The sequence below is a fragment of the Phyllostomus discolor genome, chromosome 4, assembly GCF_004126475.2.
Source record: "Phyllostomus discolor isolate MPI-MPIP mPhyDis1 chromosome 4, mPhyDis1.pri.v3, whole genome shotgun sequence".
Taxonomy (NCBI): Eukaryota; Metazoa; Chordata; class Mammalia; order Chiroptera; family Phyllostomidae; genus Phyllostomus; species Phyllostomus discolor.
This window is the reverse complement of record NC_040906.2, coordinates 29,616,917-29,905,274: the sequence shown is the minus strand read 5'-3', so window position 1 is coordinate 29,905,274 and position 288,358 is coordinate 29,616,917. Positions and strand designations below refer to the sequence as shown.

The following is a 288,358-nucleotide window of genomic DNA, read 5'->3' as shown; positions in this document are numbered from 1 at the left end:
AATGAATGGGCAATTACCAAACTCTTCTGGAACTCCTGTCTTCTCAAAGCCCTAATGGAGCATTTGATTCCGAGTATTGGGAACATAAATAGCAGTGAGGGCGCCCACATATTTCAAAGGCTGTAGAAATTATATTGCACAACTTAAACCACCAGAAGTTAAATGGCTTTCTGAAAGGATACTGCTGGGATATTTTTCATCACTTTTACAAAATTTTTTTCCTCGCTGTCATTTAAAATAGATCCTTGGAAACTTGAAACTTAAATCTGTTTCCTTACCAAAAGTTTTCCTTTCAGCATACACACACACACACACACACACACACATAACTGCTTTGTTATTTTAGGATCACTCATGGGCTGGTGGCACTGATTTTTTTTTAATCGAAAAAACACATAAAAGCTTTCTCTCCACATATTTTCCCCCACACACGCTGTGTCTCACAATGGTAAATTAAAGCCACGTAGACAAAAAAAAAGGGAGAGAGAGTGAATGAGAGAGAGATCCTCACTTACTATGAGAAGTAAGGGTGAAAAGCACCGGCTTCTTTTCAGATAAGTATCCCCTTTATCATTATTTTTGGTATTTCTTTAAAGATTTAATTTTGTAAACCAAACACATCAAAAGATAATTGTATTAGGTGCAAGGTTTATGCAATGTTTACAGCTGGAGCTCACAGCAAAAACAACCTCACAGGCTGTGTAAGAAAGCCAGCGAGTAATCTGATTTCCATCATAACGTAGATTCACACATATTGTGGGTGAACGTCTATGAAAATATGCTTCGTATTAGCCCTGCTAACTTTATATTCCGTTTTTCCCTTAAAAATTTAATTGCATTTCCCATTGTTTCTATTGCATTCTTATAACACAATTTGTGTTCCCTTTGGTAGCTAAAATTACACCTGTAACTGTCCAAAACTATTAGTAAAGTCAGCTTAGCCTGTGGGATAAAGTATCTGTCTTGTATTTCAGACAGATTGTGTTCCAACACCATTGTGGTCAGGTTTTTATTAAAAATTCTTCATATTTCTTTTCTCTCGGTGCCAAACAGATCGCTACATTTTCAACACTTAATCATCTTCATCATCTAAAAATATTTCCACATTAAATGAAAACATTTAAACCTCTTTTTGAAGCAGCAAAACTTAGAACACTGTACGAAGTCTGGTTTTTATAAAGTTTTGCAAAAGAGTAGTGCCCGAATGGAGCGACTCTATCCTATTGTAAATAACTGTGCAGGCCAACTCCTGGGGAAACGGCAATGGCTCGCAGTGGAAGGAGATCTCAGATGGGGCCACTTCAGCAGGGAAGCATGTTCCCTTTTTCTGAGAAATATCTTTGGAAGTTAGCACTGCCGACATAAAACTGGCTTCCCTCAGTGGAGGTACCTCCCTTCCTCTGTGTCAAGGAACCTTTCAAGCTTGTTCATGGGATGGGGGAAGTGCACTAAAATTTGACCTCCTTCCCAAAAGGTGCTAGGCTAAATCTGTGATTACTTGCTGCTGTAACAATTAGGATTCGATCAGTAAACCTGAAACCTGTCTGAGCATTTAAAGCAGGGAATTTCATACAGGGCAGTGGTTACACTGGTGATACAAGAGGGCATTAAGCCATCGAGGGGTGGGTAGGAAACCCAGAGATTAACAACAGCAGGAAGCTATGGCCTCTCTGAGGTTGAAGGGACAGAGGAAGAGGCGAAGCGAGAGCCAGCCAGGCAGCAGACAGTCACTGGCTAACGTATCACCTGAGGCAGAAAGGGAGCAGACAGCATGGCCCCAGACCGGAGCTAGAAGGGCCCTCACCTGGGTCTGCACTTGGGCACATTACAGCCCCCTGTGGCCCCTTCCAGTTGTGAGCACCCTCCCCTTGCCATGGAGTGAGGAATATCTGGGGTTACAGGGAGGCACCTATGGCCTCAAGGTCTGTGTGCCTGTTCCCCAAGGCCAAAGCCCACTCCTAGGGACTGTGCAGGCCTCAGGCCCCCATCCACAGTGACCATGTCTCCAGTGTGCATTCTAGGAGGCCAAGGGCCCAGGGGTGGCCAAGGGCAACTATTGAGGATAATGAGATGGAGCTTGAATGCATGGATGGGGATGTCTACATGCATGCATGAAAGGTCACCAGAGGCCAGGCAAAGCCAGGGCAAAAGCTGGGGTAGGGACGAAGGCCAGCCCTTCCTGTGCCATCGTGCCCAGGCATGGAACACCTGGAGTCCAAGAACTCTAACTCCACCTAGCCTTCAAAGTCAATGTGCAGGTATAGTTGATGGATAGGAGGAGAGAATGTGTTTTGTTTAACAATTTGTTGACTTGCTTTATAACTCTTTATATTAAGACATATGGACAGATGGCATAGGGGCCTCCAGTTGGCCTTTCACCTTGGACTCTATAAATGTTAGGGGTAGACCTAGAGAGAGAAGCAATACGTTCAGCTTTTCCTTTTCTCTTGCCTTGCAGTCTCCCTCCCGTGTCTTTCACTGCCGACCCTGGTGACACACGCTCCCTCCAACAAGGGCAGAGGGTGAGAAAAGGAACTGGCAGCAAGCAGGCTCTGGGCTGGGACACCCTCCCAGTGTGAGCTGAAAGAATCTGAGCCTCCCAGGCCAAAACTGCATGTCCCTTATATGCTAAGTTATAAATCTACTATTTGAAGCAAGATTTACATTTATGTCTCATTCAGTGGTTCCTTTTCTCAGCTTTTTCTCTCCCTTCCTTCTTCTCAGTCTCTTTTAAAGTGCAAAAACTCCTGTCAGGGGTGGCAAATGAAACCCCAGCACTTTAATGTGAATGAACTATTAAATATTTGTCTAGGTCTGGAAAGCTGGAGGGAGTGGGCTGTCTAGGAAGGCAGAGAAGGGTGACTTTCTGCTCAAGTCATTGTGCAAAAACATGCAAATTATCAAGTACCAATAATCAATGATGATATGGGAAAATGTTGGGAGCAAATGGGACATTAGTAATGACTAAAACCAAGCTGGACATTAGTCTGGGCTCTGACGTACTTACGTGACTAAGCAAATGTGTTGAACATCTCTGTACTTCAGCGTCCTCCTCTCTAAGACAGGGATGACCGTAAAACCACCTTTCAGGCTTGGAGGGAAGTTAAGTGAAGTGAGCATGTAACATGCTTAGCACAGTGCCTGACCGACACACAGCAGTCACTCAATTAGTACCAGCTATTAAGATTATGTTGTAAGTTGAACAATGGCCCCCGAACATGTGCCTGGCCTAATCTCCAGAATTTGTGAATAGGTTGCCTTACAAGGTATTTTGCAGTTGCAATTAGGTTAAGGTTCTTGAGATGGGGAGGTTATCCTGCATTATCCATATAGTCCCAATGTAAGCACAAGGGTCCTTATAAGAGGGAGACAGAAGGATCGGAGGTAGTAGCAGCAGATGTGACGATGGAAGTGAGGGGATGGAGTGATGCAAAGAAGGGGCCACAGGCCAAGGAACGTAGGCAGTTTCCAGAAGCTGCAAAGTCCAGAAAACTAATTCTGCCCCAAAGTCTCCAGAAGGAGCAGAGCCCTGCTGACACATTGATTTTAGACTCATCTCCAGGCTACAGGAGACTATATTTGTGTCGTTTTAAGCCACCAAGTATGTGGTAGTTTGTTATAGCAGCGACAGGATACTAATACAGATGATTATCCAAGACGGTCTAGGAATAGATGCATAAAGGACTTAGAAATGTGCCTGGAAAGAGGGAAAATTCAGTTGATTTTATTTTAAACCTCTAAATCTGAGAATTATTTAAGGAAGGCAAATAAAAAGGACCTTCAGTTAAGAGAAGGAAGAGTGACTTAACCACCAGGCCCTGACCTGAAGACCCTCCTGGGGGAGACTCCTAGGACACGATGGGTGATTGGCAGGGTGAGGAGCAGTCAGGGGTGTCTTCTGGTTCTGTGGCTTGAAAGAATGGTAGATAACGTCACTCTTACAGGAAGAGGAGGAAGGAGGAAGAAATGCAGAAGTGGGACATCTGAAGGAGCAGGTAAGGGCCGACTTTCTTTCTCTCAGCTGCTATTACTTTGTGAGAAAAGGAAAACGGGGGTGGGGGCATGTGAGATGAAAACAAATGGACAACAGCAAAGTCAAAGAACTGCAGTGAGGGAGTGCAGGGAGAAGGCCGAGGGGCGTGCCCTGCTGGCGTCGCATGCAAATGTCTCCTCCTATTTCTGTGTGCTAAAGGTGATTGATTACCCTACACAGCCACCCAGCCTTCTCTCCTGAGAATCAGCTACATACTAAACACTTCCTCTAGAAGTCTCAGAGGAAACTCAAACTCCAAATGTTCCACCCTGAGCTCATCACATGCCCCCAAACCCAGTCTACCTCCGTGTTGCTTGGTCGATGGCACCCAAATCCATCCAGTTAGTTGTCCAGGCCAGAAACAGAAGAGGTCTTGTTGACACTCCACCCACCTTGTCCCACCTAGTTAATTACAAAGGCCACTTGGTTCTGTCTTCTAAGTGTCTTTTAAAGCTCTCATTTCTCTCCACCCCTCCTTGCACCTCCTTGTTTGGCCTTTAGAATCTCTCTGTCAGATCATTGCAAGAGCCTGTAACCATTTTCTTTACTTTGTTCCTTTGGAGTCCATTCTTCACAGTGCTGGCAGAACAATCCATATAAATGGGAAACGGCAGTATTCATTTCCTAATCAAATGCTTTGATGGCTTCCCTTTGTCCTAGCCGAAAGCCCAAACTTCTTCCTTAGTGCCAACAATGGTCCTTCTCTAGCCTCATAAAGCAATTAATTAAGAGTGAAGGCTCTACTGCCAGACTACTGGGTTCAGATCCTGACTCTGTACTTCCTACCTGTGTGATCTTTGACCTTGACTCCTCATCTCTAAAATGGGGACAATCAGAGTAGGGACCTCTCAGGGCTGTTGTGAAATGCTTGGGCCAAATCATACTCAGTCACTGTTAGTTGTTACCCTGGCTTAATTTCTCCCTATCTTTCTTTCTTCTGTATGTCACACTAAACTCTGTTTTCTCAATTGGCCCCTCAAAAATACCTACACACCCACTGCTTTCTTGACTCTTCATTAAGAGCTCGTGTGGCTTTCCTTTCCCCTCCAAGGCCAAAAGCTCTGCTATAAGGTCCCCTTTACCCCCCTAGCAAATACTAGGCCCTTATTAAATAACTAATGGTAGAATGAATGAATAGCATTTATCACACTTTATGGAAATTGCTTTTTTCACACATTCCCCTACTGTAGGACACAATGTATATGAAAGTTACCTTGTTCACTGAAGAATCCTTGTATTTAGTAGAGAAAATGGCAACAGCAGTGGTTGAGTCAATATGTATTAAAGGAATGAATACATTTGCCATCCTAGATGAGTACAGACTTTCAAAATCTACTTATATTCAAATGGATCTATCATGAATCATAAAATTCCGCAAATCATGCCAACTTACATTAGAGTTATCTCTTTTTTTTTTAATTTTATATTTTCTCCAAGTTACTTACTCTTCCAATTCTCATCCTTTAATTATCATATGTGTTGGGTAATTTTGAACTCTAGGAATTTATTTACTTTACATCATGCGGCAAAATGGTTTTTGGCGAACTTTAAACTGTCTCTTTAATCCTGCCAATTGAGGAGACTACAACAGGTTTTTGTAGGTACAGCAGTTCTCCCGTATCCAAGGTTTTGCTTTCTGTGGTTTTAGCTACCTGCGGTCCACTGTGGTCTGGAAATGTTAAATGGAAAATTCCAGGAATAATCAATTTGTCGGTTTTAAATTGCTCACCATTGTGAGCAGCATGATGAAACGTGGTGCTGTTCCATTCCATCCTGCCCAGAAAGTGGATCATCCTTTTGTCCAGCATCTCCACCCTTGATATGCTACCTGCCTGCCAGTCATTTGGGAGCTGCCTCCATTATCAGAGAGAGGGGGTGGGGGAGAGAGCACATTTATGTAACTTTTATTACTGTATATTATTATAACTGTTCTATTCTATTTAGTGTGCTTGTTAACCTCTTCCTGTGCCTAATTTGTAAATTAAGCTTTACTCTAGGTACATATGAATGAGAAAGAGACAGAATATTCATAGGGTTTGGTACTATCCGTGGCTTCAGGCATCCATTGAAGGTCTTAGGACATATTCCCCTTGGATAGGGAGGGATTGCAGTAGGCAGAAAATTCGAAAAGCAAGCCACCAGTGTAGTAACCTCTTTAAAATATAATTTTAAGTAAGCAAAAATATCTCAGTTATTTCTTTGTCCTTCACTTTCTTTCATTAATATTATTGAATCTGCTTTTTAAGTAAAGGCCATCCTCACTATTACAGACAGCATATCTTTTGTTAAATTAATGGTGTATTAAAACCCTGATTAACTATAATCCAGTCTCCATTATCTAGTGTCTAATTTTTGTTGTATATTTGATGAAAAGAGTCAAAAGACAAAGAAACAGGTCTGTTTTAGCTAAAACAACAACAAAGCATTTGCAACAAAATGAACACTAGTTTTTTTTTTAGAATGATGATTTAGCCGTATGCCAAGTCACCAAATATTTGATTCTTTTTTCCATTCCATCTCAAAGGGAGAAGAATGGAATCATATACTTAGATTTTGCAAAAAGAACTGAACAAAAAAGAGTTACTGGCTTGATCTTTAGTTAAACAGAAAACTTGCTTTTACTTTGACTTCATGTATCGTGGAGAATTGAAGTCTTATTATATTTTTCCTTACTTTGAGTGACATTTTAATAAATAAAGGCTTTGATTTATTCTAAGATACCTCTAACTTAAGAGTCACTCATTGCACACTGAATAAATAGGTGGATGAACAAATAATATATATTGTTGGATCTGGCCTTTTCAGTGAGGCATGTGTTTGACTCAACCCAATTCTGTGAATGTCGTAAATGATCGCAAAAGAGGTGGCCCTAAATCGAGATGTTTGGAAGACCAATAGAAAGGGAAATGACTCAAAACCCTGAAAATAAAGCTGTTAAATATTACAAGCATAGCCATGCCTTGCTCAACTCCATGTCAGGACAGAAAAGCAGATTGTGGAATTATTCACGCCACAGTAATCCTTACTTAATTTCACCGTCGAACTAGGTTTCCTAATATGGATATTTTCTCAGACTTCAATTTGTTACATAGCTAACTTATTTTCTAAGACATTGTGTTGGTAATAAGAAAATGAAATACGTGCTCTTGGCAGGGAGATGACAAGTTAGATCTGAACTTATCCCACAGAAATGTGGTACCGCCTTTTAAATTCGATAAGCTTGAGACACCTCTGTAATTTATCAGATCCAGGGCCCAGCCGTGAACTGCTGGGCCAGTGAGCCTCCGTGCCTCTGCGCTGCCTCACGCCCAGGCCGCACTGTACTTTCGTGGGAACTGTCCCTGGGCGGCCTCAGGAAGAACACAGAGTCCCCTGAATTTGGAACAAAGACCAATCAGCTTCCTATTTTGGGACCTTCTAAATGCATCAATCCCGTTGGCTTAGCACAACCGGGACCTAACACCCCACTAAATTTAACACTCGGAGAGGGTGGCAACGCGCACGGCAAGCGAACAGCCACCCCACGGCTCCACGGGATGGATCAGGAAAACAATGACATAAGGTGTCCGGTACTGAAAGGACCTTTGGTTCTTCATTATCCACCGTCTCCAACATGCAACATGCACCAGGAGAAACTTCAAGCTAAAAAAAAAAGCCACAGCTGCTATTTGCACAACTGTCCCTTCAACGCAGGACTTATTCAAAAATAACAACGCCTTCCTACGAGAGGAAACCCGATTATTAAGAGCATTAAACAGTGAGAGATTGTCACCCTTCACACTGACTGCAGATCGTTTGTCTCACTTGTCAAACATAAGTTCATTTTGGACACTGATTTCTTAAATTTCCGCTGACTTGGCAATCCGCAGCCACTTCTCACAAGCTCTGTAATATCTTAAAGACTTCACAGCTAAGCAGTTAGAAAGGATTTGGGGTTTAATTCAGCGCACTGACCTGTTTAAGAGAATAACGGAAATAAAACAATTTTCAGCTAAAGGCCCGAGCAGGCCTCTCTCTTTCTGAAAGACCCTTTGTATCGGTGCCATGAATCAAACGGTTTGTCTAAGTGGTTACTCTGTACCACCAGTGGAGGCCCGGCAGTGTGGCAGTGAATCACATTTAATAACTTGTGGTTAGCTGTCATGAACACTTAATTTGATGTTGAACACAAACCCTGCAGGGGCAGAGGGGGCTGGGGAGGGGAGAGGTGGGCTAGGATGGGGGGCAGAGAAAGTTAAGATCCACTTGAGGTGCCGCGGCTCCTTTCTGCCCTTGAATCGGTGGAGGCGGAGGCGGGTCCCGCCTGCTGGTATTTCTGCTGCTGCTTTGCAGCGAGGCAGGAGAGAGGTATTGGCTTTCCTGGCGGTCACAGTCCCCTTCAAGCCTTCCTGGGGTCCCATGCACTTCCCCCACCACCGCCACAAAGGCTCACCCAGGGCTGCAAGAACGTTGCAGTCTTTTCCAGAGTGCGATCGGAGGGCTGTCAGGCTGGCTGGGAGAATTCAAAGCGTTCAGGGAACCCACAAAAGATTTCTCGCAGTTTTTTAGCTGTCTGGCAGGCAGTAGAAACCCGCCTTGTGTCAACTGCTAAACACTGCTGTCCCTGTGTCCTAGAAGGAATGCGTCAAGACTCGGGAATACCACAGCTTCACATGTTGGCCATGTGTGCTGGCGGCAGCGGCTCCAGTCGCTGCAGACGTTTTAATTTGTCACTCGGGAAAGCAGATGTGTCAGGGAGTTGGAGGACTTGAGAGGTGACCACAGCCAGCTCCCCACGGGGCTCACCCCACCAGGACCTCGCGTGAGCCTCTCTCATTTGGCCCAGAGAGCGGGGAAGGCAGAGGGCAGGGACAGCGATGCGGTCGCTTGCTGGGACTGGGAAGGAGGCCCTCCCCAGGTACCTCGCAGGGGTCCGCCTGGGAGCAGCGGCCTAGCCTCTCGTACTCACGTCGTGGACATCACCCTGCTGCGGCTCCCTGCCCGTCAGATCCGCACCTCAGCGGCACTTCACAGGCGTGACCTAACCCATCCTCGGTCTGCACACAACAGTTCTTGGAGCTGCACAACTGTTTCTCCCAGCTGTCCCTAAACTGGTGTGAGGACCATTCAAGTGCGCTTCACATTCTGCTTTGCAGAACCTGCTTTGCAGGTACATTATCTGGGAATAAATCCTGATAATTCCAAACTAGTCTAAGCGCAGCAGGGTCTGCTTCTGAGGGAACTGGCAGAATTTGACTTTTTTTTTTTAAAGTCAGTTTTCCCAGTGTAAAGGAGCACTAAGTCTGTTTTCAGGTAGTGTGGACTGATTTTAAAGCAAAGCAACCCAATACATTTAAATAAACACTAATTAAGTTGTAACACCTCGGTGAGCACCCTTGAGGTGCCAAGAACTTCGCATAATTAGAGAACCCATGCCCGCAGCACCTCACCTCCCTGCCCCCACCCGCACCCACCGCCACACCACGCACACTGCCCCTCAGCGCGACTGCTGAACACATGTATGGGACCCAAGTCCTACGGACGCAGCCAACAAGGTGAAGGTGAAAGACATAAATTTCTATCTTACATGTTTTATTTTGTATTTCTTTGTAGCAATAACACATGTGTTTACCTTACAAAAATTCAAATCCATGGAATAAAAGTACCAAGACTATAGCTACCCCATAGAAGACACCTACAAAAGGAGACATTACCCATGAAGTAAACACATTCGTGCACACAGACGTGCACACACACACACACACCAAACTTCTGTATTCTAAACATGCAGTAGGTCCATTCAAGTCAGAATTATGGCACCAAGTTCCTGGGAACAAACTAGCCCCCACAGTAAAATTAGAAAAACAATCTTGAACAAATTAGAAAATTAACAGTAAAAGGTGTAATTTGAACGGGTTTACCTTAGAAAAGACATTGACGTAATAATAAAGTTAAAAGATTTTAAAACTTGTCCATAATGTGGCCTTCATTGAAAATGGTAACTGTTTTATTTACACAAAAATGAATTTCATTTAATTTAAAATATCTAACAATTATAAGGTTATGAGTAAACCGAGGCACAAAAACATTTGCAACTTGTATGCAGCCCTCTAGCTGGCTAGCTGGTGACAGGCTGGAGATTAGGATTTAACGGTACAGCTGCACCTTCTGCCCTTGCTGCCTCTCTCCAGCAACATCGATGAGAGTGGTAATCGTTTATGACAATTTTACAGGGCAAAAATTGAGGCAAACACAGGTAAAAATCACTGAGCAAATTGATAACAGAAAGAGTCACAGGAGTCTAAATAGCTCACTGTTCCACAAAAAACAATATTTCTTATTTTAAGAAGTGATTTCCTTAAACCATTGAAATTCTCAGAACATTATGGGTAGACCGAAAATATGCAGATAAACACATTAAAATATTTTAAAACTATTTCCTTACTTACTTTTCAAGACCTGAAGTTGGATTTATGCTTCTCTTGAAAGAAGTCCTGAGTTTTCTTTTCCGAGCTGTAGGACTGGGCCTCCTTAGGGCCCGGCGGCTGCAAACTGAAGGCGGCAGAGGGGACAGGAACCCAGGGTCTGAAAAGACTCAGAAGGTCTTGACGCTGGGCTCCGAGTCTTCAGGATTTGGCCCCAGCAAGAATGGAATGAGTCCTGATTCCTTCAGGACCATAATTTCTCCACGAACACACCAAGTTTATTAGTTTCGGGGCTGTTAATTTGACACTGGCCTTCTTAGAGTTCACCTAAAAATAGAGCGTGGGGGAGGGGCACGAACACAAAACCAAAAAACTAAAATGTAAAGGATTCTGACTAGGATGTCAAAAATCATGTCATTTATAACATTTCAGTCAACAGGCTTACTGCATGCCACATCTTCATAGAAATCCTATTATCAAAGCCACCAGACACTATATTTGTTTCCTAATTATAGACCCCAAGCTAACAGTTACTTTTTCTTCCCTATAATAACAACAACACTTTGTATTTATCTAGCGCCTTTCTTCCAACAAGCTCAAAATGCTTTGCAGACATTAACTCCTGAACCCCGGGCCTCCGGCAAGCAGTGTCTCTTAGTTTCTGCAATTTGTTGTCGCAGAAAACAAGGCACAGAGCAGCCAAGGACTTCGAGAGGAACCTCGCCAGGAGTGGAACTCTTGGGCTTCACAGCTAACAACAGAAATGCTTCCTCCGTCCTTTGCCTCTATGTGGTCAAGTCCTACTCTGCCCTTGCAACGCACCAGGAGAATCCCTGGGTCTGATGAAGCTTCCCTTTTGGACACTTTTCTTTCTGCCTTTGCTGCCTCGTCATGCTGCAAACGCCCTCAGCACAGCTGTTTACTAATACCAATCCCGAGCCCAGCCATGGGGATCTTAATCACATCTATGACCCTCTCCTACCACAAGCAACCCCTGGGGTGCCCAGGCCCCCAAACCAAGAAACAAAACACAGACCTTCACCAAGGAGGTTAGGGGTTGCCTTTTAGACACATTTAGTTGGAGGCCTGGGATTTTTACCTTACACTGTTACTGAAAGTTTCCAAATGGATTTCCTCAGTGGGCTCCTTTAAAACTTAACTAAAAATAAAATATAGGATTGTAGACCCTTGGAGTTAGAAAAAACTAGAGGCCTTCTAGAATTCCCTCTCCAATATTGCTGACATATCATCATTCAACTGTTGCCTGAACATTTCCAGTTTTCAAGAAACTCAGACAACAGCCCATTTATTCTTGTAATAACTCTCATTGATAGAAATGTCTTCATTACACAGGGCTGAAGTCATCTGCCCTACAACCTCATCTCATTCCAGCTAGGTTTGCCCTCAAAAGAACCTTGCTTGTGTCCATCACTCTTGCACATAACAGCTCTCCAAAAATTTAAGGAAACAATAATGTTCCCTTTCAGTTTCCTCTTTGCTGGCTTAACCACTCCAGGTTTTAAATAAGCCGTCACAGGACATGTTTTCCAGGTCCTTCACCCTCACAGGTGCCGTCCTCTCACTGAGTTCTACCTGTCAGTGGTGTCCCCGAAACCTGCTTGTGTACTGACCAGCACAGGTCACTGTGGAACCATAATCCCTGTTCTGTGGCCCTCTGCGCTTCTAGAGCTGAGACACGGGTTTTTCTCAAGTCTCACTAGCCGTACCACTCGCCTGGAGTCCGACTGAAGTCCTGGGTCTCTCCCATCTTGACTAAGAGCTAAAGCAAGTCTCCTTCACTCTGTTCTTGAATGAAGGTCTCCATCAAAACTGACTTGGTTAGTGTCAGGTCTAACATATCGAAATCGTTCTGGTTTTTGTCTTGTGATGTTGGAGCTGCTCTCTTCATATTTGAATCCTGACCAACTTGAAAAATCTTTTTAAAAAATATTCTGTTGTTCACTAATCCACAAAGGTCTGCTATGTAGTTGGTATTATCCTAGTTAAGAGAAGTACAAAAATAAATAAGGTCCTTGTCCTCCAAGCGTTCACTACCTAGAGAGGCACAGAGATGAGGAATGGGAGACATGAAGCTGGAGAGGTGGGCAGGCTGGAGACCGATTACAATGGTCATCACTTACCCCGTTAAGGACATTGAACTTGGCCCTTAGGGGATTTTCAAGCAAAGGGCATAGCCTGATCAGATGTCTGTGTTAGGGGAACATCGCTGGCAGCAACTGGGAGCATGAAACAACAGCTGGGAGCAGCTGGGAGGATGCAACAACACTGGAGCCAGAGAGGCCAGGTAGAGGCTGTTGCGAGATTTCAGGTGACAGTTCATAAGGACTGAAGTACAGTAGGGGCAATAGGAGAGAAGGGAGGGGACAGAACTGAGGATTTTTAGGAGGTGGAATCAGCACGGTTATGTGGCTGATTAAACACAAAGAGTAAGGAAGAGAAAGAGGTCAAGAATACCATGAGGATCTCCGTTTCGGTAAACAGTGTTATTCACAGAGGTTCGAAAGCATAAGAGAAGCAGCAGCGACTCTAAAGGGAGACAAGACAGCTGGGATTAGAAGCTGTAGGTCTGCAATGTTCCTCGACATTTCTCAGTAGCCTGGGATCATAATGAAAGAAAAGGGAAGGCTAGATTATTCCAACGGTGGGATATCGGTAGCTTGGAAAAACAAAGGACTGTGCTATCACCTGGCCACCAAATCTAGTGGAGGAGGAAGCTGATGTGTTGTAGGAACCGGGAAGGACTGGGGCGCTGGCAACAGGACAGTAGGTTTGGCGGAAACTCAGGAATGGGAACGGCCAAAGCTTAGGACATTGTGCTAGCCACCTAGGTCAACGAAGGAAATGAACTTCCCAGTGGTACTTTCCCCAAAAGCTTTCTTCGGGCTGACCTCAGCCCATTAATGACAGGACCATCAAGGTGACATTACCTCAACTTCTCCACAGGCAATCATGTGTGGCTTTCTTAGGCACCTTCCTGATAACACTCATTATGTTGAGAATATGTCATTTGGTAACCTAATAAAAAACATGAAAAATTCTTTGCCGTGAAGATTCTTAGTGATCCTATTTTAGCACCTAGTAATCACCCCATTCTTTCCTAAATTTTTGTCTCTTTGATGATCCTTTCTTGAAGCTTGGATGCCATTAACCATCAAATTTACCATTCCACATTTTTCCCATTTCTGAAAATCAAGAAACACATTTTTTATAGCTCCATAGTTCAAGCAATTTTACCCTTTCTTCATGACATCTCAAACATCCATAGGTGTTTATGAGATCACACCATGAACTATTGCTGGACACTCTGGGCTGTGGCTTGCCTGGGCCCTGAGAGGTGAGAGCGTCGAAACTGGCAGGAGCTGCTCCAGGACACAGAGCCTGCTCCATTTTCTTAGCCAAGCTTGCTCTGCTCTTTTCAGTTTGAGGAAATTTTTTTCTTCATAGACCAGATGGTGTCGACACAGGAGGTGAGGAGTTCTGCTTCTTACATGTCACTTTTTACATTATAAAATTTCCTAGCTTTTCCTTGTTTCTTTTCCTTTTGCAAACATAGCTTGAATAGTTTTTTTGCAAGTCTCAGTTCCTTAAGGATTTCTGCTTCCCTGAATCTATTATTCTAATTCCTGCTGAGAGAGAGAGAGAGAGAGAGAGAGAGAGAGAGACTGAAAGTGTCTTAGGATAGGTTTTCTCTGAATCAGACAGCCCCTGAGACAAAGATGCGTATATTAGGGATTTATGAATGAAGTAAACTCAGGAAAATCCAGAGGAGGGGTAGAGGATGTAAGACAGCTAAGGGGAAGAAGTCGAGCAAGCATACAATTAGGGCAGAGGCCCAGCCTCAGCCTCACTCTGCAGAGCTTACCCCCAGCTGGAGCACCAGTTACTGTAGGCAGGAGTCTCCACTTAGGATTCACAAGGCGAGGTGTCAGCTTTCACTCCCAAGAGTGAAATCAACAGGGGAGATGTCCACAAAACTGGCCCCAGAGATTTTCCAGATCTGGGATCCCCTGAGACCCCATCCAATTCAAAGTCTGACTCAACTTGTCTTCTCCTTCACAGCGTTACCCTAAAAATGCATTGTTTTGAGCTAACACATTTTCTGTTTTTTAAATGCTAAAACTTGTGGAAAGGGTGTGTCTGTGTGTGTGTGTGTTCACCTGTATTTGGTCAAATTATTGTGCTATTTAATTTGTCATTTTAAGATAAAGATTCTCTTCTAATCTTTTCAACATACTTATGTGATTTAGTGAGCTTAATATTTCATACATTTTGAGTCCAGTTCAAGGAAACCTTTGTTAGTATTTCCTTAGCTCAGACTTTGGGCTTCAGTCCAGCTTTTTCTAATCATTCACTAAAATGGTAGCAAAGTTTTATGGAGAAGCCAATTGGGCATAAAAAGGAAAAGTGGAATGAAATTGAGCAAAGGAAAATACAGAACATATATCAGGTGAAAGTCTACCAACAAGAAAAAGCCGGATCACAGTGAACCCTGAGCGAGGTGGGGTATTAGAGAGCCCCTCTCGATTCCAGCAAGTTAAGGAGTAAAATGAGCTGTGTACATTTTCTGCATGTTTTAGAAAACAACTATATTCTTTTTTTAAAGATTTCATTTATTTATTTTTAGAGAGGGAAGGGAGGGAGAAAGAGAAAGAGAGAAACAATGTGAGGTTGCTGGGGGTCATGGCCTGCAACCCAGGCATATACCCTGGCTGGGAATCGAACCTGGGACACTTTCGTTTGCAGCCCGCAATCAATCCACTGAGCTACGCCAGCCTGGGCTTAGAAAACAACTATATTCTTAAAGGCTTAGAGAATTTGGGACAACAGTAGCAATATTTTCATATTTATTTCCAATTTTTTAAAATTAGGTTCCTGCAATAAACATATTTGCTCTTATTAAAAACGGGTCTCTGTGCACACACAGCAGCCGGTGGTGAGAGACCCCGCCATCCAGCGGCATCCGCCGGAGGAAGGGAGACTCCTCTTTGGGGTGCATCCAAACGTTCCAGGCCTGCCTGATTTTTTTGCACATCGATTTTCCTCAGCATGTGTGAAAACCAAAAAGGCTACCGCTAGGGATGCCTCTCCTATTAAAAGGGTGATACTTTGGGGGGAAATGACACACAAATTTTCTTACTATTATTAACGCTGTAGTGTTAAGTAGATCTCTCGGAAATCTTGATCCATACCCGTGAGATGACGCGCACCGTGGTTGAGAGGTGCGCAGAGAGCTGTGCCTGCACTGAGGCTGAGGACAGCGGGCAAGGGAGCAAGCCGCGGGCCTCGTTCTGCGTGAGAGCCACAAGGGGTGGGGTGGTGCTCAGTTCACCGCTGCGTGTTCAGCCTCAAGTCAGCACCGCCGCCACTGGGCCTGGTGTGCATCGGGCAGACGTGGACTAGCAGAGGGGGAAGCGGGAACTGGAAGGGAAAACGCAGCCGGAGGCTAACAGAGGCACTGGATTCAGAGTCAACAGCAACGCAGTCTTGTCTCTGCCCCTTTCTAGCTCTGCGACCAGGGGCAATTCTGGGTCCTTTCTAGGCTGTGTTTTTCTACATCTCCAAAACGGAGAAAATAATAGTAACTTCCACCCTAGGTTAGGTTCCCAAGGAGACAGACTCTGACATTTGTGTGTTCGGTGGGATGGCTCTTACAAACGCAGAGCACGAGGGAGGCAGGATTGGGCAGTGGGAGAACTGAAACTGTGATGGAGGTTCAACAGCAATCTCACCTGAGTCAACATGGAGGTCTTGACCAGGGGAGCTCTTCAGAACTGCCCTGTATTGAGATAAAGGGGCAGATGTCTGTACCTCTACACCAACCAGCCTCTGGAGTCACATGGCTTCCCTCCCACAGAAGGGACACAGCCCTTGAAAAGGCGGGCCCCTTCACCTGAGAGCAATCCTGGGGGGAGGCTCAGGGGAAGAAGCCATCAGCCAGCACCAATACTGACAGCTGGGAGAATAGAGGCTGGGGTGGGGGGCAGAGGCCAGCACACAACACCCACTGCAGCACCCCTGTGCCACTGGGGTGCAGTTACTTTGTAGTATAGGAAGGATTCTGGGTTCTCTCTCTTCCTGGAAAAACTGACCAGAGGGCTAGTGAGTGAACTCCCATCCCTACCACTGCATCTGGTCCTGAGGCTGCGATTGGTATTCATCTCCTACTCCACTGCATATTCTATTCTTTTCACCCTTAGTATCTCTGCTGGTCTAGGTGACTCCCTCAGTGGGTCTGAGCCCCTTGTCCCTATGCCCTTCTCTGAATATGGCTGTTACACTAGACCATTTGCAGTCAAAATCGGGCAACTGAATACCAGTAGTTGACCCAGTGGATCACCTGCGTATCACATGAATTCATCCCCATCGTGTAACAGTATCCCTACTTCTTCTGATGATTTAATTATACCTGCCACATAGTGACTCCCTTCTTTGCCTTTGGCATATGTTCCTAAAGTGACCAGGTAGCAGCTATAGCTTAGAGCTGAAAGGAATTCTTGCTGAAAGCTCTAGTGGAGGCATTTTCCCTCTGGGAACCAGGGCTTCCAGACCCCCAGAGCCTAGGACTGCAAAGATAAGAACTACAAATGCTGGTACGTGTTACCTGGGTCCTATAGCTCCTTCAGTGTGTAGTCTCTTTCCACTCTTTGCAGACCCAACATATCCTTGGGCAGGTTGTGTTATAGCATGTCCCTAATGACTGGTCAGCAGCCAAGAGTGGCGGGTATTTCCTTACAAGGCAGAGAACTCTGCATCATCTTCAAATAAGGTAGAAGATCAGCCTTCAGTAGGAAAGAGGGAGCTCCATTTGCAAGTGCAAAGGGTCCAGATTCCAGAGGCATCTGGGGACTCAAGGTTCTTTAGTGCACCCACCCAGATGTCCCCATCCCAGCTCATAGGGTCTCACGTCTTCCCAACCAGGGCTCTGCGGTTGGGCATAGCTGACTTGCTGAGGTGTTGACCATTCAAATTTCTCTGATGCTCAGCTACCATTGTAATTAAGTCCTGGGACTGATTCTCAGCATGCTGTAGGAGATAGTTGTCCTTTCATATGCTTCTGAGAAGGTCCTCTGAATCCACACTTTGCTTTGCACTGGTGATTAACCACCCTGGCTCTTTCATTGTCTTTCTCCAACACATTGATCACACTCAGCAAGAGCAACCTCATTCTATTGTCTTTATAATTATTTCTTTTCTTGAATCTCTCAAGCATCTGTGATGTTGTACCTATCAGTGATTTCCTATCCTTGTGTACCTCACTCCAGTTGGCTGTCAGTGAAAGTTTTAACAATTGCACTGGTACGACAGGCTAGGGACTGTCCACATTCCATCTATTACCAGGGATGGGGACCTCATTGCCAGCCAGCTGGCAGATAACCTACTTCCTAAACTCCATTTTGGAGATTACTTTCTGGGTCTATTCCTGGCACTGAGGTCTGAAGTTGGGCTCCCAGGAAGCAGAACAGACCTGAGATGGGGATTTGCATACAGGGCTTCCGTTGGATGTATTCTTGGAAACAGCATGCATGGCTAGAGGAGAGACAGTAGGATTGAGCAAAGGGAAAAATTAAACTGCAATGAAGTTGCAACAGAGGCCACAGCTAATTCTCTCAGGGGTTGTTGGGGGGTAATCTCTGGATCAGAGATGGCCTTTCAGAGAAGTTTGAGAGTGTGGCCCAGGAGACTTTTGTTGTTCCCTTATTGACCAAGATATCCTTGGGCATGGGCTGCCCTTGGGGCAGGGACTTGCATGGGGCAGCTGCTCTCAGCTAAAGGCGATTCCTGAGAAATGTCTCACTCTGAGCCATCGGCAGGCAATAATTCTGGCAGCTGGGGGAATAAGAACCTCAGTTCTAAAGGCAGGGATGGGGGGACAAATCTGGGGTGTATCTTGCCACTATATTTACCATTGCTGTTCTGAAAACTGAATGAGATCATAAATATAGAAGGGACTCAAATCTGTCCAGCACTTCATAAATCCAAGCTGTTTTTGTTATTTCACAATTTTGACTTCAGTTGTCCCAAGCAAATAATTAACCGCCACAGTCAGTAAGAAAAGGTCTCTTTAAGAAGACTGTCCCATGTTTTAGGTAAGCTATTGGCCTCCTAACAATCCATTATCTCCAAATTCTTGGTGAATTTTAGGGAAATCTCTAACTGAGCATCATGTGAAAAGGTAAGGCTCACATTTGACTTCATTTTTCCATCCAAGATGTTTCTTTTGCTGAGAAGTTTAGGATATCTGAAGGGTTAAACGCTAGTATCATTGGAAAGTTGAAACAGAACCATAAGTTTACTATTATTTTAAAGTTAAGATGATTTAACATAACACAAAGCTTGAGTTAACATTCTACATGGTTGTGGAGATATTAGGGTTTAAACAGATGTCAGCATTTTTTTTTTTTACAAAACGGAAATTGAGTTCTACAGATGGTAAAGACTGAGGAGTTCAAAGTGTTGTATAAAAAAATGTACACTCGAGTAAAAAGTTATCATCTTTCTATTTCAAGTTCGAAGACATCCTTTTGGTGATGAGGATCATTTTCAAGCTGATCAGACAGAAATCTATTTACCTTTCCCTTCCATGTTGTACTTCTTTCCTCTGCTACACTTGTTAATTATAGAAGGTATTTGTGCAGTAATGTGGGACTTCTCTCTTTCCCAGCCCCCACCTTTATTCTACCTATTTTTCTGTTAACATAATACCGTTCAACCTGCCTCATCAAATTTTCCATAGCAATGGGCCATAGTGTCATAAAAATCATCTCTGTCTAGATTTTTATTATTTTCTATATATATAGTTGGACTTCTTTAGAAAACTGTCATTTTCATGCATTTATTTAATGAAGATCTTGCCATTTAAGGACAAGTTTTAAGGCTGTAAGAAAATCTTCAGGTATGTGAGTCTCACCCATTATCATCAGTTCTTTTAGCTATACCATTGTCCTCAAAGTGCAAGATTTCCCATAAGCAATGAAATAAAACCCATATTTTTAAATGTAGGAATGCAAAAATATATTATCTACCAAAATTATCAATTCCTGTTTTCACCCAAACAGCCAGATTTTTTTTCAAGTGTACAATCAATCTTGTGAGCTCGAAACACTGATTGCTAAAGTTTGAGAAAACACAACTCAAAATGTCATTCAAACGAGGAGAATTGTGAGGATGGAAAGAGGATGAGGTATTTCCGAAATACGTTGTTGGCTCCACATGGGCTAGAGGATCCCTCTGTTCAGATGCACGTTGGTTTCTAGAGTTGGTGCCTAAGACCTCAGGGAAATGGGTGTTGTAGTGGCAAAGCACTGACCTGTGGGATATCTGCTCTGTTTCCACCAACAGGAATTTGGGGTTGAAAGATCCATGCATAGGAACTGTCACTGACTCCCCAACCATCTTACCCTCATCTGCTACTATTCTCATTTACAATTGCCCACTACTATACCCGGCATCTCTTTCCAGTAGATTCAGGAAGGATTTTCAGAGTCATGAAAGAACCGAGGTTATCTTCGGTGAATGCCTCTTTCAACAACTCCCAGTGGGACCCCATCTCACTCTACCAGTGTCTATCTAGAGAGTTGTAGCAGCTTGAATTCTTTCTCTCAAGCTTGGTGCTACCTCATTGCCTTTAGAGAATATTATTAGCTGCTTACTTCTGGGTATATCTCCCTCAACCATGGAAAGCAAGTGGCCTTCTTTCCCCCCTCCTGTCTTCTTTTGAAAATCACCAGGAGTGAATCCCATTCTTGAAGAAATGGGGGCTCTACTCTGTGTCACTAACTGTTCTCCTTTACCATCATCATCCCAACAATGACATTATCCACCTTTTATTTACCTCACTCTAATGTCACTCTTCCTTATGATGACCCTATAAGTTGAGTTTTAATTCAACTTTATGATGAGAAAACTTGAGACCCAGAAAGATTAACTCATTCAAAAGGTTCTTAAGCTTGTCACGAAGCCATTAAAAGACAGTTCTTTGGCTAGACTAAATTTTATATATCTTCTACCACCATCCCTGTCCCCACTATAGCTTTTTGCCTTCTGACATGAAAAGGGGGTTCTTATCCATTAAAGTGTTAGCTGCCAGGAAAGGCTGTGACAAAGGTAGCAGCCATGCATTCCAACCAGTTCTTGTATAACCCTAATGTGGCAACGTCAGGCCAGGTAGAAGAGAGGACAGAGTGACTGTAGACCAAAGAAATCAGATATTCCTGAGTAGTTGTGAGAAGACCAGAATTTCCCAAATAATATTACGGCTGCCAGCACCTCCCAAATGTAAGACTGTGACTGACCAGACCAAGAAGTGGGTTTACTAAGGGGTGTTTAAGATGTGTCCCTGGATGGCTCTCAGTCACTTTGGTCTGAAGGATGAAATGAGAGTCCAGAACCTCTCAATGTTCCAGCACTGTCAATCCCAACAACAACGGGACTAAGAAAGATAATAGATCCTAATGCCTCAGCATTACAGTCTCCAGACTTCCCACACAGGCACCACTAGGTCAGGATTAGCCATTGGGATCCACTGTTTTTTTCAGTCCTGTTGTTGCTAAGATCAGTCATGCCTGAACATTGAGAGGTTCTGGAACCTCATCCTTCTCAGCTCACTAAGTGACGAATATCTTTTATATCTGAATATCTCACTGCTGTTCTAGCCTTTATATTAAACCTCGTTTGAAAGCATAGCCCACAGCCACGCCTGCCACTGGCTTCTTCTTTGCTCTTTCTGTGCGCTCTGAACTGAGCACATCAAGAGCTGCTCTGAAAGCTTTGATGCTCCTTGGCAATGATTTCCATCCTGCTGCACTTACCGCAGAACTGCAGCGACTGTCTTGTGTGGAGAAGCATACTTGCGGTTGATCCAATACTAGTTCAATCAGGAGGAAAAGTGAACTGATTGTATTGAGCATTTATGTAGCTGTCACTTTTCTAAAAGACAAAAGAGAATAATTTTGGTTTCTTCATCTATTCCACATATAAGCTGATTTTTAATTATAATCAAACATTATTAAAGGAAATCCAAGTGAAACCAGGGGGAAAATTATAACTATGGTTTAGTACATAGGATTCCATTTGGCCTGGGCTGGGGGGAGGCTGGCAGGCAATTTCAAGCTTTTCGACTTGTGCTATATTTGATTATGTATACAATTATTCTACAGGTATTCTACTCAGTATAATTACATGGAGAATAATAAATGGTATACAGGGTACTGCAACCCTTCCCTGCCGTCTGAATTCTCAGAAATGAGAATGCCACTGCCCTCCACCTAAAAGCATGGTCTGATTCCATCATAGCCCACTTTCTTATCCCAAAGATTTTTTTTTTTAGCCACATAAGTTTGCCTTTGCAACTCACCATCCTTCTTCCAAGAGAGGCCATGTGATCACGGTTATGTGCAGGGACGCAGAGACAAACAAAACTTGTTTCAAATCAAGGCTTATTGCTTAGGTGCCTTAACAGACTGTGTGGCTAGTTATTTAATCCACCTCAGTTTCCTTGCCTATAAAATGGGCATAAGACAATGTCTGCCTCATAAGATTATTGGGAGGCTCAAATGCAATGCGGAGTCCCAAGCTATTGGCACACAGTAAGTAACCAAAGTTGGTTGTCATTATTGGCAGAGTCATAAAAGTTCTTAATGGAACTACAGGGATAGGCCATATGTGTTATAGGAGGCTCATTTGCCACATGGAACGCAGTTTGATGGGTGTTAGAAAAATCCCTAAGGATGTGGGTTCTGGAAACGGCTTCTGCTTCTTCTGAATGACCAAGATGGTTCTAGAGCCTCCAGGTCCTCACAAGACAAATTGAGGCCATGTTCCTTTGATGGACTATTACAAATGAATCAAAAACTACATGAAGCTTTGGGTTTTACATTATTATTCTTTCTTTTCAGATGATTTATCCTTCTAGGGATTCCTAGACTATGTTAATAATAATGGCTACTTTCAAGAAATGCTTTTAAAGCACGATAATCTTGTGGGCTCAGGGGTGGTTGGCAAAGGGGAAGCTTGCTTGAGAATAGGATTTGCAGCTGCTTCAGAGCTCTGCTGTCATTCTTTATTAACACTCGTGATTTGATTATTTCATCCACACCAGTGTTTCTCTGTGGGTGGTCCTCTGAATCACCTGGGGGAGAGTGTTTCTTTGAAATGCTGATGCCTAGGCCCCACCCCAGATTTTTCAGGATCACAATCTCTGGGCACATCTGTATCCTAACCGGATCTCTAAGTGATCCTCATGCACCCTCAAATGTGAGAACCTCCAATACAGAATACGAATGAACATTTCATCACTACCAGTGTTATCTCAACTTCGAGTACATCACATTTTGTTTTGAGAAGAAAAAAGAGATAATTAATACTTAGAGTTATGTATTTATTCACGGGCTACAGGCCTTCTAGTTTCACTTTTCTGTGAAATGGGAATTAGGAGTTTTACTGAACTCCTTTTAATGTAAGAATGAATAAATGTTTAGTAAGAGTTTGGGGATCTCTGCAGAGAGGCAGTACAAATGTGCCAAGCATAATTACAGGAGAAGTATGTAGGTGGGGTGGCTGTATAAATGCCCCAAATCCCCATTTGCCATAATTTAAGAAAATAGATACCAAAGTGGCACTAGTGACTCTAAGCTAAGCTAGCGTTTCGGCTTTGTAAAGGGAGGACATGCTTACCCCAAGGGAGCTATAAAACCTCAGCTGAGCATTGATGGAGTTTGGAGTCAAATAGAAACCTGTTCTCCTACGAAAACATGCACATGTGTGGAATTGCATCACTATAATCAGGACACAACCTACTTCACAGATGTGCCCAATTTTCTGTTTCCTCTATATTTTACCAGTTTCACGGCACAGTGACAAATGAGGAAAGTACTAAACTGATTTTGTGAAGCAACTCCTGGAAGCCGCTCCCAGATCTCACTGGTGGGAATGAACCTCACAAATGTTAATAGTTAAGTGCTACATCTGTCTAATCCATCTCCGGGATACACTAAGCTCTCTGTTATTTTGCATATAGCAAATTGAAGAAATCCTATTATTCTAAGTCAAATTTAAAAAACAAAACAAAACACCTCCTCTCCCCAATGATTTTCCTCCTTCTATTTTCACATTTCCAAGTGCATATGATTGATAATTATAGAATGGAATCAGAAAAGAATATGTGGCTGAGGAAATCTGAAATGGAGAAAGATAAACCCCTAAGTCTTATCTCTCCCACTATATGTGTTTCTCACATTTTTAGCTCCTAAAATACCAGCAGGCTCTTGAAACCTTAAAACTTCCCTACCAACATCCCATATAAAGAAAGACAGGATTTTCATAATTTGGAAAAGATATTGTAGTGGGCAACTGTTTTTTTCTAACTGTCAGCAACCCCCTCCCTCCCACACGCATTTTTTGGTGACAGGACTCCAGTTTTTTTTTTAAAGCAATCACCTGACTCCATAAAGTACAGTCTTCAAGTTCTGTCAGTTAAGACTCGTCCTCTGTCCCAGCCAATGAGTAAGTGCCTGACCCAAGCTGGGCCAATCAGCCATGCTCTTTGAGCTTGGAGCCTTCAGCACAGCCCAGGTAAGCATCTTTCCAATCCTGTGCTTTGTTTCCTGCCTCCCAGAACCCCAGAGCTTCCCTAAAATCCTGAACTTTTCCCAATATGAACCTTCAATCTTAACTCTTGCTCCTATAGCTCCTCTGTATCTTTCCTATAAATTCCTCCTTTTCTTAACTCAGCAGAAGTTTTTACTGCTGTTGCTTACGGAGGTATCAATTAAAATCTTTACCAACCAGCTTACCTGAGGGAGAATTAGGTGATCAGTTGGCACATGCCCCTCGCCCAACAGAATAGGTGTTGTCAGGGTGCCCACCGTCAGCTACTGGCAGAGAGCTCCCATTGAAGATATTGGGGCTCACTGCTCTGCTCGGTTTAGGGATAGTGGTAATTTCACCTCAGCTAGGCCATATGCTAGAAATAAAAGGTGATGATGTCAATGAGAAAGGGGAAAAGAGTTCTTAACTGAGCAAACACAGGCAGAGGGACTGGTAATGGAGACTGACTAACAAAGATGTCAAACTCATTTTCACCAGGGGCCACATCAGTCTTGTGGTCGCTTTCAAAGGGCCTAATGTGATTTTAGGACTGTAGAAATGTAACTACTTCTTAACTAGAGGCAAGGAGCTCGGTGCTGCCACCAGGTAGAAACAAGGTGCCAGGTCAGATAAAATGAGGTGGAGGGCAGGATTCAGCCCGTGGGCCTTGTGTTTGCCACCTGTGGATTAGCACGAATTAAAAAGCCGCACAGTGAGGAGGTGTGCATGAAGGGTAGCTCTCAGATCTGCAGATCCTAGAGATCCTGTTGTGATCTCCTCAAGACACAGGATCCATGGCGTAAGAAAGGTTGTCCTCCCATGGAAAAAGGCACTAAAACTATGTGATTTCCTTCACTGAGATAAATGATATTCAATCCCTCACTGACTTCTCCACATACCACAGGGAATTAGAATAAGTCATAACCTCCCCACTTAGAATAACAGGTAAGTTAAACTGAAGGACCAGCATGTGGTTTACTGCGAGAGAAGGCAAAGCTCTATTATATTAAGGGGCAATGCTGAAAGTTAACAGTGGGTCTAGGCAGAAGGGCAGGTATAGATAATGGGAAGCAGCCTGTGCCCTATTCTTCAGCCTCCTTCCAACTACATCATCTCAGCTAGCACCCTCTGACCCAATCACACAGAACTAGCTACAGTTCCTCCAGTGCACCATGCACTTCTGTGTCTTGCACAATTACTTCCTCTACCCAGAAGGCCCCTCATCTCCATGTCTACGTGGGACCGCCTCCTCCTGTGCAGCCCCTAGTTCACCCGGCATCTCTGTGCACACAGGCAGGGCACCCTGTGCTCAAGACACTTCATGTCCCTCTGTCGGAAAATTGTTGCACTATATTGATTTTGTTAAAACATTTCATCGATAGTTTTGGGAAAATTCTTCTTTAAAATATACTACCCTACAATGTCTAGGGGCAACAACGCCCCACTGCAGAACAGTGCACCCTGTGCCTCATCCTCAGTGATCTGAATGACAACACACCCAGACACGCTGACAGAGAAAATGCTGAAAGCTTACAAATCTCCTCTGAAAAGCTTTCCCTGTGGCTATTCCCACTCTGTCTTGGATGCAGGCTCCGTCAGGGCACCTGTTGTATGGTTTTGTATGTGTTTGATCATATGCCTATCACCCTACAAGGAAGGGGAAACACTTGCAGAGAAGACACTGTTTCTTTTCACCTCTGCAACTTCAATGGGCAGTATTGGTAAATGGTAGATGCTCAGTACATTTTTGTTGAAGAAATGAATGAAAAAATTCATACATGATACCCAGTACATGGATTTGCACATAAATAAAATTTATTAATTCAATTAACAATCAGAGGTAGTGGCACTTTTATACCACCCAGTTTGGATAGTGTGTGTGCGTGTGTGTGCACACTTGTGTGTGCGTTTCAAGATATTAATGACAAAATACCAAATTCTAAGTGAGGACATTCTTATCTTTTACTAATGTGCCTTGATAGTTCTTAACACATTGTAGATGCTCAGTAAACATTTGCTAAATGAGTAAATGTGTGAATTGGAACAAAGAAAGCATCACTATCGCTTTTCTTTATAGGCCAGAAACACTGAGACTTGTTTTCTTAATGGAGCTTAGAGTAGTTGACAAGTCTGCCTGCGTTGTGATAAATGTTTGAGAAAATGTGCTCCCTGTTACAAAAGAAAAATATCTGTCCTATTAAGACCCTATGAGTAAGACACAGAGAAGGGTAAAAGCCCGTAATATTTGGTGCAGAATAAAATGTTGTCCTCAAAGTTAAAGGATTCCCCCTTCCTCTTTTTTCACTAAGATAATGTTTCAGAAAAGACCACTTGTAAACTATTACATTGATTAAATGTTTCATTTGGCCTTTGCATTGTGCTATCAGCAGAAACACTGATTAGCGGAGGTAACTCAGAACTTTGGCTGTACTCCACCTTCACCAAGAAATAGTCGAGGCTATAAAAATACTTGAATGCAGGGTTTCTGTTCTTAAATAAGAAAACCAATGTCCAGGAATGGTTGCTAGGTCACCCCAAATTTATACACCTTGGGAGCCCATCAGTTATAGCTGGCGGGAGCCATGAGTAGTCAGTCCTCATCGTGAAGACCTCATTTTGTTCCTTACGTGCAATTCCTTAGGACAGGAAAGTAAGCTGACAAGTGGGGCCCACAGGAATGTTTTCCCGTTATCCCTGGGGCCCCTCAGAGTTCTTCAGTCGGAAGATTCAAACACTGCAGTCATTCCGGGTTTCCCTGCTTTGAACTGGTCTGAAATCAGCAGACTCTACCACTGGGTTTTTGTTAGTGGGGTCGGGGAACCTTTTTAGTGACAAGAACTTTCAAAACATTGGTGTTAGGTTTGATGGGGAAGATTGTGTCTTCCTCCAGTTACAGTGCATATGAAATGGCAATGATTGAATATTTGTGTTCATTGGGGCCAGAGGACACTGCCGGGCTATTTTATACCTAAAGTACCATAAAGGCTTAATACCTGAGGCCTATGGGATTTCTGAGGACCTAAACAACAGTCTAAGAGTTGAAATTAAAATAAAAACAACAAAGCTATTCATTCAGAAATGCAAAAAGGGCAAACTGAAATTAATAAATGCTTAATTAAACATTTCCAAAATGTAATAATATGTGGAATTTATCTAGTGTTTAATTCAGAATTCATGAAATTGTCATATCTGAAAACAATTTGTAGGCTCAATTTTTAACAATTTGAAGACATTAAGAAATCATAGTCAATCCTAATTTGTATTATTCATAGCCAAATAATTTTAAACACAAGATTATAAACATCAATTTTATAAAATGTCCAAAAACTATAATATGGGATGTGGTGTACTTCATTATATTTGATATCATATGCACTGGAAGAGAGACTGGGGCCAATGGAGGTGACGCAAACCCACAATGATCCTGTCACTGGTGTTGGGAAAGGGCCCAGGACCTGGACACATCTCCTACCTTCTCCCACTTCTCTTCCCGAGGTAGCCCATGAGGCAGGAAGCAGCAGTGCAGGTGAGAGAGCCCTGGACTTGGAGTCAAACACCCAGGTTGCAGTTTTGGGGAGCTCTCGCCTTTGTTACAGGGTCTCAGGGGTTGAGGCTCATCAAGACCCATGGGCTCCATCTGCAAAAAGGGGAACTGAGGTGATAAAATGAGATAATCCATCAGGCTGTACTAGCTGAAACACCCATTTGTAGGGCAAAGCAGGTTATCATCAGGGTCAGCCTACTATATGAGAGCATTTTGCAAAGTGTAGGAGATTTCAGGTGTCAACATAAGAAACAAACTTCAGAGAATTTTCATGAGTTTATTTGAACCAAACTGACAATAGCCTGGAAACAAAATCTCAATGAATTCAGAAAATACTCTGTAGAATGGCAGTTTTGCAGTTTATTTTATACATTAGAATCAAAGGAGGAGACGTAAGGAGAGTTACATGAAATCCATTGGTGGTAGATTAAGAGGGCAAGCTGTTTTCTGGGATTGGACAAAAAGGCAAAATAGGGAAACACACCATTCTTTTGCCTCGGTGGGTACGCCCAGCTAACAATGAACATTACAGCACAGAGATGTGGTATGCAGGCAACGAGATAACAACGGAGGGTTCTGTGGTCTTCCCGGCCTTCCTCTACTGCTGGAGGTTGTGCCTTCAGGGGTCTGCAAAAGATTCCTCTGACATTTCAAAGGTATGTTATCTTAGATGCAAAGGACACCCAACAGGCTCACTTAAGGTAAAAATTGACCTTTTTCAAGGAAGCTGCAGGCCTCATTCGTGACTTCATGTCATATCTTGCTTTTAGTTAGGAATTTGTACGTTCAGATCATCGTATGGGGGTTACTTTTGGTCTCTGAGTTTGTAAGGCCCACCATGCAGACCTCTCCTGGGCTTGTCCCCTTTTCTGTCCACACAGGGATTAAGATTCAGAGAGAAACAGAAAACAAGGAAAAGGGAGGGAAAAATAAGACCCTGGCGAATGCTTAAATTTACTCAGGACAGCAGAGTGACTTCTAAGTTTCTTACAGCCCCAGGCAGCTCTCTGACCCCCAGTCTGGCATGTCTGTGTCCACAGTTGTGCCCCCTCCCAACATTCCCCAAGCTGTTGTCAGACAGGGGTTTGGATAGGACCTTACGTACCCCCAAAGCCAAAAGAGTTATTACTTTGACACCTTGTTTACCCCACCCCTCTCCTTCAAAGCAAATGGAGAGAGTGGTGGGGCCTGAAATAATCCTCTCCCAGGGAAGTCCGGCCCTGTAGGCTTGCATTTACGCTGTGAGGTCAACAGATTCAGAATTTCCAATAGCCTGTAAAACTGTTCTCACATCTACCTCTGTTTAAAGCTCCACAGTTAGTCAGGTAATGACTATATAAATGTTGTATTTATTTTGCCGCGGACAGACTTTCTTCTTTTTTAAGTTTGCAGCTGATAGAAGCACAGTCTTCCCAACTTGATATTTTCTTCTATTTTCAGATGACAAGGTATTGTATCTAGAAAACCATAGGGAATCCACAAAACCACTATTAGAACTAATGAACAGGTTCACACAGTTGTAGAATACAAGATCAGTATACAAATATCAATTGTATTTCTCTATATTAACAATGAACATCCAAAAATAACATTAAGGAAACAATTCTATTTCCAGAATAAAATATTTAGCAATGAACTTAAGAAAAGACTTCATGCACTGCAAACTGTAAAACAGTGTTGAAAGAAAGCTAAAATAAATGAAGGCATCCATGTTTATGGATTGGAAGCCAGCTTGATTTTAAGACACAGACCTGGGGGAACCCTCAATAGGGAGGAGTCACCTCCACCTACAGTGAGGAAGGTTAGTCCCTTATCTTATGAGAATGATTACAGGTAAAGGATTAGCAATATTCAGATAAAAGGTCCAGAGGTTATCACAGGCAGCTTTTCAATTGGCTGTTTAGCCAGAAGAGGAACCTGGAGAGTAAGGCCCCTCCCTGCCACATTTTCTTTCTTCACTCTAGAAGCCTCCTTCCACTTTCAGCTTTGGGTGAGGGGATGGTGGCAGGAGCATCAAAGAACTTTCCAGAAGGTTCTAGATTTCCTTAGAATCCTCTGGCTTCATGCTTTCCAGGTTATGGAAAAGTAAAATGAAAACAAAAAGAGAGGAAAAAAGGGGGAAGGATAAAGGAAAATCAGCTCTGCAGTCTCCTAACACCCACTTGCTTGTGGCTCCTGGCTGTTGAGGGTCGCCTGCCAGTGTTTCCCGAGAGGCATGGACTGTGACCACCCTGATGTGGATTAATTCTTTCCTCTTATAAAGTTGAACTATAGTATACTTAATGAGGGAGAAATAGGATGTGATTTTTTCCCTTCAGAATCACTCCAGTATGATCTGCAGAATGATTAGCGTGGCTCAGCCTCAGTTGGGATATTATGGCTTAAATTATTCCTATTAGTTTCCAGCTGACCTTGGAACACAAACATTACATCTGATTTCAATGAAACTTTAGACTTTGTTGTTCTCAGTCAACTAATGAAACAGTTGAACCTTCCCATGACTTGCGGTAATTATAATAAAGGGTAAGTATTATCACGAATAATGCAAACCGATTTACAAGATGGCAAAGTGATGTACTGGAAGTTGTGCACAAAGACACTGAAGATGTGAACAGAGAAAAAATGCAGGGCCATTCCAAAGGCTGATGCGTTGCTGCTGAAATACAACCTCACCCGGCAGCATTACTTTGTACAGTGAGTTTTGGCACAACTGACTGGGTACAAGAAACATTATGTTAACAGGAAAAGCCACTTTAAAAGTCTGTTTGATGCTTAAAGCTCTCAAGTACACTCTAAACGTTTAAACCAATACTCCAAACTGATTAAAGCATTTATGGAAAATAAAAGTGTTTTGCTAGAGGGGGAAAGATGAGGGGTCTTGGTTGTTGTTGCTTGTTTGTTTGGTTTCACTGAGGTGTAGAACAGAAACCCCAAATTTGACAGATTTCCCAGTTCTAATTTAGTTTTAAAAGTTTGAGTGGATGCCACCCCAAACAATTTACCCCAACTCAATGGGTTTTCAAATCAAATATAATCTGGGTCCTTCTGCCCTAGGAGAGGAATGGGGTCCTCCTCTCCATGGTTATGTTCTCAGTGGGGAAGACAGTGCCTGGCACACAGAAGATGATGAATGAAAGACTAAGGAAACTTGGGTGCCCGAGAAGTAGGAACTCCTGTCATAACTCACTTCGGAGCCCTCTAGCATCACCTCATATTTAAGTGGACATTTACAGATGTCTTATACATGCTGTTTTTTGGACTAGGGCCACACCCGAGCTTCCTGTCCCCTGCCTCCCGTGTGCCCGAAGAACTCTTCATTCTTCAAATCGCGTTCTCTGAAGACTCCCAGACCTGTGATTCCCACGGCTCTGAAGCCGTACAATCTGGGTTTGATTTCTGGCTCTGCCACTTACAAGTGACTTTGATGAATGACTATTTTGTGCCTCCATTTTTCCATATACCAGGTGGGTTTTTGTGAGGATTAAGTGGGTTCATGTATATCATATGATGATCACTCAGCAAACACCAGCTCTTAATGCCCAGAGTTACTTGTCCAACTGTACTACAATTACTTGTTCACTCACACTCCTTTCCCTCAACTCACCCAGTGTAGGATGTCCATCTTCTTACCTCTCTATGCACCAGGTTTACAAAACACAGGCCCTAGACGCAGTAAGTAAGCAATCAGTGTTTGCTGATTCGAATACAATAAACCCAATCCATTTCCTGGGGAGGCCCCATTCCCTTGGCCAACAGGAAGCCAATTTCTCTCTTATTCTTTAGGAAAGTCCTTCTAGATGGAGATCATCTGGGTTGGAAACCTGTAAATACCACTTTCTATGATTCACCTTGCTGGGAATGAATCAGAGGCCTTCAGCCTCCTCCAGGAATTTTGAACTTGCTAGTGTTTCACTTTAGCCAAGTTTTCTTTGAAGGACATACAGATGGACTTGCAGTATCATTTTGCTGTTAAGAAAAGTTTTCCCTTCTTTGTCATTATTTTGAGCAAGTTCACGTCATTCTTATTGTCTTTCCTTTTCTGAATGAACATTACCTATTCCTAATTTGCACAGCCAGGGTTGGGGAAGAGGAGAGGTTTGGGATACACCGCTTTCTTCCAAAACTATCATTGATTGGAAGAATCTGGGTTTTTTCCCCCAACTTTTAACCACATTTTAAAGACTTGTACAAAGTGTTTCCTAGTTTCTGTTCTGAGTGATATCATTCCCCAAGAACCTAAGTATTCAAAGAAAAATCATAATAAAAAAATGCACTTTTAGGCCACAAAAAAACACAGCATAAAACTAAAACTATTTTGTTGTTTCTAGAAAAAAATTGCTTATGTACTGAATACTTGGTGTGAAGCTTTAGCATTAGGTTAAAAAATGTGGATGTACTTATAGAAAAATAACAAAGAAACACAAATACAGCTGCTACTTTCATAAAACAAAAATTCTGACAGTGGTAAATAACTAACATTTGAGAAACCCTGGGTCAGAGAATGTTCCTGAGGTTACTCAACTATTACATGAGTAACAGAAGAGTCTCCTTCCCCGGAGCTAGGATTTCCCCACCAGCCTCTTTTCTCTGTGTTTCTCCCAGTCTCTGCCCAGGGAAACAGAGCGGTTACGCCACCGCCAATCTGTAGTCACCACCATGGAGTTTAGCTTTTCTTCCATAAAATAAGTTACATTTTTTATTTTCACCAATAGCTTTATTGACTTGGATATTTTTAATATGTCAGCTAGCTCCCATGTGGTATAATATTAACTGTTCTCCAAGTCTCGATTTGATTGCTATCAACTTCAACTGGTCTACCTGACTGTGGGGCATTGCCCCGTGAGAAATCTCCAGCACGAGATTTTGCAAACCACTTTTGACATTTTCAGTCACAGCACCTTCTCCAAACACTGCACAAACCTTGTTTTGTGTTTCAGTTGTGTTTTTACCTTTCTTGAAATAATAAAGCATAATATGCTGAAAGTGTTGCTTATTTTGTTCCACCTTCAACGTTGAAATGGCTACACAAAAATTCACCAATTTTGGTGTGCTTTTTTTTTAAGTACACTGATATGACAGCTGTCAGAATACAATCTAATAAAATTGTTTTGAATAAAGTTAAGGAAACTAAGCTCTACTCGAGTGCTCTTATGTGGAAAACCAAACGAACTTATTGGCCAGCCTGTACAAGAAACCAACAGGTGGGTTCCCAGCCCAGCCTTTCCTTTCTCTCTGTCTTTGCTCTAGCCGAGGAAGGGTTGGATTTCTTACAACTCTTATGCAATAGTCTCTCCTCTCAGCTGTGGGAATTCCAGGTCCTAGTTGACTATCTCCTGGTCGATTATTTTTATTTTTTCTGTTTTGGAAATAAACCACTGAGTTGCCCTCACTATGCCAGTTTGTCATTTAACCATGGGAGTTACAGACAAAAGAGTCCTCTAAGGTTGTTGGATCCACTGCCTGTCGTCATGGGACCCTCCGCTTCCTACAGCGGTTATTTCCAGTTCCTTGTGCCTTCCAGTTTTCTGTGTCCAAGTACTTCCTTCTAACCACTGCTATTGCAGTTGACAGTGTCACTTGCGGAAGTTATTCTTGACCATCCAGATAGTTTTTCTTGTAGGCAGTTATCAATCTCCATCCCCAAGGCGAGGTATGCCTTTTGTATTTCCCCCACTTGACACAATTCCTCAGTGCCTACCGGCCACCAGCCCCTGAGGCCAGGCTCAGGGATATGAAGTTGAAGAAGATCCAGTTCCAGAGTGGCTAGGCCTCCACACAGTGACTTATTTTTACTTCTTCTTCCTTTGCCGACCTCCTGCTGTTCTTAAACTATTCTCAGAACCAGCCAATAGAACCAACTGTGTACAGGGATTCTGCTTCCTTGGCCAGCTCCTCCCTGGCCTCCAGGCCTCCTCACAGGCTCCCCCGCAGACCACCACACAAGCTCAGCCCCAAACTCCCCCCATCCCCTCCGTGAACAACTGACAACAATTATTTCCAGGTGATAATACATGTGATCTGCGTTTTGAGCCTTCCCTCTGCTTGTGAATAGAAAGACTTTGTGTTCTGTTAGGGAAAGGGGGCTTTTCCAAGGGTCCAAAATCACATTCCACATTTTCCTCACACAGAAGGCTCACTCGAGGGGGCAGAATGTAAAAAATATTTGACTACAGTCAGGAAACCTTGTCTTAAGGCCCAACTCTGTTAACTCCTTGGATGATCCTGGGGAAGTCACTTAATTTTCTTTACCTGGCCCATCTCATAACGTGAGGCCGCTATTTTTTGGCTACCCTACTTGAAGAAATGATGTTTAAGCTCCGTTGAGGAGATCCAATGAGTCAATGTTGGTTAAAGTGCTCCATGACTGCCAAGTGCTCTGCAAATGTCAGAAATTCAGTTGCATAGTGACATCTGGATCAGAGAACACTTTATTCTGTATAGAACCTCACTCTGCTGTGTATCTACCAGGTGGTCTTTTGTCTTTTGCATACCCTCACTCATCTGGCGAGGCCATAGGAAGTCCCTGTAACTTCAGCGGCAAAAACAGAGTTTACTCCCCTCCCTCAGGTCAGAAGCTGGGGCTGTCTTGCCCCATCCACATGCCCACCCTGGCATTAGGCTGCAGGTTTCAGTGTCATAAGGTCCTGAAATGCAGGAGGGAAGACCGCTCTCTACGGCAGGGCTTCTGAACTTGCGTCTGCGGTTCCAGAGTTCCATGGACAAGTTTTAGGGACTTGATTAACCTCTCAAAGAGCTTGGCAAAATTGTGTGCACATGAGGGTTGCTTATTTTTTTTCAGAACATATCCATAACTTTCATCAGATTTTCAAAAGTGCCCTTAACCCAAATGGTTTCAAAACTCACTTGCCCCAGGATAGCGTTTAAGAATTATTGCAATCACATGGATCAGGTTGATTCATAGCAAGGTAGGGGAAGCATAGATAGAACTAATGTCTTATTATATATTATTTTTAGTTGCTAAGCTAACACTCTATAAACAAGATTCTCAGAGCCTCCCTTTGGGGGAACACCATTGCGGGGTTCCAGTGAGATGTTAACAGAAGTGCTCTGCGAATTGCCAAGTGCTCTTCAGATGGGTTCTAATTACACGCTTCCTGCCTTTGACTTTTTCACCCTCATCTCTACATCCTCATTTTCCCACTTTTATATTCTTTTTTATAATTTTTTAAAAGATTTTATTTATTTATTTATTTTAGAGAGGGAAGGGAGGGAGAGAGAGAGAGAGAGAAACATCAATGTGCAGTTGCTGGGGGTTATGGCCCACAACCCAGGAATGTACCCTGGCTGGGAATCGAACCTGCGACACTTTGGTTCCCAGCCCGTGCTCAATCCACTGAGCTATGCCAGCCAGGGCCTCCCACTGATAAATGACAAAATATTTTATGCTTTTAGATAGAGTGATTGGGAAAATTAGAAATGAATATATGACATATATGCTGGCTATGTATATAATTAGAAAATATATACATAAGCACACATATAGTGTGTACTTTTATCATTTTTATAGCATTTTTCCTCTGTTTCTTACTTTCCATTTACTTCTATTGTTTTTATCAATATTTTTAATTACTAGTATGTATTCTTTAGCATTACATAATGTTGAATAAAGCAAGGCTTTTGTTTGCTTTGCTTTTGTCCAAAACAATCCCTCAGGAAAGAGGGAGTTAACAAATATTTAAGCCCTTACAAATTCTTTCATATCACAGTTGCTTAAATATTTTGCCTAATAACACTATGGTTTAAGCTTCAGGCCTACTTATGTAAACAGTTCATGTAGCTTGGAGGTCTCCTTTTATCTGAGCATATAAAAAAGTTTCCCAGAAAGAGTTAGTGGGTAATACATACATTTTCTGAATTTCTGCATGTCCTCACATTTCATCAATAGTTTAGCTATGGGAATAGAATACTAGCCAATTATTTAGGGTTTTTCTAAAAATAATTTTGAAGGTATTGCTTCATTGTTATCTAGCACACAGTGTTGATGATGGAAATTCTGTTGTGCATCTGATTTTCATTCCTTTGTCAGTAACAAAGCAGTCATGAGTTTACTAAATATTTAAGGTGCTTTTCCCTCTCCAGCATGTGATAAAGTTGTGCTTCTTGGCCTCCTTGAGCTTGAATGGGTTCATGTGACTAATTCCGGCCAATGACTTTTGAGCAGAGGGATATACATCATTCCCAGGCCGGAGTATTTATTCTGAGAACTTCCAGAATCTTCTTTTCCCTCTGCCATGGCAAATGACAATGTTCCACATGGTGGAACCATCAGCCTAGGTCCCAGAGTGAAGATGGTCATGACCCAGGAGCACAGCCTCTCCATATCTGGTATATATTCTGGGCATACTCAACCTCTCTTATGATCCTTTCTCAACTCCCCAAAACCCTCACTACAAAGCTTTGGATGCAAATCACATACTTCCTTTGTAATATTTTGGCTTTAGCCTAAGAGCAAAAGTTCCTACTGCCCGCCACTAATGGTGGTTGGGAGTTAAGGGATTTACCTGGTAACTGGCCCACTCTACCCTTTGCATTTGGTGACATTGAACTTGGAGCTTTTCTGGGGCTCCTAGGGTGTCCCTTGCTTACTTCTGGTATCTGAAGCTATGGTTTCCTCTGCTTTTACTCTGTCTATTCTGATCACATACGTTTTCTGTATTCTAGGAATTCTTCAATATTTTTGACTGACAGATGGTTTCCAGCATTGTTCTGCTTTTATTAAAAACAAAACAAAACAAAACAAAACTGTGCTGTCATTTCAAAAGGATCTTTGGAGAGAAGGAAAAATAGATGCCTGTGCTTAGTCTGCCATTTTTAACTGGAAGTTAAATGTCAATTTTAAGCAAGAGTTGTTTTTTTTCCAATGGGAAAAAAATTATATTGATTCTAAGTTGTCTAAGTAAAAGGGCAATATATGAGAGCCTTAAAAACATAAACTATCTCCTTCTCCTGAAGCCCTTAATAAACAATTATATGAACCCTTGATAAACAATTGGAAGTACAACTTAGAGGGAGTGTTCAAGAGGCCTAAAAAGATATAATAAAGAGGGTTTGAGGCTTGAGTAATAGGGTATTTGAGGAGAAGTAAACAGAATTAGGACTATTTGTTTCAGCCAAATAAAATTTCAGATTGTCCTAACATAGAAAGGCATAAAAAGCTAATGTGCAGATCAAATTTTCAAATTTTCTGTCTCTCTGCTAAGGCCAAAATAACTAGAAACTAGGAACTGCCTTTAGTAACACAGAAAGAGCTTTAGGTGAAAACCACAAAAACAATTTTCTGAAGGCTAAGGTTTTTAACACCGGCAGAATACCTGAGGAAGGCATAGAAACCAGTTCTCCAATTCTCAGGAGAAAATGAAGGGGGTGGTTGGTCTGCAGGTCTGCCTGAAGGCAGGAGCCTGCATCAGACGCTGTGCCTAAGGCACTGTGGCTCTCTGTGAGAGGAGGCTGTGGCAAGGCTTGGGCACAATGGAGAGAGATCCTCTAGCTGTTACCGCTGTGAGCAAGCATGGCTTTCATCATCCCTGAAACGTGACATAATTCATGGGAAACCTGGAACAGGAATGTCTTCTGTTAGAGTATTTTTGCTAACTATTAAAAAGCTCATATTTAACTTTTCCATTATGAACTTGAGCCTTCTTGGAAGCTTTCTTCTTCCCATAAGATTTCTCCAGACCATGGTTTCTCAGCAATATTTGACCAGGCAGCCTGACTAGTTAGTTCATTAGTTAGTTAGTTAGTTTTAAACCCTAAATTGCTCATTACTCTTTTTCAATGATCTGTAGTAGTAGAGTTTTTTCCTCCTTATTTATTGTTTTCCTAAAAGTGCCAACAAAGAGAAGCTAACTAACTAGTTTATTAGTTATAAACTCTAAGCTGTTATTTTTCTCTATTCAATTATCTCTAGCACACGGTTCTTTCCCCCTTGTTCATTGTTTTACTAGAATTGCCAACATGGTAAGGCAGAAGAAGAGAAAAATAGTTGTTAGTAATTTTTATGTGTTTTGGCCAGACAAAATTTCAGATTGTCCTCATACAGTGAATTTTCCAATGCATCAAGTGCTAATGTACAGATCAGATTCTCTTTGCATTAAAAAAAATATTCAGGTGAAAAAAATTTTAAAAAGACTTTCTGAATGTTAGTTTTTAACTTTGTCAATAAGATGCCCCCAAAAGGAGTAGAAACTAGTTCTCTAATTCCTTTTGAAAGAATTAGGATGGGATGGATGGTTTATGCACAAAATCTCTCATTATTACAATGATAGAGATCTTTCAGATTTCTGTGAGGCGAGGAGTCTTTGTGCCCCTGGAAATGTCATGAGGATCTCGCAGGGCTAGCTCACTGGTTAGAGGTCCCAAAGGCTTTTTGTTTGTTTTTGGTTGCAAATCTGCCTTCTTTGGCTGAGTATGAGCAGTGGAGGTGGGTTAAGTGGAATAACACTTTGGTGTTATCCAGGCACCTCGGTAAGAAAATCCATGAATTGGGCTTATCTGCAGGCACAGAAACCAAAGGGTTACTGAAGATTTATTCCTTCACTCATTCATATTTCTTGGCCTATTTAATTAAGCATTAATCAAATGTCTCTCACGGGGTTGGAATTGAGAAAGAACAGAGAAATGCAGGATAGAGATCTTGACTATTATCATAAGGGCACAGGGGTTGACGTAAAGATACCAGGAAACAACAAAGTTCCCTTAATGTCAGTAAAAAAACCACAAGGACTTAACTACTTTAAGTAGTTAAAGTAGTCCACTCACTGCCAATGAAATTAGCTGAAAAAGGTACAGATCCTTCTGGGTCCTTTAAGAAGTCCCCTTTGCCATTTTCAGGAGGTCTAACCTCTAGCTCCATTCTACCATTCGGGAGTCTCTGGCTCTAGGACAGGGTGCGAGTACCAGGTAAGCAGCTCAGCACCCACTACCCAAGGTCTGGTGTGAGGATCAGCAGCGTAGCCTGGCCTAGCAACTCACTAGAGAAGCAGAATTTCTGGCCTTATACCAGACCTACTGAATTAGGCCCTGCTTTTCAGCAAGATCCCCAGGAGATTTATTTGCACATGACAGTTTAAATAGCATTGCCTTAATACATTTCTAAATGCTTACAGGGAAACTGAGTGAATTTAAATTACGTTCTGTGTAATCAGTTCTCCATGTGACCTCCACCCAACCCTACCACCCCAAGCAGGACTAGGCTGTCCAATCTTCTGGACATTCATTTGGTCAGTCCTTGTTCTTGAAGAGATACTACCTTGTATGGAAGTAAAACTTGCCAAACATGACCCAGGGATGAGGTTACTGATTAAGCAACAAACACATGACTGTGTTCACACGACAAACACAGAAGATAGTATCCTGGAAGTCTGAAGCAAAGGTACAAGCCCACACAGTGAGAGTTCTTTCTGAGAACTGGGAAGCAATGCAGGCTCTAAGGCAGTGGTTTTAACTCCAGCTTGGGTCACTGAAGGGCTGGTTAAAGTGGAGTGTGAGATCCCAACCCAAGAGGTTTTTTTTTTATTCAGCAAATCTAGGGTGGATGCTGGGAATGTGCATTTATCACATGTTCTTCCACCCACCTCCACCTGTGATGCTGAAGCATTAGGTCCCAGAACCACATGAAGTACCTCTGCTCTAACTCAGTGCTTTCCAAATGAAGGTGGGGAAGTCATGCTGTCCCCCGCCCCCAACCAGGGTCACACCTGGCAACGTCTGCAGACATTTTTGGTTGTTGTAACTGGGTGTTGCAACTGGTGTCTAGTGAGTGGAGGCTGGGGGTGCCAGTGAGCATCCCACAATGCACAGGACAGTCCCCACAAAAAGAATGCTCTGATCCCAAGTGTCAATAGCACTCCTGTTGAAAGTTTCACTCTAAATCTCGACTCTTGCTGCCCACTAGAAATACCCGGAAAGACTTGAAATACCCTGAGGCCCAGACTGTACCCCAGATCAATTCGCTCAGAATCTATAGGATTGGGACCTAGGTGACAGTATTTTTTATAGCCCTCCAGGAGATTTCAACGTATAGCAAAGGTTGATGAGAGCTCTTCTAAAGGATAGAAAATATGTAAACAGTTGACAATTGTGCTGTTAACATGTTAGCTCCCAGATTCATTCTCCACTTTCCTTTATCTTATTCAGCTCTCTGGGAGGCTGTCCCAGACCATATTATCCAGATCCACTTGCCCTCTGGCTCCTGGGTGGATTCAGCTGATGAGTCTACCACCTGAACAATGGAGGCAGGAAGAGACAGTGGGTATCTTACTTATTTTTACTACCTGCTCATGTGTTACCACAATCCTGAAAGTAGTTCTCCTCGTCTCTGGCTACAGCTGTTCTGGGGTGGTCACTCCATATCTTCCCTTGTCCCTTTAGGCCTGCAGTGCCAAAAACCTGCTGGTGTTGCTGGTTCATTCCTAGGTGCTTCAATATCTATTATTGGTTCCCTCAACCCTGCATACATTGCTGTCAATGATCCCTTAACCTGAAAAGTCACTTCAGAACTCCAGATGAATGTGCTGGCTCCTGCTGGGCAGGGCGGGCCTCACGGGCATGTGACCCGTGCAGTCATGTGGGCCCCACACTCAGAAAGGTCTCACATTTGGCTTAATGCTATGCTCCCTTCTGTGTGGAAATTCTTAGCATGTCTGCATGCACAAGAGGCCCTGTATTTTCTCTTTCCGTGGGGCCCCACAAGTTACACACCGACCCTGCGGTATATCTCCCCATGGCACGCCTCACTTTTTAGGGGTATCTTTTTTTTAATTGTTGTTCAAGTACAGTTTTCTGTCTTTTACTCCCATCTCAGCACCCCCCAGCCCTTCCCACCTTCCTCCCATTTCCACCCCCCCCTCCCTAGTTTTTGCCCACGTGTCCTTCATACTTGTTCCTGTAAACTTTTCCCCTTTTCCCCTGAAATTCCCTCCCCTCTCCCTTCTGGTCACTGTCAGCCTGTGCTCTATTTCAGTGTCTTTAGTTATATTTTGCTTATTTGTTTGTTTTGTTGTTTAGGTTCCTGTTAAAGGTGAGATCATATGGTAAGAAATTCTTCATTTTAATGTAGTTCAATTTAGTTTTTTTCCCCTGTATGATTAGTACTTTTTTGTGTCCTATTTCAGAGACCTACATCCCAAATCCACAAAGACATCCTCTGTTCTTCCTACATTGCCTTCTACAAGATTTATCGTTTTACTTTTCACATTTACATGAAAATCAAACATTTAATTTTGTGATCAGTGAGAGGTAGATAGCAAAGTTTATTTCTTTCCACATGAATAAAACAATAATCTACATTCATTTATTAAAAAGACAACCTTTTTCCTCTTGTTTTCTAGGGCCACTTTTGTTATAGATTGTATCCAAATATGACTGGTTTTAGCATGATGGTAATTCTGGTCTCATAAATGATTTATTTAGAATCAGTAATTAGTTATTGCTTAAATGTTTGGTACGATTCACCAGCAAAACCATCTGGACTTGCCACTGTTTTTCCCTCCTCAAGAAGCTTTTAAACCACACATTTGATTTTCACACTAGACATAGGACAGTTCACGTGATCTCTTCCTTTCTGACTGAGCTCTGGTAGTTTGTGTTGTTTAAGGAATCCGTCCCTTTCGCATAACAAGTTCCTTGGCCACTTTTCATTTTGTTCATCTTTTCTCTCGTTTTCTTCTTGTTTATTTTACCTACTTGTGTTCTAATCTCTATTATTTTCTCATGTTATCTTTGAGCATAGTTGGTTCTTCTCTATCTAGTTCCTGGGAGGGTAAAGTTAGGTTATTTATTTGAGATCTTTCTTTTTTTATTTTTTTATGTATGTACTTATCATTGTAAACCTCCCTCTTAGAACTACTTTTCCTACATCCTGTAAGTTTTAGAATGCTGTGCTTCCATTTTCATTTGTCTCAATAAATTTTTTATTTCTCTTTTGATCTATTGGTTTTTAAGAACATCATTGCTTAATTTCCATGTTTTTGTGTATTTTCCAGCTTTCCTCTTGTTATTGTTTCTGGTTTCATCCATTGTGGTTGGAAAAGATACTTGATCTAATTTCTATCTTCTCGGATTTGTTAGGGCTTGTTTGTGGCCTGACATATGATCTATTCTAGAAAGTATTCCCTGTGTGCTGGAGAGAAACAGTCTATCAGCTGCTATTGGATGGAATGTTCTGTGGGTATCAGTTGGATTCACATGGTCTCCACTATTGTTCAAATCCACTGTTTCCTTATTTATTCTCTGTCCTGATGATCTACCCATTGCTGAGAGTGGGGTATTAAAATTCTCAACAACTATTACATTATTGTTTATTTGTCCTTTTAGTTCTATTAGTGCTTATATATTTAGGTGTTGCAATATTGAATGCATAAATATTTACAACTGTTATATCTTCTGGGAAAATTGACCTCTTTATTATTATATAATAACTTTGTTTCTTTGATCATTTAAAGCTTAAAATCTATTTTGTTTGATATAAGTATACTTACCCTGCTTTCTTCCTTTGGCTTCCACTTGCTTAAAATATTTTATTTTTCATCCCTTCACTCTAAGTCTATGTGTGTCCTTAAAACTCAAGTGACTGTACCAACAAACGAACAAACAAACAAAAACCTCAAGTGAGTCTTTTGTAGGCAGCACATTGTTGGGACTTGTCTTTTAATACACTCAGCCATTCTATGTCTTTTGATTAGAGAATTTAATCCATATATATTTAAAGTAATTATTGATGGGCAAGGACTTACTGTTGCTACTTTGTCATTGTTTTCTGACTGTGCAGAGCTCCGTTGTTCCTTGCTTCCTCTTTGCTGTCCTCCTTTACAATCGGATGACTTTCTGTGGTGGCATGCTTTGAGCCCTTTATCATAATCTTTCATGTATTTACTGTAGCTATTTCTTCTGTGGTTACTATGAGGTTTACATAAACCCTCTTATATTTATAACATCCTATTTAAGCTGATAGCACCAGCCTCTGATAACCACTGCTCTGCTTTCTGCCTCTGTGAACTTGACTACTTTAGATCCCTCTTACAGGTGGAATCATGCAGTACTTGTCCTTTGTGCCTTGTTTCTTTCCCCAGCACAATGTCTTCCAGGTTCAATCATGGTGCTGTTCGTATGACTGCTTCCTTTCAAAAGTTGAATGATATTCCATTGTATGTACACATTATATTTTGTTTCTTCCATTTATCTGTCTGTGGACATTTGGGTTGTTTTTATCTTTTGGTGATTATGAGTAATGCTATTATACTCATTGGTATTAAAATAACTAAGAACTTAATTTTAATTCTCTTGTGCATATACCTGGAAACAGGGTTGGCTGGATAATATGGTAGTCCATATGATAATCATATGGCAAATCTTTACTGTTTTGGAGGAATCAATGTGTTGGTTTCCACAGAAGATGCACCATTTTACATTCTCGCAAGCAGTGCACAGTTTCTCCATATCCAAGCTAACACTTGTTGGGTTTGGGTTTGTTTATTATAATAGTTATCATACCATGTGTGAAGGGGTTTTGATGAGCATTTCTCTAATGATTAGGGTTGTTGAGCATCTTTTCAACAGTTAATTGGCCATTTCTATTTCTACTTTGGAGAAATGTCTATTCAAGTCCTTTGCCTATTTTAAATTGAATGGTTTTGTTGTTGTTGTTGAGGGAAACATTTAAATAGGATAAACCAGTACAATATTGCCAGGACATAATATTTTCTGGTAAAATATTGTGAGAAAACATTTTTAAATAATTACCAGTACATAGGCCTCACAAAGCATTTTTGTCCAGAATACATAAAGAGCTCCTACAACTCAAAAAGGAGACAAAAGTCACAATTGAAAAGGATAACAGATTTAACAGGCACTTCACAAAAGGATGTGTACAAATGGCCAACAAGCATGTGAGAAGATATTCAATATCACTAGTTATGAGGGAAGCACACATTTAAATCACAAGGAGATACAATCATATGCCCATTAGATTGGCCAGTATTAAAAAGAATAATAATACATTTATCTTAGGGACGATGTGGAACAACTAGAACTTCAGTGGGAACATGAAACAGTGCAACCAGCTGGAAAAACATTTTGGCAATTTCTTTAAAAGTAGGACATAATGTGTACCATGCAGCCCATTCATCTCACACCTAGGTGGTTGCTCATAAATGTTTATAGCAGCTTTATTTACAATAGCCAAAAAGTAGAAACAATCTAGGTGTGTATGGACAAACAAGTTTTGATACAGTAATGAAATGGAACACTACTCAGCAGTAAAAAGAAACAAACCTCCGATACATGCAACATGGATGATTCTCAAAAGGATGCTATAGGAAAGAAGTCAGACACCACGGAGTACAAACTGTATCATTGAATTTATAGCCAGTCCTCGCACATGCACAAGCAACACTGTGCTGTAAAGTAAGCCAGGGGTTGCCCAGGGCCTTTCAGGTAGGGAATCAACTCAGAGAGAAACAAAGGGACTTCAGGGTGAGGGGGGTGTGATATGGATACTCTGTGTCTTGATTGTGGTGATGATGGTGCCACAGTTGCGTATATCTGTGAAAGCTCATCTAACTGCATGTTAGATGAATGTATTTTGTTAGAATGTATTTTGTTGTATGAAGTGGCACCTTGATACAAAAGCTGATTTTTTTAACAAATATGTTCTCCTAGTATCTAACAAACTGTGGCAATAATCTAAGTCTCCAAAAAATCATGATATACTTATGTCTGACCTAAGCATAACAAATTAATACCTTACGCTGAGAAAGGAAATTAAGTGTGAAGCCTCCTTTATTCAGAAACTAAAATAATTTCCCAGAATACCATTAGTAAAATAATTATATGTACTCCTTTTCTTTCAGACTTTCTGAATATGACACTACATTTCAAACAAACTAAAGAATAGAATAATGTATGTTTAAAATGTTTGGATTATCAGAGAACAAAGCTAATCTTATAAAATCACTTATATTATTCTCTAAGTAAATGGAATAAAGCATTTCAACATTCCTTTATGTCTTAAATGTGCTCCATTATGTTGAATGGCCCTTTAGGCAGAAAATCAAACACATGGGATGTTCCAGGGACATCAGCTAGGCCTTCATTTCTCTGTCTGCTACTGAGTTGTTATACAAAATTGCCTACAACATTTTTCATTTCAGAGCTCATGAAATTGTACAAATTCTCTTCACAATTTTGTGTGGGCAAACATACGCTCCCAATGAGGAAGACTTCTATTTAAATCATAAACAATTTACTGAAAAATAATTATTCAAAATAACATTTCCATACTGGAGGAGGAAAAGAATAAGTGAACAATGAAAACAGACTCTTGTGTTCTACAGCTTAGACTCGAAGAATAAGGCACTGCTACCATCGTGTGAAAACAGATCTTATCGTTCTCTGGGACTTATCACCAGTAGGAGAATGTTGGGTCTGATGGTATCATCCCTTGGGGATTGAGATTTTAACATCAAGACAATGTCTTTGTTTCCTGGTATTTTCATGACAAAATAGTGTTCTTGCTAAATGGTTCAGATTACTAAAAGCCGGGAGAGGGGAGAAAAATCTCATGCAGAATTCCAGGTTTCAGGACTCTGTCCTCGTGGCCCGAGTCGTCCCCCCACCCCCACCCCGGTGTCCGCAGAGACGTGGCTCCCCCGGTCTGCGCTGCAGGCAGCTGCCCTCACAGGAGCTGCGCCGGGCCCTTTCACTCAGATCGACTCCACCTCTAGAACCAGAAACTGTGGCCCTTTTGCTCAGAAATGTGCGATTTTTAACGACTTTTAAGAAAATAATTTTTCTCTTCTTCAAGTTGTACAATGGGATCCATTGAGAAACCAAATTCTTTGATTCACCCAGAAGAATGTTATCTCTAAGTCTTTGATTATCTGGTTTTGAATTATATATAATCATGAAACTCGGGGCTTGTCTTCTCTCAAAGCTCTTCCATCGCAACAGCATGATTTACTGGAAAGTTACTTACCATACCCCACAGCTTCAAAGGCCAGATCCTCTTTGTGTCTCTACCACAAAGTCCTTAGAATTTTTATTACAGCAATATGAATTAATGCCAGTTGTTACTCTAGGAGAGATCAAACCGAAACCTCCACAGAAGTCCACGTAACAGGAATCTCACAGGGAGCGATAGGAAGATACTGTGATGTGCTCGCGGTGACGGATGGGCCATTCCGCCTGCTGAAAAAAAAATGGTAGCAAAATTGAACAAGCTCCCAGGGCATAGAACAAGCTGCAAAAATAAATGCAAGGAGAATAACTAACATTTTAAAATACATAATCAATAAGGATGGGTGACTATGGCAGCATTCTGAGATAAAACTGCATTTTCAACTATTTTAAAAATGTTTCCCATTTGGCAGGACCCCAAATGGGCTTTGCCAAGCACTTTTTCTTCTTAATTTTTAAGTACATGTGTATTTCAAGGAAAATTTAATCCATATGTTCCTCTCTCATTTACACAATTTATCAAAATGTTGCTTTGAATGAGCCATTTAATGTCTAAGAAAACTGAAGAGCACTTCTTTTTTCCCCCTAATACAAGTTTTTGGGGTTTTTTTTCCTTCCTAAATTAAATGTATGTTTACACTACATAAAAAGCTAATTGAAAAATATTCAATTCTGTTTTAATATTCAGAATCAAACAAAGTCTGATAAAATGTAAAATAGCAGAAGAACATACATTCCCCTCTCGTACTGTACTTTTTAGTTTCTACAGCCTTCTTTCATTCACATGGTTCTTATAAATCAAAGAATGTTCAACTTAAAAGACACCTTAGAAATTACAAGTTTTTCCCCCCTTACATAAAAAACCAAGAAACTGAGTCTCAGTGAAGTTGAAGAATCTGCCAAAATTATGCAATTAATTAGCGGCAGAGCTAAGGCATGTGTCTTTCCATTAGAGTGACTTCTTTGGTTTTTTTTTTCTGATTTTAATTGGGATTTTGTCAATAACATATAAAAGTGCTGACCTAATACAAGATCATAAGAAATAACAGTGGAGTTCATCTCTGCATGAAATCTGCCAGCCTGTAACCAGCAGACCAGCACCTGGACAACTGATTGGCAGAGAATCAGGAGTTCAACATCTGGAGTTGCCCCTGAAGATTTCAATGGCCAATTCACCATGTGATCCTAATTGTATCTTTCCTTTTCTATCCCCACAAGGATAAGCAATAGACCTGTTTAAAAGAAAAATTAAGTCCAGATACTCTCTACTCTTACTAGTAAGTTGCTTCAGCAAAACAAGTTGATTAGGCTTTAACTGATAAGGATATTTCTTCTCTTCTTCTCCTCCTCTTTCTTATTCTTCCTCCAGAAGAGACCATTCTTAGCTACACAGAAGCCTGGTGCTGGGCACTCCCTGAAGTCGGGAAAATCTCAGTGAAGTCATCAGCTCACAGGATGAGATCACGGTACATCTTTGGTCCAACCTCCATCACCAGTGTCTTCAGGCAAGAAAAAAAAGCAAAAATGAGTGAACTATTGCTATCCCAGGTAAATTTTAAAAGAGAGAGAGAGAACAGAGACCAGTGGGGCTTCCATGTGTCATGTCAGAAGGCAGTTATGACCTACAGACCACAAATCACATCAAACAAACTTCCGTAACCTTGTAACTTACCAGTGTTTATGTCACTTGCTGTTTGTTTTGTAGCAGTAATCCCCAGCAAAACCCTATTTTTTAAAATGTGATGGGAGGTGTATGTAAAATGAATGTGTCTTTTGGGAGTAATGAAGAAGGAGGGAACTGGGAGACCTGTTTTGGAGGGAGAAACCAAAACCATCTAATGCAGAACAGCTCAACCACTCACTAGTCCTTTAACTGTGGAAATGTTCCTTAGCCTCTGTCCAGTTTCCTTGTCTATAAAATGGAAACAATAACTTTGACCTACTTCATAAGGATTAGTGAAATAATACATGTGTAGCACTTAGGACGGTATTTGTATATTTGCATATAATAAGACCTCGATAAAAATAAATTGTGATTGTACTATCATTTTTTTACACCAAAATAGGGGAACAGGTTGAATTCCAGTCTCTTGGGAAACAGACAAAGAAAATACAAAAGGATCGTTAAAGACTAATAAGGGGCTCTGTCTGAGTCTAAGCAATTGACCGAACTGTGATTGCAAATGCAACTATATACTCAAAATGTAAAACAGGGACTCAGTGGATGCTACTGTAACAACTGGTGAGTTGCTATATATTGATTGCAACCCTACTTTCTTGTACCTTGATCTCCAGCTGTCAAAAACAACAGTGTTTGAAGACTGGACAGTCATTGGAACCCAATGCAAAACACTCACAAGTATCCTCAGAACTTGTGGTTTGAGAACAGGTTACTTCAGCAATGACCTTAAACATGGCAGCTGCAGGGCTCAAGTGAGGTGGATTTTCTGAGCTGCTTCTTTTTGGTGAAGTTTTTTTTTCTTTTGGTTGTAATTTGACTGGTTATACCAGAGGGTAAATAAATGGATTGGAAAACTCACTGTCTTAAGAAGTAAGAGGATTGGGGTTGCCGTCAGTTTTGCCTGAAGCATCATTCTGAAGGCGTTCTCTTTCCAGGGGGCTCCTGTCTAGGCCAAAACAGGTTGGATTTGGTGATCATAAACGTCCCTGCCACTCTGACATTTCATGGATCCATAATGGTGAAATTATGAGACCATGAGGCTGGTTAATCTGGCCACATTACTCTAGCGTCTGGACTGACAAACACAGCACCTGCCTTCAGAAGTTCCAGGTATTGCACACAGAACAACTGAGGAAAGAAGAGGAAGGTGGTGGCTACAATATGCTTTAAAGTTGGATCTGGATTCAGATTTGGACTCTTCCACTTTATCAATAGCTCCATGTTGAGAAAATTATTTAATGTCTCTCAGTCTAAATTTTCCCAGCTGTGAAGTGTGGTTCACTTTCCCTGTTCTCTAGCATTGGTAAAAGATTAGATAAGAACGCATAAATCACACACCTGCCCCACAAAGGGTGCTCGGTAGGAGGGAGCTATTATAATAGTGGCAGGAGAGGAAATCATGGATTCAAGCATCTGAAAGAAGGTCTTGCATCTAAGGGAATGTCAGATTATATTCTGCATGTAAGTAATGCCCCCCAACCCCAGAAGATTGTTCTCATTTTTTTTTGCCATGTGGTAAAATTTTATCAGTAGAGATCCCAGAAGAAGCGATGCAACAGTGTTCATTAAATGAGTTATTGAAGTTGCTCCCTTGTGCTCTGCTGAATACTTTCACAATTTGTTAGAGTAAAATTATACCAGACACTTGACCGTTGTGCCCCCAGTGGGGCCTAGGGGACATCAGCATATGTCATATTCAGGAGTAAGGGAAGTGTTTCATATTTAAATGATCAAATATTATTTTTTTAAGTTTGCTCCTGACTGATGGTTCTGAAATGACTGAAAAAATAATTCTTTTATACATGGGAGAGTGCCGATGAGAATATTCCCAGAGAGGTTATTCTAGCCTGTGCATAGCAGGAGTGAAGACATGTCCTCTACACAGAAGAGCTTCAGCGATGGAAACTCTCTTCTTGATACAAAGAAGATATTAATGATGTGACCTGGGTGGTATCTTCAGGCTTGGGCAAAGGCCATCTTGGAAAAAGGATGTGCTTGACCTTCGGAAGACGGCGTCCAGTTGCTGAGATCTACATGCAGAGGTAAGAGGCAAGGCAGGACCACGGCACACGAGCTTTCCCGTGCTGGAGGGACTCAGGGAACAGAGATCGCTATCAACTCTGAGACCGACACCCAGGGTTGTTCATTGTGTCGCCCCTGTACGTTTCTTGTGATGATTACCAATGCCACCACTAAAATAATCTTTTAAAATAATGTGTATTTTCTGGAGTAGTGGAAAGAGACTGCTTCACACTCTACAGCCAGAGGTGAATGTGGGGAGAAAAATCACGAAGGATGGAGGGATGAAGAGAGGAAGCAGGCTGAGCCCCGAAGCCTCTGAGGGAGAAAGGAGGAGGTCTGGGCCAGAGGAGGAATTCCTGGAATTCCAGATGCAGTGTGGCATCCGCAAGGAGACTGATGTCTCTCAGTTTCTAAGAATGCAAGGGTTTTTTTTTTTTTTCTCTCTCCAGGTTTACAATCTACTTAAAACTCTGGACTCTAGTATGTAATAATTCTTTCTTACAACTTTTTCACAGTGCTTTCGGAAAGAATTTATTTTCTGGGTTTAGGGAATGCTAGGAAGTCCAGCTCACTAGGAAATATAGTCAACCTGATTACTTAATCAAACTTCTGACTGGCCCACATATGAATGTATCTCGAATTCAAGAATGAACAGAGCATTGTCTTACCAAATCTCATCATTTCTTGCCTTTGAGAAGGGACTGAGAAGACTTATGCTAAACCAATTCAGAGAACTTGAGATAAGCTGCAACATGGAAATCAAAGCAAAGGAGAAAAAAATAAATAAAAACAAAATTTGTGATCTTTGGGAAACAAGTGGTTTGGGGGAAAAGCTAATTTCAAAGGTCTCCATCTGCCCCATGGCCACCACCTCCCTTCTCGGGGACCTTTCCGCCTTCCTTCATGTCAGTTTTGAGTTAGGAATACTGGAACTGATCACTTTTCAGCCTCAATAAGTCCTTGCTAATTATTTTAACATTTCAGGTTCAGGAAACCCAAACCCAGTGTTTGTTAAGTGCTCTTGGCCTTGATTTGTATGCCCTCTTATATTTCAAGGGAAGTTGGGTCCATGTGTTTCTGATTCGTTTTTACTTAACTCATCAAGACATTGTTTCTGAAGGCCATTTGATGTCCAAAGATTCTGCTGAACCTTTTGTTCGTTAAACCATAATGCCAGGGAAGTAACACGCAGTTTATAACAAAAGAACAGAATTAGGAGACCCAGGAACTAACTATCCTACCTCCGTCTTTGACATGCTTTCATATAATGTTGGGTCAGTCTTCTAGATATCTGTATTATCTGGGCAGAGAGAAGAATGTTTTACATAAGGCTTAGAGAATTTTATAATAAAATATTATTTTAGAGAGTCTTTGTTAATAGGCATATTAGAAACCAATATCTAAATAGTTCTTGGGTTGAAACAATGAGTCTTTGCCTAGTTTTAAGGTTGTTACAGTTTTCCTGACAAAGACTACAGCTCAAAATTAAAATCTCAAGTGGTGATTAGACAAAATATAATGTTTCCACCTGAAAAGCATAATCTTTACATGGATTTATACACTGGGAAAGAGCTATATTTTCTACTGGTTTCCTATTTGGGCTAACAATCAGATCACCAATCTGTTTAACAATTTTCAGAAAGATAAATTGCAGATATTTGCCATAGACAAAACTTTCTCTTTCTGATTCAAGGGCCGAGATCTCCTAACGTTTTATTTTCGAGCATATACCAAAGTCAAAGTTCCTCTGAATGGAGTAGCGACAAATTTAGCTGCTATCAGCAGTTAAGTGTATTTTTAATTCATTCATTTCACCTTTACACTAGGTTCATTATCCCGCTGTCACTGGTTGGTCTCTGGGCTCTCGGGTACTGACCCTGATCATTTGTCAAGTCTGCAAAAGCATAATAGGACTCAAGAACCAGTTTGACCAAGGCCAACAGCAGAAATCAAGGGGGCTCTCAATCAGAAGGACCAGGAAGTTGCAGAAAACAGGTTCAGGTAAACTGACAGGATCTGCCTCTGGCTTCTTGTATCGGCAGGGCACCCGAAAGAGAAAAGCGTGGTCATGGGCTGATGGAGACCTTTGAAACTTAGCTTTCTGTCCACATTACTTGTTTCCAAAAGCTCACAAATTTTGTATTTATTTATTTTCTCTTGATCATTTTATTTCCAAGCAGTGGCCTAGAATCAGGCACAGGGTTCAGTCAAACATGACATAAACACCACCCAGAACAGACTGAGATGCACAGGCAGAAGGTCAGTAGACATGTAGCCCCCTTCTCTCAGCATCTCAGGAAGAGGAATGTGGGGCTGGGCACAGCCAGATGCACCATAGATGTACGGCAGGGGAGGGGCCCAGCCCTTCTTTTCTTCTTATAGGGTTCCCAGGAAAGCAGGCTTGTAATATGGGGATGGGGGGAAAAACAATGTAAATTTTGTTACTACGCACTCAGGGGCAGTACATACCAATACTGGGTATACCAGCTGTCCAGCACCAATATCCCTTGGAGACTTTGTAATAAGTTGAGACTGGCCACTAACTCTCCTGCTAAGGAGTGAGATAGTAACTGATCCTAGCTGGCTCCTGCCAGGCAATTTACAGCAATTCATGGAACAGCCTCTTTGTCTTTCCACAACTGGCAAGCTATTTAGGCCCATTAGGAGTGTACTTACTACTTGTCTAGGGAGTGGGACAAGAAAACTGGGAAAGATCTAATATCTGTATTTGATCCATGGAAATGAAGAAAAAAAACCCCAAAAACCTAGGGGCCAGCCTTCTAAAAGTTCACAGTCTACTGAATGAGGCCAGAAAGCAATAGTGACCACACAGCTTGGAAAATAATGTTATAGAGGCTTGAGAATCATCAGTGCTATCACAAATGAGGTGGTGGTCAGCCCTGGTGGGAGGAGGGAGGGCTCTCGAAAACCTTGCCTCCTTCATGAAGCATACTTCATCGGGATGTATATGCTTCCATCAAGGATGTGCTCATGATGAGAAGGCAGTGCATGAGTGCAAGGTGAGGGAAGGGCACCCTAGGCAGAGGGAACCCCAGGGAGGCAGGAATCCTGGTTACAATCAAGCTGAAGAGAGTTTAAAAGAAATAGCCTCCCCTACCCCATCAATTTGCATGTTCTAGAAGAGTCAAATCATGAGAAAAGAACCAAAACTTCGACAACGTGTAACAGTTTTCCAAAACTCCACAAACAATTAAGCAATGCCAGGTCCATTTAAAAAGTAATGATCCTTTTAGAACACTCTGGAGTCATGAACTACTCTCAGATGCCTGCTGTCCCCTTTCAGCTGAGCAGCCTGATCAGTGTCCTCTACCAATCGGTTCCTGAGCTGGGGCAATCTCAGCTAAACTGCCCTCACTAGCTGGCTCTCCTGTCTTTTGACCAGGGGTTGTTTCTGTCCATTTAGGTACCCAAAGATCCAAGCACCTTCTACATCTTAAAAAAATGCAGAATTTCATGCTGGTCATGACAAAGAACACAGCTTCTGTAACAAGACTCAAAACTCTGCAAATAAGGGATTTCTTCTTTTCAAGGTTTATTGCATATGTTTATAATTGTTCCTGCTTCAGTATCTTAACACTGGTGGGGTTGGGGTCACAGCATCATCCCTAGTAACTGGTTTCTGATTTTTTGTTACATGATTTTATTTTTTCTTAATGACATCATTTCTCTTTTAAATTTCATCGATCAAATTTTGTTTTGCATCTTCTTTTCTTACAGGTTACAATCAGAAGGCAACATTTTTGTCTCCCATTTTCTCTCACATCTTTGGAGTGATTAAATTAATTAATTTTGGTTGTTTTGAGGGATAACATTGCTAATTTAGTTACTATAGTGCTTGGAACAAGATGTATAAATTTTTCTTTAGATAATATTTCCTTTATCTCAATTCCATAGTTAGCTTCAAATACTAGATATCCTTTTGACCTAACTCTCCACTTTTTCTTATTCCTGCTAAATTCTACAAATTTAGTGAGAGCCTTACTTTCAGCTTGCTGCTTAGAAGGACTCAGAATCAAGGAACTTTTGGAGATTTTTTGTTTGTTTGTTTCATAGAATTTTTTAGGTATAATGTATATACACTAATATTTAGACTACAGTTCTCAGTTGAGATTTAGAATGCATTAATCTTCTTTTCCTACAGGTTTACCTTTTCCACAATGTCACATAAATCCAAGACAGTATATAACCTTTTAGATAAATTTTAATTATTAAACTTATTAGGGTGATGTTGGTTAACACAATTACTTAAGTTTCAAGTGTACAACACTGTAATAGATCATCTGTATATTGCACTGTGTACTCATCACCCCAAGTTTAGTCCCCTTCTGCCACCATGTATTTGACCCCCTTTACCCTCTTTAACATTCCCTGAGTGCCTTCCCCTCTGGTAACCACCACACTGTTGTCTCGGTCAATGAGTTTTGTCTGTTTGTTTCATTCATCCATTTGTTCCTTTCTGTTTTGTATTCCATGTATGAGTAAAATAACACAATTCCTGTCTTTTTCCATCTCACTTAAATCACTCAGTATGATTCTCAAGATCCATCCATGTTGTTGCAAATGGCCATATTTCTTCTTTTCTGATGACTGAGTACTTAGTATTCCATTGTATTTATGTACCACAACTTCTTTAGCCAATCATCCATTGAAGGACACTTGGGTCATTACCATGTCTCTGTTTTGCACCTTCTGTATGCTAGGCATGTGCTAAACAACTAGCATACAGAGGCAAATTTATATAACCCATGCTTTCAGGAGTTCACAGTCAAAATTGCAGTTCCTTACAACAATTGTGATGTTAGAAGCATAAACAGGGAATAGAGATGGAAGAGATATGGGAAAGAAAAGTAACATGATAAAATCATACCATATATTTTCATTCTACTTCATATCTTTAAGTGAGACTTTTAACTGTATCTGTTTCAAATGTGCCATAAACCATATTGTTAATATTACTTTGGAAAGTATTCCCTCAGGTAGTTCTTTAGTGCTAAGGCAACAAAGATTACCTGAGGTTCAAACATAAAGACCTAAGCACAGGATCCTTGTCTAGGAATAAATTACTGAGATGTCATTTGGTCCACCTTGATGTATCTAACACATCTCATCCCAGCCCAAATCTATCCTACTGTTTTCAAGACAGGGCTAATAGGAAAACTCTAACATTTCACATGGTGAAAGATATTTGCTATGCTGCAAGAAGTTCTAATGGGCCATCAGGTCCCTAAGAGGAAGCACGTGCAGAAGGAGAAGGACACAGGACAGCACTTTGAGAACAAGGAAGAAAGTCTCAGAGGAGACAAGAGCTTGAGAGTTAGGAATGTAGAGAGAAAAAGAAGAATCAAGACAGTACTATATCATGTTGGCCAAAAAGGGAGAGTTTCCACAAAGAGAGGGGAGAAAATCCTGCAAATAGACTATGCAGGTCAAGGAGAATGCAGGCTGGGATGGGTGCTGCACAAACAGCAAGGCCATACAAGGAGGTCATTGGTGAACTTCACGTCACAGCTAATCAAGTGGTAGAGAAGCAGCTCAGGTTGTCCCGAATGACCCAGCATTCTACCAGACAGGCAGCTCTACAGTGCTACCCAATGACATCCGATGGCTCAGTGCAATTCAGCAGCTGTGCATTTGAGCACCTACTGCATTTCTGACCTTGGTGATTCCACACTCCCCACCCAAGATATGAAATTCATTAGCCCAGTGTTAATTACTTTCCAATATGAGTTAGAGTGGTTTACCAGCTACTGTGCCCTCATATGCACACTTCTCTGGCTGGTGTAGCACACTTCATTTTGTTCAAATATAATTATGCTAAAAATTTCATGCTTAAGTTTTTATTAATCTTTTGCTGCCAGGGAAGAAGTCCTAAGAGGTTAATTCAAAAATTCACTATTGATGTGGATGTATCATAGGAAGAAAGAATATTTAGATAAAAATTTTATGCAGAATTCAGGAAAAAAAAAATGGTCTGGTTACAGAACATTAGCCGAGGGGGTAAGTAGCTGCTTTCTCAGAAAAGCTGTTGATTGCATTGAAGTTTATAAGAAAACTTATTTCTATCTTATTTCTAACTTATTTCTTAAATGCTTATTTCTATCTAGAAGAAAGTTGGTTGTGAACTGTTTCACACACAAAAAATTTTATTCCAGACCAAGTTTGAGACAATTTTCTCTTCCATTTATTTACCCTTCTACACAAACACTTCCTGCTTTCTCAACATCAGAACATGTTTTCTGCCCGCATGACTACCACCACCCCCTAGTCCCTACCACTCTTGTTGCTTCAGGCCAAGATCAAATGTTCTTTCCTTCTAATAATGTTTTTCCTAGAGCTCTTCTATGGCACCCCTCTTACTTTGGTTATATTCATATCTCCTATTTTGACTATAAGAAATTGAATCTTTTCATTTGTATATATTCATTAATATTCGACAAAGGTGGAATAATAAATATATATAACTAAATCCATGGTACAAAAGATGTTTTGTCATGCAATTTTCAATGTATTGTACTTCAAGGAAGTATTTCAAAATCTAAGATAATTATTGCACTCATCAGATTAGATTCAGTGGTGAACTATTGAACACCAACTGTGCTTTAAACAAGAGAAAAGTTAATTTCTCTCTACATAGGCGATCTGGAGGTCAGCGGTCCAGAGCCGGAATAGTGACTCCATGGTCCTTCTATCTTATTGCTCCATCATCCTCAGTGCATGGCTTCTTCCTTGTGGGTCAAGGTGGATGCTTGGTCTTTGGTCACCACATCCTTCTTCTTTAAGGAGGAGGGGAGAATGGCATGCCTCTTCTTTGTAAGGACACACTGCAGAAGTTGCACACAAAATCATCCTATTTGCTAGTGTGCTGATAAGCCAAAGCACATGTGATTACACCCCATTAGCTATATAACTCAGGTCCACACAGCATCAGTAGTAAGGGACACTAAGGAATGTGCACCATTTTAAAGTCATAGGTTCCATTATCAAAGAGGACTAGATCATATATTGAGGGAGAACTAGAAGTTTCCCTTTCTATAGCCTATTTTAATGTTTACCAAACCCCAATGGTCAGGAAATTTCTATTTTATTTTTACTTGCTTTTCCACACTTCAGCATAATTACATGTATTCCTCTTTGGTTCTCAGTAAATACTAAGAGATTCCATTTTTCTAATGTAGCCAAATGTCAGTTCCAAACTCTAGGAGAATATATATGTTTCAATTTTATTTATATATACACATGTGTGTATGTGTAAAACAAAAATTTGGGAGACCACTTTTATATAAGATATCATGGTTCCCCACTTTTTGTGATCATGCAGCACAATAAAAAAATGTTAACCTCTAGCCCTGGCTGGTGTAGCTCAGTGGATTGAGTGTGGGCTGCGAACCAAAGGGTCAAAGGTTCTATTCCCTGTCAGGACACATGCCTGGGTTGCAGGGACAGGTCCCCAGTGGGGGGCACATGAGAGGCAACTGCACAATGATATTTGTCTCCCTCTCTTTCTCCCTTCATTCCCCTCTCTATAAAAATAAAGAAATCTAAAAAGCAAACAAAAAAATTTTAACCTCTACAATATATTTACACTTATTTAGTAATATATTTTTAAGCAAATATCAACCAAACAGACATTAAATATCTTGACTTATGCTCTTCAGCTGTCACACACATCGTCATCTCAATTAAGGATCAACCAAAACCTAACAGAGAGGGCTAGGACAGAACACTAACAATATGAATTGTTATATTGTTATGTTCCACATGGAAAAGAAATAACAATTATTGAAACTCCGCATTTTGGGTCTGACAAACAAATTAAGCGTCTCGACAAAATGTCTGTGTTGAAAAACCTATTTGGGCTTTTTCACAACATAGCTGAATTTGTTAAAGAGTTGAATGTCTTCTTGTTTATGAAGTTTTAATTTTACTACTATTGGGTTACTTAGATGGGATAAACAAAGAACACCGCTGTTCTGCTCATTGTGGTCACGAATTTCAGGGCCCTGGAGAAGCATGTTGAGGCATTTTGGAGTCTTGATTTCAGTGTGCTGCGTGTGTACCGTGCAAGCTTCTATACCATGTGTACGTAGACTTAAAAGCCTTTCAAATGAAGCCATAGCTGAAGTTGCCCAACCAGTCATGTTGCATTTCCCTAAGGGCAACTCCCACATTGACAGCTCTCACTTCGTGTCACGGAACAACACTGAGCAATCAGGACCAAGCAGACCCCTGCCCCTGCCACATAGCTGCTCGCTGATATCAATTATTTTCCCTAATTATCTTGACAAAGTGTACTATTCGCTTAAATATTTCATTTGGGGAGAGACATAAAAGCAATAGGGACAGCAGGGAAAGGCGGTTGTGCCATCTCAGAGCTGCTGGTATCTAAGATGTAGACTTTTGATCAGAGAGTTAGGCACGTACCCAACGTTTTAAGAATTATGAAATTTGAAAAGCCACTTAGAAAGAGTTCAAATGTGGCTATAGGAACAGACTCAGAAAGAGAACATGGCGTCGAAGAGATGGGGGCTCTGAGAAGGAGATTCTGACCACATTACGATGAATGAGTGCAGAGATAAAGCCATCAGTAAGACTGCCCAGAAACTCTCTGATGGGTTTAGATTTCGAAAGGATGCCTATGTAAAGGCAAGAAAGGTCATATAACCAAGGACACAAATTGTGAAATGTATAAGAAAATTGTCAGAATCGTTAATGTACTGATAAGCCAAAGCTTACAAAAATGACAGAGGCAATAAAGCCTATCATTTCAGCTCTGTTTAGATCACAGATGTGAACAAGGAAGTAAAATGTACAATACTAGAGATGACGGTATAATGCTAGCAGATGAGAGAAGCATTTCAATCAGGGAAAATTATCTTCAAAACTTAAAAAATCCAACATGGGTTAAAAGGGTACATAAATTTCCAGAAAGAATGAGCAGCTTAAATGAATCCTACGCTCCATCTCCAGAGGACTTGCACCTCAGGGAAGCACGTGGGCATGATTGTGAGGTGACTGGGGGTAATCACTGAATCACGGCAACCCTGAGGTACGTCAGGAGGCTGCAACCAAACAGACTCACCTTGGGTTTTCAGAAGGTGGATGATATGGAGTTTGGGAGCCGATTCTACAAACAGTAAATAAATAGATGTGATGTTGATACGTTGCAAAATTCCAGAAAGGGACTATTAAACAGGTGGTCTGTTGACATTACAGAACAAAATGCCGAGCAGTACGATCTGGAGTGCACTCATCATGAATTCCACTACAAATGAGCTTTGCTCCCCTTTTTGTAAAGTGAATAGGTGGGCAGATAATGGACACAGGACCAGAGACACGGACAGAGGAACCCCTGTAATACAACCTTTTTACATACCAACGGGAGATGCAACCTTCAAAGGTGGACCACAAGTGATGTTTTCCTTTTAAAAATAATTTCTTTTCTAATTATGTAAGTAGTGTTTTTCAAAGCATGTGGACACACAGTATTTGCTTGTCTCCATAGTGTAATTCATTGTGTGATAATGCATCAATTTAAAAACATCTTTTCTTGGGTGAGGAAAATTATATTAAATGTATAATTTATCCTAATTTAAGAAGCACTAACATATGAAAACTTACCTTAGAATTGATGAAATATACCCACATATATTCACAGAAATCTAACCATACACTTTATTCACTTAGCATTTGATTATAATCTTTGACTCCATGTCATTAAAAGTGCTACAACCATAATTTCTAATGAATCAGCAACACTTTTTAATTTATTTATTACTCTATTGTTCTGAAATTTTTAATTTTTGTAATAAATAATTTTATAATGTATTGTTCAGAAGTACTTATTTGCATTTTTGATTATTTCCTTAGGGTGCATTTCCAAAAGTGGAATTATTGAGTACAAAAATGTTTTAAAGTTTCTTGCTGCATAGTACCAAATGGGGTTACATCAATTTACATTATCATCAGCAGTAGTTTGAGAAAGAACCCACATTAACCACCATTCAAAATGGTCTTTCCTTTTCAAATTTTTCTGCATTCAGTAGGCAAACAAACAAACAAACTAATCTCAAATTTTCTTTTAATTTGGTTTGAATTTCATTAACTGCAGTGACATTGAATATTTTTCCATGTAAATAATACTGTTTGTGTTTCTTCTGTGAATTGTCTGTTTTGTCTTTTATTTATTTATCTAATGGAAATGTATTATTTTTCTTGTCAACTATTGGGTGGTTTTTTATTATCAAAGATATTAACCATTTTTCTACTTGATAATTACAATGTTTTATATTAAACATTTGTGTCATTTTATTTTAAATTTGTCTATTCTTAAGTTCATCCTAAAGAATGTACGCTTTTTCATTGGAAAGTTTACAAAATTTACTTCAATTGTTATAGTTGATATTTGACCTTACCTCTGGTATTCTGTTTATTCCTTTTGTTTTGGGTAATGTCTTGGGTAATGTTTATTTTGTGTGTGGCTGTGTTTTGCTCTATGATTGGTGTTTTGATTCCTTTCATCTTCCACAGTGATTTGGAACACAGATATCCTATTTTTTAAACTTTACTTGTGATTGCTAAGTTTTTCAAATCATATGTGAACTTATATTTCAAAAAATATCAAATTTGTGAATGAAACAAAAACCTTTGATTCTCATTATGGGCTATTAAGAATTTGGTGTGTTTATGTTCTTCTCGTCTCTTCCCCCATTTACTTTCTGGCCTTTATTGACCTGGGGCTTAGATATAGATTGTTTCTACTAAATAATTACTTTTCCATTTTATAACTTTTTAAATATTTTTATATTTCCTTTCAAAGAAATTATTTTATTTTTGCATTCAGTTTCATAAGAATGTAACACCATTTTGATCTAAATGGATGTGGATCTGGTTTCTTTGCTCACACACACCAGCAGCCCTTTTATGTTAGAACTTCAATGTTTCTGGGTCCTTGATATTTTATGTGCACCTTGGACAGCTAGATTGTCAAAGGCCAGATCAATAGATTGACCAGATGAAACTTAACAATGAAGATGAAAAAGAATAGAAGGCTCCTTGTTTGGCAATAATTGTAATGAAAAAGGCCAAGAAATTAGAGTTGGTATAATCTCAATATGAGTAAAACATGTAATATGATGGAATTGAAAAAGCTAAATGAAAATACAATTGTCGTGCTGATAAGCCGAAGTCATAGGATGAATGGTAGTAATTCTACTTTACTAGGTACGAGCCAGACAGCCTGTGGCTAGAGTACTCAGGTCGGTTCTGAGCTGCCTTAACATTTAAAATCCAGCAAGCATCCAGATGGGCAACTAAGAAAGAGAAGAGTCCAAAAGTTATGTCATATGAAGATTGATGGAGGGAACTGGGTGTTTAAACCAGAAAAACGAGATTCCAGAGCTATGTGGTATTCATGTATCTGAAAGACCATGATAGATAACAAAGACTCATTGCTCCTGGAAATGAATGTAGGGGAGTAAGTAAGTTTCAGAGGATAAAGAAGATTTTAACGCAATAAGAGGAAATTTCTCAAAGTGAGAGTTGCCCCAAATTGGCATGTGCCGTCTCACATACTGCAACACTTTCCATTCCCTTGGCGTGGACGGCGTCTGCTGAAGGCGGGACCTGGCCTGTATCACACTGGCAAAGAAGTGGTTAATCAGAAATGTACTTGGACAAATATATCACTGTGTGTAACTTCCAGCTTTCTCCTCTTTGCTACACAACATCCTCTTCCCTCCCCCACCTGCAAAACTTTTGTAAAAGAGAACTTTGCTTTCACCTGCTCATTCTCTCTCCTTTTTCATTTTTCTAGAGAGCTCTACTTTTGCAGGGCAAGTTGCTGGTGTTGTATAGAGACAGGGGTCTGGAGAAGGGAAGGAAAATGGGAAGCACTCTTACTTGCTGGCTCAGTTTCTAGAATCACTTGGTAATTGAGTATATAGGAAAAGTGTGAAGAATTATTTTTAAAGCATTGCTTGATCCTTTTAAAAAATTAATGGGATGGAATGCAGTGGGAAGGGAGAGATAGAAAAGCAAGCTTTCTCTCTGAATGTTTGCAGGGTTTGGAATGGGAGGAGCTCTGAATATCTACAAGATGTGGGAGAGATGGAGAAAAGGGAAAATGAACAAGTTCAGAAGCAGACACAGACTACTGTCCTGAAATAAAGAAGTGTGCTCCCTAGCACGGGACAAGAGTCTTGTGAAACAAACAGAAATAAGGAGAACCTAGAAGAATTTCTGGATCCTATTTACATGAATAAAAGTTGCCAGACTCTTTATGAGAAACCAGAATTTTAAATCAAATCCCTTCTCCCACTTTAAATATTATGCAAATGTTTACATACACTGGTGCTAGTGTTATTCATGTGGTAAGATGTGTGGGGTTGTCATTCCACAGTGCAGATTCACTCATTCTCCGTGAACCATTCCCTGCTTTCATGAAGTCCCACTGAGCTGCTTGCACGTGTGTGTTTGTGTGTGTGTGTTACTTCCCTAGTACAAGCAAAATGTCATTGCCCTAAGAGGATAAAGCAGGGAAAGTAACACCCCTTCCAAAAGCTGTTGCTGGGTATCATGATGGTTAATTTTATGTGTTGACTTAGCTGGGATATAGTGCCAAGATATGTGGTCAAACATTATTCTAGATGTTCTGTGAGGGTGTTCTTGGATGACATTAACATTTAAATCAGTTGAAGGCCTGAATGGAACAATAAACTAACCTCCCCTGAGCAGGAGGGAGTTCTGCCAGCAGACAGCTTCAGACTTGAACTGCAGCATCAGCTCTTCCTTGGGCTCCAGCCTGCTGGCTCACCCTGCCAATTTGGGACTTGCAGCCTTCATAATCATGGGAGCCAATTCTTGAAAATAAATCTCTCTCAGTATCCATACACATCCTATGGGCTCTATTACTCTGGAGAACCTCTACCAACATAGGTGAGCTATGCATTGTGGGTATAATGAGGCACTGTGCGTCTGAAAGGAGATCAGATGGCACGGACCGCACACTCTGGTCCCACTCTGTGACTTCACTTGCTTCTACCAGGCTCTACACTCCATATGGAATTACACTGTATGGTTTAACATACTGCATTTGTGTCGGCAGAGCTGTAACTCACCGAGACTTTCAAAATATTTCAATTGATTTACAAAGTTTGCAACTAGGCAAAAATACACAGGAAGGTGTTTTTTTTAATTGAGTGATAATAATCGCAATATATGTAATATGTGTATTAGCAAAAAATGTGAATAAATCCTTCAGAAAAATAAAACTGCCAGATAGCATATATAATAGATGTCTCATAGTCCTGTGCAAACTTATCACTAAGAGAGCACCCAACTAAAATGAATTACTGATCATCAAATGTTACAGTAAGAATTCTGTAAGAAGCATTTTTTGCATTGTTTTCAGAACCCAGGGAAGATAATCTGTCCTCCAGGAACTCATATTCAACATACATTATTTAATGAATGGCATCATTGGGGTGCCCCATTATGAAACTGTAAGGAGGGGACGCATTTCTTTTAAAGGCAGAAGGGCCTTCATCGCTCCTCCCACTGCACAGCCTCACGCACGTCTGAAGGTTTGCATATAAAACTATATGGGCTTTCCAGGCTTAGACTGATCCATCACAGCTGTTTCCCAGAAGAATGATCCTCCAGTTTCTTCCAGGTTAGAACAGCAATAGAGTGCCATTCCGCGGAAAGCACGATGACATTATATAAATTAGAAATAATACTTTAAAGTAGAGTTTACATTTGAATGAGGCCACCAAAATAAAGAGCAGAGAAGCACAAACAACTATAATCAGCCATAACACATACGGAAGGACTTTGGATGACTGCTTACACACACTAGAAAGTCGATACATGTCAGAGCACTTTCTTGCTACTCCAGTATTCCCATGTCCTAGTAAAGCCAGTTTCAAACCCAGTGTGTCACTAGAGATATATTAAAATGTAGGTTCTTGACAGCTTTAATTAGGCTCGTTTTCAGTATTGCCGGGGATCATCTCAGTTGACTGAGGCTTCCATGTAAGCGAGAACTCGGCTAACTGGCCTGAAAGACCCTCGCCAAATCAACGTGCTTGAGCTCTCTGCTAGGAGTCTGGAATCGGCTGGTGGAAGGCTAGAGCAGCCTATTCACATTCTTTGAAGTATTTCCTTTTGATTCTAAATGTATTTTTGTAACCACAAACCCACAGGGCAATACCTGGCTGAGGCAGTAAGACCTTTAGTTCACTATGGAAATCATAATCCTTCGTCTTTTAAAAAATGTATTTTTTCTTCATATCGTCTTCTTTCTTTTTTAAAATAAAAAAATTATTTTCTTCTCATCTCTTTTCTCCTTTAACAATCATCAGCTTATTTTCTGTATCTATGGGTCTGTTTCTGTTTTGTTCTGTTTATTCATTTGTTTTGTTTTATTTAGATTCCACATAAGTGAGATCATATGGTATTTGATTTTCTCTGACTTATTTCACTTAGCATAATACCCTCTAGGTCTATCAGTGTTGGTGCAAATGGCAGGGTATCATTTTTTATTGCTGAATAATATTTCATTGTATTCATGTACCACAGTTTCTTTATTCATTCATCTATTAATATATACATACCACATCTTTAGTCATTCATCTATTTATCTAGTTGCATCTATATTTTGGCTATTAGTAGTAATGCTGTAATGAACATAGGGGTACATATATCTTTCCAAATTAGTGTTTTGTTTTCTTTGGATAAATATCCCAAAGTTTAATTGTTGAATTGTAAGGCAGCTTTATTTATAATTTTTTTAGGAATCTCCATATAGTTTTTCACTGTGGCTGCACTAACTTATAATCCCACCAACAGTGCATGAGAGTTTCCTTTTTTCTACATCCTCACTAGCACTGTTATTTATTGATTTGACAATGCTAGCCATTCAGAAGAGTATGAGGTGATATCTCATTGTGGTTTCAATTTGCATTTCCCTGATGATTAGTGATATTTAGCATCTTTTCATGTCTGTTGACTGTCTTTATGTCCTCTTTGAAGAAATGTATGTTCAGGTCCTCTGTCCATTTTTAATTAGATTTTGGGGGACATTAAGTTGTATAAATTCCTTATATATTTTGGATATTTGCTCCTTATCAGATGTATCATTTGTAAATATCTCCCCCCAAGCAGTAGATTGTCTTGTTTTGTTGGTTTCCTTCACTGGGCAAAACCTTTTTAGTTTGATAACTAAAAGGTTCCATTTGTTTATTTTTTCTTTTGTTTTCCTTGCCTGAGGAGATATATCTAAGAAGATATTGCATTCCAGAGAGTTTACTGCCTATGTTCTCTTCTAGGAGTTTTATGGTTTGAAGTCTTACATTGAGGTCTTTAATCCATTTGAGTTTATTGTTGTGCAAGAAAGTGGTCCGATTTCATTTTTTCCATGTGTCTGTCTTATTCTGTCCCTGGGTTCACATTGTCTACAGCAGTTTGACCAGGAATATGTGGCAGCAAGCAAAGTCATGACATTTGAAAACCAGGAGGATTGAAAAATGTTCAGTGTGTGCATCTGATAATCTGCTATCTGCTCTGTGATAGGTGTCTAAAAGACAAGGTCTAAGGCCATGGTAATTGTCAGTACAACCCATACTACAGAGCCAGTGGTCTATGTGTGCTTAATAAACACTATCAGACAATTAGAGTGATGATTGGTAACTGTCTCCAACGTTGCTATCACTTGCCAAAGAATTAAACTACATTTATACTTTTAGTAATTATCTCCCATGCCAAATTGTTCCCATATGGACCCAAACATTGCTATTTTAGGCTGGATTCACATGGTAGCAGTGATTACTTACTTATCCTACTGTGAGCAGAGCCCAGTTTTCAAAAGTAACGACTTTCACAACTCATTAGGCCGTCTCTGGTCTGCTGCAGGCACGGTCAACCAGCGTGCTGAGGATGGAGGTGGGAGCGGGATGCAGACATCTTTCCTGAAGACAGAGGCACGGTGGCTGTCTTACTTGTCAGAACTGTGGCACTTAACGTTCCACGTCTTCTAATAAAGTAATAATATTTTAAACTCACCTCAAGTGTGTAACCTTAAATAAGGCATACACACACAAGTATGGCATCAACAGCATTTTTGAATGTTCTGTACTTTAAAGAAAGAATCTGAAGGTTTTGCTTGGGGCACAGCTTTTACAGGACTGCCACAGACTCAGGCATGCTCAGCTGATCACAGCATTACGACCCTCTCCTTAGTTAATAATGGCAATTTCTAAATCCTCTGGATCGATACCCACAATGTTGAATAAGAACATTATTACAGAATCTCGGGTTGGGTATCCGTTTGGTTGGTGGGGGAGGAGGAGTTGGGGAGAGGATAGTTTTTATAGAATGTCAAAGTCACTTATAATCTTTAAGCCACATTTACTTTTATGCCTAAGGATACTTACAATTTCTTTCTAAACATTATTAATTCAGCAAGGAGCAATTTCTGAAAAAATGTAGACCCTTAAAAGTGCGGCAAGAAGACCGGTGGCATACCTAGGGATAGATTTAACTGTAGACAATGACAGCACTGAAGCTTCTTCACAAACAGGCACGGCTGTCTGTGGTTTTCTTCTTTCCGTCCAGTCTATAATCTTTTCTGATGATCATTTCATTAACACTTACCACATGCTGACTTGTACTTCCTCCGAGGAGCGGGTGCTTCGTCCGCGTTGATGTTTCCTTCCTTTCCTCTAGACTGGTCTTGATTTGATTGAAATAATGTGGAGTCTAAATGGTAGCCTGAAAATGTAAAACCTTTTATTCTAAAATATGATATAATCAGCTGCAGTAATCTACCGTGGAAACACTAGTGCAAGGAGAAAAACGCACCCGGGGGCCTGTAAGCAGAGGAAGTGCTCAGCCAACATTGATCGCCACTTTTGTGCCTTTGGCAAGAATATATGTAACTCAGGTGGCAGGGTGTTATTTTTTTTCCCAAAGACAGACATTGCAGACTTTTATTTCAAGAAGTTTGCCTCACAAATGGCAGAGAGGCAGACTGTTCTGGAGAATGCAGAGGTGTGACTCTTTGGTCATCAATGCTGTGACATGGGGCTCATGAAACATTTATTAATCTCTCTGAGCCTCTGGCTTTTCATTTCTTTCTTTTTTAATTTTTTATTTTTATTCTATTACAGGTGTCCCAATTTTTCCCCCTTTGCCTTCCTCTACCCAGCCCATCCCCCCTGCCCCCACATCAATCCTCACACCGTTGTCCATGTCCATGGGACATTCATACACGTTCTTTGACTGACCCCTTCTCCTTCTTTCCACCATTATCCCTCTCCCTCTTCCCTCTGGCCTCTGTAAAGAAAGGGAACTGACCATATGGGAGAACATATTTGCCAATGATACATTGGACAAGGGTTTAATCTCCAAAATATACAAAGAACTCACATGATTCAACACCAGCAAGACAAACAATCCAATTAAAAATGGGCAAAGGACCTGAATAGATACTTCTCCAAGGAAGATATACAGAGGGCCCATAGACATATGAAAAAAATGCTCAACATCACTAGCCATCAGAGAGATGTAAATTAAAACTACAATGAGGTATCACCTCACACCAGTCAGAATGGCCATCATTAAAAAATCAACAAACAACAGGTGCTGGCAAGGGTGTGGAGAAAGGGGACCCTAGTGCACTGTTGGTGGGAATTCAGATTGGTGCAGCTACTGTGGAAAACAGTATGAAACTTCCTCAAAAAATTAAAAATGGATCTGTCATTTGACCCAGTGATTCCACTGCTGGGAATATAGCCTAAGAATCCCAAAACACCAATTCAAAAGAACCTACACACCCTTATGTTCATAGCAGCGCTATGTACAATAGCTAAGTGCTAGGAACAACCTAAGTGCCCATCAGTAGATGAGTGGATCAAACAACTATGGTACATTTACACAATGGAATACTACACAGCAGAAAGAAAGAAGGAATGCTTACCTTTTGCAACAGCATGGATGGAACTGGAGAGCATTATGCTAAGTGAAATAAGCCAGTTGGTGAAAGACAAATACCATATGACCTCACTTAAACAGGAATCTAATGAACAAAATAAACTAATGAGAAACAGGGCACAGGGTTTTGGAAATAGAGCCTTAGGTGAGATAAAACAGCTTTTATCCAAATACTGTACTACCCCAAGAGCCACCTAAGACCCTCCCCCTGCACACACATACACACATCATCTTTCTTTCTTTACTTCAGGCCACCTATCTGCTCTATTCTGTGTTCATTTAACTGCATGGCTTTTTGTGAGCCAAGAGTCTCCTAGATTTCACAGGTAGCTCCATTCTTACTCAGTGGCTGGTCAGGATTAGCATCTTAATATAACTGCAGTGTGCTCATATGTGTGTATGTGTGTGTGTGTGTGTGTGTGTATTTTATATATACATATATGGGGAAATTAACACAAATCTTTAAGTAATCCAGACAAAATCCAAGGTTGCAGGAATACAGAATCTAATTTCTGTACCCAAGAGCATTTAACAAACCAGATGCAGACTACCACCTCACAAACGCAAAAGTGACGACAATGCAACTGATATGAAAACACAGTTCTGTGGAAGTATAGAGAGAGGAGAGCTAGCACGTGACAGATCAAACCAAATGGAGCAATCACAGCTCTCTTTGATCCGGCATGGCCATGGGAAGCTCTAGGCTTCTATTCACTTTTTGTGTGAGAAAGAGCTGACCGAAGTCTTAGTTTGAAGCATGAATAGTTATAAAACAGAAATTCTACATTTTGCTTAGTAGATCATTGGGAATATTTTAGTTAATAACTGAAAATGAATGTGGGGTGTGCCAGAATCGTTAATCAACAAAACAAACAAACAAGCAAAATATAACCAGAGACACTGAAATAAAGAACAAACTGACAGTAACCAGAGGTGGGGGGAAAGGGGCATAATGGGGGAGAGAAGGGGAAGGGGTGTCAAGGAACGGGCATAAAGGACACATGGGCAAAGCCAAAGGGGATAGGATTGAGGGAGGGAGGAGGGACTAGGTGGGACAGAGGAAAGTGGTGGCAGGAAAATGGAGACAACTGCACCTGAGCAACAATAAAAAGTAAAAAAAAAAAAAAAAAAAAAAAAAAAAAAGAATAGCTAGAGAAGTCCGCCAAACTGACTGCAACCCCAGAAGGAAGCCATCTCCACATTCACCACGAGCGTGACCTAAGGTAGGATCGCCGGTGGTAAAACCAATTGGTTTTCTGAAAGGAAACCTTTGGTCATCAAATTTATTTATTTATTTTTGTCATGTGCTATGAATAAAATGATACTCATACCACTGCATAGTTTAAATGATTTCCTGGAGTGCAGTCAGGCTTCGGAACTCAGCGGTCCCAATTTTCAACGAACTCTGGGGGAGGCCAAAGGAGCTGGCGCTGCACAGGGAGGCGTTTCATCACCTAAGCTCCCTCACCCCCCGAAAAAGCCCTCTTTATATTTTAGGTACGAAATTCCATTACTTTAGCCTGAGATCGAGTTTCATCATTCCACAGGTTCAGTTAACGCACTCCAAATGAAAGAATCCAAACAGACATTTGATAAGCTATCTACCATGTATCAAGTTTATGCCAGTTGATTAGAAGACTGTATTCTGGAATGATTGACAGTTCTTTGACAATACCAATTTATTACCTGTCAAGCTGCAAGGTATGCTTTTGATATACAGAAGTGAAATAATATTGAAATAAAATGACCTCTAAGTTAAAACAGGAGTTATACTATTCCAAATAGATCCCAGATGACTATGAAAAACATATTTGTCTGAGCAATAACAATTAGATAAGTGATACGTGGTTACTATATAGAGAACAAACTTCAACGCAGTATAGTACGGAAGTTCTCCTACCCTATTAAAATAAAAACAGCATGGAACTCAGTAACTTGAATGGAACAGAAATTTGAAATTACAGATTTAGAGAGTAATATATGGCAAAAGTTTGGTAATTAGTATTAAGGATATGACTTATTTCCTGTAAGTCACGGGTTTACCTGAATTTCAGACCCATACATTAGAGGAAATGTGTTATAATTGGTTCACTTGGGTTAAATGATTGATATTTTTAACATATGAAACCTGTTATTTTGTAGCTGAGGTTTACCCTGCTTTCCTATAGCTTCACAAACTTTCCATTTTAAATTACAGAACTTCGATGCTAATTATATAAACTTTTATCTTTAAAAGTGGTGCTGCCTTTTAATCATTTGCTGTAGTTGGTTTTTCCCCCTAAAACTTTATAGAAGATGGCACTGTTCTTAATTTTGACCAAGGAAGATTTTACTCATCTAGCAGAAGCTCAAAGCTTTCCTTATTAATACTCTAGGAATTCCTGATTAAAGGCAGAATTTAATGCAAAGCAAAATGTTTTAAAAACAAGAATTTATACTTAACAATGTGCAAATGTTCATCTAATGTTAGCCAAGGAAATAAAAGTTCTTATTTTTTCCTTACCTGTGAAATATATGGAGTGTCATTTCTCTCTTTATCAAAATTGCGCACAGCCTGGCTGGCCCAGGCAATGAATAAGGCTGTGGTTGGCTCAGGGGCGAGCCAGTTCGCATTATTTTCTTCTCTGTGGTCATTGGCTGTGCTCTAAACTTGAACATCTGTGCCCCTGGAGGTTCAGGGTAGAGTGGTAAGTGCAAATCATCTTTAGAGAGAGGCCCAAACTGCTAAATATATGGTACAGAGATGGTTGTACAGTAGTCTTAACCTTGAGTGAGAAGGAAACACGAGAAACGGACAGGCTGTGGGAGACTACATTAACTCGGATCGTTAAAGTGCCAGTAGGTGTAAATAATAGTGTGTAATATAACTAGGATTCACTTAGTGCTCCTTAGGGCTGGGCATTCATTGTACTATGCACTTCCACCCATTCATTGTATCAGCACTTCCGCATGATATGTTTTTGTCTCCTTCTTAGAGAGGATCAAAGAGTTTATGAAAAATGCGCAGTAAGTAGTGATGGATCCGTGATCCGGAGCAGGCCTGCCTCATCCTGAAGCCCGCGCTTACAATGCGGAGGCTTTTGAACCTTGATAGGAAGACCAGAAACATCAGGGTCACCCGAGGGGCTTCCTATGAGTATATTTCCTGGACCCAGGAGCCAAAGAATTTGATTCTGTGAAACTGGGGGCCGCCTAGGAATCTGATGCCTTTTTTTTTTAACAGTTCTCCAAGTGATTCTGACCTGATTCAGACTTAGAAACCACTGCTCTCACCATTGCTTCCCAATCTCATTCACCTGAGTCACACCAATATCATACTATCTGTGTGGTGTGCACAGCTGCTTCTGAGAGGAGGTGATGGCCTGAAGCCTCCAGCCACCCCTGATCCTCTCAAGGCCTGAGGGGTCAATGCTCCCGCACACTGGTAAGTCAGCCCCAGAACATCAGTGGGGCTGGTATATTGCCTCAGCATACCAGTTAGGGCTCCCCAATCTAAAATGCTAAGCCAGACTGTGAGAGCCCTAAATTGCTCAAGGGTTTAATACCGTCACATAAAGGAGCACTTGTGTGAGAAACTGAAGGGTCCAAACTTCTGAAATGGCTTCACACACTTGCTGAACCTCCAACCTACCCCACAAAAAAGGCCCTTACACTGAGAGGAATTTTATTTATTGGTCCCAATCTTGGCCAAGAAGCAAATTACCTTTTGGGCAGAACATAAGTCATTCAGGCTTAGAAGTGGGAGGTTGGAGAGAGAAAGGAGAGAATTTTTCATCATTTGGTCCAAAAAGGTCATTTTTCTAATCTTGATAATAGAAAGAATTAACCCATAAGCTAGCAAATACTCACCAGATGGGTTTCTTTGAACTGCTCTGCAAACTGTGAGCAGGACGGCATGTGGCTACCTAAGGCTCCCTCATGCAACTTTGCCTGCAAATTTTAAATCTCGGTTTGCATTTGGATTCTGTTGCTCACCAGTTTTATGACAAAAGATTTAACCTAAGACTCTTCATACCTCCTGTGAGGCTAAATGAAATAGTATGTGGCACAGCAAACCTCCTTTAAATATTAGCTGTATTATCCCATCCACATTTATGGGAAATGCAAAATTCAATACTATCCTATGCAATAAAACAAACAGGGGTTTGGTGCCCTCTTAGAGCTTCCATAGCACCTGTATTTCCAATACCATAGCTCCCATTGCCCTGCATTGTAATGGGTTATTTCCTTGTCTAGAGGACCCTTCTGGTGCTACAGGTTCTGTCAAAGCAGGGATCTTGTGTCTGTATAACCCCATACAGAGCACAGTGCCTTGTGTGTGGCAGTGATGGGAAATTAATTGTGGAGTAAGAGATTAAACTTCAGTACATTTCCCTTTTCAAAACAACAGAAAAGTCACAATTAGAACTCTTCTTGCAAAATAAGACCTGTGGTGCTCTAAAGTCATCACTCTGTGTGAACCTCAGAGAAAGAGGCTCTGCCTTGAAATCCTTGGCTCCGGGCTCAGGGCTGCATCAGGAGGGGAGAGAGAACAGAAGGGTGCAAGGTAGAATCACAAGACCCGAGTTCTGCTTGCCTGTAGCACTGTGGAAACACCATTTCCTGCATCCGAGACTCAATGTTTGATTTATAGGACCAGGATTTAACAAGACCTTCCCTAGCGCTAAAATTCTGCAGAATATCAGGAAAGCACCCATCAGACTTGGAAGCAACATCCACGTAATTCTGCCTTGGGAGGAGTTCATAACCTAAATTTCTTCATTGAGCCTCACAATAATAAAATGTTTTTCAATTGCAAATTTCTATGGGAAATCATTAAAAATCACTTTGTAGAAGAAAATTGATGGGCAAAAATGTCCAAATTACTCACTGTTAAGTGAAAAAGCAGGCTATTAAACAGCAAGTATATTATAAAGCCATTTAAATATATATGTACATACATATAGATAGATGGATACATACATTATATATGTGTGTAAAAGTGATCATAAGAATCTATATAGAGAACAGTATATGTTCTATATATAAAAGTGATCAGAAAAATCTACACCAAAATGTAAAAACAGTTATCTGAGTTGTTGGAATATAAGTATATATGCATTCAATAGTGTCTTGTTACATAATAGAAAATATATTATGAAAGTGCAAGCACACAAATATGATTATGTCAGTTCCTCAAGGGATCCCCAATGACCTCAAAGTCCAAAGCTCTAACATGGCACCTGAGAGCCTTCCCCAGCCATCCTGCCGAACAACTGCATCCTCAGGGCCTCGTGTTCCTTGCATTCCCTTCACTCCCTAGCTTCCTTTCACCCACTGTGCCTTTGCACATGCTGGGCCTCTCCCTGGGTTCCCTCTGCCTTTCTGTGACTGGCAGACTCCAACTGACTCTTCAGAGACCACCTCAGAGAGGCTCTCCTCAGAGAAGCTCTCCGGCCTCCTCTCCCAGTCCTCTGAGGTGCTCACTCTCCAGCGGGCTACCTTAGATACCTTCGTGTTTGCACGCACCGCTCCCACTACAGTCACACGCTCACTTTTCTGTCCTCCCTCCAACACTGTGAGCTCTGTGACCAGGTCTTCGTCTTCCCTGAATCAAGCACTGAAGCAGAAGCATTAAAGAGATTAAAAAAATATGTGTTAAATTGAAACAAGTGACACAAATTGAAAGGAGGAATTTCTGCTTCCTACACATTTTTGTTACTTACACTTTAAGTTCACAGCCCACTCTGTCTAATTTGCTCCAAGTTCTGAACTTTTGGACCCAGTGCAATTTGCACGCCCAAAATGTGCAAGCAGAGGCACCTTTCAAAATAGCTACTTTCCCTGAGATAAGTTTGTTAAAATAGGAGAATGATGCATAAATACCACTCTAAAATAAAAAAAATACAGAACAGTTTCATTGCTAAGAGTAAAATGGTTTGGGGTCCAAATAAAACAAAAAAAAGTATGGTATTTTGGTGTATTGGTTTTGGTACAATGCTTCAGTAAGAAATAAATATGGCTGATTTTATCAACACTAAATAATTACAGTTGACATAATAGCCACACTTTTGAAGTTTACGTTTTTTTATGTAAATACTTTTCTCCTAACTAAAAACTACTTTGGTCTTGCCAATTTTACAAACAGTAAAGTAAGACTAAGAATATCATAAAACTGAGAATAAAAATTGATTTTAGTTTTGTCCTTTTACCAGAATTTCTCAAATTTGGAGTTGAAGAGTCATTGTCACTCACAAAACTGTTTATACTCTTTCTTCATCACATCATGATGATATGAATGACTCTTCCTTGAATGCAAATCACACTTGGGGTGACTCATTATCATTTTAGCAAATGTTATAGCTCTGTATATTCTCAAATCTCTTTTTCTGTAAATAACACATGTCCATAAATTCATGAGATTGGTACTTAATAGACAATTGCTTTCTAATTTTAAAAGAGCAAACTAGTGAGGGAAGAATAAAATGCGTGAGACCAAGAATGACCAAAGATGACATTATCCAGATTTTTTTTAATGTAACATAAATCAGTCTAGCTTCATTCTTCTAAGGCCTCAGTGATACTCCACCAGGCATTAATTTTAAAGCCTCAAGCCACCTTGACTCACTCAGTAGAAACAAAAATCTAAGCAGGGGGCAGAGAAGACTAGCAATTTTTTAAAAAAAGAAATGCAACTGGAGAAAATAAGATGTGTTTTGTTCCACTAGAAATATGACTCTTCACTTTCCCAGCCTAACCAGGGCTTGTTCTTGTAATATGAACAATATAGCTGTAACTCATCAGAATTGTCTACATTTTAATTTGAAAAATACTTCCTATGTTAATCTTTAATAGCCTGTCTTCTGGACCAACAGAAAGAGTCACAAAAGAAGTCATTTACAGTGCCGTAATTAAGGCCTATGAGCAGCGTGTTTAGTAATGTGGTGCTGCTCTCCTTTTCATCCAATGGCCTTGCTGGTATATAGATCCACCATTTGATCAGTGCATCTGGCCCCAGGGGCTTCATGGTCTGCAAGCCACAACCTACTAATAAGCACCCTCCAGCTTGTTTGTTAAACAGATCAGCCCTGGCAGGCACCCAAAACTCCAGTCCTTGAAACTTGGAGCTCTTTAACTTGCACGGCCTATTGTGTGGCAAGCAAGAGAATAAACTATGTGCCTCATAAATGCAGAGCAATTATGGATCAGTTAGTAATACAGCTGTGGCTCAAAAGATTGCTTACCTAAACCAAATCGTAGCCTAATTTATTTTTGTATTGTCTTTGTTAAAAACCAAACAAACAGCTCCATGGTGCTTGTGTACACAGTAAAGAAAATGGCTTCATTTTCTTTGTAAACAAGATGGCAACTGTTGGCGAAAGACATCGTCCTCAGTAGCTGAGGGTTTTTGTTCACAACCAAGTCATTGCTTGTTGTAGATTCGTGAGGTTGTTTAAGGAAACACAGGAGAATGCTTTAACAGAAATTCAATGTGTTGGGGTTGGGGGGCTGCTCGGTGTTGTTTTTATTGTACACACCAGCTAAGATACCATCAACTTCAAACATACACATATAGAAATAAGTAGTCTTCATTTACAAAGCAATGGTAAAGTAGCTTGAGTTTGTGTGCGTTAATCTGCCAATGATTATTATGTATACAGGTAGACCTTTTTGGGAAACCACTGTGATAATCAAATTAATACATGCCAATTGATGAATTGATAGAATTCAATAGCAAAGCCAAACAAGAAAAGAAAAGGCATTAGTTTGTAAAGCTATTAGCATTAACTTGCCTGGGAATGGCTCAGTGTACCAATAGCATACACTTTTTATTCTCCATAGCAAATGTTTGCCCTACTATTTCAGCATCTATGCTGTGACAAGTGCATTAAGTGACAAAGCTTAAACCCTCTGGAAAGTGTTGTGAGAAGACTTGGCCATCTTCATTTCAGAAACTCTGTAATTTTGAAAATGTCCACCTGTATAATAATAGGGAATAAAAACAGTGAGACTGGTTCGAAGGAGATAGTGTCCAGCCCTGGTTTCATTATTTATTAACCAAGTGACTTTAAGCAAGTAACACACTTTCCTGAACCTCAGCCTATTCATCTGTAAAATGGGGTCACCTAGTCTGCCTACTCTGAAGGCCTGTTGAGCAGACGTTAATAAAGTGTAAGTACTTACTCTGTAGACACCTAAAAATGTAAATTTTTCTTTTTGTTGCTAAATAGTAATAAACTTCAAGAACTAGCAAGCTGGCCTCCTGTGCTTGCTGTCTCCAGTCTCCAGGGAGAAGGGCAGCCCAGGGGAGACTGCAGGGAACAGAGAGGAGGGCAATGCTCACAGACTGATCTAAAATCACAGAAAGAGAAAGCCTACCCTGCATGCAAAAATGCTGAAAAGGAGTCCTGGTGGATCAGAGCAGAATCAGGGAAGAGATTTACAGGTGCGTGCAGAACTTGAGGCAGCATCTTGGAAAGGCAACTTTTTCTAGAAAAGGGGTGTGTGGTGGGGGAGGGGCGGGTAAGTGGGAAGGGAGGAGTGCCTGTAGAAAACTGCCGAGTGAAAGCAGGGGAAGCAGGAGTGAGAAACTTAGGATCTTTAAAGACAAAAGAATATTAAAAACATTAAAGCATGCACAACCCCTCCTCCCATGAATGCCTTCAACACACACAGATACACTCACACACGCAAACACACACCCAGCCACCCAGTTAAAAAACAAACCCATACTATGCTACACTGACAGCAGAGGGAGCTCTTGAACCAGGAATCTTGCAAACCCCAAATCACCATCCTTAGCCACAGACATGCAGATATGCAAGCAATTTTTATTTAAGCAAAAAATACCATAAAATGAAGATGAAAACAATTCTGCTGATGAAAATTACTACCTCCACCAGCCCTGCTACCTCCCACCATCCTTGGCAACAAAGAGAACTCAGGTTCTATAGAGGGTTTCAATCAGGAGTCTGCTAGGACCCTGCTCAGATAAATGTTTGCCTGTCTCTATTGCTCATTGGGAACTCCAACACAATGTTCAATTGGAGTGGACTGTGAGTGCCCTTATTTGCCTTGTTTCCTACATTGAAGGGGAGGCATTCAGTGTGGTGCAGATCCTGTGCCGATGCCCTTTATTAGGTTGATCAGCTTCCCTCCTGGGTCCCTTTGGCTTCTTGAGGAAGCAGATGCCAAGAGGGCATTAATTGTGCAAGAGGCTCACTGGGGGAAATTCCAGTGTAGGATAAAGGGGGAGGAAGTGAAGTATTCAGATGACTTCATATCTACTGCAGGTCTGGTACCTCCTTCTTCACTTGTCTGTGTGGGACACCTCTGGGGAGCTACAGCTAAAAGCTGAGGAAGGGGAGCTCTGTGCCAGCTGACATGGGGTCTGGGCTACCTGCTCATAAAAATATTTATGTGCTTTGGTAATAGTTGGGCTTTATCTCAGAAGTAACATTTCCACCTTATTCCAGACCATTGTTGGGCAGGTCAGACTTTATCACTTTGTGGGTTTGGTATCACCCAGAAAATAATGGACACATGGTTATCTGACATCACGGTCATCAGATCAGACCCTTGTTGAGATGAAATGCCTGATCACAGAGCAAGTTGAAATGTCCTGCCTCTTCTCACTTTTCTGAAAGACTTTTTGAATAAAATTCACCAGTGAAGCCAATGGGGTATGGCAATTTCATTGTTGCAAAGCTTTAAATTATGAATTCAATTTCTTTCATAGATATAAAACTGTTCATATTTTCTATTATGAACAGTTCTATAAAAATTATTAGATTTTTATACTTTGTGTTTTTCAAGAAACTTCTCCATTTCATTTAAGTCCTTGGACTTATTGGCACAAAGTTGAGTATAATATTTTCTTGTCATCTTTCTAATGTCTGTCAGGTCTGTATATATGCTTTTTTTTTATTTCTGACATCAACGATTTGAGTTTTTTCTTTTTTATTCATATATTTTTTCTCATTTTGTAAAGTTTTTTTTTCCAATTTAACACATCTTGTGGAAAAGGTCTACAGTCAAAAACCAGTTCAACTTCTATTTGACTAAAATTATTTATTTCTCCTTCACTAAAATATATTTCCAGCCCCGGCCAGGTAGCTCAGTTGGTTAGAGTGTCACCCCAATACACCAAAGTTGTGGGTTCAATTCCTGGTCAGGGCACATATAAGAATCAACCAATGAATGCATAAATAAGTGGAATAATAAATAAATTTTCTCTCTCCTCTTTCTCCGTCCTCTCCCTCTCCAAAATCGATATTTTTAAAACTTTAAATAATATATCCAAAGTACAGAATTTTAGGTTGACAATTTCAGCACTTTATAAATACCTTCTTCCCATTGTCTTCTGACTTACATAGCTTGTGAAAATAAGTCTGTAGTAATTTTATCTTTGTTCTATATATTATACATCTCTTTTTCCTCAATGCTTTAAATTTTCTACTTTTTGTTGCTTTTTAGAAGTTTGACCACCATGTGCCTTGATGTGTTTTTTTTCTGTTTGTCTTGCTTCAGGTTTGTTGAGTATCTTAGATCAGTGAATTTACAGTTTTTATTAAATGTTGACAATTTTGGTTACTATTTCTTCAAATATTTCTTCTGTTCTCTCTCTCCTTTTCTGGGACTCTAGTTGCATGTATATTAGATTGTTTAATATTATCCACAAGTCATAGATATTCTGGGGTTGTTGGCTTTTGTTTTCAGTTCTTTTTCTGTCTGTGTTTTGTTTTGATAGGTCCATTTGCAATATCTTCATGTTCACTACTCTTTTCTTCTCCAATGTCTAATTTGTATTAACTCCATCTAGAGATTTTTTTTCATTTTGAATATTATGATTTTTAATTGTAGAAGTTCTACAGATTCTTATTTTATGTAATTTCTTTCCTCACTATGGGCATTTTTAAATTTGCCATTTAATGTGCATGTCTGTCAATAATATCACTGCTACCATTTCTTTGTTCTAGACATATTTAGCTCCACTGTGAAGGCATAACCTTTCTGATGTCAATTACTGAATTCCTAATGTATTTAAGAGTTCTGGGTTCTTTATTTTATCTGGTGAAAACTCAAACAATTCTCAGAAAACCTCTGTGAGCTTGTGTCCACTTTGCTCAGTCTAATGACATTTACTGTTTTGCATGCATGCCTCAGTATTTAGTAAAAACTCAATGGGACCCCTACGTATATTTCTGGAGTTCTTGTTTTTCTGTGTAGCTCGTTCCTCTCTGAAACTCTGCTTTGCAACTTCTAGGTGCCTCCAATACCCTCAGCAGCAATCTCTTTCCAAGACTGAAGGAAACCAAAGCTGCCATACTCCACTTGGTATCTCCTCCCTTTTCCTCCCACTGAAAAACTGGGGTAATTGCAGGTCTGGCTGAAAGTGTTCTCCTTCTCTTGAGGATCACAGAACTGTGCACCTCATGGTCCAAAATCTGAAAATATCTGCTTCATATCTTGTGTCCAGTTTTCTAGTTTAAAGTAGAAGGAAAATTCATGTTACTTCATCATTACTGGGTACAGAATTTGTTAACTAGGCAGTTGAATATTTGAGTCTGACTCTGGAACTTATAGGAGAAGTTAAGCATGAAGCTATAAATGTGGGATGAGTGTTTCTCCACAACTGATTAAGCTATATAACAATAGTGCTCCTTTCAGTCCCTAAGTTATCTGGGTCAGAATTGCAGGCTCAACCCAGCCAATAGCAGCCTACTTCAATCACCCCAGTATGAAAAAATGTTTTAAGTGTATACTATTTCTACCTGTGCCAGTAGAGAGTGACATGGAGAACAGGGCAAAGGGTTAAGCTTTGAGCATCCTAATATTTAGAAACTGAGGCGGGGAGAGAAAAGTCTACCCAGGAGACTGAGAAAAAGTGCTCATGCAGTAGGAGAAAATCAGGAGAGCATGACATATTAAAAGTGGAGTGAAGAAGAGGTTTCAAGTGATCAGATGGTGTCAGAGGTTAAGATGAAGAATGAGAATTGGATTAGGCCAAATGGAGAAAGTTGGTAATCCATCAAGGGCATTTCAGTGAAATGGAGAGGAAAGTAAGAAGGGAAGCAGACTGGTTGTCATGAACAAAAGCAGAGAAGATGCCTAAAAAAGAATAAACAATGTAGCACAAAAAATTTAAATAGAGATGTTCTTTACAGAGAACTCCTATTTACTTCTATAATAAAAGGGTTTAATGCTGTAACAATACCCCTTTTGTACTCCTAATTTGTGCCATTCAGATTCATTAGTTGCCTTTTCCATATACGGTTCATCTTCATTATTTGTGGATTTCATATTTTCAAGTTCGCCCACTTACTAAAATCCACTTGAAACCCTGAAATCAGTACTCACAGTACTCACATGAGCATTCCCAGAGCAGTGCAAAGGGGTGAAAACTGTAAACTATACCATGCACGCATTCCCAGCTACGGTGGCCAACGCAACACTCTGCCTCTGTTTCAGTCTAGATACTGTGTAAACAAGTATCCTTTTCAGTCTGTTCAGTGCCACATTTTTCATATGTTTGTGCTTCTTGACGGTGATATCCCTTTGAACGTGTCCCTCAAGTGTAGTGTTGTAGTGCTATCTAGTGTTCCTAAGAGAAAGAAGGCTGTGGTGTGCCTTCTGGAGAAAGTATGTGTAGATAAGCTTCATGCAGGTGTGACTTGGGGTTTGGTGGGCCATGCGTTCAATGTTAACAAACCAACAACATGTATCAGACAAAATATCTATAAACAGGAACACACATAAAACAAGGTCATGTTTTGACTGGTTGACAAAAATGTCACGACCCTAACCCTGAGTCCTCCCTAGGAGTAGTGTTTTAGTTGTTGTTCATAGTGACTTTATAGAATGGACCTCTTGCCAATTGACTGTATAAGGTTTTTCTTTAAAAGAAAGTATAGTGTGGTACAAAAAGTCCTACACTAAGCCTGGCTGGTGTGGCTCAATTGGTTTGGCATTGTCTCACCATGTGAAAGGTCTCCAGTTCAATTCCCAGTCAGGGCACATGCTGAGGTTGTGGGTTCAGTGCCTGGTCAGGCACTGAGCAGCAACTGAGCAATGTTTCCCTGTCGCTCACACTGATGTTTCTTTCCCTCTCTTTCTCCATTCCTTCCCCTCTCTCCATAAAAAAATCTAGACTAAAAATTTTGAGACCTTTATTCTAGTTCTAATTCATCTAATAATTAATTGCACATCCTTTAGTGAGTATGCTTGTCTCCCTTGGTTTCTTCTGCTATGAATACAGCTTTTTAATTTAGATGACTGCTTAGGTCCCTGAAGCTCTAGTACCATTTGACCTTTAATCATCAGTAAGAGGAATTCCCAACAATAGTCTCTTTCCATGGAAATCTTCTTTGCTTTACATTAAACCACCTCATGCCATAAACAGGGTAATGGAGGGAATAATGACCTTACCATATGGCAAATACCAGGTTCTAGATAGTGCCACAGAGTTGAAATTTAAATACATTAATCGTTAAATTCTGTGATGTTTTCCCAGGAAGAGTTGCTTATGACTTTGGAAGTCATACCAAAATAACCCCCCACATGTTAACAGTACATGTCACATTAAGAAATAGATATTAATGAGGGATTTTAAAAGAAAACAGCCACAGTAGGCTAAAATAGGGTACAGCCTTCTGATGACAGCTTTGAGTACAGAGTGCCAAGATGCAGCCAGACTGAGTGAGGCATGGACATATTACTAAAAATACAAGGAATACAGAGAGTACGGTCAGGTGGCAACCTGAATTCACACTCAGGGTTTTTAATATCAGAAGCAAGAAAGTCATTTGCAGCTCCTTGCTCAAGGGGCTCTGCTAAGTGTTAAGAATACAAACCCATATGTGTAATGACAGAAGGTGAATATTATATTGGGGGTAGGCTTGAGGGGGCAGAGAAGAGTTGAAAAATGAAATGATTTCTCTGTATAACTTGCCTTTTTTTACTTTATTAGAAAAGCATTTATTAATAGTAACTTGAACATCAGGAGTAGAATTTTTTTAAATAGTGTTTCCCCTGAAGCATCTTCGTAGCTACACATGGACTTTGATATTGGGTTTTGGGGGCTCTACATTGCAACATGGGTCTTGGTTGTACAGGAACATGCTGGCTTGCAATGCTGGAAGTGGGCTTTACCAACTGGTCTGCGTCCATCAGAATCCTAGCAGGAAATCGATAGTAAAAAAAGCGTGGGAAACCACAGTGCAGTCCCCTAGGACTGGTGCCAGTGGCGATGTCCCCGCCGCTGCCTAGAGGGGACCAGAGAAGGAGTGGGTTCCAGATCCTGGATTTCCAGACCTCGAAGTTAGAGAGTCACAATGAGAAGGTCACCTGGAGAGGAGCGATGACAAGTGGTCAATCATGAGGCTTGTGTTCCCATTGCACAATCAGAAACCAGAGAGTGAGGGGCCCTGATGATAGAGCCCAGATGGGAGGACCCAGAAAGATTCCAGGTGTCCCAGTTGGTGGGGCTCCATTGGTGGGGGGGGCATTGTCTCACAAACTGAAGGGTCACCAGTTCAATTCTGGTCAGGGCACATGCCTGGGCTGCGGGCCAGGTCCCAGTTGGGGGCATGTGAGAGGCAACCGTACAATGTTTCTCTCACACATCAATGTTTCTCTCCCTCTTTCTCCCCCCCTTCCCCTCTCTCTAAAAATACATAAATAAAACCGTTTTAGAAGAAAAAATGATTCCAGGCAGAATTAGCTGATTACCTTCAAGGTAGACATACTCTGAATACACATTTTGGTTGAAAAAAATGACCAAGAATGAAAATCAATATCAAGACAAAGTTAAAACCCATCATCATTGTATGAACATGAGGGACACAAGAATAAATCTGAAATTTTATTAATTTTCAAAATGTTTATTAGTCAAGATTTAATAAGGCAAATAAACTGCTTTTTAAAGCTGCCAGCTATTAACTCACTCCTGCTGTCACCACACCACTTGGGATGTTAAATAGACACATCAATTGGCACCTTTAATAATGTCACTAGTCTTTTGTATGCAAAAATATGTATATAGTTAAGAAGACTTTTTGAGTATGATGTTTCCTAGAATAAAATTTATATCTAGAATTGTTATTTTTCATCTTCAAATACTTTAAAATGGCTAGCAAACTCTAACAATCATTTCAATAACTTTAAGAAAATCTATAATCTCTTTGTTAGGGCTGCCATAAAAAAGTACCATAGACTAGTGGATTAAACCACACATATCGATTGTGTCACAGTTCTGGGGAAGTCTAAAATCAGGGTGTTGGCAGGTCGTGCTTCTCGGTGTGTGGGTAGGTTCCTTCCTTGCCTCTTCCGAGCCTCTGGTGGTGGCTGTCATTATTGTCACGCCTTGGTTTGCAGATGTCACTCCATTCTCTGCCTGTTGTCACATGGCATTCTCCCCTCATGTGTCTGTATTTTCACATCATCTTCTCATAAGGACACCAGTCATATGAAACAAAAGGCCCACCCTAGTGCAGTATGACATCATCTTAACCGATTACACTTGCAACATGCAATTTCAAAATAAGGTTACATTCTGAGGAACTAGGGGGTTAGGATTTCAAAATATCTTTTTGGGAGACACAATTGAAGTCATAACCCTGCCCACAGACTCAAGGAATCAGGAATTGCTTCTTGAAGCATTCTTTAATGTAGCATTGAAGTATAGTGAGAATGTGTTTAATGTTTCTCATTTTTCTCTACATTTTTCCTCTTCACCATACACCTTTTATTTCATTATTATGTCTGGATCTTGAAGTTAAATTATCATGGGCACTATTGTACTCACTTTAGAGATTTTCCTTCCTGTAAGAATTTAAATTTATATACTTTTACCTCTGGTCAAGATGGAATACCAGGGACCATATTTTGCCTTCTCCTTGTAACACCTAAAACAGCAGACAAAACACAGGAAACCTTTTCAGGACACTGAAGTCACAAAGAACAATGATCCTTGGAAACCAATGAGGTGAGACTTGCCACTAATCCAGCTGAGAGCCTCAGAGGCTCCACAACAGGGCACAGGGACAGAGAGGCCACAGCCCCTCCTGACGGTCATGTCAACTCTCAATCTATTTTCCTTTTCATTTAAATGACTCAAAGTCTTCAATAATTGTTTTAACCCATACAATTCATATTCTTACCATCATTGTTAATCATAAGTGTGCCATTTTAGTGTTATAATAATAATTGCACATTTATGCTTCAATTTGAGACAATTTCAAAATGTAAGTACTTCTTTTCTTACTAAAAGTTTTGCCTAACAGGCTTACCTATATTTGAAAGTAAGGGCCTAGATGTCAGCATGCCTTGCTGGCTGCATCATTATTGGGCTGATGAAAGGAACCTACTCAAGAGCGTGCGTGAGTTCAGGGATGCCAGCGATGGCACTGAAGTCTCACCTATTTGGACTTGCAGTTGCTGAAACTGAAAGGTAATGGCAGAATTGGGCCAAATACCCAGACTAAACCACAGTGTGGTTTATCCTAACAAGGGAATGCTGATCACATTGGTTTTAGATATCAGAATTGTGGATTCTAGAAGTCAATGAAGCCACGCTTTCAAAAGACAGAAAGAAGACTGTTTTGAACTTAGAATTCTACAAAATCCAGTCTGGTAACTGGGACAAAAATAAAGATATGTTCATGTAGGCAGTGGATTCAGATGGTTCACCTCTCCTGCCCACTTTTTGAAAATACATACTCAAATAATGCAAAGAAGGAATCCAAAATAGGTAAAGCCATCGAAAGCCGAGAGTGGAACAGTGGGAAGGTTCAGTGGAAAAATAATCCCTAGATTTTTGCTGTGTATCTGACCCCCAAAAACAGTATGTCCAAAATTAACCATCAGTAATATCTGTCTTTTTTTTTTTACCACCAGACATAAACAAATATTAAAGACAATTAGACTAATAAAATAAAATTTAAATGTTAAAAATTATGGCAGGAAACACAATGGAGTGACAGAGAAGCTGGGGAAGAACTTGGAGGGGCAGAGGGGTGAAGACGGGCATAGGAGGGCAGTTTCTTCAGGAAGTTTTAACCAATTCAAATGCGATAGATCACGAAAGGGGCTTAAACGTTTCATTTAAAATGGTAAGGTCAATAATAGAAGAACCCCAAAATGAAACTAACAGTCACCAAAAGGCAGGGAGAGGGCCTAAGAAAGACAAAGTTGTCATATCTCAGAACTGCAAAACAATAGATGCGGCTAATGTCAATAAAGAAAGAAATAATATTAAGTAGCATGATTCCTCCAACTTTGTTCTTCTTTCTCAGGATTCCTGTTGCTATGCAGTGCCTTTTGTGGTTCCATAGAAATTTTTGAAATGTTCTTGAAATTGTTGAAATTGTTTGAAATTTTTGAAATTGTCCTGCTTCTGTAAAATATGTCATTGGAGTCTTGATAGGAATTTCATTGAGTAAGTCCATAGAGTCAAAACAGCATGGTACTGATATAAAAACAGACACATAGATCAATGGGACAGAACAGAGAGCCCAGACATAAATCCACGCCTTCATAATCAATTAACGTTCGACAGAGGAAGCAAACACATTAAATGGGCTAAAGATAGTTTATTCAATAAATGATGTTGGCAAACTTGGACAGATATGAGTAAAAAATGAAATTAGACCACCTTCTTACACCACACATAAGAATAAATTCAAAATGGATCAAAGACTTAAATATTCAACGTGAAACCATAACAATCCTAGAAGAAAACATAGGCCACAAAATCTTGGACATTGCTCACAGCAATTTTTAAAAAAGATTTTATTAATTTATTTTTAGACAGAGGGGAAGAGAGGGAGAGAAACAACAATGTGTGAGAGACATTGATCAGTTGCCTCTCACACGCCCCCAGCTGGGGACCTGGCCCACAACACAGGCATGTGCCCAGACTGGGAACCAAACTAGTGACCTTTCCTTTTAGAAGCTAGCATTCAATCCACTGAGCCACACCAGCCAGGGTGCTCATAGCAATTTTTTATCAGATAAATCCCCCTAGGTAAGAACAACAAAAGAAAAAATAAACAAATGGGACTACATCAAACTAAAAAGTTTTGTACAGCAAAGAAAATCATCAACAAAATAAGAAGACAACCCACAGAATGGGAGAACATATTCACCAATACATCTGATAAGGGATTAATATCCAAAATTTATTAAGAACTTACAAAACTCAACACAAAAAGCCAAACAACTCAATTCAAAAATGGGCAAAGGACCTGAATAGATACTTCTCTAAGGAGGACACACAGATGGTCAACAGACATATGAAAAGATGCTCACTATCACTAATCACCTTAGAAATGCACATTAAAATCACAATGAGATACCATCTCATACCTGTCAGAATGGCCATCATCAATAAATCAACAAACAAGAGCTGGAGAGGATGCGTAGAAAGGGGAACCCTTTTACACTGCTGGTGGGAATGCAGATTGGTGCAGCCATTGTGGAAAGCAGTATGGAGATACCTCAAAAAATTAAAAATGGATCTTCCTTTTGACCCAGCAATTCCACTTCTGGAAATATATCCAAAGGAACCCAAAACACTAATTTGAAAGAACATAAGCACCCCTATGTTCATTGCAGCATTATTTATAATCACCAAGATAGGGGAGCAGCCCGAGTGTCCATCAGTAGATGAGTGGATAAAACAACTATGGGACATTTACACAATGGAATACTATTTGGCCATGAAAACGAAGAAAATTTTCCCCTTCATGATAGTATGGGTGGACCTGGAGAATGTTATGCTAAGTGAAATAAGCCAGTCAGAGAAAGACAAATACCATATGATTCCACTCATATGTGAAGTCTAGTGAACAAACCAAGATAATAAAAAAAATGGGGACAGACTCATAGATGGAGAGCAGGATGACAGCCAGTGGGCAGGGGAGCGGTGTGGAGGTTAGGGGGGTGGAGAGACTGAGCAGAAAGGAAAAAGGACTCATGGACATGGACAACAGTGTGGTGATTGCTGGGGGAAGGGGGTAGAAGGGGGCTAAATGGTAATGGAAATAAAATACAATAAAGATTAAGTCAAAAAAGAAAGAAATAATAATATACACACCTCTTTTCACATTATGGAGGTAACAACTAAAAAGTTGAGAAAAGAAAAAAATTAAAGTTACTCTTCTAAAGGTTGAACTGGGGGTTGGGGATACAAAGGTATGCATTTGCTTTTTCCTTTACATACTTCAATCCCATCTGAATTTTCACAGTCATGTGTATGTTTTACTTTTATTATAGTTTTCAAAGGAGGAATTTCTTAAACGTCTTCATAAGAAAATATGCTGTGTAACATATAAGACAGTGTGTGCTACCAAGTTTATTAACACAAATTATAAATATTTATTTTTTGTGCTTTTGCATTATCCAAGAATATTACATTTATAGTCAGAAGGAAAAAAACTATTTTCTCTGATTGCAGCATGAAATTTATAGCACCTGGTGCCCACACCGTGGAGAACTCTTCACATCCCTCTCCTTCCTCTGAGCGCCCAGGAGCTGGAGGTGCGCCAGATTTGGACAACAGAGCAGGCTTTTGACATCTAAGCTCATCTTCAGTGACAGGAAAGCCCTCCCAGTCCTGAATGGCTCCTGGTACCAAGTCATGTGCAGACTCAGTAACTTCATCAGCAAATGTGAATATATGCATTTGGTTCAAATACTTTCGGGCCCAAGCTCCCCTCAAAATTCCTGTGTTGTGTCAACCTAAAATTTTTCTAATGTAGTATTTTTTCAAATGCTAAATAATCTCAACTAGGCATGTAATTATCACAAATAAATCTGTTTCTTTCCCAGACCTCACGAATCCTGGATAGAAATGAAAACGACACCCATTAAACATGTACATGTTACTACCTAGATTGTGGAAGATTTTAAAAGTCACCTGCCTAACATTTTCGGTGCCCTTTACTCTAACCTAAACTTTTCAAACACTTGATGCCAAATCTGTAAAACAGAGATCATGTGTAAAAATGCCCAAGTAAATATTACTGAGCAGTTCACTGTCACTGTGGCAGCCTCTATGTTGTGGCACTGACAGGGACACGAAAGATGCCCTTTCCCCAAAACATGCTCGTTATTGATCCCCAGTCTCACTGTTGGAGCAGCATTCTTGTGAGCTGAGCAATAAAAAGACGAGTCGAAGTGGCTTGTCAACTACCCACATCTGAATTCTCCTTTCAAATGGACAATTCAAAGTTGACCATGGGAAGAAGCTCCCCAGGGAAAGATAATTTGGCTGGGTTGCTGGGCACCCCAGTGGCACAGGAATGCCAGAGGACAGGAAGGGCCACAGATACAGTGATGGGCAGGCTCTGCTTGTACAGGCGCCGCAGTGCAGAAACACAGGTGCCGGGGTCCCATCGAAGCTGTCGCACGGCCCTGGATGCCTGCCTGCAACCTTTTGGAACCTAAGGGAGAAATACATTTCTACCCACTCCCCTACAATACACAAGAAATTACCTCACTGAATCATCCCCGCAACTCTACAAGGTTTATACATATAGGATCATTACCTTTATTTGACAAATGAGGAAATTGAGGCACAGAGAGGTTCAGTTATTTGTCTAAGGTAACATAGCTGGTAAGAGGGATGGCCAACATGTGAGGATAATGGAAGAGCGGAAAAGGCTCGCAGAGTAAGGATGCTGGAACAGGTCCCCAAAGCAGCAGTTTAATTCTTGCCCCAAACATGTCAGCTCTACTGCACATTTCATCCATGGGCATATTAGTCCTGAATTATCTGAAGTCTTTAGAAACCTCTACCACACACGTGACATGGGACCCTGGACCGTGCAACCTTTACTAAAACACACGCACGTGCACACACACCAGGTTTTCAGAGCAGAGCAGCAGCAGACTTCTGGATGCTCTGGAATTGACAGTTACCTCTTAATTCAAAACCGAACAGAAAACACTCTGCTTTCACGCTCCTTTCAAACACTCATCACTTAGTGTTCTTGCTTTACTAAGTACAATGAAGATAGTGAAACTTTTATTTGACAAGTGATGATATAGAAATTGCTCCGTGCCATTATCCCATATTAACATAGTTTGGTGATTCAAAGGCCTGCGTTCTAGATCCATCTCAGCCACTGACTGGGTCACGATTTTACACATTGTGACTGACGCCTAGCTCCCTTTGCCCCAATTATTAAAGAGAAGAGCCATGCACGTGTCTGCCCACTGTGCTGTATACCCGAAACTAATAGAATATTGACTGTCGAGTGTAACTGAAAATTTTTTAAAAGAAAGATAGTTAAACTAGATCATTTTTTTCAAGCTAACAAAATGTTTTAATTGAGGTGTAACATACAGAAAAATACAAAAATCAGAAAGGCACAAGCCAAGGCCTTCTCACAAGGTGAATCCACTCCCTTGGACCAGCACCCCCAGGCCCAGGAACAGACCAGAAGCCCCCTTGGGCCCAGTCAGTAGGTCATGTTTTCTAAGGATTCTTCATGTTCTAACTCTCCACAATTCTGAATTCAACTATATCATGCATAAATGAAGAAAATGTACAAGGCATGTTCTGGCAGGTGTTTTTTTTTTTCCTTTCAATCTCTCTGATGAAACTGCTCAGCTGACTCCATTACTCTGTCCCCTGCCTCCCGAAACAGCCAAGTACAGTAACAACGCCTTGGACTGATGGAGGCTCCGGATCGTGAGGAACTGCTCACATAGGACCTGACCGTACTACTATTATCATGAGGCCCGAGAAAATTGGCGGGATTAGAGTTACAGCCCTAATAATTTGCCTTTCCTGATTTAACCTGAAATAACAGTCTGAAAGGACAAATAAAATGATCAGTTTCCTGGATAACTCTTGGATAAATGTAAGCAAGGAACCCTGTTGGAAAAAGAAACAACATCACAAGCTGGTAGCTATGGTTCAAAGAGGCCGAAAAGGGAAGTGGCTAGGGTTGCTCCGTCCCTAATTAAGGGGCTGGCGCGGTCCTGACTCCCGTGGTCTGCTGCCTCTGAGCCTCTCTGCTCCTGCTCCTGCAGTGTCAGGTGTCACAGTGACAAATGTCTTTCTTCATGGGCAATCTCCCTCATGTGGAACTTTGCCAGGAATCCAGAATAAGCAAAGAGAAAAGGAAAATTAAAAAACCTCATGAAGCCCAAAGTGTGACAGAGAACATGAACTTAGCTGTTTCCTTAATATATTCTCATTCATTCATTCATCCACTCATTCAAGTGCCTCCTTTTTGGCAGCATTTGTCTTGGGGCAGGGGAACACAAAATAATTGGACGTTAGAGAAGACAAGACTATTCCAGGCATCAAAAAAACAACAGCCTGTATCACTGGTGTTTCAGTGAATATATAGAGAAGATAACTTAAATGGTCCTCTCAGAGGACACGGGTCTGGTACATGAATATATATTTCTAGGAGTAAGCCTGTATCCAAAGCCCATCCATGACTCCGGTTATGATCCACTAATGCTGATGAAATTGTAGCCTAAATGAAGATGAAAAAGTTAAATGGCAGACTTCGATGACCAACCTACCTGAAAGGATTTATTTCCAGAGAAGGATAGTTAAGAGGTGAAGAAAAAGAAGTAAAGCAGAATGCAATTAAACAGATGACTGGCACCTCACATCTCACCCATTCATTAACTTAAACATAGTGCCCCCCCGGGGATTTTGAGTTTGCTGAACCAATTACAACAGCATAGGCTAAGGGCTTAATGATCATTATAAGCTAATATGTTCTTCATCAGAAAAAAATCCCTGAATAGCTCATCTATTCCAGCTCCTTGCTGTCAGATAAGAACACTCTTATCCTTCCAGGAGAGGAGAAACAAATTTGCTCTTAAACGTCTTTAGGAGGGGGAATCCATGATTACCCTGGGCCTAACCACACTCCAGCTAAATCAGCTTAACCTGCTCACAGTCCTCTGCTTCTACGTCTATCTCTATAGAGAGGGAACGCTGATCTCCACAGAGGAAGAATATTATCAAATTTACTTTTAGCTTCATCTTAGCCTTTCATCCCAGCCCTTATTTTCTACTTCTCTAACCTTCATTAACCTCCTTGAAACCCTGCTTTCTGCTGCCCACACTCCTCCCTCACTGTGAAGTCCAAATGTGAGTTGTTCAGGCAACTCCAGGGAATTTCTTCAGGCTGCCTCATGCACCCATCACTTCTAACCTCTTAAACAAAATGTTAAAGAGTCAAAGTTATTTGGTCACTTCCACAAAAATTTAGGAAGTACCCATGTGTGTGCAAGACACAGTGCTAGATTCTAGGAAAGAGAAACAGGGACCTGTAGTGACTAAAGCAGAAATAGCCCTGATGTACCATGACAGCTATGTGACCTCTGCTGCAGCTATTCCCGGAATGCTAGGAGGCAGTTACAGAGTGAGGTAAGTCTGTGGGGACCGACAAGATCGTAGCTCCAGGGCAGATGACTGAATGAAAAGGACAAATTGCAGAATGAAAGAAATAATAGCTAACAGGTATATAGGCCTTGACATGTGCATGCAAAATAAAGCAATTCAACAGTCATTTATGTAAATACATTTTTAAAAAGATCTCAAAAATGTACCCCACACAACCAAACACATGATGATGGTTCTCTGAGATACAGAGATTAGGAGAGGCCATCAAGGGAAAATGAACTTTCTCCATGTTGCTTGATCTTTTTTTATAGCAAAGGAAATTTATATTACTCAGTAATTAATAACTTTTTATGTAAAGGGATTAGTAAGGCATGGCCCTTCACTTCAAATTGTCCCAAACTGAGCTGAGGCGGGGACAGGGAGGAGCAGAGAGAGGTGGTGCCATGTAATCCCAAAGCTGGGCTGGGGGGAACAGTCTCTGTCGGAAGGAGGCTGGGGACAAGAGAGCACATCCCCCAGCAACGGCTTCTGGGGAGATGATGTGAACTGGAAAGATGGGGAGGGTGCAAATGTCAGCGTACTGGAGCTGGGGGCCACCTTAAGCAAAGAGGATAGCATGAGAAGAGGCTAGAAGGCAGGGGGGAAGAAGACAGGCAGTGTTTCATTTGACAGACAATAGGGAACCTTGAAAGGTTTGTGAGTAAGAAATTGTTCTATTTAGGGATGCAGCTGAGGGATGTTAATTTGGCCACAGTGTGAAGGGCACTTTAGACTGGACATGGGCTGGTAACAGTTTGAGCAAGAAGACCCGTGCAGAAGGGTAGAGACAGGAAGAGAGAAAAGTGAGGTGTCTGGGCAGTAAGTTATGGATGTAGGTAAGGGAAATGGCAGAATCAAAGATGATGCCAAGGCATGAAGCCCAAAGGAGCATCACCGAAAACTTTAATGTGAAATGCTCAGAAATATGTCTCATAACTAGAACTACTATATCTAGGAAAGGAGAGAGAGAGACAGAGAGACAGAAAGAGACAAAGAGAGATGGAGTTCCAAACCACAGCAGGACATGGAGTTAGGAAGCATCCTTGCCGGGTGCTGAAAGATCATCCTTAGGACAGTAACAGTGGGTCACTGTTCCTCCTGCTCTGCCTGCCACTGCACAGTGATTCAGAGTGTGGCCCACGGACCAGCCTGGGGCCCTGAGCTGTTTGTTACCCCCTACGAATGAGATAGAAAGTGAAATTCCGAGGACACATTTAGAATCCTTTATACCAATATAATTAACAATAATTTTATGTTTATTGGGTCTAATAATTCTTAAAATTGCAGTTATGTTTTTGCATGTCTTTTTATTGCATTTTCCTAGCAATTCATTTTTATTGTATTTTATAAAAGTTGTTTTTCAGTCTGTAATGGATTGAAGAGAAGAAAAAAACTGTCTTTCACCAAAAATTGTTTGAGAAGTACCATTGTAGGAATGCTTCACATTTAAAGATTTTAAAGGACTATTTTATTTATTATTTTATTTTATCCTGAAAAATATCTTCAAATAAGCTGTACAAGGCTGGTTTCTCCAATTTTACACAAGGGGAGACCAAAAACTAGAGGGGTTTTATAAATTATTCCAAAATCACACAGAAATGCAGGGGGGATGGGAGGTGAGAATCAGATCTGGAAAGCTGGGTTGTTACTCTGAGCCAAAGAATTTCCAGCAGCTCATAGTGCTGTGTGCTGAAACTGCTCTTTAGGAGGCAGATTAGCCACTTTGCTTTACAACACAGGCCACGTGCACTGCAGACCTGCCAGGGCCATCAGAGTTAAAGTGCCATTGGAAAGGGGCAGAGGCGTCTGGCTTTTTCCTTTCTTTAACTCTAGGATTTCTAATGCACCTCCCATGATGCCAGCCAGGCTGGCATCGACTGATCTCATTAATCAATGACTAACGATTAGATAGTGGACAGAATACTTGGAAATTATCACACTTCCTAAAATATCCCACTTTCAGAACATCTTCTTTGAGAGCTGATACTTGTCTTAAAACTTATGTTATCTTTAAATCAAATGGCTTTACTTATTTTTACTCTGGGCCCAAGGAATTTGGATGACATGCTATAATCAAAAGCTGTGAACGCGTCAGTATTTCAAGTAGCACCAGAATAGAGAATTATAAAGTTTAATTTTGTTTATTCCCAGAAGCAACGACAGAAGAATAGAGTTCACTGGAGTACCCACCACGCTCCTAGGCAGTGAAGGGACTCCAGCAAAGTAACATTCTGATGAACTAAGTGTTCATGAATAGAGGCGTGTAGATTAGATTTCTCTTGAAACACACATAGTTCTTAAAAATTATGGGGACAGGGCTTGGCAAAATGTGCTTAAAGTGTTTGCCAAACCCCAAATGTCTGACAGACAGTTGGAGAAATGAGGCCAATCTTTAAAAAAAGAAAAAAAAGAAAAAAGAATCTGCTTCATCATTCATTCCCTGCAGGTACTAACCACAGAGGTGTCTGTAAATTCCATCAAGGCTACAGGGAATTAGAATGTTCTTCTGCTCCTTTAACACTCAAACAAACAAAACCATTAACTTCTAAAAAACTGGTTATTTCCAGGGAAATCAGTCCTAAATCTGAGATGTACTCCAGTGATCAGCAACACGGAACTTCTAAGAAAGGCTCAACTTTTAAAGCACTACAAAACATCATCCTAACTTGGACTATTCCGTTGATCACATGGTGGCCGCATTACGGAGGAAAACTTGCCGAGCCAAAGTGTCCACGCTGTGCGTTGGGGCCGCTGTGCCAGCACTAGGTGAAAGAGACTCAACATTCAGCTTCATGGGATCCATTGTCCGTAAAAGTACTTCACAGATGAAACGGTTTGTTTGATTTATCCCACAGGGAATGTTACTTTGCCTTTTGTACGTGTGTACAACAAATTAAAGTTTACAGCTTATATTAGTAAAAGGGTCCGATTCCACGCTTCCTCGGTTTTTCCTTAGACATGTCGCTAGTGACGGCAGGAAGCATTTGCATCTGCCCGTCAGGTAAAAGCTTCTTTTATAGAAATGGGCAAGGAAAACAGCTCACCTACGAGCGGATCAGCTCTTATTTATCTTTTCACGTTCGGTAGTGAACGTGTATGTACCCTGATGCTATATTTATGTGTTCTTCTCTCGCCAGTTGTAGCTTTTTGAAGGCCACATCTTTGTCCGCCACATTCATGGTTCTATTATAGTTCCTAGCATAGCTCCAGGCAGAAAGAAGGCACTCAGTAAATGTACCTGTTCAGTATTTATGAATGAATAAAGCAGACCCAGAATACCTACCTGGGCATCTCGTTTTCTCTCACAGACAGACTCACCTAGAACAGTGGGCAAATTTATCATTTGATTATGTACGGCACCTTCAAATAGCCTTTCGTTTCACAACTCTGAATGCACTGAGAATAGTCCAAGATTTCCTGCCCTGCAAAGTCATTTGCTTTGGGAAATGGGTGGGACGGCGGGGGGAGGGGGGGCGCATTTTCATCCTCCCTCCAGCTCCGGTGTTAATTGCCTTTTAAAAACTGCTTTCTGATCAATAAAGCTCCTCAAGCCCCCAGGCACTTACTTAAACATTGGTCCGTAAATATTTGACAGTGATAGAGAGATAGAGAGATACACACAGGTAAGTGGAATCATCCTGCAGATCTTTACAGAGCAAAGAGACTGTCCACCTGACTCTTCAAAACATTCCTCAGGTTTTCAGTCTTCTGCTTTTCAACTCTTCCATCAGCCTCCTTGGATCACTGACTCGCCTTAGTCAGCCTTAAACAAATACCAGTTTGCCCTCTGGCCTCCGCCTTGTTCTTGCAGAGGTGTGGGGAGTCCCCGACTAGCTCACCAGCTTTACAACTGACAAAGGTGGACACTAACCTTGACTTTCTGGAAGGAAGAAAAACCTTCCCAAGCATTATCAGCAGCATCCTCCTTTACAGTGGTAAAGAACAGTGGGCCTTTTGTCCCTTATTTCGTCTTTGCCTCTGCATTGTGGATTCACTCCATTATTTAATCCCTTTAGCTGCCTTTACAGAGGAATACCCACATTTCAACCTGCTTAGATTCCATTAGAGGAGACGAAAACATCCTCCTCACAGAGTCGAGCCTGGTGACATTATTTTTACAGGAAGAACTTGACTAGGGTCCCTCAGCAACACAAGGATGGTGCCGCTTCAGGGCACGTCTGTGTCCGCAACAGCCCCAAAGGCTCCAAGGCCCCTTTGCTCAGTTCAGACAACCAATCAACAGAGTTAAATAAACAATCAGCAAAACTGGTTATTTGACTGAGTTGAATGGCTGTTTGATGGAAGGATGAATTCAGCTCAAAGCAGTCTTCTTCCTGGGGGCCCCACGCTGCTCAAAATGCCCGGTGACGGAATGCTGACCACAACGGACCCACAGAAATACAGGACCGTCTGGCGAATAGGTAACGCCCGGCTGCTGAACCTGAATAGTCCTGGGATAAACTTCCAAAACAGCACTTCACTCTCTGAGTTCCTCCCCCCAGCCCAGCTCCAAGGGCTGTGATGTAATGGTGAAGGGTATGAACTCTGGAAGAAGACTCCCTGGGATGACATCACAGCTCTGTCCCTTCCCATCTTTGTGACCTGGGGAGTTTCTAACTGCTCTCTGCCTCCAGTCTACAATTATGGACAGAAGGCTGCCTCCCTTAAAGGGTTAGTGGATGAGTGGGTTAATACACATAAAGCACTTAGTAAACACTCAATAAATGCTTGCTATTGTTATTGTTGTTATGTCACAGAAAGAAATTTCAGAGAGGAGCCTCATAATATGACTAGAAATGCAAAGTGCCTCTTCTGCTTTTAAATTTGAAATACCATATCTCCCAGCAAAGACATTCTCATTTGTCAATACACATTTTATTTTCTCAGAGTTCTCCAAATACTCAGAGCTCATACTAGATATAATATCAACAAAGACGTTATATGGAATTATCCCTATTGAAAACCTTCACATTGGCACCAGAATAACCAGAGCTCTTCTTGTGTTGGCTACAAAGCATCATCTTCTAGGGAGGTAAAATATGTAGAAAAAAAAAATTTTGGGAGGAGTGCCTGGGGCCACCGTGTCTCCTAGGCACAGAGGTGGCTTCCTGAAAGTGCAACCTGTACCTCTTCAGGAGCCCCATACCTAGAAGTTCTCACACTTGGTTTAATGCTCTGCCGTCATCATCTCGAAATTCTTAATAACATATGAACAGAGGGCCCTGCATTTTCAGTTCACAGTGGGCCCTGAACATCATTCAGCTGGTCCAGCCTGGGTGTGATTTATTGCTGGTAGCCAGGATCCTGGAATAATGCACATGCCACAGATCAGAGACTTTCTGTTAAAAGATTTGAATAAAGTATTGATTAGCTCAGCTGTTATACTACTTGTGGCTGAAGCATAAGCTTTCCTGTGCTTATTGTCCATGAAGGAGCTGCCTCAGGAAACCGCCACTCACGATGCAGACTTGACAAGTGGAACCAGAGCTTCTGCACGAGCCCTTCACTGGGCTCCCACGGTGAGGACGAGGCATTCACGTCCTCTCCCTCATCTGTGATCCCACTGATGGCCGTTCCTTATTCAAAACTGTATTTTGAATAATCTTAGGAGCCTAAAAGTATCTTGATGCCAAACACTAAAGGAAAGATTTGGAACCTTATGCCCTCCATCCCAGCCTTCTTTAGTTAGCATTGTGTTCTTAAGCTCTTGACATGATCTCTGTATTGTTTTTCTGCTGCAGTGAGATAAAAACCACCGTTTTCGTTGTTTGATTTTTACTGTGTGATTAGTCTAGGCATGGTAGAGAGAAAAGCATGCAAGGCATTATTTTACTTGAAAGCCAGAAGCACGTAATGTTTATTAATAAAGAGCCTGGTTTACATAGATTTTATTATTATTGAGCATAAAATGGTTTATATTACAAGCAAGGGTGAAATTACTAACTAATTAGCCTGTGAAGATCATGTTTAATGGAATATATAAATCTGGGGTGTTGCTTTTTTTGCAAACCTTAAGGGTCTTATTCATTAAACATGTACATATGCAGTCTTTATGCTGAAACAGGGGATTGCAATACACAATTCAAGGTCAAATGATTTAATTTGTGTTTCTCAAAGTCCAAAGACCAGGGCTTTAAATTTCTTAACTCTTATGGAAGTCTGTTTCAATATACTGTTACTTTAATGTGAACACTAAATTCAACGATAGATGATGATAACTGAGAAAAGCAAAAGTGAAGAATATAAGGACTACATTCTCTCTTTCTTTCTCTCTCTCTCTCTCTCTCTCTGGGTGCAACAGCTTAAGATCCACTTCACTCTCCCAAAGGAACTCTGTTTCTATTAACTTAGAGGATTGCACAATCTTTGCAAACACACCATTCTCATATATTTCTGTTAAATTTTGTAATAGCACCATAAAATGTGTCAGGCATTGCAATAAACTATCAGTCACAGGAAGCACAAATTGTATGAGAAAGTTACTAGAAACCCTGTCTTAGAAGGAAGAAAAAAGCAAAATTCTTCAAGAACCTGGAGAAAAATCCTAAATGTTTTTTTAATGTGTGTTCTTCATTTTAATAAAAATAAAGACCTTGTGTTTTAAGTTAGATCTCAGTGTCGGAAGCAGTGTGGCTACTTTAATCCTCTGGCTTTACCCAGGGTCTTGACTGCTGGTTCCTCAAGGTCACTGGAGAGCAGATAACCCTCCCTCCTGCCGGGACACCCCCCCCCCCCCCCCCCCCGCACCCCCACCCACCCCGCCACTCTGGGGCGGTGGTGTCATCCACAGGAGGCTAAGCCTGTGGAGATGCGTGCTTGATAGTTTTTACTTTCAGAAGACTTTTCATGGGTAAAACTTAAGATAATATTGGGTTTATTGTATGTTATATAGTTGGTTAAGTTGATTTGCAACATATCCTGATTCCCGTCCTTTCGTTCAAAATCCAAGTCTCCACAGGGGAGCAACTCTCTTCCCTTACGGGAAGCTAGAACGTGCTCCTTTGAAAGGGTCAAGGGGCCTCAGCTGAGGGGCCGGACTGACTGAATGGTAGCAAGCTGTTCCATCTCTCTTGCTTGTTTGCTGCCGCAGGACGACTGCAACAAGCAAAATCAAACCAAGACAAAACCCCCCTTTAACTGCTATGAGAACATTTGAGTGATTTTCAGTGACTAGCACCATCCCAACCACGCCAAAGGATTAAAACACGGTTCACAATGACGGTATCTCTGCATGTTGCCTTAAAGTCTCTGGCGTTCTGCTTTGTGGAGGGCTTTTGTTTTAATGTCGGAACTCAGAGCAAATCTAGTCTTACAAAACCATAGGATTTTTGTTCAGGAAATTTGTGTTTAGGAAGAAACTCCAATGTTTGCTCTGGAGGGCCTGGGATTCTTGGACTCTGGGTGATTTCGGGTTCTTTGAGCACCGCCGGCCAGGCTCACGTCATTTAAAGATGAACACTGCCCCCTACTGGGAAGAGGTCACATTACCTCCCGAAGAACTACGTTTGAAGGTGAAAAACCATCACTAAATAACCAGGAAATTTATTTGGATTCTTTTTATCTTTTTTTCAGTTCTTAGCCTCACAGCTAAGTTCAGAAGAATTATAAATTTAAAAGATCATTATTGCATTTCAATACACTTGGTTTATTTTATTATTGACAGGATCGACCTAAATGAAAAGATAAAAGAAACAAAGGCAGCCAGTGTGACAACTGGGAGTTTTGAGATGGAACAGGGCATGGAAAACAGAAAACTCTGCAAAAGGTTTTGATCGAGTCTATAATTTGACTGTAGCCAGTCACAACACCAAAAGCTAGAGAGGGAATTCAAGTTGAATGACAACGCTCGGAGAGCTCACAATAGCATCTGACGCCGCATTTTCTGCCCTACAGTTTCTAAACTGAGCACCACGACAGAACTGCTGGGAAGAGAGAGCGGAGCCAGGGCCTGGGACCCAGCCCTAAGGAGTTGTTAGCAACTGCAGGGACACTCCGCAGCGCGCCCTCACCCCAACTCCCTTCCCACTTCCCGGGGCGAACCAAGAGCAGCGCTGCAGGGGAGAAAGTCTGGGAAACGAAGAGCGGCCTGCTCCCCACGCCACATGCAAGGTGGTGCGTTTCCTGCAACTCCTGGAAGCTCTGTCAGGAGAGGAAAATTCGTGGGCAGGTTGCTGAGGGGCCCCAGGAGCGCACAGCTCAGATTCATCCGACGGAGCTGATGGTCTGATTGTAGAAGGCCAGGGGCGCGCACTGAGCCGCAGCCCTGCTTCACGCGGCCAGGGCCCCACGCCAAGCCCCTCTTTCAGTGAGTGCGCCAGCAAACCTCGCTGAGCGCCCACGGCGCGCCGGCTCCCTGCAGTGTTCAACAACTACTCGCTCAGGCAATCCTTTCTAGTTCACAAAGTACGTTCCCACCACCCAGTCAACACAACAACTCCCGGAGGCAGGATTCTCCCGTCTGTGAGGCAGGAAAGTTGATGTTAAAAAGATTTAACAACTTACTCGTGGTCACGCAGTTGGCAGGTGGAACAGACCCTGTGCTCATCCGACCTAATAGATCTGCAAAGGCGATGCCACACAGCTCTGCCTCCCCAAGTTGTCACCCTGACAGTGTCGCCCTGTCAGCCTGTGCGAGTGACATAGCAATGTGCTACACCGGATACTCAAAGAATTCTGTGAGTATTCACCCGATTCACCGATGAATTCCCTGTAGAAGGATCACGGGCCTTCAAAGCACCACCAAGCTTGATAAATAGGAACTAATTCAGTATTTTACTTTTTAACGAGCAATCTGGATTAGGTGATATATTTTTATTGTCCAATTTCAGAATAATTATTATACTTACAAAACAAATATATTTTTCAAAAATGCTTTCCCTCAGAGACACTAACCCTAAATTACATATGATTATATGTTACTCCCCTCCTCAAAATTCCTCATTGTTCTCTGGAGCTGGATGTTAATATAGGTACTCAGTATAAAAATTATTCAAAAATCAAATTAGCTTATAGGAAGCTCCATTTTATATCCCTCTCTTGGTAGCTCTGAAAAGTCCTACGTGAAGAAAAGTTGTACCAAACATTTCTGACATTTATTGAGCGACAATGTTATTAATGGGAGGCCTATTAACATAGCAAGGAATCTGGGGACACAGTGTAGGTAATATTGGCTTTTGTGATACAATCTAAACTCTAATGTGGTACCAAAGCCACCTATAAGCCGGCACTTGCCCACCACCTCCGGCCCCACCCTGTACCATCGCTCTCAAGCTGTCCTGCAGCGGACCCCACTGCCTGCTGTTCTGCGACACTGTCCTCTTCTCGAAGGCTGCCTGTCTTCAGTACGCCTGTCCATCTGCCTGAAGGACCCTGGGACCTCCTCATCCACCAGGCCGCCTCCTCGCCATTCTTTCAAGCCTCAAATCAGTTCTTCCTCCTTGTGAAGATCCCTCCTTCCCTAATTTCCCCTAAGAAAATCGAGGCATTGCTCTCTCTATATCGGGACCTTTATGGGAACTTTGCCCCATTTCCCGTATCATTATGGGGTTCCCCCCCTCTGTTTTCTCATTAGCTCTGCCAGGAACCCACAGTACCCTCATTCCCCAAGACATGTCAGAATATCTGGAGCGTGCGTGGGTCAATGGCAGGGTAACTTGTACAGTGATTTCCTGCTTTATTTAACTTCCTCCTTTATTCAAAGTAGTCCCACACAGACTAATTTTATTTTCTCTTAATAGTCTTGATGATATTAATAGCTAATATTTATGAGGTCCTTACTATGTGCCAGTCTCCACACTAATTATTTTTCATGTACTTAGCTTGTTCAAGTATCACCACCATGTGATATGAATTTATGATTGTCTCCATCTTACAGATAAGGAGATCAAAGCACGTGGGGTTAAGGAACTTGCTCCAGCTCACACAACAGGTGGACGCAGAGGAACAACACCCAAAGGTTCTCTCAGCTCCTATATTATAATATGCATATATGTCCCTTCAAACATGGAAAAAGTTCATTACAATAGAAGTAGAGGAACAAGGTTTGAGTCTTCCTCCAATTCGCCAAGGAGAGGGAAGAAGTAGACATTTATGGCGCAACATAGGAGGATTGCAGAGGAACTACAAACAGGTCTTGCAAAAACCCAGAAGGCTGGAAATGATAATTACTCCACAACAATGAAGCAACAGATGGAGCCGAATCTCTGAGCTGTGCGGTCACCGGGGGCAGTGGGTGCACTGGTGACAGCAGGGTTGATAGTAGTGGGGACTACAGTCATGGGGCGACGATAACCGCAATGGCCACCCCAAAGCTCAAAAGTCTCTGGCCCTAGGCCACGCTCCCTTCTTTACAGATGGGGAAACTGAGGCTCAGTAAGCCCAGTGACTGCTCACCCAGTTAGCAACAAAATTGAGCTCAAGTCCAGATCTGACCCCACAGCCCCTCCAACAACTCCAAGAAAACCAACCAACTTTTAAAAGACCACTAGGATTTTAGCTGCTTTGGTAAACTTGTATCTGTTCTTACATTTTTTTACTTAAATTTTAGCCTCATCATCCAAAATCAGACTGGATATCTTGAGACAAAATGTTATGCTTTTGTCCATTGTTGTCAAGCATAAAGTATACATTCATGAACACTTGTTCATTAACTGATGAAATGAGGCCCAAGAGCAAATGTGCAGGTCAAGTGCACGGAAGCCTTCCGTGCCTTTCAGGCAGCTGGCAGAGTCAGCCCGAGAAGAGGCTGCAAGCATTTTCACAGACTGTATGCGGAACCCAAGCGCTCCCCCGCCTCTGCCTCTGCCTCTGCCTCTGCCTCGCTGCAGGACATTCACGGAGTCTCCTGACTTCTCTGGGTCTGCAATGCCTCGTTAATAACATGAGAACACAGATTTCTCGGAGGGTCCTTCTAGCTCAGCATGGAAAGGAACAGAAATTCCCACAAGAATGCTGACCTTATGGGTAAATAATTTGCATTTTCAGTGGTTTGCATATGAATTTGAAAGCCTAAGTACTATGTTTTCAGTATACAACTTGCCTTTAAAAATAAATGAATAAAGAAATGGATGAGCTGTCCTCCTAATTAACATGCCTTTTGCCTTGGCTTTCCAACCATAAAGCAGGCTTTAGCCTTTATATATATCTTGTGGCACGACCAACGCCACAATTCAATAGTAATTACAGCACTTTAAATAGGAGCCAGAGATCACAGAACACGCCTCACGCTGCCACCACCGTGGCACATGAGAAAAGCCTTAATTTTTAATGACCATGACTGCCTTAGTGAAACTCCTCTTGGAAGGGCCTCAGAGATGCCCCCGAAGGCTGGTATCTCCACTTTGACCTGAGAATGGGCTGTTTAACCTCCTGTTCTGTACTGAATTATGCCCCGCCCCAAATTCATGCATCAAAACTCTAACTTCTAATGTGACTATTTGACACAGGGCCTTGATGGAGGCAATCAAGGTTAAATGAGGTCATAAGAATGGGGCCCTCATCCCATAAAACTGCTGTCCCTCTAAGAAGAGGAAGACACACTACTAGATCTCTCTCACTCTCCTCAGGACACACAGATGAAAAGGTCATGTGAGGACACAATGAGAAGCTGACCATCTGCAAACCAGGAAGAGAGGCCACAGGAGAGGCCAGGCCTGTTAACACCTTGATCTCAGACTTCCAGCCTCCAGAACTGGAAGAAAATACATTTCTGTTGTTTAAGCCACGAGTCTCTGGTGCTTTGCTATGGCACCCCCAGCAAAATGGTACACCCCATAAAAATACCATGATGTCCCCTAAAACAGCGTTCATTTTTCTTCAGTGACTAAATCAGGGCAACTTGTTTTTATTATTCTGGAGTTTAAAAATTGAAGCAGAATTACCTTACTTCTTTCCTCTGTCAACACAGCTCTTTTTAGGGAGAAAATGGTTGATTTTTCCCGGAGCTGCCCCTGGTATCACAGCCTTGGAGACTTGGCCACAGGTCAGAGGTCAAGAGACAGGAAAATGCCCCGTTCACACAAGGGACTCTTGTCCTTTTGTCCTTGGGAAACTGGTGACTTCACACTCATCTCTCAGGTGCAGCATTCCCAAACACACCACGGAAGCACGGCCCGGCCCCAGGCCCAGGGTCTGCACCGCTGTGCGGCAGCCTCCCGTCCGCACCTCCCCGCATGCCAGTCTGCTGCTTTGTCCGAGGAGGCAAAACGGAAGCAGGCTATCACTCCATGGCTGGGCCTATGGAGTTTTACCAATAGTCATCCATCCACTCTGCCATTCAACAGATATTTATTGAACGCCTACTACGTGCCAGGAACTGTTTCAGGGACTTGGGCTATTGTAGTGAATAAAATAAGCAGAATATTTTCATAATGCTTACATTCTAATGTAAGTCCTTCTGCTGAAACAATTTCATATGGAGCATGAGGGTTTTTTTTATTTTATCTTATTTTAACACTGCTGTTATATTTTTCACACCATGCCTTTTCTCACCGTGTAGCAGGTTTCTGATTTTAACCATTGTTTATCTGCTTTCTCATTTCTTCATGAAAGTAACACCACCTTCACTCCATTTTACCACCAAGAATGTTGAAAAACAAAAGGTAATTGAATCTGCTTTTACCCAAAGCACTCACACACCTCACATCGGTGGAAACGAGGGTTTCTGAAGTCTGGAGCACAGATTAACCATCAGAAAGCAGAGCACAAGTGCTTCGTATTCTTAGTTTCCACTTAAGCCCTGTCCTGGCAGTAAAAAGACAAACAAAATTCCCCATAACTTCTCCATGGGGACCCTTCTTGGTTGGTTTCTTGTAACTGCATTGCTCTGGTTCAGACAGAACCATCCGAGGTCAGGAGAGTGAAATGCATATTGCACGCTCATCGGAGAACTTGGGTAGGAGCTACAAGCATGAACTCAAAGCCAGAACACTGAATTTACCCTGTAATTATTTTATTTTTGACTACAGTAAGTCTCAATCAAATTTCTATCCTGGGTTCAAAGCACTGTTTTCAGAAAACATCCAAAAGCCAACTTATACTTACGTGTAAAATGTACACATGAAATAGAAATGATTCGGCAACATGGATGAGATTTTACACGCTGTAAAAATCCTGTCTGTACAGTCAGCCAACTCAGAAATCACCATTATCATATTTATAAGTGTTTGAAGATAAGGTTTTTTTCCCTTTACATAAACAATAGACAGTTATCCGTGTCCCAAGGTTTTATGTGAAGGAGAATTTCTCTGGGCCCTGGTCCACCACACTTTGTATCTCATCTTTTTTTCTTAATTCCTATGACAGTTTGTCACACTGGAAGCTCACCCCTCCAAAACCAGGACAGTGACAGCAATGTTAGTGGGGTGGGGGTGGGGCCAGGGTGTATGTGTTTGGATCAAAACAGAGTGGGGTTTACTTCCAAGAAACTTATGTTAGAGAGGTTGCCTGGACTTGGCCTTCTGCCAGGGGAAGGGGACGGGCGGGGTGGGGGGGGGGGGGTGAGTTAGAATCAGCTTGTGGAATGGTGGTAGAGAGGCAAGCCAAGCTGACCATGAAGGCAAAGCTCAATATCCATGCCAAAGACGCCAGATCGCCAGTCCTTGGCCCTGGACAGCTATGAGGAGGCCCGCATCTAATGTATTGATGGAGCCCAGCCTGAGGCATTACAAAGAATAAGTTCTGTTAAAAATTGCTGGTTTGGCCACCATACGGCAAGCTGGTTTTGAAAGCCAGTTATAATCTTTCTACTCAGGGCTCAGATCCTCCTGGAAATCAGCAGAAGCCCCAGACCCTCACGACCGAGACCGTGGAAAACCACCCTCACAGAGAACCATGGCCGACAGCTGAGGCCTCCCATGGACAAGGTGCTGGTTCCATTTATTTTTACTTCGAGAAATTAAAAGACCCCATCCCCTGCCTCCCAATTAAAGCTAGGAGAATTTTCCTCGTCCGAGCAAATTCCGAGTCCTCCGCAACTCCTCTGCCCTCCCTCACCTCCCACTACCTTAGACCCCTCAGGTTTCAAGGTCAGGTTCGTACTGACACTCTTCTGCACTGTGTTCAGGGTCAGTGTTGGCATGAGCAACGTGTTTCAAATAAGAAGGTTTATGAAGAAGGTTTAAAAAAAAAAAAACCCAAACCCTTATAAAGCTCTTTGGACATCAAATGACTCTTACAAAACAACAATTTGATGAATTAAGTGTAAATGAATCAGAAACATGTGGATTAAATTTCCTTCAGAATATGCGTGGGTTTAAATATTCAAAGGGAAAGTGCTTGGGAAAATGTACTCTGAATTTTCCTGAATGCAAAATGTTTGAAAAATAAATTTAAACGTCCTTGACAGCTTCCCCACCCCAGGTCAAGCCGAGTGACAAACATCCGTATCTAGGTGTACGGCAGGGTCCCAGCGGCCGGCCCCACTCCGACGCTGACGCCGGGGCAATGACTATGGTATATGGAGTGTGCCGTGAAGAGAGGCTGCGAGGCCGCGGGCTTGTCTGTGCTCCCACTCACACGAGGTTTGTTTTTGTTTGGTTTTTCATCCGAGAGAAGAACGTCATAACGATTTCCACTACCACTCACTCGCCCCCTCCCAGTCATTTTATTCCCATCGCCGAAACCCTCGGGGAGAGTCTACTGTGTGTGACAAAGAAATATGTCTTTTCTCTGTGTTACAGACCTTGGATCGCATCCAGGGCCCCCCTTTTCCCCGGAGGCCAGCTCTCATGTTTATGATTTGCATTTCATTGCCATACACTGAACCCAGCGAGAAGTTGTCTGAACCAGCAGAATGGTGAGAGCTAAAAGTAGCAAGCAAGAAGTCTCCATTTTCCAGCTCATTCTGCACTGAGCCTGCACTGCCAGAAATCGAAAGCCAAATTTGATTTAAAATTTATACAAGCAAAGAACATCAACACGAGTACACTCAGCCTCTCTTCTCTTCCCCTTTCCCAAGACCCTTCCTGGCCTGGGAAACCCTATTTAATGTTTAATTTAATTTTGGACGGCTAGTGATTATCTTTAACTCTTCTCCCCCAGCCTTGCTTAATCTTGTCATTTACTTTCAATAATGTCCTTATTTTCTTTAACTGTCTTTACCCATAAACCTTCAACTTGCAAAACTGAACAAAGCCAACTTCTGGAATGTGAACTGGAGAGGAGGCAGTAGGCTCAAGAAGAGCAGTCTCGTATTCAGAGGGAAAATTCAACTTAGAAGGTATTAAAATACATAGGATATACTCTTTATAGGGAAAGAAAATCCATTCATCTTGTCCTGTAAATCATTCTTATAAATGCTAATGAAAAGTTATCGGAAAGATTTTTTTTTTTAAAAAAAGGAAGTTATCTCTGATATTCAGATAGATTAGCTGGGACTGCAAAGCAAGACTGTTAATTTGAAGGCAGAATGCTCTCCAAAACTACACATATGTTTTTGTGAACTGCTATCGAAATGTCTCCGTGGGGAAGTCTTACCAGAGCCTCAAAATGAAAAGTAAACTGCTTCCTCTCTTGGTGTCCTACCTCCGGTAAGGATGATGGAGGGAGCCGCCTCTTCCCCACCCCGGTGTCCAAGAAGCCACAAAGAGCGATCATTCTCTAAATACCTCTTATGTGGCCCACACCTGAGCCCCTCTGCCTGATTTGTACTGTCACATGCTCACGTGTCTTCAATCTGTGTGTCAGCCCAGCACTCACATGCAACACTAGTGACAGGTCTAAAGGACATCCTGAGTGTGTGTCTGCCCCTAGGGTCCCTGCCACTGCGGGGGAGGGTGATTCTCAAGGGGCAAAGCATCGAAGGAAGAGAATTTACTCAACTGTCCCCAGGAAATGTTTACATTTTTCAATAACTGTCCTTCCTCCCTCTTGAATGGGACACAGTGTGAGAGTTTGAAGGGGACTTGGAAAGGTCTCTGGTTCAATCTGAGGTAGTCTCTCTTCTTCTTCCTGCTCACCTCCCCTTTGCCCCTGACCCCACCGCACCCTCGAGCCAGAGGATGAAGTCCAAACTCCCCAGGGCACAGGAGGCCTTGCAGGAGAGGGGGCCTGGCAGCCTTTCCCTGCCTTCTGTCCTGGGCACACCCCACTGCAGTCACCCCACACTCCCCGCCCCATCCAGACTCTCTCTCCCTTTCCACACTGGGAGTTCCTGCTTTTCCCTCCGCCTGAACTTCTCTTTCTTTCCCCATTGTCTCCCTCTTTGCTATCATGCTTCGACTCAAACATTTCCTCCCACTGGAAGGGGCTTCTTCATCACCTGGGGCCCAGCGGGCCCTTCACAGAGACCTGACATGTGTTAGCTGTCTGGTCTTTTCTGGGACCTGGACCTCCTGAGCGGTGAGACCAGATCTCGGGAATACCTCGTGGTTTCTGAATGACTAAATGCACTCATATGTGAGTAAATAATGGATGAAGGAAATCATGGTAGCCAGGTCTATACAAGCTGACTCATATGTTTTGCAGTTTGTACCAATATCTTATTATTGTGCATACTAATATCTTATTATTGTACAATCAATCCAATTTGGCCGCTAAGCTGCCAACGACAAAGAGACTATGGTACTACTGAACAAGCTATTTTGGTTGTTTAACATACAAATGAGATAGGCATTTGTTGATCAAATCACATATGACATAAACCCTAAAAAGAGTATATACCAAGTATTATTAATTTTAAAATGCTAACATTTTCCCCCCTTGGACATTCCATATATACAAAAACATCTCTAGTCTCTCTATTTTTAAATAAATATTTATTTTTTTTATTATAGTTTACTCTTGGTAAAGTACATGATTGTCTAACCACTATGCTGTACACCTGAAACTAATACAAATTAATACTGAAGGTAAACATTTATTTGTTGAATGCTTAATTATGCATCGGGAAGTGTCTTAAGTGTTTTGTGTGCACCAGTTCATTCTGTCTCACAGACGCTCGGAAAGTAAGTGTTCTTATGGTGCCCACTTTACAGGCAGAAAAGCCCCCCATGGGCACCTGGCCCGCTCCGGCAGAACGTTCTCGTGCAATCGGATACACGGTCTCTCAGGACACAAGCAAGCCTTGTGGGATTTCTACTAGAAACAGCAGAACGGTATTTCCCGAAGCAGAACTGGCATTAACCTATCTCCAGCTTCCATCTCACGCTCAGATCAAAGGACCCCACAAACCCCAGTGGCTCTGTAGCTAGACCCTGTCACTCCATCCACCGATTTATCCATGATAAATAACACACCAAAATCCTGGGAGAAGAGTTGTTTTCGGCTTGACAGAACTGATTTTTGTCCCCTTCCCCCATAAAACTGGTTCTGAGATGACCCTGATTTAGTCATTACCTAGACAGCAAAAACTGTGGGTGCTCTACAGCTTCAAGGACACTGGACCGCAGAAATGGCCGTAGAAATGTGAGTCGGGCGAGGGGACACAGAATGAATAGGAGAGGCAGAGAGGGGCCCCAGGGACTCTGAAGTGGATAGTGCTTCACAGGCTGATTGTCCACCCATCCTGCTCTCCCCTTAAAATCCTGAACTTTTGAATAAAAGCAACTACTTTACTTGCCTGTTGATATTCTGTTTATCCAACACAGGAAATCAGGCTTGAAGGAGGTAAAAATCAAAAACCAAAAAACCATACTTGCATCCATGCCCCCCTTTGCTAAGTCCTTTTGTAATCTTGTGTTGTTTTAATTTCTATAAAATCGCAATGAAAGTTGCATCAATAATAGCTCCTCTTTTATAAAAGGAAGGAAGGAGACTTTGACTTCCATTCTCACCTCCACAGTCTCTACCCACTTCCCAGAGACCCCTGGGAGAGTCTTCTGGTCTACCAGGGGACCCTCTACCCTTGTGAACCTGAAACTGAACTTAATACCCAGTGAAAGGTGAAACATTTAACCTCTCGGTACCATTCTCTCTCAATCCACTAAAATCCAAAATAATATGGGCCACCTGCTTCCCTCATAGGAGAGGGGTAAGAATGAACAGTATTTGGTTAATGCTGTTAGCTTTCCAAGGCGCTTGGGAAATTTGGAACAAGGGACCCTGCATGGATATCAAAGGACTTTGGGGCTGTTCATTTATCTCTAGAACCAGGGACACTGGAACACCAGCTTTTCTATTTGATACTTGAACTGGTGCCCAGAAGAGAAGAGGGCAAGACATGACTGAAGGATATAACCGAGGCAACCCTTCTGCTGACTGTCCATTCAACATCTGCCCGAGCGGAGGTGATTGCCGGGCCTCAGATTGTCGAGTCCATTATCATTAGTGCATTATTTGGTACCGAGTGCTTTGAAAGCACAGGTCAAGACACAAATGCCTTTGTTAACTGTGGAGAACTGCCCAGCGCCCCCATTCCAGGCCATTGTGAAGTGAGTTGCGGGCACCTTGCTCTCTTCCCTACCCTGCCCCTAACACCGCACCCCTGATTCCCCCCATCCCTCACTGAGGAATTCACAAACTGTTCCTGCTAGTTTAAGCAAATAACGTTCCAGGAGGTACCAGGGCCATGGTCATTAATTTTGCTCCTTGACTAGAAGGTGAAAAGCTTTTTATTATGTAAATTATAAATGTCCTGAAGGGAAACTTTATCTCCCTCTCACCAATGAGCCCATCAGGCTGCCTGAATCAGGATTTTTTTTATGTTTATTAGTCTAGGGGGGCCAGTTAGGATGTTTCATAGCTTCTAAGTGCTGACATTTATCTATTGCTTCCAAATAAGCCTAGTGGCAGGGAGCCACCAGCGGGTCACTAAATAGGGGGAGGGGCACCGCGTCCACAGACAGGCAGAGAGCAAAGGGAGAAAGACCTCAGGCAGAAGGCAGTGTGGGCCGCTGCCCTCCCCCGTGGTGCTCAACCCACACTGAGGGCTTTGTCTCTTTCTCCCAGGAGTTCCTGCATCTTCCTCCAGGGTAATTCCTTCTCTTCTGCCTCCTGGCTCTCTTGAGTAATGACACCCTGGGCCTTCGGGCACAGGGGACCCTCCCTGGGGCTGAGGACACCCAGCCCCCCCCCCCCACACACACCCACCAGTATTCGCAGCCACAGTACTTTGGTTCTTTGTTTGGGGGCCATTTAGGCTGTCATAAGAATCCTGCAACTTTTTATTCGCCAGAAGAACAAGTTTATGCACCTTAATGGTACATTTTTATGTCACCTTGGTTGGACCACGAAGCTCAGATATGTGGTCAAACATTATTCTGGATGTTTCTGTGAGGGTGCTTTCGGATGAGATTAACATTTAAATTGGTGGGCTTTGAGTAAAGCACACGGCCCTCCTGAGTGTGGGTGGGCCTCACCCGGTCAGTCACCGGCCTGAAGACAATGAAAGACTGCCCTCCCCTGAGTGGGAACCCCGCAGCAGCCGGCCTTCTGGCTTGACCCGACCACCACGCTGGCTCTGTTCTGGGTTCCCGGCCTGTGGGTCCAGTCTGCAGATTCAGGACTTGCAGCCTTCATAGTCACATGAGCCAATATAGATGTAGATATGGGGGGTAGAGACACAGATGCAGACACAGACATAGATACACACAGAGATACAGTAGATACAGATGCAGACATATAGATGTAGACACGGATAGAGGTGCACACAGAGATACAGTAGATAGAGATGCATGCATATGGATGCAGACACAGACATAGGTGCACACAGAGATACAGTAGACAGAGATGCATACATATGGATGCAGACACAGACATAGGTGCACACAGAGATACAGTACATAGAGATGGAGACACAGACATAGATGGACACACCCTATGGGTTCTGTTTTCTCTGTAAAACCCCAATGCACATGCCAATGATAGTGCCGACGATGAAAACCACTCGACTCCAAAAGATTAGGATGAAATGGTGATTGGGGCCTAAAAAACCTTGAGAAAGGGTAAACTTTGGTTTTCTTTTTTTTTTTTAATATTTTATTTATTTATTTTTAGAGAGGGAAGGTAGGGAGATAGAGAGAGAGAGAGAGAAACATCAATGTGCGGTTGCTGGGGGTTATGGCCTGCAACCCAGGAATGTACCCTGGCTGGGAATCGAACCTGGGACACTTTGGTTCCCAGCCCGCACTCAATCCACTGAGCTATGCCAGCCAGGGCGGCTTTCTTTCTTAACACAGCAACATCTCTTGGTGTCCTGGGCTGCAGAGTAAAGCAGAAAGCAGATGGAAAGGAAGCAAGGACAGGGGAGACAGGCATTTCCTAAGTGCTTGAGATCCGAGGGCAGGCTCTGCATCCTCCAATGGCACAGAGGCCTGGCGCTGGGCACGGGTGCAGCTGCCTGCTTTCCTGGGGCTCGCAGTCCAGTGAAGGCTTCAGCCGCAACAAATAAAGTCACCTACAAGTGTATGCTACAATGTCTGCTGAATCCATTACAGGAAACAAACCTGTTTTGTTTTCAAATGAAAGGTCAGTAAAGGCATCTCTGAAAAGACAGGATTTTAGAGAAACTGAAAAACCAGTGACAGTTGCCAGAGTTGGGGGACAGCATTTGAGGTCAGGGGGCAGCTGAGGTGGGTCCGTTGGCAGGAAGGACCTGGAGCAGGAGCGGAGGGGAGAGGGCTGGAGGGCCGGGGTGCAGAGGGAGGTGGCTGGTCACGCAGGCCTGGAAGAGGCACTAGTGTGTTCCCCTAGTCCAGTGAGAAGCCAGTGAAGCACTTTAAGCAGAGAAGTGACACTACACTAAATGATGTGTGTAAAAGTTATTTTGGCTGCCTCTGTGTGGAGAATGGACCGGGGAATGCAGCTGGCAAGACCACACGATGGGCATTCTCTTTCTCCTCTCCTCTCTACCTGGACACCAGAAAACCCGCACCCACCTTCTCCCCGTTGGGGTGTTGCCTTTAGAGCTGGGAGATTCTTGCTTACAGGGAGATTTACATGAAATACATAATTTAAAATGGAGAGATGGGAGGGAGAGAAAAGCTATTTGGCACTGAATATCCATAGGATTTTTGGGGGGGGAGTTATTGCTAATAAGTAAGAAGCTTACTTGGGGCTGCTTTTTTTGTGTGTGTGTGGGAAGAGCTTTTGAGGATAAGAGAGCCAGAGAGATAGGAAAGGAGAATTTAACACTATTTCTGTGGATTATGACAGAATCTTGCCATATGCATCAAGAAAAGAAAGTTAAGGATGAACCGTTCCTTTACTACTGCTGGTTGCAGGACCATGCTTCCTTAGGCTGGCCGCTCCATTCATGTCGGCCTCTGATGTCGGCCTTTCGAGAACTGCTGTCACTTTACAAAGGGGAAGCGCCAGCAACACTGGCCTGGACTTGGTTGTAGAAAAGCAGGGCCTTGGGACCTTCTCGTGGTGGTGGAGACAGAAAGCAGGGGAGGCGGCAGAGCTGATATGGTCCCTAACTATCTGCTCCCCCTTCTTCCATAGTAGTAACGTTTTTATCTCTGCATGTGGACACCCAGAACACAGACTCTCATTCTCAGGCTGTTCTGGAGTTGACAGTGACCATGTGACCACATCATGGCTAATGGGATGAGCGGAGGGAATAAAGGTAATTTCCAGAACATGCTCCAAAAGGAAATGGTGTGCTGGCCCCCATTCCCCATCCCCAAGGGCTGAACCCTGGGGACGGCAGTAAGGGGCCCAGGCGATCAGAGGAAGGCAGCACAGCGGGGTGTGAGCTGGAGGTGGAAGGCGCCGGGGGTCTTAAGACGCTGTGGGCCCCCACACAGCTCCAGGCCGCCGTAGTTCACGCCTGACTCATACGTAAGAAAGGAAGAACTTCCATCTTATTTAAGCCATTATTTAAAACTATACTCTAAATCATACAGGTTGTTTCCTACACAGCCTCCAGCACCTTAAAATTCTCCCGTCCCCGCCCTCCAGAGCTGCAGGGATAACAGAACAAAGGAAGCAGCTTCCAGCAGCCCTGTTCGCAGCTGGGGGGGCGGGGTCCAGGGTGTGGGGGTGTGGGGGTTGGGGGGGCAGGGGCGGGGGCTCCGACTCAGGCTGTGTCCTGAAGTCCCGGGGAGCAGTGATTCTCAGAGCGAGCCCCTGTCCTGTAACCGCTCGGCTGCCGTTCATTAAAAATTAAAACACACACATGCAACTTTTAAATATTTCCCCCCACTATTTGTTGTCAGAAAACGGTTTCAGCACTTTTTAGCGGTAGAAAGTTCCACTTAGCTCTGGAAACCTCTGCAAAAGACATTCCCGCACAGTCCGCACTGTGAAATCCATCACACAGAACATGATACCTGAGGAAAAGGACCCCGGTTTTACTGCCAGCCCCACAAGTGACAGCACCGTCGGGCTGCCAAGCACTTTAATGCTCTGTACTTCTATTCTACATTTGGAAACGAGCAACTCTCCTAAAGAAATATTGTGAGGATTACAGCATCACGGAGACTGAGGGTGAAAAAAGACAGTCAGGGCACCTGGCCCAAACTCCCGTCTCCCCTGTCTCCCCTTCTCCACTCCCTGGATAAGACGGTTGCTGTCTATTCTGCTCAGAGGCTACATTTCCAGGTGGAAAAGTCCTATTATTCAACTTAGTCTATCTGATACATAAAGCGGTAAACGTGCTAAAAACAGCATCTTCATTCTGTCCCACTGCTTTTATGTGGAGAGGACATGAAAAGAAAATGCATCATGGCCAAGTGAAGGGAGGACAGACTTAGAAGTCAGACAGATCTGGCTTTGAACTTCAGGTTCACCATTTATGTGACTTAGGGCAAGTCACTTAATGTCTTTAAGCCTCTGCTTCCTAAATTACTGTAATGCCTATTTTAGGGATCACGAATCAACATGAAGATACATAGTACTTGCACTTATCAATTAGTTCATAACTACATGGTTGTTGTTGCTGCCCTGGTCCTGTTACCTTAACATTGTCAGTGTTACAGTCATCCTAGGAATGGTATAGCTAGACTGCCTATCAGGGGTGTCAAACTCATTTTCACCAGGGGCCACATCAGCCTGGCGGTTGTCCTAAAAGGGTTGATGTAGTTTTAGGACTATATAAATGTAACTACTCCTTAACAGTTAAGCGTGAGCTCAGCACTGCCACTGAGTAGAAACAAGGTGCCAGGCTGGATAAAACAAGGTGGAGGGCCGGATTCGGCCGTGGGCCTTGTGTTTGCCACCTGTGGCCTAGGTGCAAATCCCAGCTTTGCCACTCACTGTGTGACCTTGGATAAGTTACTTAACTTTTCTGTGCCTCCATTTTCTCCTCTGTAAATGAGGAATAATAATAATACATCATGCATTTGCTGTGAGGACTAAGTATATAAAAAAATATAAACTGCTTTGAACAGCGTGTTAGTAATAGTAAGCGTCATGTAAATATCAACTCTGCTAGTATTGGGGAGTAACTACTTACAAAGTAGGAAGACCTGTTATCCAGGAAGGGAGTAGAACCCTTCACATGTTCTAAAATAAAATTAGACATGACTGATTTAGAAAAACAGTTGCACAGTCAATTCTTAGCTGCATGGTAAAGTGAAGAGAATCGTGACTGTGGATATTTGGGAACAGTCCCTAAAGGAAAAGTCTCTTATACTTGTCCCATGTAGTGAATTTGCTTCTCTAAACACGCATTTCATTTCCATAACATGAACTGTCCTCAGCATGAGGCAGTAGCATAGGGAATGGGAGATGGTCTGGGGTGTAAAGTGGGTACCTGGAAGTTTAATGGGCTTAAGACTTTCAGAAATATTATTTTAAAGATTTAATTTATTTATTTATAGAGAAAGGAGAAGGGAGAGAGAGAGGGAACGAAGCATCAATGTGACAGTGAAATATCAATTGCTTACCTCATGTTCGCGCTCTGGCCAGGGACTAAACCTGCATCACCTGACCGGGAATCGAACTGGTGACCTTTTGCCTTGAGGGATGATGCCCAGCCAACTGAGCCACATTCATCAGGGAAAGATTTTCAGAAATATCTTAAATAAAAATGGTAGCAAATATTTACATAAGGATCTGTCTGCTCCCCAGTGCCAAGCAAGCTGAAACCCTCGGGAGAAGGCACGGTTGATGGAGCACGGGAGTGGGAGCCTGGCTTCCTCCAGTCCAGGCCACATTCTCCCACCACCCGGCTGGCTAACTTCAGGTGTGTCCCTGAGCATCTCTGAGCCCCAGTCTCCTTAGGTGCAGCCAACAAGGCTTAGTTAGAAGAACTCTAAGATCCCTGCAGTTTCACACATCCCAAGATCCCATGTTAACCTGGCCAGACACACGACAGCAGGCAAGCAACACTGCCTGGTCCTAGGGATAACTTTCTAGACTTCCATGTTCTACTGAGTAATCTCAACATGTTATTTTATGTAGAGATCTGTAAATGAAAGGATATGGTATCAGTCACGATAGGTCTGGTTATGCTGCAGTAACAAGTAATCCCAAATATCTGTGGCTCTTAAGGACTCAGTTTTGTTTTCATCTGCATGGCATGTCCATCTGGGGTCAGCTCCTGTACTGTTCCATGTCTTCACTCCAGGACCCAGGCTGATGGAGCAGTTTCTATCTGAGCATTGCTATTCCTCCAGCAGAGGGAAGAGAAACATCTCAAACAACAGGCTGGCTCTTAGAACTACTGGAAGAAGTTACACACATCAATTCTGTCCACATTTTATTGGCCAAAGATCACATGGTTTCTCCTGACTTCAATAAAGACAGGATGAATTATCAATCCACCCCACAGGGAAAAACAGGATGGGGAAAGAAAATGGAATATATGGCAAACAGTGGTACCATCTATTGCAATTGTCAGAACAGGAAAACAATTTGCTCCTAAAAGGAAGAAGAAACCCCTCTTGTTGAGAGGAAATAGCCTTCCAAGAGTGCTTGCAACCCAAGTGCACAAATATAAGAATACTTCTATGAAAACACTAGTTAAGGAAGCAGTTTCTCCTTGTTACTTTGTGAGAAAACAAATGCCAAACAAATAAGGAAAAAAAAAAAAACAAGGAGAGGGGTGCCATTAGGGATGGGGAGAAGGATAAGGAGTTGGGGAAACCCAGTCTTGGAGAGATGGCACCCTTTTCTGCAGCTCCAGGCGGTTCCAGCTAATGACTGCGTGCAAGCAGAATGTAAGTGCAAAGGATGCCAGCAAGTACATAAAAGGCAGAGAGGAAGAAGGATCAACATGTTTTGCTGCCATTTCCAGGAAAGGGATGGTGTCCCCAGCCGCCTCCCACAGTAGATGACCAGAAAAAAAGCAAACACAAATAACACTCATTGAAAAGCCGAGTCGTGACTACTGTGTTTCACAGCACATCCCCCCTCAAATCCTGGCTGCAAACCAGCCCAGCCACTTGGAGCAGCGCTGGCAGCTTGCTCTCTCTTGGCACGAGGTATGCGTGGCAGCTGGATGGCTTGTAGTCAGTGCAGTTTTGCAGCTGGTGGTAGTAGCAATTGGCAAAAACTGACTGTCCAGATGGGCATTAAATTTTCTTTAATGTTTATAATATGTCAAAAGAGAATAATTCTGTGTCAAAGTGGCTTAGAAGAACTTTTACTCGGGAGCTTACAGAAATTTCTTTTTGACAAGATGGAGGTTGCTTTACTTCAGTCAGGTCTGTGGGCCTCTGTGGGCCTAATTCCCTTACGTTAGGTCGGGAGATTCCTCCACAGTGGGAGCTCCTTTAGCCAAAAGGGGTTGGGGAGGCTCCAACCTATTCCCTTTCTCAGGTTCTGTACAATTTGTTGATCATTAGCCGACATTTAGCAGTATGATCACAGGATTTGAACTGAGGGTCTAAAATGAAGATAATGTTTTATTCTGGGATTTTTATGATCCTCAAAGGGAACAATGCTGTTCAGGTATCATTAAAATTAGGAGTAAAGTCATATAAGAGTGAGCACCAAGCAAGACATTTTCATACATACAAAACAGGGAAGGGATTAACATCCTAAATATACAACTAGCTATAAATCCATGAGAAAAGCAAACCAACAACCTATTTTAAAAATGTGCTGAGGGTATAATATACACTTCATAGAAGAGAAGGCTCAGATGGCCTGTACATTATGAAAGATCAACCTCATTAATGATTAAGGTAGAACAAGGCACATTTCTCACCAAACATACTGGGGACAAACTAAACACTGTCAGCATCAAAGGTGGTGAGCACGTGTAGAAACAAGTGCCCTCATACTTGATATACTATTGGGGGAAGTAGCTAAATACACAAAGTAGTATGGCTGCCTTGGAGGATCATTTCTCAGTATCTTCAAATTAAAACACAAGCCCTATGACCCAGCAAATCCTCTTCATATCTACCGCCTCCTCCTGCCTCCATGCAAGAACACTCACAGACACACACCAGAAGTCCGTGCACTGACACCCATTACAGCAGAATGGCCCCAGGTATGCTCCTTGGACCACCAGCATTAACATTCCTGAGAGCTGGTTAGATATGTTAGAAATGGGGTGGTTATCCCCTCCCAGCACTACTGGGTCAGAGTGTGTAGGGTTGTGGCCCAGGACTCTATTTTAACAAGCCCCTCTGGTGATTCTGATGCTCACTAAACCTTGAGAAGTACTGCGTCTAACATTGTTTGTAGTGGAGGAAAAATACAAACAATCTAAATGCCCATCATATGTCGTGACTTATTTATATTTTAGAACATTAGCCAACAGTTTGAAAGAATGGGACAGATATGTGCTGATCCAAAAATATATCCAAGATAAACATTACAGAACCAAGTGTATAGTATAATTGTATTTGTTTTTAAAAAAACTACAGAACAATGTCATATATTCCATAGACACATATTTCTACATATATGCATGTGTATATGCATATGTGGAAACATTAAACAAAATGTGTGCTCAAACCAACTGAGCTAGAGCTTCATCCTGATATGCCAAGGTTGTGGGTTCTATCCTTGGTCAGGGCACATATAAGAAACAACCAATGAATGCATGAATAAGTGGAACAATAAGTTGATCTTTCTCTCAAGTCAATCGATAAATTTAAAAAAAAATTGTGTGAAGGATACATATCAGTTGATAATAGTGGTTATGCTGAGAAGGATATCAAGATTGGGATAGCAGTCAAGGAAAACTTAGGTCTCTGTCTATCATTTGAATTTTATAGGAAGAGCTTACACATGTACTGTGTGTGAAACTATACTTTTGGCTGCAGACCTGGGTTCCAGATACTGCTTGGTCACCATCTACCTGTGTGAGGCACTGCCAGCCTTGTGGATTTCCATTTCCTCACATGGCAAAGGAGGAATAAAGCCTGTTACTCCCAGTGTCCTTTTACGCAGGTTTATCATGTGAAGTCTTGCCAGAGTCATCTGAGTGCAAAAATCAGGCCTCTTAATAAATCAGACCACAGAAATAAAAAGCACCCACATCTCTGTCTCTTGAGGAACTAGTTAATAATTACTTCCATATGTTATCTTAGGACAAATAACTTGCACAGGATTTCCTGTGTTTAAATATCATTGTGAGAGAGTTCATCCAACATGGTGAAGGAGTAAGTGGAAGCTACACTAACCTTCCAGTACCAATCTGGAATTACAACTAAATTGTAGAGAAATCATCCAGAATAACCAACTGAACACTAGCTGGAGAGAAGCCTTATAACCATGGACAGACAGAAGAAACCACTTCACCATAACAGGACTGGTAGAGAGTGCAGAGGAGACACGAGAGGCAGGCTGGGCTCCTAAGGTATCAGCTGAAGTACTGGAGGGAAATTTCAGTGGCCAGGGAGTTCCCCCTGAGAAGTATTAAGTGTAAACCCCAAGTTGAGCTCCTCAACCTACAGCACCAGAGTCAGAAAGGAACCCAGATAACATCCAGATGTGAAAAGCAGGGATCCTATGGACCTGGGAGAGACTGCTAGAGATGCAGAAAGCCTCTTAAAAGGCCAAAGCACAAGATTTTGATTGCAGCCACTTACCCCAGGTGCTGGCAAAAGGAGTGAAGAGTGGACTAGAAACACCTGAGGAGAGTCTGGGGTTGGTGGCTTTGGAGAAAGAACTGAGGGAACAGCTGCCAGGATCCCTGTGCTGAGGCATCCCACATACTACAGGAGCCATTAGTCTTAGGCAGAGTGCTCCTTTATGAATGGTATCAGGTTGATGAGAAGCAATACCCCACCCACAGGAATTACTCTGACCCACCTGGTGGTGCTTAAGCCAGGCTGCTAATTACAGCTTGATTAGATCAGTAAGATCCATTGAAGGCTGATATAGTTTAACAATTAAGGTGGAAAGTACAAAGCAGCCAAAATGAGAAGACAAAAAGAAAAAGAGTCAAATGAAAGAACAAATGCATTTTCCAGAAGAATTAGATGAAATAGAGGCAAGCAATTTATCAGCTAGGAAGTTTACAGTAATGAATATAAGGATATTCAACAGCATGAAAAAGACATAGAAACCATAAAAAAACAGTCAGAAATAAAGAGTGCAATATCTTAAATAAATAATAAACTAGAAGGAATAAACAGTAGGTTTGACAAAGCAGAGGACAGAATCAGTGTTTTAGAAGACAAAGTAGAAGAAAACACCCAGGCAAAGCAGCAAAAGAAAAAAAGAATTTTAAAAGATGAGGAGAGCTTAAGAGACATTTTGGACAACATGAAGCATAATAATATCTGTATCATGGGAATATGAGGAGAGGAAAGTGAGCAAGGTATTGAGAACCTACTTGAAGAAATAAAGACTGAAAACTCCCCTAATCTGCTGAAGGAGAAAGACACACAAGTCCAGGAAGCTCAGAGAGTCCCAAAAAAGTTGGATTCAAAGAGAACTATACCAAGACATATCATAATTAAAATGACAATGCATAAAGATAAGGAGAGGATCCTAAAAGCCATAACAGAAAAGCAGAAAGTTACCTACAAGGCAGTGCCAATTAGACTGGCAGCTGATTACTCAACAGAAACATTTCAGGCCAGAAGGGAGGGGCGTGAAATATTCAAGGTGATGAAAAGCAAGGAACTACAACCAAGGCTACCTTACCCAGCAAGGCTATCATTTAAAACTGAAGGAGAAATAGAGAGCTTCCCACAGAAGAAAAAGCTAAAAGAGTTTGTTAATACCAAACCAGTACTGTCATAGTTGGGGATTTGGACACGCCATTGACTTCAGTGGATATATCTTGCAGGCAGAAAATCAACAAGGAGACAGCAGCCATAAAGGACACACTAGATCAAATGAATTTAACTGATATCTTCAGAATATTTCACCCCAAAGCAGCAGAATATACATACTTTTCAAGTGCACATGGAATGTTTTCTAGGATAGACCACATATTAGGACATAAAACTAGTCTTAATAAATTTAAGAAGACTGAAATCATATCAGGCATCTTCTCTGACAACAATACTATGAAACTAAAAATCAATCACAAGAAGAACACTGAAAAACACACAAAGACATGGAAGCTAAACAACATGTTATTAAACAATGAATAGGTTAACAATGAGATCAAGGAAGAAGTCAAAAGATACCATGAAACAAATGAAAATGAGGACCTAATTCAAAATCTGTAGGACACTGGGAAAACAATCCTAAAAGAGAAATTCATAGCATTACAGGCCTATCTCAAAAAAAAAAAAACAAAAAAAAAAATAAGAAAAAGCTCAAATAAATTATCTAACTTCATTCTTAAAGGAACTCGAAAAAGAACAACAAGCAAAACCCAAAATGAGTAGAAGGAACTAATAAAGATTAGAACAGAAATAAAAGAAATAGAGTATAAAAAAAGATAGAAAAGATCAATGAATACAAGAGCACTTCTTTGAAAAGATAAGCAAAATTGACAAATCTTTAAACACACTCAAGAAAAAAAGAGATCTTTTTAATGTATTGCTGGGTGCAGTTTGCCAATATTTTGTTGAGGATTTTAGCATCTACGTTTATCAGTGACATTGTTTCTTTCTTTGTTGTGTCTTTATCTGGTTTTGGAATTAGTATGATGCTGGCTTCATAAAAAGAGTTTGGGAGTCTTCCCTCTCTTTGGATTTTTTTGGAATAGTCTGAGAAGGATAGGGGTTAGCTCTTCCTTAAAAGGTTTCTAAAATTCTCCCGTGTAACCATCTGGTCCAAAGCTTTTGTGTGTCGGGAGTTTTTTGATTACTGCTTTGATTTCATCAGCTGTTACTGGTCCATTCAGGTTTTCTGCTTCTTCTTCATTCAGTTTTGGGAGATCATATTTTTCTAGAAATTTGTCCATTTCATCTGGGTTTTTAAATCTCTTGGCAGATAGTTTTTGTAGTAATTGGAAGACACAAATAAGTGGAAGCACGTATAGAGTTCATGGATTGGGAGAATTAACATCATCAAAATGTCCATATATCTGAAGTAATTTATAGATTTAACACAATCTCTATTAAAATACCAATGACATATTTCACAGATAGAGAACCAACATTTCAAAAATTTATATGGAACCATAAACCACCCCGAATAGCTGCTGCAATTTTGAGAAAGAAGAACAAAGTAGGAGGGATCTCTCTACCTGATATAAAACTATATTACAAGGCCACTGTAATCACAACAGTCTGGTACTGGTATAAGAACAGACACATAGATCAATGGAACAGAACAGAGAGCCCAGAAATAAACCCAAGTCTCTGTGGTCAATTAATATTTGACAAAGGGTGCAGAAGCATAAAATAAAGTAAAAATAGCCTCTTCAACAAATGGTGTTCAGAGGGTTGGACAGCTACATGCAAAAAATGAAACTCTATCACCAACTTACACCATACACAAAAATAAATTCAATGTGGATAAAAGACTTAAATGTAAGTTGTGACACCATTAAAGTCCTAGAGGAGAACATAAGCAGGAAAATCTCAGAGACTCCACGCAGCAATATTTTTACCGGTATGTCCCCTAGAACAAGGGACATAAAGGAAAGAATAAGCAAATGGGCTCTCATAAAAAAATAAAAAACTTCTGAATGGCTAAAGAAAACCACATTAAAATGAAAAATGAAAAGAGAACCAACCATATGGGAAAACATATTTGCCAATGATACCTTGGGCAAGGGTTTACCTCCAAAATATATAAAGGACCCAACACAACTCCGCTCCAGGAAGACAAACAACCCAATTAAAAAATGGGCAAAGTACTTGAATAGACACTTCTCCAAGGACATACAAAGGGCCCAGAGACATATGAAAAGATGCTCAGCATAACTAGCCATCAGAGAGATGCAAATTAAAATCACAATGAGATAACTTCTCACACCTGTCAAATGGCAATCATCAATAAATTAACAAGTGTTGGTAAAGATGTGGAGAAAGGGAAAAAGTTTTGCGCTGTTGGTGAGAATGCAGACTGGTACAACCACTCTGGAAAGCAGTATGGAAATATTTCAAAAAAATGAAAAATGAATCTGTGTTTTGACCCAGTGGTCCCATTTCTGAGAATATATCCAAAGGAACCCAAACACTAATTTGAAAGAACACAAGTACCCCTGTGTTCATTGAGACAATGTTTACAATCACCAAGATATGGAAGCAGCCCAAGTGTTTATCAATAGATGAGTAGATAAAACAACAATGGGGCATTTACACAATGGAATTCTACTTGGCCATAAAAAAGAAGAAAATTTTAGCCTTTTCAACAGTATGGATGAACCTGGATTACATTATGCTAAGTGAGATAAGCCAGTCAGAGAAAGACAAATACCATATGATTTCACTCATTACATGGAATCTAATGAATAAATTGAACTAACAAGCAAGACAGAGACAGACTCATAGATGGAGAGCAGATGACAGATAGTAGAGGAGGGGAGGCTAGGGTGTGGAGGGACTGGGCAAAAATGGAAAAGGACTCATGGACCTGGATAACAGTATGGTGATTGCTGTGGGGAGGGGAGTATAAGGGAACTAATTGGTAATGGAAAAAATACAGTAGGGTGTCCAAACTTTTGGCATCTCTGCATCACAATGGGAGAAGAGTTACCTTGGGCCATACATTAAATACACTGTGACATGTAATCATAAAAAAAAATCTCATAATGTTTTAAGTAAATATACGATTTGTGTTGGTCTGCATTCACAGCCATCCTGGACTGCATGCAGCCCATGGACCACAGTTTGGATACCCCTGGATTAAATTTTTAAAAATTTAACAAACAAACAAATAAATATTGTGGCTATAAGAACTCTTTATTTTAAAAGATTTTATTTATTTTTGAGAGAGGGGAAAGGAAGAAGAAAGAGAGGGAGAGAAACATTGATGTGAGAAACATCAATTGACTGCTCTCATAGATTCCTCAACCAGGTAATGAACCCACAACCCAGGCACATACCTTGACAGGGAATCAGACCTGCAATCCTCCCCATCAGTTTTTTGGGATGATGCCCAACCAACTAAGCCACATCAGTCAGGGCGAGCAGCTATTTTTTTTTAAATAAAAGTTTAGAGACTTGTTAAAACAAATTGTTCCTCAAAATGTTCCATGAGCTTGGATCTAATTGAATCTTCAGGACCCTGGTTCCAGGATCATCAGTGTGTGAATGTAAATCCTATGACTGCCCCATCAAGTCAGAATGTGTTGCTTCAGACGATAATCACGAATGTGGGGAGTGTGTAATTGCATTGAGCACACAGATGGCGTCAGACTGAAGAACTACAGTGATAGTATCATGGTTTGAAGCCAACAGAGAAACTACATATTTATGTCAATCACTCTGTGTTTCTTCAGTTTTACATATCATCTTAAAAAAAATTAAGGAATAAACAAATGACTTCTGGTCAAGACAGTGGCATAGGCAGACATGGCTTGTCTCCTCACAGAAACACATCAAACTACAACTAAAATAGAGAACAATCATCACTTAGCATCAGCAGAAAATCAAGTTGAATGGAAGTCTGACAACTACAGAATTAAAGAAACCACATCCATCCAGACTGGTCGGTGGGGTGCAGATGGAGAACAGCCTTGTCTCACATCCACGTTGGTGAATAAAAATTTGGGAGGGATATCTCATTAGCAAGGAGTCCCAGCCCCCTACCAGGTCCCCCAACCCAGGGTTCCACTGCCAGGAAGCTAAGTCCCCACAACTTCTGGCTGCAAAAACTAGCAGGGATCAGGTTGGTGGAAGAAATTTCTGGAGCCCCAAGAAGTTCCTCTTAAAGAACCCACACATGGACTCACCTACTCAGACTCACTCCCTCTGAGCTCCAGCACTGGGGTAGAAGCTTGAAAGGCTAGAAGTGGCATGAAGGGAGAAACTGAAGAGTCTGACATCGAGGAGAGCAGAGGCCATTGTCCCTTTTCTAAACCCTGCAAAGAGTTGGCAAGCTACCGCTATGTCTAAGACTCCATCAGCCTGGCTAACACTGTTTGCCCTGCCTTGGAGATCCCCAAAGACTCTGTCCCACCCAACTTATGAGCCCACCCAAACTGCTTTTCCATATGAATGGCTGGTCTTGGCTCATGCTTCACAACTTCCTAAATCTTCTCAAACAGGCAACATTTGGCCTCACTGAGCTTCAGGGCTGGCACTAGTAGCAGCCAGCCTAGATTCACAGCTTGGCTTCACCTTGGAATCTCCAAGTCCAGCACAAGTAACAGCCATCGCAGATTACTTTATAGCTCAGGCAGAGTGGCCCCAGGCATAACACAGGTGGGGGCTGATCTTAGCCTGCACCACCTGGGAAATCCAGGGCCTGAGTACCCAGTGAATAGTTACAGACCATGTCAGAGCACCGGACCACCCTGCCCCTGCACAGCTGATTCTCCACAGAGGGCAGAGGTTGGTGGTAAGTGGCCACAGCCAGCCCATGCAACTGACTGGCCTGGGTAAATCCTTCCCATTGATCTGCCAACAGCAACCAAGGCTCAACTACAAGAGGAGGGCGTTTTGAGCCCACATGAAGGGTGCAGCTTGGGTGATAGGGGCGGCTGTGCCACTGGACCCTATAGGACACTTAGTACATTAGGCCACACTACCAAGACACAGAGTCAAGGCAGCTCTACCTAATACATAGAAACAAACACAGGGAGGCTGCCAAAACAAGGAGACAAAAACAAACAAACACAAAAAAACATGGCCCAAATGAAAGAACAAATGAAAACTCCAGAAAAGAGCTAAATGAAATGGAGATAAGCAATCTATCAAATTCAGAGTTCAAAACACTGGTTACAAGGATGCTCAAGGAACTTAGTGAGGACCTCAACAGCTTAAAAAAGATCCATTCAGAAATGAAGGATACACTAATTGAAAGAAAGAACAATTTACATGGAAATAGCAATACAGTGGATGAAGCTGAGAATCAAATCACTGATTTGGAACATAAGGAAGCAAAAAAAACAAAAACAAAACCCAACCAATCAGAACAAGAAGAATAAAAAAGCATCCAAAAATATGAAGACAGTATAAGCAGACTCTGGGACAACTTCAACAGATCCAACCTTCATATCATAGGAGTGCCAGAAGGAGAAGACAAAGAGCAAGAAATTGGAAATCTATTTAAAAAATAATGAAAGAGAATGTCCCAAATTTGGTAAAGGAAATAGACATGCCAGTCCAGGAAGCAGGCAGTCCCAAACAAGATGGATGCAAAAAGGCCCACTCCATGACACATCATAATTAAAGTGCCAATGCTTAAAGATAAAGAGAGAATCTTAAAAGCAGCAAGAGAAAAGCAGAGAGTTACCTACAAAGGAGTTCCCATAAGACTGTCAGCTGATTTCTCAAAAGAAACTTTGTAGGCTAGAAGGGATTGGCAAGAAATATTCAAAGTCATGAAATGCAGGGACCTATAGCCAAGATGGCTCTACTCAGCAAAGCTATCGTTTGGGATCAAAGGGCAGATAAAGAGCTTCTCAGACAAGAAAAAAACTAAAGGAGTTCATCATCATCACATCATTATTATATGAAATGTTAAAGGGACTTATTTAAGAAAAAGAAGATCAAAACTATGAACAATAAAATGACAATAAATACATATCTATCGGCAATTGAATCTCAAAAACAGACTAAGTAAACAAGAAGAACAGAGACAGAATCATGGATACAGAGAGAATTTTGATGGTTGCCAGATAAGAGGGGGTGTGGGGAATGGATGAAGAAGTGAGGAAATCAGGAAGTTCAAATAGGTAGTTACAGAATAGTCATGGGGATGTAAAATACACTGTAGGAAATGGAGTAGCCAAAGAACTTATACACAGGACCCATGGACATGAACAATGGTGTGAGGATTATCTGCAGGAGTAGAAAGTGCTGGGTGGAGGCGGGCAACGGGAGAAAAATCAGGAAACTATAATAGCATAATCAATAAAATATAATTTAAAAAATTAAGAAAGAGTAGTTTGTACCATGTATGAATCTGGATTGGTTTTGACCCAGATATAAAGAAATCTGAATAAACCAGAATTCATATGGGAATAGATATAAAAACTTTGATTAAATTAAGAATTAAAAAGAAAACAAAATTTATACTGTAAAGCAAAGAATATGGCAAAGCTAATTACAAAGTTCAAACAGCTCTGCCCCATAAGAGAAAGTCTGCTTTCTTGATCAAATGCAGTATTCAAACATAGCAGTGAACCAGAAAGTGCTTTCAAGACCATTAACAGCCCTGTCATTTTATAACCAGTTAATGATAAATATGGGACTAGAATCCAGTTTTCCTGTCTCAGGGCTCCTTCCTGGACATAAACAGAACAAGCACAGATTCCTTTAGCACCTTTTATACAGTAGATGAGTCAGCCCTATTTTATACAGAAATGATTTTAGAAAAACAGAGTTAAATGCTTTTCATTATATACCTTTAAAATAAATTTTAAAAGGATTCATAAGGAAAACATCCTTTTATAAACATATATACAGTATACCTTTTATTATAATTTAGTAATTTTTGATATGGAATGATTTTCTAATAATCTTTTTTAAAAAATGATGATACAGTATGCTGATTATTCTCCACACGCCATCCGGATCCATTCTGCACATTGTCCTGCCCTGCTCTGGCCCGGGAAGCTGACCTCCACAGTGGGCCCCCCTGCCTGCAGGCTTCCGTTGAGTTTGTCCAGTGGGAATAAAGCAGGAGAGATGAGTATTTGGAGAAGGAGAGGCTAGGAGAGTGCTACCCATCCCTACCCCAGCTCCTATTCCCACTCTGCCTCCTCACTGTCTTGCTGGCAGTAGTTACCTGGCTGTCTCCTTTTCCAAGGCTCCAAGCTCTCTCTGGGCTTAGGTAACAGTGATCCCCGACTCCCTTAACACCCCTCCATAATTAGTCATGTCATGAAACCCTTTTCAGTCGATGCCATAAATGTATCATCAGTATCCTGCCAGAACCCTGACAGCTTGTTGCACAGAGTAACAAGAAATCTGCAGGTTTCTGTGAATACTGGTATAAAGCCACCAACTGGCAAACCGAGTCCCGTGCCATCCTGGAACAGATCCTAGCCAGGGCCAGGTCAGGTCTTGCACTATTCGAGTCTGCCTCTGTGTATGATCTGCCCGCCTTGTTGGGAGGGGTAACCTGCCATGGACCTGGGCATCCTGTGAGTTCCTGCTGGGTGTGCACAGAATGCAAGGCCCTGGCCACTCTTGAACCTGGCGAGTTGGATGAGATAATATCGGACAAGGAGCAGCTTTGCTAACCACTGGCTACAAATACAGCAGCAGGTTCCCGAGCTCAGTGTTCCTCACCTGCACACAAGCCCACGGGTCCGGGGATCCAAGGGGAACTGACACACACACACCTGTCCTGCTGCTTGCAGGGCTGAGTCTGACCCAGGAGTCCCGCATCTTCTTCGGAATCCATGAAACAGGAACAGGCTCATGTATGAATTTGGAAGTAGGGTAAAAATCTCAAACCCTGACATCCTCAGCCACAACACTGCAGCCACACCAGCTTCTTCCTTTCCATTCCTCAGGTGCCCAGCCAAGCCCTGTCTCCAGGACTTTGTCCTCGCTGCTCCCTTCACATGGCAGGCTCAGGCCCAAGGTCTTCACGGGGTGCGCTCCCACTTTCTCAAGCCTCAGATGTCTGTTAGCTCCTCAGAGGGGCTTCCCACACACCCACCCAAACTCGCTCTTTCCCGTCACCCATTTTATTTTCTTCTTCTATTTTTATTTTATTTTATTTTATTTTATTGTTCAAGTGCACTTTTCTGCCCTTTCCCCCCATCCCATTCTTCGCATTTCTTACTATCTCACATTGTCTCTCAGTTGCCTTTGATGACTACCCTTCCTCCACTAAAATGAAAGCTCCAGGAAAAACGGGGCCTTTTTGGTCTGTTCTCTCTCTTCCCAGAACTTAGTACAGTTCCTGGTTCAGAGAAGAAGTGGATATTTGATGAATAAGTAAATAACCAAATGAACAGGTGAGTTTTTACAATGCTACCCTTTCTTGTGGGATATCGCACACTCTTTAATTTTCAAGTGCCCCATCTGTACAATGGGGGTAAGAAAAAATATGCTTGTGTCAGATTTATATATCGTATCATATAATTGTGCATTTGTATATAACACGTTTCATCTTATGATGTTATATATAACTAAATGAAAGAACATAAAACTATGAAAACTATAAAGTATAATGTCATTCTTATCAAATGCAAGGTTTCATTGTAACATAAATTAACATATGTGGGGTCCACTTTAATATTTCCTGCTCTGTAATATCATTTTGAGAGATCATACAGCAGTCACTAGGTGCAAGCTAAACTCAAAAGGGGGGCGCTGGGAAAGTGAAGACATGAGAGAGGCATTTCTCAGCACATCCAGTCTTAAGTCGTAACACATCAGTGTCTTCTAACCAAGAAGCACCGCTAAGGGCCCATCCAGTTCTGAGCCACCACAATTAGGGAGACATCCTGCAGAGGTGACAACACTCCTGTGGTTTCCAGGGCTTCACCCTCACTACCGAGGTCGACTCCACCGACCCTGCAGGAAAACCAGGCTCACTGCTGGGTGCTCCATCAGGGTTTGGAGGGTTTGCACTCTCCCCTCCCCCAGGCGTGACTTGCAGTTTGTACTGAGTTTGCAGAGCCTCCTGCAAGGTGGGTGATCTACATCCTTAAAGCTACAAAAGAAATCTAATGCGATCTTATAAGGTGGGTGGCAGCCTCCTTCCGGCTCCCCCCTCCCCTCTCCCCAACCCTCCACTACCCACTTCTGTTCCCCGTGTGCATCTGCCTGGACTCTCACATGGTTTTGGTGAACCTATCCAGGGATGCGGTGACCTAAAGGTTTGAACAGATAGACCATTCCTTAGGAGCCTCATGCAATGCTGAGAGTAATCTCAAAATTTCCAGCACCAGTGACTTCATGAATACAAGGTTTCATGGTCAGACTGGAGAAATTCCTGTGAAAATCTAAAGTAAATTCTGTCTAAAAAAATCTTTCCTCATTCACTAAATGTCCAGGTTGGAGTATTTATTGAATAAACACTGCCAGGGCACACACTCTGTGCCAAGCCATGTCCAAATGGATAGACACTACTAAAACATCATTAAATTATGAATCATACTTTGTTTTATCCTCCCCAAAAACCCTCTGACACAAGCACTATTGCTTCCCCATTCGACAAATGAAAAAAACTGACGCACGACAAAGTTACGTAACCTGCCTCAGTTGCAGAGATGACAAAGCAGCAGACCTGGGTTCTGGCCCCAGGCACCCTGGCTTCGGGGACTCTCAGCCATCGTGCCACACGATGTAAGCCACTGGTGTAAGCCACTGAGCTTACACCTGAAGTCTCTCACTACGTTGACACTCGTGATTCAGCTCCACCAGGGCCTTCGTTTCCCTTAGACACGTTCTGACGTGTCTAATATTCATAACACAGATGCATTGTTTGGCCAGATTCTCTCCACTCTCTATCTCATAAGCTGACTTACTAAGTAAGTGTGGGATGTAGGAGAGGGATTTTATTGCCACTTGATGCTCAGAGGTATTAAAAGCTATCCCTTTCCAGGGCCCAGAGGAGGCTGCCTGCCATTTATTTTTACTGGAAGAAAACTTACTGCGGATGCCTTAAAAAGTCCCTAGTGGGTCCAGGCACGTGAAACCTGGAATCCAGTGCACCTTCTGTTATGACAGCTGTGTCACCGTGGGACCTTCAACGACCATGCCACGTCTGTCAGCTCTTCCTTGTCGCTCACCTTCCCCATTCCCACTCGCCAGCACTCAGACCTGCTCAGGCCCAGCCGAGGCCTCCCTGACCTGGACACGCAGTCCCAGTGATGCTGTCTCCTAAGCACAGCTTTGCGTGTGGTCTGAGGCCCCACCATGTGCCTCAGTGTCACTCCTGGTGAAGCAGCCCACATCCAGAACCTGAATACAGTCAGGACTTCCTTCTCTCCTGCCAGTCAGTTTAGCTTCTCTCCCTGTGCAGCTCCCCTCACGCCTTGATTCCCATCGCTCCATGACGCAGACACAACCTGGGCAGGCCCTACACGAAACCCTCCTTAAAATGTCGAGTAGCTGGGAATGCTGTTGATGCGATGCTAGCATTGTAAGGGCAAATTTGAATTTAAAATTTCATGCAGCAAAAAAAAAGTGTGATTCTTGAAACAGCACAATTTTAACAATATTAAGAGCTTCTCTTTGTACAAGAATTTTGAAAGAACATACACCCTGCCCCCCACCAAATAAACTTTTTGTGAAGATTACCTAACAAAGTTGACAGGCTGAATAAATTGTAAACAGAACTGCCATGGCCTTACCACGTTGGCTTAGGGACAGAAACCTCCAGCATCCTTTAGCATGAGCTGTGGCCTTGAACTAGGGCAGATCAAAATTCCATAAGGGGATTGGGATGTATCTTTCAATTAAATGAGCAGGATTATTGTTATACTTTAATAGTTTTGTTCCTGCTAACCAATTTAGGTATCATAGCTATATAGGTAATCACAACATACTAAATTGTAGCTTTAATATGAAATTCAGTATTTCATTCTCTACTTCAAGTTTAAGTATTTTCCAGAGAAAGAAAATGTGTCCATGTACAAAACGGTGCTTTTGCAGCCTCTGTGGCCCTGCACTTAAGTGTTGACTTGATGGTTAATGACACGTCTGCTAAGTGTGCCGATTGTAAAGAAAGTACTTTCTATTATTCAATAATACGTCCTGTTTAATTGCTCTATTATTGAATAAAAATCCCTAAAGAATTTTCACTTCCAGCAATGGTTTCTGACTTTCTTTTGGTGTCTAGACAATAATGATTGACTGAAATGTATGGGGACCAACATAAGACAAGACCTTTAAAATATTTAATATTTGTAGTTATTGGAGTAGGGGGAGGGAAGAGGAAACAAACCAATATTGCAGGTTGGTACTAATTTTCCAGATCAATACAATTTTGATGTATATAGGATTTAGTTATCACAAGACCCAATGTATAATAGTTGTATTTGATTGAGATGACAATGCTAGAGTCAGAGGTGAGAAGTGTGTAAAGTCCAAATGATTTGCTACAATTAAAATGTAAAATTTTTAATCTTTATGAAACAACAAGTTCTAGAAAATTAGATTTTCCCCACACTGGGTCCCAGACAGCAGCCCTGGAAACTCAGGGTTCAGAAGCCCTTGGAGCCCGGCCCCTCATTCAGCACCTCTGCTCTCAGATCCTAAATACTAAGAGGGGGGTCAGCCTGTGTTTGAATTCCCATGAGACAGCCCTACTGCCTCTGAGAGAGCTGGGTCAGAACTGTCACCCATTGGTATTCATTCAACCCAACCCGCAGGACAATGAAAGGACTGTATTCATTAACATTTGCATCATCTAACTTTTAAAACCTCCAGGTAAGTACTGCCCAAATTTTATTTTGATGAATTGAAGGGATATTTCCAAAACTAAGGAATCTCTCAATGAATTGACAATATTAAAGTTTCTGTTTAACCTGAAACGTGTGTGTGTGTGTGTAATATTTGGCCCATTATCCGGCTTGGTAAGCAGATGGTTTGGGGTGCATGCAGTGGACAGCCTTGTGTTTCATGCGGTGTATTTGCAACGGAGCTCGACCTCTGAAGGGATGGAAAGAAGTTGTAAAACATCCGGATGAATTATGTGGATTCCAGGATATATTCTGAAAGTTGTGGATTCTTAAAAACCAACATAAGTCCTATATAAACATTGCATTGTTATTTGGTTCATATATTTGCATGCAATTCTTAATACCAAGATCTTATGCTGCCATAAGAATACCATATACTCCCCTCCCCCACAAATGATCAGAGTTAAATGGGCAGCAGGCTGAAGGGTTCTTCTACATCCTCAGCATCGCCAATTCAGCTGAAAATGCACTTTGCGTATATCCTGCGTTGGCTGAGTACTGAGCACCCAGTGACTTCTTCCTTGGACTGCGGACATCATTCCTTCTCTCGATAGGAAGTATGAGTGTGTATTCACCTGAAATCTTAAGAGCATGTCACAGGATCGCAGATAGAGTGGGAAGGAATTTAGAAGATAATCTGGCGCAATCTCCCTACTGCAGTGATGCAAACACTGCGGCTTAGAGGAAACGTAACAGCCCAATATCCCACAGTGAGTAGACGGCAAAGCTGAGGCCCAAAGCTAGAAATGGTTTCAGAACATTCTGTGCTGCTACTGACACTACTTTTTAGTGCCTTTGTGTCTGAGTAGCCAAATGTACCTGGATCCTCAGTATATTTCTTCCCTTTTAAAAACAGCACATATTCATTCCTCCTAGTGAAATAAAATTCTCCTGAGCCCCAACACAGCTGTGACCTCTTTGTGCAGTATCCCTGCATCTACCACTTTAAAAACTCACCACCCACACACAGACAGAGTTCATTCTTCTCTGCATATCTGTGAAGGGGAGGACACAGCCCTGTGTGTCTTTACCTCAATATTCTCAGATAAATTCAGGTTACCACAAAGGTATTCTGGCCACTGTCTGCAACTTCACTCACAGCTATAGGCTGAATAGAAAAGGGATCAACTACCCACATTTGAAATATTCATAATTATACACTGTGTCCTACAAGGAGCACCTGGCTGGCCCCAGATGCACACACAGGGAAAACCCAGAGGGCTGTGGGCTCCTCCTTGGCCGTGAACCCACCCCCTTAGTGGTGGAACACTGGGGTTCTGAATAGCCAAACCCAATGCAAGCTCGCCACGAGTGTGCAGAGAGAAAGAGCTGACATCCTCTCAACTCTCAGACTGCCATGTGCCGGAGATCCTGGACAAGCCTGGACTGTGAGTTTATTTCCTGCTCTGATGTCTGATGGGGAATGAGAGGTGTGTGCACCAGTGACCTGGAGTTTAACTGGACACAAATGTCAAGATGAGCACTTGAAGATACTATTGAGTCATACAAGTCAACTTCAAGACACCAGAAAATCTGAGGACAGTGGAGGCCACGGCTTGGGACCTGACCCGGACCTCTGCAGTGTGCATTTCAGACGCGCGCCCCACCTCTTCCTACATTAGACACTAGACACGCTGCTGAGTGCAGCGCTGGTTATGACATTATAGGAGGCTCCACACAAAGATGTCAGCAGCACCCAGTTCGCTCATGGAACTGCGAACTGTGCATTAGCTGCCGATTTAAATTAATTTTGCTTCTTGAACCATGAAAAATAGTTCTTTGAACAAGAATTCATGATAAATACACATATGTAAAAGGACTTTAATCATAATTATTTAAAATACATAAAACATGGGTTAAGACTCTCAGCCTCATTAATTTCTTATGGTAGCAAAGAACACAAACAAATGCTAAATGAGAAAAGTGTAAGTCATAATTTAAATGTATTATGCATGGCCATTTAGCTCACTAAATGACAAGATTCTCTGTGAATTCCAGGCTACAGAACATTTCTGCACTTCCCAGTGATGGAGCAATGGTCACGATATTCTTGTTGGGAAGAAATGTTTTATATCAATTAGATCTTAAAAGAATACCACCTATAATTAAAACAGCAGAATTAGAATAATGAAATCATCTTGTAACACTTGGGCTTCCTCTTTTAGAGTACTTAGCTCCTGTTTTTCCTGCAGAGTTTCAAAGAGCAGGGGCCACTTTGTCAAGCCATGGCAGCACATGGTAAGGATTTAGTAAATATCAGTGAGTAAATGGCTATCGGTCCCTTTGGGAAAAATACAGATGAGCCATTGCCATAAACCCTTGCCATGGCGTTGTGGGACCCTTTTCCTAGAGACCAAGTCTCTTTCTCCAGGTCTGGAAGTATAACACAGGGAAGGAAAAAAGATTCAATCGTAATAGCAAGAAGAAAACAGAATTAAAAAAAAAAAACAAGAATAGGGTAAGCAGCCTCTGGGACAACTTCAAATATACCAACATTTGACTCAAGGGATATCAGAAGGAGAAGAGAAAGACTGAGAAATTGGAAATCTATTTGAAAAATAATGAAAGAAAACTTCCCTAATTCGTTGAAGGAAATAGACATGCGAGTCCAGGGAGCACAGAGAGTCCCAAACAAGCCAGACCCAAAGAAGCCAACACCAACACACATCATAATTAAAATGCCAGAGGTTAAAGATAAATAGAGAATCTTAGTAGCAGCAAGAGAAAAGCAGATAGTTACCTACAAAGGAGTTCCCATAAGACTGTCAGCGATTTCTCAAAAGACACTTTGCAGGCTAGACAGGACTGGCAGGAAGTATTCAAAGTGATGAAAAGTAAAGACCTACAACCTAGATTACTCTATCCAGCAAAGCTTTCATTTAGAATCGAAGGACAAATAAAGTGCTTCCCAGACAAGGTAAAGCTAAAGGAGTTCATCATCACCAAGCCCTTATTATATGAAATGTTACAGGGACTTACTTAAGAAAAAGAAGAAGATCAAAACTATGAATATTAAAATGACAATAAATTCATAACTATCAACAATTGAATCTAAAAAACAAACTAAGCAAACAAGCAAGACAGAAACAGCATCATAGATAATGGAGATCACTTGGAGGGTTGTGAGTTGGGAGGAGGAAAGGGGAGAATGGGGGGAAAGGTGCAGGGATTAAGAAGTGCAAATAGGTAGTTACAGAATAGATGTGGAATGTAAAGAAGAATATAGGAAATGGAGAAGCCAAAGATCTTATACACATGAACCATGGACATAACCTAAAGGGGGGGTTCCTGGAGGGAAAGTGGGGCACTGGTTGGAAGGGGACAAAGGGGGAAAATTGGGACAACTGCAATAGCAAAATCAATAAAATATTTTTAAAGAGAGCTGCCTTGCTGAGATTAGCCTGCTGTGTTCCAGTAAGCATCTCCCTGGCTCCACGTGGGTGACATTCCACTGACTATGACTACAGCCTTCAACCTGCCAGGTGGGCTGCAACGCCGGAGACCTGGGGAAAAGTCGATGGTACAGTACACATCTGAAGGTGCTCTTCCGGCAGAATTCCTTCTTCAAGGGAGATCAGGCTTTTTCTGCTAAAGCTTTCCTTTGATTGGGCAGAGCCCACCCACATTATGCAAGGGAATCTTATTTACTCAAAGCTTACTGATAATTAATTAAAAATACTTCATAAAACAAAACACTTAGAATAATGTTTGACAAAATATCTTGATATGGTGGCCTAGTCAAATTGACACCAAAAATTAACTGTCACGCTCACATTATAAAGTTTTCTGGGAGAGTATGGCAATTCCAAAACAGATGCAAAAATAGCTTAAGAGAGTTTGCAAAAGTGCCTGGCTTGGGTGTTTACAGTGGCGAGAGGCTGGGGCCAGGGCAAGATTCCCACACACAGGCCACAGTTTGTGTAGTTTGCACCTGCCTCAAGCACCAAAGGAGGCAGCATCGGACTTTCTTCTCACGAGTTCTAGATGTGGGGTGGGAGGGGAAAGGTGGATGGAGCTTGAAAGATGTCAGCAATTTCACATTTTAAAAAAAAAACAGACTCTGTTATGAAGGAAGTGCAAATTTTACTCACTGAATAGGCAAGGAAAGGTAATAGTAGAGGTAGTGAACCATGGGTAAGAAATAGTAACCACAGTCGGTTTAAGTCCTAATGGGCTAAAACTGCAGACACCTGCCTCTTGAACAGGAAGTCCGTCTGGAGCCACAGTACCAGGCGCACTGGGGAGGAACCCGAGACGTCACAGCAGCTGGCATGTGGCCGGCAGCACATCTCTAGGTCTAGAGAGGAGCTCGGCCTTATTTCCCTAACAACATATCAGGGGTTCTCACTCTCTCCACACTGGGAGCAAATTCAAAGGAGCAACCCCCTCAAAGGCAGTATATTTATTTCTAGGTGAGGAAGAATAAGAAATAAAAACAGAAGAAACAGGAAAATAATTTCCACCCAGTGGGATTACCCAGAAAGGTCCAAACTAGTCTGTAACTTTGCAGAGAACCGTTTTTGCACTAGATGTTACTTAAGGTGAGATATCGGTGTTAAATTTCGGTGTCCTCCCTTCCTGGTGTCTAGGGCACCTGAGACCACTCCAGGCTCCTTTAAATCGTCACAAGACACTAATTCCGCCTTCGAGGGAGCCAGCAGGGTGGTGAACTCAAACAAGCCTCTAAATTAAGCCATGAGTCTTATTTTCCCAGCAAAGCAAGTTCAGAATGTACCATATAATTCTCCAGGCCTGACATACATCCATTAAAGGGGATGCCCACTGAGTGTGGGATTACAAAAAGAAATTACAGATTTTCTAATAAATGCTTCAAACTGCCAAGGAAATCTGGTTCTCAGGATATTTTTTTTCCTTTGTGGCTGAAAATAAACATGTTCATTGCTTTATAGTTTCCTGGAATGATGACATTCTCATGTAATTGCAAATTCTTGTGACAGGCCAATGACTTCTATTGACAGCGCTTTCTAGATCTAGTGATCTAGAAAGTGCATTTGTATAATGGCCCGGGGTGGCCCCTGGCAGTGGACACAAGCAATCATCACAAGGTCTTTTCTGCTAAGAGGGAGCCCTTGGTCACGTACTTTTCTATCAGATTACAATTGAAACCTTTGCTCAGTCTTAAAAGGTACCTCTCTGAGTTCCCAAGAACAGACATTGACAGTAAAACAAAGACTAACACAGCACTGCCTTCCTTCTTACTTAAGAGAAGGCCAACTGAAATACGCACTGCTGTATTGAAGTCATAGTTACACGGGGAATAAATTTTCATAAGAATTTAGCTAAATTCTCTGAGCAAAAGACTTTGTTGATGTTCACTCAAGTAAAATTTCAAGACTAGAACTATGAAGTTGAAGTGAAACATTCTGGAAGGCATATCAGTATGCCAAGGAATCTAAACTTCCCAAATGTACTGGACAATTCTATAAGGGTTCCTGCCAATTAGCTAGGCTTGAAGTAATAATCTCACACAGAAGATGCTTCCATCACCCACATCCACACATGTAATTCCAGCCCATGTTTCTCTCTTGGACCTAACTGATGCTAGAGCCTGGGGCTTTGTTACACATCAGCAGAACAACTGTTTGAGAGCAGGTTAGCTGGTCCTGCAGCACCTTTGGGATGCAATTCCTTGCCTCTTGTAGCAGGCACAGCACTTCACTAGCCAGGTTGTGCTGTAAATCACTGAGTTATTGGTCCGGTGCCTGTGGGCGAGCAGGGTATATGCTCAGTGAGGTGCACATTGTGCTGCGAAAGACTGCACCACATTCAGCCAGGAGGCCATGCCCTTGGCAGGGAGGAGTGGGACACTTCTGCAGGCCCCTAGAGCTCAGATGAATCTGGGGACTCAAGATCATTGAGTGCATCTTCTCACATGGCACCATTCCAAGTCTCAGGGTCCCGCTCTTTCCCAGTTGGTGCCCTAACTTCGGCGTAGCCAACCTCCCAAGGTTGAGAACTGAATCTGTGTTGATGCTCCACTGCTTTTACAATTAAGTTCAGGACCTGATCCTTAGCCTCTTCTGCTCTTAATTACAGGATATGAGAGTGTCATTGTATGCTACCCTGTAGGCCTTTGGGGGGCATAATTGCCCTCAAACTTGTCTTGCTCCAATGTATCAATGGCTCCCAGCAAACAGCTACTGAATCCCAAATCCTTATAGTTAGTCCTCTCACAGGCCTGAGACATTCCTCCACCAGTGCATTCTGGTCTACACACACTCATCCCCTGCTCACCACCAGGTAAAGTTTATGAACTGCACCAAAACTGTATGTCAGGGACTGTCACTATTCCATCTACTGCCAGTGACAGAAGTCCTCACTGCCAACCAGCAACATGTGATTCAACCCCAAAATCCCTGTTGTGGATTGTGTCCTTGGGAAACCAACTCTGAGACTCTGGGATTGCACGTGGAGATCTTTGGAGGAGCACTCTCAGAAACAATACATAAAGGAAGCAGGATTAGGCAGAGGGACTTTAAATGCAATGGAGTTGCAATAGGGGCCTCCGCTGGTCCACTGGTGAATGGCGGAGCTGTGACGCTCCCTCAGAGTTGCCCTGACAGACACAAGGAGGCCAGGGCTTTTTACCACACAACAACCAGTCCTTGTGCAGGCTCTCTCCCTTTGTCTGGAGGCAAGTCCCGGGACGAAACTCACCTGTGAGCTGTCAGCAACCCATTGTCCAAGCAGCTGGGAAACGAGGGCTTCTGGAAAGAGGGATGTGAGTGGTTCGCCACAGTGTCCACTATGACATCAGGGAGGAAGTCGTAGCCAGAGCATAGTTAGGACACACAGAACTCACATGCCCAGTTGACTAGAATTGCTGGAGAAGTTTGATATTCATTTGAACAAAAATAAGAAAAATTAATACTTAATGCTATTCATTTTAGAGTTTTCCAACTACATAAAGAAGTGTCAAAGTTCACTGCTCAGCACTAATTCTTGCATGTTCCCTAACTTGAGTTCTGCATGCTGCTTCATTCACCACTTGGTTAGAGCATGCTCTGGGGTGTTTTCACAGATCTCAAATGAGAATGATTTGCATTATATATCACCAGAGACTTTCCTTTCTGTAAGGGCCTCTGAAATCTTACAGACAAGTTGTAGTACTTTTACTCATAATCTGTAGATATTATTTCAAATTACATTTTTATGAAGTTTTAGCTATTAACAGCAGCAATCCACGTGACTGGAGTTAGTGCTGCTCAGGCACCAACAGTGCAATGACGACATCCTGAACAGTGTGCTGTGTGACACCCAACTTCGGGTTGTGTCATGGCTGTGGGTTTGAACACTGTCTCAGTTCTCATCTGGGACGACAGTCCACCTCCCGCCATGTTTGAAGTCCTCAATGGCGAGTCCAGAACATTGGAAGAGGGTGTCACTTACACCAGCTTCCAGTTGCCGCATCATTTTGGCTTTTAAGTTATTTACATATATTCCCACCAGCCCTAAGGACCATTTCCTTTTATATTTTTCTGATTTGGCAGTGACACAGTTTCTCCAGATATTAAAATGTCTAACCAGATTCTGAGGATCACAAAACCATCTGAGCCTACGGTGACAAACCCTAAAATGACCCTCCCCACGACATCTATTTAATATACATTTACCATATTTTATCAATTTAAAGGTACATTTCCAGTGTCTTTGAAATCAGGGTATATCTTCCAGTTGGAGTCAGTCAGATGTCAGTCTGAAAACAGTCTTGCTGCTGGAACACTGTACTAGTTTTCTATTGCTGCTGAACAAATTGTAACTAACTTACTGCCTTAACACAATACAGATTACCATCTTAGAATCCTGGGGTTCCAAGTCTGAAGTGGATCCCACTGGGCTAACATCAAGGTGTCACTATGTTCCTTTATGGAGGGCCCAGTGAGGAACGCGGCCTCGCCTTTTCCGGTTTCCAAAGGCTGCCCTCTTTCCTTGGCTCATGGAAAAGTCACCAGGGCAATATGGCCTTAGGCACTCTTTAAACCATTACATTTGCAAATGTATTTAAATGATTCTAGACTACACAGCACCCTGCACCTTCAGAGCCAGCAACAACAGGTCACGTTCTTCTCACACTGCATCACTCTGACCTCCTATTCTGCATTTAAGACCCTTGTGATTAGGCTGTGGCCACACAAATAATCAAAGATAATCTCTACAGTCTTAAGGTTGGCTGATTGGTGACCTTAATTCCACCTGCAACCATAATTCCCTTTGCATGTAACCTGTGCACAGGTTCCAGGGATTAGGGTGTGGATATCTGGGGGGAGGGGCATTATTCTGCCTACCACACACATGTTTATCAAACCTTGCAGAACTGGTGGCAAAAGTTTGGGAGGAAATCTCAGAGACAATAGTAAAACATACTTTTAATATATTCTGTCACAGAGGATAGTAATTGACTTAAAAAAGACATTTTGAGTATCAATGCCTATCTTTTGAAAGTGACTCAGAAAGGTCAGACTCTGACTGTGAAGAAGTTTGGGGAACACCTCGTCTAATTTATTTCATTCATCCACGCAACTTTACCTAAGCAAAAGAATAGTATATGATTAAAAACCACATCTGAAGAAGTCTAAAACCACATCTGAACAAGTCTTTAAGTACAAAATAAAAACTCTAAGTGTTAAGAGGCACTGAATCATTGAGCTATGTAACTGGAAGAAATTTTTCTTTCTTAATGGCAAAAAAAAAAGTAAGGAAACAGCCTAGAGTCAATGGCATCCCCAATGGCTAAAACACAGTACACTGTCACAGTCAATTTAAAATTTTTCATATTTAAATAAACATATAACCTGGCTGGTGTGGCTCAGTGGATTGAGCGTGGGCTGCAAACCAAAGTGTTGCAGGTTCAATTCCCAGCCAGGGTACATACCTGGGTTGCAGGCCATGACCCCTAGTAACCACACATTGATGTTTCTCTCTCTCTCTATCTCCCTCCCTTCCCTCTCCAAAAATAAATAAATAAATAAATAAATAAATAAATATTTTAAAAGATGGTTTAAATAAACGTATAAATTATACAAATATGCAAATACATTTAAATTTCTTCAAGGATATAGTTTTGCTTGTATCATTGTGATGATAGTGCCATTACTACTAAAAGCAAAACTGAAATTGTAAGCATTGCAAACTTTTATTCCATGCAAGGAATTTGATTCCTGCATAAGGATAATGGTCAAAACATTATGAAAAGGTAATGTGAACACAAGCCTGCAGATAAGGCTCGTAAACATAAGGGCTCTGACGATCACCTGTAACAGGGAGAACAAAAACAATGTCTTGAAGACACTAGCTTAAAGGCTTGTTGATTTTGTCTATATTTTCAAAGAACCAGCTCCTGGATTTATTGATCCTTAGAATTGTTCTTTTAGTCTCTATGTCATTTAATTCTGCTCTGACCTTGGTTATTTTCTTCCTTCTACTTGCTCTGGGCTGTCTTTGTTGTTGTTCCTCCAGTTCTTGTAGATGTAGGGTTAGGTTGCTCATTTGAAATTTTCTATCTTTTTTAGGTAAATTTGTATCACTATGAACTTCCCTCTCAGGACTGCCTTTGCTGTGTCCCATAAGTTTTGGATTGTTGTGAGTTCATTTTCATTTGTTTCCAGAAACTTTTAGATTTCTTAACCTATTCATTGGAAAACAGTATGGAATTTTCTCAGAAAACTAAAAATGGAACTGCCTTTTGACCCAGCAATTCCACTGCTGTGATTACATCCTAAGAACCCTGAAACACCAATCCAAAAGAACCTTATGCACTCCAATGTTCATAGCAGCACCATTTACAATATCCAAGTGCTGGAAGCAACCTAGATGCCCATCAGTAAATGACTGGATCAAAAAACTATAGTACATTTACATGATGGAATACTATGCAACAGAAAGAAAGAAGGAGCTCTTTCTTTCTTTGTGACCCTACCCTTTGTGACAGCATGGATGGAACTGGAGAGCATTATGCTAAGTGAAATAAACCAGGCAGTGAAAGACAAATACCATACAATCTCACCTATAAGTGGAACTTAATCAACAAAAGAAAAAAGCAAACAAAATATAACCAGAGACATTGAAATTAACAACGAACTGACAGTAACCAGAGGGGAAGTGAGAGGGGATAATGGGGGGAAGGAGAGAAGGGTTTTCAGGAACAACTATGAAGGACACATAGACAAAACCAAGGGAGGGAGGTGGGAATGGCTGGGGTTTGGGAGAGTGGTAGGAGGAAAGTAGAGACAACTGTATTTGAACAATAAAAAAAATAATTTAAAAAGTATTTAAAAAACCAAACAACAAAAAAAAAACATTTATCAGAATACAAATAAATAAAGTTGGGATACAAAGAAAAGGTTAAAAAAAAAAGACAGTAGCTTATTTTTCTCTCATATAACAGGAAAAGGTCCTGGAAGGAACGTGGCTTTTTCCATATATTTATTCAGGGACCAGGTTCTTTCTAGCTTGTTGCTCAGCCCTCCCCAAGGATCTCTCTGTTTTGGCATGAGGCAGGGGCTATATATTTGTACTCTGGAGGAAGGGAGGGAAAGAGAGGAATTCCTGGGAAAGGGATTTTTTAAGTACAAATTTTAACAGGACATACTCTATGACCAGAATATAATAAAATTAAAAGAAAATACTTAAAGAATGACCAAAATCATCTTAACAACTTGGAAACCTAAAAAATACTTTCTTAAATAAACTCTGAATATTAAAAAGAGAAATTAGGAACTCTTTAGATAATAAAAACCTGCAAGATACAGGAAGATCTTTGCAGAGAAAAATTTGTTGCCTGGAATTTTTTGTTTTTACAGGAAAAAGGCTAAAAATAGAAGAATTAAGTAGTCCTTATTTTAAAAAACTGGGAAAATAACCATAAAATAAACCTAAAGAAACTAGAAACTATAAAAATGCTATATGTAACTTCATCAAAAACAAATTTGAAAATCTAGAGGAAATAGATAATTTCCTAATTGAATATAAATCACCAAAATCGACCTAAAAAGAAGTGAAATTTGAATACAGTAACTACCACAGAAAAGAGGTATTGTTTTGAAAAAGTCACCAGAGCAATATGGTTTCATCTAATCTCTAAACAATTATAGTTGCAAACTTATTCAAATTACTCCAGACTATAGCAAAAAATGGAAAGTTGTGGAGTTTATTTCATAAAGAGGTATAACCTTAATATAAAAACCTATTAATGAGTAATACAAGATTTTTTAATGATGCGTCAATTTCACAATGACTATACATACAATTCTAAACACAATATTAGCAAAAATAGAATCAATGTGCCAAAGGAGTAGTTAATATGACTGAAGGTGATATACTTGAGGAATGTGAAGTGGTTTAACAGTAGTAAATCTATCATATTAAAGGAAAATTATTAAAAATATTAATAAATGCCAAATGCTATTGGATATGACTTAGAACTCATCTCCAATTATGAAAACTCTAAGAATAATAGAAATAAAAGAAACATACAACACAGAGTGTTTACTAAATAAAAAACAAGAGCATATATTATCCCAAATGGTAAAACACTGCAACCATCTTAACCAAAATTAGAAACTTAGCAGATGTGCTCAGTATCTTCATTATTATTTAATACTGTCTTGGGGATTCCTGAAGAAAATAAAACAGCTGGCATAGAAAATGGAAGCTATTGTATAAAACTATGTATTTTGTTGGTAATATAAATGCACAACCAGGAAGCTTTTGAGAAATGCAAGTGAAAAAATAGACTTTAGAATTAACAAAATTGGTAAGATGGCTGGATATAAGATAAATATCTAAATATCAATCTATTTTCTCCATTCAGGTATACAGAAATAAAAAATGTTATATTTACAGTAGCAATGATATGATACTAAGAATAAATTTTCCAAGAAAGACACAGGACATTAAGACAATGGCAAGATTTCAGATAAGGTCTGAGTAGTGGAAGAACATTCTAGTCTCTTTGTTTATAAGACTTAACTTCTTTAAAATTTCAATTATATAAATACATTCTATTCTAACCAAAATTTCAACAGGGCTTTGTTTAGGGATGTAGAAAAAGGGGTTAGATGATTCTATGTTAAAGTATTTTTGAAGGGCTTTGTAAAAAAGATTTTTAAGTTATATATAGCATAAAACACCTCAAAGACAAAAGACAAATGATAGATATAGAAAAACAGGTTTGCATCAGCTCCATATACAAAGAGATCTCACAATTTAATTTTTAAAAAGTAAAAAGTCTAATAAATGGACAAGGATATAAATAGGCAATACTTAAATATAATTTTAAAATAAACATATTCTCTAAAGTCATCCAAATTGCCAACCAATAGATTCACAAACAGAAAAATGCAAATTAAAATAATAATGATGAGGAAGGTGTGCCAGGGCGAGTAGAGAGAGAGGAAGATGAGAGACAGAGGACAGGGCCTGGACAGGAGTAAGTGGATGGAAAGTGAATAAAAAAAATCTTTACAAAAATAGACCTGTGGTCAAAATGGAGGCATAGCTAAATACACCTCAACTCTGCACACAACTATAGCAAAAAAATACAACTAGACTATAAGACAAATATCACCCAGAATTGTCAAAAAATCAACCTGTGTGGAAGCCCAACAACCAAGGATTTAAAGAAGCCACAATTGTCCAGATGGGTAAGAGGGGCAGAGACACTGAAAGGTGCGGAGATGCATGGAGGTGCAAAGTGATGCAGAGAGGCACGGAGATGGGAGCTGGTGGTCCACCATCCATGTATGTTGGATGAAAAATGGGAGGGACACCTCAACAGTGAGGGATACCAGCCCCAGTCCAGACCACTTAGCCCAGGGTTCTGGCACCAAGAAGGTAAGTCCCTATAACTTCTGGCTATAAAAACCAGTGGGGGTTAGAGCAGCAGAAGAAACTGAGGGAGTCTCAAGAGACTCCTCCTAAAGGGCCCCCAACAGACTTAGGACTCACACAGACCCACATCCTCTGGGACTGGGCACCAAGACAACAGCTGGAGGTGCACCAGAACCACATGGAGAGAAAGTAAAATGTGAGTGCCTAGAGATAGCTTCCTCCCATGCAAAATTCCAGAGGCCAGGCAGCAGCATTGTCCCCTCTGTGAGCCCTCCCCCACACAGAGCAACAGAGCTAGTGACATGGGTTGCCCTGCCCCGGTGATTGCCTGAGGCTCCACCCCATACAACTGAACAGGTACGCTTTTCTATAATAGGCCATACTACTAAGGCAGGGAGTCAAAGCAGCTCCGCCTAATGCATAGAAACAAACACAGGGAGGCTGCCAAAATGAGGAGACCAAGAAATATGGCCCAAATGAAAGAACAGCTCAGAACTCCAGAAAAAGAACTAAGTAACAAAGGATAGCCAACCTATCAGATACAGAGTTCAAAACACTGGTAATCAGGATACTTGCAGAAATGATTGAGTATGGATGCAAAATAAAGAAAGAAATGAAGGCTATACAAAGTGAAATAAAGCAAAATACACCAACAGTGAAGGGAAGGAGACCAGGACTCAAATCAACTATTTGGAACAAAAGAAAGAAACATTCCTTTATTTGAATGAAGAAACACGAATTCAAAAAACTGAGGAGAGCCTTAGGAACCTTTGGGGCAACTTTAATGTTCCAATATCCAAATCATAGGGGTGCCAAAAAAAAAAAGAAGAGAAAGAGCAATAAATTGGGAACTTATTTGAAAAAACTTCTCCAATCTGGTGAAGGAAACAAACACTTAAGTCCAGGAAGCTCAGAGAGTCCCAAACAAGTTGGACCCAAAGAGGAACACACCAGAGCACATCCTAATTAAACTGCCCAAGATTAAAGATAAAGAGAGAATCTTAAAGCAGCAAAAGAAGAGAGTTACCTACAAAGGAGTTCCCACAAGACTATCAGCTGATTTCTCAAAAGAAGCCATACAGGCAAGAAGGGGCTAGAAAGAACTATTCGAAGTCATGAAAGGCAAGGACCTACATTGAAGATTACTCTATCCAGCAAAGCTATCATTTAGAATGGAAGGGCAGATAAAATGCTTCCCAGACAAGGTCAAGTTAAAGGAGTTCATCATCACCAAACCTTTATTATATGAAATGTTAAAATGTTTCTTAGATGAAATGTTTTTATCTAAGAAAAAGAAGATAAAAACAACAACAAACTCACAACCATCAACTGGACCTAAAAAAAAGCCAAAAACAAACTAAGCAAACAACTAGAACAGGAACAGAATCACAGAAATGGAGATCACAGGGATTGTTATCAGTGGGGAGGGGGATGGGGGAGAATAGGGGAAAAGGTACAGGGGATGAGAAGCATAATTGGTAGGTACAAAATAGACAGGGGGAGGTTAAGAATAGTGTGGGAAATGGAGAAGCCAGAGAATTTATATGTACAAGCCAGGGACATGAATTAGGGGAGGAATGCTGGTAGGAAAGGGGGTTCAGGGCAGAGGTGCATAAAGTGGAGTAAAAAGAATGGGATAATTGTAATAGCATAATCAATAAAATATACTTTAAAATGTTTTAAAAAACTAAAGAGAATTATAACACTTACTGACTGCAGGGGCACATGTAAAAGACACTCACAAATACTGAGAGGTATGAATGTAATGTGTTTCAGTCCTTTTGGAAAGTAACATGGTAACTTCCATAAAACTTAAACTATATAACATACTTTTTGACCCTGTAATCCCTACTTCTTGGAACCTATCCCATAGAAATAAAACTACCATCAGCAAGTTAGGACACAGGTATAATGATGTTTATTGAAGCACTACTCATGGTAGAAAAATAGAAACAAAGTAGTTGAATAAATTATGGCCTATTCACAGTAGAAATATTAAATAGCCATTAAAAATATATATCTAGTGTATATCAATTAATTTGGAAGGGTTTCCATAATATCCTGCTTTATTTTTGCACATGCATATATACATTGGTACATAATTGTATGAAAATGGTGGAAAAATGAAAGGCGACATAGCATTTGTTAACATAGTTTATTAGAATGAGGAGAAAAGGGATGTGGGAGCCCAGCATCCCTTTTCTGGGAGAAAGAGAAAGAGAAAAAGAGAAAAATTGTACATTTATGTAGAGTTTTAAGCCTATATGTGGGTGTACAATTTAAAAAAAAAACAGGAAAATTTAAATGTCACCTATTAGATTGTGATTGAAAAACCATGCAACTGAATCAAGACCCAGGGGAAAGACAACATTATAAAGCACCACAATTTAGTCACTATGGTAACTTGCAAAGTATTTTTGCAGAGCTGTTCTCACTGCTCCCACACGTACAATCAAAACAAATATGCTAAACACTAAAATTTAAAGAGAATTGGTCATTTTATGTGTTGTATTAACACATTTAATAGTGTCACTGTACATAATATGAAATTTATGTTAAATCCATATAAGATTATACAGTCAAGTCCATCTATTTTTGTTTACTTTGATGACTGTAGTTTTCAAAGGACTAATAATATAAAGAAAAATTTTCGATGCTACAGTACAAGGTTAAGAGGGAGACTACAAGCAAATATAAGGTGTCCTTTTCAAATAAATATGTACACATATGTATGTATATATATGAGTATATTTTATATGCTATATGTGATACTATATTTGTATATACTGTCAATTTTTAAAAAATCACATCACTTATGTGAGTTAATTTCAATAGAAGATAATTATAGATAAAAATGTTTTCCATGATGAATTTTGCCTTTTTTCTTCATATAATTTTATGTGTAAAAACATACTTCATTATGAATTTTGTTGAGAAAGAAAAACCTAGAAATAAAAATGGTTGAAGATGGAATTTTGGAAAAATAATTTTTCTGTTATACTTGATGACTTACCAATTTTCACAAATCCTTGAAATATGAAGTCCCAAAGCAATTGTACAAGAATGTCTCACAAAGTGGTAGATCTTTTGGTAAATTTAGAAATAACTGATACTAGATTTTAAAATACAATGAGTATTATTTCTCACAAGAGACTTACTTCTAGCCAACTGCATTTGCTATTCCCTTTGTCTGAAAGTCCCTGTCTCATTCTTCAAACTTTACCTCCTCTCTCAAGAAGTTTTCTTCCTCCATCAGAGAATTATTTTGCTCTTATGATCTACTCACCACCAGTGCTACAATGGGTGGTTGGCATATTCTTTCCCCTACTTGGCTGGGAGCTCCCTGAGGGCAGAGACCAAGGCCATCCTCTCTGTCCCTCCAATCTGACCACACGCATGCCTCCCCACAGCCCTTACGCATTGCTTATTTCCCATCCCTGTGCTCTTGCTCACGCTCTCATTCTTTAATATTCTCACCCTTCTCAGTAATCTGTTTCCTGCATAAATGATTGCATTTCCCTCTGATAGTTTCTTATCTTTACAATCCATTTATGCCCAGCATACACACTTGTCTCCTTCTTGTGTCCATGCATGGCTTCAAATTGCTCTCTAACTCCTCCGTGTGTGTATATGTTGTATACAAAGCAAGATTCTAAACAGAAACCATGGGGACTATTTTCTAAATTTTCAAATAGTCTAGTACCAAACATAAGTAATTTAACCATCAATTCTGGTTAAATTAAGAAACACGTCTTTTTTCCTTCTCTGTGGAGTCTCACTGTATTCTCAAACATATTATTAAATTTATAATTTTCTGATTTGTATTTAATAGAGGGATTAGGGAACATACACATGAAGACAATGATTTCAAAATGCCTCTGGATTCACACAATGGCTAGAGACAGCCCTTGTTCCTAACTGCCACACTCGTACATGGAATTAGCATCGCCCACTGCCTGCAAGTGTATCTATGCCCAAAGTTTCCTTAGAAACATGACGAGACTGTTAGAAATGGAAATAATACATGACGTTGAAAAAAATAACAAATTAGGCAAGACATGAATAGAGGCTTAATTCTCGTCTAGTCTTCCAGAGGAACCCTCTGAGAGCTCGTGGTGCAAACTGTCTGGGGGTAAATGAGGAAGGGGGACATGTACTTGAAAAGTAACTGACAGAAACATAAAACATATATCAATGTTTATTGTCAATAGAAAAATAATAAAATCCCCATGAACAAACTAGAGAACAGAAGGGATAAAAGTATTTTGGAGTTTAGTTCAGTGCATTACTGAGCCATCTTGCCCTTGTGAAACTTCCCCACAACATCTTATCTGTTCCTCAGGGCTGAGCATCATTTGACTACAGTGACAACTAACACTGTAAGCCAACTTTTTGATACAGACATTTTCATTTTAAAAATATAAAGTCCAGTCTTTAAAAATTGCATAGAGCCCATGAATGAAGGGAGGGTCTGCATGACTAATGGATCGATATTCCCTCCTAAACATGTGGCATTGACATCAAGAACTCACAAGCACTCCGACCAAGACCTGAAACCAGCTGCAATGTGAATCTGGGAAAAGAAGCAGAGAAAATTCCTGGGTTGCATTAAATGTCAGCTTCTTTCCAGAGCTAGTGTTTTAACAGATACTCGTTATGTGTGCGCTGCACTTCGTTATCGTTTTTTTCTCTGCAAGGTTAGTTCAAAGTGTAGGACCGAAACCTCACAGAAAGGGGCGACACAAAGAGTAAGATCTGCATCTCTAGTTATCCCATGTGGAGATCACTTTTCCACACCCTGATGTTCAAGAAAACCAGTACCCTGGCTGATGTGCCTTAGGAAGAGAGAAATCTCTGAGTTTCATCATTGAAAATAACAGACATACTAAAAACTGTAAAATTCCAGATGAATAAGAATGGATATTAATCTTATTAATATTATCTGTGTGAATACGAACTGATAGAAAAGTTGGGAGCTGGCAAATTTTTAATATATATCCAAGCCTGCCTAAAGGAACTGGGTGCTTTTATTCATAATAGTGGGCTAGTTATGTTTGCAGAGAAGAACCGACATTCCCAATCAAGTCCATAGACATTAAAAAAGAGAGAGAAAGAGGGAGAGCAAGGATTGTGGCCAAAGCAAGTATTTCTCATTTGAGGGGAGAAAGGAGTCATGGACCCAAAGGGTCCAACCTTACGTGATAACAGCCACATCTCGCATTCTCTGTGGTGGAAGATCTTGCTGTCTTTAATGAAGCCAACCAGAGCTTGGTAACTACTTGCTATTCTGACTTTTCCCGGTAGACAATTCAGCCTTTCTCACTCAGTTAAAAACATTGATATTTGTCACATTTTAAAGCTATTTTAATAATCCATTCATGTGACCATTTTTGCAGGCATTTTACCATCTTGAAGGCGGGAGGGACCTTGGGGTCAGACTGATCTGAGGTAACAGGCTGGCTCCACCATTCAAAGCTATGTGGGCCTGAGAAAGTCACGTAACTTCAGTTGAGCATCAGATTCCCTAGCAGAGGAAAGGCCATCCTAAAAATTCAACCTGGACTGCTGCACAATGCCCAACCCAATCCCTGCCGTAAATGGGAGATGATGAAATTGTTTCTCCAAGATGATATTTATTAGAGAATAAGGGACCCTTGGACCTGAATACTTTTGTAAGGTGTCTCTTCCCTACTTGCTATGCTGTGTAAAATATGACTGCTGGACATAAGATGGCCAGAGCTGAGGGCTTGCCTGGTTTATTCCAGCTGTCCTCCTGCCTTGATTTCTTCCCCTACCAGCTCGCTGTCCTTTCCCCCATCGTTGCTCGAAAGCCATTTTATCAATGAGACCTTCTCCAGCCCTTGTTTTCAAAAATGCAAACAGGTCCCACCCCACATCCTCCTTACTCTGCTTTATACTTCTGTGTGGTACTGAGCATCACCTGACAAAGTTTCTACTTGTTTATTTGTAGGCAGCCACTAGGAAGCAAGCCCCCTGAGGGCAGGCACCTTATCTCATTCACTCCTCTGTCTCTTGGAAGGCCACCTGACACAGTAGATCCTCAGTCTATCTAGTTATCGAGTAAATACTTTTCTGAGAGGAATAAGCTGCCTCCTGCCAGGTAATGATCTGGAAACAATGGAAGACTGGCACCTCTCCCCAAGCCCCTGCTGGATCTCCTCCAAGGAGGAGACCTCTGCTCACCGCCAGGCTGAAAATGACAACACAAAGTCTGAGAAACGTCTGTCTCTCTCCCCTGTCGGTGGGCTGTCTACAACACATCATTGTTCATCTTTCTCTCACTTGTTTGGGTAAGTGCTTGCTCTCTTAATTTCACGTCTTTAAGAATAAGCACCATGCCCATATAGTTGTCTACTGCACAATCTTTTAGGTAATGATTTTGCTTTGTGGAAAACAAGCAGCCCTCTTCATTTGGCCTGGAAGACAATCTTTATGTTCTAGAAATGGTGTACATGTTGTGAGATAGCTTCCATTTCTTCCAGAGATTTATGTTTAAGAAAAAGATACAAGAGAATATGTGGAGGCGATGATTAAAAATAAATTTTTGTTACTGCCATTTAAAAATATTGTGGATGTTTGTCACAGCGACAAACAATGACTATACCAGGATAATTCAGAAAAAGTAGAATTTTACCTAAATTATTTAAAACAGTTCTTCCAAATTGCTACCTTCCTATGTATCATATTAAATAATAAACTTAAAAATGTCAATAGTAATCAAAATATACTCATTCAATGGACTTATGTTCAACTGAAATCTTTGGATTTAAAAATACATAAATTGTGTACCTCAAATCTATACAATTTTATTAACCAAGGTCACCTTAATAAATCCAATAAAATATATATAATAAATGTAATATAATATAATAAACTGTATTTTTAACACTCTCAAACTGTATACTACTTTAAATTGATGTCATTGAATTACAGTTAAGAATCTACTGTGCTGACCTTCTGAGTGTTGAGTGCACTTGTTTTAACTTTAAACAATCAACTCCAGGTCAGCCATTTCTGTTAGTCAATGTCCAGACTGTAATGGATAATTGAAGATTTCAGATCACATACTCATAAACTGATTAATTATGATTGACACAGTCCATACTGCTAAAGTCTGAATCAATGGAAAATTTACTCATATTACAAAATTTGTTCACGCAGCAGTTTTCTTTTGTTAAGTATTGTCCTTAAAAAAAATCAGCTTATACCAAAACGCCTTTTCTGGCTCAGAAAACAAGCAGTAAATATTTAATAGCCTTTTAAATGTCTAATCCTTTGCAAAGTAAACTGTATTAAATTGCAAGAGCACTGCTTTAAGCCCTCATTGACAAACTCTACACTGTGGGGTCTAAGTGTTGGCAGTAACACTCTCTTTTTCAGCTTCTCAAAAACCTGACCACTAAACATTCCAGAAAAAAAGTAAAATATAACTGAATCCTACATTTTATTTTATTAAATATCAGAATAATAACCACAACTATAGCAACAGAGCATTACTGATATATAGTATATATTAATCATAAGCTACAACAATCATTTCTAATGAGAAATATAATATTGAATAGTTATAAAAGGCATACTTTCAATTCCATTTTCAATCTATGCCCATTAGTAAAAGCAAAGGCTAAATCTTATTTAAGTGGAATGAACCACAATATGCAAAATGAATGAATCAATAATACTGTAGGTGGAATTCCACAAGATAAGCATATATTTACTCTAAGAGTAAGTATAAAGCTACATATTTCACTGTCTGAGTAAGAATACCTGAAATTTCATGCTTTTGAGTCCTTTAATTCTTTTTTTATTTACAAAAAAGCCACACATCCAAAATGCTATTTTAAAATCAAAGAAATCTGTTCTGAATCTCATTTTACTATTTAATAGAGCAGCCGAAAAATGACTTAAAGACGTGGCCATATGGTGTGAAAATACAGAATCAAGGAAAGAATGAGATACTGTAAACATGTGAGAAGCAATAAAAGGAGGCAACTCTGAGCTCAGTTAATGAAAGCTGATGGAGACTGTCTTTTATTGATGACATTTAAGGACACTGACTCACTGGTGTTTTCCAAAACACGAATTCCGCATTTTAAGTGTTTGAGAGATTCAGCTAAGTCTCCTTCCCTCAGCCTGAGATTGTTTGTACAGAAAGACTCCACAGAATAAATTACTGAACTTTCCAGCACAGCTCAATTAACTGAATGAAGCAGGGAGAGAAAAACTCCAATCTGGTGGCCACAGAATAGAACTTGGCTTCATTTTTTCTTGAAGAGTTTACAAGTGGATCATGGGGCATTTAACAGACAGCCTAGGGTTCCAGCCAAGATGGAAGCATAGGTAGATAAACTTCACCTCCTTGCACAACCAAAAGAAGGAAACAACTGATTTAAAAACAAAAAAACAACCAGAACTGCCAGAAAATTGAACTGTAAGGAAGTTCAACAACCAAGGAGTTAAAAAAGAAATATTCATCCAGACTGGTAGGAGGGGCAGAGATGAGCAGCTGGGGTGGAGAGGATGCATGGCAAGGCAGTGGCTGGCAGACATGGCAGTGCCATATTTGTATGTGGACGAACTGGGAGGAACCACTGGGAAGCGAGACAGACCATGCAATCCAGGGTTCCAGCATGGGCAAAATAAAGCCTCAGAACCTCTGGCTGTAAGACCTGTGAGGATTGTGGTGGTGGGAGAAATTGCCAGTCCCTTGAAAGCAGGATAAGAGCTGAGTAAGTGGCATTGTTCCCTCTCTGACCACTACCCGGCATACAGCCCCACAACTCAGAGAAGTAGGTGGCCCCACCCTGGCAAATACCTAAGGCTCCTCTGCCCCTTACAGTGTGACAGGTGCACTGAGACAAAGAAATATGGTCCAAATGAAAGAACAGATCAAAACTGCAAAAAATAGAACTAAGCAACAAGGAGACAGACAACCTATCAGATGCAGAGTTCAAAACAGTGGTAATCAGGATACTTACAGAAATGATTTAGTACAGACTCAAAGTAAAGGGAGAAGTGAGGGCTATACAAAGTGAAATAAAGAAAAATATACAGGAACCAACAGCAAAAGGAAGGAAACCAGGACTCAAATCAACAATTTGGAACTAAAGGAAGAAATAAACATTCCTTTATTTGAATGAAGAAACAACTCAAAAAAAAATGAGGAGAGGCTTAGGAACCTCTGGGACAACTTTAAACATTTCAACACCCAAATCATAGGAGTGCCAGAAGGAGAAGAAGAAGAGCAAGAAATTGAAAACTTATTGGAAAAAATAATGAAAGAAACTTTCCCAATCTGGTGAAGGAAATAAGACATACAAGTCTAAGAAGCTGAGAATCCCAAACAAGTTGGACCCAAAGAGGAACACACCAAGGCACACCATAATTAAACTGCCCAAGGTTAAAGATAAAGAGAGAATCTTAAAAGCAGCAAGAGGAAGAAGAGTTACCTACAAAGGAGTGACCATAAGACTATCAGCTGATTTCTCAAAAGAAGCCACACAGGCAAGAAGGAACTGGAAAGAACTATTCAAAATCATGAAAAGCAAAGACCTACATCCAAGATTGCTTTATCCAGCAAAGCTATCATTTAGAATGAAAGCGCAGATAAAGTGCTTCCCATATAAGGTCAAGTTAAAGGAGTTCATCATCACCAAGCTCTTATTATATGAAATGTTAAAGGACTTACCTAAGCAAAAGAAGATCAAAACTATGAAGAGTAAAACAACAACAAATTCACAACCATCAACAATTGAACCTAAAAATAAAACAAAACAAAAACAAACTAAGCAAGCAACTAGACCAGGAGCAGAATCACAGAATGGAGATCACGTGGAGTGTTATCATTAGGAGGGGGAGGGGGTAGAACAGGGGAAAACATACAGGGAATAAGAAGCATAAATGGTAGGCACAAAATAGACAGGGGAGGTTAAGAAGAGTATAGAAACTGCAGAAGCCAAAGAACTTATATGTGTGACCCATGGACATGAACTAAGGTGAGGAGGGAATGCTGGAGGGAATAGGGATACCAGACAGAAGGGAATAAAGGGGAGAAAAAAGAATGGGACAACTGTAATAGCATCACCAATAAACTATACTTTAAAAAAAACAGACAGCCATCCTGGATGGTGTAGCTCAGTGGATTGAGCACGGGCTGTGAACCAACGCATCGCAGGTTCGATTCCCAGTCAGGGCACATGCCTGGGTTGCAGGCCATGGCCCCCAGCAACCGCACATTGATGTTTCTCTCTCTCTCTCTCTCTTTCTCCCTCCCTTCCCTCTCTAAAAATAAATAAATAAAATCTTAAAAAAAAAAGACAGCCTAAATTTGAGAGTAATGGCATCAGGATGAGGTGTGAGGCACTTGGACACATACTTTGCACTCTGCTGACACTGCCATGGAAAGGTAAGAGTCAGGTGTTTGCATTCTGGAGCCATTTTATTACCTGTCTTTATGAAGAATTTTGGTGGCTCTACCCCATTCCCCCAGCCTCACACATCAGCTGAGCCAAATTTTCTGTTCCCTAGTTCCTTCTTTTGAATGTACTTTCTCCTGTAACTCAGTGTCATGCAACAAAACCTCAAGTCAACTGAGAAATGATTAAACCATCTTCTACCTAGAGAGTTATCTAGTCCTGACCCAACACTGCACTCTGAGTTCAGTTATTTGTACATTAATTAATTCAACAAAGATTTTCTGACACCAGGCATTGGAATTACCAAGGTGAGTGAAACAGCCTCTGTTCTCAAAGAGCTCACAGTCTAGTGGGGAAAACAGCCTGGAGAACTAAAGTTATAATATTAGTTAAATACTTCAGTCAAGGTATGCAGAGTTTTCAGAAAGGACTTCCAAATTGGGCAAGTGCCACAGGTTCCAGTGAGCTACAGTTTACCCATGTCCACGGAGCAGTTTTAGATTTACCTTCTTAGGAAACATGCAGATGTTTTAAAGGCATCTGAGACATTGCCATCATTTCCTTGACAGTGAAGTGTGACGCCCCCCACCCATCTTCTCCTCTCCATTGCAGTGTGTGGCTGGAGGGGAGAGAGAGCGACAGAAGTGGACGGCTCTGAGGCTGACTTGCAGAACAAAGGGCTTGGGCTCTCTGCTCCTTGGCTCTCCCAAACCACTTGGTGACAAGACAACAATAAAGGAGGAGTAATGCTAACAATGCTAGGGTTTGCTTACACATTAACAACTGACTGTTGCCCTCAACCATACATGATCCCACAGTTAAATAAAGTCAGTAGCTGTGGAAGCTGGGAAAACCACAACTTAAAGGCTTGGAAGCCCCACATTGCACCAATGGCATTTTCTTACAAATAGATGACATCCTCATCAGGAGCAAGCACTGAAAACACAGTGAGTGACTGCGAGATAGGAGAGGTGGGCGTGGGAGCAAGGAAAGAGATGTTCGAGATGGCTGAGAGGAAATCCTGACCCACCAACCTGACACCCCCCGAATCACGAGGCCTCCTTTCAGCCCGGTGCTCCCTCCTGCCCGGGGACTCTGGCCCCATTCCAATGGCACTGCCCTCATGTGCTACATTGAGAATAAAACAAAGGATACCATTCATCATATTTTTCAACAACTGGTTTCTTTTCTTAGTTTGGAAGAAAAACTTGGCAATCATAAAGCTAAGTTTTTTTACATTTTTATATATTTTCTTCCCAGTGTCAAAATAAACTGAAAAAGAAAAAAAATGCCCACTGGTAAGAAAAGAAAAATACACAAAACCCTTCAAAGCGCAGTAGGCCACACACTGCCATCCGACTGACACCAAAACGTGGAATGCAACGCTCTCAAGTTCTCCCAACCCCAAGAGCCCACTGCCTTCTGCTTCTGTAATATGTGGCTACTTAGGGAAATTCAAATAGGCTCCCAGTGTTAACTACGCTGCATATTTACTTTAATCAAAGTGACATTTGCCAGATGGTGTCATCCAGAAAACCTCATCTGAAATAAGGAGTATAAGAGAACTTGGTTGTACATTCCAGAGAAAATTGGATACAGGTGTTTCCCCCATTTTGAGATGACTCAGTTTACAAAAATACGGAACTATGAGACATATACATTTATGGCACAAAAGGCCACTACCCTCATCCCCCTGGATATGGACACCTGCCACCCAGAATAAGGACCAAGCTTCCACATGAAGGTATAAATGAATAATAGCCACATCTCTCCATTTTCAGCTGCACCCTAACACTCTTGGAATGTTAATTTTGAGCCTAATGTTTTGTGGTTCCCAGACCCTTCCTCTGCCTGGGAGGAAGAAAGTCGAAAGAGTTTGAAGCCAGGAGCTGCTCTGAGGCGCCTCTGAAAATCAGCAGACCTATAAGAACTAATTCAATGACTATACACACTGACCCCTATGCTGTAAATAAAACAGCTTCATCCAAGGAGGTTGAAACGTAATTATGGCATTTACTTTAGCAATTAAATAATTGTGATATGGACTATGAAAGAAAGGACAGACTTTATGGAGCACATAGCCTAACCTGGTGGTCTTAAAAGGATTTTCCGAGGAAATGATGTGTCGTTCCAGAAACTTGAGAGCAATGGGTAAAAGCACGAGCTTCGGAAAGGACAGACCCACATAAAAACCTGGACCTGCAACTTACCAACTGTATGACCTCAAGGAAGTTACTTAACCTTAGCCCAGGTTTCTGCACCTGAACAGCTAGGATAATATCGATCTCAGATAAAGGGTGTGAGGATTAAATAAGATAATGTATGAGTTAGCACATGGGCTCTGTGAGGCCTAAAATTATAAAAATTTTTAGTACCATCTTTAAGAAAAGTAATCATATGGTAACAGATACTAACAACCTATTGTGGTGATCATTTTGCAATACATACAAGTATAAAATCATTACAGGGTATACTTGAAACAAACATGCTATTGTGTCAATTATGCCCCAATTGAAAATAAATCAATATATACAGAAAAATAAAAAAGAATTTGATAAATAAATTTAGATTGAGAAAATAAATCATAATACATTTTTGAAAGTACACAAATACTATCATTATTGTAAATCCTGAAAAATATCATGACATTTTTATTAATTATCTCCAGAATACTTTTCCATGCATTTTCCATACTTTTACGGCTGCATGCTCTTTCATCACCTACTCAAATGATCACCTACCCAAATGGCAATGATGTCATTTTATGTAAAGAGAACACAAAGCTAATTCATTCCTCTTTCTAGAATCGTTGATAGAAATCTGTGTTTAATTATTAATGTTTCATATGCAACTTCCCAACATACAACTTCACACAGAGACATACATGCTCTCTGTAGTTCTACCAGAGATTCATTCCCCCAAAACATGAATTTTAATCAATTCTATTCCATTTTATTGTCATAAAAATAAATAATCTGGTGTACTTGTAACTGTATATACTACATCAACACAGACATTCCTTCAGGACAGCGGTTCTGTTTTAGATGGACACTATTAAGAGCGACATCCTTTGCTTACAATTTATGCTACTAATAACTGGAAAGATGTTCCACACACTCCATTCCTCTGGAACCGTGTTTTCCCTCCACACTTTATTTCTAGTGCTGGGCCCCAGAGGACACACTCATTTGTGATAATCCTCTGGCCCAGCTTCGTGTGTCACAACACCGTGGGTGAGAGGAGGGTTCCTGGAAGCCATCCCTACCCTGCAAGAGTAGGCAAGTCCTAACTACACATGGAAGTGACTATGAACCACATAAATATATCCCACTAAATCCTAATTATCCCCAAGTCAATTTTCCCTTTAACTGCATCCAGAAACGCCCATAGCCATTCCCAGAACCAGCTACATAATTTGTGGGGCCCAGTGGAAATGACAATGGGGATCCTCTTCTTCAAGAGTGTTCAGAATTTCAGTGGCAGCAGGCCGCTGAACCAAGTTCAGGACCTGGTGCTGTTGCACAGGTTGCGAGTCCATGAGGCTGATCCTGGCCACTCCAGCACCACCAATCATACAGGGAAGAAAACGAAGAAGTCCAAGTAGGAAGAGACAGCAGTTTCAGCAGATTGTGGCTAAAATATCTTACATTTGCAAGTTTTGTGAACCATACAATGATATGAGCTTATTACAAGGGTCTGTCCCAGGCCTTACAAGGGTTTCATGGAAGTGAGGGCACCTGCGGCTTACGTTTCATTAGCATCATGGTAAATCTGTCCCACCGAATACAGTGAGCACTCAATAAATGCCCGTGACTAAAGCCTTATCCTCATTGACTGTACAGTCTAGCCAGCAAGACAAATAAGAGAGCAATAAAACCCTGTCACAATGCAATATCTCAAGTCCTAAAAACACAATTGCATAAAATGTGAAGATGTCAATTCAAAATAAAAGAAATAATCCAAGTGACTCTATGCACTCCACCAGCCAGAAGTTCTGGGGTACTACTGGCTTGCACAATCCAAATCTCTCCTGGTCCTGGCTGCAGCTTTGGCACCATCTGGTGGCAATTTTCCTTGCTGACTTAAATACTGATGGGGACCATTTTGGGTCCTATGGCTGACTTGGCTCTTTCAAGACAGTGGGACTGATTCCAGGAATCTCCCAATTAGTTGCAGCAAGTTTTGTGGCTCGACCCAGAAAAATTCATCTGGGAGAAATCTGTGGGGATTCAGCCTCCACTTCCTCACTCGACGAAACAGAGTTGTGTCTAACAGAACGAAAGCACTAGCCTGCAGAGGAGCCACTGACAGTCCAGGGGAGGAAGCTCTGGAGCTGATGGATCTTCCAGGCACAGGAAAGAGTCAATGCGCAATCACTCAGTAGATGATAATTGTGCAAAAGACAGATCAGAAAGGCATTTTAAGTGAGGAAAGGTTACGGAAGTATTGCAGAGGTCCAGGGTCTAGAAGAAGCTTCAGGATTCTGAGGTAGGCCAGCTTCCACAGAAGAGAAGGGTCAACCAATTAGCTGTCCAGCTTCTAACTGGATCACAAGAAACCGGAGACAAAAGCCAACTGGGACTAGAAGGAGAGACCTGCCATCCTGAGGATGTGGGCCCAAGGGATGTTCAAAGTTAGGGCAATGGTAGAAATCTCCAGGATATGGGATATGTAGTGGGAAGCTCCTAGCTGACGCAGTAGGCTAAAAGAACTTGGGGAATTTTATTACTTCATAGTCACCTACTCCATCGGGTTGTGAAAATCACATGCTAGGACCTGATGCTTAGTTGGAATTTAATTAAAAATAGCTACAATTCATGATGCTGAAAGGGTTCACAGAAGACTTCTTTCCTTATATCTTGCTATTTTATCTTCCTTTTATCCACGTAAAACATAGGAGCAGTATCACAAAGGAAGATAAACTACTAAACATAATTTCAGGGTAGACAGAAAGCAATACTTGTCGATTGCCAAAAAGTATTTACACGTGCCAGAAACAAAATAGTTTTATAACAAGGGGTCATTGCTAGACTATATCAATAACAATGATTCCTCTGCCCAAAGCAGCTTGTCTTCATGAAGATGCAGGTACCTAAGAGGTTAGGAAACAGTGACTGGTTGCAGATTGGGCCTCCTAAGAAAAAGTTAACAGGATGATGCATAAAAGGTTTTGGAAAGAAGGTTTAGGGAAGAAGATTTGGTAGGCTGGGCTCCTGCCACCAGCTAAACAGCATCATCCATCTGGCAGGTGCAGATGGGTGCAGAAGGGAAGATAAGTAACTATTATAATACTGAAAAGACTGTAATTCTTCAAATTTTACAATTATATTAGTCTACCTTTCAAAGGGTGAAAACTCCACCTGATGGCTTACTATGCACCCCAGTCTTACCGCAAATCAACACTCAGACGCCCAACTCGCTGCACGAAGAGCAAGGTTGTGAAAGGGAAGATAGAATAGAACTCGACAGGAAGAAAACAATGAAACGAATAAAATGCTACTGAGAAGAAAAGACTAGTGATCATCAACGGGCTGTTTCCATCAGTAACTACACCCACACTGAATATGTTCTGCCTTATTCTCATCTCCTTCGGTTTAGTCTGCTGATAGGTTTACTTCTGACAGGATCCAGGAGGGAAAACAGAAAGCATAAAGTATTTAAAAAGAGATAATATTTTTAAAAATTGGCCAACAGTTGTTGGGGAACTAAAGGGACAAGGAGAGAACATGGTGCCCAGAGATATAACTGCAGGAAGCACTGCACACGAGGCTGAAGGGACAAGGGGAGGAGTCTGGGCTCTCAGAGCCCAGAAGCTTAGAGGAGAGGCCTGGCGGCACTGGGTCTCAGACCTCTGAGGTGGTAAAACTGCCAAGGCTGGTGCTTCTGAGAGGCATGACAAGGCTAGCTCTGAAAGAGTCAAAAAAAATAAAAATAAATTAAAAAAAAATGCTGGAGCCTGGAACCAACACCCACCACCAGGTTAACCGCCATCGCTCAGGTGGGGCTGCCAGAAACAAGCAGCAAACAGGAAGGAGCAAGCCCTCTCCTCCTCCAGCCCAACAGCCTCCCCACCCAGCACCCAACACTGGAAGAGCCTAATGGGGCACCAGCTGGCAAAGAAGAAACGGAGTTTGCAGAGTCCCAGAGGCATAAAGCAGCGGACAGAAGGGTAGGCGTGGGGCTGGAGGACAATAGCTGGACAATGCACACACTACACAGTTACAAAGAGAAACTCGTCCCATGTTTAGGTCTCTGGCTCACATCTTAATTCACAATAAACTAAATTGCCTCAAAATATTTCAAATAGGGACAAAGGAAATGGCAGAGTAATCCAACATCAGGCTGAGGTCCACCAGAGCCACACTTAGCAGGCTCTCTCCTTACAGCTGAGAGGAGCAATCTAAGAGACTGCTGTTAGTGTCTGAATTGTTCTTACCTATGAAAAATGGGCTCCTTCGAGGCCATGTGCAGGCCTGCTTAAAACAATAAGCTTTTCTAACCCCCGAGCACGACATACTCCCGGAGCACGGTCTGGATGCTTATCAAACAAGTTCCTGGGCCGCTCTCTGAAGTTTCTGGGCAAGTACAAACAACAGAGTCAAATAAATGCCTTTTAAAAGCGAGGCCGTGGAGCACGTACCCTGTCAGTGAGATCCTCGGATCCCCACAGAGTAAACAGTAACATGAGAATATTTATACTAAACAAAACTGTATATCAAGCCTGCGTTGGCTCAGCCAGAGGGAATGATAAATTCCTCTCGGATCCCTCACAGAGTGGTCCTTTGTGGACCACGGACGCCACTTCCAAGACAGGACAAACCAATTACAAGCAAGGCTTTTCATTATGTTGAGGAATGAAAATATTACCCCCCATTTCGTTTTATTTTGCAGTTACATTTTACTTAGCCTGCCCCACTCCCTTAGGTTGGAGCAGTTCTCATTCACTATTGAGTCGGGCCCAAATTCACGTTGGAAACAAACGACACCACCCCCAACAAAACCAGTAACAGAAGCCCCTGTCACCCTCGTAGCCTAGCATTTTGCTTTCCTTGTCCCTCTTCTAAGAAACTAAAAGTTCAAGTTTCAAGTCGGGTAGAGCAGAAACACTGAAGGGCTGATCACAAGTAAGCTCTCTTCGCCCACATCCATTTGCCTTACTCACAACCCGCACAAGTCATGGGCAAAGTCATCTGGCAGGAGACAGAGGTTAAACGAGCTATGAAGCCACGTTCCATACAATGTCCACTTTGTGGTCCCGTAGAAAAAAATACTGCAGAAACATTGGCAGAAACTGTCGGTTTGCTTCTAAGAGGCCAATACGAGGAAAGGGTATATATGAGTCAGGGTTATTTCTTAAGTTGATTTTGTCAGATTTTCTCAACCTAATTTGATAATCCTTAGTTGTTATTGATCTATCCCAGCTACTTCTGCCAGCTTAGACATAGAAAATGTTAATGATATGGTGTCTGTCCATGGGTTCAACCTACAGCGACTAACTGCTAGCTCAGATTTTCTGAAGAACTGGGTTGGAGCAACGGAGGAGGGCAGGAGAGAAAGACGATAGAAAAGAGCAGAGAAATTAGAGGATGAATAAGAGGTAAGACGTGATTGTGCTCATTTCGAAAGTTCTTTATAACAAAAATAGTAAATTATTGCTTTTTGATCAAAGGCCAAATTTAAGCAGCTCTATTTTAAACCATTAACTAAATCTCCTATGTAGTTCCAAAGTCCATCATAATAGATTAAAAAGGGAAAAACAGGTCTTACATATTTTTATATTTAATAGATGTAAGAAATTTGCCAAAGCTTTATTTAGAAAGTATGGGCTTAGTGAAATTATCTTATTCAGATGTTTGTTTTTTGTGGAATTAATATATACTTTTGAATAATTAATTGTGGTCAAAGACACATAATGTAAAATTTACCATTTTAACCATTTTTAAATATAAAGTTCAATGTCATTAAGTATTCACACTGTTGTGCAACCATCACCACCATCTCGGGAATATTTTTTACCTTTCAAAATTGAAACCCTGTACTCATTAAATAGATGTGCAGTTTTAAACGGACCTTGCACAAAGCCAGAAGCCTGGAATGCAGTGAAAGGAACCTGGAGAGGCTAATTCAGCTAACTGGCAAATGAATCAAATGCTCTTACAACCCCAAACAACTCAGTGTACCATGTGCTTTTACATCTCATCTGTTGAACACTGATGCCTGTAACTCTAGAATAGATATGGAAAGGGTATTAGCAATATGTTTCCTTTTTACGTTTCAGCTTAGAAAGTACTTCCCTCTAGTTCCCTAGAATACAGCCTGTGGTTGAGGCAAGAAATCTTTTCTCTCTTTTATAGGTGATAGAACTATGGCTACAAGGAAGGTCAGAGCAGGGACTGGAACCAAAGGCCGCCAATCCACTGTCCCGCGCTGGTTCCGCGAGGCTCCACGGCCTCCGCCAAAGCCGCAGAAGAACCAGGCGCCACCGCGTCTCCGCTCTCGCAGCTCTCGCCACCCCAACAACTAAACTTCCTTGTGCCTGAAAACCAAACCTAGTCCAGCATTTCTACATCTTTTAGGTATTTACATTGACAGCAAAAAGAAAACACCAAAGAAGCATAATTCTGGAATAAAATTAATACAATCAAATTCAAGAGTCAAATGTAAGTGAAAAATATTAGGCTAGATTACTAGATCCTATAAAAATATTTGAGTCCAATCTCTTTTTCATTTTTAATTCCTTAAAATAAATTCCCATTATGTGCTCTTATTTGGAAAGACCATAATCTTTCTTGCTAAACAAAATCAATGAAAAAATTCATTTATTTCTTTGTGCTTTATGATTAAAAAGTACCTTGTACTAAAGCAATTTAAATACTAAAGATTTACATAAAATTGCCAGATAAAACAAGTGGCTTCTTTCAGTTCACAAGGTGACTACATATTTTAATTTCTTTCAAATGAAATTCTTCCACTGATACTCTTCTCTTTGCTAAAAAGCAATATATTCCCTAAATTTTCAGATTTTCCATTTAAATTCCAAAAAGGATAAGCCATGCCCAATACCACCATCTCATCTCCCTATATAAACATTAAGAAATTAGAAAAATTGAGTTTTTGGAGTTATTTCTGGAATAAACAACAGGTCTTCCCAAAAGTGGGATGGCAAAAACAATCATGCTTTGAAAGAATAACTTTATTTTATAATTCTTTTCACTTTTTAGTCACTTAGTACTTGAGTTTTTAAAGTACATGTTAGAAAATGATGACTTGACAAATGAAAATTGAATACAGAACTTGGGAATAAAGACTTCGGGGAAACCAGGGGAATCGAGTCCAGTTTTGGTTTTGCTCACAGTAATTAAAGGTGGTTCAGCAACCGGGGCCATATTACCCAGCTGACTCAGGAAGGCTTCTAATGCACCCAAGTACATAAACTTGATACAGAACATGTTCTTAGGGAGTTTTAATGACTAGAAATATCGCAGGGCAATCACGAATGATCTATAAAGACAGGTTATTGAACAAAGAATGCTTCTAATTTTCCAGTACGAAGCTATAACCAAGCTCTTTGTATCTTCCCCTCATCTTTATTGGCCAAAAAATAATTTTGTAATGGTTGATGTTCTTCCTTAAAATGTCCATGAATCCTTAAACTGGATCACATGAAAACACCTCCCCGTATCTTCCAGAATTCTCCAATACTTTCCTTTATAGCATATTCAGCACAGTTCTTGCACTCTTGGGGTGTAAATCCAATCAATGCTCTCCCTACAGTACCAATTCCTTGATCACCCGCCAACTTTTTAACTTGAGCTTCTATGTAACGAGGAGATACATAAGAAAAGTGGTTGCCAAGGACACTGTAAGCCACGTATTGTGAATCTTCTGAGGTTTCTGTAGCTTCTTGGTCTTCAAAACTCTCTACATTGCACGCTATCTCAATTTTCCCTTCATGGGGAAAAGCCATCGCTTGGACGCCCTTCAGTCCATTTGCATTGGAGCCCCGAATGGCACTGGCAATCTCTTTTCCCAAAGCCAAGTCTTGAGAGTCTATGGTGACATTGCAGTTCATCACATATGGGCTGGCGCCGATGCCTAAATCATTGAAAATGTTAATCAACCAAAGCAAAAAACTCCTTCTGAATTTCTATTCTTTAGCCAATTTTAATCTACGGAGCTAGCTTTACTTGGTTTTATTTTAAAATAATATAGATGCCTCTCATTATGAACTCCAGAATTTCATAAAGGTTTTATATACAAGGTCTGTCCAGAAGGTATCCAGCCATGTAATATGAAAAATAGAGACATTTATTGAAGAAAATACAGGATGCAAGAAACACTATATATAGGACAATGATGCCTCAGTCCCCCTCAAAGTAGGCACCTTGGGACCTCACACAGTTCTCCCATTTGCCATCAGCTGCCCCATCATAGTATCCTGAATCTCACTGGCAGTCTAAAATCTTTCCCCCTTCAAAGGTGATCTTAGTTCCGGGAAAAGCCAGAAGTCACAGGGTGCCAAATCTGGACTGTAGGGAGACTGTGTCACCTGGGTGGTTTGATGTTTCACCAAAAAACTCTGCATGAGATGGGATGCATGAGTGGGCGCACTGTCATGATGAAGCTGCCAATCACTGCCTGCTTATAGTTTCAGCCTTCTGAATCATCTGAATAGTTTCCACAAAGGAGTGTTCAAACTGAAAACAAAATCTGATGCAAATTCGTTGTAATACTCACTCAGTCATTTTGAATGCAACCACCACACACTATACATGCTCACTCAACAGCGTCTACCACCCCCACTGACTACTACAGTGAAGTCATCATTGTTCACGCATGCACGTTCCAGTCCACTCTCCTTGGCTGCCAGGCTACATCGACGTCACGCAAATTGTTCTCATCATATTAACGATGGTTGGACTTCTTCCAGACAGACTTCGTATATGTATATATGTTTTATAATAGAGTTACTTGAGCTACAAGCAGAAACTTTTATCTACTCTGAAAGTATCTGAAGGTTGTTTTTTTCTACAATAATTGAGAAGATTCAGACTTTCCAAAATAGCAACAGAAAAAGGAAAGCACACTTTAGTATTAAATATCAACAGCAGCAAAAAGCCTTGGCCTTTCACTCATTTCCAAGGATTATCTCTACAAAGGTTGGAATTCAGCATCGGGCATAAGGGTGTAGAAAACAGGAATGAATCCCACTCTGTAGCCATCCCTTCTGCTCCAAACACACACCTGCTATCACTGAGTTAGGTTAACACCCAAATTCAAATGAATCTCAACAAGAGTCTTGGATAGGGATGGAGGTCACTAAAGAGTGACAAACAGTCTTGAAACTGGGGAGGGAGAAGACCTCTGCACCTCGTGAGAATGTGGGCTTGGCGGGGTCTGGAGCACTGTACGAACCGTACCGTCTTTGGCCTGCCCTGCCGGAGGCACCTCTTTCTGTCACCCCAGCTTCTTCAGGGCCTGGGGCTGCCGGTGCCACTAAAAGCCCTGTTACTTTAGAGCCCAGGGGCAAATGTCCTTCTTTTTCTTGCCTCAAAAGTGGTGCAGCTCATGTTACATAAATAGCCCTGCTCTAATTATAGTTTACATTATAAGATGAACAACTTGGTTAAATTAGCATTGGTATAAAAAGCTTAGGTTTGCAGTTTCTTCATTTTGGGGCAACCTTCCATTTCTGAAAGCAAAGTTGATTAGGGATTGATGGGAGACAAAAGGCTGACCTCATCTTCAGCATATGACAATTCCTTCACTGCTATTTCAACATTATGTTACTGTCATAGCTTTTTCTTGCTACTTTCAAGCTTATTGCTCATGATGTCAGTATCCTTCTGGGTTCACTTTCCCCTAGACAGCCGTGGTTTTGGGGGCTTTGCTGCCTTAGTCTAGGCACTCTCATACTAATAGATGTTTTACAGAAAATCAGCACATGAAGACCACATTTCATTTGTTCCCACACATGTACACATAATGAAACATTTCAACTCCCAAGGCTGGGCCTCTTTCTACTGGGAATTCTGCAGAAATGAATCAGATTACAGTATTTCTCCATAATGCTGATTTCATAAAAATTAAATTTCCTAACAGTCAATACATCTCTATCTCATAATCTCATACACCAATCACTTACTCTAAATATCTTTGAGAAGTGTATCAGTTTTAACATTTCACAGAGTACATTGGAAAACAATTTTTTGTCAATGCTAATGTCATTCATTAATGGAAAACATCCAAGCATGGTTTTTCTCCCTCCTGCACCCCTCAACAGGTAATGTTACAAATAGTCCCATTTCCTCAATCTGAATACATACGCTATTCTGATTCCAAAAGTGACCTCATCTTTGCCATCACTCCAACAATCTCACTCATGTTTTGCTGAAGAGCATGAATGTATACTGGGTTACAGTAAGCACAACTATTCAAAATACATAGTGGGCCTATTGCTGTTTTAGAACTTTGATATGCCCAATCAAGATTCAGATATTCACATGCAATCTGTCGGCTTGAGGGGGCAAACCACACGGACCCAAGGCTCTTCCTCCCCACACTACAACACCTTCGCCCATTCCAACCCTACAGCCACTGGGCGCTTCCTGAACCCCACACCCAGCACACTCGAAGGCACCTTTTACCACACGCACAATAACTGTTCCTTTTTTAGTAGGATTTCCAAAGGTGATCATTCTTGTTACTAAATGAATTCATTGCCTAAGTTAAATTGCTGAAGATGAACAAAGTTTAGATCTTAAGCCCAGAGCACAAGAGTCTGATAAAGGATACACTTGTCCTAACACTGATGTGCTTAACTTTAAAAATAACCCTATTTCTAAAATGCCTTCAAAAGCATACTTAAAAGTTAATTATTTCTTAGAAAAATAAAATTCAACATCAGAAGTAACTTTTCTCTTTTAAATAAAATAAGAAAAATTAATTAAAATTAACACAGAATGATCATTTTTCATGTATACCATTGCTATGTGTATTTTAATTCTTCTATCAAACTTTAATTACACAAATTTAATTTGTTTCATTGCTATATCTTATGTAAGCAGTGAATAGACAGAGACGACCAATAAATCTGAGAAGTTTTCTGACCTAATCAGGGAGTAGTTTCCTTCCAGAGGGATTGTGAGGCCAGGACCCATTTCTCCCTTGGAAGGAAGGGGAGGAGGGAGGGAAGGCGGGAGGGAGGGAGGGAGGAAGCAAGTAAAGGAGGAAAAGAAAACTACTTTCTACCCAAAGGCATGCCTCCCCAACTTCCCCTGTTTGCTCTGCCCCAGTCCCGCACCAGGATGTGGGTCCAAGTCTAATGAATCAGACTCCGCATTTAAACCCAGTAGTTGCGTTGACCTTATTCAAATGCTGAATTTGATTCTTTATGCTAATTTAAACTTAGCAAAAATTTTTAAATAAGGAAGATAATTAATCCCAGCAAATTGTATTTCTAGGTAAATGTTGTATAATTAAAGTAATTCCATTTTTTGCTCTAAAATCAGAAACCTGATGTGAAGGTTTGTTTCTCAGTTTGCGGTTCCATCCGCTCCCGCTGCCTGCAGGTTGGCACTTGCTGCTCCGGCGGCAGCATCTCCTCCTCTCTGCAAAACTCAAATTCCAATTTTATTCCCACGCAACTGTCACAACGCCCTGAAGCAAGCTAAAAACAAGGAAAAAATCTTTGGTATGATATCACTTTCCATGTGCTCTTTAATGAAAAATTTATCATTCTAAATATTGGTGTTTACTCCTCCTTAAACACTTTTTTTATCAAAAAGAAAAAGAAACTGAGATCCAGTTCCTATTATTTCACAGGGAAATACAACAGGCCTGATGTTTTCCTAACAATGCTGCTATTTTCTTGTATGGAAACACGGTATTTATCGTATACTGTACACTGGCGACTCAGATATTGTAGAGACCTTATGGTGAACTGATATAGATGTAAACTCTTTATGCCAGATTGTTTAAGCAGGAAAAAAAATGCACTTAATTAACATCTGATGTGTAGCTTTTGCAAACACAAATGCAATATTTGTGTTTGAGTGCTGGCAGTAATGACTGTGAACTATGCTATTAATGTCTGGTTTAAAGATGCTTGTGGTAGGACCACGTCTGGAATAACACAAATAAAAAACTGCATTCAGACAAAACAATAGTGAAGAGCCCATTAGAACAATGAAAAAACAGCACTCAGAAGAAACACATGTCCTTTTTTTCCCTTTAGGTCAAAATTATTCTCAAAAATAGTTCCAAGTACCATCATCTTCAATCAATTAAAAGTGAAGCAATTCTATATATTTTCCTCCATAGAAAGAGTCTCATTTCAGCAGGTCAGAAGTTGCTCAGGGATGTCTTTAGAAATTCTGCTTGTTATACTAAGCTCTTCTTTGGTGGCTATATTAAAAAACGCATGAGCAGAGAGCTGAGGTGGGGTTTTGGTGTATCTGACATTTTTATATCTCATGAGAGAACTTCGAATTTGTGGATTACATTACAGTTTGAATAACTAGGGAGGTTCTTGTGGACCAATGTGCAACTCGCTCACTAAATGTGTTTTTACTGAAAACCCGCTGAGTGTCAGGAACCACACGGGTTGCTGGGTATGAAAACATGAAGAAGGTTAAAATAAGATAAAACCTAGCTTACAAGTGGTCTTTGCTTCAGAGTAACAAAGTCAGCAAGGAATCAGACTTGGAAGTCAGGCTCAAAAATATAGTTATTACACCAAAAGCAATTAGTCATCATTATATATTGGTACTTTAAATTCTTTTTAGAACATGTGCTAAAAAGAAACCACAGCTGAACAGGACATTTGATGACTAAAGTCGTAAAACTCAAACAAAATTGCTAAGTCCCACGTTCCCATGGCAGGAAGAATGCAGGACTCCTCCATGCATGTGGCCAGGTCTACAGGGAAGAAAGTTAAGCGAGAACCATGCGGCCCAGGGCTGGGAGTGGCACCCAGCGACCTGAACTCAGGTTCCACCTCTTCGGGACATTGCCTTGGCTCAGCTGTTCTGCCAAATGGCTATGATGTTTTCTTGTCCTGCAAGAAATTACGAGTCTCCATTTCTCAACTTTGAAAATCCTTCAGAACAGCTCTAATTTATTGAGAGGAAATTGCCCAAGTAGGTACACACTAACATTGCGGTGGAATGAAGCCAGCCCAGGGGAAGGAAGCCTCAGATAACTTGCCTGCTCCCACATTTTCCGTAGTAGGACAGTGTCCCTCACTAGTTCAGCGCCTAGGTCCTTCGTGTGTCCTTTACAGGTTACATATTTAATTACGCATTAAGACTTTCACTTCCCATCATCCCAATGGGATTTACCATCAGACAGAAAATTATGAAAGTAAGTTCCTTAAAACTTAAAAGACTCATTCTAGAACAGGCTATTATTTTTCAAAGACTAAATAAGAGTTTTGATGTGGAGTAAATTGTATTATTCAATGTCAGGAAAAGTGCCTGATGATGCTGTACTTCTTATTTACAGAGAGAGAAGTAGTAGGGGGCAGCTCTCAGTAACCCATTTATTTAAGTAACTAAACAGAAGTCCCTGATTCCAAGATGTACCAATTACCTCCATCTATGATTCCTAAAGCACCATATGAAACTGTGTAGTTCAAAGAACTGTCCCTGTATTTTTAAACAATGATGCATATAGTATATGCAGACCATTCATATAACATATCAGCCAGCAGTGTTTAAATTATCCCATAAATGTTTAGGGTTTTTAAATATATATGTATAAAGTATTTATTTATAGGTCTAAAAGTATCAACTATTACTGCTTTGCCCTAATTTATGTTCCCCACGAGCTGGCCAACTACAACTTTTAAAAGGAATTTGGTTTAAAAGATTTTGTCTGTTTGGCACTGACTGAGAGTGTTAGTCATTTCTGAGCTCACTTTTTTTTTCCTCTTCTGTTTATAATATTCGTAGGGAACTTCAAAACAGAAACCTGTTCCCCTATAAATCTGCTTCCTCTCGGGCACTGTGGAGATTAATTTGTCACTGCAAAGTCAGCTGGAAGTGTCCAGTTGATAGCACCAATCATTTCTATTTAATTTTTTTCTTGGGAAAAGAAATAAACAGCAACAATGTGCTGAGGCTTTTCTGTTTTGATGGGAGAAGTGGAAAAACTTGTTGAGAAACACTGATATAACTTTTAAAAAGTTAGAAAAATAGAAAGCCATTAAATTTTAAAATAAGGGAATTCACCATTGTTGGAAACTAAGTGCATTAAAAAATTAGATGACTAACATTTATATCCTAACGACAGAGGTGTTTGTTATAAATTCTACCTCAAGAGATAGTGCTTTAAAAAATGAAAGCATTTTTAAGGGAGAATTTGGACAAGAAAGGTAACCTAAGATTTGGGGTGATCACATACCTTAAACTTGAATTCCAATCCAGTTTGTGAAATACTAGAAACAAATTGTTTATCCACATCCCTTAGTCACTATTCCACCTTGAAACATTTCGTTTTTCTGCTATTAGCACCTGTTTTGAGCCTATTAGATGAAGGGCCTCTGGACGAACGGTTGCCTAACCTTAGGAACTCTTAATTAAACTTTTGTGAGTTTTGCACAAACTAAGGCTCCTACCACTTGTCAGGAGATGCTGTCCAAAAAGACACATGCAGAAATAGCAGCCATGCTTTTTTCTTCTCATCTTAAATCTCCCATGGAATTCAGTCTGAACAAATACATTGAAACACAGCTTTTATCAAACTGACCACTGATAAACATTGATAATTGTTCTTCCTGAGCTCTGGCCAGGGTTGCTCCATGACTTGAGCACCAGCCAGGTGCCCAGTTAGGGGTGCATAAGAGGCAACTGATCAATGTTTCTCTCCCTCTCTTTCTCCCTCCCTTCCCCTCTCTCTAAAAATAAATAAATGGAATCTTTAAAACAATAACTACCCTTCTTCATGAAAGATAATAGACAATCACAAGCTCAATTTAGAGAGACTGTGAAAATATGTTGGAAGCATTACAAAATTTAAAATGTTTTTCTTATAAATATATGAGAGCAATAAAATACATGCATATGCATTTTACAACATTGAGATAATACTGTTGACACTACTTTATGTTCTTTGGCCTTGACCCTGGCTCCTCCCTCTGCCTGAAAGGCTTGTCCGCATCTGCACATGGCTAATGGCCTCACTCCCCGCCTGGGCTCCAAAGCTGCCGTCACCGCCACCGTCACCGTGAGGCCTGCCTGCTTCAGATTACACCATTTCAAATCTCAGCTCGCCCCGTCCCAGGAGTCATGATTTTTTTTTTGGCTGTAGCACTTATCATTTTCTAACATGCTATGTAATTTATTATTTATTAAGCTTATTATTTATTGTCTGTCTCCTCACCCCCCTGCCCAGTGGAATATAAATTCTTTGAGGACATATAAATTCTATTTTGCCTACTGATGATAATGCCTGGTGCATACTAAGTGCTTAACAAATATTTGTTGCATTAATTAACTACAAATTCTCTCTACACTGTATCATATTTTCCATGTCTCTAACAACTCTTCCACAACATCATGCTTAATTGCTTGCATAACAGTCTTTCATTTAGGTTTATTTAATTGTTCTCAATTATTGCACATCTATAATGTTTCCAGTATTTGCTATTATAAATCATGCTCTGATAAATATACTTGTACATAAGTACATGTGCCTTTTGTTATTTCTTTAGGATTTATCACTAGAAATGGAACCCCTGCCAGGCAGCTATATACATTTTTAGAGTTCTTGGTGCATATCACCAACTCACTTCTAAGGCTTTAAACCAACTGTTAGTACCATTAGCAGTATGCCTGAACTACATTAGAATGCCTGTAACTACATCTTTACCTATCTCAAATATTGCCTTTAAAAGTCCATCTTTAAACATTTTTGTGCCAGTTTTGAAGATTTGGTCTTTAACTCAAACACGCTTTTTATATAAGGTTCAAGTTCCTCCCAAACACCAACCCATTCATTCTAACAGCACTGTAACAGTGAGAAGCGGGTTTTTTGGGGGGCTTGCCTCACCTAGCACTAAAGCCAGCTCTGCCGTAGTCTAACACCAGGATCCCCATTTCTAGTTCCTGGCCACTGACCGATCTCAGTCACCGGGCACTGCACTGGCTGGGTCTGTGGTATAATCCCTTCGGTCTTCAATGAGGCTCTAATTAGAAACCAGGAACTAGATTTCTGAGAATTTAGTCACAAAACTTACACTTCTACACTTGTGAGACAAATCATGGGAAAACACGTTAGGTTCAAATTGGCAGGGAGCAATCAGTTTCTTCCTTTTTTCCATAACTACATACTGAGACATGCTTATAATCACTTTTTTAAATACCTCTTCTCTGCAGAGGAGAAAAAGATGGCCCTTTAGTACTGCGTTCGGCACTTAGTAGACATTATTTCAATTTCACAGTCTCATGAGGGAGGTACAACTACTATGTCCGTTTCATAGGTATGGGAACTGAGGCTTGAAATTAAGGAACTTTCAGAGGTTACACAGCCAATAAACAGCAAGGCCAGGATTCAAGCACAGCCTCAAAGGCTGTGATTTTTTTTCCAGGGCTCTCCTCTACTCAATTATAGACACCATTTGTTTGAAGGCAGAATTCTGTAGCAGGGGTTAGTGACTGAAGGCTTTGGTGCAACTGCAGCCAAGCTGTGCTGTGAGGAAAGGTGTTTCTTATGCCTGCCCACCTCTTGGGTATCCAGTATTTTTGTCACTGCTAAGGTATTAACTTATTAACTGACTAGCAAAACATTACCGAACATGGCTGAAGTTGTGACACCTGCAGAAAAAAAAAATACTTGAGAACGAAAGAATGAAAGCTCAAATAAATGGCACCAGGGTGGTGAAGGGCTGGCAGCGGGGCTGGAGCTTTGGGGAGGGGTGCTGCTGCCTGCTCCTATGGTGAGCCCCCACACAGGGGAGGCTGGAGTAGCAGAGAGGCTGGAGCTGATGAGATCCAGGGGAAGGGAGACCATTCTGGGTGTGTGTTCCCTCTGTTCTAGAAGCCTGCTGTCTAGAGAAGCTTTTCCCCAGCTGCCTGTAGAACTAATTTCCAGCTATATGTATCAACTTGACCACACTGGTCAAGTTCTGAGGAACTTTCCTACCAGCTAAAAGTGACCTCTCCCCTGAAGTGTCCCCATCACACCCCAGATACAAGCTCACACCTGGCACAGCAGCAGGCCTCTGGGATTCTACCCCAGGGTCGGGAATTACAGCCACTCTTATCATCAATGGCTGTGCTGCAAGGCTCATTGTGTATCTTGAATATCACTCTGCAAGGGACTTTCACTGAATATCTGAGAAGGGCTTCTAACCTCTCTGGTCAGCTTATGAAATCATAGGGGAGAGTAAGAGCTGAGAGAGAGCCTCACTCAATTCGCTAGAGTCCCAGCTATAACCTACATTACACAGGAGGATTCAAATTAAAGGGATCTCAGGATTCTATTATCCAGTTTAAAAACAAAAGCAGAACAAAACGACACTGAGAACCTGTTAAACCACATCTCCGAGCAGGCGCGGCTCCCAGGTCAGGCTCCAGAGCACTGAAATCCCTCCTTGTGAACCAGCCCAGCTGCTTCCTTCTCTGGACGAGGGTGCGCTTCTGGGGCAGGTCGGCCTCCCCAAAGAGAAACACGCTGCTGCCCGGAACCTGCAGGACCAGACTCTCGGCGAGGCCTGTGGGTAGTGGGAGATTTTACAAAATTACAATAACATCATCCCAATAGGAGAAAATAAAGCACATAACTTTTTTACTGTGGTAAAATATAGTTAACACAAAATTTACCATTTTAAAAATTCTAAGGGTAAAATTCAGTGGCATTAAGTATGTTCCCATCATTGCGTCACCACTGAAGCATATAATTCATATTCATTTTATGCATCAGGGTTTGAGCATAATTTATTTTCCCATGAAGTTAGTCTCATAATAAAAGTTTGTCTTTGTACAAGGATGCTTAGAATTTCTAAGCCATTACAAACCTAATTTCACAAGGGAAATTACAAATACCTACCTGAAATGTTACTTCCTTGAGTATAAAGAGTGTGGTATACTGTCTCTATTACTAAATATAAATTAGATTTTGGTTGTCTTTTTATGGTATGAGAATAATGAAAAATAATTTTCTTGCTTCATTAGAGAACAAAAATTAAGTTTGATTCGTTCCACCATGACTTTGTACAGAAGAGATAATGGAAGAGGAGTGTTGTAAGAAATCCGTGGTAAATCCTTACCACAGATTTCTGGTAAGCAGGGACCTACCGGTCCAGGGAGGTGCTTTAGACTTTTCAGAATTCAGAACAGTGCAGGAGGCTTGCGGAGGGGAGATACAGTTAGCACGGACTGCGTGCTGTGGGCCAGCCGTTGTGCTAGGTGCTCTCCCTAGTTCATCTACTCTTCATCTCTCCATCTACTCTGTGGGTTAGTTTCTTTTCTTTCTTTTTCCTTTACTTCCTTTCCTTTTCTATTTCTCTCTTTATCTTCCTCTTTTTCCCTTTGGTTTTACTGTAGTATTTGAAAACAATTTCTGAAACCAGTGAATGGGAGGAAAAGGAGTGTCAGGGTAGGGGAACAGGTTTAAATATAAAGAGACAGAAATAATGAACAAAATAAAGTAACAAACAAAACAGAACCACAGGCATGTAAACGTGGAACAGACTGAAAGTGACCAGAGGGGAGGGGGATAATAAGGAAAAAAGGGGAAGGGACTGGACGAAGAACATGTATGAATGACCCAGGGACATGGACAACAGTGCAGGAATTGAGTGGGGGGTGGGATGGGCTGAGGAGGGCAAAGGGGGGAAATTGGGACAGCTGTAATAGAATAACAATTTTTAAATGATTCAATAATAAAAAAAGAAAGAAAACAATTAATGCACTGTGGGAACCACATGCAGATCCAGATTTATATAAATCTATCATAGGAAGACATTTGCCTGGATTATACACTGGGTATTACATGGTACCAAAGAATTAGCATTTAATTCATGCAATTCTATGTCTCAGATTTAGTCAGAAGAATACTTACTAGCAAGCTATTTTATTTGTGATATAAATTCCATATTCCAAAAGGCTTGTTTCAATTTTATCATTTTATTTTCACAATTAATCTATGCAGCAATCATTCTATGTAATTTCAAATGCTCACATCATGCAAATAAATAGGCCTTTTAAAGGAGATAAAAATTCTGAGTACTTCAAGCTCAAGCCTGTGGGAAACAAACATTATTTAAAGCAACAGCTCTGTGTTCATTTCCTATGAAGGTATGTCTCCCTCCTACAGTGGAGCCAAGCGTTTCCCGAGCAGGGACTTGGCGCATTTTCACCGATTACCAAGAAACTAGAACTACTGAACTAATCCTTGCTTTATAACTGTGCTTTCCCTCCACTGACAGTCATTTCTCCCTCTCTTGTGTTTGTGTAGTATTTTACAGCTTTTATTGGCTATAACATCAAATCTAATCTATTTAGATTACATAGTTAATCACGGACTTCTGTTTCTCCATCTAGGCTTCAAGCTCCCTGAACAATTAAGGTTTGTTAAGTTGAATGAATTGAGTTTGGTTCCTGAGCATTTTGCAGATGTTGGGCTCCGCAAACCTGGAACAGCAGTGCCTCCAAAACCTACAAGTGAGAGTAAGGGGGTCACTCTACTGGCAAAAAGGGGCCCAGGTTTAACACCAGTGGATGTACAATGTACCTTGGTGAGGAACCATGGGATCAGTCTTCCACCATGTTCATTGTGTTTTGTGAGCTGTCTTCAGAACAGAAAGCCCATCCACAGCCATCAAAGCCACCTGTATTGGTGGCTACCTGAGCCAGTCGGTACTGTCAGATAGGACAAGCATCTGAATTATCTTGTGCTGGAAGAGTATAATGCTCTATGCCATCTTGAAATAGGCAAAGCAGAACTCTGCAGCTTCCTAAATTGTTTTTTATTAAAAGAACAATACTTTTTAGTTTTTTTCCCATTTTTGACAAGTTTTCCCAACCACTATTAGTAATAGTCGTGGTCTTTCCATTTTCACTAGACTTAGTCTGAAAAGGCTGATTTGATAACAGTATTTTTAAAATACATTTTAACTGTCATGATTGGCTGACCTTATTTACTAAACAATGATTTGTAGCTATTTCTATACAGGTATATTTATCATTTTCTGTCAACGTTAGACTCTTCTATGAGTTTGATTATTCCTCTTTGCAAAAGGAGGATCAAAGCAATGAGACATTTCTTTGTGTAATAAGAAGTTTAAGCTTCATATTTTTAACTAAATGTTTTTCTCTGAGCCTATAACAGACATGGATGTGAGCACAACAGAGTATTTTGTTGAGGATATACAATAAAGTAGTCTGTGAAGACAGTATTTAAGAACCTGCCTCACACTAACACACTTCATGGCTACAGTGGTATTTAATATACTTTTCCCTTCTGCTTTTGTTCTTGTAAGAGCAATTTAGGACTACTGGTGTGAATGGAGTTGAAATTTAGCTGTTAAACAGAATTGCATTTCAGCAGCTCAAGAAACATAACTGGTAAGGTAATTTTTGTTACATTTTTCCATGATAGCCAAAATGCACAACTAGGAAAAAACCTCAAACCTGTCATTCCGTTTCCTCTACAACAGATAAATTGTCTTTCCTTTTGCCCACGTGCAGTATAAATGTATGGCTTATTTATTTTAAAGCAGAACTCTAATAATACCCCAAAGAATATCAGATCTTTTCATAACTACATAGCAATCAAAAGAGTATTTTCAAACCTATCACCTCATACTCAATAACAAGTAGAGGTAAAAAAGCACAGAATTTAAAAATTAAACTGGGTGCTAGACTTGAAATCTTACAAGCATCCTCTAGTTTTAGTACAGCTCTCTTAATATAGCCAAGATTTGTGTTTACTTGATTTTTTTATTTAGTATTTTTTAATGAGAAGAGGGAAAAAAAAGATTCTCTACCAGAAGTCACAAAAATTTCTCAGATGGTAAAACAGATAGCCCTAAAAGTTTTTGCCTAAATTCATACATATCCCTAAAATAAAGCTGGCCGATTAATCTTGCTACAGTACTTTGAAAAAGAAGACATGTGAAAATACAGTACAGTACTGTGATGCTGTACTGCCTCTAATTAAGTGCAGACTGGGAAAAATTTATTCTTAGTTTAGTCTATGGAAGGGGGGGGTGGAAATCTCTCTTTGCAATTCAAAATTATTTTAAAGATAGAGCATTTCTTTTCCAATGTCTTCATTAAACAGAGTCGTTAAGAATTGTCTCCCAACCATCTCCGAAGAGCAAAAAGCTACCCAGTATTCACCCCATATGCTCGGCTTTGAAGTGTGAAGCTGTGACCATCCCTCTAGTCTCTTAAGCCACCATCAAAGCCATCTCATTACGCCCAGCACTGCGAGTTAGAGCACCGGGCCCTAACCGCTCCAACACAAACACTGCATTAACAAAGCGACCGCAATATTCCTCCCCCACATGGCTAGAACTTGAAGAAATTTTTACCATATGTACTCATGCACGAGATACGAAAATTTATTGTGCTAGAACATCGAGAAGTACATTAAACATGCTGACTAGAACTGGATGTTATTCTAAGGGACTGAAAAAAAAATAAAACGCAGCTGATCTTTATGAAGAAAGAACAGAAATGTTAGGCTGAAAAACAAGATCAAGTACACTTCCTAAATTGCATTTCTACTGACACGTTCTGTGGCCTGTTCTTTCTTGAGGTAGCAGAAAACAGTTTAAGGGGGGGAGCCAAACCCTACAGCACATCACTGGATGCTACTCTTTACTCTGTCATGTTTCACTTCTAAAAGACAAATAAGCTTATGAATGATATGCTCACAAAAGCATCTATGATTCAAAAATAACAGGACTTGCTAAAAAAGAGTAATTTCATTTTTGTCACTGAGTTGTCAATTTATCATCAGCATAGTGGTGAAAAATAAAATGCAAAGAAAAAACGTGTTACATATTATGAAAACAAGGTCAGGAGGAAATGAGGATAAGCACTAGGTTAATTTTCATATAAAATTAATCTCTAAAAATTAGTTTCAAATACTTGTATGTAATAATTTCATTCTTTTCTTTTGGCTCTACGGAAATTCTTGCATTTGTGCCCAAGAAAGATTATTCAAGAATGTTCACTGATGCATTACTTGCAGGAAGAAAAAGGAGAAACTACTTAACATCCACAAATAGGGAACTACAAAAAATATAATATACTCAGACTATGATAACTCCACAGCAGTCAACAGAAATGAACTAGAACTAGATGCACTACCATAAAGAGAGTTCCAAGTTATCTTGCTGAATCAAAAAGTTATGGTATTATACCATTTATATTATAAATGCATACAAGTAATACTACACTGGATTTATCAACATATACATATTTTGGGTTGGCCAAAAAGTCTGTATGCTTTTTTTCCATAAAAGACACATTTTTCATTTTCACCAATAACTTTATTGATTTGTATATTTTGAGTATATCAGCTATCTCCTGCATGGTAGAACATTGATTATTCTCAATTAATGTCTCAATCGAATTACTGTCAATTTCAACTGGTTTACCCAACAATGGAGCATCATCCAGCAAGAAATCTCCAGCACAAAACTTCACAAACCACTTTTGACACATTCAATCACTCAGAACATATTTTATTCCATCTACAATATTAAATGGCTACACAGAAATTCACCAATTTTGATAAGGTTTTTTAAATGCTCGCTGATATGACAGCTGTCACAATGCAATCTTACAAAATTGTTCTGAATGAAGTTAAAGACAACTAAGTGCTACTAGAGCCATCTTACAGAAAAAAAAAAAATGAAATCTTTGGCCAACCCAAAACACATAAATAAAATCATGGGGAGAATTTTAAATTCAGTGTGAACCTACTTCACTCATACCATAACTTGGCATGGGTTGGTTCAGGAAACCATGAATGGGGAAATAGTACAGGTGAACTTTATCTTTTCCTGTAATACTTGAAATTAAAGAGAGAAAGAGAGAGAGAGAATTAATAAAAATTCCAGGCCAGGTGTAATAAATAAACAATTGTGAGAATTGTTTGTTCTACTGCTGTCTTGATTGAAAACTATGAGTAAGTTTCTCAAGCAAAATATAAGCAAAGACACTGAAATAGAGGACAGACTGACAGTGACCAGAGGGGAGAGAAGAAGGAATTTCAGGGGAGAATGGGAAGGGTTTACAGAAACAAATTTAAAGGACACATGGACAAAAGCTAGGGGGAGGGTGGTAATGGGAGGGAAGTGGGGAGGGTTGGGTGGGTGGGCTGGAATGGGAGTAAAAGGGAGAAAACTGTACTTACACAATGATTAAAATAAAATTAAAAAAAAGAAGACTATGAGTAAGTTTCTTAATGTTTCTATGTCTAGTTTCCAGCTACAGAGGGAAAAAATTCACCTACCCTCTCTCCTAATATAATTCTATAGAAATATTAGAATTAAGTGCCCCCAAATTCTTAATATACCATGTACTTTCATAGAGATATAGGAATCCATGAAAATGTATGATAATTAGTAATTTGGGGCATATCATATATATAATATATTCATAACATTTATATATATATATATATATATATATATATATGTATGTAAAATCTTCATATCCAGTACTCCTAGAATCTTATTTCCTTTATGAGGTCTGTCTGAAGAAAGTCCAACCATTGTTAATATAATGAGAATGGTTTACATGACATCATTGCAACCTGGCAGCCAAGGAGAGTAGACTAGGATGCACATGTGTGAACAGTGATGACTTCACTGTACTAGTCAGTGAGGGCGGTTGGAGTCATTGAGTGAGCGTGTGTACTACATGGCCGTTGCTTTCAAAATGACTGAGTAGAGCAATGGATCTGCATTAAATTTTGCACTAAGCTTAAACATTCCCCTATGGAAACTATTCAAATGATCCAGAAGGCTGCAGCTATGGGCAACTGGTGACTGGCAGCCTCATCACGACAATATACCCACTCACACATCACATCTCATGCAGTTTTTTGGCAAAACATCAAATGACCCAGGTGACTCAGCCCCTCTATAGTCCAGATTTGGTGCCCTGCAACATCTGGCTTTTCTCAAAACTAAAATCACCTTTGAAAGGGAAGAGATTTCAGACCAACAATAAGATTGGACTCAGGAAAATTAAATACAGGATAAGTGATGGCAATTGGAAGAACTGTGTGAAGTCCCAAGGTGCCTAGTTTGAAGGAGACTGAGGCGTCATTGTCCTGCATACAATTTTTTTTGTATCTTGTATTTTCTTAAATGAATGTCTCTAGACTTCAAGATGGTGGCCTAGGCAGACATGGCTTGCCTCTTCACACAACCACAATAAAACTATAACTAAAATATAAAAAAACCATCACTCAGAACTGATAGAAATTGACTTGAATTGAAGTCAACTATGGAATTAAAGAAACCACATCCATTCCGACTGGTAAGAAAGGAACAGACACAGAAGAGACTGGTCCCACATCCATGTGTGGTGGATAAAAATTCAGGAGGGATATATCAGGGGCAAGGAGACCCAGCCCCATACCAGGACCCCAGTCCAGGGTTCCAGTGCCAGGAAGATAAGTTCCCATAACTTCTGGCTGCAAAAACCAGTGGGGATTAGGTTGTTGGCAGAAATTTATGGAGTCCCAAGCAGTTCCTCTTAAATAACCCACACATGGACTCACCTACTCAGACTCACTCCCTTTGGGCTCCAGCACTGGGGAGGTGGCTTGAAGGGAACCAATGGCATGCAGGGGCAGGCTGAGATGTCTGGCATCAAAGAGAGCAGAGGCCATTGTCCCTTTTCTGGGCCCTCCTCCAATCGAGCCCACAGACTAGTGCCGTTACCTGTGATTCCATCAACTTGGCTAATACTGTCTAATATGCCTTGGAGATCCCCAAAGACTGTGCTCCACCCAACTTATGAGCCTACCCAAGCTGCTTTTCTATATGAATGTCTGTTTTTGGGTCATGCTTCATAACTTCCTAAATACTCTCAAACATTCAACAGCTGGCCTCAGTGAGCCCCAGGCCCAGAACTAGCAACCCAGATTAACACCTTGGTTTTGCCTGGAAATCTCCAAGCCCAGCACAAGTAGCAGCCATCTCAGATTGCTTTATAACTCAGGCAGGATGGCCCTGGGCAAAACATAGGTAGGCGCTGACCTTGGCCTGCACCACCTGGAAAATCCCAAGAACAGTGCACCCAGTGGATAGCTATAGACCACTTTGGAGCACCACCACCCTGCCCCTGCACAGCTGATCCTTCCACAGAGGATGGAGGTTGGTGGTAAGTCGTCACAGCCAAACCTTGCAGCTGACTGGCCTGGGTAAATCCTTCCCTTTGATCTGCCAATAGCAACCAAGGCTTAACTACAAGAGGAGAGTGTACTGAGCCCACATGAAAGGTGTACCTCGAGTACCAAGTTTGGGAGATGGAGGAGGCTGTGCCATTGGATCCTATAGGACACCTACTACATCAGGCTACACTAGCAAGACAGGGTGTCAGTCATAACAGCTCTGCCTAATACATAGAAACAAACACAGGAAGGCTGCCAAAATGAGGAGACAAAGAAACAAGGCCCACATGAAAGAGCACATCAAAACTCAAGAAAAAGAGCTAAATAAAGTGCAGTAAGAAATCCATCAGTTGCAGGATTCAAAACACTGGTTATAAGGATGCTTAAGGAACTTAGTGAGGACCTCAACAGCTTAAAAAAGATCCATTCAGAAACAAAGGATACATTAATTGAAATAAAGAAAAATTTACAGAGAAACAACAGTAGAGTGGATGAAGCCGACAATCAAATCAATGATTTGGAACATAAGGAAGCAAAAAAACACCATCAGAACAATAAGAAGAAAAGAAAATCCAAAAAAACTAGGATAGTGTAACCAGCCTGTGGGACAACTTTAAGCAGTCCAACATTTGCTTCATAGGGGTGCCAAAAGAAGGGCAAGAGCAAGAAATTAGAAATCTATTTGAAAAAATAATGAAAGAAAACTTCCCTACTTTGGTGAAGGAAATAGACATACACATCCAGGAAGCACAGAGTTCCAAACAAGATGAATGCAGAGAGGCCCACTCCAAGATGCATCATAATTAAAATGCCAAAGCTTAAAGACAAAGAGATGGGTGGGGTTGTAGGAGAATGGATAAGAGGTGAGTGGATTAAGAAGTACAAATTGGTAGCTACAGAATAGCAATGGGGATGTAAAGTACAGTATGGGAAAAGGAAGACCCAAAGAACTTACACACATGACCCACGGCATGAACAAAGGTGGGGGCATTGCCTGAGTGAGGAAGGAGGGGTTGCTGGGTGGAGGGGGGACAAAAACTGAGGACAGCTGTAATCGCATTATCAATAAATATAATTTTAAAATAAAAATAAATAAATCTCTATTTTTCGTAGCACATGACTGGATACCTTCTGGACAGACCTCATGGTATATAACATATACTTCATAGAAATGTATATATGAAGAGTTTGTTCTTTGTAGGGCATATGCTAATATAAATGCCACTTTGTACAGACATGATTATTATTCATTTGGAGAATTATCCTTACCTGGGTGACCTACCACAATTAACGCATTGTATTCAGTCCCTTCTTTCATTCTATCCTATGGTGCTAATTGTTTCAGGCGCAGATGCCATGGCCCCCGCTTCCTAGGGGGAAGGCACTCTACGATGCTTCTCCGATAGCTACAATAGCATCTACTATCTGGAAACGTGCACAGATACCTCTTCATTTATCTTCCCAATATTTCTCTGAAATACACACTGGCATACTATATATTATTTTTCAAATCAAGAAGCAATAAGGGAGGAGCAGTCTGCTATAGATCTTAGAATTTTAGAGCTGAAAGCACTTCAGAGATCCCCTGTGCAAGTAGTTTTCAAACATCCTGTCATGTAATCCCTTTCTTAAACAGCACCTTATTGAAAGCACCTTGATAATATAAGAGAAAGCAGAGTGATCCACTCTCTCTATGGTGGAAGGGAATAGCCTGGGTCCCGGTCAGCACCCTCCTCCATAAGGCCACAGAGAATCACTAAAAATGGTGACCACTGTCCTCTGGTGGGAGGCAGAGAACCGGGGACTCCACACACGGGCATTATTTCTCATAACCGTCTTCACAGGATGATATCATTCTCCACTGTGCAAATACAAAAACAGAAAGACTATAAAAGAGACTAAAATTCTTTCTTAAAGTCAGCTGGCAATTAAATGGCAGATGTGGAATATGAACTCAGGTTTATTTACCTCCAAAATGTTTATTTTGCCCACTTACCATTTGGCTTCCCTGCTAGCCACTCAACGTGATGTAATTGTTTATAGTCCACGCTGATCAGTAACTAATGAGCACATACATCCATATGTAATGGGTGGGCGGGATTAGGATTGGGCCTGTCACTTCCATATAGTGCTCCCCTTTTGTAAGGACCTCTCATTCTCTTTTAGAGGGGCTATTGGGAAGCTGGGGCTTCCCCAAAGAGTAGCTCAGATAGGACACAGCAAAGCACTGGGGACAGCCAGAAGTCCTTCTGCCAGCCAATGCATCAGCAATGTCTAAATAGCCTTCAGTATAAAGCCCACTCCCCACAACAATGAGGAGTTAACTTAACCCTTCCACTCAATCAGTGCTTCCCAAATGGCACACAGATAGTATGCATGAGCTAGTTCAGTTTCCTTGTGTATGTTCAGCAACCACACATCTTTCTGGCCACTGGACACAGACAACACTCAACCACCTCTCAGCAATCTCAAGCCTCGCCTAAACTCTTGCCATCTTCCCCCCACTCAAACAGGTCAAGTCCTGCCATGTGTCTTCCCGCAGGTCCTCTCTTCTTTGTCAGCTCTCAGCAGATGTCCACACACCCCACGCCCATCTCAGTAAATATCCTTTCGCAGAAAAACTGTTCATTGCCCACTACTGACACTCCTCCCACATAGGAAGAGTTCTGCTGGTCTTGCTGGCAGTTATGGGTTAAATTGTGTCCCCTCCCCCTAACCCCCACCAAATTCGTTTGTTGAAGTCATAGCCCCCAGGCTATTTGTACACTCAGCTTCCACTGGAGAACCTCCTACTGTGACTTTATTTGGAAAGAGGGTCAATGCAGATACTGGTTAAGATAAGGTCATAAGGGAGTGAGGTGGGGTCCTCACCCAATTGGACTGGTGTCCTCATAAAAAGGGGAAGTTTGGACACAGGCAGTATACAGGGAGAAGGTCAATGTGAACACAGTGACTTTTATAAGACGCCAACATGGAACAGATCCTTCCCTCACAGCCCTCAGAGGGAATCAACACTGCCGACACCCCGAGCTTGGACTTCATGTCTCCAGAACTGTGTTTGTATATAAATTTCTCTTTTCAAATGAATGCCTTGCTCTCTCCCAGCTTTCATTCCGGGTGGGAAGTTCAGGAGAGAAGCTGCATTTGCACAGCCTTCTCTTTCCTCCTCCTTAGGGGCTACCTGTCAGCAGGAAATACATTCCGGTCTACCCCTCCCTGCCACGAGCTTTTCAACTTAGGCCTGTGCTGTCCAGCGCTGCCTGTGACTGGCAGGGTAAGTCTGTCTACTGTCCAGTTGGATAAGCCCAGCTGTCTATATTACTTTTATCAGTAATAAAGTTAGTATGAGGGGGGACCCCAAAAATGGAATTTATTATAAAAAATTGTGTATTTATTCTTACATGTTTAAACTTCAGTCACCTTCAAAATACTCTCCATTTGATGCAACACACCTACCAAGATGTTTTTCTCACTGCTCAAAACAGACTGAACTTGTACATTTCCATGCCTTTTAGTGCTTCTGCCATTTTTTGTTTTACCTCTTCCACATCAGCAAAATGTTTTCCCTTTAAGGACTTTTTTCCACAGGGCAAGATCCGGTGAATAGGGAAGGTGGGGCACGGGGGTCATGCTGTTTTTGGTCAAAAACTGCCAAACACTCAGCGTGGGGTGGGCAGGTGCACTTGCAAATCACCCATCAAGAAATGGACAAATGTATTGAGTCTTTGAAAAAAAAGTCACTGAAACCAAACACAGTCTCTCACAACAATGCCTGCTGGCACACTGATACAGATGGGTTCCTACAACATTCATCTAATGGGGAAAGCTTGTGCTACATGGGGCCACCCTTCAGAAGATAATTCCATTTGGGGGATCCCTCCTCATAAATATCTCCATTTCTCATCTGCCTTTCTCTACTGTTGAATTGGTTCCAAATCTGGGGAAGGAGGAAATGCACTATTTTTAGTGGCCCAGTCCCCATCTTCCAGGGGGCAGGCAGTGAGGTGGCCTCCTTCCTTCTCTATTCTAGTGCTATGAAAAAAATGCAGCGCCCTGCTCTCCCAAGTCTTCTGCACGCGGTTGTCAAAAATTCAAACATAAGCCCTGGCTGGCGTAGCTCAGTGGATTGAGCGAGGGCTGCAAACCAAAGTGTTGCAGGTTCGATTCCCAGTCAGGGTACATTCCTGGGTTGCAGGCCATGACCCCCAGCAACCGCACACTGATGTTTCTCTCTCTTTCTCTCTCCCTTCCCTCTCTAAAAATAAATAAATAAAAATATTTAAAAAAATTCAAACATGAACACTGTTACTTTCTCATTCTCACTATGGCAATTCTATGCCCCTGAAGGTAGCAGATAACACAGCCTGTCCAGGAAACTGTCACACATAGGCTATTGGGGAAAGAAACACCCAACAATTAATACCTTGAGATGTTATCTTACTATATATTTCAGTTAATTAAAATTGAAGAATGATTTGTTTAAAATATATAATTTTAAGGGTCAAACAATAAATGATATTTAATATAATTAACAATGGTGTTAAAAGCATATTTTGTCACCATCCCTGTTGTCACGTGCTCTGGGCTCCGCCCTGACCACAGGTGACCATCAGATGGGCTGGCAGGTGCCTGAGGGTGTGAGAGATTTGGGTGATCCACTTCATCCCACAGGCCCATCTAGCATCACTATGTCACTTCTTCAGAATTTTCTAATTCTAGTGGCCTTGACACTGGAAGTCACAACAAATACTAGGAAGCAGAGATAAAAAGTAAAAGGAACTCAAGAAAACATCACCTAGGTCAGGGTGCCTGGGCTGAAAAAGTTAGTGTGGGATCAATCACCTGTTACAAATCCTCTGTTCGGGCCACATTCTCTGAAACACCATCTGTCATCATATAAAATCAACTTCTTGGGGCTGTAGATAAATACTCAAGATCAGAAACCTATAGCCCCTAAACTCTGAGTGCCCCCAAGGTTTCCTTGACAGTAAGGGGTGAATGTTAATTAAAGGCTCCCACTATAACCCCTGGCTTAATCCTAAGCATTCTAAGAAACCCTCTCCCTGGGTGAAGTGGTAGTAGGGAGATGGGCCTCCCAATTTTTAACTCTAAATCTTATAAGTGGCTTCTGAACTAGGACAGAATTACAAGACACGTACATCCAGGTGGCAAGATTCCATGCACTTCATTTATTCATTCTAATCAAAGATTCTTATAGTACATTTATTCTTGTCAAGAGTTTCAGTACACCCTATTCAGTATCCATCGAGAGTGAGATAGGGAAGGAGGGGAAACTAATACAAGGGTGCGCTATCAAGCTAGTCATCGTTGTGAGCAACTGGGGCTTGATGTTGCTGGACTGGGCCTTAGAATTACCCATGGTAGGCACAAAAGGCAGGAGCATTTACCTACCAGCTCTGGTCCAGAGTTGCCCTGTGATGTTTTAACTTGTTTGGACTTCAGATGACTGCAGAGCCAAAATAAGAGAAAAGAGTGTGGCTTTTTCAAGCATGATTGGGTTCATCTCTAACTGCCAGAAGAATAAGTGGGTGTATTCCAGTTTTCCCATTTGGCCTTTCCTTCCTCATTAGCACCTCCGTCTCCCAGCGGTAGATGCCATCCTGTTCATTTGTTAAGCCCGCAGCCATGTGCATTTATGAACAACCTGGTAATGTTCATCCACAGATAAAGTGTACTAAAGTCACTAGAAATCGATCTTAATATTTTAAGTACTCTCCCAATGCACTATCCCTTGGTTTTTCCACTTTTTATAGGGTGGCAGTATTATACAATTCTCCAACTCAGGGCTATGTCCTCAAACTATGTTAGCATGTGCTTGTAAAATCAACCATCATGTTTACGTTATGGCAACGAGGGCAGTGCTGATGCTGGAGAGAACTGTATCAGAACCCCGCATCTAAACTGACTAATCTCAACCACATCCAAGGTTGTTTTATGAGACAATCGCCATAGCAACTAGAGAATCAGAGTAGAAAATTCCTGAATGGAAAGTTGTCCCTGATTGCCAGATCAGCCCATGCCTTGACAGACTGTAATAAGGTCATCAAAGGGTCTCAAGACTGTCACACAAGTGTTGACGTGATGTGAATTTGTCATGGCACATGTCCTCCAAGTCATGAAAATGCCCAAAGAAAATCTAACAAGGCTGGTAATTCTAATCAAATTCATTAATAGTGTATATATTTTAAGATAAATCAAAAACTAAAAATCAATCAGGCAGAAGCTATTTCTTTATAGATATAACTAACCTAGCTAGTACTTTACCTTTCTAAATATTGCCTATTTATATAGCACTGTAAATACATTATTTCATTGGATTAATGACATAAAATAAAAAACAAGTTTCCGTATCATTTAAAAATTCATAGCTATAGTCCAGACTTTTAAAGCTGAATATTATGAACTTACATGTTAGGTAAGCTCATTTTCACTGGCAAATCACAGGGGGAATTTTTAAACACCTTCCGCCCTGACCCCTCCCCGCCATGTTCACGCTATCCGTCTATGAAGGTTTGTATGTGAATGGGAAACGGGCTCATGTTTCAGAGACACTGGTCCCCGCATAAAGACGCTGAGGAAGGAAGCAGTGGAGCACACACAGGATGCACTATGACCCACAGGGATCCTTCAGAGACACTGTCTGTGAAGGAGTATATAAGTCCAGAAAACAAGACTCAGTATCTTAAAAACTGAGTTAGATGTTAGACAAAAGAATGATGTCCCTATGAATTAACCATTGGTTCCAGATTAGGTGAATTCACTGTTCTGAAAGGATCCAAGGTAATTAAAAGTCATAAGGAAGAATTAAAGAAGTAGGCACTCCCGAGTAAAGGAGTGGAGCGTGGATCCCTATATTACTTTCACGTCTCCCAAAAACCCCAGGAAAGAAAGATGGTAAAGAGATATATTTGTTAAAGCACTGGCAAATTCAAACAAATAGAGAAGAAAGAGGAGGTCACAGTGTTGGAACTTGAAGGGCAGATATTAAGAGTGGTGGTTACTTCACAGGCTCAAGACAGCAGGAGAAACAGCGGCGACCTGACTTTTACCACGGGTACCCGAAAGTCCCCAGAACTGGCAACCTCACTTTGGGAGGGAAGGTAAAGGCACAGGTGCAAACAGGGAGACCAGAGGGAGGTTCATTTAAGCAGCAGTTGGATCCCCTCTTCCTCCACAAAGACAGGAAACTGCCTTGCCCCACACCTCTGGGGCAGAAGAACAAGAGGTAAAACCCAAGGGATTTGGGTTCGAGGATACTGGGCATGTCTGAGGGCGGGGTGCTTAATGAAAAGAGGGGCATTAAGAGAGTATTTACAGACTACATGCTGAGACTTTTTCAGCCCTCCTCCACAACTTGGCTCCTACCACACAGCTATGTCTACACTCCAGGCTGAAGACTGGAAGGTCCTTCTCTGGGGAACCTGAACAGCCCAAGAGGAAAGACCAAAAAAAAAATACAGACTGTAAGCAGTCCCCAGTGAAACAACCCAGTCGGATCAGCCTAAGCTAACAAACCCCACCTACACACTCAGAGCATCCACTCAGTCTTAGTGTTCACTCTCAGAGGAGGGTGCCAACCACGGACCACCAGACTTCTGAGGAAAGCCTTTAAAACATGGAGAAGCAGCCTTAAGGGAGGTTAGGGGCTGGAGAACACACTGCGCAGGATGAAGAAAATGTCAGAACTTATCCACTGATACTACATACATGAGACAAGACCAGGGTGTTATTTAAAATAATAAAAGAAGCCCCGGCTGGCGTAGCTCAGTGGATTGAGCACAGGCTGCGAACCAAAATGTCGCAGGTTTGATTCCCAGTCAGGGCACATGCCTGGGTTGCAGGCCATGACCCCCAGCAACTGCACATTGATGTTTCTCTCTCTCTTTCTCCCTCCCTTCCCTCTCTAAAAATAAATAAATAAAATCTTAAAAAAAATAAAATAATAAAAGAAACATTTAGAGAGTAAATGAAAAGCACTTGGAAACTAATCCAGAAGAAATGAAAAACTTATTGAAGGTTTGGGACATAAAGTAGAGAAAATTTGCCAGAAAGTGGTATAAAAATATAAGGTCATGGAAAAAAAGAGAAAATAAATATAGACAAGCAGTACCAGAGTTCCCATATCCAAATGAATGGGGCTTCTAGAAAAAAACTGAGCAAAGGAAAGAAATCACCAGTGGAATAATTCAAGAGACACATCCAGCTCTGAAGAACGAGAGTTTCCAGGATTCGAAGGGCCTACCAAGACTCCAGCACAATGAATGAAAACAGACCCACACAAAGGAACACCACAGGGATGTCAGAACTGTGGGAACAAAGTGGGAACTGTGGGAACAAAGATCTTCCAAGACTCCAGAGAAAAATGACAGCTCACACACAAAGATCAGGAATCATAATGGCTTCATAAGCCTCGACAGCAACATAAAAGTAAGAATTCAATGATACAGTGTCTTCAAAATAAAGGTAAATTATTTCTAACCTAGAATTCTATACCTAGCCAAGCTAACAATTAAATGTGAAGGTAGAAGAGCAACCTTTTTGGACCTGCAAGGCGTCAAACATGTACTTCCCCCCTCTTCTGAAAGCTACCAGGAGACGGGCTGCACCAAAACAAGGGCATACATTTTAAGACGGAGATGAACAGACAGACAGAGAGACAGATCACAGGATTCGGGAACCAGGGAACCCAACACAGAGAAAGACACAGGGAACACCTAGCAGATCCCAGGATGACAGTCGCCCTGAACGAACCGAGGATACACAGTCCTAACTGGAACAGTTCAGAGAGTTTTAGAAGATATTCTTCAAGAAGATGAAATTTATAGGATACTCAGCACATGGGATGTTGTACCTGAATGCACGGAGAAATTTTAACATGGAGTTTGGGGTTAAACCAGTGATAAGGAGATAAAAAACTAAGTAATCAATCAAAAAGATATTGAACATCTCCAGAAAAAAAAAAAACGATTTACCCAAAGGGTAAAATAATAATATTTTTAATAATTCATTGTGAATAATGTTTACCTAGTCATAATAATATGACTACTAAGTACTGATCCAAATTTTGATATAACTATCAGGTTGGCCAAAAAGTCCGCTTAGTTTTTTCCGTAAAATAAAAGACACATTTTTCATTTGCACCAATAACTTAATTAATTTGGATATTTTGAGTATGTCGGCTATCTCCTGCTATTGGCTTCTAGTGGACAGAGGCCAGGGGTGCTGCTAAACATCTTCCAATGTATAAGACAGCCCCACAGCAAAGAATTATATGGCCAAAATGTCAACAGTACCAAGAAACTTCACAAACCACTTTTCACGTGTTCAGTCAGCCACAGCACCTTCTCCATACACTGCACTAATCTTTTTTTTTTGTTTCAATTGTGTTTTTACTTTTCTTCAAGTAATAAAGTGTAATATGCTAAAAATGTTGCATATTTTCTTCCACCTTCAATATTATAACGACTGTATAAAAATTCACCAATTTTGATGAGTTTGTTTAAAATGCATGCTGATATGACAGCTGTCACATACAATCTAAAAAAATGTTTCAAATGAAGTTAAAGACAACTACACACTACTAGAGCCATCATACAGAAAAAACTAAACGAATTTTATGGCCATCCCAGTATATTGAGAGAAAGAAGAACTGGGAAGTGAGAGTGTGTGTGTAAGTGTGAATGTGTGTGTGTTTGTGTTGGGGACGAGGAGTTGGGTAACACACAGCTAAGTTCTCATCCTCTGCAATAAGAAGTCAATACACAATGCCTAAAACTCAAAAACTAAGAAGTCCCATTGATATTTAGGTATCTGGCATTGACACTAAATAATAAAATGAAAGAGCTGAAAGTACTTGGCTTGGGGGAGAAGGAAACTGAAGTTTGTGTATGGCCGAGGGGAAAGGTGGGCTGTGTGGGAACTTAGGTTTGGGGGACTCACCCTGTAGAACAGTTGGCTTTCAGCCTCGGGCACGTATCATTCTGATAACAACCAGCAGGAAAGGAAGGATGAAAGAAGGGAGAGAGCGAAGGAATGAGGAAGGGAAAAAGGGAGAAGAGGAAAAAAATTACAGACATAGTAGAGATAAAAATGAGAGGTAGCCTAACTGATCACATGCGGTTTTTATAGAAAATAAAAAACTAACGTCTAAAACATTCTTAAAAAACTGTAAGACTTAAATGAATATAAAGTAGGTGTATGCGTCTCCTTGCTCTCAACTGTATATTCAACTGCCAAATGGCAGCATGGAAAAAGAAAGTACTCATGCTTCCCCCCCAGATCTCCTTCCTTCCACCATTTGTCAGTGATGAGACATTTATTTGCCGCTGTTTTGCTCCCCATCCCTAACATTCTAAGCAGGCTCTCCTTTCTCTACTATGTCAGGCCACTGTCAGCTTTCCAAACTGATCTGCCTGCATCCTGTCCATTCTCCATCATGGAGGCAGAGTGATCTTTCTAAACTTCAAAGCCAATCAGACCACTTTCTTGCTTCAAACTCCTCAATGGTGTGTATCGCTTTATAGTAGGCTTTGAACTCCTTCACCTGGCAGTAAGACCTCGTGATCTGACCTCTAACTACCTCTTGAGTTTCATTTCCTAACATCCCCAGGAATGGCTTTCCCACCCCACCCCCCATCTCCAAGTTCTGGCCAGACACACCGAGGTCTTCGCCGGTCTTGAAGCCCCAGCTGCTCTCACCTCTGAGCCTCTGCTTGCTGTGCCCTTTATTCTAAAAATTCTTAAGCTAAAATGATATGCAAAATTATGTGTGAGTATATGTGTCTATGTATGTATACAAGAAAGCATATGCATAAGAACTTGCAAATGATTTTGACAGTATTTATAAGTCCCCCGAACACCAATTTTAGACCCCACTTTAAGAGTCCCTTCCTTAAGATATAAGCAAGTTTATAGCTGATATCAAAAAGTTCCAAAACATTATTCAGTTTTTGCACACAAAGCATATATGAGTTATTAATAGTCAATATTAATGATCAATATCAACTATCTTCTGTGTCACTGGATTGTTCTCCATTGCCCTTCTTCCCAAAGAAAGTTAGTTAAATTGTTAACTAAGGTTGCTGTCCCTGAGAAGGGGTCACCCTAGTGAAAAGCGCCCCTTCACTGTTTGGACAACAGCCAGACCCTAGAATGTGAATACTTTTGCCTTATAAGAATGTCTGAGCATGTTGTTATATAAAAAAAAAATTGGATGATATTAGATGAACAGCTGTGCAGAAAGGGGAATGTAAAAATAAAAACTGCATGTTGGAGCATCAAAATAGTAACCATGTACAGTACGTGACTGTTTTTAATCAGATGAAGATTGAAGCTATTACATTTCAAATCAAATGTTATAAATTAGTTCAAGAATGCAGCTGAGCTCTCATTTAATTAGAAATGTCCATGTTTAAATCATGAGGTACAGTAGCTGCCAATGAAGCAAAAGGGCAAGGGAAGGGAGAAGCACTGTGTCCAGGCCCTGCGATCGTCAACTGTCTCCTCCGCAGGATGAACATCTGGGGTGGACTAGTCCTGATGTAATGAAGAACTTCGTGTACTAGCTAATTTGAGATTTAATGTAATTGGACATAATTGTTTTGAAGACAATTAAAATCATTATTCTGGTCTGGACAATTCTGAACTCTTCATTTTGGTGTGAGACATATTTTTCCCCCATGTTGAATTTTAACTCTTTCTTGGATAAAAAGTGAAGCAAATGTTGGGCCAAGATGCTGCTGGGAAGCAATCCTTGGATTGTCAGGTCGTATTAAAATGCAGCACCACAGTGAGGTTCTCCTTTGGAAACAAGTCTCGTTTCCTGTTCCTAGTGCTTGATGTAGCTCAGCCAGAGTCCAAATCTACATCCCAAATGTTAGACAATTCGCTATTAAATAAAAATGAGGCAACATCATAGAGGGATTTCTGAGGTCATACAGAGAAGAATGCAATTATCCTAAGGCGGACTTTTCCCCAAAGGTTATAAGCCTCTGCATGTCGTAATTAACCGTGGTGCAGCGAGACAGTCCAGGCAAAAGGTCTTTCTTTTCTCCCAATTTGCCTAATTCAAAAACACCTCAAGTGACATAGCTCAAATTTTCCAAATTAAACTTACCCCTGGGGCTGAAATCAAGCATGTGACAGTTCAGTTCTAAAGAAAATCTTAAAGAGAGTCGTGCATAGGGAAAAAAGGGGGGAAAAAGTCAGAGGAAAAAGGGTTAGGAGTTAACATTTAAGTGGTTTTTCAACCTCATCATTACCCCTGCTCAAGAAAATAAGACACAGATGGGCAAAATACACTATCGTTCTGCCCTGAAGAGTCGAAGGAACTCATTAGAAACGACTGTTGTTCCTTCCTGACCCATCCTGCATTTGTAAAGGACAAAGTGATTGATTGGCTGCATCCCACAGCAGTTAGGGCCCCATGGTGTCAGGAGGTGGAAGGTGGCAGAATGAGTCACAAAGACATGATGTGCCACTGTGACCCACGAAAACTTCTCATCGATACAACTGTTCAAGGTCGACTTTTCCCGGGGAGTTGAGGAGTGATGGCTTTGTCACGAGCTGTTCTGGTCTGTAAAAATGGTTTCCATTAGGAGAGAACATACCACCCCCAACTTTCTCTTACTTCTGGCCACAGCTCCACACTCTTCCACTCCAACACCAGCGAGAGGATAAATGGGAATCAGGTCCACTGCTCCCAAACAAGGGTGGATTCCCTCCTGAACCTCCATATTGATAGACCGGAAGGCCTCCAAGCAGGCGGCCAGAACAGAATTGCCTCAAAAAAGTAACAGTGTAAAAAAACAATCATTAAACTTTCAAACACAGCTCAAGAAGCACCTATATTTTACTGTCCCACTGGTTGTTTTTCTTTTGTAATCTGTAATATATTTTTTCAGTCATAGTAAAGAACAATAAAAGATCTAACATTTCCCCTTGTCCCACCTCCCTACTGTCCTAAAGTTTCACATTTCTTCCAGCTCTTTATTCCCCAAAGTGGAGGAATTATGCAATGTTTATTAGTCTTAAACACCTTTGTATTTTTTTAACAATTGCTTACTCTAAACCTCTTCAATTTTATCAAATTAACTAGATACAATTCCTTGTTATTTTCAGAATGTGTTATGAATTTATATTAAAATATATACACAACCATACAGTTTTAAAAGCATGAGTATTTCAGTTTTGCTCTTGTCCAGATTTTTTGTTAAATTGTTTTATCAAAATACGTATTATAGACGCCTCAGAGTTTCACGTTATGACTCCGAGATTTTATTAGCATCATAGTATGGCCACTTTAATGAGAGGTAAACAGCAAAGAAGCAAATTTCACATCTCACGATTAACATTCAAGACACTGTGCCTTCTGTTTGTTGGGAATTATCAGCAACTCTTTGTTCTTCAAACAAACACATCCTTCAGAAAAAAGACAATCTGCTGAGTTAAAATAAAGTTTATTTTAAAATATTTTAAACCATTTACTAAGAAATATTAATACGAGTTTTTGTTTAAACAACTCTGATCCTTCAGATTCAGGTTGTTCCACTAAAACCTTATAACATGAGACACGGAGCCCATTTCATTTCAACCCATAAAGCAACTCAAGACTTTGAGCTCCCAACACAAAACACAACTGCTTAGCATGTTTGGTCCTGTGCCGCCTCATCGCTGGAGTCAAGGCTGGCTTCAACGCCAGTGCTCCAGGGGTGCAAACCTGAAGATCATTCTGGGAAAGAAAGGTATTCACTCTTGGGCCCCAAGGTTCATTTTAATGAAGAGGAAATGGGAAATGTTTGAGATGTGTATGTTCAGAAAAATGATAAATATAGTTTTCAGATAGACTCTCCATATAATGGATTATTCAGATTTGAAGAGTAAATCAATGATGAAAGAGCATTCAGGTCTATCTGAAACCTCCCCTTTTCATAGACATATATGTAGAGAAAGAAACCGAAATCTCACCTAATTCATCAATAGAAGCTGCTATTGTAATGACTGATCTGTTGTAGTCTTGATCAGAAAATATATTGAGCACTGATACTTCAGGATGTTTCTTCCCTGTAAAAAAATATATAGATATATAAAATATATGTTTTATTATACATATAATTTATGTATAAATTATATATATTGTCTCATATATTATTAAAATATATAATGTATTTTATATACTATTGAATTATATATAATATATAATGTTATTGCATATTGATATATTTTATGTGTTGTATACATTACATGTATTAAATTCAATATAAAAATCCTGGAGTGTGACCTCTGAAGTGGCATTAGCTAATCATGAAATTTATGGGTAGCAATGTCTGCTTCTTGCAGTGTCTTTCTATATAACTAGATGGCTCATCTCAGCCTTTGGTATCTCTTAACTCAGGCTAAGATGGTATCCTCTTCTTTCAATTGCCACATCATATCACTCTAAATTCTGTTCCTTATCAATCTCATCTTCTAGGCCTTATCAAGTTTTCCTTCCCAAACCCAGAAATCAAACTGCATGAAAACCCGACATCTGGAAAAGCTAGGATAGGCCAATTAGTGCCTGAAGCAGAGGTTTCTGGGATGCATGCACCTGTCTATTAGAAACTGTTCTGACGCCACCACCTCCTTTTCAGGGGCCACCAACAGCCTTCAGATGTTAATGACTTCCAGCTTGCAGTGGCTTGTGACTCACTTGAATGTGTAACCTCAAGGAGAAAGCTGCCATGCCCTATGTGGCAGCCACACAGAACCCCGAAGTTATTTTTGAAGTTTACAAGCCTGGTTCAGCCCCTTTAAAAGTCCCCCTTAAGCCTGCAAAAGCTAATTCAAAGTGAAGGACAAAAGTTTTCAGGCAGTCATTAAACCTTTCTCTATGCCATTATACCTTTGTCGCCCTGTCCCCTGGCAGCTTAACAATTAATCTTTTCAGAAGAGAGGAAAAATAAGTTACATTCAGGAACTACAGAGCTTACGGCAGCCCTATGTTATTAACTTTAATAATATGAAAGGATAAACTATGTCACTTGCTCATAGCCAAACAAGCATCTATACAGACCTGCCCTGGTGTAGGTCTAGAATTTATAACTCAGGTTTCTTTACCTAAGACTTTTTAGACCATTTAAATGTTTTCACATTACTTAATTAGAAAAATTATAGGTAATGTGGTTTTATTCCACTTACTTAAAAATAAATGCCTTTAAGTATTTGTAAAACAATAGGTCATTTTCTTAACTAGTGCTACCTTCCCTGCATTTTCATAACTATAAAAAAGCAAAAACGAGATCATACAACCTCCTTTTAAATGTATTTTTCAACATACTCTAGCTCCTAGAAGAAAAGAGATGATTTTATTTTTTTCATCCTAAATTTCTTCTGAAAAGCTTTTATTCTCAGTTTCATATGACCCAATTGAATCAAATGCTGAAAGAATGAAACACTTTCTCCTGCAATTTCTAAAGCACGCACATAGAAAAAAATTACTGCTGGCAGGAGGAGCTGTCAGTCTGAATCTCAGCAGAAGTAAATTGTTTGGTATTTGTAATGGAGTATAATAGCTATAATTCCATTTGAGCTGCTGCCACTAATAAGCTGATAAAAACTGTGAGTTGAGACCCAGGCATCCATCAGTGTGTGGCTTCCCCAAATGTCTCTGCACATTCATTCAATCACAGAGACAGGTAACCCAATCCCATTACATGCACTGTGTCTGACAATGAGGGCCCAAATGGGCTCTCCCACAAAGACAATGCAAAAGCACAGCTGTATACTGACTCCAGAGGGTTTTTCTTATCAGCATTATCAGGAATTTTCATAGACATTTCTAGCTCCTGCAAAGCTGCAAGACAGTAATTTAAATGTGCTCAATCGTTAGCTAAAGGAAACACTTCTTTCTCACGAAAAGCAATAACTAAATAAAAAATGACAATCAGAAGTTAAAATCTACTGTCCAAAGTGCTTTGGGACTATGGTCCCAATGCTCACCTAGTGCCAAAAAAAAATACTTCATTTAATATCAAGGCTTTCTATTTAAACAATATGAAGTCTGTAAATACACTGTGTTTTGTATATGTGAGTAAAAACAAATGATGTCTAGAACTGTCTCATTATATGAACATTTCAACAAGGGTGAAAAAAAGGAAAGTACTCTCTCTCACATAGTAAATACTGGCCCAGGGAGTAAGGAGGCTTGAGTTCCAGTCTTCTGAATTGCTAAGTGATCTAACCCAAATCACTTAAATGCAATTGCCTAAGAGTCTTTTCACAGAGAAAATGTAGTAGAAATAATAATGCTGTAATGATAGCTAGCATGGGCTTTGCTGGCAGGAGTTCTTTGAGAAGTAGTTGGTGAATAGCAAGCTTATTTTTTATGTAACCTGCTGAATAAAAAGCATAATGCCCAGTTCTGCTCATTCTATTAATGACCAAATAAACAGCCTATGAGGGGAATCTTTAACCTTCGTGTAACTATGCCCTCCTCAGGAGCCTGTCAATATCCTGAACAGTGGCTATTTCAGACAATCACTTTCCAATGTCAAGAACCGTGTTGCTGAGCGCACATAGGCATTTGGAAAAGACCATACGAGCACATCTGCCTGACTGCTCTACCTCAGTATCCCGGAGTCCTGCAGAAGCTGTAACAGCCTGAGAACAAGGGGTAAACTATGAAGACAGGGAAGTGTTCTATGGATACTGTCTGCAGAGTACAAAAATTACTATAGTACCAAAACACTACATAGCTGTTGTTCCTACCATTTTTTCCAAGAAGAGCTGCTTTTGCTATGTTCTCAACAATGTGTTTTCTTCTGGCTTCTGAAATGTTTAGTAAACAGGCAGCCAAACGGAGCCCCAATCTGGAGGAAGACATGCTGATTTTTTCTAGAATAGGAGAAAAAGGAATCTTCATTTTGGTCTCTACAATTCATTCATATGTTCATGTCTATTCACCATTAAAAATCATAGCTCTTCGGAAACCAGTTAGTCGTAATACTAACACGTCACTCTTCATTCCTAGGGAACAACTAAATGATAAAATCCTCAGATTGACTCATCAAGAAACTGTGTGTATGTGCCATGTACCTATGAACTTGTTAATGACACTAGAAAATATCTTTCAAGTTATTCAGACTGAATTCTGTGCTGTAAGTGAAACTTTTTCATTAAAATGTTATTCCCTTTGAAGCGTAGTCTTTCTTAGTTGATCTCTGTTTTCCAGGTCCTTTCTACGTAACAAATAAGCATGCTCTTTCTGTTAAATGAGACTTACTGGGGAAATACAAAAAAAAAAGGGAGAATGAGGGAGATTATTTAACATGCTCATTCTTACAGAAACATTTTTTCCTCCAGCAAAAAGAAATAAAGGGACTCATCTGAAGGTCTTAAATGTTAACTATTTGACTAAGTTCCTCTTCTTGCACTTTGATCTCCAAAGTTTCTAAATCAGTTTCAAATCTTTTCACAGGACTCTGTACCTTGAACTGAAAGCTGACATGGACTCTAGTATGTTACTCAATAATGCCAAAAATGTGACTGATTCTTTCATTGAAAATCGATTAATTGCACACATTTTGGAGGTTGCTTTGATTCTCTGTAGTACTCTAGAAAGGCATTTTTCAACTATTTTTCCTTACCTCAAATGATATGAATTGAACAAATTGAACTCAAAATAGTGAAAGAATTCCCATCTTCAAGATCAGGCCATCATATTTCGGCCTTTTCAATATCACACCTAAAAATGAAATGTAGCCCTCATGAATTCGTTCAACAAATACTTGACAAAGATCATTTTGTGTCAGGTAACGTCCTCCACGTGGGGGATCTTTCAGTGAACGCCGTCCAACTCAGACCAACATTAAGCTTTTGAGTTTAAGGAAATGTGCTGGGTACGAATAACTGCACTCGATGCATAAACGCACTAGCTTCCATTCACTAGGATCACTGGCCTAATCATATTAATCTGGGAGTACGGGGCTCACGGTTAGTTCGGGTTTTCATATTGTGACCATCATCGCGTTGAAAATTCATAAAAAATACAGTCATTAGGTTTTCCTAGACATTAATAACATTGTTGTAATAAAGCAGCTCAGACCTCGGGTTTTTATGTAAACAAAAAATTGCTTTACACAAGGGGTGTGGGCGTCTTCTGGCTTTCATTTGTTTTCGGTGTGTTTATGTAGCTTAATTGTCTCATCAGGCACTTTCCCAACATAATTATGCTTTTTAACAAATGGTGTTTATGGCAACCCCTAACAATGCAAAAGAAAGGATTAGTTTCATCTTCTCGTTCCACATTTTGATTCCCTGTGGACAGCTAAATCATACAAAGATGGTGTTAGGAAAATCTACCTTCACAGCAAACAATCAGCGGCAGCACCAGGCTTTTGGAGAGCATTAACGCTTTAGTCAAAAAGGTGAGTTTCTCTCCAACAAAGTGACCTAGAGCAAGACCTTAGAACAGTTTTGAGAGTGTGGGATCCTAGACCGCCCACCCCTTCATGCACCAATCGGTGACTTCCGGCGACAAACCAAAAACCTGCCTTGCCCCGGAGGTACCAGCTGGGCCAGAGCGGAGTGGAGCAGTTTGCGATGGTTCTGCCAAATCACCAGCCTCCTGCACACGAACCACAATTAACACTTTTAGGGTCGAGCAGAGACTCGCTGAGCAGTCGGAAGCCCGTGCTGGGGCTAGAACCCACGGCTGGGACAACTCTGCGCGGCCCCGCCCCGGTTCCGGTGTGGAGAGTCCCAGGGCCGCGTGGGCCGAAGGCTAATCCGAGGGACTTGGCAAAGGCGCCAGAGGATTCCGCGGCCGCCCCCATGGGGTCCGCCAGGAGCGCATCTACGAGAGGTGAAGCCCGGGACCGACTCGAACCTGTGGCCGCTCCACGGTTTAGGAGAACTGACCTGTACGCTTGGAGGGGCGGCAGGATCGGAGGGTATTGCGCCGGAGTCGCTGCGCGGGACCTGCGCGTAGTTTTAGGCCGACAGCCCCGCCTCCCGGGTGCCCCAGGCACGCTCCCCGCAGCGTTCTCTCCCAGACCCTGACCCTGAGTCTGGCACCGGCCAGTACCCTGCGTGCTCGCTTTCCCTGAAACTTTAACGTTCTTTGTAGAGTTGACTCTTCCCTTCTGCTTTTATCTGGGAACTCTTCACAGTTTTCTCCGTGAAAGTAAATCAATGACTTTCTAAAAGGGCATTAGGATCCAAGGATGAGGTCGTTACCAACGTTGATCATACACCAGCAGGGGGCTCTTCTCTCTGGTTTACAGGCGCACGTGCACGCACCTCTTTGGTAAACTCCCTCCTGAGAAATACTCGCGCGGGTGCTTGTGAATACTAACTGGACCCACCCCACAACAAAAGCAGTACTTGCACATGACCATTTAGTCAGTGACAACCAACATGAACCAAGCATTAAGCATTTCCCTTTTTTTCTAGGCCAGTGAACTTCAAGAACACATTTCTCTTCCAAAAAATCAAGACCTGCTTTTTTTTATGTAGCAATGATTAAATGTCACCATTTTGATCCAATTTCGTTCCTAAACTGAAATAATCACTAAATAACTACTTTGACAGAATAAATTAATTTTTAAATCTATTTTTTATTTTCTAATTATACTTTTTAAACACAGACTTGAGGAAATTAACATTTATGTGGACATTTGGTTTCTAGCCTAATGTGGCATAAAAATAAGTAACATAATGAGTGTTAAAAAAAATCAAGTTCATGATGCTTCTCACATCATCATCATTGTACTTAGATGTCACAACAGTATTATATGCGATTGTGTCAGATCCAGCCTTCCCCATCTCAGAGTGTTGGCAGGTAGGAGGGTTGTTGGCAAGAGGAGGGGTGTTAACCTCAGGATCCTGGATCCATTCCAAGGCTGGTAATTACATTCTGCCAGCCAAAATTCATCCCATAATTTTAATTGGATAAATCCTTTCTGGCCTAAGCTACTGCTCTGCCTGTCAAACTGTTGCCACATTTCACCCCAGAGGTGTCTGTGTTTTAGTTGCAAGAATCAGTCCCTTTGAGGTTGGCTTATCAGTTTAAATCCTCAAGTGCTTTGGGATCCTATGGAATTAAATATATATTTAAGTGTTTTTTTTTTCTGTTTTTACTGAATCTGCATAGAAATGTATAAAATAGATTTATAGTCACGTTAATACCTAAAAACCAATACCCATCTAATGTTAGCAGATACTCTTGAGGGCTTTTTAATCAAATCGATGTTCTAATTTCTCTTCTTTCCTTTTGAGAGCTTTTATCACCTATTGCTTCGGCTTTCAATTTCCAAACAGTACTTCAGTGTCCAAAGTTGACTTCCATGAAGGATGATGGAACTGAAGCCTCTGTGTTCCATCATTGCAAACAATCCTGTGATGCGGCTACTTGCTGAAATGAAAGAGTCGTAGCATTACGTCTGGTATTATCATATCCCTGCAGGAAAACCTGTGACAACTCGGGGCTTTGTGGTTCTGACTGTAGCCAGTGCCAGAATTAAAGCTTCTTCCCTGCTTCTCCCTTACAGGGCTGACTGGACATCAAGTAAAATAACATTTCTGAAAGCATAAACACCAGGAGTTAGTAAACCTTAGTCCCTTTCTCCACTCCACTCTTATCAAACACACACGGTGAGATCGCAGGGCCCAGACGTTCTTCATGAAGGGGCAGCGCCTGGCCCGGTCTATGGACTGGCGGCATGTCTTTTGGGAAAAGACAAGAAGACACATATCGACAGCTCTGGTGAGAAGTTTAACAATAAGATGGAAGGTAATTATCTTGTTCCCTTCAAGAGTAGAAAGGTACCCTTGGTGTTAGTTGAGCTCTACCACACGTAACCCTGCCCATGTTGTGACTTAAAAGAGCTGTAGGTCATGGTGACAATGTATGCGCATCAGCCTCTCATTTTTATTTTACTTAGCATGCTCTGGAGGGATTTCTCAGGCTTTTTGGGTGAATGTGCTACGATGACTCCTTGTTTCCCCCTCCAAGCCCATGTTCAGGGCATTGATTCTTTTGCTCATTATGGTTCCTGTCCAGAAACAGAAGCAATGGAAGAGGGCGCAGCTAAAAGTCCAGTGTCAGTTCTTCCAATGACAACTGTTTCCTGACACTCCCATCGGTGCCCCGGGAGACAAAGAGGACACATTTCTGTACCCTTCATTTTATTTTTACAAGCAGAGAGAACACTGCTCTTGTAGGAACCTGCTCTGGCCTGCCGGAGCCGAGGTGGTAGCAGGGAAAGGTTATGCTCTAGTGTGGCTGCAAGGCTCTGCTGGAACCCAGAGCCCCGGTACAGTTCAAGCAGAGCTGCGACTAGGGTGAGTGAGTGAGAGATTCACCTTGGGAGCAAAATTTAAGTGGGTGCCAAAATACTCAATAATTCAGTACCTTAAAATTTCAAAGTTAATGCACAATTAGAAATCCATGGTGAACACAAAAGCAAAATTGTAAATAAAGACAGGCCCCTACCCTACACTTGCCAATTTAGCCTCCCTCCTCTCACTCTGACCCTGCCTGGTGGTTGTCGCCCCTTCATGCCAGCCAGCTTCTGATCACAGGGCTGAGAGGAGACTGCACCGTGAGGCTCTGCCTGTGTCCTCTCTTTGCGCCCCCAAATGGGCAGCAGAACCTGAAATGTCAAGGGTAGAAGCTTCCAGGCCAGTGGATACATATAATTTATAGTATGTTTGAGAGTTTTCATTTAAATGCAATTTGGCCAAGTTATCTTACAAGAAGGCAAACCTTTATTAAAACAAGCAAATAATTAACTCTATTAACCTAATACATTTCATCACCCATTAGTCTGATACATTTCAGAATGTGGTAACTAGAAAGTTTCCTATTGTGCTATGGAATTTTGAAATAATACTTAAAGAACATTTTAATTAATGCTATGGCTATTTTCTATTTTCCTGTTCTAGCATCTACTTGTGTTCTGGAAAACATGGCTAGAAAATTTCCCCCCAAAAGACAGAAGTCTAATTCCTAATGCAATTTTTTTCATTGAAGATACCACTTTCACCATATTCTTGGACTATGCCAGATTTAATTCTATTTCTTCCCTCCTTATGGAACATGAAAATATTTTATTTCTTTCATGTAAATGTAGTCTGATAAATGAAAGATGTTTAAAAGTGAATTTGGTTGTCATTTCAGCATGAGTTAAGTGCAGAAGTGGTTTTAATTACTTGTATTAAGTTATTTGAATCATGTGACATCATGAAATATGTGTTTTATTAGTCATTTTCTACAATAGCAAATGAGTTTCACTGCCGCCATTTTAGTTGGGAGTTGGGAAATGGTATTCATTTATTTTAAATGAAGAAAAGGAGCTTGATGTCCAGAAAAAAGTTGTAGTGACTAACAGAAACACCCCCATTGCCCATTCGTCTCCGCCTTAATTATGGGAAACGATCTCTAAGCAATTATTGTCTTAATGAAAAAGGAAAAACACCCACAAAAATTTTAACCTTTTAACCTTTTTCATAGCTTAAAATTTGGGAAATATCTTTCCCTTGACACAACATAGACTGGATTCTTCCTCTGTAGCCAGCTGATCTCTTTATCATGAAACGCCAATCGTTTAGAATGTAAGCATAGTTATTAGCTTAAATTGAGATCACTTGTTATGCATTCTCTTCATTCACCCTTGAAATACCTCATGTAACTAGCCAAAAGTTAAAAGTCTATGATGTGCCCACCCCTTAATTCATTCCTCGCCTTTTTATGTCTTCCATGTGGCCGTACAGTGTGCACTCCCTTCCTACTGGGCCTTGGTGCTGCATGGAATGACGTGTCTCATAGAGCTTCTCTCCAAAGCTGGTTTTTTTATAGCTATTAATTGTATTGCAGATGAAAAGGAATTCCTAAAACAGACTTTGACTCTTTGCTGAAAATTTGTTTTAACTTACAAGACTACATTAAGTTCATTTCTAAAACTATCGTAATTCACAAAATGTATCTTACCACATCCAGAAAAAAAATGTTGGGAATGGAATGTTTAGAAACAGTTCCCTAAGTAACATGAATTTCATGAGGTCCTTATCAACAAATAGTTACTTGAAAATGTTAACAAGTGGGGAGTAAGTACCAAATTGCATTCAGGAAAAGGACACAGATTGTGACAGGGCAGTGATACCTGGTCACACTCAGGGCACTTCTGTATTGCTGATACTTAATGTCCCGTGTTGCTGATACTTAATGTCCCGTGTATATGCAAGTGAATGGCAACTCTCACTGACACCGAGAGGGTAACTGTCGTATGAACAGGCATCAGAGACCCAGAACAGATGCGTTCCTGTGGCTCCTGCATGTCCTAATTCACTTGTGTTCAGAGCTGTCCCTGCTTTGAAAAGGGGCCCTTCTAAGGAGAACCGCTCCCCCAGCTCTCAGGCAAGTCTCCAAGGCATCCCTGCAGGACATTCAAACTGTAGGCTGGGTGAAGCTTTTCCTGCTGATTTGTTTGTCTTTTATTCTATATCTCAGTGTTTGAACTTTTTAAATATAGTTTAGTTGCATTTAAATAGAAAATGTCTACTTTCTTGTGAAGGGGTGTGAAAAGATTAGTTTTTGGTGCTGTTGTTTTCAATGTTTTCTTTACCCTACCTTGTGCCTCTCAGGTATTATGCAAACTTTTTTTTTAGCTTGAAGTTCTATGTTTTGGGAAAGAATGTGAAAGTAAAAATTTATAGAAGCTCAGGTCAGAAGGGACCTTAGAGATCATCGGGCACCTCACTGGAACCTTTGCCCAAACCGTGTCTGATCTGGGGTGGATAAGCAACAGAGGGGGAAGCAGAGTTTGTGATAAACACTGGCGGTGGGACAGGGGTGGCCGTGTCCTGCGTCCTACACTGTACCCCCACTACTGCTGCTTCTGTGGCCCCCTGCGAATCCTAAGGTGCCTGAAAAACCACCAACTAGTTCAACCACTCTCACAGGAATTGACACCCTTTTTATAACACAGTACGAGGTTATCATCTTTCGAAGCTTGACCCTCTATCTTGCAACAAGCCCGTGGTGCTGTCTCAAAATGCAAGCACTGTGGAAGATCCACACTGCATTTTTAGTTATTAGATGGGTTTTAATAATAATTTTTGTAAAGGAAAATAAATATGAATGGGTATTCATGTCTGAAACAATCCACCAAAGGCTTTAATTAGTACTTGAGGAAATGTAGCACAGAAACCATAGGATAATGATTTCGGGGAAGGAGAAAAAAGGGTTCAGAAAGGCGCAGTCAAATAGAGCAGACCATTACAGTGAGACAACGGGCAGGGGCGAGAGCGGCTCAGTCACGGCGCCGCCAGCCCGTTCAGAGACCTGCACCCAGCCCGCCCTTCCCAGCGCCTCTGTCACTTTCACAGCAGTGTTTTCATTGCTCCATTTGGGGCAAAGAGTGGCATTTTCCCTCCTAGATTTCTGCTCTCTAATTTAGAGGTGGAGCCCATGTTTCTTTTATGTACCCTCCCTATCCAATTTTTTTTAATCTCATGCCATGCCACTTTCTCTCTGGGCTTAAATTCTGAATGACAACGGAACTGGTCTGTAACAGTGGTTTCAGCTACCTCTATTTTACAGGGAATTTAAGTCACAAGTATAAACATGCTAAATGAAAAATATACAGTAAAAATATAGTTTGTAAATTACAATCAACTTATATCAAATATTCACTTGATAGTTAACAAATTCTACACAAGTAAAATCCAGACAGTTGTTAATCTTTGGGTTTTCTTCGTTTATTAATGTAAGAAATAAAAGAGTCCATTGTTTTGTTCTCTTAAATCTAATATTTTTGAAGTAATTATTCAAATTATAAACATATGTTAAACTACTTAGATCTAACTAGATTGTCCAAAACTTATTGATAAAAGTACAAAGAGTAGATAAAGTTGAAAAAAATATTTCAAAAATTTATCCTGGGTGAACTTAAAGTAGTTATTGACATGGGAATAAACCAATAGAAAGATTGTATATTCTATAGAATAACTTGATCTTCTTAAGTATTTCCAGCCTTAAAACAAACACCAAATATATTAATAGGAATACATTACATTTTATTCATTATAATGAAAATAAATCTGTGATAACACAATTTTTGTGTATAAAAAAGATATTTTCTTTATAGATACTGTGATCTTTATTGATAGTTGCAATATAAATTAAGAATATGTAGTACTTAATATATCTAATAGATTGACTTTATGATCACAAAACACAGTTTTAAAGGTTTTCAAAGGAAACCTAAAACGTATCTCACCAAACACTTTAAGGGTGTGAAACTCAGGCCGAAGGAGGTGAAGTGATTGCCATACGTCTAACGTCATTCTTCCGTTTTAAATTTTAAATGCTGGAGGATGAAGTCCAAGTCTCTAACTGTGGTGGGTAGTAGCCCCATTCTACACTCGAGTCTCATGACACACAGCGTACTGCTCAGCCAAGCGCGCTGGGGACTGCTAAATGTCTCTGGCTCTGTGTGCGCTTTATTGAGTGGAGAACCCACTCAATAAACAAACCCCACCTCTGTGAAGCCTTCCTGAACTCTGTCACAGTCAGAATTCATCATACTCTTTGTGTTCTCGTCACATCTTACACTTACCACTGAAACAGTGATCAGTATTATTACAATAATATTATTGTAATATTATTCATAAATGTAATATTATTAATAAACTATGATTATCTCTCTCCCTAGTTAGAATGAACAAGATTAGGATAACTTTTCTCTTTGCAATCCCTAGAGCTTAGTTCAGCCTTGAGTCATAGCAGGCACTTTGCAAAACTCTGTTGAAGGAATAAATTGATAGACTGAGAGGTGGATAATGCATAGCTTAATGATTGTGTGAACTAATTAATAAATGAACAGACAACCCAAAAAAAGAGAGAATAGGTCAAGTTTCTAACCTTGGCAGTATTGATATCTCCAGCAGGATAATTCTTTGTTGTGGAGGTTGTCCTGTGCATCAGCAGCCTCCCTGACCTCTACCAGGCCATTGACGGTCTCCCCGCCACACTCCCAGTTGTGACAATCAAAAATGTCTTCAGACATTGCTAAATGTCCCTCAGGGGCAGAATTGCCCTTGGTTGAGAGCAGCTGGATGCAGCAATGTGTGGGGAGCTTAGAGATTAGGACTCCGGTCTCTGTCTCAGTCCAGTACTTTTTACATTATGACTTAACCTTGCTGAGGTCCAAGTTCAATCCTTAGTCTCCACAGGAAATAGTCTTAAAACCTGAGATCAGTAACAGAGTTAACAGAAGTATAATTTATGAGATAAAGTATTAAAAAGTAACATTAGGAGTAAAGGTATACCTTCCTCATATCAACTAATCTGGTTCACATTGCTTTTTTAAGAAAGAAGAGCATTTATTTTGTAGTCAATGTTATTAAATGGTATTTATTTGACCCTGCCTAAAAATAGCTCCTACAAGACATATGGTTTTTTTAAAAAATTTCAAACACCACTTCATAGCACCATCTTGTGGACTTTAGTGGAATTCATTGATTTCAGTTTAAAATACCTAGTTATTTCTCCAGAAAAGGATGAAAGGAAGAGATAGAAACTATTAAAAATTAGGCTATTCTTTACTTATTTAAATGTTCTACCACACTCTGAATTAGAACTTAGTGAAGCTTGACTTTGACTTGAGTATATGGTCAAGATTTCTATCTGGCTTCAACTACAGATTCCCCTTTAGTCTTCGGAAAATCAAGTAGTCACACACACACTTCATCGGCGTGATGTCTGCGTCATGTATAGTCGGCAAAGCAGGGATATCATGCCCACGAGGAAGACCATCCCAATGAATTGGTTAATACTTGAATATTCACTGGGAATGTACAGACATAACTTGGAATTAAAATTTCCTTATATGCTGGGAGTATTGGAAGAGCAAAGTGTTGCAAAATCAGGGAAGACTATGAAAGCTGATAATCCTATATAAAAAACAAATAAGAATCTTTAAGTTATTAAATTGAGAAATATGGAAAAAGATGAACAATAACCTGAATATTTGTTTCTGTACCCTGATATGAAGCTTTAAAATGTTTAAGTACTGAGATTTTTTTACTGTAAAAGCGTAATTGCCATTTTGTTTCATATTTCTTACATCCAAGAAGTTCATTCTGTGATGACATCTAGCTCCAGCCTCTGAAAGTTGTTCACATAATACTATACCGTTTGGCATTCGGCTGGAGTTCATATTTACACACCTCCATTCTAAATTTAAAAGGAGAGTAAGATGTAAATGAAATGATGTAGAACATAATAACTTTGAGGTTTCTTTTTCTCAACACGTGAGTTTTGGGTTTTGACGTGAAAGAAGGCAGTCCGCACCAACTACCAGGAGCATCACATGTGAACGGCAGTGTGCAGAGCCCACGCGGGATTGGAGATGCGGAAGAAAGCACTGCTATTAACAGAGTTCATTAAAATCTAATTTTGTAGACAAAATGTTTAATGGACTATGACTTTTTTTTTTTTTGCGTTTTTCCCATCCCAATACAAAATCTCCTCCTCTCTTTCATGAGATAAACTTCCCACAGCCATATATTAAAAGATTTTGTTCCTTGATCACCTCCTTTGTTCATTCATTCAACATGAAAACACAGAGCATTGCCAACCAGGTTCAGCCTAAGGCAGTCTGGTCCCCAAGCTCCATCCTTCTCTAAGATAAGGTACCATTACTCTGTGAAAGGGGAGGAGGCAAGGTCATTAAAAAGAGGACTTTCATGCAGGAATTATCCTAGGATTGTTTTGACCCTAAAGTAACTCTTTTATGTTACAGGACAGTGGACTACTTTTACAACCTGTGTGGTTTAAAATAGATCCCCAGCGGGTGGATCAGAGCAGCGAAATCTAACGACCATGATGACAATAATTGTAATCGCATTTAACTCTCTTTAATCGACAGCGTCTCTGTAAGAAAGCAATCAGTGCTATGAATAACACATTTTTAGCTTTGAGTGGGTACCAAGATGTCCCTGATTACTCAGTGTAGCATAGTGGAAAGAACTTTGTTTCAGAGATCAAGAAGTCATATTTTTGTTCTAACCAAGTGGCTAATGTTGGATAAATGACTCAGGCTCTCGGTACCTCAGTTCCCGCACCTGTAATGTGAGGGAGCTGCACAAGGTATTCTACAGTGTCCTTTGCAGCCTAATAGGTTAACATTCTATGAGTTGTCCTCTTGGGTAGGAGCACGGCCGGACCTTCGTGTTCACTTTTCATATTCCAAAAGGTGATTTGACTAGTGTTTTCTGCACAGTTTAGGGATCCAACAAGATCATCTCGAACTTCTCCTGGTGATCAAAAGGAGAAGTACTACATGTTCAGTTTTTAAACTTTTCTTCATACCATTTATTTTCCATATATGCCACCTCTGCAGAAGGACTTTTTTACTTGTAAATACTTCCCTCAGATTTCAGAGGATGGCTCCTAATTCTACTATTCAAAAATCCGGGTTGCAATTCCCTGGACCTTTCATATTTCACAGACCGCAGTCATATATCCTTTAAAGAGTCTTTTTCTGAAGGGGGCCTGTGGGACCTTGACTCCTCCTCGAGGTGCTAAGTTTTCCACAAGCAAAGTAAGTTTGGATCTCACCACTTGGTGTGTTGTCTTCTTGGATGCTTACAATAGCCATTATCATTTTAACGATAAAATCCATTTTTATCTTATTTCCTGACTGTTTTTTAGTTTGGATGATTTTAGTTTGGTCAAACTAGCAGGATTTTTGGAGGGGTAGGGGGATGTGACAAGGGAATGGCTTTATTTTTCTAAACCTATCGTTTTAACCTGACCAGACACAGAAGCCATTCTGGGAAGGTATGATGCTCCTCTGGACCTTTTTGAGCTTCTTTGTTTTTTGCATTTAATTTCTTCCTAGAAACAAACAAGAACCTCTGACCTTTCTCTTTAACGTGAGGCTGGCCACTTAATGGATGAATGAACTACCTTAGTCCGATAATTAGGTACCTTCAGCGATTCAGCTTTCTCCTGTTTTCATTACTGCAACTCCCATTTCACATTCAAAGGTAAACTAAAAATATTTGAGACAATTTTAGTAGGTTCCTCTGTGCTACCGTGGTCAAACATGGTAATGAAAGTCCATGTTCAGTATTCACTGGGCTCAAAAGCACTTGAGTGTGAGAATTTATAAATATACATACACATACACACACACACACACACACACACGAGTTACCTATTTACAAGAACTGAGATCAGCGCAAGGGCCTGGAACCTGCATCAGTAAGAAGTCAGAAGGGATAATTCTCTGCTTAATGTGAACTTCTTACCCTACACCAAATGCTCACCAAAACAAAACACTAACTTTGTAAAACCGGAGTCATGACACATCTTATGTTGAACACTAGGCAATAGTTGTGGGAAAGGTGATGAGTGAGTTAATCTCAAAGTTCAGCACGGTTTTAAATTTAACCTACAGACACACCATCATGAACAGTGCATGGGGGCAACCCATATAATTTATTTATTGGCAGTGAACGAAGTTATATTATCAAATATTCTGCTAAAAAGAATCATTCAAAATATTTTTGTTTAATTAATTTCATTAATTTCTATATTTTAATGCCATAATATGGACCCACATATTTTAGAAATTTATGGCATTTGCTGATGACAACTTTGTTTCTGTTGAATAATATTCACATTGTGTTTTTCTCTTAAAGTTATCTTGTAAACATTTATGCTATTTTTATCTTACTTACAAATTAAGCACATTTAAATTACTTTTAAATCTTACATGAGAAATACTTTTCTTAAGAAAAGCAGTAGGAATTAGACATCAAGTGCCCAAAATATTGAAAACATAATCCCTTTAAAAATATCCACCATCTCTTTTCTCCTTCTCCTTCTAATTGAAACTAGTTAGTTTTTTTTTAACATGTCTTTGCCAATGTTTCTGCAAACTATTTTTGTTTGAAAATTTCAGGGTGGGGTAGTTTTTTAGATGAAGAAAACTGTATTTGCAATTACAGCTTATAAAGTAAAGAAAACCATAAACTCTATTTAGCATCAATTTGCCTCAGGGTCAAAATTAGATCTCCTCTTCCTATAATATTTGAATTATAAACTTCTCTTCTTGTGAGTGGACTTGAGAGGTCAGCTGGAACTGCAATGTCATGTAGGAACACTGGAGTTAAGGTGCAATTTGAAGTGAACAGGTCACTTAATTTCGACCTTATTCTGTTACAGTAATGATTTTTCAGCCTTAGTACTGATGCCATTGTATAAGTTCTTAATGAAGTAACAAGATTGCCTTTAAAATTTTTTTATTAACACTATGAAAGATTGGAGTCATTTATTCTCATGCCAGGCTGTGTGGTGCCAGTGATGGTAATAGTTGCAAAGAAAGGTACCGGGTCTTACTGTGCTACAGAATACCTATTAGGTGCTATGAGAAAGTGAAAAAGGTACAGTAGAGAGATAGTTCCTGACCTGTAGGACTCTGTAATACATAGATGTTTTAGTTAAGCTTCCATGCCAAGTATTCACAAATCAATGTTAGTGAAAATACCCTTTGAGTAGGAAAGCATGGGGACTGGACTAGAACAATCACCCCTCACCAACTCGTGAATGCATCACATCACTTGCGGTAGTTCCTAAAGACAAACCGAGAATTCAAACGTATTTACTTTAATTACTTTATATCAGACTGTTTGTTTATGAAGGCACAAGTCGCTGAGCTGAAAAAGACCTGAAAGAGTCCTCCGAAGAGGTAGCATACGTGCATCCCTTAAGGAATCAGACTTTGAGAGAAACAGAAAATCATTAATGGGTTTGCTATGGTCGAATGTTTGCATCCCCCCAAAATTCATATGTTGAAAACTTAATGCCCAAGGTGGTTAGAAGGCAGGCCCCTGGAGATAATAAGGTCATGAGGGTGGAGCCCTCATAAACGAGATTAGTGCCCTTGTAAAAGGATACAGAGAGAAGTCTGCAGCCTGCAGCCTGGAAGGGGGCCTTCACCAGAACCCAACCACCCTGGCGCTCTGATCCTAGACTCCTGGCCTGCCGTCATTTATAAGCTGCCCCGCCTATGGTATTCTTTCATAGCAGCTGTTTGGACAAAGACGGTTGTTAGGCCAGACATCTAAGATATCTTGTGATGGAGCAATGAAAATCACATAAAAGCACTGTAAAGTAATAAATTCCAGCACCTGATAAAAGGGCTACCCCAAGTTTTTTCTGCAGATGGCCTGGAGTAGGTGAGTTATCAAGGTTTTAAAAAACCTTGGTTTTTTGGTTACCTTTCCAATAATCTCCTTGACTTCTTCAGCCCTCATCCAAGTAAGTGTGAAGATATGCTGGGGACGACCTGGGCTTTAGGTAAAGGTAAGTCTAGGCATACCTCCTTAGCTTTTCTCCAAGAACAAACCTGATGTCAGTGATATGGTACTGATTTCTATCATAATTTGTTGCATCCAGAGCTAAAAGTAATTTGTCATGAAGACAAATATCTTCTTAATTTCCTTATCTATATATCGTTGAAGAGCAAGAAGAGCTATATCTAAGATTAGACTGATAGCTACATACCGGGTAGTATAAATGTGTCTGATGTCACAATCTTAAGAGGAGGGGTGTGTGTGCTGACGTTTATATAAAATTTCAAACACAAAGATAGAGAAGAGTATAATGGATCCCATGTACCTGGCTTCAATGATTATCAACATGCAGCCAATTCTATTTCATTTATATCTTATCCGTTTCTCCTGTTTCCTCTACCCTACCCCTCAAAGTATAATTTTAAAGGAAAGTCCAGCTATTATATTTCATCCATAAATTTAAGAGGTCAATACCTCAATATGCTATTGAGGTTTTTGACGTCAATAGATCTCTGGTCTTTCCGAGACTTGCATCTGCTTTGGAAAAGTTCACGTTAACCAAGCGGCCATCTGCCCTCAAGAACCCCTGATCCCAAACATGGTTCTGTTCTCTCAGCTATCTTCCACCTGTACACTTCCTGTAACACTCACTGATCAGTGGGATTACCTTCAGTTCACCTATGATTACTAATGTTAATTTGGCAACTCGATTTAAAAGGCGCCCAAGAGAATCACCATGCATTCATTCATTCATTCATTCAGCAAACAGTTGCTGTTCTAGACACCAAAGGTATGGTATTGAGCGAACTAGACAAAGAATCTGCTCTCCAAGCTTATTTCCTAGAACTCTGACAAAAAGCAGCCACCGCTGGGAAGACCAGCACTTCGGATGAGCACTGGTGTTCCCGACTCCACTTCACTCCTCTCTTGTGTAAATAAGGGTTAACAGTGTCACGTGTGTGACTGCCACTCCACCCCCCTCCCCACACGCCCTGCCCTGCGGATTGCTCCAGGGAGGCTTGGAAAAAATGTGAGTGACCATATTTTCATCTCAAAATGAAGTATTAATTTTAAAAAAAAGGAACCTGTGTCCAAAACTCATGGTTCCGAGAATAAAATTTCTAAATAATTACATGACAGCATCCAGAAAATATTTGTCTCTACACAAAATTACTGTATAATTTAGTAACTATGCTGTTTTATTTTAAAAAGAATAATTATGCAAAATTAGTTCCTTTATATATCAATCTCTAATTTAAAAAACTGATGTTTAGAGTTATAGAGGTTATCATTGCTTTTTGCAACATAAAATACTATCTAATTCAAATTCCTTTAGAAAACCATCTGTAGTACTGGGTACTTTGATTTTTTCTGCTGTTCCCAAATTGACCTTTTCTCTTGAAAGGTACTTGATAGAGAAAAACTCAGTATATAAGCACAGAAAATATACCTGTGGTGAAAAAAGTGTAACAATAAGCAGTCACATAAAACTTTCCTCCTTTTAAAAGTTTAAACTGGCTTTAGTTGTTTATTTTTATTTTTCCAATAAAAAAATTAATAGTAATATGCTATAATATAAGGCATTTTCTGCCATTGCTTCCTTGGAGATTGAGGATAGAATGCTTTCTAATTTTAAAGATTGAAAAGATTTAATAACTGGATGAATTATATTTTAAAATTCCCATTAATTTATTTTCAAATGAGGAAAACCCACAACTTTGAGAAACTGATTATTATGGGGGAAAAAAGCCTTGATTTGTAATTGTACCCAAATATGAAAGCCTACATTTTGTCAGCATAAAGATTACATTCTCTTCAAAAGGTTTGCAAATTCTCATAGGCACATAACTTAGAGAATGAAAAGATTGTAATTTGAAAAATTACAGATTTCATTGTTTTTTTGATGTGTGAAACCTATAAACAAATATCAAGAGATTGTATTGCAAGACCGAAAATCCTTGTTTAGTTTGTAAGGGACAGTGCCCTATGTGGCTTACAGCCCTGACTTAAAAGAAAAATGCAGAGTAATGCAAAAGACACTCTAATCACTGCATCTAATTACAAAGAAGAATAACTCGGTAAAAAATTTAAGTATCCTCGGGCAGCCGTGTGGTCTGGTGGTCAGGGCATGGGATTTCAAGTCGGTAGTCTAAATTTCTATTTTAAACACCACTTCTAAATTTTTCCATGACTTTGGGTATGACATTAACTTTATTTTTAAATATGAATTTGAGATTTGTGCTTGATAATTACAAAGTAGCCTTTTAATCCTCTATTAGAAGTATAAATCTAATACTATAAAAATTAACAGAGGGGCAGGTGTTCTCTTGACGTCTTAGTGGTTAAAAAAACACGTGATAAAAAGGAAGGGCAGATGAATGTAAATGAATTTAGAAAATTTTTTTTGTACCCTTTGCCAGTAGCATAACTATACCCATGTGTTATTTCAAAATCAGTTCAGGGCACTATTTAACAATCAACTCACTGATACAGTAACTAATTCCAGTAGCTTTCCTCTAAATTGCTCCTTCGCTTTTGAGGAAATGGTAGTCCTCAGTGGAGCCAGCGTTGCTCTTTTTATACTAATTGTTATTGTCACTCTAAGGAACTTGTACTCCACAGTGATGTGCCTGCTTTGTATTTTGTTTATGTGTAGTGTTTTTTAAGTGTTCCTCCAAGTGTAATAAGTATAGGCAAATTACCATGTAAGTTTTCTTTAAACTACTGCTAGATTTCTAGGGATGAACGTAGGTAAGTGATTCAAATTCTAACACACCTCTATAAATCAATTACCAAGGTAGTTTTCCCTGGGAATAATTAACATTTGAATCTGAGAAATGTGACCTGACTTACAGGATTGTTTTATTTCTTTTTCTTTCTTTTTAAACTGTTTCAGTACTCTATGGATTTTTCTATGTACGGTAATATTTTTGCATGCTTTTTTAGTCCTTAGCTAAAGAGTATGCTTTGTTGTTTGGGAGACTCTAGCCAGTCTATTTGCCAAAATAGTCAGTATACAAATTAGAAAAAAAAAAAAGCAAAATCAGAATTTTGTGGGAATATTAATACAGCATGCAGGAGGTTATACAACATGTGGCCAAAATCTAAGAAACTTCAGTGCCTGATCTATTGCATATTTTCCAGGCAAAAAATTATCTTTAAAAACAGCAACTAATCAACATAATGCCTCATGAAGGGAAATAGAGATCATTATAAGGTAAAGTAAAATAGCTTAAGAGGACGTCTTGTTTTGTTTCCCTGATTAGAAATGCAGTGTAAGAAAAAGTACTTAAAGCACTATTAAATGGCCCAAATATCAAGTGAGAAATCTCTGAGTTAAAGTTTCAAGTCCCTAGAGGTTCAGTTGGTCTCTAGGGATTAGATAGGAGGGAAATTAGAATTGACCTTTCATTAAATTTGTCCTTTAGGGAAGATGTGGGTTTTTTGTTTAAATCCTTACCTGAGGACATTTTTTTTTTCATTGCTTTTTAGAGAGGAGGATGGGGGTCGTGCGGCAGGAGGAATGGTTGGGAATGGGGAGAGAAACATCAATGTGAAAGAGAAAAATGGATTGGTTGTCTTTCATAGGCTCCCCAACAGGGGATTGAACCTGCAAATTATGTGTGTGCCCTGATCAGGAATTGAACCCAAATCCCTTTGGTATAAGGGGACAATGCTCCCACCAACTGAGCCACCCACATGACCAAGGCTCTAGGAGAGATCTGAAGATGGAATCCTTGTGGGATTGTTTGCATTACATTTAATAGCTTTGGAGAGTGACTCTAGATTCCCAAGTGAATATATGTTAAATAAAAAAGGAGGAAATCCAACTTACAACATTAAGTTCATGAAATTAAAGAGTTATTTTTTTTAAACCTAAACATTTAGGAAAATAGTAGTAGTAGCTATTCTAAATGGAGAATGTAATCCTGAGTTAAGTACTCTATCAATTTCCTGCTTGGGCATATTCAATGCATCATGCTTTCAAAAATAATAACAAGAAAGAGAGAAATTTCTTAAAATTTGTTACCTTGGCCATAAAACATTAAATCTTCCTAAATCAGACTCTGATTCTTCATGTTCTCTATAGGTTTTCAAATCCAACTCTACTTTATCTCCCTACCCCCTAAACCCACAGTGGAAATAGATTAAAAACTACAACACTGCCTCTGAGAAGGACGATGCTGCCCCTCTGAGAAGGACAAGGTGAAACAAAACTGTGGGAATAAATTCTGCTGTAACAGAACTAGGTACAGTGGGTCAACTTCTAGAATAGGAAATGCAGGATTTTCACCTTCATTCATTAGAAGACATTTTTCTAAGTACTAACAGTAATGATAAACTGTAATTCCTTGACTTATTTAGTTGATACTTGAACTTTCTCCAAAGTTCATATTTCCTACCATTAGCCTCAGTTTCACCCATATTACAACATAAATTTTGCATTCCAAACTGAAATCTGCTCGAGTACTTTATACGGATATGGGACATTTGGTGTGTTGCAGTGGAGCGATAAACTTGGTGGGCTACTTTGGAAAAGAGAGTCCCTCTGTTGTTTCAATGTATTTCTCATCTGATAAAACTCAAATTTTACTTTTGACACAGCAAAGCTGTCTTTAAAAGGTTACATGAAGTCAGAAATAATTATTTTATTTCTGTAATTTTCATCTTGAGTTTATTTTAAATTTGAAGTGTGCTACAAACAATTTTTATGTTGGATTGCCAACCAAAGAAAAACAACAAAAAACCTTTCAATAATTGTAACTTAGAAGCTATAAAATGGCAACATATGTATTAATTGCATTAAATATGACATTCTCATTATTGACTAAGGTTTTTAAATGGTACCAAATATAGCTTTATTAACTCTCACAATCATTAATATTTATCATGATAAAATGTTATATAACATGAGTAATTACTATTAGAATTAGGCTCAACTGTGAGAGATAGGAAACCATAAATAACAGTGTTTAAAGAAGAGGTGTTTTTTCTCATATAACTTCCAGAAAGTGGGTCAGGACTGGCAATTATGGGTACACAGTCAGAATCTGGCTCTTACCATCCTCAATATTCAGTTTCTAATTCATGATTCAAGGTGGCTACTCTAAGTCCAACTGTTTGAATTCATAGCCCAGGTTAAAAAAAAATGAGGTACATCCTACCCAGAACAACTCACTGTAATTTTTATGACTAGATGTGATCATGATTCCATTATATAGTTAGCATCTTCATGATTTTCAATCCTTTTACCATAATGTTATCTTTTAACATAATGTTTGATTATACATTATCTATGTTAAAAGATAATATCAGGAAAAGATATAATCATTTCCAAAGAAATGTTGAGAAAGAAGAAAGAAGCTGGGAGCATCAGGCTTCCTAATTTCAAACTATATCATAAAACTATAGTAATCAAAACAGTATGGCACTGGCATAAAAAGCAGACACATAGATAAATAGAACAGAATAGAGAGCCCAGTAATTAATCTAAGTATATGTGGTTAATCAATTTAAGACAAAGGAACTAGGAATATACAATAGGGAAATATACAATCTCTTCAATAAATGTGTTCAGAAAACTAGATAGCCACATACAAAAAAATAAAACTTGACTACTGTCTTACACCAAACACAAAAATCAACTCAAAATGGATTAAAACTTTAAAATAAGACCTGAACCATGAAACTCCTAGAAGAAAACATAGGCGGTAAGCTCCTTAACATCAGTCTTGACGATGATTTTTTTGAATTTGACACCCCAAGCAAAGGCAACAAAAATGAAAATAAAGAAATGGGACTACATTTAACTAAAAAGCTTCTTCACAGCCAAGAAAACAATCAACAAAATGGAAAGGCATCCTTTTAAATGAGAGAAAATAACAAATCATATATCTGATAAGGGGTTAATATCCAAAATATATAAAGAACTCACAAAACTCAAAAACAAGCCCTCCTCAAACAGCCCTATTTATTATTGTTGTTGTTGTTGTTGTTGGTAATGCTATTATAGTTGTCCAAATTTTTCCCCCATTGCCCCCTTCCCTCCAGCCTGTCCCCATTACCATCATCTATCTCCACACCATTGTTCATGTTCATGGGTGATGCATATATGCTCTTTGTATAATCCCTTCACCTTGTTTCAACCAGTCCCAACCTCCCTGCTCTCCTCTTACAGCCGTCAGTCTGTTCCTTGTTTCTGTGCCTCTGTTTCTGTTTTAGTTTTGTTCCTTAGGATACAGTTATAAGTGAGATCATATGATATCTGGTTTTCACTACCTGGCTTATTTTCCTTAGCATAATAGTGTCCAGTTCCATTCATGCTGTTGCAAAAGTAAGAATTCTTTCTTTTTCATTGCTGCATAGTATTCTGTTGTGTGCCTGTACCAGAGCTTTCTTATCCATTCATCCACTGATGAGCACTTAAGGTGTTTCCAGCACTTCACTATTATAAATAGCACTGCTATGAATATAGGGGTGCATATGTTCTTTTGAATTGGTGTTTTGGGGTTCTTAGGATATATTCCTAGCACTAGAATCACTGAGTCATAAGGCAGTTCCACTTTTAATATTTTTAGGAAACTCCATACTGTTTTCCACAGTGGCTACACTGGTCTGCATTCCCACCAACAATGAACTAGGGCTCCTTTTTCTCCACATCCTCACCAGCTCTCATTGTTTGTTGATTTATTAATGGTAGCCATTTTGAAAGATATAAGGTGGTATCTCATTGTGATCTTAATTTGCATCTCTCTGATTACTAGTGGTACACATAAAGGATTAGTTCCTTCACTATATTAGGAAAAAGTGGCTTTAAAAAAAAAACTTTATCATGCCTAAGAATGGCCTTGGCAGTTGTTAAAAATGGAGACTCTCTCCTACATCTGTGAATCCTTGGGTTTGGAGCAGAGAAGCACCAAGAATGACTTCCAGGGGTGTCCAACCCGCAACCCGCAGGAAGCATGCAGCACAGGATGGCTGTGAATGAGGACCAGCACAAAGTCGTAAATTTACTTAAAACCTTTTTTTGCTCATCAATTTTAACTAGTGTTTGTGTATTTAATGTGTGGCCCAAGACAACTCTTCTTCCAATGTGGTCCAGAGACGCCAAAAGGTTGGACATCCCTAGTAGACAGTCCTTAGGTCCCCTTCTGAGAAAAACTGTTTCCGGTGATCAGGGCACCAGGTGGTGAGAGCAGGTGTTCTGTGATTAGCTTGCTTTTCTAACAGATTTAACATATGGTTTAAGGCAAGATATTTTCCTTTCTACACTTTCTTCAGATACCTATAAAATGTGGATAATAACTACTTCTTCTTTATCATAAAACACTAAATGAGAATTTAGAGATCAAATATACTGCTTTTGTCCAGGTGAAAGCTTTGTAAATAATGGCCAAGAAAAAGAGAGTTAAAGTTAAAAAGGGAATAAAACCAAGAGAAAATATGTTTAGTGAAAGGCATAAAATTACATAAGGAAGGAGGTGGAATATGAACAAAAGGAAAGGGGCTGAAGACCAGCAAAACCGAGATGCACCAGGAACATGGGACTAGCAATCAAAATACTAAATCTCACATGTTTATTTTGGGAATTCAGGAGTGAACAATCACACACTCAGAAAGCAGAAGGAGTTAAAAGGAACAGTAGCAAAAGGTACAGGGAGAAAAGGAATGAAAACACAGATGAGGAAAAACTGACAAAGGGGAAGGCATATTTTGCGTAACTCCCTTAAGATTCATAAGAAAAGAAAATTCTGCTGAGGGAAAAAAAACTAAGCAGAATTTCTGAAGGGAAGAGCACAGAACTCAGAACCTAAAGAGCAATTTGTAGTGTGAAAGATTTTTCTGCTAAATCAGCAAACACCCACACAAGGATTTCAATGATGGAAATTTGACCATAGAGTCACTAGGGGTGATTTAAGGCTCTCCCATTGACAAATGGCAGGATGAAAGACTGGCTTTCAGGAATTGGCCAACTTAACATAAACTTGAAAAAATATTTGTGAGAAGGGAAAAATATCTGTCTATTGATGCCATTAAAACAGGATACAAAGATGTTTTGTGATTTTTAAATGAACATGTTATTTATAATAAACTAATAGGAAAAGATCATAGAAATGGTCATAGAAATCCTGAAAATATTAAATATGGAAAGAAAAATTATGTAAGTGTAATAAAACATCTATAGCAAGGTAATTTGAGTTACTAGTTTGTGCTTTTCACTCTATCTTTCTCTTCCTCTATGTCAAGAGAGCCATGCTCTGGATTCCTTCTGTCCAGAAGTTTTGTAGCTGGCTTAGTTCAAAAGCACAAGTTGCATACACTTAAGCTATTTCTATCTTTTGTAAAAGCCAAAATTCTCCAAAGATATTAAGATAAGGACCTCACTAGAAGGGAAGAGAGGGCAGCCAGAAAGGGCAGTGGCTCAGTTGGTTGGTGTTGTCCTGCAAAGCGCAAGTTTGGTTCCCTGTTAGGGGCCTTTCCTGGGGTGTGGGTTCCATTGGGTCACATACAACAAGCAACTGACTGATATTCTCTGTCTCCCTCTCTTTCTCTCTCCCTTTCCTTCTTTCTAAAAGTAAATAAATACAATCTTAAAAAGAGAGAGAGACGGAGGCGGGGGGAAGAGAGAGAGAGAGAGGCATCAACTGTGCCGGCTGAGTTTTAAAATGTTCTAAAGGGCTTTCAAGGGTGAAAAGCACAGAGGTACTTAACAACTTTTAATAACATACATTTATTCAAGTTGTATTTGTGAAATTGGTTTTTCTTCAGCTATGAAACACAACTTGGAAATCTAATAAATGTACTGTACTTTATTTTACTGTGGGCTTTTAAAATTATGAAATATTGCATGCTTACAAAAGAATGTATGTATATGTACATGTATATTATACACATATACAACATGTATAATTCAAAGAATAATAAAATAAACATTTATGTAGTGACCACCCAGCTTAAGAAAACAAACATAAGCTCTGGCCAGGTAGTTCAGTTGATTAGAGCATCCTTCTGATAGCCAAGGTTGAGGGTTCAATCCCCAGTCAGGGCACATACAAGAATCAACCAATGAATGCATAAATATGTAGAAAAACAAATTAATGTTTCTCCCTCTCTTTCTCTCTACTGCTCTCTCTCTCTCTCTCTCAAATCAGTAAATATATATATAATTATACACACACACACACACACACACATATATATATATATATATATATATATAGGTATTACCTTTCAAGGCCTTCACACCTCTACCTGATCACATCTTCTTTCCCACCACCTCTTCCAGGAATAACTATCTGTCATTGCATTTACAGTTCACTTGTTTCCCATCATAGTTTTATCTATAAATGAATGTGTATCTTCCTGAGTTATATTGTTTAGTTTTATATGTCTTCGAACATATATCATATTTGCTTGTCTGCAATTCGCTTTTTTACTCAACATTCTTTTCTGAGGTTCACCTAAGCTAGTCTATCTGGTTATAGTTCACTCATTTTTTTCCCTGCAGGGTAATACTTTATAATTTGAATAAACAATCATTTATATATCTGGCATTCTGTTGGTGGACATTGGGTTGTTTTCTGTTTTCTGTTTCTTTTCTTTTACTATTATGAACAAGGCTGCTGTGAACATTCCTGAGTGCATCTCTCAGTGTGTCCACACAAGAGTAGCTCTAGGACAAAGTGCCTAGGAGATAAAACCACATAGGAGTTGAATCACTGGGTTGTAAGTGATGCCAAATGGTGTTCCAGAGGGCCCATCACTTTAGATCCCCTCAAACAAGTGGTCTTCCTCCTCCACCGCGCTTGGTGTAGTCAGACTTTTTCAACATCACCAATGTGTTTGGGAATAAAAAATCCTTTATAAATCATTTTCATTTATTCTTTGATGCATGTTCAATTAATTCACAAGTTCAAGAGATTAAAATTCCTTACAAAGCTAACCTCCCTATTAACAAAAAAATTAAGCCATTTAAACTAATATTTCAAACTATTTAAGATACCTAATTATCTGAGGCACTTTACACAAGTAACAAGGCAGATTAATAATTCAATAAGCAAAATCTAAGCATCATAACTCTAAGTCTAATGAGTCAAACTCATCCATGTGTTAAATCAGGGCTCTCTTAAACATTCAAGCACTATTTACAAATTTACTGGTTCTTTTATACATTTCAAATTAAAACCTTAAGTCTAACACCAAATTATCTTAACTTTTCTGATTTAAATCAGATGCTAATCTACCAAATTCTCTATATTCTCAAATACTTAAAATAACTAACACAACAGCAGTTATTACAGGGTTTATTCCTAACTCATTATTGTTATGAGTTTGATTCAGTTCATCATTACAATTGACTTACCTAACTTGAGGGCATATTCTTACAGTCACAGGCAGCCTACACCAGAGGCTCCAAACTGCTGTTTGGGTCATTGCTGGGCATTTGAGACCACAGTCAACGTTACTTTGGGATCACTCCCCCAAAGTTATGGAGTCCTTAGTAGGACTCCTGCTTGCCCTGTTGATGTTCAGGTTATCTATTGCTACATTAAAATTCTTCCAAAACTTGGTGGCTTAGAACAACTATAATTTTACTATATCTGATGATTTTTACAAGTCATAAATTCATAGCTAGCACATTTTCCTGCTCCATATGGCTTTAACTAGGCAGCCATTTGGTGGTATTCAGCTGATGGCTGAGCTGGACTACAGGGTCAAAGACAGTGTAATTCATTCATCTGTGTCTTGATGTGGATGTCTAGAAGGCTGGGCTGAGGTGGGCGCCTCTCCACGTAGTCCTGCAGAGTAACCAGATTTCTTACATGGCTGCTCAGGGCTCCAAAAAGAGTGTTTCAAGAGGCCAAGCCCCTAGGCTTTTTACGACGTAACCCCAAAGGTTCCAGAGTATCACTTCCATCATATTCCATTAATCAAGCAAATCACTAAGTGCAGTCTAGATTCAAGAAGTGAAGAATTAGACTCTACTTTTCAATGAGAGGAGTATCAAAGAATTTGCATTCATCTTTAATCCACCACAGTTGAGTTCTGTTTGCTGGGTCAACTGACAAGTCTATTCATGTGGATCCTCTAGAATTTAGTTTCCCAATTTTATGTTCCTAGGCATCTTTCAAGTTTCACATTTTCCAAATTTTCACTGTAAACGTTTTCAAAATTTAATCATCTGGCTTGGGGAAATCAGATTCTGAACTTCCCACCCAGGTTGAAGCTCTTCTCTGAGTAAATGACCCATTAATTTAATTTAATTTAATTTTCCACCACTACCCCCAATCTGGCTTGTAGCACTTTATTTAAAGTATTTTTATCTTCCTCCCCAGTCATAATTGCACAACCATTATATTACACCCTTTATTGGAAAAGGTTAGAGGTTGCCAGATCCTAGAGTGTCAGCATCAGGTATGTAAGATACAGAGGGGATGTGAGTAGACTGGATGGAAGGCACAGGAGCTACTAACTAGTGAAACATTCCTATTCCCCAAGCAGGCAGCAGAGTCACTGGATGCAAAGGGCTGGTTGTGGGCTGGGGCAGTGGTTGCTTTAGTAGTAAGCAGAATGAGCCAATAACAATCCAGGTGTCTTGAGAGGCCTCTGTAGTAGTGGCCATACAATTCAGAGAGGAGGAGGTTAGGGAGCTCCCATAATAAATTACTCTCCAGCTCTATTAACATAAGGCTCAGAATTAAATTTAGAATAGCTTTAAAAATAGTGTAGTATTTTCTCCAGACCTGAGTTTTGGGGCAAAGATTCACACCAGGCTCAGCTGGAGCTTTAATACTATTTGCCAATCCTCTTACCATCCTTTGGTGAAAACTCCCATTCTTATCCACCTACCATTCCAAGTACTTATTAATATACTTCTATTATCCTCAAGGTCTCTACTCTCACGTTTGCAACTGATGGCCTCATTTCCTTCTCAAAGAACTCCCAATTTCCTCTCCAGCTGTCTTGCAAACTCATCTACGTCCATATGCATGCTTCCCTCCCATGTCAGAGAAGGACATGGGAGCTGAGACAGCTTTCAGTTAATGTCACAAACCCTTAGATGAGAGGTTGAGGCTGTAGGGCAGGTTGCTGATCACACAGCAAGACATTCTGGGGGCACTTGGGAAGTCACAATGAAAGAATTTGGGAGTTAAGGAAGTGATCAGCAGGGCATTATCATTCACCTTGTACCCTAGGTACCATTCACAAAGAATGTGAATAATATCCCTGAGTTTTGCAACACCAGGGCCCTGGAAGTAGTAATTAGAGCAATCAGAGGATGGGCATGTCAGGGAAGCTTGGCCCAAATAGAGATAAACAGAGGTAAACAGAGAAGTGAAACATAATGGAACTATTTCCTATGCTTCCTTAAAGGAGAGTTGGGACTTTGACTCTAACTTTAAAGCATCAGTGTCTTAGTTTGTGATAATAAAGCTTTGAGGCAAGTGTTCACTTGGTTTCCCAAGAGGTACTAAACCCTGAGACTCTTACTTTCTAAATATTCCTCCAGTTATTCTTCTCTTCCCTCTCCCCACTGTCACTGAAGTCCTTAGTTGAGGATCTCATTTTCTTTTCCCTGGGCTTTTGCAGAAACCAAGCTTATTACTAGCCATACCCATACCCACTGAGTCCTTTGTTTTCCCACCATGTCAATTTACATCAAATTTTCTATCCACACCATGCTTTCTCATCCTGTGTCTTTATACTTGTTCTCTTCTGCATGGTCCTTTCTCTGTTTGCCAAATAACAGCAAATCTTACTCATATTTCAAGACCCATTTTGAGTACCATTCTTTAATGCCTTTCTCGACTACCCCTTCTTTGATCTTACAAACATTATTATTCCTCATTTGTGACTCCACTACTTTGCCAAACTGATATCTCCCCAGATATGCTGCAAATTCCTTGGGCCAATAGTGATGACTTATACATGCTTCTATCCATAATGTTTCATATGTAGTAGGTTCTTACTAAGAGTTTGTTGAATGGATGATATAACGCATCAAATAACCCATCCATCTAATGAGTTTTTTACCAAAGGGATCTCAATATTTTTCCTGTTTCCTGTCTCATTAACATCAAAGGAAGATGGGGCCCCAATTTCCTTTCATGTTCCGTCACAAAGCCCTTACTCCCAGCTCTTTCATGCATCCAAGGGTCTCTATCAATTTCCGTATTTATCTCCTCACTCTCTTTTTCACTGGCATTTTCCCTCTGCTATCAAGCCTATTCAGGTTTTAATTATCCATCCACTGTGTCACTACCTTGACTCAGCTGTTTCTTGTAGATATTTTATCATTTCTGCCAGATCTTACTACTAATGCGAGTGGCAAAAGCATCTTGTTATTCTTCTACTTGTCTAGCAGGTATCAGATGGCACATGAAAGACATGTAAAAAACAAAAACAAAACTAAAACCCTTGAGAAAAAAATTATTTTCCTAATATACCATAATTTCACAAGGCCACTACACAAAAGACATGCCACATTTTAGAAATTGCTACTTGTTTTGGCCCAATTGACATTTTGGACTAAAGCCTCCTTCCTTCTCAGGCTGTAACTTGTAGGTGGTGTCTTAGTTCTTTCAACCATGTATGTAAAGGCCAGAAGGATAGAAATAGTTCTTAATTTTTGAATAATAGACACTTTGAGAACTTGATGAAAAGTATTTAGACCCTCACTCCAGAAACATGCACAGTCATTTTTTCCTTAGTTTCAGATGTTCACAGATGCCCTGAAGCCCCACCATAACCTCGGTTTTTAAATCCCCTTATATAAAAATTTAGTAGTTATTAGAGATGGTTTAATGTTTTCTTTTTTTGCTCATCTTTATTTTCTAATTCTCCTAAAATAAAGATGAATTATTTCTGTTAAAATATATCAACATTTTCTAAAAAACCACGCCATGCTATACGGCGTACTTAAAAGACCTTGCAAAATAAATTATTATGTAGTGAACTTGTCAAAGACAAGCTTTGAATTAGAAATGGCTGTCATACAAAGCACTCAGTTTTCCCATCTGTGAAATGGAGCAATTAATATTAATCAGTCATTATCCTGTATAGCTTAACACTTGCATAATTCTAATAATTGTGATTTGCCCGTGCTCCCTCTGGGTAGTCTCTGTTATTTAGCTTGTAGTTTTGTTCCCTTGTCTTCGAGCAGACTTAATGCACAGACAGCTGTTTCTTCAGCTCTTCTGCTTTCTGTGAAGGAACACCTGCTTTGAATGTACCTAAGGAGTTATTCCTTTGTTTTTTGATAATTAAAGCACTTCTATGGTGATAGCTGACATCTGGATTCACTTTTAAAGACTTCGCTATGTTTTCCTGGCTCCTGGGAGATGCGTGAACTACAATGCATGCGCTGGAGATGTGGCAATGTGCTTCATTTTGCAACAGCAGTTTTACTCCGGCTTTGTTGTTTCCCCACTGCAATGAGTGAGAGCTGCCGCTCTGTTCCTGCAGCTCAGAGACTAAGGGAACTGAGCTGAGCTCCAGAAATTTAATATGCCTTATAATGCCTGATTTAGTTTGATTCTGGCTTTGATTTGAACTGATAAACTTGCTTGAGACCACTCGGCAGAATCAATATCTAGGGATTAATTTTCTTTTTTATAAACTGGTTCGGAAATGATTTCCTTTGGGGAACATGAAAGTCCAAGTTCACTCAAGTATTCCCAATAGCAATAGAGAAAGAGAGACTTGGCAAAAGTATTCCAATACTATGTATAATTTCCTCAGAAAAGCTGTAATCCTCAAATTCTACTCAATTATAGCTCAATAAAGTTTTCTAGGATTTGCTTTCCAGAATTATTACATTATTACTGCCTCTTCCTTAACATTCCTCTTGGCCTATTACTTATAGGCCAATGAAGAAACACATCAGTCAGGGCTCAAAGTTGCAAGTAATACAACCTGATTCTGGCAGATTGAGCAGGAAAATTTAACAGAAGAAAGAACTCAGAGGCTGGAGGAACAGGTATGGACCTAAGCTTCCAGGAACAGGGCTTACAGCTACCCCATAGAACTGGCCTGATGTGAAAGCCAGGGCCACTGCTGACCAGTCCCAACAACACTGCAAGCAACCGCAGCCACTGCCCCTGCCCAGCAAGGCCAAGTCTACACTAGGAGTGTAACCTTTCACTGCCACCCTGAGACATCAGATGCCTTTATGGACAAACTGGTTTCAAAGCAGAAGCTTTCCTTCCTCAAGCTACTAACTTCCAAATTGAAACTTTACATAGGTGTGCTGAATGTGGAAGCCCCGGCCACATGTCTGCATCCTCACTTCGAGAGTCTGGAGTTTACTTTTCAGAGTTTACCTTGGGAAGCAGCACTTACAGTAAAACTGGACATAGCAAGCATGGTCAAAACATCCTGGGTAGAGAGAAAATATGAAAATGTTTCCAACAGACAAAATTAGTATTGTATTACATTATTTAGTATGCAACAAACTAGATATTTTAACCCTATTTTAGTGGTAGGAAAACCGAGGTTCAAAGAAGTTGTTAGTAGCCCCAGGTCATTTGGTTGGTAAGATGGAGAACATGGATTCACACCCAGATTTTTTCCTTCGGAATTCTTCCTTGTCTCATAAGGTAAATCTGAATTTCCATTTTCTGAGCTCTAATTTGTATATGAGCAGTGGTGTACCAAGCAGTGGGTTGGAGGGGAAAGTAGAAGCACCAGCTGTGGCAGCAGGCAACAAGGGGTGTATTAGCTAGGAGAAAATTTAAAGGCAATCATAAAACAGACTAAAATTTGGTCTACCTTATTATTTCTGTTCTTATTGCCATCATGTGATAGCAATTCTAAAGAATGTCGGCAATAAAGTATTCCTTCTCCCTGAGGTGTCCCCACTCCTCATTATACAAGTATATATATGAAGCCATCGACTTTGTTTTCAAGTTTTTTTTAACAGAAGCTTGTTTAGTACTTGTAATCAAAGTGCCATATACAGTTTTATGGCCTAGGATAGGTCATACAAGGGGTCCATATAACACATGATGCACTTAGGTCCCTACCTTTTAGCATTATATCTAAGAAAAAAATGATTTCTGATTTTCATTTTAGAAGTAAACCTCTTCCAAGGTTGGCAGTGTGAGCGGGGCTCTTCTATCTCCTAGTGGTGGCAGAGTCTCTGGTAGTCAGGTACCGCCTCCTCGGAGAGTGTCTTTGGTAGTGAAGACTGTCTGGGCACGGTGGCTGTTAGTGATGAGGAGGAAGGGGGTGGATCCCAATAATTTATATGGGGGAGAGGAAAAGGTATTTAAATTGGCATGAGGAAGTTACTCTTCAGATGGATCCCCAGATGTACAGAATATGAGATCTTAAAGAATTACTTCACCCCGTTTACAAGTCCTACAAATTCTATCTCCTAAGTACCTCTCAAATATGTCCTCTTTTCTCCTTGGTTATTCAGATACTAGTACTATTTAACCTAGATCACTGTGACATCATGCTAGCTGGTCTTCCTTCCTGTCATTAGTCTCAGCTAATTCCAATCTGTTATCCATATAACTGGTTGGAGACACCCATATGAGCATGAGTGAAAGCATAAAATTTCCTTGTTTAAATACTTGCATTGACTTTAATGTCCACAGGATGATAACAATGAAAACTCCTCTGCAAGATTCAAAAACTTCTTTAATATATGCCCCTTCCCTACCTTTTCATCCTTTACTGTTCTTTAACTCCAGTACTATAATATAGCTAACCTGAACTACTTCCCCTCGAAACATGTGATGCTCTTTTAGGCCTTCCTGCTTTCGCATATATTGTTAATTCAGCAGACGTTACTCCTGTGTGTTGTCCTCTGACAAGTCTTCTCTCTTTCCCACACTCAAAGTACATTGAGTACTCCATGCACTGTGCTCTGTCCAATAATACTGGAAGGTTTATTTTCATGTTAGGGCTTAAATTATATAAAAGTAATTGAATTTGGGTCTGGCTTCTCCTACTAGACTATAAACTGTTTTTTTTTAAGGTAGTGGCTATGTCTTTTATCTTTGCCACCCCAGCATTTAGTGCTGTTTTTGATGCAGATATTACACACTCAATATAAATTTTTAAATGAATGCCAGGGTCTACACAGTACACAAGATGTCAAGGAGGTGACAGTCTAGTAGAACAACAAGTCAAATTCATGGAACTGAAAACCAAAGCATAAGATGTCGCACAAGTGAGGTTTAAATGAAATGCTTGGTTATTTTAAGATAAAGATCTCGCCCTGGCTGGCGTAGCTCAGTGGATTGAGCGCGGGCTGGGAACCAAAGTGTCCCAGGTTCGATTCCCAGCCAGGGTACGTTCCTGGGTTGCAGGCCAGAGCCCCCAGCAACCGCACATTGATGTCTGTCTGTCTGTCTGTCTCTCTCTCTCTCTATCTCCCTCCCTTCCCTCTCTAAAAATAAATAAATAAAATCTTTAAAAAAAGATAAAGATTCCAGTTTCAGGGTGAGGTGGGGGTACAAAATTGAGAAGAGTCAAGAGAGAATATGGCATTTGAGATGGACTTTGGCAAAAAAAATTCAATACTGGGGATGCAGCCCGTGTAAGGAATGGGGTAGGTCACAAACTGGTGAGGTAAAACGGCAGGAGTAATAGCAGATCGTGGAGTAATAACATTGAGCATGTAAGAGTACTGAAGAAAGCTGGAGAGGTTAGGCTCTCAGTGCTGGCTAAGGAGTCAGTATTTCACTTAGAAAGCAACTGTAGTGTAATTAGAGGCAGTAATTAGCAGGAGACAGACTATGAGAGCAACTATAATGATTCGAGTAAGGAAGAACAGGTCATATTTGACAGGAAGTGTAGTATAGATGGGCAGACAGATCTGGGTTGCTTATTAGGGGTATGATCTTGGACACATTAGTTCAACTCAAAAACCCAAGCTTCCTCATTTATTTCAAAAGATTGTTGTGATTGAATTTATGTAAAGAGATTAGCACAGCGCTTGGCATGTACCAAGTGCTTGAATTAATCAGTGATATTTCAGCTGCAGCCGATAAAAATTCAACTCAAATCAGCATAAGCAAATAAGGAAAATTATTAAAAGGCTACTGACAAAATCAATGGAACTGTAGAGAGCTCAAATATAGAACTATACTAATATAGTCAAATGATCTTAGTCGTTTCAACAAATGGAACTGGAACAACTGTACATCCATATGCAAAAACATTAATCTAGACATATAATCTTATACCCTATACAAAAATTAACTCAAAATCTATCATAAGCATAAATATATGAAATGTAAAACTGTAACACTCCTAGAGGTTAGCATATGAGGAAATCTAGGTGACTTTGAGTTTGGCAATGACAAATAAATACAATACCCAATGCATAACCCATAAAAGAAAAATTAATAAGTTGGACTTCATTAAAATTAAAAGCTTCTGCTTTGTGAAAGACACTGTCAAAGGAATAAAAATACAACCTACTAAGAGAAAATTTTGCAAAACATATATCTGGTAAAGGGCTGGTATCCAAAATCTATACAGAATACTTAAAACTCAGCAATAAGAAACCAACCAACCCAATTTAAAAGTAGGCCAAAGGTATGAGCAGATACCTCACCAGAAAAGATATACAGTTGATAATTATGCATATGAGAAAATATTCAACATCATGTCATCAGAGAATTACAAAATAAAACAACGAGATACCACTCCACATTTGTTAGAATGGCTAAATCCGAAACACTGATAAAATGCTGGTGAGGATGTGGAGGAAACAGAACCCTCACTCCTTGGTGAGGAGAATGCAAAATGGGATATCTACTTTCAAAGACAGCTTGGCAGTTTCTTACAAAACTAACTGTTCTCTTCCCACACACTCCAGCAATTTCACTGCTTGGTATTTACACAAGTGACTCAAAAACTTATGTCCACCCAAAAACCTGTACATGAGTGTTTATGATAGCTTTATTCATAATTGTTAAAACTCAGAAGCAATCAAGATGTCCCTCAATGGGTGAATAGATAAAAAATATTGTGGTACAGCAATATGATAGAATAATATTCAGCAATAAAATGAAATGAGCTATCGTGTCATAAAAAAATCCTAGAGAGAACTTAAAAGCATATTGCTAAGCAAGAGAAGTCATTCTGAAAAACCAACCAAAAGGGGCAAAATTATGGAGACAGTAAAAAGATCAGAGGTTGCCAGGGGTTCAGGAGGAGGGACAGACAGAGGGAGGCACAGAGGATCTCTATTATTTCTACAACTGCACATGCATCCACAGTTGAATAATTTTTATCTTCTTGCCGCAGACAATAGTTTGGCCAGTTGTTTTGCTATACTATAACATAGGTCACCGTATTTCAAAGCTTCAATATAATTTCCTTGTTGACGTAGAATCCCAGATTCCCCACACCTCCACCAGCCTCAGATATCAATCTAGGCCTTTGGAGGGAGAGGGAAATGTCATTATTCCTGAACATAAAGAAAACCTGCCTACCTATGAGGTGTGAAAACAAAAGAAAACAAAAGAAAGAAATCAAATCCCCATTTTAGCCCCTTAAGCTCTGACCTACCTGTTTATATATAGACTGTTTACTAGATTTTTAAATTAACAACTTTATTTTTAGAGCAGCCTTAGGTTAACAGAAAAATTGAGTGGAAAGTACAGAGTTTCTATATTTCCCCTATCTCTCTACCCAGCTTCCCTATTATTAACACCTTCCATTAGTTTGGTATATTTGTTATGACTAATTGACAAGGTAATATTGTTATGTTATTATTAACCAAAGTTCGTAGTTTATATTAGGGTTCACTTCTTGTGTTTTACATTTGGATTTTGTCAAAAGGATAATGGCATGTATCCACCGTTACCGAACAATTTCACTGCCCTAAGTATCTCTGGTGCTGTCATTTAAATTGTTTTTCCCTTGTGGGTAAGGTGTTGTTTTCTCTGAATGTTTTTAATATTTTTTCTTTGTCTTTAGTTTCCACACATTTAACTATGATGTGTATTGGCAGAGTTTTTTTGGTTTATCTTTTTGGGGTTTGCTCAGATTCTTAAATCTGTAGGTTATGTTTTGTGTTAAATTTGTGAACTTTTCAGCCATTATTATTTATGTACTTTTTTCAGCCCTACTCTCTTTCTACTCTCCTCCCAAAATCTAACGACCCACATTAGACTTTTGTGATCATCTCACGAGCCCCTAAGGCTCTGTTTATCTTTTTTCAGTCTATTTTCTTTCTGCTATTCAGATTGGGTCATTTCTACTTATCTTCAGCTTCACCAATTCTTTCCTCTATTCCCTAAAATTCTGCTGTTCAGTCTATCCACTTTTTTTTATTAGTTAGTTTCTTCTTCATATCTTCTATTTCACTGTTGAGGTTTTCTATTTCTTCGTCGAGGCTATCTATTTTTAAAAATTGTTTCAAGTGAGTTTATAATTGCTTGTTGATGCATTTTCATCATGTGTGCTTTAAAATCTTTGTCAGGTAATTCTAACATCTCACTGTTGGTATCTATGGGTTGTCTTTTTTTTCATTCATTTTGAGATTTACCTTATTTTTGCTATAAATGGTTTTCCAATGAAACCTGGAAAAATGTTATGTTATGTATGTTATATTATGTTATGTTATGTGACTCTCTATCTTATATTAACCTTTGGTTTAACTCATTTTCTCTGATACCACTCCAGCTGGAGAAGTAGAAGTCCAGAAGCCTGTTTTGACACTGAATAGGTGGAAGGCTTCTCATTACTGTCAGGTGGAGAAAGGTGTTCTGGCTGTCTCCCTGGCCTGCAATGACACTGCGGTAGGAGTGACTTTTATTATTGCTGGACAATGGTGAAAGTCCTGACTCTCCATACTGTATCCACTGACACTGGGAGGAAGTGAAGGCTTGTTACTGGTGATGGAGATAAAAGTCCATGCCCTCCGCTTGGCCATCTCTGACACCACCTGGCAAGGATGTCTCGGCTCTCCACTCAGCCTTTGCTTTTTGGGTGGGGCCACAGTTTTTTCTGTGATATTTGACTAAAGTAAAGCCATTATCTCCTAAAAGTTTTCTCTGGTGAGGCTTCCCCGTTTCCTGGTGCTTTGTCTAGATAGCAGGCTTTCCTTGAGACTTGTGTTATTGGTGCCTATTGGAGTTTCTAAGTTGCTGAATTCTTTAGCTTCAGTTCTGCACTATCACTGACAAAAATAAAAGCCAGTATATTCATCACCTGTTGTTCCTTGAGTCCCAAGGTCCCTGTCTGCTTTCTTTTTTCCCACCTTTCAGAATCATCTTACATTTGTTTTATAAATAATGTCTTAGTCAACTCTACTTCATCTCTTATTCCCCTTGTTCTTCAGTTCAAAGATCTGTGAATTCTGATGTGCCTGGAGGGGAACTTGGGTGTGGTTGTTTTAAAATATGTCCACAAGAGTTATTTTTTAAAAGATTTGATTTATTTATTAGAGAAAGGGAAAGGGAGGGAAATAGAGAAGGAGAGAAACATCAGTTGGTTGTCTCTCGAAGGCCTGCACCCAGCGACCTGGCCTGCCACAGGGTCGTGTGCCCTGACTGAGAATCATACCGTGGTCTTTCAGCTTTCCGGACGATGCCCAACCCGCTGAGCCCCCACCGTCAGGGCTGTCTGCAAGTTTTGACACTCCTCCCTTCAAGAAGTGGAGCCTAAGTCTCTCCTTGAGAGTGGGCTGAATTTAGTGCCTAGTTTTTAATTAGTTCCCTTCCTCCTGAGCCCATTAATCTACTTTTTGTTTCTTTCAGAAACCATTTATATGAATGGACTCTTACAATATTAGACCTTTTGTGACTAGCATTTTCTGCTTACCATAATGTTTTCAATATTAATCCCTGTTGTAGTATATATTAGTAGTTCATTCTTTTATTACTGAATAATATTTCATGGTATAAGCATACCACATTTTATTTATTCATTCATGAGTTAATGGACATTTCAGTGTTTCCACTTTTGGACTATTGTGAATAGTGCTAATGTGAACATTTGTAAGCAAGTTGCTGTATGGATATATACGTAGGAGTGGAATATCTAGGACATATGAAAAATCTATGTCTAACATTTTGAAAAATTGTTAAAACTGAGGCAGCTGCGTCATTTCTACTGGCAATGCATGAGGGTTCCAATTTGTCCACGTCATCACCAATGCTAGTTATATTCTGTATTTTTGTATTACAGCCATCTGAGTAGGTGTGAAGGGGTATTGCTTGTGGTTTTGAACTGCATTTCCCTAGTGGCTAATGATGTTGAATATCTTTCATGTCCTTGTGGTTCACTTGTATATCTTCTGTCAAATATCTATTCAGATCCTTCGCCCATTTAAAAAATTGGGTTATTTGTCCTTTTACTATTGAATGGTAATATGCATATATTTTGGAGGCAAGTCCCATGTCAGATACATGATTTCCAAGTATTTTCTCCCATTCTGTGGGTTGTTTTTTTACTTTCCATTTATGTTCTTCAACCCACTATATGGTTTCATTTAAATAAAGCCCAGTTTGTCTATTTTTTTCTTTTGACTCATGTTTTTGATGCATATATAAGAAAGCTTTCACTAATGCAGGCCATGAAGATTTATTCCTATTTTTTTGTTTTAAAAGTTGTATAGTTTTAGCTCATACATTTAGGTCTATGGTCCATTTTAAGTTAGTTTTTATGTATGGTGTAAGGAAGGGGTCCAACTTTATTCCTTTGTATGTGGCAACCCAATTGCCCCAGAACTACTGGTTGAAAGACTTCTTTTTCCATTAAATTATCTTGGCATCTTGGTTGAAAATGAAATGATCACAAATTTAAGATTTATTTATTAACTTCAATTATTTTTCAATGGTCTATACATCCACTCTTATGCCAATATAATACTGTCTCAATTACCGTAGCTTTGTAGTGAGTTTTCAAATGGGGGAATGATGCATGGGTCACCGGCCAGCAGGGATCATGGAACGCTGCGGATGGCTCGTCGAAACCCAAGAAAAAACATGCACAGAGACAGACCGGTTTCTGTGGAGAAGTAGGGACAGAACAGCCACCCCCTCTAGTGGGGAACACACTGATTTACCATCCAGACTGGCTTTTATTGGGTTCATTTTGCGTAAGAATTCAGGTAAAGCACATTACTCATTGCGAGGAAGTAAGGATCAAACGCTAGGTGACAAGGAACTCTGAGGATCTATTTTGAGTCAGGGTCAAAGAGCTGTAAGACTTTAAGGAACAAACTAACTTCCTCCTTGGACCCTTCTCATTCAACTGAGAGCATTCTAAACAAAGAAGGTTTCACAGGAATTTACATGTTCTTTCTTAGGCCTGATCACCTGGGGAATCCGCCCTTTCCACCACAGGGCGGCACCACCCTGTCATTGTTTCAGGCTTAGGTGGAGCAAGGGAACTAAGGCAGCCAAGAGATTAAGAGATTTTCTTGCAGAGCAGGAGGACTCGGGCTTTGCCAAAGCCAAAGGGCAAGAGTCCATCACCCCCTTTTGCCATAGCCCCCAAAGTCCTTCTTTTGGGGGCCTCCCACGTGATCATACCTGTCTTAGATCATTCCCCTCTTGGGGAATCTTACACATCATTGGCTAACTGACCAAGCATTGGGGTCCAGGCAGGGTGAGGTATAAAGCAGCAGAAGCAGCACTCCTGTCAGGGAGATAAGCTTGTCTCCTTGCAGGCTTATGGTTCCAAGGGCGTCCCCTTAGCCTTAGCCTAGGTGGGGGTTACAGCTTCTGATACCAGGCAGGGCGGTTCCCAACAGGGGAATTGTGAGTTCTCTGATTTTGATCATCTTTTTTCAAGATTGTTTTGGCTACTCTGAGTCCCTTGCATTTCCATACACATTTTAGGGTCAGCTTGTATATTTATACTTTTATGCAAAAAAAAAAAAAAATGCAGCTGGAATTGTGATCAGGATTGCATAAAATTTATAAATCAATTTGGAGAGAATTGCCATCTTAACAGTATTAAGTCTTCTGATTCCACAAACATTGGATGTCTTTCCATTTATTTAGGAATGTGTTAAATTTCATTCAAAAATGTTTTGTAGCTTTCAGTATAGAAGTTCTTCACTTCTCTCATTAAATTCCATATGTATTTGATTAATTTTAAAGCTATTGTAAACAGAATTGCTTTAATCTCACTTTTAGATTGTTCATTGCTAGTGTGTATAATTACAATTGTTGTATATTGATCTGCAACCTTGCTGAACTCATTTATTATTTCTAACAGTATTTTGTAGACTCCTTATGATTTTCTATATACAATATCATGTCATCTGCATGGTTAATCTTTTTCCTTTCCAATCTGGATGTCTTTTATTTCTTTTTCTTGCCTAATCACCCTGGCTAGACCCTTCAGTACAATGGTGGTTGGAAACAGCAAGAAAGAAGTTAAGAAATCTTAACTTTTTTCTGTTCTTAAGGGGCAGACATTCAGTCTCACCATTAAGTACAATGTTAGCTGTGCTTTTTTTATAAATGCCTTTTATTAGTTTGAGAAAGTCTCTTCTGTACCCAGTTTGCTGATTTTATTTTTCTTTATCATGAAAGGGTGTTAGATTTTGTCAAATGACTTTTCTATGTCTACTAAGATTACCATGTCATTTTTGCTTTTTATTCCATTGATAGGCTATATAACGTTACTTGATCTTAAGATGTGAAACCAACCTTGCATTCCTGGAATAAATTCCACTTGTCTTGGTGTATAATTCTTTTTGTGTGTTGCTGGATTTGGCTTCCCAGTATTTGATTAAACATTTATTAATATTTTAATCAATTTTTCCTACCCTTTTAATAGTGAGTCAAGTACAATGTATAGAACTACATGCACCAACATCATTGCATTTGATGGTTGATTTAAGTATTAAAGATAATCCATAAGGTCTTGGATTATAGTGATTTGTATTTTGCTGAGTCATGGATTTTGCTGAAGCATATGTATAAATCATATGCTACAAGAGAAGTTAAAAGGTGCCACTTAGCTAGTGAAAGTAGTTATAAAATAAGCTTTCAAATCTTCAAATGCCTTTACTCTCATCAGGTATGTTGGGGAAAAAATTATATGCTATAGTTGTGAACTTCATATGAAGCCTGCTCTTCTCAAAAGCTTAATAAAACAGAAAAAAAACCCACCTGTCCAATATCAAGAAAAATTGAAAAAATTAAAATATTTATTATACTCTCTCAAGGATATTAAATGGTATCCAATCCAAATCCCACAAAAAAAGCTTCTCAAAATCTTCTCCCCTCATTCCTTTCCTGTTCAATCCTCAATAGAAACCCACATTTAAGGTCTTCTGTCTTTCTCCCTATTTTTTTTCTCCTGTATCTATTCATTTTACTTTTTAGTAGAGAAATTGCCCATTTGTGGTCCATATGCCAAATTTGGCCTATGCATGCATTTAATTTGATAAAATATTTTAAAAGCATTATTAATTAGTTGTCAACATTTGAGGAATGACACATAAATATCTATGTATCTTATTTCCCTTGAAGGATTTCAAAGTTTGACAAAATGTTGCATTCATTTTATAATTGGCTTCTAGTAAATATGACTGCCTACTTCAAATATGACATGCTCCTCTGGTTTTTTACAGTTTTTATTACTCCTTATTGATTATGGCCCATTTTACTTTTTTATTATATAGTCCTATCCTCTATAGATATCGGAATCTGTGATCTTTATGTTGCCCTTTCCAATGTAAATTTGCCTTTCTTAGAATCTTTCTAATTTTGCAACTTTTTCTACTTATTATACTGAGTAGTATAACAAGAGTTCTGAGAGCCCCACAGGATCCCATGAGAATTATAGAGTCCAGGGTTGAGCAGTAGCTTTTGGGTCCTATAAGCTTAATAAAATCCCAGGGGAAATCTTTGTCTGTTAGAAAGGAAGAGTGAACTCAAACAACTGGTTGCAGTAACTTTGTATATAGGAGACTTTTTGTGGGGAAAGTCCCGCTGCAAGAGAGAATAAAGAGGGAAAATGCTGGGCTGTCTGTGCTGTGCCTATTGATATTAGAAAAGTACTGATTTACAAAACTGGTCTTCTTGGAAAAAGGAAGAGGAGATGGAAAAAGAAAAACTGATATTACAATAGTACCAACAGGGCCTATAAGAAGAAATGACAATTTCTATGACCGAGCATAAATCAACTGATGAATTAGAACTGTTAATTTTTCTGGAAGTGGCTCTTGTAGGGTTGTGTAAATCCTTGCCTGTGGGGAAAAAAACTTGTGCTTACTTCAGTCTGCTTCTTTACTCTGCCCTTTAAATCTTAATTTGTATTTCTCAAGGACCTCAGTATTATTAGAGATATTGAGACCTTTGTAGTATTTATCTTTAATACTAAAAAAAGACCACAAAAATAAAAAACTGCATTTGAAGTGCATGTACAAATTGGGCTTTCGGATTAAATGTTTAGTAATCATCTACCTAATGAAAGAAAGTAACAATATGTATGTTATTTGCAAAATAGAGTGAAGGCTAGTTGCCTGAATATGGTTACATATTAATTATTATATAACTAGCTTCTGCTTCGTTGTAACCAGTTAGTTTAGAAAGCAGATTTACTTAGTAATATCAATGAAATAATTTTTGATTGATTACATTATGGTGTCAGCTAGAATCCAATAATTTAGACCAGATTAGACGGCATGTTATACCTCTATGCCACAAAGTAAGTATCATTTGCTCATTTGTGTTCTTAAAGCTATCAATACTTGGTATGTGGAACTGAGAACACAGTATGTGTGCTTAAACACACACATATATATAGACTCAGGACAGTTAATATATGAGGTGCTTAGTTTGATTCCTGGCCTATAGTAAGGCCTCAATAAATATTGGCTGTAATTTTTATAATTCTCACTAATATTATCCCCCACAAGGTTCTTTACCATTCCTTGCCTCACGAGCCCTTGAGTTTAGAGCATTGGGTCTCCCCCTACTCCCTTCCCTGTCTTTAGCATACACTTGGCCAAATCTTATTCCTACCCAACTGGCCACAGATAGTTGTTGGCCATCTATGATGTGCCCATTGTTCAAACTGTTTTTCGAAAACCCTAAAATAGCAAATAACAGCAAATATATAATAAGTAATGTCTTGCCCCCATTCTTCCTGTCCCAATCAATCTATTTGCTCTGCTCCCCACTACCAATCATAATAGGACAAAATCCACTTTTTTAGGCCCTCTTTCCCAGAACTGGCTGGACACCATAATGCATGACTGACCCTAACTGTTTTATGAGCCTTTATCCTTAGGAGTTGAAGATTACTGGAAACGCCCTGAAGGTGCAGAGGCTCTAGGAACTTACAAAACTGACCACAGGGACAGAACCCTGCTCCCAGAACCCTGCTCCCGGGGAGACAAGCTGCAGCCTATACAAGACGAACTGAAACATCCTGCTCTACAACTACGCCAATCACCTAATAAAAGCTCAGAGTTCCCACCCCTCAAGCTGGCGCATTTCTCTCAACCTAGTGCTTTCTCGCCCTTGGGAAAGTAAAAGTAAAAAAAAAAAAAAAAAAACAAAACAAAACTAACTTTCTACTTTCTTCTTTGTGAATTCTTTCACAACCCGCGTCACCAACCACCCTTACAAATCGGAGATGCATTAGAATTCCTATCAAACCACAAATTCTTGTGAACCTAGGCATCTTCATATACCTACAAAGAAAACTCCAGGATATAAGAGGGACATTCCCTTTACCCAGGACATGTAGAAGGCTTCCCACAGATTTCTGTACAGGGCAGAATTATGCCACTTATAATTTTATGTCTACGTCCATTTTAAGGCTCAAAAGACTAGAAAACCATCATTGAAAGGTAAGCCTACCAAAACTGGCACATGGTATACTCAAATCCCTGTTCTCGATTACCGGACATGGACCCTCAGGCCGCGCCTGCTGCTGCGCATGCGCCACAAATGCCCGCCTTCTAGCAGGGTGCCCGGTTCATTCTTTCTTTGCAGTCCTCCGCCTCTTTCCCAGACTTTGGTTGGAACTTCCCGCTAGGGCAGAACTCACCAATCACAAATCCCCTTCCTCAGGGCACGTCCCCACCGTCGCCCCCTCCGGAAACTCGAGTCCGACTTCGTGCACACCCCTCCTTCCTTACGCACGCTGCGCGCAGACGTCTCCCTGTGACGCTGTCGTCGCCCCCGCGCTGACTCCCGCCGGGGGCGCTCCCGCTGACCGTTGAGCGGCCTGTGAAATCCCTCCCTAAGGACCTTCCCCTCTCCGCCAACCGTTCTCGCGGCGGCGACTCATGTGGGGGTTCGGGCTCCTGCGGTCGCCGCCGCTGCTGCTTTTGCTGCCGCATCTAGGAATCGCAGCCTCGCGCTCTCAGGCCGGAACCATGAACTTGGAAGGCAGCAGCTCTGCGAGATGCTCCCCCTCCGCCGAGGGGCGTCGGCACCGGTGCCTGCAGCTGTCCACGGTGCCGGGAGCCGATCCGCAGCGCAGCAACGAGCTGCTCCTGCTGGTGGCGGCGGCGGTGGAGGGACCTGAACGGCGGGATCTCTCTGGAGACCGGGCGGAGGTGGAGCTGCCACCGCCGCCCCAGCATCACGTTCTCTATTTCCCTGGAGATGTGCAGGTAACCTGGGGCCTGCCTGGGCACCTGTTCCTTCCTCTTGTGCATGTGTGCGAATTTCCCAGGTTCTGTCCTCTTAGCTGGTACCGGGTACTTTGCGTCACCTGAACACTACCACACGTGGTGGCTCCTCCGTAATCCCACGAAATCCAAAACCACCTCTTCCACACCCGTGATCCCCCTTTTTTGTAGCCCCAGAGTGAAGGTGTCCTTGGAGAGTTAAGACCTCGAAGAGTCTAGGCTTCAAGAGAGTCGAATTTGAAACAGAAGGAATAAGACACATAATACCGAATATATGCTCATTCTATGACTTGGTTTCTCAGAGGAGTGTGTGTGTGTGTGTGTGTGTGTGTGTGTGTTGGGCAGGAGCCACAGCTGGCTTTTAAATTAACTTAGGGCGTGGTGTTGCACTGGCAGTAATTTAAAAGCAAACAAACAAAAACCAACACGACCAAGGAATGACACTCGGTAACCCTTAAGTAAGGGAGGGTGGGTGGAGAAAAGGGACAGTACTTGCTAAGCATGTCAGTATTTTGATGCTCACCTAAATTCTGTACTTATGTTTTTTTGTGTGATTTTATCGTTATTGTTATCTTTATTATATTGTCTTTATAGCTGCAGGCAAGTAACCGTAGCTGTGTTGTCCTGGAAAGTTGGGTGTCAGTCGAGATCTTAATCTGGAACCGTTTTGTCTAATACTGCAACCATTAGTTATATGTAGGAATTTAAGTTAATTAAGTATAATTAAAAATCTAGTTTCTCAGTTTCATTAGCTGCATTGCAGGTGCTCAGCAGCAGCTAGGGTTTGCGTGTGTTGTAATGGATAAGGCAAATACAGACGAATGCTTCCAACATCACAGAAAGTTCTATTGGATAGTGTTGCTGTAGACAGGTAGAACTAGAATATGGCCATTAAACAATATGAATTTATCGTTTTTGAAATTGATGCTTTAAAATGATACACTTACAAACTTTGTGCCTCGAGTCAAATGAGGATTAAGATATCTGTAGTTTTTTCTCTATATAATAATTGACTGATCTAGTTGACTGAATAAACACTATGGGAAAAAAAAAGTAAGATTTAAGAGAAGCTTGATTTAATCACTGCTCTATTGCTCAGTTTGGGAAAATAGCATAACATTGCTGACAGACTTCCAGTTTGGACCAACTGTTGTGTGCATCTTTAATAATGATGGTGATAGTGTGATAACTAACTTTTATTGAGCACCTACTACATGTTGTTTTTTTTTTAAGTGTGCCAGCCAAAGTACAGTACAAGTCTTCAGGTGAGATCTAAAAAGTGCTAATTACACTTAGAGTAATACCTCCTTTTTTTTGACATCATCCGTTTCTTTATGTAGCCTGAAATTCCATTAGCTTTTTGGACAGTGATATACAGTTGATTTATGCATAGTATGAAGTGCTCTAAAAATCCAGGTCTTTTAGAAAAGAAATAGAGGATAAGGCATCAAAAGGCTTTTAGGCCAAATTGCCCAGGTTTGAACCTTGTGTCAGCACTTTTTAGCTATTACGTCTCTGATCAATTGCAGCTACCTCAACTATAAAATAGCAATAATAATTTATAAGATATCAGTGAGGGTTAAATATGTGAATACCCAGTGAATTATAGTTCCTTCCCATCTTTCTGATGACCTTTTTTAACTGTGGCAGCATCCTTGTTATCAGTTCTTAGGCTTTTTCTCTGTCTGCTGTCCCTCCCTTGGTGATCTCTTTCAGTCCTGTCCCGTGGCCTTACATACAACCTGTACTCTGCCGACCTTCAACACTTGTGCATCTAGCATGCACATACACTACAAACTTTAGACTGACCACTTCTGTGTGCAATATTTTATTTTGGATTTTTAATAGATATCTCAAACCTACAATTCTGGATCTTTGCCTCTAAACCTGTTTTTCCTGCAGTCATCTCAGTTAATGGAAACTTCCTTTTTAGTTGCTCAGGTTAGATATCTTGAAGTTATCCTTTAGTCTCTTTCACCTCATCTCTTAATCCACCAACAAAGTGGCTTTACCTTCTTAATGTATCTAAAAGTGATCACAATCATCATTTTAAAATGTAAGTCAAATCATGCCACACCTCTCTGCTGAAAGCTTCAAGAGCTTCCCATACCACTCAAGAGTGAAAGCCTCTGGATGGCCTACAGGGCCTTTCACTGTCTTCACCTTTTCCACCTTGCTGATTTTCTGATTATCTCCTTTTTCTTTTTACTCTGCTCCAGCCACACCAGTCTTCTCCACCTTCACCTCAGGCACACTCCACCTCAAAAGCTTTGAAGATACTGCCTGCAGGAACAGTCTTTATGCAGATACACGCAGGATTCATTGCCTCACCTGTTTCAAGTCTTTGCTCAAAAGTTGCCTTCACACTGAAGCATTTTCTGATCATCCTGTTTAATAATCAAACACATTAGTTATTTATTTTGTTTTTTGTCTATCTTCTACTACTACCATGTAAGCTTCATGTCTGTTTTCTTCACTGATGTAAACATCACCACAGTGAAGTTTGTCTGTGATGCTTAGTGATTGCCGTGTGGTAGGAGTTCAGTAGATACCTTGTTGAATGAATGAATGAATGAATGAATGCTGCTTTGAACATGAAGTGTTTAGTAAGTCTTGGCTATTATATGAAATGCTTTTAGGCACAAGTTTCCTTATCCATATCTCTGTACTTGATTCTTTTGAGCTTAATGTTTATCCATATGAAATTTACCCTGTTACATACAGGCCATCTTTCTAGTGTATTGATCCTTTTAGAACTATTATTTTGGATTGTATCACATATACATTAAGTAAGCATTCTTTTTATATCTTTATTCATAACTTGCATACGTAATGAACGGAATAAGGCCAAGTGCAACTTTGCAGGGTATCATCAGAAGCTTTGCCTCATCTTACATAGATTCATTGTTTAGTGTTAATTGGATCTGGTTGTCCATGTAATTTTAAATCCTAATTACATTACTTTCTTGATGTTCCTTTTGAAATCATTTTTTATTGTACAGTGTGTCCTCTTTATTTTATACTTGTTCTTTTATCATTTGAGTTATAGGAAGGCTGAGGCCATAGTAATTCATATTTCTTAAGGTATCTCTTGATGTTTTTCTTGTCCATCAGTAATAATTTTGGAGGCAGATCAGGATTCTTTTAGGTAGACACTTTCTAATTTTCTTGCTTTTTAAAGCCTCAGGATATAGATTTACACATCTCTTTTTTTTTTAAAGTAAACTTACAATTTGATGAATTTTGACAAATATTATCATTATGTAATCAATACCACAACCATGTTATACAACATCTCCATCCTAAAAAAGTGTCTTGTGTCTCATTTCCATCAGTCTCTTTTTCCTCAGCCCAGGCAGTCACCGATCTGTATATGGGAAGAGCTGCATAGGGTAAGGTATATGGGAAGGGGTGCAGAGCTTCCTTGGTCTCTCTCAGAGCATCACATTCCAACACTTCCACATGTTCACCCGCCCAGAAGCTACCCAAATCTTTATTTTGGGGATTTTTATGGTGGCTTCATTTCTAGTCCCTCGCTGGAGAATGGGTAGTGGGGCTGAAAGTTCCAAACTTCTGATCACCAGCTCATATCCAGCAGCCCACCAAGAGTTACCTCGTTAGAACAAAAGACATTCCTATCACCCAGGAAATCCCAGGGGTTTTAAGAGCTCTGTGCCAGGAACCAGAGGCAGAGACCTCTGTGCATGTGGGGGGGGGGAGGGCAAAAATAGGTTTACAGTTATTCATGTGGAAAAATAATATAATAATAATAAATAATAATACAAGAATAAACTGTGTTTCACATACTCACAATTGTAAACCTGCTTTTGTCCCACCATGTATATATTTTCTATTATTTCACACCTGGTCGTGTACCCCTAGGACTGTGTCAGGCAGCCTTGTTCTTAGACTGGATCCTGTTGTGGTCCTTCTGTTTTGCTTACTTAGGGTATCTGTTTTATGCACCCTTGCCCCATTTTTTGATGAAAGTACAGCTTGTATCCAATCTAGTTCTCTTCACTCTGCTGTAAGACGAGTCCACCTAGCTTAAATCGTTATCATGAATGTCTACAAATTCTTGGAGACACGTGTCATGTTTTCCTAAAAATTCTTTGTACCTTCACTTCAGTAGTAGTATGAAGGGGCCCTGTAAGTTTTTGCAGCTTAGCAAGCATCTGCCCATGGAGTAAGCACTCCTTAAACTCTCCAAGATTCTCTTGGCCACCTGCCTCACTGGGGATGAGGAGAAGCACAGGGGTTATTTACCCCTACAGGGAGAACAAGTGCATTACATTCCCACCTGGGATGAAAACTCTCCAAAGAAAACCCTCTCTTTCCATAGTCTTCAGCCTTTTCTGTAGATTGACACAGTCATTATCTGGGTTGCAGAACCAGTTATGGCTACTTATTAGCAAGTCCTATGAGAATGTCTGGTGTCTTTTTTTTAATGGGGAGTACTTAGCCATTGTTCTCCGATCTGGGCCTTAACATAACAGTAAGAATCCCATTTTTATATTTTATACTCACAGTTCCTTAGTATGAGCTTTCCCCACTCTGATCATGGGGGAAATAAAACAAGTTTTTAGATTTACCACCTCCTATATGGTAGAGACTCAACAGAGAATCATAAAATCATAAATAACTATACAAATAACTATAGTCCTAGGAGCTCAGTTTCCTTAGCTGTAGAAAGAATTTAGATGAGCCCTTAGATATAAGATCCTGTGATACTTTTATCATACTTATATCACAAATCTTATGTGCAGAAGGCAATAGAATAATCCATAAAAATTAAATGATAGCCTTGTAACATATGTGACAAACTATTAATGAGATGAAAACCGTTAATGAAGGACTTGGAGCATCCTATTAAAAAAATGATCAAAGGACACAAAAGGAGAATTAACAAAGGAAAAGAATGAAAATTGCCAATAAACATAGAAAAATACTCAACCTGATTAGGAATCGGGCATGCAAATTAAATCAAAAGTAAGACATTTTATCATAGTAGGAAAGATTTTTTAAAAATCAATGTCAATAGCCAGTGTGGACCAGGATGTGGGAAAATGAACATTCTTTTATACTTCCAATAGGAATGTAAATTGATACAAATCTTTCTGATGGGAAATCTAAAAGTTATGATACAAATCTATAATTACTGATTGGAATCATACCTATAATATATTTTTAAGTGAAAACTGTATTTATAAGCTTGCTGAGGGAGAATTAAAGAATACTCTTGTTAGATACATACTTGTATATATGTATGTATACTAAAGAAAATGAATGCTAGACACCAAAATTTTAATGATTATTTTAATTGGTGATTTTACAGAGTTTTCTATCTTATGCCTTTGTATATAGACTGAATTTTTGAAGTATGACTTTTATTAGTTTTAATTTTTAATAGAAAAAAATGTTCATTTTGCTACAAATATAGTCCACTTAGGGTGGTACATTGTAAAGTTAAGTCTCCTTTCCTCCCATTCCCTCTAGTCTCCCATTCCCTTTCCCCAAGGCTGTCCCTGTTACCAGTTCTTACGTCCCTCCAGGGATATTCTGTGCTGATGCAAACTTGTTTTAAAAAACACAAATGGTGGCATAGCATACATGGGCTTTTTAGTCAAGTATTTTACAATCCATGAGTATTAATAGAGCTGCCCCATTCTTTTGAAGCAGAAATGTATATCGTATTTTGATATGATACACATATATCACATTTTTTATGCATACACACAAGTATATGATTTAGATAAATTCCTAGAAACACAATCACTAAATCAAAAGGGAGGTACATTTAACTGATATTTATAGTACATGTTAAAAATAAAGAAAAATTCTATATCCAATCCATCAGCAAGTGCTGCTGATTCTATCTTTAAAATATATTCAGAATCTACTAATTACTACCTTCAGTTCTACTACCTATAGTTCAGTTCTTACTACATAGAGGTGGTTCAAGCCACCTTCTCTCATCGGGATTATACTTCAGTAGCCTCTGCAACTGTTGCCCCTTCACACATACTAATCCTTTCAAAATACAGATATCGTCACTCTACTCCAAACCCTGTAAGAGCAAAAGCAAAAGTTGTCATAATGTCTTACAAGCCCCTCCTCCCCAGCAGCTTTCTGGTTTTTGGCATTGACCCTTGCTCTTGTTCACTCCGCTGGTGCTCCTCTGGCCTCTTGGTTGTGCCAAACATGCTTCCACTTTTGCAGTTGCAGTTTCCTGTGCCTGAAATACCATGATTCACTCCCTCAGTGCCTTCAGGTCTTTCTCAGTTACTGCCTTGTTGGAAATCACCCTGATTTTCAAGTAAGAATCTCCCACCCTCTCCAAAACTTTGTACTCCCTTTTCCCTGCTTTGTTTGTAATACTCCATTGTACTTAACCACCTTCTAATATTTTGTGCTGTCCAGCCACTAGCCACTTGTGGCTGTTGACCACTTGAAATGTTAGTCTGATCAAGGAAATAAATTTATAATTATATTTAACTTTAAATCTAAAAGCTAGTAAGTCAGGTCCTGAAAAATTGTTAAGTATATTTGAACAACTTGGTATGTGAATCTAGTTTTTCACCTGAAAGTTTTATGAACTCTAAGTTCAGATTAAGTATTTCCCATGGAAATTTAGCACCCAAATTGAGATATGCTGTTTAAGTGCAATATAGACACTGGATTGCAAAGACTTAGTAAGAAAAAGAAATGTCATAATCTCTTAGTACTTTTTTATATGGGTCATATGTTGAAACAGTAATACTCTGGATATATTTGGCTCAAATATATATGGATATATTTGGATATATTTTCACCTGTTAACTTTTTAATTGTAGTTACTAGAAAATTTTATATGTGGCTCTCATTGTATTTCTGTTGGACAGTGTTGCTCTGTTTACTAATGGAGTTGTTCATTGTGTGTCTGTGCACCTAGGGTGTGAGCTGCATGTGGACAGGAGTGTTTAGTCTGTTCTGATCCATAGCCAGTCAGGAGGTATCCAATAAATCTTATAGAATAAGTGAATAAATTTGAATGAATTTCCCTTTTTAAAAAATTACATATGAAAATTAAGAGGAAAACAATTTACATACATGTCCTAGAATCTAAAGTTGTTAATACATATAGAATACTTACAAATAAATAAGATCCAATTTGAAAAGGGCAAAGATATGAACCTGCACAAGTAGACACTCAGATGGCTAATAAATATAAGAACAGAATTCCATCTTCATTCAGATTTTGAATAAATCCAAACTAGAATATCATTCTGTGCCTATGAAATTTAACAGAGATAAAAGGAAAGTTAAACATGCCTCTCTGGAAGATACTATTATAGTCTCTATAAACAACCTTATGTTATAAATATTCTTTGACCTAGATTTTCCACATCTAGAAATTTAAGGATATATTCACAGATGTATAAAAAGATTTTTCTGTCATGTTTATTGCCACTTTATTTGTAAAACAAAAACTGAAATCAAACATATAGCATTCAGGTTGCTAGAGTAATCCAAATAGGAAGGGGTTCAGGATTGCAGGTTTAATTGGAAAATATTTTAAAATACTGTGTTGGTCAGAAACTCTAATAAACCAAATTTTTATTTTCAGTTAATGTGTTACAAATAATAGATTGTATGCTTACTAAATAAAATTTATTAAAAATATCTATGATCCTTCTGAAGTGTTTTATTTAAATTCCTTTTACTTAGCTATTATGTCCTTTTATTTTTTATTGAATATTTGTAACATTACCATTTATCTCCCTTATACCCTCTTCCACCTAGCTATTATGTCTTAGAATCTTGTCTTGATGGATTTGAGGCTTAAACTGAAAAAATGATTTGTTCAAACTTTTATAACCAGAAAGTAATGACAGATTTATAGTTTTCACTTATGGCATATTAACCATAGGTCATAACAGCTCAACTTCCTCCACAATAAAAATGGGAAACTATTTTGTGGAAATAATTTTATATAAATGTGTATTTAATTCTTGTTTCATCTTTCTTACCTTTCAGAATTATCATGAAATTATGACTCATCATCCTGAGAATTATCAGTGGGAAAACTGGAGTCTAGAAAATGTTGCCACCATTTTAGCTCACCGCTTCCCCAATAGTTATATTTGGGTGATAAAGTGTTCCCGAATGCATTTGCACAAATTCAGCTGCTATGACAATTTTGTGAAAAGTAATATGTTTGGTGCTCCAGAACACAATACTGACTTTGGAGCTTTTAAGCACCTTTATATGTTATTAGTTAATGCTTTTAGCTTGAGTCAGAACAGTTTGCTATCAAAGAAGAATGTGAAAGATTTGAATGAGGACTCCAAAGCATCTAATTGTAGATCTAGTTCCTCTCATACTACTAATGGTTGCCAGGGAGAAAAAGAGAGCCCCTGTGAGAACTTTGAGGAGTCTGCCGTGAGTTTTTATCCACCATCACTAAATGGTGCTTCTTTTACTTTGATTGGATTCAGTAAAGGTTGTGTTGTTTTGAATCAGTTGCTTTTTGAATTGAAAGAAGCTAAGAAAGACAAGAACATACATGCTTTTATCAACAGCATAAGAACAATGTACTGGCTGGATGGCGGTCATTCTGGAGGAAGCAATACTTGGATTACTTATCCAGAAGTCTTGAAAGAATTTGCGCAAACAGGGATTATTGTTCACACCCATGTAACACCTTACCAAGTACGTGATCCAATGAGATCTTGGATTGGAAAGGAGCACAAGAAATTTGTTCAGATACTTGGAGACTTTGGTATGCAGGTGTCTAGTCACATACATTTTGCAAAGGAGGCTCCTTCCATAGAGAATCATTTCAGGGTTCATGAAGTATTTTGAGACTACAAAAATATTAATGTTCTTGTTCAGTGGAAGAGAAGAAGCACTTTGAGTTTTATAAATTCAGATAATGATATGTAATTCACAGATAATGCATCCATTTTGGTTGGGAGAGAACACACATTCCTAAAATATAAATGTAATGTGCAATAGTACTTCTTGCTTCTGAATGTGAACCGTTTTTAATTTGGACTGGGTTAGAGTTAGTGCATTTGGAATCTAAAAGGTGGTTTGTGATAATCCTATGAGACACAAGACCCTTAATAATGAAAGTTACAATACAGTCCTTATAAAAGGTAATTAAAGTTGTTATTGTTAGAAATAGTTTATTTTCTGAGTGACGTTTAAAACTAATTTTGGTGGCACAGTATTACCAATTAAACAGTAATTACCAATTTTGGCACTCAAAACTCTTGAGTAGAAATGCCATTTCTCTTCAAACAAAGCAAAGGCACACAGATATTTTCCATCGTTTTGGAATAACTGTACCCTGCCTTGATGTTTTGTAAACTCGTGGAATCATTCTTTAGTGTGCCACCAAGTGTTTTTTCTCAGGAGTCAAAATATATTTGTTTCCAAATATCCAAGAACATGCAGTAGTGTAAAGTTGGTTTTTAAAAACATTGCACTTAAGCACTGTGGCTAAATTTTTAATTGACAACTTTTGGCTAAGACATTTTGGAGTTTCTTAAATCTTGGCCAAAAACCAGTTCTTTTGGGAAAATTGTTTTAAAATGAACATAATTATGTAAATTGGGTAAAAATATATTACAGATTGAAAAATTTTTCATATCAGTCTCTTGAGATCAGTTTAGGTAAAATAAATATATAATATTCTATTTGTTAGTGCTCTGTTGACAAGGGGGACAGATTCTATAGATCTAAGTCAGCGTTTCTCCAGAAGCATGATTTTGTCTGCCAAAGAAAGCAGCTCCCTTTGGCCAGAACGCAAAAATTATATTGCTATAAGAAAAGTTATAAGGGAAAGTTTAAAGACATGATTTAATTTTGGCTCAAAAACTGAATTTGCTTAACACTGCTGCATAATTTGGGTGAGGTTTCCTTCTGCCTGTTTTTCTTGACCTAGATAAATACTTTTCGAGAAACCGAGATCTAGTTAATGTCAACCAACATTGAAACATAGCTGTGTGATTAAAGTAAAAGGTGAGTGGTCACTTTTTAATTGTTTATTTATAATTAGCTTTTGCAGGACATGAAATAAAGCAGGGAAGAAGTAACATGCTGCTTTCGGACTGAAAAACGACTGTAATTAGTATCTTAATAACCCAGAGGACCTAAATTTATAAAATATAGAAAGAAAATGTTAATTTCTTGTTTTCCCCCAGAATTATATTTTAATGTCTATAAATGTATTCCAAATATTTGGTCTTAAGGTAAAGGATTCTTAGCAAATGCTTAAAAATAACATCTTTTAGTTCTATAAATCAGTATCTCTTAACTGTTTTTTAGGACAAAGTAGTTTTATATTTCTTCACCTTATTTAAATACCTGTTTCTTTTGACACCAAAAATTTGCAACGAGTCAGTCTGATTCCAGCATTTTATTACCTTAAAGCACCATAATTGGCTTCTTTCAGTGTTTTGTAATCCTTTGTTAAATTCATATGTATCTGATGTAAAATAGCTAAGTTACTGAATGCTCTCAAGGGGGGAAGGAAAGGCATTTATTTTTATATGATTAACTAAAATGGAAAAAGTAGGACTTTCAGCCAGATTCATTAAGAAAAAATACCTGAGATATTTAAAAATCTGGGTTCTTTAGCTATCCAGTCATGTGAATGCTTGCTTGTTATACATGTTGAACAGATACTGAAAATAAGTCACTGGAAACCTGGAACTGCCATAGCATGTAAATGAGACAGCATTGGAGAGTATTTTTTGAATTAAAAATATTCAAGTTTATCCATATTCAAATATTTTAATACTTCAAATTTGTTATTTCTTCACATTTAAAACTATTGTACATGTTAGTGTATTCTTTTGAATTGTGCCTTTGTGTTTGTGTCATGAGTCAACTGAGAAAAGTAGTCATACAAATAATGTGAAAGTTACTGCCACAGCATGAATGTACGATTGTATTAAATTTAATCCACAGAAGTCTGTTTGGATGTGCTTTATGTTATTTGTTAAAACTTCAGATCACCCTTAGGAAGGAAGCTATGTTCTCTTCACTTGCTAGCTTGGGTTTGTATGTGCTTTTATTAACCCCATGTTTTTTTCCAAATGAGTGACTTTAAACCTTTTTTATAACAATATTCTCTTCTGTCTTATAATGCTCCACAAAAATTTGCATTATTTTCATTTTTTCAGTTGGATTTCCTAGAGAACAGAAAAATCTCTCAAAAATAAGTTCTTCCTTTTTCTGTGCTAATCATCTCAGATATCTGTTTTCCTTTAGCTGTCCTTAAGAGATTTAGTCAGAATATAGTGTGACTTTTTTGCCCCCCATTTCATTTATGTAGTATCTACGCACCCACCAAGGACAAGGAAAGTCTAAGCACTAAGGACATAGTACCGACAAAACAGTTCCAGCATGTGAGTACAGGAATGTGTAAGGCTTAAGAGAGAAAATATTCTTAAAAAGAGCTATTGTGTTCTACTTTAAGGGCCTTTAAGGAAATCAAGCTTTGGAAGATGCACATGTAGATAGACCTCATCTGTAAATTAAGATTGCTTTTTACAGAGGCAGAGAAGCTAGTAACTTTAAGATGGTCATTTTAGTATCTAATAGAACTTTTAAAACTAGAATACAACTTAAGTGTATTTAAGGCATTCAAGCGCTTCATAGCCAGTATGTTTGAAATGAGACTTTAAGGTAACACCAGCGATAAGTGGCTGACTGCCAATCCACATTAGTTCCTCATGACTACATCTGTCTTTCAGCACTGGGAGAAGGAGTCTCAGCAGTGCAGTTCCAACTCCACCCAGACCCGCATTCCAGCTTCCCACCTTTTTTTTTTCCTCCGTCAACTTCTAAACTTCAGCTTAGATATCTGTTGGCAACTTTAGATAGGTGAGAGAAAAGCCTTATTATTAAAGTTCTTTCCAAATGTTCACATAGCTAGCTGCAATTCAAAAGAACAGAAAGATACAAAATAAGACTGGTTGACTTTGTTTCCCTTGTTTTGATCCATGGAAGTAACAAGTTGATTACTGAATAAATACATAGAATTCCAGTGTAATTATGTACCAAGACAAATACTGTTAATGTTCATGAAAAGGTAGGAATTACAACCTACACACATATGTTTAAAAGCTATTTATTTATAATAAAGGGCAAAAACAAATACACAATTCAAATACAAAATTGCAGATTCACCTTCCCAGCTACTTGTCTAACCTCAGAAGCAGTCACTATTCCTGGTTTCTTGAGTATCTTTGCAGAGATAATTCTGCGTATATACAGATATATGGAGGTGAGCAAAAGGTTTGTAGTTGTAAATGCATGAAAGTTTATTTTATTGTATAATAACTGTAAATCTACTTTTGCTCACCCCTCTATGTTTACTTACAGCATAAATGGTAGCATACCACACCCAGTTTTGGTCCTGTTTCTTAATTACCTTGGAAAAATCCTTGCTAGTACACGTATATGTGTGTGTACACACACATATCTGCCTCATTCTTTGGCTGCATAGTATTCCATTTTTCTATTACACCTTCTTGTCTACCTGTGCATCATCATTCGTCTTTGTTTATATCCCTTGTCTATGTAGCAAGCAATACAATGAAAAGTTTCTGGCAGAGGAAACCTATTCCTCTGTGGGTCAGGTCAAGCCCCCAAACTGTAGCCAAAGAATAACTCTGTAATATATTCATAAGTGTCTGAGATGAGCTGCACTTAAGGGAGAAAGAATGGAGAATTACTGATATGGTCACTGCAACTATCATTCCAGTTTTTACCACCCAACTGTGTGAGTCTGGACAGTCATTTAAGCAATCTGGATTGATTAGGTGATTTCTAAAATCCCTTTCAACGGTAAAATTCTAAGATTTGGAATTCCTGAGAAGTTAGAGCTCACAAATACCATGTGATATTCTGTACATTAAAACATCTCATTTGGTCTCAATCAGGTAGGCAAAAAAGATTAAAATAAACATTGACATTAAAAATTATAACCAGGGAGATAAATTTAAAACTTCCCAAAGTGTTCATCTCAAGCTTTCTAGATAAAATTCACCTCAAATTTCTCAGCAGAGGAATATAATGCAAGCTTGCACCAATTATATGTCTACCCTTAAACCATCTCCTTGTATTTCTGTAGCAACCTTATAAAGTATAAGTTCAATCTTAAAGATGAGGAAAGTAAGTTTCACAGATTAACCTGCTTAAGGTCATTCATTCTGCTTCTTAAATAAAACTGAGTTGGATTACTCATTGAACAAATTATAATCTTTTTTACTTCCATGTTTTCTTTGTAGCTATATACTTTGCACTGATTCTCTTACTGGTAAAAAAAAAAAAAGCAAAACGAAGGAGGGTTTATTAAAAGGCTGACTATAAATACTGTTCAAATTAACAGGGGTTTTATCTTCTATTCCTTCCATAGGAAAAAAGAATCCTTTTAAAAGCTCTTTGCTTAACATAAGTAACCACATATCAAAAATCTAGAAATTAGATCTAGTTAATATAACAGTTCCTTTTCTGACAGACTCTTCACTTTTGTTGACCTGGGGAACTTAAATATCTCTTCTCAAAGACTTCTAGGAAGTTCAAAGCAATTTTTATATATTCTTCCTTTACTATTGTAATTTTCTTTTCATACCTGAAATTAATCAAACTATAAACACAGGATGTGAGCCAGAAGGGACTGGCATGAAATATTCAAAGGGATGAAAAGCAAGGACCTACTATACTACTTTACTCAGCAAGGCTATCATTTAAAATTGAAGGAGAAATAAAGAACTTCCCAGACAAAAAGCTAAGGGAGTCTGTTACCACTGAACCAGTATTACAAGCCCATTCCTCCCACCTCCACTTCTGGCAACCACCAGTCTGTTCTCCGTACAAAGAGTGAACCCTAATGTAAACTGACCTTTAGTTAATAAAATATCAAAAAATTAAACACAGGATATAACTACATGAATTATTTTCAATAGAGGAAATTATTTTCTCTAATTAAAATGCACCAAATATATATATATTCGGACTGCTTTAGATGGGCACATTTGTGTTCAGTAAATCTATTTTGTCTTTAATGACAGTGCAAATTACTAGGTCCAAACAAAGAAGGGCACAGATCTACATACAATGGCTCATTGTCTTCAATGACAACACTGTTGGGATATCTCATGTATTAAAATTTCTTTTTAAAATATGAGAAAGGTGGAAAGGCATTTAGTGAGGAAAACTTTGATTAGGTGAAAGCTTAGCCTTCGGTATAAACTAAAACTGATTTGAATATTTTTCTGACATTTAAAAACTGCAAGAGGGGACAGGCTTGACTTACACTGGATGCCAAGAAAAACCAGGGTCAGATTAAACATTTGTTTTGGCTGAATCACAGAACTAGTAATCCAAATTAGCATCAGGTAATCTAACTGTTCAAAACCTATAAGATCTATCAAATACAAATACCTACCCAAGTCTATAAAGGTTGAACCTAGGCATCTATTTTTAGAAACTCAAAAGATTAATGTAGTAGACATTATTGGCTGCCCACCTTTTCTCCTTACCAAAATCCTGATGTGAACAATCACCTATTCTGCCCACATGTGCCTCAGAGGAAGAAAATTCTACTTCCAGCTATTATAGACCAGGCTGGGTTAAGGGTTAGCTCATACCATGTGCTACTGGCTGGCTCAGGGATGGAGAGGTCTAAGCCACTTCACATCAATGAGACCCAATGATTTGGTAGCGAGTTTTGGGAAATCTCTCATATTGAGAGGGCCCATGGAATCCAGCCTGACTCCTCCACAGCATGTAAATGAAGGTGTATATGGCCTGAACTGCTAGTGGCAATCATTCTATGAAGGCAGCCCGCCTTAGGATGCTGCCAATGCTGCAGCTGAAAACAGGAGGAAAAAAACCCAGAGGTTCTTTTTTTTTTAAAGATTTTATTTATTTATTTTTAGAGAGGGAAGGGGGGGTTGGGGAGAAAGAGAAACATCAATGTGTGGTTGCTGGGGGCTGTGGCCTGCAACCCAGGTATGTGCCCTGACTGGGAATTGAACCTGCGATGCTTTGGTTCGCAGTCCATGCTCAATCCACTGAGCTATGCCAGCCAGGAAACCCAGAGGTTCTTAACAACACAACTGATCACTGGATGAGAAACGCTGAAGCCCAATATCTTAGTAGATTTCATGTATTACAATTCAATACCTTCTCTTGTCATTTTAAGTTAAATTTTTAGTTTTTTTGCATTTGAAAGCTGAAGAGTGGTCCCAGTATAGCATCTTTTGAGCCACAATGATCTGTATTAAGTACATACCACGGGAACACCCCTTTGTACTTAAACTGTAAATAAGAAATTGATTTTCCTCTTTTAACAAAGAATTATCTTTTTTCCCCTAATATTTGAGATTACATTCACTTCGTTATTTACTCAAAGTTTTTGCTGTAGGCTTTGTCTTGAATGTGTAAGACCATTCGCCGTGCATAGAAGTCCCTGTATTCCTCTGGTAATTCAGCCAGTGTTTTCAAGGCTCTGTCCAAAATTTGTGCAGCTCTTGATGCTGCAGTAGGATCTTTGTTTCCGTAGGTATCTGTTTTATCATAGTATTCAGATGGAAGGTGCTTCCAAAAGACATTCACTCCCACACCAAACTCTTCAGAAATTATGTTATGGAACCATAAAGCTGAGGGAAAAAATGTAGTAAGTTAAAAATAAAACTTACAGCTAAAGAAAAACCAAAATGTCACTGAAATATCACAAATTGCGTATACCCAATGTAAGAAATAATTCTTATAACTAGATCCCTTCGTTAGCACACTCAGCAGCTTTTAACAGAATCATTTTAACTTTTATGAATTGCCAACCAACCAATTTCAAGTGTCAATAGCACAACATTTCAAATTTTTGTAAATAGCAATCTTTCCTTTTTAACTTGAAAGACAATAAAATTATATTTATTTTGTAGTTCTGTGATTTGGGGCTGTGTTTTGTTTACACTTCTGAGTCACCCAACCACATCAACAGTATTTACTTTTTGCCCTGGCTGGTATGGTTCATTGGATTGAGTGCTGGCCTGCAAACCAATGGGTCGTCAGTTCGATTCCCAGTCGGCTCACGCCTGGATTGTGGGTCAGGTCCCCAACTGGGGGCATGTGAGAGGCAACTGATCTATTGATCTATCTCTCACACATTGATGTTTCTCTCCCTCCCTTCCCCTCTCTCTAAAAATAAATAAATAAAATCTTTTTTTTAGTATTTATTTTTTTGTACACAGAACATTTTAATTATTTGAGGAGCATATTTGACCTTTTCTGACTCAGTAGAATACTTTCATTCTCAAAGATTTCCTGTTCAAGCTCCATCTGCTTTTCTAACTTGCTTAAATTTGCATTCACTGTAGCCTCCTCAGTTTGATATTTCTAATGCAATTATAATTTTATTTCAGCTCCTTTAAAATAAGTACGTTAAACAAAAGAAAATACAGGGTGGGAAAAAGTAGGTTGATAGTTGTGAGTATGCGAAACAATTCCCGTATTTTTATCTATTAATTATTGTATTATTTATTTGTATTATAATTGTAAACCTACTTTTGCCCAGCCCTATATTTTGGTGAAAGAGATGAGTAATCATTATCCTATTATATATATGGCTAATTTTTTACTTCCACTAGAAAGTTTACCTCTTTGCTTTCAATTGAGCCGAAACATTTTCAAAATATAGGTGCTACAAGAATACTAAGGCAATATCACAATATAATAAAGGTGAAGTACTATCACATCAAAAATGTTTTAATTTTGGAAACAAATTCAAAGAGTACCATAGGAAAAGCCAAAGCTTAAAATATTTTGATTTGTAAAACTAGTTTTCAAACATGGTTTTAATCTTAACCACTATTTCTTTCAGAATCTTTTTTTTTTAATTCAATGTAACAGGAAAAATGCTAATCATTTTGTTCAATTTAAATCCAAAGATGGAGCTTTTAATTTCATTTCAAAATATATACAAACATTGAGCATTTCTGGCTTTATTTTTTTAAAATGTAGACAGAATAATGGAAAACTATATAGTCCTTGACCATGCTCTAAACATAAAAATAATTTAAATAATGGCAATAGATTTAAAAATTAGTGTGCTGGTTGTTTTCAATGAATATAAGAAGATGACAATGTATCAAATTTTTTAGGCACTCAATTATGTGAAAGAGATTACATCAGGCCCCTTGGGGCCCACAAAGATTAACCAAACATAGTTCCTTGTCCTCAAGGAATGTATAATCTGTCCTCAAATGAGATCAACATATTTTTATTAATACATTTTACTTAATTATATCAGCAAAAAGAGGTATTAATGTTTTTGAATATATTAACATACATATAGGAAAATAACTATATATATAGAATTTGTTAATGCAACCATTTAATCTTAATTATGATTTTTATGACTTTCAGGTATTTAGAATAATTACAGATGTTTATTATAAGAAGATGCCTATTTATTGTATAAGAAATTTACACTAATTCAGACTAAAAAAATAATAGAAAAGACAGGTGTTGAAGATTATAACATTTTGATATTTTATAAAATCTTTCTGTTTTGGCTTTGAAATATATTTACCACTTGGAAAAAAATGACATAGTTCTGAAAATACATAAATATTTTAAAACAAAATGATTAAAAACAATCTGGTATAATCTTTTCGCTGATATAAAGCATTTTGCTTTATGTCACTTAATAACTTAAGAGTTCAATAATATATGTATAGGTTGCCTTTGAAAAACAAGACTCCATTTTATAAGAATTTGTCTACACACAAACACACAGCTGTGTATAGCTGTGTATAAAAATCATCTTGTATAGACCAGGATACGTGTAACAAATACGCTTTTGTATATATATAAATAGCAAGTCACAGGTCCAGAATTCTTACCAGGAATGAATAATACATCTCCAGCTTTAAGGGAACACTCATACCTTCTAGCCTTTGAAAACAGTGGATATTTCGCTAAGTCTGGGTTATCTATATTCAGCACTTCTGATTTAGTACCTGAAAAGTTCCAAAAGAGGATAATAAAAAATTGAGCAAAGTTAGCATTTTTAAAAACATGATTACAAATACAAATTTGAAAATTTGTTCTTTTCCGTACAATTAATTTACTGTACCCACACTGTGAGGATAACTACTACTCTCCTGAAACCTGTGATGTTTTCAATGGCTTGTCCTTCATGACCACTGAAATCCACGTAATGCAATTAAGGAAATCTGTAAATCTCATTCTTCCTACAGCCTGTCATTACATGTACACAATGGAGAACACAATATGTTTGAATTAGAAAGAAGCCATAAAATGTTTTTCTATGAGAATGAAGAGATTTCTCAAAATCAAGTACCGAATAAGCCAGAATTTAAAAACAAAAACTTAAAAAAAAATACCTGATAAATACAAATACTGGGCATCTCGAGGACTGAACAGTACAACACGCTTTTTTCCTTTCACTTGTATTAAGAAGTTATCCATTACCTAAAGACCAAAAAGAGCGTAAGAATGAACGGTACCTAAAATTTACATAAACAGAACCAATGGTACTCCAAACAGTTAACTGTAAATCCTATCCTTTAAAAAGACTTGACTCAGACTACCTAAAACTCTTATAGTAATGAAAACATTTGTATTCCAAACACAAATGTTCCTTTATTAAACATATTTCTGTAGCACTGCCTTAAAATGCAAAGGGTTGGCAGGCCGTCAGGAAACGTGACGTCCCAACTGTTTGCCTTGCCCCACCATTATGATGGGAGGGGTGTTACACCTATTTGAGGCTCCCCTTGCTAGTGTATTTGTGTGTTATTTACCTGTCAAAGAGTGCTACAGGGCCAATGTTCAACAACAGGTTAAAAGCACTTAGACAATTAGGTGTTGGGAAAATACAATGCAGTGTGGCAACCACTGCTCTTTTCACAAGTTCTGATACATGGCCAACATAATTTGATTACAGGCATCTTGATTTCTAAATTATTTCCTATAGGACTGTAGGACTGTAGCCTTGCACATTTCCTTGGCACATTTACTGACGGCGTGATCTTGACTCTCCTGCGCATGCACAGGTGCACTTCATGGGTGGAGAATGTGTAAAATGTTGGAAGGCAGAGCTACATTAATTCTCAACTAAGGAATTAAAATAAATGCTAAAGAAAATATATTCGTGATCATTTACATATCACCTCTACCTAAAGATTTCTCATTTTACCAATAACCCTTTCCTTACATAAACCTTAACTATATAATAACTATATAACTAGCATTCCTTTGACTTATTTTTAACTTAAGAAAAGCTTTATAATATTCCATTGTAAGTCAATATAAAAAACATACTACTTAAAACTATAGTCATAGCATTCAGTTAAAAATGTATTCAAGTTATCACATCATTTTCTCACCATACATATCATTTATGTAAAACTTTTAAAAACCAATAAGCTATGATTTTATGTCTATTTCACTTAATTATAGTGTTGCTATGTTAAAATCTGCCCAAGAGGTCCTAAGCTGGAATTAAAAACATTCTTATAAAAATATAGTTGGATTTAGAACTTTAAAAAAAAAACCTTTATAAACCCATTAGGTATTGCTTTAACTTCTTAAATTTCTCTACCCAACCCCAAACCATACACAATGCTAGCTTTTTCTAAGTTTTTAAAATATATGCATATATTTAAGCAAATAAAATTATTAACACCATAGAATAAATGATCAAGATGAGTAATCTACACATCTTGCTAGTCAACAAATACAGTAGACATCTGACATCCTAAGGCCTTCAGATTCCCCAAATTCTTATACTTTGAAATGGCTCTCCACAAGCTCCTGCCGGCCTTCTCCTGAATTACAGTTCCCTTTAGTCGTGTGTGTCATTTTAACACCTTCATAGCACAGCCTTATCACCTCTTGCATTTTCACCACTTGGCCCCTCATCTGGTTGCCACTTCACATGTACAAAAAAAAAAAGCACTTCATAAAACTATATGTGTGTATAGTGATGAATCAAGGACAAAACCACAGAGAAATGGAAATTTGAACAACTAGGCTTTGGCATTAGCTAGTAACTCACTCCCACATCACTACCTTGCAGTGCACCTGTTTTCAAATGTCCTGTTTCAACAAATTACATGTTGAAGACCTTCAGGGCACCCTACAGAGAGCTGAAACAGTGGCTGTCAACTCTATAAACACTAAGATCTACAGCAGCTTTAGATTTCTCATTTATATAGCTTACATCATAGTGGGTCCAAAGTTGTAATCCTGGGGAGCTAATTCGAAAAACACTGGAAAAGAACTGTTCCTCTTTGAAGAATTTTGGAAACTTAATATCTCCTTCCAATAAAGGAAACTGCTTTCTGATATCTGCAACATCCTGCATTGAGAGAAACAGTAAGCATTTTAATAAACACAACACTGGCATAATGCTCATTTTATCTAAGGCTGCCATCAGAGCCTATGACATAAAGGAGGAATGGAAAAAAATTCTGTTCACCGCTTTTATGCAGATTCAACATCAGTACTGTTAAGTTCAATGTGCTTCATTTGCAGTTCTTCCTACTTTAAGCAAGATTCAGACAGTTGTTACCTAATATTGAGTATTTTAAGTTTAGGAGTCAACAACTTGAATGTTATCAGCTATGTAAAACCTGTGGTTCTATTGAGGGAGGAGAATTAAAAAAGGTAACTAAACGGTGACATAAATGGAAAAAATAATATCTTAATCATTTTAGGGACCACTCCTTAACATTGTAGCCATATTAATTAGATTCCAAATGCATATCAAAGCTTATATAATGAATTAATTACAATTTTAAAAATTATTTAAGATTCTATTAGCTAAATTGCAATCCATAAAATATAAAGTAAAAAGAATTTAATTCTGTAGAGAGATTACAGTAGATGACTTTAAACACTAAGATTCTATGGTCCTACTTAAAAACTAAGTTATCAACTATTAATAATTATACTTATTCAAGGACATGACTCATTGAGAAAAGAATGAACAAGGGTAAAACAGGTTATATGTCAGGCAGTAGGTGCAAAAATTGTAATGCCAGTTAAAGTGTATACTTCCATTTAGGCTTATGTTTTCACATTCATAATTCTTACCTTTCTAGGGTCTTCCCCAAGTGACCGTAAATAGTACTTCTCATCCTTAAACATCCCAAAGAAAAAATGACATCAATATTCACTTAAAAATATTAGAAAGTAAAAATGAAAGGAAATGAGTTTTAAAACCTAACCCAGTTAAGTTGTTTTTGAAAAAGTTGTTTTCTTACTCTTTCTAGTAATGCTCTCTGGTGGCCGTATGAAGAAATGTCTTTATATACTGTGTGAAATAATGACTGGATCCACAAAATATAAGTAAAATAAATTCTAAAAGCAATATACACATACCACATCTGAAACCACAATGCTCAATTTAGACTTTATACTTCAAATTATTTAGACTCGTAAAAGAACCCCCATGTGTATAATACACGTGATCTCAAGGTATCATTGAGTGCCAACAGCAAACTTCTGTATATAATACAAATGTACAATAGGGGATAAATAAAATATACTTTAATGATTTTTTAAAATCTAGAACACTGTATTTTATCAAGCTGTGGCTATTCTGATTATATAAATTCTCAAGCCAAATCCTCCAGTGTAAGCTCCTATATGAATAAGAAATGTTTTATAGTAATAAATTTGATATTTCAAAAAATTATCAATTATCCTGCACCAAGTAGCTATAATAGGGAACTGTCTGAACTGTAAAACATTATGGCTGCTGGCCTCTCCCGTGAGAAGAGAACTGAGAGATACTGGGTCCAGCACAGGTGAAGCCAACGCAGGGGTTCCGCTGCTCGGACACCCACACTGGCCACGACAGCACGAACTTCAGAATACATCTCACTTCCCTGAACAGCATGTCATAAATCTATGATCATGAATATGCCATATCAGGTAAATTCTATACATTTACTGCTCGCTAAAAAGGTTTCAAATTATGTTCTTCAAATTTCTAAGAGTCTTCTACCAGGACTTAATAATATTTCAGGATTTAAGAATTAAGCTCATGTGGCAGATACAGAGATGCACTTCTCGGACCCCTCTTTAAGAAAGAACCCACTGCTAAGCCCAGAGGAGTGTGATTAACATAGCTGCCACCTGTTTACTCCTTCAAGGCCACCCTCGCCTTTGAGCCAAGGTCATGATCTTCTTGGGGTAGCCCCAACTAATGACTCAAAAAAAGGCCTACTTGCTATGGAACACATGGCTCCTCTAACAGGCAGTCTTTGCTTAGGAGTTCTGTGATACTTAAGTTGAATTATTTAAAGGAGGATTATAATATAAATAAGTAAACATTTTTGAATAAATGTTATAGCAAAAACAAAAAATCACATTAATAGTAACTAACAATAGTAAAACATAGTAGTAGTTCTCCATTAGCATTTGAACTTGGTATATCAAACCAAAGCATTGTGTTTCATAAACACAAAGTAATAAATACAAACTTTCAAAGGAAGTAATACTAACAGCTAACATTTAGTGAGTAGTTTCTAGTCAGACACTGTGCTAATAATTTCTCTATAGATTTTATTTAGTTAATTGTCAAAAAACTCTATAAAATGGGTACTGTTACTCCTATTTTATAAGTGAGTATACTGAGGCACAGAAAAATAATTTGGTTGAGGTTTGAGATCTAATAAACAGCAGAACTAATATCTATGGCATACACAGCCAAACCCTAAGAGTGGCTTTCAGAGAAGGACACAGCTCTTGTATATACAATATTCTCTTATAAGAAAGTACTGCTTTCTAAAAAACATGTTAAAACCAATTACCTCAGAAATAAAGAATTCTTTATGCTTTTCTTCAGCTGCCCTTTGAACCAACTTGTCAAAAGGTAAAGTTCTGAAATAAACACAAAAGAATCCTTGGACTTAATAATAATAAACCAATTCATACTCTAATCATTATATATTAATATACAGGAGTTTGGAAGTTAGATATGGCCTTCTGTTTTACCATATCCATCAATTTTTATTATAACCTGTTATGTGGAACTCTAAATTTTCAAAATTCATTTAACAGTGTGCCTATTTGACAGAGCTTGTCTGAAATTTCACTTTAAAAAATTAAAGCTCTTTAAATCTATGTTCAGATAAATCCTTCTCATATGTCGATATCCCCCTATTCCAAGTTACTGTTAGAAAAGTGTTTCTATGGTGTCTGGTTACCTCTGGAAATACACACTTTCAACCTCTTGCTGCTCTCTTTTCAGGTGTCCTGGCAAAACCTGTCCTGTGAGGAGGGGCAAGTGCCAGTGCCCCTCTGGAAGAGACGGGAGGCACAGGGTGGACGGAGACCCAGGCCCCCCCCACCCACTGATCCTCCTGCCTTTCGGCATCACCACAGCACAGAGGCCGGCGGTGCCACTGCTCTCAGTGGCCAGCACCAGTCGTGATAAGCCTCCTGAGGAGTATCTCAAGGTGAATTTCAGTGCAGTGACAGAGTCATCTTCTTCTTCAATATTTTTGTCCACATGCCTGGCTCCTTCCACCCAGGTGAACAGGGCTGAACATCGTAGAAGCAAAGTTTGTTTCCTTTACCTCACATTCTTGAGCCTCAAGGGTTACTTTCTCCCCAGGTCCCGTCCTATCCCTTCAATCTTCCTGAATCTAAAGCACTGCCCCCTACATAAAGACGATCCCTTATGGGTTACATCAAGACAATAAAGTCCTCAAAAGCACTCTCCCTTCCTCCAGCACTGCACCCCAGCCTCCAAACCTGATAAAAAGTTAGAATTTTTTTACTCTTATTTTTCACTTGAAATCTGTACTGGGGCAAAACCTGTTCTTCTCTGTATGACCTTAGGCTTACTTTCTCCTAGCCATGTTTTCCTAGAAACATATTGAGTTAAGATAAATGTGGAATGTCAACTGTGATATAGTATTATTTATTGTAAAAATGGTCTTTGACTGAACTACGTCTGACTAGAAAGCTGGTGGTAGAATATAAATACTTGTTAGGAAGCAGGGGATTTGGCCTCCCTGTGTGCAGTGTAACTCTTGCGACTGAGTATACCCCTTGGAGGAACCTAGAAAATAAATTCATGGGTTATTTTGTGCTACTGGTATCTAAGTTAGAGTGTTTTTGCACTTACAGTCATGTTCCCTGACAACTAAGCTGTTATGGTTGGGAGGCAAAAAATGGCTCCTGGATTGGTATAAGGGCTCCTACTGACACTATCCACTAGAATGCTGTTTTCTGCAAAGCCAAGTACAGCTGACGCCAGAGTATGGACTAGTGGGTCCTGTGTGCAAGACTGTCAATCTGAACTCAAGGACACTGCTAGTAATGTTGAGTGAGCACTGCCACAGAGACGAAAGGAGTCTGCCACCTATTCAGACCAATCTCCTACTATAGTTTCTGGCTAACTATATCAACAAACTTACTTGGCATCCTCCAATTCAATGTTTTCCATCTCCGACTCCACCATATACCCTCATTCCCACCAAAGCCTCTTTGAAGAGTTGGGGAATAACATGGAATCCCACCTCTGAAATTGGTGTAGTTGCCTGGGCTTAACTTTTTTACTAAGGAGAACCTGGCAGTGTTTCAAGACCTTTGTAAGAACAGGGCAGACAGAGGGGTCAGTCCATAAAAGAAGAGCAGGGGTGCCCTTTCTCCCTTAGGTAGTGGTGCCTGTCAGAGATTCTGCAGAAGCAAAGCTGTGAGAGGGGAAGCTGAAGTATATGCACTGGAAGTTCCTTGGCTTTGAGATCTTATCTACCCTATGCGTGTTTCAAAAAAGAGCACCTGCTACTGACGTTCCACTTACCTGGACTGGCACATGGACTGGGACAGGGGGTAGTATGAAAGAGGGGTTAGGGTCATGGGCTTCTGTGGAGTCAGCAAACCTGGGGGTAAGTCCTGGTCCCATTTGAGCTAATATGAACTTAGGTAAGTTACTCAATGTTTTTAAGCCTTCGCTTGCTCATCTGTATAATTAGTATTAAACTGAAGTGGTAATACTGATAAATGTGTAGGATTTCCTACTTTCTAGTCTATGGCCTAGATGCCTCCCTTCTTTCCTACTCCCCATTAACTGGCAAAAATAGCTAAATCTATTTTTTTCTTGCACTAAATAATCTTGCAGCTCTTTAGTAGCTCTAGTGAAAGATTTGGAGGAACCTAGCATAAGAACTATTACATAATATATGTGCCTCAAAAACAAGTTTTATAAAGTTTATAGCACATGACAACACATCAAGACAATTCAAGAGGAAGTTTCAATAACCACTTGCTATGGCACTGGACCCTGTGGGAAATAAACATCGTTAACTGCAGGCTGAAAAACGCTGATCATTCCAGCACTTTCTTCCACTTTATTTAATGAAAAACGAAAACTTCTTACAACTGGAAAATTTTATGGCAATTAAATTCAATTCACTGGCCTATTAAAAACCAAAACTATAATGATGAATATTCAAAGGATCAAAAACTGAGAAATGCTTTGGCAAGCTGCTTTATGAGCTTGGAAAACTAATGAGAAAGGAATGGCCCTGGACATTAGAAGCTCTGTTTAACTCATCTCTAAACTCTGGAAGTAACAGTGAGAGCTAACTCCCTTTAAACATTAGGCTATTGTGAACTACACAGTTTTTAGTAGATTGAATTTGCTGGGAACAACACATGCTCAGAATAAGAAAGTCGTTTGTTTTTTGATTTAATATTTTTAACGAAAACTCATGGGAATAAATATATTAAAACTGTAAGATTACAGCATTTCAAATTTAAACATCCAGCAGCTTTTAACTACATCTCATTTACTTTTAAGAGATCCTAAAACAAACACACACAAAAAAATGACAACCATGAGGAAAATTAAAAGTATTTAAGGTTATTTTGTCAAAAGACAAAATTAAGTATGATTTCTTTAAAGTTATCTGAATTGATAAAAGATTATACCAAATAAAGCAACTACTTGCCCTACATTTCTGGAGAAGACAGAAGAAGAAAACACAGGCTTATACTTATCTAAAAACAATCTGGATTTTGAAAAAATAGGTTATGAAGGAAAGCTTTAGAATTTATTACTCTAGGTAATTTTTAATATGGTAGGATCAATTAATGAAGCATTAAATGAATACAGCACAGCCAACTTCAGATGTAATCTAACTCTAGTTACAATTCTGTTTCTTCAATGGTTCCAGAAGGTATCAGGTATACACCCTATGTAAAAAATGGTGTTTGGAAATGTCTTTGTATAATTATGTAAACTCAGAATTCTTGTCTTTTAAAAGTCATTCTTCAAAAATCAGTAAGCTATTCCACGATTATATCAAACTAGCCAAAAGATGATATGGCTTTTGTATAATAATGCAAACATACTTTAAAGGTTTAAAACAAGTTACATGTATCCCCAAAGTAAACCTCAGAAGAAAGTACCTATACACAAAGTTCTTACTAATGAAGTCCATCTGGGCAACGGCAGCAACGTGAATCTTCACTTCTCTCCCCCCTCCGACCTGAGTCAGGTAATCCACTGTCCATTTGCTTGTGCATGTCCCCAAATCCATTCCTTCCAATACCAGAGGTTTTCTCTGTACGTGGGGAGAAAGTACGAAAGAATTTAGGGAAAATCAACAATATTTCATGAGTTATATCTGGCAATAGAGGGACAAAAATAAAAAGAAATGATTCTTGATTCCAAGATACTCAAACTTAAACCTTTTGACAACTCACGCTGTAACTAAAATAGGAAGAGGACGCAGGCAAAATGCTTAGAATAAAACACTGACACCATCAACAGCTAAGAGATAAGAAAAGATGAATATTATTTAAAGCATTCTCATACGTGTTACTTATGACTAAATGATTGAAATTTGTACTTCATAGTCAAATATTGTTTCTAACTTTCTATTTTGATACCATTTCAAACTTACAGAAAAGCTGCAAGAGAATTACAAAGAACTCCCATTACCCTCTGCTCTTATTCACTACTTACCTAACATTCTGCCCCATTTCCTTTGCCATTCATTGGCTCTTATTCTCACTATGTGTATATAGAAAACATATTATTAAAAATAATTTATTTTTTTCTGAGCTATTTCAGGGTAAGTTGCTGATACCATACTCCTTTATCTCTAAAAACTTGAGTATGTTTTCTGTGAACAAAAACATTATCTTATATATCTTATATCAAAATTATAGTTAACACTATATACTAGGATTATCTAATCCACAGTCTATATATTTTGCTAACTGTCCTAATAATACCCTTGTAGTTATTTTTTCCCATTTCTGAGACGCCACATTGCATTTAGTTGCCAAGTCTCTTTTAAAGTGGAACAGTTCCTCAGCCTTTTCGTCCGTGACCTTGACATTTTTGAAGAGTACAGATCAGTAATTTTGTAGAAGGCCCTTCAGTTTGGGCTCATCTGATTTTTTTTTAAAGATTTTATTTATTTTTAGAGAGGGAAGGGAGGGAGAAAGAGAGAGAGAGAGAAACATCAATGTGCAGTTGCTGTGGGCCGTGGCCTGCAACCCAGGCATGTGCCCTGATTGGGAATCGAACCTGCGATACTTTGGTTTGCAGCCCACGCTCAATCCACTGAGCTACGCCAGCCAGGTGATGTTTCTTCATAATCAGATCCAGGTTATGCATTTCCATAAGGAATGTACCACAGAAGCAATGTTGTGTCCTTCGCAGTGCAACACACCAGATCACACATGATATTCTGACCTATTATTTGCTATGAAAACCTATTATTTTCATCAACTGGTACTTCCTGCATGAGTCAAGCACTTCTAGGGGTAAAGCTGTGATGTTTAAATATTCCATCACCATCTAAATGTATTAGGTGGCAGTGTAATATCAAAATGACCTCCAACTTCTCCATTTATTTTATTCAATGGGTTATACGCTACCAATGTAATTTTGATGCTCAAACTATCCCAGATTTGGCCAGTAGGGGCCCCTTCAAGCTGGCTCTTGTGACTTTTTCTCGGAGCACTTCTTTATTTTAAGGCAAAATAGCACAATCCAGTACCCTTTTATACCTTCTCTGTCTCAGCCCTACAGTCATTTCTTCAAGCTGTTGTTTCTTTTAGTGGAGAATGTTATTTAGGAACCATAATGTGGGTGCTAGGTGTGTTCACTGCTATTGGGGTGACACTACTTCTCAGTGGGGAGAGCTAGGAAATATATATACATATACACACACAACATAAATGATATACCTGTATCTCTCTCTCTCCATATATACTATACAAACACACACACTTAATGGATGTGTATGTATAAACCATGATAATTCAAATACTATCTTATATCACAAGATTCATTCTAATATTTGTTTATATATTTGTAACTCCCTTCTAATAGTGGGAAACCAGGTTCCTATCATACTCAATGTTTAATCAACTGCACAATCCCAGAATCTGCAATAAGTACTTTCACAGTTGCTGTCATACCACTATAAAAAATAAGTCTAACTACTATTTGTTTATAGTTCTTTTGTCTTTAGACTGAGAACACATAACCAAAGTATTATATTCAAAACTGAATTGGGTTACTTCTCATCCTCCCTATTACTCAGATTCACTTGTTATTTTTTAATGTTCCACATTAGACTTTTGTCTTTTAAAGATTTTATTTAATTATTTTTAGGGACAGGGGAAAGGAAGGAGAAAGAAAGGGAGAGAAATATCAGTGTGTAGTTGCTTCTCCTACACCCCCTACTGGGGACCTGGCCCACAACATAGGCACATGCCCTGAGTAGGAATCGAACCAGTGACCTCTTGGTTCATAGGCCAGCACTCAATCCACTGAGCCACACCAGCCAGGGCTAGAGTTTTGTCTTTTAAACATTCTCCACTCTTGTTAATATTATTATTATTTTAGAATGTAAAACATTAATGTGATCCCCAAAGTCAAAACTATACAAAAAGATCACCCCATCCAAATTCTTTCACCTTGTACTCACTCATCCCCTATAACCAGTCTCATTAATTTCTTGCTTATGGTTCTTGTATTTCATTTCTGCAAAGTAATCAAAAACATATATATTTCCTTATTTTCCCTCCGTTTTTTACACAAAAAGTGTCATATCATGTACCTTCTTTTGTAGCTTGTGCTTTTTTTTTTTTAATTTAAAACTGTATCATGGAAATCATTGCTTAGTTCAGATTATCTCCCTCATTCTTTTTTACACTTTAGTACACTGTAGTATAAATGCACAGTGTAATCAATCACTCTCCTATGCATAGGTTTTTAGGTAATTTGCAATAATTTCCAAGTATGATTTACAAATTAACACTATTTAGATATTTTCATTTGTAGAAGATGTACACCCAGGTTAAATTTCTGAGTTAACTGCAGATCGGAAAGTAAACACTCACAGTTTGTTAGATATGTCAAATTCCTCTCCAAAGGTTTGTACCACTTCACACAGTGTGACAGTTTTTTTAGAGCCTCGCCAAGAATACACTATTAAAGCCTTTTAATTTTTGCCAATATGATAGGTAGGAAATGGTATCATAATATAGCTTTCATTTCTCTTAAGTGGCAGAGATGAACATCTTTTCACATGTTTAGATGACATTTTTAGCTTTTTAATTTTTGTTAACTGCTCACTTGTAATCAGATTTTGGGCTTTCTCCACTTAATTTTTGAACGTTTTTAATACATGGGCTTTCACTGCCCTTTTATAAAATACATGCTGTGAATCCCCCCATTTGTATTTTATGTACTTAAATTTTAATCTTTTCTATTATTACACCCAAATTCTGAGTGATAGTTAGAAAGCCCTTCTACAGACCTATATTATAGTGTTATAGAGGAATTTACCCATGTTTCCTTCCAGTACTTGTTTAGTTTTGTTTGTTTGTTTTTTCTTTTTTTAGAGGTCTGATACATTTGGAGACTACTCTTGTGTACAATGTCAAATATAAATCTAATTTTAGCATTTTTCTAAATGACTATCCAGCTATCCCAGCACCATTGATTTAAAAGTGCCTCTTTAAGATGGTGGCATAGGTAAACAGCTTGCCTCCTCTCACAACCACATCAAAATTACAACTAAAATAGAGAACTACCATCACTCAGAAACATCAGAAACCAAGCTGAATGAAGTGTGACCACTAGGGAATTAAAGAAACCACATCCATCCAGACTCGTAGGAGGGGCAGAGATGCAGAATGGGCTGGTCGCACATCCATATGTGGTGGGTAAAAATTCCGTAGATATATCTTGGGGGCAAAGAGTCTCAGCCTCACACCAGGCCACTGAGCCCTGGGTTCCAGTGCCGGGAAGACAAGTCCCCCAAACTTCTAGCTGCAAAACCCAGCAGGGATTGAGTCAGTGCAAAAAACTTCTAGAATTCCAAGCAGTTCCCCTTAAAGGACCTATACAGAGACTTACCGACTCACTCCCTCTGAGCTCCTGCACCAAGGTAGCAACTTGAAAGGCACCAGTGGCATAAATGGAGGAACTGAATCATGTGGCATCAAGGCAGAAGCTGGGGGTCAGCTTTCTCCCAGACAGAAAGGCAGTCAGAGACCATCCTCCCTTTTCTGAGCCCTCCCCACAAAAGAGCCACCGACCTGGCAGGCAGGTGCCATATCTGAGTCTCCATCAACTTGGCAAACACTGTTTGCCCTACTGTTTGAAAATACCCTGAGACTTCATCCCACCCAGTTTATAAGCCCATTAACAGTTACTTTTTCATATGAATGGCTGGTCTTGGCTCATGCTTTACAACATCCTAAATCCTCTCAAACAAGCAACAGCAGGCCTCACCTAGCCCCTAGCTCCCAGACCTCTAGCTAAGTGGCCCAGGTCCAGTACTAGCAGCAGCCAGCCTAGATTCACAGCTTCGCTTCACCTGAAAATCTCTAGCACAAGCAGCAGCCATCTCAGATTGCTTTATAGCTCAGGCAGGGTGGCCCTGGACAGAACACAGGTTGCAGATGGCCTTGGCCTGCACCACCCAGGAAACCCCAGAGCCTGTGCACCCAGTAGACAGCTGCAGACCACGTTGGAGCACCAATACCCTGCCCCTGCACAGCTGATTCTCCACAGATGGCGGAGGTTGGTGGTTAAGTGGTCACAGCCAGTTCTTGCAATTAACTGGCCTAGGTAAATCCCTTCCATTGACCTGCCAACAGCCATCAAGACTCAACTACAAGAGAAGAGTGTACTGAGCCCACACAAAGGGCAAACATTGAATACCCAGCTGTGTACCCAGGCTGTGCCACTGGACCCTACAGGACACCTACTACATTAGGCCACACTACTGAGACACAGAGTCAAAGCAGCAGCTCTACCTAATACATAGAAACAAACACAGGGAGGCTGCCAAAACAAAGAGACAAAGAAAATGACCCAAATGAAAGGGCAGATCAAAAGTCCAAAAAAAGAGCTAAACAAAATGGAGATAAGCAATCTATCAAATACAGAGTTCAAAACACTGGTTATAAGGATGCTCAAGGAACTTACTGAGGATCTCAACAACTTAAAGAAGATCCATTCAGAAATGAAGGATACACTAATTAATATAAAGAACAACTTACAGGGAAACAACACTAGAGTGGATGAAGCCAAGAATCAAATCAATGATTTGGAACCTAAGGATGCAAAAAACAAACAATCAGAACAACAAGAAGAAAAAGAATCCAAAAAACATAGTGTAAGCAGCCTCTGGGACAACTTAAATGTTCCAACCTTTGCATCATAGGGATGCCAAAAGGAGAAAAGCAAAGAGCAAGAAATTGGAAATCTATTTGAAAAAAATAATGAAAGAAAACTTCCCTATTTTGGCAAAAGATATGCAAGTCCAGGAAGCACAGACAATCCCAAACAAGATGGATGCAAAGAGGCCCACTCCAAGACACATCATAATTAAAGCGCTAAAGCTGAAAGATAAAGAGAGAATCTTAAAAGCTGCAAGAGAAAAGCAGTTAGCTACCTATAAGGGAGTTCCCTTAAGACTGTCAGCTGGTTTCTCAAAAGAAGCTTTGCAGACTAGACGGGATTCTTAAGAAATATTCAATGTCATGAAAAGCAGGGACCTACAGCCAAGATTGCTCTACCCAGCAAAGCTAGCATTCAGAATCGAAGGGCAGATAAATAGCTTCCCAGGCAAGAAATAACTAAAGGCACTATTACATAAAATGTTACAGGGACTTATTTAAGAAAAAGAAGATTAAAACTATGAACAATAAAATGGGAATAAATACATATCTATCAACAATTGAATCTCAAAAACAAACTAAGCAAACAAGAACAGAGACAGAATCATGGATACAGACCGTGTTTTTTGATAGTTGATTGATGAGGTGGGGTATGGGAGAATGGGTGAAAAAGTACAAATGGGTAGTTACAGAACAGCCAGGGGAATGTAAAGTACAGTATAGGAAATGGAGTACCCAAAGAATTTATACACAGGACCATGGACATGAACAATGTTGGCCGGACTGCCTGAGGGAGTGGGGGGGTGCCAGATAGATAGAGGGGGGAAAGGGGGAAAAATTGGGTCAACTGCAATAGCATAGTCAATAAAATATAATTTTAAAAAATGAAACAAAAAATGTTCACCTTTGCCCCAGCAATTTTTTAAAATTTTTTTTAATATATTTTTTAAGATTTTATTTATTTATTTTTAGAGAGGGAAGGGAGGGAGATAGAGAGAGAGAGAAACATCAATGTGGGGTTGCTGGGGGTTATGGCCTGCAACCCAGGAATGTACCCTGGCTGGGAATCGAACCTGGGACACTTTGGTTCCCAGCCCGCGCTCAATCCACTGAGCTAGGGCTTGCCCCAGCAATTTTTAAAGTGTCCAGTTCATCACATACTAAATTTCCATATAAATGGAAATTTATTTCTGAATATGTATTTGTGTTTATATATCGAGAAAAAAATATATATATATCACCAGACTTTCTATTCTATTCCTCTGGTCTGTGTATTCATGCATCTGCACCACACTCTTATTAAAAATGTTTAGAAACTGGGTAAGACTATGCCCCCTCACAGCTTTAGTGTTTCCAAGCAGAAAGGTCTCGCTTTGCAATTTTGTTAACTTTCAGTGTTATCACATTGTGACCAGAGTGTTATTAGTAATTTCTCACTTTATGAAACTTAGTGGTGCTTTCTTTGTGACATTATGTCTTGTCTGGGAAGATTAAATTAAAAAATACCCTTTGCTATGTATCTTACATAGCACTTCCACATATACTTGACCTTCATATTACTGCACTGAAAGCATCTTACACTAACACACCTTGAGATGGGGGTGGGGTGGACAACAGCCCATCCTGCACCAGTCCCCCAAATAAATGAGGGTTTGAATCCTCTGTGGGATTCAACTAAAAGAAAACTCCTAAAAGAAAAGAAAAACTTTATCCTGACTTTTATAATACTCAGAACTGTATCTCTATGATCACCCTCATAGAGGTAAATATCAAGTAAAACTACTGGGTGTATTTTCTACCATAAGCACAGTAAATACAACTTTAGGGATTTCTTTTCTTTAAATATTTGCTAGACTCTTTACTCTCGGTTTTTCAAAGCTTGGACTCCCTCACAAAGCACTGCAAATAAAAATACATTTTGCCCTTAATATGTTTTATGAGGTTCGAATTACACATATAAGAGACCCCAACGTTTGAACTAAAACCTAGATTAGTTCGAATCCGAGCCCAAAACTAGTGCTGGTTTCCCTGGGGTGATTACAGCTTCCCTTTGGCTCAGTTCAGTGAAAAATTACTCCTTTAAATCCAGTAACTCGCAGGTGCTATTCGCTTCAACAGGGGAGCCTCAAAATGCAACAGGAAGGCGGGAACGGGTGATGGAAGTAGAGAAAACTCCCTTCATTGCCAAGGTAACACAGAAGGCTTCGTAATAAAACTCCTGCAAGGCTGCTCTGCACAATGAGCAGTGCTTATTTAGGCAAAATGTTTCTCGCACTCAGCTCTTCGCGGTCATCCGTCTCCCCAGAAACGTGGAGCTCTTCTCTCCGGAAAATTTAATGGATGAGCCCATTGACATCCCCACGCACCCTCTCCCTTGGCCGCCGAGCTAACCAGCCATCTTCAGCCGCCTTCTCTCCACTCTGGGTGGCAAGAAACAAGTTCGGAGCTACCCGAGGGGTAGAGCCTGGTATCCCCTGGCTTCCCGCTGTTCGGTGCAGCGCCAGTGCCTCACCTGAGGGTAGAGGTGCTGCATGAAGTGCTCCTGCGAAACACCCTCCAGCCGGGGTACCTGGAGGTGCTGCCCGGCCATGGTGCTCACGCTCGCCCTCTCCCAAGTCTCGGAACCCTAAACTCTCTAACACGTTCTCCTGTATCCGATCCGCCCGGAAACACGACTTGGAGAGAAAAGGGCCGGGAGGCCGCTGAACTCGCGAGAGCGGAGGGTTTCTAGCGCCGGGCTCAGGGTCTCCGAGCATTGAGTCGCTGGAGAGCGGTGATGGGGCGGACTCACCAGAGGTGGCAGCAAAAGGCCAGCTGTACTCTTCAGCTTCTTTCCCGAACCCAGCGTAGGTGGCGGTTTCCGACCGACTTTCTTTCGATTGTGCACATGCAAGCACAGGGGTGAAAGGTCACAAAAATGGCGCTGGCCGTTCGTCTTCCACCTCGCTTGCTCTTTTGTGGGTCTCTGCCCGGCGGAGCCGCCAGACCCTGGACCTCCGGAGCAGCCGAAGTGAGGGCGCCGTTGGCTGGACTTTGCTGCTTTTGTCGCCGCCACCACCTCGGCTCGAGAACAGCCCCTTTCCTTTCAGTCACTTGGGTCTGTGCGGCCTCTCCACTGCCTGCTCTGGGACCCCAGCGTCCCCTGCTAAGCCCTCCTGGACTGGCTGCAGCCCTCCCCGTTTTCCCAGTCGGCGCTCGGCGCAGCTACAGCACTGAGGAGCAGCCCCAGCAACGCCAGAAAACCAAGATGTTCATTCTGGGTTTCTCCAACCCCATCAACTGGATTCGAACTCGAATTTACGCCTTCCTTATCTGGGCCTATTTCGACAAAGAGTTCAACATCACAGAATTCTCAGAGGGAGCGAAGCAGGTTTGTATTTCCCTGGAGTTGACCTGTACGCCTCCTACATTCAACTATTACACGCAAAAAATGTTTAGCAGTGAGGTGTCCTCACTGGCTCCCACATTATCAAACCTTAGTAGTGACCCTTCGGCCACTTCTTGACTTTAAATTTAGTGTCTGCTTCTTTTCCCATGTCGCCGAGGTCCTCCTTGTTGATGGAGACACCAGGGTGAAGTCCTCCAATTACCTTTTTCACTCTCTACAGGTTTTGAATCAGGTAGAAATGGATTCAAAGCCCGTTTCTAACACTTAAAAGTAACGTGGCTTTGTCTTTTCTGAATGTGACTTTCTGTAAAATGAAAAAGACAGTGTCTGGCACATTATAGGTACTCCATAAGTGTGTGCTGAATAAATGAATGAGTGGGTAAGACTGTTTTGAAGAGTAGATGAGATGACATTTCTAAAGTGTATAATGTTATTTTGGGTAGAACATCAAAACTTCCTGCCAGCTACTGTCAGAGCTCCTCTGCCCTTTACTCCTCTTGCCCTCATTCCCACCTCTCCCCATCCTCCTCCTAAAGAATAACCTAGAGATGAGCAGTTTCCCCTTTCGAGGATTCGCTGAGACAGTCTGGTCACTGATAAGTGCCAAGCACCCTGAACACTGAGAAAGGGCTTTGGGTGAGTCATTGCCCTGACCGTGACAGTTCTGTCCCTCTTTCTGAGTGGCTGGTAATATTCCACCTTACTCTTGAGACATGTAGGTCACTTTGGTTCCTGAGATTTGCAGATTTTGTGTATTCATGCATTTTTCTAGGATGAAAGTCCATCTATAACTTCCTTTTGAACCTTTTAGAGAGTTTGTCATCCCCAAACATTTTTGAACTATCGATAGACAAAAACACAGTCATAGTTTATTTTGCCATTCATACCTCCATGTACCTTAAAATTATGTCATCAATGTAATCATTTTACAGTTGATGGTATACTGGTATTGATATATTTACTCCTAATTTATTTCCAATTCTATAAAACACATCTATTTATATTACATGACCTGTCAGTTATAAATTAAATGTTATTATCAGTGTCAATATAAATTCCTTTCCTGATTCAGCAGCTCTTGACTGATTTATGTCTTGATTTAAAAGTTAAAAAGCAAAGAGAACTTGATTAATAGCATCATAAGGGGTAACCCTCTGCTCAAGTCAGTCTCCAGACCTCTTGTCCATTCGGAGGTAAATCTGCATGATGCTGCTGTTCTCCACAATGCCCGCCAGTGACATGGGAACTTGTCTACCTCATGACATGCACATGGCTGAGCTTATTTATGTGTCAATAAGGAATGAAAATCATCTCCCTACCATAGGCAGGGGTCAGGCCTTAGTGCCTTTGAACTCAGAAGCACGGGATACTCGTTAGTCACTCTGATCTTAGAAGTCCTCCAGCTCTCAGCTGTTTTAGCTTCCCCCACTTTGCTATTAAGTAGCATCCCCACCCCTTCATCAGCCAGTCTGTGTGTAGTTTTGTCTCTTCTAAGTCAATTTTTGTGTATTTAGCTATTCTGATACCCGAAAAGGACGTTGAGTCATCCATGGCATATGTTTGGCAGTTTCCTTAAATTACTGGTTACTTAACATATCTTTCAGATCAAACAGATTAGTTCTTCAACACCTAAGATTTAAAAAGACAGGGCTAAAAAACCTCCTCCCTACTAGATGTCATAGTGTGATTATACCTTCCTTTGCAGGAGTGTGATTCGAGGGCTTGGGAATAATCCGGTCTGGTGCAGAAACACTAGTGTATTTGCTCTCAAGGGCCCCATTTGCCCTTTCTCCTTAGGCTGACCTCCCAGCAATAAGGTGTTATCTTGGATTGTGACTATCAAGTTATCAATTAAATCAAGTTTTTACAATGTTTCCTTTTTTAATTATAGGACATAAAAATGAAAAGGCACCTTAGGGCTTATCATTCTAGCCTAATCCTCTTTCACAGATGAGAAAATCAAGTTCTAGAAAAGTGAAATGATCAGCCCAAGGATGCATAGCTAGTGACTGCTGAGGTGCACTGCCCTGTGACCACTCCACAAGCAGTCTTGGTTACCCAGAATCACTAAAGTTGAAATGGTTAAGTACAGTCCGGGCAAGCATTTTATTTATCACCTGAACCAGGAGAATAGGTGACCCAGTGCTATAAATGGCTTTATTAGCTCCATAGACCATGCTTTCCATTAATATGTGTATATAGCATGCTGTCTTCCCTATTACTGCCATCAAACCACATTCATCACATTTTAGCTTTCTCTGTGAAACAGAGGGCTATTTCCTAAAAGCCTGTAGGTTAGATACTCCTTATCAGTCCAGCTTATGACAGTTCCATCACTGACTCCCCAGATTTAATGCAGACACCAACCCAAGTCCCAGCCTCCTGTACTTTTGATCAACTGGCTATACATTGGGGGTCCTCACATCCCCCAGTAGTTTGCTAGAATGGCTCACAGAACTCAGGAAAGCACTTTACTTGCTATTTCCAGTTCATTTTAAAGGAACCGCCTAATGGAAGAGATGCACATGGCAAGGTATGTGGGAAGGGGTGTGGAGTCTCCATGCCTTCTCCAGGAGTGCCAGTCTTCCCGCATCAATGAGGGTCACCATCCTGGAACCTCTCCTCCTAGTCTTTTCCTTCAGGGATTTTATAGAGGTTCTATTATGTAGGCATAATTAATTAAATCATTGGCCATTGGTAATTAACTCAACCCCAATACCATATTCTCCCTGAAAGTCTGGAGGTGAGGCTGAAAATTCCAGACCTCTAACCACAGCCATCCCCCATCTTCTAAGAGTCACCTCACTAGCCTGAACTCAGGAATGGTTGAACAGGTTAGGAGCTCTGAACCAGGAACCAGAGTGAAGACCCAGTATATGTTACTTGTATCACAGTATCACACGATGGATCTGTGCATACTGACAAATCTCCCCTCTTATGGCCCTCTAACCACATTAATCACTTACTCTTTGTTTTCCTGTATTTTGCTTGCACATTTTAGCTTGGCTATGCAAAGGGGGGCTATTTCCTAAAAGCCTCTTTAGGTTGGACACTCCTATATCATCAGAACCTCCCTTTATCAGAGCAGCCTCCAAATGGTTCATTATTATGTAAGATAATTTGCTCAGGTGTAATCTTTCTTGAGCACACAAACTAGAGTCTCACAGTTGGGCTTCAATATGATGGTTATAGTCTTTGGTTCTTTTTACCAAAACACTACCCATCTTCCACACATGAAGGCTTACTAAAATGTGTAAGGGTCTCTGAACCCTGAGCACCCCTGAGGTGCTTGCAAGGGGTCCTTGAGTCCATTTGGACTTGTGCATTTTCCCAAAATTCAGCTTCATTGTACTAGTTTGTTATGACGCCATAACAAAATACCACAGTCTGCGTTGCTCAAACCAGAGAAGTTTATTTTCTCAGTTCTGGAGGCTCGAAGTCCAAGATCAATGGGTTGGCAGGCTTGGTTTCTTCTGAGGCCCCTTTCCGTTGCTTACAGATAGCTGCCTGCTTCATGTGTCCTCATGTGGTTTTTTCCCTCTGGGCACATGTGCTCCCTGGTGTCTCCTTGAGTGTCCAGATTTCCCCTTGCAAGAACACTGGTTAGGTTTGATTAGGGCTCACCTGCATTTACTTAGTCATCCTTTTAAAGGCCCCATCTCCAAATATGATCACCTTCTGAAGTACTGGTACTTCAACATATCAATCTGGGGAGAACACAATTCAGCCCATAATAATTGATGTAATGTTGTCTCTCTGATATGCCTGTGCATCCTTTCTCCTGCCAGTTCTTCAGATTTCACCTCAGATGTTACTTCCTTCAGGAAGTCCTCTCTCGTTCTCCCAGATTGGCTTACATACAGAGCTCTTCCGCATGCTCCCACATCATCTTGTTCTCACCCCGTCTTTGTTCTTGAACTTGTCTACTTGCCTTCTCCTTACTTGAAGACAGGTCAGGTCCCGTGCACAGTTTCATTTCTCACTGCTAGGGATGTGGAGCATTGCAGGGGGTTCCCTGGCTTCAAGGTGGCACCTCATACATCACAGTCGAAACCACTGCAGTAGGCCATAGAAACTCATGATCTCTTCTGCCACTTTCCCAAACCTGCCTCATCTAGCTTAATGGTTCACGCTACATTATTTTGAAAGGAAATATGTAGGAGGATTTTTATGCAGGGACTACTGTGTACACCCTGCCTTATCTTTTCCAGGTCCTGAGAGTGGACACGTAGTTAGCAGTCTGCCCACTTACTGCTGTGTATGTGGGGAGACCACATGAGAAAAGGAAAGCCAGCTGACCAGGAGTCGTGCCTGACAGTGATGTCTTAGTGCTTGACATTGTTTATCACCTTTATCTTAAAAGAGTCTTTGTTACACTTAGCTATTTAAATTTGAGAATTGTGCATTGTACGGTATTCTGCCTGGCATTTTGAAATAATAATCACCACCCTCCCACTAATTTTTTTTAAGGCTTTTGCGCATGTGTCCAAGTTGCTGTCAGAGTGTAAATTTGATTTGTTGGAAGAACTTGTGGCCAAAGAGGTAAAATATGCTTTTAATTTTCCTTTGAAAATGAATGTATTATTGCCTTGCAATCAAATGATATGCAGTACATTGTCCTTATATATGTTTAAAAATACTGTGTGTGCCATCAGCCAGAGTCGAGTCCCCGTGTCATTCCTTCTGGGTACTTTGGGTTATATAAAAGCATAGAATGACATGCTACCAAGGCATAAGGAAGTAAATGTGATGTCTCTCAGTTGCTCTTAGTCTCTCAGGCCTAGTCACTGCCTGATTTTTACATTAGACTGTTCTGTTAGAAATACCTAGTTTAATAACTAGATAGTTTTCAGCCTTGCTGTTGAAGCTGAGTAAATATGGTAGTAAATTTAAAAATAGGATTAGAAAAATACATTCCATGAACAACTTATTGAGCTTCTTGAAAAGCTTTCAAAAACTCAAGAGGTGAATTACAGTTTGCTTTTTCCAAACTTAGGTGCTACAAGTATTGAAAGAAAAGGTTACTTCACTGCCTGACAACCACAAAAATGCCCTTGCCGCTGACATAGATGAAATTGTGTACACGTCCACAGGAGACATCTCCATTTACTACGATGAGAAAGGTAATGCCGGGGCACAGGCCACTTTAAATGATTCACAGTTGTCCAGATGAGCTCAACTACTGGGAAATCACAAAATAGTGGGAGTTTGTTGATGTAAGTGGATATTTATAGGACTTCAGGGAAAATAATACATTGTTTGAAGACCTAGCCCTGGAAGAGTTCAGATACAGTATAGTTTCTTACACCCTTCCATCTGGAACTTTTCCGTACTGCTCTTTAATTCACCAGAGAGAGCATGGTCACTGAAGTTGCTGAAAAGAGTCTGCCCAGGAGAAGCTGCTCCCATGTCTCAAACTAAAAATATTTGTGTTTCAGATTTCCTAACTCAAAGGAAACAAACCAGCATTTTAAATGTCCAGCCGTATGTTAAATAGCAGGAGTAAAGGAAAAAGTAGATAGTATCAGCTAAAGACTGTTTTGAGAGTATTACTGACTGCAGAACTCCCAGACTGGATTTACCTGGAGACAGTGAGAAAAGCTGAAAGGAACTGCAGTGCTGATTCGGTTCGTCGTCTTGTCCAGTGCACACGTTTTCCCTGCAGCATTCCTGAAAACGTGCTGATGGACTTATTCCTGCCGCAGATGTTTGCGTGCGTGCTATGTGCCAGGCACGTAGGAAATTAGCTTTTGCTTACACAGGGAATTCTGATTTGAAACATTTGTAAAAGTACTTGTACATATTTTTCATAAATGCTTTTTCTCCCCTAATATTTTAAATTGCACCTTAGTAGCCTAGTCACTGCCTGATTTTTACATAAGACGTGTAATCACTAGGCATGGTAAAGTGAATTAGGTAGAACAGAAGCCTTTCTTCTTTCCGGCAGTTGGTGTTAATTACCTAGCAGCAAGAAATGTTTTTCCCCCTCATTTTTGGTTTGACAACAAGTATCTGTTATAATTTCAGAAAATGCCACAAATGTATGTAGTACACTTAGTAAATAGTACATACTCACTAAATAGTAGCGATTATTATTGTGATTCAGAAGAGAGAGCAAATATGTCACTTGCTCTGAGAGAATTTTCTGAAAATAAAAAGGTAGCAATAGAGGTATCTTAAGTTAGCCTGGAATAAGCAAAAAATTTGATCTGTAACAACTGTGTAACTACTACCAATTTCTGTTTCATTTTGGATGCATGGGTGATAGATGATTGTGATTTGTATCTGTGTGTATTTGTGTGTTTTTTTTTCTCTAAGGCAGGAAGTTTGTGAGCATCCTGATGTGCTTTTGGTATCTAACCAGTGCCAACATCCCCAGTGAAACGTTGAGTGGAGCCAGCGTGTTCCAGGTTAAGCTGGGGGATCAGAACGTGGAAACCAAACAGCTTCTTAGCGCAAGCTATGAGTAAGTCTAATCCCATTTCATTGTTTCCTTTCTCCAGAAAATGGAAGGTAGCATGACAGTATGGAAACAAAAGGGAGCTTTAGGAAGAAAGCATTGAAATTTGACAAGTTATTTATGAAGAGAAAAAGTCATAATGACATACTGGCCATGAAGCAGGCGTGTTCAGAACTTAGAAGGAGGTAATGTTTCTGACTGTAATTAAACAGTGTGGCAGCTGTCTGCTGGTGCATTACCAACCACTCCAAAGCTCAGTAGCTTTAAACAGCCCATTTATTTTGCCTGCTATTTTCCTGCTCGGGAATTTTGGGAAGGCTCAGCTCTGGGGTTTTCTCTGCTTCACCTGGCATCAACCCTGGTGACGAGCTGGAGGATCCGTTTCCGCAATGGCTTCTTCGCTGACACGTGCGTCACCTTGGTGCTCCTTGGCTTCTCCACATAATGTCTCATTCTACAAGGCCTTTCTTCGTGGCGAGGGCTTGTGGCAGTCTCAGGCTAGTCACATGTTTTATGGTGGTTGGCTTTCAAGAGGCAGAGACAGAAGATGCTAAACCACTAAAGGGCTATGCCCAGGGTTGGGACAGCATCGCTTCTGCCGTAGTTCATTTGTCAAAGCAGTCACAGGATTTGCGAAGGTAAAGGGCCTGGAGAGACTCCACCTCTTTACGGGGCAACAGCAAGGGCACATTGCAGACCAGCTCTGCAGATGGGAGATATGTTTATGGCCCTTGCTGGAAAGTGAGAGCTGCCATAATTGGCACATGCGTGGACTGTCCACTCACTAGACATTTATTGACCATCTCCTGTTTACCAGGTACCTTAGAAGGGGTTCAAATACAAAATTAACAGGTTCCTGCCCTTAAGGGTACTATCTAGTAGGAGGTTAGCAAATTATTTAAAAGCGACACTAGTTTGAGATAACGTTTATAGTTAAAGAACAGTGTCATCAGTACTGACCTTTAGTTCTTCTGATATTCCCTGCCAAGACCACAGGCAGCTCGTAAGCTCTGTTACTTTCAAGATTGATCCAATGTATATAAACCAGATCACACTAAAATGCTGTTTTCATCACCATATCCAGTATATTTCTCCTCATAATAGGCATATGTTATAGCTAGTATTTAATGACAGACTAATACCCCAGCTTCTCACAGGATTAGCAGGCATGGGAGATCAGCCCATTAAAAATACTCATTTTAGTTGAGAATGTATAATTAATACTTTTGATTTTGTGGGGATATTTTTTGTAAAACTTCTTTTTGTTTTGATTTTTACTTTCCATTGACCATTAGCTTATTGCCAACAGCTGCCTCTGAGAGACACTTGCACATTAGTTATCTAAAGAGTGTTTGGACTGATGTCGGATTCACATTATTTGACATTTTTTCCCCTAGATTTCACAGGGAGTTTACACAAGGAGTAAAGCCTGACTGGACTATTTCACGGATTGATCACTCCAAGTTATTGGAATAATCTTTTCTTGGAAAAATCAGCTTATTGGACTTTTAGCAATTGCTGTGAAAAACCAAGGGAGAAAAATTTTGGATCAGTTGATCTTCACTTAGCCAAGTTTGTGGATTACTTCTGTATCACTATACTCCTTACAGTATACTGGCATGATACAGTAAAGCGTTCTCATGGATTGTTGTCGCCTTCTGTGAGAGAGGTCAAAATAAACTGCAGCCGCCCATTGCTGGTGTCATGGTCACTATTGTTGTGTGTATGTGTGTATATACACAAACTAATTTTATAGGTAATAAAGGAGGTATTGAAAAACTACACACTTCTAAATTAATAGTCCTTAAATATTTTATTTGCAGTTAATACATTCAAACCAATAATTCAAATATGAATAAGGTTTTTATTATTTTTTAAATTTTATTTATTGATTTTTAGAGAGAGATAAAGGGAGGGAGAGGGAGGGGCCTCAACTTGTTTCCATGTAATGATGCATTCATTGGTTGCTTCTTGTATGTGCCCGGGCTAGAGATAGAACCACCACAACCGTGGTGTATGGGATGATGCTCTAACCAACTGAGCTGCCCAGCCAGGGAAGGTTATTTTTAAATATCAGTGCTGCCCTGGCTGGGTTGCTCAGTTGGTGAGAGTGTCATCCTGTACACCAAAAGGTTACAGGTTCAATTCCCCATCAGGGCAAATACCTGGGTTTCAGGTTCCATCCCCGGTTGGGGCACATGCAGGAGGCAACCAATGTTTCTCTCTCTCCCTCTCTCTCCCCTTCCCTCCTCTCTCTCTAAAAACAATGAAAACATCAGGTCAGGATTAAAAAAAAAATCAGTGTTGCTATTCAGTTACCTCTGGTCACTAGCTAGATGAGAAAGAGGAATGGATAGAATTGTAGCAGATTGGTCACTGCACAGTGAATGTGAAACTTTCTAAAGTACAAAGGGGAAAAATAAATAAAACAGCCCATTAGCCACTTGTTAGATAATATCCATCTTACAGCATACTTGAATTTGGAGTCCTAGAAGTTGGGGTGGGGGGAGAAAAACAATATAAGAAATGTCAAACTTTTAAAAATTAATTAAAACTATAAACTCACATATCCAAGAAATTCAACAAGCACATTAACACAAAGAAAACCTCACTGAGTACATCATAAAGCATTGAAAACCAGAGAAAATTGTAAAAGCCGCTGGAGAAGCAAAAAAACACACTATACAGAGAATGACTGCATTTTTATTTTTGAACTGCAAGTCAGAAACCTTGGCGTGATGCCTTTAAAATGCTCAAAGAAAATAACCTATTGAACAACAATTCTGTATTCAGCAAAATTATCCTTCAGAAAAGGTGAGAAAAGACCTTTTCACAGGCAGTATGAATTTGTCAGCAGGCCTGTTTTATAACAACTGTTAAGGACCAATGGGACAGAATAGATTCAGAAGTGGACCCATACACATTAGACAATTGATTACTTAGAAATTGCTCACAAGATTGTGGAGGCTGGGATGTCCAAAATCTGCAGAATAGGCCAGCCAGCTAGAGACCCGGGGAGGAGATGCAGGTCACACTGAAGCGAGTCTGGCAGCACTTCTTCTGGGGGCATCAGTCTTTTTCCATTAAGACCTTCAACTGACTCAGAAAATTCCCAACAAACAAGCCCTGGACTGGATGGCTTCACAGGTGAATTTTACCAAACATTCCAAGAAGAACTAACACCCCTCCTCAAACTATTTCATAAAATTCAAGAGGGGGAATGGCTCCTAAACCCATTTTACAAGGCCGGCATCATCCTAATTGCAAAACCAGATAAAGACACTACAAAGAAAGGAAATTATAGGTCAATATCCCCGGCGAACATAAATGCTAAAATCCTCAACAAAATACTGGCAAACTGAGTACAGCGATACATCAAAAAGATCATACACCATGATCAAGTGGGATTTATTCTAGGGATGCAAGGTTGGTATATTGTTCACAAATCAATAAATGTGATTCACTACATACACAAAATGAACGGTATAAACCACATGGTCATATCCATAGATGCAGAAAAAGCTTTTGGTAAAATTCAGCACCAAGTATGATAAAAACCGTCAGCAAGGGAGAATAGAGGAAATGTACTAAAACATAATAAAGGTCATGTGTTGTTACAAACTCACTGCCACCATTATACTCAACAGGCAAAACCACAAGTATTCCCCTTAAGATCAGGAACAAGACAGGGATGTCCACTTTCACCTCTCTTATCCAACACAGTACACTAAGTCCTAGACACAGCAATCAGACAAGAAGAAATAAAAGGCATCCAAATTGGAAAGGAAGAAGTAAAACTGTCTTTATTTACAGATGACATTATACTGTACATAGAGAACCCCAAAGCTTCCACCAAGAAACTACTAGAACTGATAAATGAATTCAGCAAAGTAGCAGGATACAAAATTAATATCCAGAAATCAGTTGCATTTTTGTATGCCAATAACAAACTAACATAAAGGGAAATTAAGAAACAATCCCATTCATGATTGCTTCAGAAAGAATTTAAAATACCCAGGAATAAACCTAACCAAGAATGTAATAGACCTGTACTTGGAAAATTATGACATTGAAGAAGGAAACTGAAGAAGATACAAGTAATTGGAAGCACATACCATGTTCATGGACAGGAAAAATTAACATTAAAATGAGCATACTACCCAAAAAACAATCTATAGATTCAGGGTAATCCCTATCAAGATTCCAATGATGTATTTCACAGAACTAAAATATTTCAAAAATCTATATGGAACCACAAAAGGCCCTAGATAGCAACAGCCATCCTGAGAAAGAAGAATAAAGTTGGAGGAATCATGCTACCTAATATCAGACGATACTATGAGGCCATAGCATTCAAGACAGCATGGTACTGGCATAAAAACAGACACATAAATCAATGGAACAGAATACAGAGCCAAGAAATAAACTCACACCTTTACAGTCAATTAATACTCAACAGAGGAAGCCAGCACATACAATGGGCTAAAGATAGCTTATTCAGTAAATGGTGCTGGGGAAATTGGATAGGTAAGTGCAGAAAAATGAAACTAGACTGCTTTCTTACACTATACACAAGAATAAATTCAAAATGGTTTAAAGACTTAAATCTTCAACCTAAAATCATAAAAATCTTAGAAGAAAATATAGGTAGCAAAATTGTGGATATTGTTCACAGCATATTTTATTGGCTATTATCTCCCCAGGCAAGGAAAACAAAAGAAAAAAATAAACACATGGGACTATATCAAACTAAAAAGGTTTTGCACAGCAAAGGAGACCATCAACAAAATAAAAAGACAAC

The 288,358-nt window shown here is 40.0% G+C and overlaps 4 protein-coding genes and 1 long non-coding RNA gene across 9 annotated transcripts; 2 read left to right on the top strand and 3 right to left on the bottom strand.

The window, feature by feature from the left end:
• Positions 1 to 163,929: 163,929 nt before the first annotated feature.
• FTCDNL1 (formiminotransferase cyclodeaminase N-terminal like) lies at positions 163,930 to 234,695 on the bottom strand. Of its 4 annotated transcripts, none has more exons than XM_036023128.1 (6): positions 234,598 to 234,695; positions 198,820 to 198,945; positions 196,039 to 196,134; positions 194,702 to 194,854; positions 174,215 to 174,400; positions 163,930 to 164,781 (listed from the first exon to the last, which is right to left on the bottom strand). In XM_036023128.1, the coding sequence occupies exons 2-6, from the start codon at positions 198,932 to 198,934 to the stop codon at positions 164,345 to 164,347; spliced, it is 987 nt and encodes a 328-aa protein (XP_035879021.1). In that variant the 5' UTR covers positions 198,935 to 198,945; positions 234,598 to 234,695; the 3' UTR covers positions 163,930 to 164,344. The 4 variants fall into 4 exon arrangements, with proteins under 4 accessions (XP_035879021.1, XP_035879023.1, XP_035879022.1 ...); XM_036023130.1 differs by lacking the exon at positions 234,598 to 234,695 and adding an exon at positions 200,971 to 201,095; XM_036023129.1 differs by lacking the exon at positions 234,598 to 234,695 and adding an exon at positions 200,939 to 200,989.
• A 6,827-nt stretch (positions 234,696 to 241,522) lies between these two features.
• Positions 241,523 to 266,824, top strand: C4H2orf69 (chromosome 4 C2orf69 homolog). Of its 2 annotated transcripts, none has more exons than XM_036023125.1 (2): positions 241,523 to 241,984; positions 265,293 to 266,824. In XM_036023125.1, the coding sequence occupies exons 1-2, from the start codon at positions 241,655 to 241,657 to the stop codon at positions 265,473 to 265,475; spliced, it is 513 nt and encodes a 170-aa protein (XP_035879018.1). In that variant the 5' UTR covers positions 241,523 to 241,654; the 3' UTR covers positions 265,476 to 266,824. The 2 variants fall into 2 exon arrangements, with proteins under 2 accessions (XP_035879018.1, XP_028365392.1); XM_028509591.2 differs by lacking the exon at positions 265,293 to 266,824 and adding an exon at positions 250,019 to 255,320.
• LOC118500031 lies at positions 247,305 to 250,022 on the bottom strand. Its single transcript, XR_004902557.1, has 2 exons — positions 249,135 to 250,022; positions 247,305 to 248,237 (listed from the first exon to the last, which is right to left on the bottom strand). It is a non-coding gene; the product is annotated as an uncharacterized LOC118500031 (long non-coding RNA).
• Positions 257,160 to 276,463, bottom strand: TYW5 (tRNA-yW synthesizing protein 5). Its single transcript, XM_028510852.2, has 8 exons — positions 276,222 to 276,463; positions 268,463 to 268,617; positions 264,853 to 264,922; positions 263,129 to 263,173; positions 262,254 to 262,391; positions 260,413 to 260,500; positions 259,909 to 260,025; positions 257,160 to 257,664 (listed from the first exon to the last, which is right to left on the bottom strand). Exons 1-8 carry the CDS (start codon positions 276,297 to 276,299, stop codon positions 257,408 to 257,410), a joined length of 948 nt encoding a protein of 315 aa, XP_028366653.1. The 5' UTR covers positions 276,300 to 276,463; the 3' UTR covers positions 257,160 to 257,407.
• A 26-nt stretch (positions 276,464 to 276,489) lies between these two features.
• MAIP1 (matrix AAA peptidase interacting protein 1) lies at positions 276,490 to 285,339 on the top strand. The gene is made up of 5 exons (XM_028509571.2): positions 276,490 to 277,079; positions 281,568 to 281,639; positions 282,094 to 282,220; positions 283,416 to 283,563; positions 284,955 to 285,339. Exons 1-5 carry the CDS (start codon positions 276,627 to 276,629, stop codon positions 285,031 to 285,033), a joined length of 879 nt encoding a protein of 292 aa, XP_028365372.1. The 5' UTR covers positions 276,490 to 276,626; the 3' UTR covers positions 285,034 to 285,339.
• The last annotated feature ends 3,019 nt before the right edge of the window (positions 285,340 to 288,358 follow it).

What these genes read in the sequence shown, in the direction of transcription:
- MAIP1 (XM_028509571.2), top strand. Translation starts at nt 276,627, where the DNA reads ATGGCGCTGGCCGTTCGTCTTCCACCTCGCTTGCTCTTTTGTGGGTCT. An exon ending in TCTCAGAGGGAGCGAAGCAG is followed by an intron (nt 277,080 to 281,567) that starts GTTTGTATTTCC and finishes ATTTTTTTTAAG; the next exon opens with GCTTTTGCGCATGTGTCCAA. An exon ending in AAGAACTTGTGGCCAAAGAG is followed by an intron (nt 281,640 to 282,093) that starts GTAAAATATGCT and finishes TTCCAAACTTAG; the next exon opens with GTGCTACAAGTATTGAAAGA.
- C4H2orf69 (XM_028509591.2), top strand. Translation starts at nt 241,655, where the DNA reads ATGTGGGGGTTCGGGCTCCTGCGGTCGCCGCCGCTGCTGCTTTTGCTG. An exon ending in ATTTCCCTGGAGATGTGCAG is followed by an intron (nt 241,985 to 250,018) that starts GTAACCTGGGGC and finishes CTTACCTTTCAG; the next exon opens with AATTATCATGAAATTATGAC.
- TYW5 (XM_028510852.2), bottom strand. Translation starts at nt 276,299, where the DNA reads ATGGCCGGGCAGCACCTCCAGGTACCCCGGCTGGAGGGTGTTTCGCAG. An exon ending in AGTAAGAACTTTGTGTATAG is followed by an intron (nt 264,923 to 268,462) that starts GTACTTTCTTCT and finishes TGTTTATTTCAG; the next exon opens with AACTTTACCTTTTGACAAGT. An exon ending in TTGGGGAAGACCCTAGAAAG is followed by an intron (nt 262,392 to 263,128) that starts GTAAGAATTATG and finishes CTCTCAATGCAG; the next exon opens with GATGTTGCAGATATCAGAAA.
- FTCDNL1 (XM_036023127.1), bottom strand. Translation starts at nt 200,458, where the DNA reads ATGCTCTCCAAAAGCCTGGTGCTGCCGCTGATTGTTTGCTGTGAAG. An exon ending in AGCTTCTATTGATGAATTAG is followed by an intron (nt 194,855 to 196,038) that starts GTGAGATTTCGG and finishes TACTTTTTTGAG; the next exon opens with GCAATTCTGTTCTGGCCGCC. An exon ending in GTGTGGAGCTGTGGCCAGAA is followed by an intron (nt 174,401 to 194,701) that starts GTAAGAGAAAGT and finishes CACTACCCACAG; the next exon opens with GCCTCGCCGAGAGTCTGGTC.